Source organism: Salvelinus alpinus, chromosome 1 (assembly GCF_045679555.1).
Source record: "Salvelinus alpinus chromosome 1, SLU_Salpinus.1, whole genome shotgun sequence".
Taxonomy (NCBI): Eukaryota; Metazoa; Chordata; class Actinopteri; order Salmoniformes; family Salmonidae; genus Salvelinus; species Salvelinus alpinus.
Window position 1 is genome coordinate 80,033,605 of NC_092086.1, and position 266,767 is coordinate 80,300,371.

A 266,767-nucleotide genomic window follows, 5' to 3' on the forward strand; every position below is an offset into this window, starting at 1 on the left:
TGTGTGTGTGTGTGTGTGTGTGTGTGTGTGTGTGTGTGTGTGTGTGTGTGTGTGTGTGTGTGTGTGTGTGCTTGCGTGCGTGCGTGCGTGCGTGCGTGCGTGCGTGCGTGCGTGCGTGCACACCTGAAACCGTTTCTGAGGTGGAAACATTGACACTCGTCAGCCATATTGATACTGACTAGACAAACAAATGCAAGAGAGAAATGGCTACGAGGAAATGAATGATTTCAGACACTCGTGATTAGTTTGACAGCCAATCCCTCTCGTGCTCTCTTCAGGACAAATCTGGTATTTATTCTGTGTTCAATAATTCTGATTGCTCTGATTATCTCTGTTTATCAACCCGGGATTTGGGCTTATCACCGTAATTAACCCGATACTTTGAATGAGAAAACTAGCAATTACTGTGGAATGTCACTATCACTCCCCAATATCGCACAGATAAGCCCCAACCACGGTCTGCTAGTGAAATGAAAATGAATTAATTTATCAACACAAACTAGGGTTAAAGGGTATGTCTCAAGATTATTTGATATTTTTTTCTTTCAGGTTTTGTCCCCCAGTCTATCTGAAGAAGATATATATTTCCACACTATTCACACTCTGTCCCATGTTCATAAAAGTCACGTGTAGTCAAAAATGTGATTTTCCTGTGTTTTATATATATTTCCACACTATGAGGTTGGAATAATTTTGTAAAATTATGATAATGCCCTTTTAGTATAGGAGCTGTTTGAAAAGACCACCTGAAATGTCCGCCTGCTTTGGTCGGATGGTGTTGTGGCCTGCCTGGTGACATTACAAGGCAGGTAAATTTTTTAAATGTATTTTATTTAACCTTTAATTAACTAGGCAAGTCAGTTCAGAACAAATTCTTATTTACAATGATGGCCTACCCTGGCCAAACCCAAACAACACTGGGCCAACTGTGCTCCACCCTATGGGACTCCCAATCACGGCCAGTTATGATACAGCCTGGAATCAAACCAGGGTCTGTAGTGACACCACTAGTACTGAGATGCAGTGCCTTAGACCGCTGAGCCACTCGGGAGCACAAATTAGCTAATATACCAATAAGAAAGAAAGTTCCAAAGCTCTCTGCAAATAACAACTAGTTTTCAGTTTTCCCCTCCCCACTCAGACCACTCTCAGACAGTCCTAACAAAATTCTTGCTTGAGAAATTGCTCTTTGCTAAAAAGCAATAAAAAAAAAATATTTGACAATTTTTATTAAAAACAATCACAGTAAGGTACTTGTTACCCAGTAATGATTTGATATTGAGATAAAAACGGCTGTATTTGACTTTTAAAGATGGACAGTTAGCCGTGAAGTGTGAAAACGCTAATATACAGTGCATTTGGAAAGTATTTAGACCCCTTCCCTTTTCCACATTTTGTTAAGTTACAGCCTTATTCTAAAACTGATTAAATATATGTTTGTCCTCATCAATCTACACACAATATCCCATAATGCAAATGTTTTAACAATAAAAAAACAGAAATACCTTATTTACATAAGTACTCAGACCCTTTGCTATGAGACTCGAATTGAACATCCTGTTTCCGTTGATCATCCTTGAGATGTTTCTACAATTTGATTGGAGTCCACCTGTGGTAAATTCAATTTATTGGACATGATTTGGAAAGGCACACAGCTGTCTATATAAGGTCCCACAGTTGACAGTGCATGTCAGAGCAAAAACCAAGCCATGAGGTCGAAGGAATTGTCAGTAGAGCTTCGAGACAGGATTGTGTAGAGGCACAGATCTGGGGAAGGGTACCAAAACATTTCTGCAGCATTGAAGGTCCCCAAGAACACAGTGGCCTCCATCATTCTTAAATGGAAGATGTTTGGAACCACCAATACTCTTCCTAGAGCTGGCCCCCCGGCAAAACTGAGCAATTAGGGGAGAATGGCCTTGGTCAGGGAGGTCACCAAGAACCCAATGGTCACTCTGATAAAGCTCCAGAGTTCCTATGTGGAGATGGGAGAACCTTCCAGAAGGACAACCATCTCTGCAGCACTCCACCAATCAGGCCTTTATGATAGTTGCCAGATTGAAGCCCCTCTCGGGTAAAAGGCACATGACAGACCACTTGGAGTTGGAAAAAAGGCACCTAAAGGACTCTCAGACCATGAGAAATAACATTCTCTGGTCTTATGAAACCAAGATTGAACTCTTTAGCCTGAATGCCAAGCATCACATCTGGAGGAAACCTGGCACCATCCTTACGGTGAAGCATGGTGATGGCAGCATCATGCTGGGAGGATGTTTTTCAGTCAAGATCGAGGGAAAGATGAACAGACAAAGTACAGAGAGATCCTTGGTGAAAGAATGCTTCAGAGGACTCAGAACCTCAGACTGGGGCAAAGGTTCACCTTCCAACAGGACAACAACCCGAAGCACACAGCCAAGACAACGCAGGAGTAGCTTCAGGACAAATCTCTGAATGTCCTTGAGTGGCCCAGCCAGAGCCCAGACTTGAACCTGATCGTACATCTCTGGAGAGACCTGAAAATAGCTGTGCAGCGACGCTCCCCATCCAACCTGACATAGCTTGAGAGGATCTGCAGAGAAGAATGGGATAAACTCACCAAATGCAGGTGTGCCCAGCTTGTAGTGTCATACCCAAAAAGACTTGAGGCTGTAATCGCTGTCAAAGGTGCTTCAACAAAGTACCTTTGTCATTATGAGGTAATGTGTGTAGAATGATGAGGGGAAAAAATATTTTCATAAATTTTTGAATAAGGCTATAACGTAACAAACTGTGAATACTTTCCGAATGCACCGTAAAAACCATTGACTTGTATTGGATTTGTGCCACAAATGCTATAAAGTTTGCATTTGAAACAGTGGCTAGGTAAACAAAACTCAAGCATGGATTGCTGTCATACCTTTTCCATAGACTCCTTACAGGTTAAGGAAACCAATATATAATGTTGTAATTTGGGTGAACTATCCCTTTAAATTACCACTAGACCATTTGCTTGGACAGTTACACAGTCACACCATATGCTGGCAAGTCCATATCACATTAGAGTTACACAAACAACATTTAACAGCAACCTCTGTATTGTTTTAGTGGAGTGATAATAATATAGTGTTATACTTTACCACTTTATTTCCTTTCCCCCAGTAAAATGGGGATTAAATGGAGATTAAGGCAGTGCCTTTTTTCTTTATCCATGGGTAAGCCAGCACAGCATGCAGCTCGAAGGTGATGAAGCACTCTGTGATCCTCACACAGATGGAGCTAAAAACTCGCCATGCACCGCTGCACATTAAAATACTCTACTTACGATCCACATCTATCTCATGTTTTCCATCTTAATATATTTTTGCAATGTAACCATTGGTCAGTATGAAATGACAGACCTGTTGCTTGTGGCTTGATTTGTGTGAGGGGATTCAACATGCTAGCAAGATGTTAAATGTAACTAATGAGAAACTATTTTCTGCACACAATTTTGGGGACATTTTGACAATTTGGTAAATAATAGAATATGTTATTATTTTGGTTTAGTTAATGACAACCACATTCTTCCCATAAGGGTTTGGCAGCATCTTGCAGTAGTCAATTCATATAAACAAAATATTTGAAAACGTTTGAAAATTACTAAAATATTGCTACCACAATTAGCAAAATACTGTGTCTTTTCAAAAAATTATAGGCCCACCTTCTCTATTGTGTGCCTGGCTATGCATGTTAAAATGCAAATACTATGTAACACACATACAGACTGGTATTTCTTGATCCAGCTCAACTAGTTATAGCCTAGGGGCTATTACAGTATAAAACAAGTTTTCCCATCGCAGTTTAAAACACAATGGCTCAGTCGTTATTATTGTACTGATACAGTAGCAGTGAGTGTGTTTTAGGGCATACAGCAGCCTATACCTTGTAACTCCCAATAGGCCTACTGTAGACAGCTCAACGCCTGTTGGCTACAAGCCAACAAGTTGTAAAAACACAAGCTGTAGTCAAGTGGCACTGGTGGGGCAAAATAAACGGAATATAAATGTTATATTTTGATAATTGATAAAGTAGATAGATATCTTTTTTTTCATCAGTATATATTTGTATTCATTATTCATACACTTTCTTGGACAATTATCCTCAATATTCTGCATGTACTTGTTAATTTTCTCTTACTATATGGGTTACCTAATAACATAATGATTTCGACGTTTCGAAGATTACACTAGGTAGGTAGCCTAGTGGTAAGTGCGTTTGGCCAGAAACCTGCGGTTGTGAGATCGAATCCCCGAGCTGACGGAGTAAAAATATTTCGTTCTGCCCCTGATCAAGGCACTTATCCTAGGCCGTCATTGAAAATAAGAATTTGTTCTTAACTGACTTGTCTAGTTAAATAAAGAAAAATACAATAACCTAATATTATCATCATCACTGATAATTGTATCAGTTCCTATAATTCATCTACTGCCTACACGTAAAAAAAATCGGCAGCCCCCTAGGTGTCTCACTTTCGCAGTGTTTGCATGGATTCAAGAGAGGGAAGAGTGACTCGGTTCGTTGACGTCACCATTGTGTTGATTTGCTAACCCGAAAGAACAGAGGAGTTAGTGCGTGTGAGAGCGGGCACTGTGAACTGCGTTACTATGCTGTAGCCCAATAACCACACATTCGGAATCAAAACGTGCAATTTAGGTGAGTACTGATGAAAGCGCGCAGCTTTCATGTTACAGTGACAGACAGACCCGCTTCTCTGCATGCTTACAGTTGTTTTTCCTGTGTACTCTCACATTGTGAATGCTTTAATAGTATGTTTGCTATCCTCACTTCAACCCTCATCAAGTTACAGTTCCTATAGCGCTACAATGTGGCAAGGAAAGTTGATGTATCAATTCCTGTTTGCGCGGAAGTGTTTTAAATTGCATGTGTTTAGCTGTCAAATAAAGCCAAAAGTCTGAGCGGACGAAAGGTGTTTAAGTTTCCATGAACACTTGGGCTTCATTGGCCATGTAAAGATGTTAGGTTGACGTAATTGTCTGTTTTAGTATTCGGGAGATCGCAACAGGAGAACGTGAGGTCTGAGGCTTACATTGCGAATCAGACAGGGTGACGTTCGTCCATGTGGTTTATTCTGGAAATAGTGTTTCTGTTGAAATGAGAATACAGTACGCTGACACCTTATGCCGCTCTTATATTCCTGGAAGTTTTAAAAAGCGAACAAATGACGCACTTGAGGAGCTCGTGCAGCGGTGATGACAAATCATCTTGAACATAAGGGCAATAATCTGAACTGTGTCCATCTCTTTATTGACTGACTGATGTACATTGTAGGCCTACACCAGAGACCCACATAGATAACTGGTCGACTGATGCTTATTCCTTGATTCTTAATGAAATATTGCCTCTTGACGCAAATACATAGAACATTGTTTATAGATGGAATGGCAAATTGAATTGCTATCGATATGGGTTATCTCGTCCAAGCTCAATCACAATGACATGTCCAAATAAAATGCTCTCAAGCTGTAATGATTTCACATCAAACGATTCCACCTGTGTGCTAATCAGAATAGCAGGCTAGCGAATTGAATCATTGTTGCAACCAGTCCCGGTTGAGATCATGTATTTGGGTCTCATTCGACCTTATGTACTTTAGTAGACTCTGTTGAGAGAAGTGTGAGTATACTGTTTGTTCTTGAGCAAAATGTGTTTGGATACAATTTCTACGAGCATAGGTTTTTATTGTCTCAGATTTATAAACATCAGGACGCATTGAACATAATGCTAAAGAGGTGCGCGCTTCGGACAGACAACTGTCTTCGTGGATACAGTTGGTCCTAAGAGGGTTCTCGTATGATTGCGTTATGTTGGCGTTGATATGCTGTCAATACAGCATAGCCTATTGATTGAAAATAATAATTAACCCTTCAATGGTGTCTATTCACACGAGTGCGTGAAATTATTTGGTGACATTAACGCGCCGTCTTGACGCACTGTCTTAATCCAGTTCCTCATACAATTTGTGGACTTTACGTTGCCTATCCTTATTAGGCAACTTTCAATTGTTTCCTATGGTAAACCTGGGGCACTAAGCTAATTACCCATCGCTATAGACATGGACCTATTTACTGGGTCATAAATTAGCGATAAATTGTTATTCGTGTCATAAAGTAACATTTGTTGTCATTTGTTGGACGTTCACCAGTCACATCAATACTAAATGTATACCGTCTTGAACTGCTCTGTAATATAGGCTATCTGAAATTGAATAGAATTTTCATTGAGTATTTCCAATGATTGCCAACTGTTGACTTCATTTTTATGAGAGCCACTGAGTATATTGTTAGCCTTGTTTAGGAATTGTGGATGCATAATGTTAGCATAAATTAATAGATTTTTTCTGCGCTCTTTATCGATATCCTTTCAGAAAAATTGAAAAAGTCTGTAGCCTACTGTTTCTGATTCTTGATTAACTCTAATGGAAAATGTAAATTATAAAATGACTTGCCTAAAATGAGTATAAGCTACGTAATCATGTTAATTGTAATAGGCTACTGAAATAACATTTTATATTTGTAATAACGGTGATGATTATATAATTTAATATGATTAAATTACAGGCTATTCCTCATGTGGTCTAATCTTTTGTGAGAGCGGGCAATGACATGCCAACATGCATTCAAATCATTGATCGCCTAGCCTACTGTACATTCCATAGACATTAAAACCAGGTACATTCCAAGTAAAAGCAGTAATGGAACTATTCTGTCCTAGTATAAACCTGCGCATCTTTTAATAAATTGTGTTTTCAGATCAGATTACAATAGAATTGTAGTCGTGTAGAGCAATTTATATTACGTAACCAAGTTAAAGAGGTGTCCACAGCAATGACTCGTGCGTTTCTTTGGCGTTTGTAATATAATCTTGTTGGTGCTACATGGCGTTTGCTTTTTTTGCGACATCCTCTGTTCCAACTATTCCTGGCACGCTGCTCGCTCCCTTCTGTGCTCACTGCTCTTCTCTGTGATAAGAATACTGAATAAGATGCCATTTCATTTCAGAATGGGTGTTGATGGTCTTTGTGAACCAAGCATCAACGCATTCTAACAAAGACTAGGGTGTTGCAAGGCTCTCAGTGGTCCATATTTGTTGCTGTTCATGTTTCACATAACTATACATTGAGTGGGAAAAGATGGGGTGTTTTTTTAAAGATTTTAATTTAGTTGAATAAGGAGTGGGTGATTTGGTCTGCTTGGCGTTTGACTTGTGTTATTTACATATTGATAATTTGCTCTTATGGCCACTCATTTCAACTATGATGCCATTGCATACAACCCTACTGGGATTGTAAGACTTGTATGTCCATAGTTGTATTTATTATGTACAGAACAGCTCAGTGTCATGTGCAGAGACCTGTTTTCATTTTGTGAAGTGTGCTATGTTAATGTAGCCTATTTGGATGAGAGGTGAGAACAATTTGAATTGAAAATGCCCAGAAAAGAAGGATAAATTGCTGATCTTTATCTAATTGAAATAAATTATTACAAAAAAGACAAATAACATTTATGCTTTGCAATGGCTTTTCAAATAATCTGCAGTAATTCATACAACCACAATTGATTGTTTTAACTTAACACTGCAGAACTGTTTGGATTTTTTATATAAAAGTGTAGGTTTAAATATTGATCTGTGATCTTATCTACCACAGTTATTTGAAGTTTATTGGGCTAGGACCAAATATGATATATAGTTGAGACGCCAACAGTTGTTTTCATATATTATAAAGTATTTTCCTAAAATATTCTGATATGCTTATCTTGTTCTCTCTCCAGATTGACTTTATCTTGTTTACAAAGATAAGTGAAGAAACTGCTGAGGAGGGAAAGCGAGCCTCATGAGTTGGCCTGGCGGATCTCAGCGACGTTATGGATTTGACTAAAATGGGTATGATCCACCTCCAGAACCCCAACCACCCCACGGTCCTGCTGCAGAAGGCCAACCAGATGCGTCTGGCAGGGACCCTCTGCGACGTGGTCATCATGGTGGACAGCCAGGAGTTCCATGCTCACAGAACCGTGTTGGCCTGCACCAGCAAGATGTTTGAGATTCTGTTTCACCGCAACAGCCAGCATTACACCCTGGACTTCCTTTCACCAAAGACCTTCCAGCAGATCCTGGAGTACGCCTACACTGCCACACTCCAGGCCAAAGTGGAAGACCTGGACGACCTGCTGTACGCAGCAGAGATCCTAGAAATCGAGTACCTGGAGGAGCAATGTCTCAAGATCCTGGAGACCATCCAGTCCTCGGATGATAATGACACGGAGGCCAATATGAACGATGGCGGCACGGAGGAAGAAGACGAGCGCAAGGGCCGGCAAGGAGGGAAGAACGCTAAGAAGCATTCCATGGAGGGGAGCTACCTTTCAGCCACCCAGCAAGCCTCTGCCCTGGACCAGAGCCCCTCCGTCTCCACATCCTTTGGGCTCTCAACCATGAGCCCAACCAAAGCTGCCGTGGACAGCCTGATGAGCATCGGCCAGTCCCTCCTGCAGCAGGGCTTCGGGGGAGAGCACCTAACTCACGGCAACTCCCACCGCCAACTGATGACCGAGATCAAGACGGAGATGATGCAAGTGGATGAAGGCGGAGGCCACGAGAGCCCCAGAACCATGGAGTCCAGCGCCTCCAGCAATGGTGAGAGGAGCGGCGAGTTGGACAAGAACCGTGACGGCCCAGGGACCCCGACCAGGAGCAGCGTGATCACAAGTGCCCGCGAGCTGCACTACGTCCGGGAGGATGGCATGGGTGACCCACAAGCAGATGGTGGCCAAATGGGTCTAGAAGCCATGGCGGGCATGACAGGGATGACCGAGAAACAGCTGACCTCCCTGTACTCTCTGCCTCCCAATCATAAAAACGAAGTTATGCGATCCATGCCAGCCTCCATGGCCTCTTCTCTCCACATGTCCCCTGCCCTGGCCATGTCCATGGACTTCAGTGCCTACGGGGGACTTCTGCCCCAGAGCTTCATCCAGAGGGAGTTCTTCAACAAGCTGGGGGAGCTGGCTGCTGGCATGAAGCCAGACGGCAGAAACCAGCACGAACGCTGCAACGTGTGTGGCGCAGAGCTACCAGACAACGAAGCTGTGGAGCAACACCGGTAAGGTCAACTTTGTAAAATTTTCTCACTGGTTTGGTTCTATTAACATTTGTAAACTTGTTGATCTTTGCCAAAAACTTTTTCTTCAAATCAATGATAAAATATAATAAAATTTTGCCTACAGTTACTTCATTTAAGTTTACTGATATACGTACATAAAATATAGGTCTACATTTTTCTACCTTTCATAATTCAGGAATCTACTTAACAAAAGTTTTTGAGTCCTTTTTTTCTGTTGAAAATGTTTTTTTTTTTGCATGTACTAGCTAGCTAGCAGCTTAGTAAACTCAACTCTGTGTCGGCGGAATGTACCACAGACTACATCGAGACGCTATCAGTTGATACCTGTAAAAAATGTAATTCTTTAAGGCTTTCCTTGTACCAATGTTTGTCCTGTGTAACAAGCTTTTTCTTTGGGTGCTGAAATCTGTATTTTTTTTGTAAATCATTGCATGGCAGAGTTTTTAGTTTTCGCAAGGGATGCATAGAAGGCAAATTATCAAAAACGGTGGATTCCAAATCCAACTGACAACTCTAATAATCAGGACAAGTACAGGTACACAATAAGAATGAAATAATGGACATTTTTTAAGTATCAAGTGGTAGTGCACCCTTAACTTCCGACTCTGTTGGAAACAGTGAATTAAAGGGTGCAGTTTTTATAAAAACTATGGATTTCAGCATCCAAAGAAAAGCATGCAGTTAAACAGGACAGACATTGGTACAAGGAAAGCATTACAGAATTTACAAGTATCGAGTTTTAGTGGCGGTACACCCTAATGGGCGCATCGTGTATGGAAGATATCCATATTACAGGGATCTAAACTAGAGCTAACAAGCTAGATGACTATTAAGCTAATATCCATGAATTACAGTGCCTTCAGAAAGTATTCACACCCCTCAACATTTTACACATTTTGTTGTAAAAATCCTGAATTTAAAGTGGAATTATGTTTTTTGAAAGTTTTACAAATTAATTTAAAGTAAAAAGCTGAAATGTCTTGAGTCAATAAATGTTCAACCTCTTTTGTTATGGAAAGCCTAAAAATGTGCTGAACTAGTCATGTGATAATTTGCATGGACTCTGTATGCAAAAATATTGCTTAACATGATTTTTGAATGTCTACCTCATCTCTGTACCCCAAACATACAATTATCTGTAAGGTCCCTCGGTCGAGCAGTGAATTTCAAACAGAGATTCAACCACAAAAACCAGGGAAGTTTTCCAAGAAGGGCACCTATTGGTAGATGGGTAAAAATAATGTGTATCAATACACCCAGTCACTAGAAAGATACAGATGTCCTTCCTAACTCAGTTGCTGGAGTGGAAGGAAACCGCTTAGGGATTTCACAATGAAGCCAATGGTGACTTTAAAACAGTTGCAGTGTTTAATGGCTGTAATAGGAGAACTGAGGATGGATCAACTTTGTAGTTACTCCACAATACTAACCTAATTGACAGAGTGAAAAGAAGGTAGGCTGTAGAGCATACAAATATTTCAAAACATGCATCCTGTTTGCAACAAGGCACTAAAGTAATACAACAAACAATATGGCAAAGCAATAGATTTTTGTTCTGAATACAAACTGTTATGTTTGGGCCAAATACAACACCTTACTGAGTACCACTCCATATTTTCAAGCATAGTGGTGGAAAGCATCATGTTATGGGTATGCTTTTAAGCGTTAAGGACTGGGGGAGTTTTTGCGGATTAAAAAGAAACGGCATGGAGTTAAGCACAGGCAAAATCCTAAAGGAAAGACTGAACCAGGTTGCTTTACATCAGACACTGGGAGAATAATTTCTCTTTCAGCAGGACAATGACCTGAAACACAAGGCCAAATCTACACTGGAGTTGTTACCAAGAAGACAGTGAATGTCCCAGAGTGGGCAAGTTACAGTTTTTACTTAAATCTACTTGAAAATATATGTCAAGACCTGAAAATGGTTGTCTAGCAACGATCAACAACCGATTTGACAGAACAAATGTTCCACAATCCAGGTGTGGAACGCTCTTAGAGACTTACCCAGAAATACTTTCTAAAGGCACTGCAAATATAAACGTTTGAGATTTTACCCCTCATTTAGATATTTTTCTCGGCCAAGAGAAAAAGTTGAATTCTGATGCAATAAATAAATGTCAGGTTAGCTTCTTGTGGTCAAGATCGCCTGCTTTGATGATACATTCCTCAGAAGAATTTAACCAATGAATATGCCTTTTCACTAGAAATGGTTAAATTCATAGTTTTTTTGGTTACATTTTTGTAACCAAAGGTAGAAAAAAGTGAGAAGTTTCATGGAAATGAGTAGCATATTTTCCATTAGACTACTGGTATTTGCATTGGATTTTATGGTTGTCAATTTTCACCCAGAATTGGGTACGAGTTACTTTTTCAAACTTGGGTACTAAAGTCAATAATGTAGGTACTTTAAAGGGCAATTCCGCCACTTTTCAATCTCATTCATTATCTCCAGCACCATACCAGTGTCTACATGTCAAAACGGAGTTTCTAGCCCAGAGGCAGGGTATTTTCTTGCTCCCCACATCACCGCGAGTCTCCGTAGTGTCTGACGGTCATCTTGAAAAATGTTAACTTTATATATGTTTATGTCAAATGTATAATTGCGCCGTTTTCACTTATGTAGATACTGGTATTGTGCTGGAGATAATGAAAATGAGATTGAAAAGTGGTGTAATTGTCCTTTAGGCATTGTAACTCAATAGACGGGTTGGTTGTTTAGCAACAAAACCGACTAGTGCGTAACTATGGGGAAAGACAGACGGGGTTGGCTTAGATTGTTGATAACATGCAAACTATATTTCAACTCCAATGTTCACTGTAAACAAAGTTGCACAATGAGCACTTGTTTCTCAAATACATCGTTACAGTTGTTGGTTAGCTAGCAAATTTTTGCCATATTAGCGTAGACGTAACATCAGTCAAAACACCTCTAATCAAAACATGGTATCAAGAACAAGATCAAACAAGCTGAAATGAGCCACTTACGGTTCACCTCACGCAGTTTCTTGTTATTGTTGCTAGCTATCTGGCCATCCAGAACCATAACACACGTCGTTTTGACCCTTTGAATTGCGCGCATCGTTTTTGTGGTGTTGTCAGCTAACCCGTCTATGCCACCAGGTTACTTGTTTCTGCTACTACATGACACTTAAATATTTGCTTTCATATGATTTTTAAAGACATGCTCTGGAACTTTGGCAACTAAGTATTTCAACTTCCTACACTTTGGGCTGGATGTGTCAATGTGTAGTTCATACATGCATAATCTATGAGCAGAATTACAGTCTTACCTCAATTAGCCACAAAATCCCTAGTTTGAAAGTTACTGTTTTTCTGGAAGTTGTGCTGCCCTATTTCCAAAAAACGTTCCCCCACATGGACCAGCCCTCTAGCAATTTGAGTTCAACCAATGAGCTTTAGCCCGTCAACATATGAGTGGCAGCTATCAAGATGCAGATGATGCCCACCAGGAGAGTGAGAGAGAGAGCAATGGCCTGGTGCACATATGTGACACAGTATGCAATTTTCAGGGGCCACTTTTGGCTTGTGAGCTCTACTTTCAGAACTACTGGCCAAAACATATACAAAAGTACAGGTGAATCCCTTTTTAAGTTTGAAGTAGGCTATCAAGACAACATTGTTGTCGCTCTCTCTGAAACCATCAAGTCTGTGGTTGGCGACCGAGGCTGAGGTCCTCTCCCCTGATGACTTCCAGGCCTGTCCGGGTGACTAGCGAGCTGTCCTGCCGTGGCGCTGGCTGAGCCCATTAGTCGCACCTGGTGAGGGGGGCCAGCTAATGGGAAGCAGCCTCCCCCCCTTCCTCACACCCATCTCAGCCCACCCCTGACCCCTGTGGTGTGGCCAGTGATTGAGAGTTTGGGGCCCCCAGCCACCGGGGGGACAAGGAGGGCCTTATTAGCTTTATAAGTGGTGCAGACTGTCCAGCCCAGGAAATGAGGGCTGTGCACAGGACCCGAGCCCTGACCTCTGCAGCCTAACCTTTCGGCCGCTCAGCTGGCCTCTGCTTCTCGTCAGCATAGCCCGAGGGCGGGGGTGGTAGTAATAGTAGTAGTGTGTGTGTAGGACTGCAAAGGAGGGGGAGGGTTGGGGGATTTGAGAGGTATACAGCAAGTAAATCCACGCCAGGTGTGCACCGCTGTTCAAATCCTGTTGTAGACCGGTCAGCGTGCTGTTGTCTGCACATGAGAAATGTTGCTCAACTTCCAAAACTGTCAAGGAACTGTACTAGTGTCTCGAAATTTGGGAAATAGGTCATTGTCTACTTTTTAAGAAACACTCCGTTTCTGCTAATGGCCTGCCACTCTCACACATAGCCCAACACCTCATGAAGCTTGTAGGATTTGGAATTGGTCATTTCCATGTAAAAGGACCAATGAGCACCATCTTATGAAGATCATAGGAGAATGTCAAATTGGGTGCGAACGAGTCTATATTTATGAGTAAATAAGGCATATATACATTTTTCAATCCCAAAACTTGGGAATAAGCAAAGGCTTTGATTTCTTGTCAAACAGATAGAAAAGGGGTCTTAGAAAAGTCTTAAAGTCTTAAAATGTATTAGAAATACATCAAAACACAATGTTGAAGTAAAGACCTGTGCCAACTCATATCAACACTTTTATATTTAGTTTTGGAGAAATGATTTGCCTTCTGTAAGTTTAAGAAACATTGCCTTGTGCCTTGAAATTCTCTTATGAAAACCCACATCTTTTTAAGAAATTCTCTCCCTCATGAGGAAGGATAATGAAAGTTCACAAAAGGAAAGGTAGATCTATCAATTAGTTAGTGTTTTTACCGATATCAATTTTGTTTATGAATGATTTAAGTAATAAAACTCTAAATTCTTGTGCCAAATCGGTAACAGAATTTCTGAAAAAAATCGACCTAAATTTCTGCAATTGAATTGGCTACAATGATTTCCCATTGTAGTCACAAACCACAGTTGGGTCACCTGCTACTGTCCTACCTTCCGCTGGCATACTGTTATGTTCAGCTGATAACCGTTTTCTTTCTCTTTGTCTGGTAGTCAAAGCAAGAGTATGGAAAATCGGGACAACCAATCCCTCTCTCTTTCCTTCCTCTCTCGCTCTCCAATTAATGTCACCTCCTGGCTCTTACTGATACTTACCCACGAGCCCCCTCTCTTTCCATTTACTGGATGTAATTGACATAGAAAAGTAGTTGAAATTTGGTCAGTCCGCCCTGGCCTTGATTTCAACGTCAACAGATGTTGATTTTTGGTCCGCTCCGGACCAACTTTGATTTCAACTTCCACAGACGTCTGGACCGGCTTTCATTTGGCCCAAACATAGACATCCATGATTGGTTCAGATTTGGTCATGTCCAGACCGGACCAAATCTGAAGTAATCATAGGACCATATCATAGATGTCTATGTTTCACAAGTTTGCACAGCACAATTCCGTTACTGTGGAATTGCCGATTTTGGGTTTGACTCAGTGTGTGAGAATTGATTGAGAGCTCACATTTCCAGTTGCTTAAGATTATACTGAGACAAGGAATGGGAGGGGAGCGGGTGCCCCTGGTGAGTTTACAGGTCCTAGGTCATGTTTGAAACTCCAGGCTTTTACGCAACATAAAAGAGTCGGATGACATTTTAAAGATTCCAAAATCAAGATGACTCATACTTGTTGTGCTGAAAAGTTTTTACCTAGTAGTACCCTGATCTTGTACAACTATCTTTTGTTGTTTCTATAATTTTTGTGCTCTGCTGAACATTGTTGTTACTGTACATTAAGTTTATGTAATGCAATAACTCTGAATGTGTCCAAGTTAAATTGGCTGCCAATAGAGAACGAAAGAGAGCACTTCCTGGAATTTAATTGCATCACTACTACATGCACCGTCAGAATGTTTTTCTTTCTTCTGCCGGCCTCTTTTACCTTGAGTGGACCTGCTCCGCTTGAAATGTTTGTGCTAATCAGATGGAATGCGCCACGGTTAAGGTTCACGTGAGGATTCTGTTTCAGCAGCCCCTACCAAAATATTGGTATGTCTACAGCATGGCCGAAGACTGATTTAACAAAAGCTATCTAATTGGCAGATTTGAGTGTATTCCGTCTCAGTTACTCTATATTCCCTTCATGAAATTTGGAAGAAATACAGAATTACCTGTTTAGAGAGATGGCCTTGTCTACCTTCACCCACTGTCCTTAAAATTAATGAGGAATTGAATAGAGCCTTTATAAGCTATAATAAACAAAAACGTTAGTGTTTTTGGATTTATTTGCCATGAAATAACTTGGGTTAGTGTGAACAAAATGGCAAACAATTTCATTTTGCGGTGTTAAAACCAATGGTTGTCTTTAATAAATCACAATTTATCCTGAATGTCCTTCGGGTTTAGGTAAGATCTATTGAATGCTTATTTAATTATTTAATGTGAAAGCTGGAGTGTGTTTTACGTCAAAGGACGATTGTTGTAATTTTCAGGATACGTCTTTTTGCCTGGAGAAATTGAGTGGTGAGGTTGCCTGTTTTTCAAAAGTTTTATCAATGTGACCATCCCTGGTTGTGTAAGAGATGGGAAATCTAGGATCAAAAGAGATTTCCAAACCGTTTCATGCATTGATCTGTTGGCTGCCCCAACAGAATACTAATGGGTTCATTTAGATTAGTAGATGTTCCATGACATCCCTAAATATTGTAAGCCTTGTTCTAAAGCTTCCTCAAACAGACTTCAGACATTTGAAGTATAAAGTCAAACATTGCGTCAAGCATCGCCTGTTTTATCATCCGTGTATAACGAATTGCCGTTGTATCCAGAAAATGTCTGCCTTTAAATATATGCAGATCCCTATCTTCTCATGGCTCTAATTTATAAGGATAAATTGCCAGAATTATGAGTCATGATTTGATTTAATATGATTTTCTGATTCCCTCCTGTTTATTATCAGCAAACCTGTACATTCTTTCATCCGATTACTTTTTCTTTTTTTTATGTTGGCGCAATTGACAGGAATCGTGGTTCCCCAGTTGATAGACCTACGTGTTTGTGTTTTCTAAAGATTTGTCAGAAGCATTGATTGTTGACAGCTCGCAGCACACAGAGCAATGGTTCTGGTTGACTAATTACAGATTATATCCCATCAGCCTTGTGCCAGGTTTGCTGCCATCTCCAGTTACAAACGTGAAAAATATTTCAGTCTGGGAGTTCATTTGGTGCAAACAGGTCAAGTTAACCGGCCATGATTGTTTCCAGACGTGGCACAGGTCCTTTGTGCGTGTGTGTGCACAAGCGAGAGTGTGTGTGTGTGTGTGTGTTAGAATGAATGCATCAGTAAGTGCTTGCTTCCTGTATAATTTAGCCTGCTCCATTCATTCGCCCAGGCCCTGGGTTCTATCGTAAAGCCTCAACAACTGGATGAGATGTGGATTGGCTCCACAAATGGAGCGAGGTGGTATCCCTTGAAGTAGCCCCCCAGAGTCATGTATTGATATCTCCCGGAGATTTATGAGTGAGGGATTGGTAAATGAAGGGCTGTGTTTGTTTTTCAATCGCCCCAGGTTTCCTACGGTGGCCAAATCAAAGCTCCATCTCACCACAACAACAACAACTGCGTTTTTTTTTTCCCTTTCTCCAAAGCCGGGACATATTTGACAGGCTCAGATTTATTTCTTGAAGGAAGTCTGGGTGAGTGTACTCGTGGCTTTAGGGAGACTGGATTACAGCAATATTTTAGTAACCCCGTGATAAGCAAATAATCATCTGGCAAGGCTGAGTGATTTATTAGACAAATAAATTAATCGTACAGGGACTAACTCTAAGGAAGACAACTCTGCTTGATATTCCAAACACAGCCTCCTATTCAAAGAGCCATAGCCTTGGGTTTATCTCTTTCACTTAACACCCATTATCATGCAGATGCCTGGCCTCTAATGTACTTACAACCAAACAAGAATGCCCCCTCCAGAACCCTTTCAGAATATAGCTGTTAAACATAACTAACCGTCAATGTTTGAACCATCTCTTTCATATCCAAGCCACACAGTGTATGAATGAACCCCTGTCAACGATTGTCCACCTCTCGTCGGCCATCCTTGACATAGAGAAAACTATTCCTCAACAACTGACTCGGATATTCAATTTCCTCGGTTGTCCTCCGTCGTGGCGAAGTGGGCGGAGAGGGCATAGTCAAACGCAGTCGGCGTGGTTCTAATACCCAGGGTCCCTAGTGTTTAAACAGGAGTCTGGGGCCTTATCTGTGCATATCAGGAGGACTGATAACCACGCGTGCTCCTCTTCAGTAAACCAAGAGCAGATAGGGCCTGATAACGGCCATAGCGTTGTCGCAGGATATAACACACAACCTGCATGCTGAAATGATGTGTAGGGAGTGGGAGAGGGACAGAGAGGGGTGCACGTCAGAAGTTCCCCTATAAGGTGAAGCACACCTGATATCATATCCACCACCAAGAACCACAAGGCTGCTTTAGGCTTAAACCTTAACACCAACGGTCAAGATGACCTCCTATTCCATCCCCAATCTGTGGGCCCAGATACAAATTAAATTAACATATTGTTTCTATGGGATTTAGTTATTTTATTGATAGGCTTTTGTGTGTCAGTGAGCGCTCTTTTTTTCCTCATTGTGTTGTGGGTGCTTTGTCATAGTCTGCATTATGGTGGGAAAGAAAGTACAGATTCATTACCTAAGCTTGGCTCAATGTAGAAGCTTTTTATTGCAAGCTAAACTGGCAGAGGAACATCCATTACATGGAGCAGGATTATCCCCCCATTTAAAATCTGTGAGCGAACTCCCCTGGAGAGCACTCTACACAGGTACAGTAGTACATCATAGGGTAATAACCAAACAGCACCACAAAAGCTTTTTGAAAAGGGCACATGTGCCCGGAAGGTCCTCGTCTTCCAGAACAGACCAAATTTGAGGACGGGTGAGACATGAAGCGTTAGGTTGTCCTCCCGGACTAACTCTTCTTCATAGTCTCAGTCTTGATGCCTTGTTGATGTAGTGTCTGGTGTCAGTGTTTGTTTATGCATCTGAGGATAAGCTATTGGCTGGCCAGCCGCTGCAGTAGAGCAGACCCGAGCCGAGGCAGCTGGCTGACGCCCAATTATAGACAGGTTCTAAAAGGCCCTGGTTGAACTGTAAAGATTTACACCGCCATCTCTCTGATCTCAGATCTGTGCTCTGTCCGCACTGTCATGCCGGGAGATGTATCGATTAAAGACTTAACACTGGGTTACATCATGTGGATGGGCTGCACACCCCTGACTACAGCGACATATTATCACAGAGGCATGTTCTCTATCAGAAGGAGCGCTTTCCCCCCCCCAAAAAAAAAATTAATCGCTATCGGATTTGAGAATCCGCTCATACCGTCATCAACTCATGCAGTTATTTTTTAAATAATTGATGAATTAATGTCGTACACAGATTCAACAACACAAACACCCTTTGATTTTAACCAACTAAATACAGTAAAAATCTAATATATATCACCCCAAAAAAGAAGAACCAGATCACACAGCTTATTAACCAGATAAGCATCGTTTGGCGCCGGGTGCATAGACTCGCTACTGTTGCGCAAGCCTCCTCCTTTCTTCAGTGCTTTGGCTCCTGTTATCTTACCGCTGCAACTGGAGATGGCCGGATTACAGGCGGGAGAGCGTGGTGCAGACTCGGTACAGAGCCAGGTGGCACAACACCTCTCGCCTAACATCTGAAATAGCCGTTTTTTGGACCCGGGGAGAAGAAAGACCGTGGCCATGGCAATGGGGAATCAACCGAACATTGGACAGACAGATAAGAACCGAGAGGAGGGCTGTTGTGTAACATTAGTGTCTGTTTTCTTGGCCCAACCTCAGCTCTGCCTCACCTGTTTCTGCGTGGCTAAACCTGGCTAGTGCTGAGAGCGCGGCGCCTGGCCTCGTGGTCAGGCAGGCTGTTATGAAACGTGCGAGCCGAGGCCCTTATCTTTTGTCCTTCTGGGGAGCTTGTGGTCAGAGGGAGGAACTTGCTGGGGACAGCCCACGCTCCTCTATGCTTGCCTACCTGCCTTGGTGAGAGTGGAAACACACCAGTGGTTAGCAGTTACAGCCAGTTATCAAGTGACATGTACATTTATTATCTGGCCTACCTTCCTGATGGCTTTCTCTCTCCACGTAGCGCAGCTACACTGATGTCTGCCTGAAACACTTGTGGAGATAAAATGTTAAACACTTTTCTATGATTATATTCTGTCATTGGCTCTTGAAGAGAATATGTTTCGTTTTTTAGTTTTTCCTTGAATTTTGAAAACCCATTTTGGTGTTACTTTAATTTTATTTACCACTTTTCCACTCTTGTGCTCACAGATTTTCTTTCTTACTGTAACTAAGCACAAGCAACTTTCCCATTAAAAACCAATTGAATTACAATGATCCACCTGAAAGCCCGGTTTTAATTTCATGTTCATAGAGCCGCTCCCTCTCTGCCCCTCCCCTCTGGACCTGAACCTCTCCACGCCCTTCTCTGGACCTGAACCTCTCCACTCCCCTTCTCTGGACCTGAACATCTCCACTCCCCTTCTCTGGACCTGAACATCTCCACTCCCCTTCTCTGGACCTGAACATCTCCACCCCCTTCTCTGGACCTGAACATCTCCACCCCCTTCTCTGGACCTGAACATCTCCACCCCCTTCTCTGGACCTGAACATCTCCACCCCCTTCTCTGGACCTGAACATCTCCACCCCCTTCTCTGGACCTGAACATCTCCACCCCCTTCTCTGGACCTGAACATCTCCACCCCCTTCTCTGGACCTGAACATCTCCACCCCCTTCTCTGGACCTGAACATCTCCACCCCCTTCTCTGGACCTGAACATCTCCACCCCCTTCTCTGGACCTGAACATCTCCACTCCCCTTCTCTGGACCTGAACATCTCCACTCCCCTTCTCTGGACCTGAACATCTCCACTCCCCTTCTCTGGACCTGAACATCTCCACCCCCTTCTCCGGACCTGAACACCTCCACCCCCCCTTCTCTGGACCTGAACCTCTCCACCCCCCTTCTCCGGACCTGAACGCCGGTGTTTTAATCCTGTCGATATCCCATTAGCATCTCCTTGCCGGGTCCCGCCACATGAAAGAAGACGTGTCGGTTCCCCCTCGGTGGTTCTAACGCGCTGCCGAGCGCTGGGGAACAATGAGCGGGGTCCCGAGCCAAAGGGCCAACCCAAGCGTGCACAAGGCCTGTGTGAATGCGGCCGCCGCGGCTCCTAGCCTCCTCTGGAAGTATCAAATCAGAGCCCTCCGCGGACTTCCACCGGGAGAGACTCTAATTAGCCTCTTTGTTGCCTCCTGAATGGGGTGCCAGAGATTGGCAAGGGGCCCCAATGGAGTGATACGAGCGTGCTAAGAAGGGGGTCATAAAACTCCCATCATAAAGGAGCACTCAGGTAGGGGACTGGGTTGTGCGGTAGGCTGGACGGCACCACATAGGTCCTGTTTACTACTCGGCCATCTCCCTCCTCTCAGGACCCAAGCCAGGTTATGTCCCATAATAGACACACAAATCTAATCAGGCAGGTTGTTGGACAGCTTTTTGCCAGTCTGCATTCCTGCCTGGCAATTTTTTGTTGAAGTTTATTTTCTTGTGGTTTTGTTGACCGGCTGTTTGGTCACATATAGTTTAGTTCTTCGCTGCTTTTGCAAGTTAACCCTCTTAGCTCTTGGAGCCACTTTGACATTTTTTTCTCGGTTTTCAATGGCTCTTAACACCGCATTTTAAGGTATACATTATGTCTGCCCCTCTTTCCGACTGCTACTAGCAGGGAACGCCGAGTGCGGTCCAGAAGGGTTTAGCTCGAGACACATTTTAAGCCTTACTGTAATCCAGGGGGGATCAGTTGGGTAAATCATGGCATCAAGCTTAAAACCATAATTGATTTATGTATTTGCTGACCGAAGACGTCCAGAGAGATTAGCAGTGGCAGAGAGCTGAGGATGGATAGAATGGCCCTTGGAGAGGCCGCATGTCAGCTGGAGTCAGTCGAAGGAGATGATCTTAATATGGCAATGAAATGTTGGATCTCTCCTGCAATGAGTGATGTTTGACAGGTTTATACTGTACAGTTTGTGTTATTTGATGATCCTTTAGGTTGGATGAAATTTACATTTAGAGATGATTTATATGAGTTGGTTTATGCTATTAAATCTCATATTATTTGTATTAGTAGGTGTATCAAACTCTTTTTCTTGTTTACGATCTTGCTGTCAGTTTCCCCCCAAGGTCTTTCTTTTTTTTAAATCAGATCGGGATTGTTTTGTGTCTGTGGTCCTCAAATGCGGAAAAAAGCCATTCCATTTCCTGGACGGATCACCAAAGCGGGAGGCTCTGACATGTCATGAGTCAAACGGCATCATTTCTGCCACTCCTGTCTCGGCCAGGAAGTTACTGATGATGCTGTCAGGTCTCGTCGAACGCCATTAAGCATAGTGTAAAATAGGCCTGGATCTCCTCCCCACCTCCCCTCCACCCCACACGCCTCCCTTCCAAATAAGGGTTTGCTTGTCCAGCCAGCAGTTTTACACCCCCATGCTCCTGCTTTGACCTTCCAGCTAAGGAGACGCCCATTGATTCTCTGTCTCCGGGTTCACTCTGGCGTCCTCTCTCAGAGCGACCCAGAGTTTCTTTCTTTTTTTCTTACTGGCATCTGGTGCATTGTCTATGGCTGCAGCACACGAGGAGCTGGACCCCATAACAGGTGCTTGGGTCCTTATCGCCACGTCACACCTTATCTCGGGCCCTCAGCTTCCTGCATCCCCTCACATACCTCAGAGTGGGGAAATATTTGACTTAGCCTCTGACCTGACGCCCCCCACACCACCACTTTACACTCTACTCTATACACACACACACACACACACACACACACACACACACACACACACTGGTCGAAAAAGAGACAGGACTGTGAAAGAGTTTCACCATCAACGATACCGATCTGCCATAGTGGCCAGGTTTTTTCGTTTTTTTCTTCTCACTTTTAGTATCTTATTGTATAAGAGCAACTACTCTAGGGATTTAAATACTGTATTTCCATATGTATTTGTGTGTGTGATTTATTTGATCAGTTTATACACTTTTTTTTCTCCATCTGACGTAGTTAATCTTCAGAGCCTCGTGCAAAGGAAAATCAAATAGTAAAGTTATTTCCCTTGTTTGGATCTATCAATTTGATCTGGCCTATTGCTCATATCCTGAGACGGAGGGTCCCAGGGTTTTGTGTGTCCCATTCTCTCCCAGTCCCTGGTCCTGCACAGGGGGCCAGAGGACAAAGGCTAAAGTGTCTAGGCTGGGGGGGGGACACCCTTGGAGTCGCGGGTTGGTGAATCTGACAGGGGCGCTCTTTTTTTTCCTAATCCTGCCCTCAGTGGGTGTAGAGGCAGAAGGCTGGGGGTCTTAGAGCCATGAGAGCCACTATTGTGAGAGGTGGGCTCTGTTACAGTAGAGTGGATGCAGGGGTCTCGGCCCAGACAAAGGCAGGGTCAAACAGGCCCCCATTTATTTACAGTAGTCCCTTTCATTGCCCGAGTGAAATAGGAACCTGCACAGGCCTCGTGGGAGGACCACTGTTTTTGCTAAGTCAGGCCTCCGATAAGGTCAAAGAGCATTGGGGGTGGGGATGTATTTGGGGGCTGGCCGACTTCCAGTGGATGCTGCTTCATAGAGAAGGGGTATTTTTATTGATCAGCAAATCATTTTGTCACTCAGGCAAAGGTTTAGAACAATAACAGTGTGTCTGTGGTGGGCGTGAGGAAAAGTGCAGCGTGGATGAAAAAGATGGGGACCTTAAGGTTTCCGCATGCTTCAGTTCGGCTGGCACCTAGCCGAACTCGGATAGTATTGTAGAACCGAACGAGTGTGCTCGCATTCTCCCTTAAAATACCTTAACTTGAAAAACAAAAACAACAAAAACAAAAAGTAAGCGATGGTGCTTTGTCCATCTTGTGGCTGTGCATGAGAACGAGTCTATCGTTGAATGACAACAAACACTTAATTGAAGAATCCCTACTGTTGACCAATCACCGACGAAGGGGCGTAGACTAATGCTTCTGAACTTCGGCTTGCCTCGAGAAAAAAATTGTGCGTGAACTGCTGAAAAAACCCGTACTGAAGACCAAAACGAACAATAACATGTTGTCATAATATACCCACGAACTGTTTTGGATGGGAAGCATGCGGACGCCTTTACTGTCTGTCAGCCACCTCTGAGAGACGAGCAGATTAATGCTCACAACAATGGAGGGAGCTTTTTGTTGTCAGGGTGTTATTTAGGCAAGTACAATTTTATACCTTGTGAACACCCCAACTCCGCGCTACATTACTTAAGCAACCTTTTTGAGCCACCGTAGTACAATAAATGTACAAATATTTGACTGTAGCAGGTAACCTAATTCTCTGTATAGGTCATTGTTGATACCATGCATAAGAATAAACTCACTACTCTGCACAATCAAGATATTACAAAACTAAAAGCATTAGTAACTTTGCACAGCTTGTGCTTAAATAATCCTACTCCACTGCTGGAATTTCGCCCAGCAGTTTGATTTCAGTGTACTTGATATGTTTATTTGGCTTAATCCCAATACTGGTGCATCAATATCATATACAATTTTATAGGACTCAATTATCAAATCCTCTTTGGCGAGGCAGTCCTATTTTTTTTTTTTATTACATTTTTTTTTTTTTTTTACAAAGAAATGGAAAGTCACCCGAGCTCTGAGCAAGGGGGAAAAAGGCGCCATCTGCCAGGAGAATCCTCTAATCTTGGCATAATCTTGCTTTCACCGTCGGCGATGAGAAACGGATGCTTGGTGAAGAAAGACAGGAATGGCCGTACAATATGAATAACTAAAGTCTGTCTGAACAGATTTTATTATTTTTAGGGACACAATGACCCTAGGGTCAGAGGTTGCCTGGCCTGGGCCTTAACGGGGAGGGGTTGAGGGCAGGGGAGGTCCTGGGGTCTGGGTTAACCCCCACTTCTCACCCCATTGTCCTTAAGAACACAAAGAGGCCTGCCATCCAACTGGTCAGTCCTCTCCTCGTCAGTCCTCTCCTCAACCCAAGCCGAGTTTGACAGAGTCATTGAATTTGGATGACTGAACACCAGTGAGTGAGCGAATAAGAGAACCGTTTTATTTCCTTCATAACCGTGACAATATGAACAATGACAATATGGCTGCCGCTGATATTCAGAGGAATGGCCCAAAAACGGAATGACCTCATTTCGCTGAATGCCGAGTGGGCAGAATTTCATTGTGGTTTGGAGATTTTATGAGCTGCTTTGATATTAAATAGTTTTGAATTGTGGCACTGATCATGTAGTGTCAAAATATGACATTTTGAAATGAACTAAATTGATATATTTTATGTTATTCTTGCAAATTAACCAGGAATATACAATAAATGTTAATCTTTCTGCAAACAGATGCGCTGAATATATTATTTCAGTCCTTCTCCTCTCACAATTTTTGGCAACCCTATTTCCTACCAAATTCAGCATGCGAAACCATCATTAACATTCTACCAACTTTTTCCCACCAATTTCACCGCAGCATTGCCTTACCTGGGTAGTATAGTTTCTATGTGGACTGGTCAGTTGAAATAAAGTTGTAACAGAAGGGGTTTCTGCCCTGTAATGGTAGAGATACTGGGTCTCCTGCCCTCTGCTCTCTCTCTCTCTCTCTCTCCCTTCCTCTCTTTGTCTCGACATGCTCTTCTCTATCCCACAATTGTGATGAAGTAGTGGCTCAACTTCATTCTCTAGCTGTCAGTCGGTCACTGTTGTCCACCGTGGTGGAATGGTTAAAAATAAACCTTTTGTATTTACCACGAGAAGAGAACAAACACACACTGCTTTAAAAAAATACAACTGAATGCGAGTAGGTTATTGACAGACAGACGTGCGCTCGCACACACACACCATAGTGAATTGAATAGCACATTGAACCACCATAAATGGGAGAGAATACACACCCTTTGCATGCAGAAATGTAATACAGTACATACCAAATTTTACAATGTCACAGATTAAGGCCATGGAAACCATAAGACAATATTAATGTAACATGACATGAAATACGTATTTTTCAGTAAAATTTGATATTTATTCTTCAGTATTTTAGTAGCATGTCTACAACAACCGGCCTTAAATTAAATATAAAACAGCACATTCAAAAAATAAAGAGATTTTGCCTGCGGTCATAGAAATATCAAACAGAATCCATTTCCATCTTGAACAGATGTGAGTCTTGGCCTGTTGAATATGTCATTTCTTTGATCTGCAGCTAGACTATACTTTTTTGTATTGGGTATTTAGAGTATTTTGATAATGCCTTTTCAGATATGAAGGAAAAAAGTTTAATATGGTGTTTGATTAGAAAGGTTATATCATTCATGTTGTGATTATCGTTAGTGTAAAAAACAGCTCTAAGCTTTTGTTGGAGCTGAATGTTGCCTTGAACAGGACAAATGCATATGTCAGCTATTTGTTGTAAACCGGAGTAGTTATTCGTCTAACTGATCTGGTGACCCATGAGAACGAGACGGGCGTTTACATCAAAACCCCTCGTGTGGCACATGAAAGTCACCGTGACATTTTGAAAAAGTCTGGCTGAATGTAGTGGATCAGAGACCCAGCTGCAATGTGAAGAAAGGGGGTTTGCATTACAATGTCTCTCTGCCTCTCTTAGTCTTTCTCTCCAAATACCCTTGACATATCATTGAGGAGATCCAAAGCCCACAGTAGTGTGTGTGTGAGGGGGGGAGCGAGAGCCTTACGAACGAATGAACGAATATCTAGTGCCCACATTTCTGTCTTCTTCGCTCGGCGTCATTGTTTTTCGTCGTTATTGTTATTGTTGTTGTTTGGTCGACACCCAGCTTCACAGGGCTCCATTCTTTTCTTCCTCCTTCCGAGTTGGGAGTGGTGACATTTTCCTCGCCGTGAACCATAACAAATGCGACGGAGGCCTGCCTCCCTATTGCAACCCCAAAGGCCAGCACAGCGCGGCCAGTGTGTCTGCAGAAGCATTCCGAGTCCGGGGAGGTACAGCTTTCACATGGCCTCAAGGTCCCGACCCCCACCTTTGTTCAGTGTGTTCGCTTTTCCACACCGAGAAGAGGGCCCTTTGAGCCAGCCCTCGACCCCCCGCCGAGCCCGCTCCTTCAACACATTAATAGTGGCACTGGAACAAATTGTGAACCTTAGATGTCTTGAGACCCAGATTGCCTCAACACCACCACCACTGCCCCCACCCCACCTCACAAAAAAAAAGAGAAAACCACGAAGAGAATGTTTAAAATTGGCGGTCCATGGCCTCAAACCTTTTTTTGGTGTTATTCAGAGCGTCTAAAAAACACTAGTGTGTGCATGTACTGTAAATGTGTATTTACACATGGTGTTTTCAAAATGGCTCTCTGATTTGACGGTTGACGATTTTGGCTCTCCTAGACGGGAGAGGAAGGCTGCTTTTATCCGCAGAGCAGATGGGAATATTTACTATTCTTCAGTACCTTGGCGAGACATTACCCACGCATGTTGTTGCTTCCATTTTTCGAACGCATTCACTGGTTGAAAACATTATTTTTGTTATCTGTGCTTGTATTAATCTCTACTGTTATCCCAATATGCATTTCCAATGCGTACATTTGCACACGGTGTACAAACAAAGAGTGCAGAGGGACTGGGGTAAAACTAAAGTCTCGAGCCAGGCAGCTGTTCATCTCTTGGTGGGATCTCTTTGATTGTGCCCGTTTCCCTCATGTGGGAAGACCCTTTTTTTGTTATTTTATTGTAGCAGAGTGTATGTGTGTTGACGTGCATGTATCTGTTTGTGTTTAATCCTCCACATGCATATACATGGACACAAAGCAAACGCATGTTGAAAGGTGTGACAGAGGTGAGGGTTGGTTGTTTAAAAGCACCTTGACCATTCCAGTTGAAAACAAAAGTACTTTTCTTACAAAACAGAAACTCAAATCAACAACTACTGGCTGTAGTCTCACAGTGAGTCACAGGCTGCATGGGCATCACGCTGGTCACATCAACACGTCCGTGCTCACTCTGCCTCTGTCAACATATATCCCAATAAAATCCTGCGACCTCTCCATCACAGTCAGGAGCCTTGAGTGTGTGAAGATGGAAGCACTCCCAAAGGTGCCCAACACACGCACGCGCGCGCACACACACGGGGTCAAATAAAAAAATGCTAACCGTTTGTTTGAGGAAAAACGGCAACAAAGGGGGTCAGTTTTCGATTAATGATCTTTTGCAACATTGGGAGAAACAAACCGTGGGGCTGAGCTACTTCAAAGCCTAACTGACGATATCAAACGTCACATACAGTAGCCACGCAGCACAGTCTGCACTCTCTGAATAGCATCTCTGGAGACTGCATGTGACTGTGCGTGTCTGGGTTTCGGAAAGGCTCTTAGACATCGTGGTTTGAGAAGCCATACTCCAAGTATTGTCTCCACCTCAATAACAAGCATCTCTAGGGGAGATGATGGGGAGAAAAGATGCTTCTGAACCCAAGGAGGGAGAATTGATCCTACATGGGCAGGAGGATTGATCCTACATGGCAGGAGGATTTTATAACTCCATTGATATGCATTACCTTCCTCATTGAAGAGTTCAGATCTACAGTATTATGACATTACTCATCTACACTTGGGTTCATAACACGCATACTGTAACAACACGAGAGCAGATGCAGTTTATTTCATAATGCTTCTGTACATGATGAAACCATTTCCCAAAGTATTTTTAGGGAACATTTTGGGCGTTCACTTTTGCTGGATCGTTGATCTGAAGTCTTTTCGGTGGGAGTAGAACGCAAACTTCTAACGAACTGACTCGAACTCAGCATTACACATGCATTCTAGGCCTACATAAAACCAAGTAAAAGCCATAGAAATGCTAGTAAGACTTTTATAAGCTATTTGTCGTCCAAAAATACTTATTTTATGGGCCTGTAATTAATTCAGAAAGGTCATTAACGATGCCAATTAAGCAGACAGGAAAAGCAAAATGCCAACTTTATTTTCCTGCACCACAGATATTAAACTGTAAACATCAGCGCTGTAGGGTGACTGTAGTATACGATCTGCATTTTTCGTGTTTCAGTGATGCGTCATATGAATTATTACAGGCTGTTCAGACAGATTTATTATTAAACGACTGAAGCAACTGTTGTCTTGACCTTAGAGCTGTAACGTCTGAAAGATGTTGTTTTGACGCCCCCTTCCCCAACCACTTCTTACAATGGCATATCTCTGGTGCGCGATGATGTTATGCCAGTTCGGAGTTGGCACATGCCAGGGGGAAATTGATTGCACCTGGGCATGAGGGACATGGCAGAGGAGTAGAAGAGAAAGAGAGACTGGGGGAGAGGGGGGGAGGGAAAGTGTCGTCTTATCCCCAGCCAATTTCTGCTGCCACATTTTCCAGCTCCCTTGTCCACATGATAGAGGTCTCTCTTTTCTAGGACAGTCTCTGCCCACAGAGAATAGCTGTTGCTCTACTACCTGTTATATGTGTAATAACTCACTCTTGCACTGGAGCTCTGAGTCAAACTCTGTGAGCCAATGTTTACCTCTATTGAAAACTAGAGTAGTGATCTTGACCATCATTCCTTCCATTCAATGATGTATATGATGTTGAAGTAGAACATCCATTCAGACAAAAGTGGTCACATTTTCTGTTGCCTGCTGTTATAAGATCAGTAGCTACCTATTGCTCAATTAGTCCATCAGGCAAATTTTGAAAAGCACACGTGATTGGCATAAGTAGTTATTGATGGCTTAATATAATAAACCATCATTTGCTGAACGATCAATACCCAGTAATGAGATGTGAGTTCAACTACACTTAATCTTGTCTCTAACATTTGAAGTTGCACGTTAACCAAGAATTTGTCATTTTAACGATCAGTTCTAGTTCATTGAAAGTGAACGCACACACACACACTCTGCACTCTTTCACGAACACACACACTCTGTTACTTGAGTACAATTATGGGGGATGAACAAAGTCCTCAGAAGAGACACACCAGGCAGGTTTTGTGGACCTGGGAGCAATCTGAATACATTACCTCTGGCTTGGGCTTGGTGTGTCAACACTATTCTACAGTGCAAAGGCCTAGAATAGAACTAAGGCTTTAGAAAAAAACAATACTGAGAAAAGGTGTTGAGAATGCGTTTAGCTGCAACAAGTATCTGCGTTTCTCACAGGAACTTTAGCGGATATATGAAACATAAGGTGAAAGTTTTGGATTGATTTGCTTTTGGGCATTTCTTGAGGTGTTTAGACATTTGAATGTGAGTCTTGCTTGTCTACAAAGTAAATGTGTAATAATCAAATAAAGGATGTTTCCCAATGCAGTTATCATTAGAGCATAGTCAAAACAACCAGTCAGTCTTGTATCTGCTTTGAGAACTTCAAGAGGCCCTTTTTGGGTGCCCCTGGTTAAAGCGGCTGTGAGTGGGCTTACACGATACAAATGAACCTCTCATTTCATGCTAATCATGCCATTAGCACCCAGCGACACTTGTGAACAGTTGTAAGTAGCCTTGCACAGGCCTTGGCTTGTGGGAGCTGGAATGGCTCATAGGCTCCTGCTCTTATCTCCTCCTGTTTCTGTAGTGTGAGGCAGCTTGATGTACAAGTACACCACCTGGACAGGATGCTAGTCTATCTCACGGCTTTACCCCAAATCTCCTTAACCCAATGAGTCCCACCATAACGCCGGTGCCTTTTGGACTAGCCCCTTTTAAACATTGTGTGTCTGAGTTACAGACTTCTGGGTTGTACCGTTGGATTCCCAGGACATAGTGTCTATAATACTGTAATAAGCTCACATAGTTGCTGTCACAAACTCCAAACTCCAAAGTTGTCACTGACTAGTTCATTTCCCAGTCAGCAAACAATTTCTGAACTTACAGCATTTGTGTATATATACATTTTTATCAGGTTTTTGCTCAATAAAACTCATGAATGCAACTAATTGTCACATTTTTGCTGGAATCTCAGGACTGATAGAGTGAATGTTGAGTGTCCAGCAGAAAAGCATCAGGTCCCATTTTTACAGTCTATGGTATTACTCGGCCAGGGATTGAACTCCCAACCTTCTAATCTCAGGGCATATACTCTAACCACAAGGCCACTGAGTTGGAACAGGTGTGGAGGAGCGAAACCCACCTGGATTTCCCTCTCTTCGCATCTGTCCGTCTCCACTCCCCAGTGCCTATTGCAGTCACAGGTTATAGGAACTGATGTTGCAGATTCTGTAGTTAATGTATCTGTTCATTTCGATGGCTCTTTACACATTTTCATTGTTTTAAATGAAAGGCACAAAAAGGGTGGTGGATCCACATATATTATTTTCTGAATAATTAGTTGAAGTCGGAAGTTTACATACACTTAGATTGGAGTCATTAAAACTAGCCGTTCAACCCCTCCACAAATTTCTTGTTAACAAACTATAGTTTTGGCAAGTCGGTTAGGACATCTACTTTGTGCATGACACAAGTAATTTTTCCAACAATTGTTTACAGACAGATTATTTCACTTATAATTCACTGTATCACAATTCCAGTGGATCCGAAGTTTACATGCACTAAGTTGACTGTGCCTTTAAACAGCTTGGAAAATTCCAGAAAATGATGTCATGGCTTTAGAAGCTTTTGATAGGCTAATTGACATCATTTGAGTCAGTTGGAGGTGTACCTGTGGATGTATTTCAAGGCCTACCTTCAAACTCAGTGCCTCTTTGCTTGACATCATGGGAAAATCAAAAGAAATCAGCCAAGACCTGAGAAAAAAATTGTAGACTTCCACAAGTCTGGTTCATCCTTGGGAGCAATTTCCAAATGCCTGAAGGTACCACGTTCATCTGTACAAACAATAGTACGCAAGTATGAACACCATGGGACCACGCAGCCATCATACCGCTCAGGAAGGAGACGCGTTCTGTCTCCTAGGGTTGAACGTACTTTGGTGTGAAAAATGCAAATCAATCCCAGAACAACAGCAAAGGACCTTGTGAAGATGCTGGAGGAAACAGGTACAGAAGTATCTATATCCACAGTGAAATAAGTCCTATATCTACATAACCTGAAAGGCCGCTCAGCAAGGAAGAAGCCACTGCTCCAAAACCGCCATAAAAAAGACAGACTACGGTTTGCAACTGCACATGGTGACGCAAGCCGAAGAACACCATCCCAACCGTGACGCACGGGGGTGGCAGCATCATGTTGTGGGGGTGCTTTGCTGCAGGAGGGACTGGTGCACTTCACAAAGTAGATGGCATCATGAGGATGGAAAATGCAGAGGATATATTGAAGCAACATCTCAAGACATCAGTCAGGAAGTTAAAGCTTGGTCGCAAATGGGTCTTCCAAATGGACAATGACCCCAAGCATACTTCCAAAGTTGTGTCAAAATGGATTAAGGACAACAAAGTCAAGGTATTGGAGTGGCCATCACAAAGCGCTGACCTCAATCCTATAGAAAATTTGTGGGCAGAACTGAAAAAGCTTTTGCGAGCAAGGTGGCCTACAAACCTGACTCAGTTACACCAGCTCTGTCAGGAGGAATGGGCCAAAATTCACCCAACGTATTGTGGGAAGCTTGTGGAAGGCTACCCGAAACGTTTTACCCAAGTTAAACAATTTAATGGCAATGCTATCAAATACTAATTTTATCTACTATTATTCTGACATTTCACTTTCTTAAAAGAAAGTAGTGAAGCTAACTGACCTAAAGAAGGGGAATTTTTACTAGGAATTAATGTCAGGAATTGTGAAAAACTGAGTTTAAATGTATTTGGCGAAGGTCTATGTAAACTTCCGACTTCAACTGTAATATAATTATGTTTATATAAATGATATGCATAATTTATTGTGAAATAGTAATGTATCATCCATCCAAAGACTTATTAGGCTGTATTCAAATCTCCACTCTGGGCTTTAGAAAATGATTAGTTCATGGAGAATAGTGAAGATTGAACTGTGGAGCTCTGTAGCTCTCTATTAACCCTCTCAGATGTCTTCCCCATTGTCAGACAAAATAAACCATTCTTGCACTAGGAAGTTCTGTAGAGTATCATATAAAATATCGTCATGAATTTCCAGCGATTTTTGCACTTTTTTCTGAGAATATTTCGGGGAGTTAACCATAATGGGAGAAGTTTTGTTTAGTTCATTGAGTGAAGGAAATGTAGTGGTAGTTCTACAGCTTTGGGCATTCTCTCTTTTCTCTGGTGGGCTCTTGTGGCGCAGCCAGCCCTAATCTCCTGGGCCTATCTCCCTGGCCTGACGCTTCTCGGTGTGTTTACTCTGGTTCAAGCGAACACTCCCCGAGAGAGAGACCCCTTCACTTTTTCCACATTTTGTTAAGTTACAGCCTTATTCTAAAATGGATAAAAATAATAATAATAATCCTCAGCAATCTACACACAATACCTTATTTTGACAAAGCAAAAATAGTTTTTTGCTAATCTATCAAAAAATACCTTATTTACATAAGTATTCAGACCCTTTACTATGAGACTTGAAATTGAGCTCAGGTGCATCCTGTTTCCATTGATCATCCTTAAGATGTTTCTGCAACTTGATTGGAGTCCACCTGTGGTAAATTCAATTGATTTGAACATGATTTGGAAAGGCACACACCTGTCTATAAGTTGACAGTGCATGTCAGAGCAAAAAACAAGCCTTGAGGTTGAAGGAATTGTCCGTAGAGCTCCAAGACAGGATTGTGTAAAGGCACAGATCTGGGGAAGGGTACCAAAACATTTCTGCAGCATTGAAGGTCCCCAAGAACACAGTGGCCTCCATCATTCTTCAATGGAACAAGTTTGGAACCATCAAGACTCTTCCCGAGAGCTGGCCGCTCGCTCTGCCAAACTGAGCAATCTGGGGAGGGCCTTGGTCAGGGAGGTGACCAAGAATCCAATGGTCACTCTAACAGAGCTCCAGAGTTCCTCTGTGGAGATGGGAGAACCTTCCAGAAGGACAACCATCTCTGCAGCACTCCACCAATCAGGCCTTTGTGATAGTTGCCAGAAGGAAGCCACTCCTCAAGTGACAGCCCACTTGAAGTTTGCCAAAAGCACCTAAATACTCTCAGACCATGAGAAACACAATTCTCTGTTCTGATGAAACCAAGATTGAACTCTTTGGCTTGAATGCCAAACGTTATGTCTGGAGGAAACCTGGCACCATCCCTACAGTGAAGCGTGGTGGTGGCAGCATCATGCTGTGGGGATGGTTTTCAGCGGCAGGGACTGGGAGAAGATGAACAGAGCAAAGTACAGAAAGAACCTTGATGAAAACCTTCTCCAGAGCGCTCAGGACCTCAGACTGGGGTGAAGGTTCACCTTCCAACAGGACAACGACCTTAAGCACACAGCCAAGACAACGCAGGAGTGGCTTCGGGACAAGTCTCTGAATGTCCTTGAGTGGCCCAGCCAGAGCCCGGACTTGAACCCGATCTAACATATCTGGAGAGACCTGAAAATAGCTGTGCAGCAACTCTCCCCATCCAAGCCGACAGAGCTTGAGAGGATCTGCAGAGAAGAATGGGAGAAACTCCCCAAATGCAGGTGTGCCAAGCTTGTAGCGTCATACCCAAGAAGACTCGATGCTGTAATCACTGCCAAAGGTGTTTCAACAAAGTACTGAGTAAAGGGTCTGAATACTTAAGTAAATGTAATATTTCAGTTTATTTGTTTTAAATTTACAAAACATTCTATGGGGTATTGTGTGTGGATTGATGAGGGGGAAAACAATTTTTATCAATTTTAGAATAAGGCTGTAAAGAATTTTTTGGGAAAAAGTCAAGGTCTGAATATTTTCAGAGGGAAATGTAGGTGGCATTTTGCTCCACTGGTGTTATCAATGGAGACTGAGAGTCTGTTTTAGGGACACAGGTCTACATCACAGCTCTGTGGTCATAGTTCTCCAAAAACGTGTTTTTAACAATATTTTCATACTTGTCATGTCTTACCAGGTCAAGGTATCTAACGTACATTGATTCTACTCCCCGGTTGGAGGATACAGAGCTGTATATTGCCTGGGCTTAGGCAGTGGAGTGTATTTGTGCTGGTCCACTAATGTATACCTTTACAACAGTGACGACAACAGCAAGCTCCTCTTTGTAACGGAGCTAATTAAATAGGGATATTGTTATGTTCCAATGCCAGCCACCGTTCTCTGCCTCAGTTGCTTTTGTTTGGTGGCCAGGATGTTGCCAACAGGAAACAAGCAAGAGACGTCTTGAAAGGATCTCATTTCAATGCTTCTAAAGACGCCGGAACAATTTACTGTTGTATTTCTGTTATTGAAACACGGCAGTGGACTCGCCAGCAAACACCAGCTGAACATGGCCCATTTTGCGGAGGAATGCGGTGTAGTGTCAATTTAATACAACAATTGGCTTGGAAATGCAGTCTTGAGGAGGATTTATTTTTCCAGCGTGGTTCGGTCGTAAGAATTCATCCCTTTTCGAATCAATTATTGTGTTTTGTTCCAAGAATAGACCTGCTTTGAGAAAAGCCCACTTTTAATAGACATTCGACTATAATAATTGTGCGTGTGCTTATGTGCGTGCCTCTGTTTGTGTGTGACACATACTGTATGTCAGTGTGACCAACCACTTCCTGTGTCAGCGACGTCGTGCCATGCTAGAGCTGTGGAGAGGAGAAGCTGCTGACGAGCCTTCGGCAAGCAGGCAGGGTGGAAATAAGGAAAGGGTAGTGAAAGAAAAGAAGACCCGCTCTCCTTTTGTATTGTTAGCCGGTGTAGAAACGGATGTCACATAGCATACTAGAGATCACTGGGTGCATGACTGTAGTATTTCCATACTTCATGAATATATTTGAGGTCACTGTTCAACACTGATTAATTGCGGTCTACTGCGCAATCTTTAAATGTCAGTCAACTTGTAAATACATGAAGTAATTCCTAAAAGTCCAGGTGACCTCTGGAAAGATCAGTTTCTGACTATTCACTCCGCCACAAACATGCTTACCATTCCTCAGCGGAAACCAACAACAGTGCCAAACCACCTGAGTGAAGTGAGATTGATTCTGGTATTTGGCTGGTGCCAGATAGTGTGCGTTAGGGTTAAGGGATGTGGCACGCTCAGTTGTCAGCTCAAAAGACAAGGCCTTGTCACCACCTGCCCTCTACCCCCACCCCCCAAAAAATCCCAAAGACCCCGGCCCTTGTTCTGTACTGTCACGCACACCGAAGATAAGTAAACGCTGGAGCCGATACCCAAACAGGCTCTCAGGGAGTGGTGAGTGTCCGGACGACCCCCACGACCCCCTATTTAGATCCAATTGACATGTTCGAAATGGATGCCTGCCTTGCGTTGTCCGCTTGTGGCTATTTTCCCTGTGACGAAGATAATTTATAGTAACAATAAAGCCTGGCCCATTAGGCCATGGCTGATGAATGACTGACCACTCTGGCCAATCCCTGACTTCTCCCTCCCTGACCCAGTTTGACTTTAAGAAGAGCTCGAAACTCTGGCCCCTAAGAGAGTGGAGGATTCCAGTTGGTCAAGCTCTTACTGTATCTGTTTGCCCAGGGGCTGGTATCAGGCACACACAGGATGCTTTCAGCTCTTATCTCTGGCTTTTAGGCTGACTGTTGAATGCTAGGGTTCACCTCTGACCCCCAGCCCTCCCCTCCATAAATTCCTTCCCCCTCCAACTCCAGCAATGGACATTTTTTTTGGCGTGTTGTCTTGTCCATGACCCAATAACATTTGAACAATTTAGGATACAGACACTTCCTACAGTAGGTGTAGGTGGTAATAGCTGTTCTGTTTTATTTGTATTAAAATCAGACTTGTTTTATTTTTTTATTGGATAAATAAATAATCAGTACTCATCTATACATTCACTTCTGATATTTGCCTGTTATTTCACTATTAAACAAATATAGATAATGACATCAACATCAAAATAACATGAATGCATTTAAATGTGTGTTTTACCCTGTGTGGTGGAGGTCTCTTTAGGTCACAGGAATAAAAGGGGAGTAAAAAGGGGCTTTATGCGTCCGTCCGCTCACTCCTTCGTCAGCATTTGTACTTACTTAGCCCCCTCTGTGGGTGAGCTCTTCTCCCACCCTTCTCTTTCTCTCTCTCCCTCCCGCCCTGACTCATTTTAACCCGTTGGTTTCCTGAAGGGGAGAGGGGTGGCTAAGTTTCAGCCCAGAGGGCACTACTGCCTTCGACATGACCACCACAGCGTTCAGTTTACCTAAGCCTCAACCCTGACCTGAACGCATAGAATGGGCATATTGTCCACATAGAATGGACAATACCGACGGGGAGTGTAATCCATTGATAAGCTGAATGGGCCTCTCTCAGCTTAGTTTATAATTACTGCGTCTGAGGATCTTAAATTGAAATAAGCCAGCTCTTCTATTATAATTGTTTTCATGCAGATTATAGCATGTCAGAAGGATAGGTATGCAATTATACATTTTCATAACAAATTAAAAGTGAAATTAATTAATTTGGTCCTTGTTGTTTTATGAGATCTGGCTCATCTCTGCGATATGGAACATGTTATGATCTCAGTTTATTCTTCCTGTTTAAACTTTCACCCTGAATGTATGCAAGTTGTTCTTTTCCTGTACTATGATGTATTACCATCATGTGTGGCCAATGGCAGCTTCATTACTCCCCCAACGCGCAGTAAGTTGCCTATTATATACATCCTTAACAGTGCAACCGCTATCCATCAGTTAAGACCGATAGAGCCACGCGTCTGGTGGTAAGCCCACTTGAACTTTAATTGTTGTCTTTCTCCACGAACACAATTCTCTCATGCGCTGAGCGAAATTGATATCAACGTTTTGAGCTACTCTTGCGTTGAAGACAATAACAGAGAGGGGAGAGAGCGCAAACGGCACTTGACTGCTCTTGACAATACTGCCGGCCGAAATGCACATTGATGAATTAATTAGAATCCCTTATTAGCAAATTGACTGTCTCAGGTGATTATCAAATTTGGCTTCTTTATTAGCATCAGCTGCTCCCTCCTCCTGTGTTATCTAGTCAGGCACATTGCCCAGGACGACTCAGACATTATAGCAGGCATCAAGCTTGTTCATAGAGAATAGTATAGATCCCACTGTCAGAGTATAGTCCAAGCATCCCTATTCCCTACAGATGTGCACAGTAATGATTGGCTCACATGACGTTCCATGAGAGCCAGGTGTTGCCTCTAATGAGCATTCCTGGAATGAATTTCAAGTGGTACATTTTCTTCTAGGTGTATTCTGCACGTGTGAGGTGTTTTTAAGTGTGTTTGCACTTTTAAACATTAGGTCAGACTTCTCACATTGCTTTTGTGCATTGTTCATAACTGACCAGTGGGTTGTTTATTGATTTACAGAGTCACGGCATCACACCACTCCACACACACACTCACAAATGGCCCTATTCACCCTCTTGGGCCAGGAAAAGGACCAGGGTGTGCGCATACTCGCACGTTCGCGCACACACACACACACACTGACTGGATAACAGTGGAAATGGTTGACCCCACAGGAGCAGATGGATATCTAGGTGCTGGGCCCACTCAATGAAAGGCCACTGTGTGAGCCCGGGCCTGGCCATGGGACTGGGCTGTGTAGGGCCATTGTGGCCAGTGGCTTTGTCCAGATGGTTCACATACCTTTAGTCATGCTTTGGGTGAAGAATGCACTCCCTCTGGAGGGCTCGCCGCCTAGAAACAAGGCCAACATAAACATCCTTTCTTCCGTGCCCCCCAAAATAATCCAATCGAGGTCCTATGCGCCAAAAGAAAGAAGAGGGGGGGTTGGGGTGAGAGAGAAACACCCCAACACAAAAGAAAACCCATCTTGGAACATTTTGGCATGACGTGATGCTCCAGAGGGTTAATAAGTGCCTTCTCACAGGAAAACCCCTTCATCATAATGTGTTCTCCAGACATGTCAACAACAACAAAAATCCCAGGCAAACTAATCAGCTCAATAAAATATGTTCTTGCCTTTTAAAACAGTAATAATACCATTGGCCAATAAATGTGTATTAGCAAAACTACAAACAACAACCAGGCTTTGTTAGAAGCGACCATTATTTGCAGCTGTCTTGCAATGTGTGGTCTCTATCAATGAGCTTGTTCCATTACATCAGTCTTTATTTTCATAAATGAATTATTTGTAACAAAAGTTATTTATAAATGCAATATTTGGGCAGGAGAAATGCCACTTGAGCGGACATTCAGCTGTTCCCAGAAGATAATTGTTTGTTTCATTTTTATTTTCTCTGAGGAATAGCCACTTGGCAGCAGACAGGAAAATACAGTGTTCTTGTATTCTAACCTTAACATTGTTGGGCATTTCTGTAAATATGAACCTTTCCAGCTCTGTGTGTTTTTGTTAAAAAGCATGTTTTTGTAAAATCATGTATTTTTTTTCTCCCTGAGGTTTGTGACTTATCCCAGACGGGCGGAAAGTCAAAATGAGAGATGGAACAAAACATTTTTAGACAACCAAGTGGTAGAACATCTCGTACTTGGCTTCCAAAAGGGACAATATGTTAAAAGAAATTACTTCTAAATCGTTGTCAAGCTCTCAGCAGCACTGTCATTGCTTCCCTTAGTTGTGCTTTTGGGGAAAATGTATTCCTTTTTCATTTGGGCTTTAAGGTCTCCCAATGAGAATTGGTCTATGAAATGGAACAATGTCCACGTCCATTGAGGCTGTACTGGTTTGTGTTCTGTATCAGTCACCAAACACTCTGGTCGTTATCAGTGAGAGGGAGCCTCAATTACAACTTCTCATTGAGGCTGGAGGAATGTTTCTGACACCCATTTTGACACCCATTTCTCTGCGCGACTCGGGCACCCACAATGGAGAGAGAAACATATCCGGACTCCTCCTCATCCCCCAACCCCCTTCTCACCGGGATCCGGCATCTGTCGGCACGTATCCGCCGCTCAATCGCTCTCTCAGTGCGCTGGGTTCCCTAACAGCTCAGTATCGCTCTTTCATTAATCAAAGACACTTCCAGTGTCCCATTACAGAAACACAACTACTCGCCCTGTCTGAAGTAGACAGCTCGCCAATTCATCTTCTGAGGGAAAAAAGGCGGCCTGGTGCCTACCTGTTCAAGCGAAGCTGTTAAGACCGCAGGAAGACCCTTTGAAATTGTTTTCTCTAGGTCAGGCAAACAACAAAAAAAGGTAAATTGCTTGTCTCAGGTAACATTTCTCTCTCTCTCCAGCAGAGGAGGGGAGGTTGGGAACATGTTTGTTAAGATGCTGATTTAAATGCAGTGGGGGTCTATCAGTGCTAAAACACAGCCGCCATGTTAGCAGCCCACTAAAGCATCATGTGGCCTTGGTGCCCTCCCCAGAGTCTGGCCAGCACTAAATACAACTGTTTAAATCTGATCGGCACCCTGAGGGGAGATACTGAGGCGGCTGGAGCCATTGTGCTATGAATATTGGAGAATTATGCAACACTTTGAAGAAACTGAGAATATCTTTCACTATGGAAAATTCTAGATGAATACAAATTGCCTTCGAGAATAACAGTAAAGGCAGAGGCAAAATAGTTCCTCACAGATATGTTAACCTCTTCAAATAGCCTTCTGTCATTGTTTTTATTCTTCCCCGCCACCAATCTAGGCAAAGGAAAGCTGGTGGTGAAACCTCTGCAACTGGGGTTTGTGGCTTGGTGCTCATGGCTGGTAAACCAAGCAGATTTGAGTTTTGACAAGGGCAATTGTGGCCAGCAACGACCAAGCCGACGTTTAGCGGATGTAGCTGTGTACGAGGCACCTCTCTGCCATCGCACGGGTCAATATCAATATGTAAAACCTTCTCCGCTCTTGCAAATTGTGTAAAAGAGGCATGAGCGAGGGCTGTGTGAATGAAAATCGACAGTCTAGCCCACCTCGCTCTTCCCCCTGGCCCAACCCCTCCCACTGAACCTCTGTTTGATTGGCATAATTAGGTGAAGCGTGGCCTACAGTAAAGTGGCCAGGGCCCGCTGCTCCTGGGAGGCAAATGGAGACATATTGTGGCCGTGTGTGTGTGTGTGTGTGTGAGAGAGATTCAGACAAGCTGGCCCACTGTGCTATTAATTACCTATTCTGTAACGTGGCATCTGTTGAAAGACGTGACACAGAGCAGCGGGAATGGAGTGGCCGCTCAAGCGGGCACCACCACAGCCAGCCGTCGCCCAAGGACCCCAGGTGCATTCTCCCGTCATGCTTATTGGATTCATTGTACATATGATTGATTCAAGATCGGGCTCTGTTCTTTCTTTCACGACGACACACAAAATAAAAAATGCCCCAGCTGGCAGATATTTAACCAACCCCAAGGACATTTGGAGACTCCAACTCTGTTCGAGTGGATAGGAAAATATACTGCACTCGTGTCGCTTCTGTCATTTCCTCAGGAGAAAACTGTTGTTTTCTTCATTCACATAAGGAACTGTGGGACAGATTTTTGATCAAATGAATCGGCATTGAGGGAGTTGTTAATGTCCCTAAATTAGGATTTATAAGAATCCTCTTCTACAATGCAAGTTATAATGGACTTTTCAGTTGCCATCAGAACATCCCCTAGTCATACAGAATAGCCTTGCTCTGAATCTGCTTTTATCTAAAAGCACAGAAATACTCCCACACTTTCTCCATTTACCTGGTCGTGTCTTCCCATTGTCTTTAATACTTCAGCCCCCCACTTATCAGGCCCTGTGGCAGTTTGTGTTGTTACCAGGCAGCCCAGCCAGTGGTGCTCCCAGCCCTGTGTGCTCCAACCTGCTCTGCTACAGCTCTGTCCTGGCCTGCTGTGCCTGTGCCTGTGCCTGGCTCTCTCTATCAGAGCACAACCGACTGACACGTCTGTCTGGAGGGCAGCCACACTGATAGTTATTAGTTTTGTAAAGGCGTCCGTTTTGATCCCCCCCCCCCCACCCCCACTGCTGCCTCCACGCCCGGCCAAAAGGCACAGTGGCGAGTGACTCACAGCAGCCGTATCGATTTCTCCTCACGCTTCTCCCTCTTGCCCTTTCCCTCCCTCCAGCAGAACCCCCCCCCACACACACACACACACACCTCACCCCTCCCCTCTACCATGCTGCTTAGACTGGGGATGAGTTACCCCCCTAGACAGTGAGAGGGTTCGGGGTAGCAACGCCCCCCTCCCCCCCACAGTCCTCAAAGTCATTTCTTAGAAACACAGGGTCAGGAAAAGTCTGCTCCCTGACTAGGGAATGACCCTGGACTGTCATACAGAGGCATTTCAGAATTCCGCCCCTCCGGCCAAAAAGCTGTCAGCAGTTTTCCCAGATATTTTTTTCCTTCTCTCTCTCCCAAAGAGCTACTTAGTCCCTGCCACCCAGAGTGAAATGGCCCAAATGGTTCTGCTCATATTATAACTAATGCAGTTTAACAGACACCATGCGCCGCCACATTATCCAGCCAAACAGAGCTAAAGCACCCCCTTTGTGCCACACAGAATGTCACCGGACACGGCGTCATTAACTTATATTTCAATGGCCCCCTCACATATGAATGTAGGTCAGTATGGAATAGCATAAATTCAATCTGGCTGACACTCCTGGCATTGACCTGCGCTGACTGGCTGGCTGACTGTCACAGGTCTTTTCGCTGACTGTTTTTCGCCGTCTGTTGACTCGTGTCATAAAGGGCTTCCAGTAGTGGGTGATTGGTGGTGAGCGGTGACTCTGCACGTAGCGGTCACTGGATTTCATTCCACCCCACTCCCTCCTCCCTGCCCAGACTAGAGGGACTTGTTTACTGCAGCCTCTGTGTGCTCTGGCTGGGGCTATTTGGGACCTCGCGGGCACTCTTGGAAAGCGGACGTGCGGGGAATGACAGTGCAGATACCTAGCATTTCGCCACGACTGTGCCACTGCCACCTGAACCTCCCTGAGCGACCACGAGGCACAGCAACGAGAGGGCATAATATTTACCACACACACTGTTACCGAGGTCAGCTGCGTCAAAACAATCTGCCCTGGACATCTCAAATATCAAAATATGACCTACCAAATTGACCTTTGTAAAAGCTGTTTTCCAAGAATGGCCTCTTAAGATACATTCAGCTTTTTTTGTTGCAAATAATGGCTGCCTTTGTGGTATTAAGTTCGGCCCTGCCCCGCTATATGCTTTCTTAAAATGCGCTCAACTCTGGGCTACACAGAGGTCTACAGTAAATCAATCCAGAAGGCATTGCATAATATTTTGAGAGTTGCAGCCAAAAGTTTGAAATAATGGCCTCCTTGTCATACTGGTCTGCGCTAGTCTCTCTCGCTCCGGTGCACCAGAAAACACAATAGACAAACAACTGTTTACAGTGAGTGTCATACACCGGTTCTGACACTGATATGAACTGATCTATCCGGATGGAATGTAGCAAACCATAAACAGCATCTGTGGAATAGCGTAGCCTGAACAACAACGTTGCTCGTGATTGCTCCATAGGTCTGTCCCAAAAGTTTGTCTCACCGTTTAGCGAGCTTGTTTTTCGGAGCACTCTGCTGCGTTGTACAGGTTGTTGTTGTTGAATGTCATCTTTATGGATGTAACAGGTGCTGGCGCTCGTTATGACTGAGCTAGAAAGACGAGAGGGAGAGCGGGAGGGAAGATAAAACATCTCTCTCTTTCCCTTAAGCATCGTAGATGCAAACTGCAACACTCAAGAGGGTACAAGTATTTGATGTCATCTGAACCGGGAATAAATTATACACATCAGCAGCACAGAGGGAACGTTGCCTCAGCCTGGCTCCTCTTGTCTTCCCCTTTTTCAAACACACAACCTAAAGTTAGACATCCTTGAGGTTTCTACCACTTGATGGAAGGTGATGCCCATGAATAATGCATGGCAGAGGGAAGACTCTGGGTCTTTTTATAGCTCGGGCCCCGCTCCCGCCGCACTGCACTAGCTCTAGCACGCCACTAACCCCTCAGATCTGAAGGATCAAGAAATGGGAACGGAAGAAAACAAGAACATAACAAACTGCGACATAGAAAAAGACAACGTCTATTTTCAGATGGCGGGCGGCGAGGAAGATTCTGGTTGCTTTTGAGACTAAACAGAAAGGGGGGGGGTATAGCTGTCATTGCTATTTTACAGTATTTAGCCCAAAAATCAGGTGGGCATGCAGATATAGATGTCTGTGTGATCTCTCGCATATGCCGTTGTTTTCTTCATTCCATCTCGTTGTGTTGAACCACTGCGTTGAGGCCTTGATTAAATGACAAGGCTATTATCCTCATGTGTCAGGGAATGTCAAATCATAGTGTTAATTTGTGAACACAGGTCTCTGTTTCACGCATGTATTTTCAACCAGTACTCATAATGACAACTGCAACTATTTGAATGTGTTGCACTTTTTCTCTTTCGAAAATCCTTTCAATTATGATTAAATCGAATCAAGCCTTGTTGTTGTTATGTTGTGTTGCTACCATGCAGTGTTGTCATGTATTGCTGCCTTGCTATGTTGTTGTCCTAGGTCTCTCTTTATGTAGTGTTGTCTCTCTTGTTGTGATGTGTTTTTTGTCCTATATTTATATTGTATTTATTTACATTTTTTTTTTTAATCTCAGGCCCCCGACCCCCGCAGGATGCCTTTTGCCTTTTGGTAGGCCGTCATTGTAAATAAGATTATTTTCTTAACTGACTTGCCTAGTTAAATAAAGGTTATATAAAATACAAAAATAAATAGTATATACGTACACAATAGTATGTACACTCACTGCTCTAGAATGTGGTAAAATACGGTTAAATTCAAGAGGGTGCCCTATGTTATTATGAATCACATACAGTTAATCATCAGATTGTTCTCTACAATATTACAACCTTAATATGCTTGTACTTAAGTGTTGATTTAAATAAGAACATTAGTTTGTTGTGATCATTGCTAGTTTAGACCACTCAGTTGTTGGTTGTATCTCCATTTTCTGTGTTGGGAGGTGGTAACATTTTGGAGGTGTTTCCGCTCTTTGGACCAATCAAAATCAACTTGATACCCTCGTCACTTTCGTCACCAGATAAGTGGCTTTCTATTGCTCTAACCCTGGTCAATCAACGTTGAGAGGGGCCGTTTCTATGGCGACGTAAAGGGAACGAATCACACCATAAAAATTGGAACCGATTTTCTTTGGGGAGGATATACAGTTGAAGTCGGAAGTTTACATACACTTAGGTTGGAGTCATTAAAACTCGTTTTTCAACCACTCCACAAATTCTTGTTAACAAACTATAGTTTTGGCAAGTCGGTTAGGACATCTACTTTGTGCATGACACAAGTCATTTTTCCAACAATTGTTTACAGACAGATTATTTCACTTATAATTCACTGTATCACAATTCCAGTGGGTCAGAAGTTTTCATACACTAAGTTGACTGTGCCTTAAAACAGCTTGGAAAATTCCAGAAAATTATGTCATGGCTTCAGAAGCTTCTGACCTCCATTTGAGTCAGTTGGAGGTGTACCTGTGGATGTATTTCAAGGCCTACCTTAAAACTCAGTGCCTCTTTGCTTGACATCATGGGGAAATCAAAAGAAATCAGCCAAGACCTCAGAAAACAAATTGTAGACCTCCACAAGTCTGGTTCATCCTTGGGAGCAATTTCCAAACGCCTGAAGGTACCACGTTCATCTGTACAAACAATAGTACACAAGTATGAACACCATGGAACCACGCAGCCGTCATACCGCTCAGGAAGGAGACGAGTTCTGTCTCCTAGAGATGAACGTACTTTGTTGCGAAAAGTGCAAATCAATCCCAGAACAACTATGTGGTCCAACTCAACCCAAAACATCTCAATTGGGTTGAGGCTGGGTGATTTGTGGAGGCCAGATCATCAGATGTAGCACTCCATCACTCTCCTTCTTGGTCAACTAGCCCTTACACAGCCTGGAGGTGTGTTGGGTCATTGTCCTATTTAAAAACGAATGATAATCCCGCTAAGCGCAAACCAGATGGGATGGCTTATCGCTGCAGAATGCTGTGGTAGCCATGCTGGTTAAGTGTGCCTTTTTAATTCTAATCAAATCACAGACGGTGTCACCAGCAAAGTATCCCCACACCATCACACCACCTCCTCCATGTATCACGGTGGGAACCACACATGCGGATATCATCCGTTCATCTACTCTGCGTCTCATAAAGACACAGTGAATGGAACTAAAAATCTCCAATTTGGACTCATCAGACCTCAGGACAGATGTCCACCGGTCTAATGTCCATTGCTTGTGTTTCTTGGCCCAAGCAAGTCTCTTATTATTGGTGTCCGTTACTGGTTTCTTTGCAGCAATTCGACCTTTAAGGCCTGATTCACGCAGTCTCTTCTTAACAGCTGATGTTGAGATGTGGCTGTTACTTGAACTCTGAAGGATTTATTTGGGCTGCAATTTCTGAGGCTGGTAACTCTCTTTCTGAGGCTAATAACCCTTACTTATCCTCTGCAGCAGAGGCAACTCTGGGTCTTCCTTTCCTGTGGTGGTCCTCATGAGAGCCAGTTTCCTCACAGCGCTTGATGGTTTTTGCGACTGCACTTGAAGAAACTTTAAAAGTTCTTAATGTTCCCGTATTAACTGACCTTCATGTCTTAAAGTAATGATGGACTGTCGTTTCGCTTTGCTTATTTGAGCTGTTCTTGCCATTATATGGACTTTTACAAATAGGGCCATATTCTGTATATCACCCCTACCTTGTCACAACACAACTGATTGGCTCAAACGCATTAGGAAGGAAAGAAATTCCACAAATTAACTTTTAACAAGGCACACTTGTTAATTGAAATGCATTCCAGGTGACTACCTCATGAAACTGGTTGAGAAAATGCCAAGAGTGTGCAAAGCTGTCATCAAGGCAAAGGGTGGATACTTTGAAGAATCTCACACTTAAAATATATTTAGATTTGTTTAACACTTTTTTGGTTACTACACGATTCCGTATGTGGTATTTCATAGTTTTGATGTCTTCACTATTATTCTACAATGTGGAAAATAGTAAAAATAAAGGAAAAACCCTTGAATGAGTATAGTAGGTGTCCAAACTTTTGACTGGTAATGTATATACATATACACTGAACAAAAATATAAACGCAACATGTAAAGTGTTGTTCCATGAGCTGAAATAAAAGATCCCAGAAATGTCTCAAATTTGGTCTGCAAATTTGTTTACATCCCTGTTAGTTAGCATTTCCCTTTTGACAAAATAATCCATCCACCTGACAGGTGTGGCATATCAAGAAGATGATTAAACAGTGTGATCATTACACAGGTGCACCTTGTGCTGGGGACAATAAAAGGTCCACTAAAATGTGCAGTTTTGTCACACAACGCAATGCCACAGTTGTCTCAAGTTTTGAGGGAGCGTGCAATTATCATGCTGACTGCAGGAATGTTAACCAGATCTGTTGCCAGAAAATGTGATATTCTTTTCTCTCGCATAAACTGTAGTTCGAGAATTTGGCAGTATGTCCAACCAACCTCACAACCGCAGAACACGTGTAACCACGCCAGCCCAGAACCTCCACATCGTGCTTATTCACCTGTGGGATTGTCTGAGACCAGCCACCCAGACAGCTGATAAAACTGAGTGTTTCAACAACCGAAGAAATTCTGCACAAACTGTCAGAAACGGTCTCGGGAAGCTCATCAGCATGCTCGTCGTCCTCACCAGGGTCTTGACCAGACTGCAGTTCGGCATCGTAACCAACTTCAGTAGGAAAATGCTCACCTTCGATGGCCGCTGGGAATCCCAGTTTCAACTGTGTCGTGCAGATGGCAGACAGCGTCTATGGCATTGTGTGGGCGAGCGGTTTGCTGATGTCAACGTTGTGAACGCAGTGCCCCACGGTGGCAGTGGGGTTATGATATGGGCAGGCATAAGCTATGGACAATGAACACAATTGCATTTTTATTGATTGCGATTTGAATGCACAGAGATGCGTGACGAGATCCTGAGGCCCATTGTCGTGCCATTCATCCGCCGCTCCATTCATCTGCCGCCATCACATGTTTCAACATGATAATGCACAACCCCATTTCGCAAGGATCTGTACACAATTCCTGGAAGCTTAAAATGTCCCAGTTCTTCCATGGCATGCATACTCACCAGACATGTCACCCATTGAGTATGTTTGGTATGCTCTGGATCGACGTGTGTTCCAGTACCCGCCAATATCCAACAACTTCGCACAGCCATTGAAGAGTGGGACAACATTCCACAGGCCACAATTAACAGCCTGATCAACTCTGTGAAAGATAAGTGTCGCACAGCGTGAGGCAAGTGGTGGTCACACCAGATACTGACTGGTTTTCTGAACCACACCCATACCTTTTTATTTAAGGTATCTGTGACCAACAGATGCATATCTGTATTCCCAGTCATATGAAATCCATTGATTAGGGCCGAATGAATTTATTTCGATTTACTCATTTCCTTATATGAACTGTAAATCTTTGACATTGTTGCATGTTACATTTATATTTTTGTTCATCGTATATTGGCTAAATTCTTTGTTTTGTATTCTGCAGATTTCATTTTTAAAAAGTCCCTGTTATCGCACGCAATTCTGCAGCCACTACCTAGCTTGTCAGTTGACATTTGACGTTTGTGCCATTCTGCCTGCAGAGCAGTGACGGAGTTCTATTAAACAGCAACCAGTTTTTGACCATGGCCGTAATGACGTTCTATTCACTGATCATGCTAAATTCTCTGAGTAAATGAACTAACTTTTGAACCATACATGGTAGAGGCATAGGGTTTGGACTATTGTTTTTCTGATGCAATTCTCTATTGAACGACATATTTATATAAACATTGACTGAAATAATAATTTTATGGGTGAACAACCTATAGTATACCTTCAGAAGGTAAATTCTTGAGAGAAAAAGATGGGGGGGAACCCAGCTTCTAAGCTTGGCGGAGATACAGGTATAAAGCCTGGGATTAGGCGGAAACGATGTCTCTCTGCCCAGGTATGGCTACTAGGAGTGGCGGTCCTAAGTCGGGGCCCTGTACAGAGCCAATGTGTGTGGCTAATACTCCAGTTCTGCCTGTTGACTACACAGAAAAGAGGCTTCAGCCAGGGATAATGAAAGGAGCGCTGTGTCGCGTTCCCCTGGACGACATAATTGAGCATTGTTCAACGCCTGCAGTCTCGCTCTCCCCCACCACCAATACACCTCCACTGTCTGGGACTGCTGCTCGAGAACCACTCTCTTTCACGACGAGAGGCACCGAACAGCAGCGAGCCAGTCAACACGGTGATTATTTAACCAATCTCCCAGCAGAAGCCATGTTAGAGCCACGGGTTTGGGTCTGTAATGATGACATAGACCGTGATAATGATGGCAGAGTGTGAATGGGAATTGATTAGTGCGGTTGGTTTTGAGTCGACCACTAACGCTGATATTACAGGCAATAATTCAATTGATAACATTGGGCCATTATGGAAATGAATATCCTTTTGACATTCAACAGACATCTCCCTTAATGCCGCGCTATTATGCTCCCCCTCCCCCCAGCCTCCCACCCTCCCTTGTAAATTCATTTAATTTAATATATTTGCCTTTTTACCTCAAGAATATTGTCTTGCTGTATCTATCTCTGTACCCCCAGGCAAATTTGGGGGTGGTAATCTTTGGGTATTATAAATAACGCCTCTGTACCAGGGATGAAAGGCAGTGGCTCTCTCTCTTTTTCCTCTTTCCCTCTCCTCTCCCAGCCTGCCTGCTACTTGTCTATGCTTAGCACGTAGCTTGCAGCATGTGTGAGTGTGGCTGGGAATTCATATGAACGTCTCGCAGCGGGGGGAAAGGGGGCTAGTCATTGACATGTGTAGGACGGCTCTGGGCTAATAAGAAATGGATGTGGCATTTGTTTTTATGAATGCCATTAAAATAGGGCCCGAGCTGTGATGGCGTTCGTTTTGTTTGTTTTTCTGTATCCCTGTTTTCTCTTTTTTTATATTTTTATTTATCCCTTTGTATTATCGTGCTCCAATCTCCCCCTCACGCTGTCTGATGGTCGTCATCTGCGTGGCTCGCCTGGTCCTAATGGGCTGGAAACGCCTGTGGAAAAAAGACCCTCGCCTCACCGCACAGCTCTGGAGCTCGGGGAAAGCATACCAAAATAAAAACCGCTGGCAGAGCCAGAGGCATCTCGTAGCCACTTATGGCTGCATTAGGATCATCTATCGATGTGTCATCTAGCCGTCACTTGCGTTATTACAGTTTTGTTCACAAGTGCTCCCCCTCCCACATGTTGTTATATCAGCCTCTGGATGCAACAATGTCTGGTTTCTTTAATATCATAGATGGTTGTTTTTCCCCTTGTGTATATGAGGCAAGGAACAGCTAACCTTAGCCACCACTAAAGGATAGCTTGGTGGAAGAACCCAAAAAAGTGCAAATGCCACTCTGTCAATTAAGATTCATCATCATTATGCAAATGTTTTGGCAGAGCGGTGTCGACACCTGACTGAGATCTCTATTAAAAAGCAGCTAGTGAGGCAAATAGACGGACAGCTTGAGCTCCCCTTCTTCCTCCCTCTTTCTCTCCCTCCCTCTCTGTTCTCTCTGCCACATTGTTGGCCCCCTCTTTTGACAAATACCTTAATCTGACTGTGTGTGCACATGGGACGGATGGCGTGCGTGCTTCTTAGGGCCCCGAGTGAGGGACCCCCCCAGAGGAGGAGACTAATGGGACTGGCTCCCCCAGATAGGCCACTCAGCCTCTCCATTTCCAGGCACATTGAGGACAAACACTCACTCTACAATTTATCATTTATTTTATGGTGACCCTGCCCCAATCTATACACGTGCCTCTTTCTCCTCCTTTTCCAATGCCGTCTCGTCTTTTCCTCTCCTCTGTTCTCTCCATCATTTGCCCCCTCGCCTGTATGCCAAGTATCATCTCAAGTTGTTTTAAGATTGCCGTCGAGAAGGAGGATAGAAAAGGATTGGAAAGATGAAAGGCGATAAAGGAGGAGGGCAATGTTCCTGGGTTTCGGCGGAGAGATGTTTTGAAGTAGCTGTAAGGCGTAAGCGCAGCAGTCAAGTTTCTTTTTGTATTCGGTTCATTTCTTTTGATTGGACTCTTTGTTTTGATGAGCTGACGTGTAACGTTAATATTAACACGCCGATGTGCAATAGTAGGAAACCCTTTGTCGACTCCATCCAGGAATATAAAGATTTGAAGGACTTGCTATCTTTAATGCACTTCCAGAATGTTTCCATACTGAAGGCGTAGATTATTATTAGATTAGTCATCTGTTTGGTTAAGCGGTTGAATAAACTGTTGTTTTTGTTGTTGTTGTGGCAGTTCAGTTGAGTATACTGTTGTTTTAGTGGTTACTGAAGCTTGTTTCAGTTTAATTTTTTTATGGCGTCATCTAGCAGAGACCCCTGCGTTGAGGGCCGTCCCCGGACAGGAGAACTCCCGGCTATGATGTAGAGCCAACGTGGTCCACTGGCGAGTGAAAATGTTCAGGTTTATACGAGGCATGCTGTAACAGCTCAATAACACAGGCCTGTAATCTACTCCCGTTTCAATCACTTCCCTGATTTACGAGCCCGCGCACCACTCCAGCGCCGAAATGAGGTGTTCAGCGTATGTTTTGTTTACATACATTTTTTATTTATTGCCGTTGTCAAAACTGACTGCTGGACAAAGTCGCTTATTAACTGAGTAAATGGCTTGAGAGTTTTTTTTATGTCAGCTTCCTTAATGACTACAGTCAGTCTGTTTCAAACGAGCCCCCCCTAACCCCCTCCCCCCCACACACACATATACACTACCACCCCCTCATGTCCTGAGAGAGGGGGGTTGATGTGTGTGTGTGTGTGTGTGTGCATGCGTGCGTGCACATAGGGAGGGAGGGAGTCCTGAGGGGACTGGGAGCTGCCACAGTTCACACATGGAGAGGAAAGGGAGGGTGGCGGGAGGGCGAGGGGGTCTTTTGTGCAGATACATCTGGTGGAGGGGTCAGAGCTCCTTTGGTCAGAAAGTGGAACTTGTAATAATTGCTTGGTCGTTTCGGCTTTCCGCCTCCGTCCACCGCCACCCACCCCCAAATCAACTGCTTTTTATCCAGGCTAATGGACCTGCCACCAGCACCGAGACAGGAGGCTGTTAGCACAAGTCCCAAGGATGGGCTGCCAGGCTGCTGACTAACGCTGCGCTAAATCACCAGCAAGGGTCACTCTGAGTTTCTGCCGCCTGTAAAATTAAGTAGCTGTAAAAAGAAATGCTTCCATAAAAAAACACAAAGTTAATGGTAATGTTAACATTGTGTGGCTCTCTGCCATTAACTTTTTGCGGCGGGAGGGTGTGGTTTCATTCAAAGTAGTTTTGAATCTTAGCAGTGTTCATTTGTCATGCTACGGTGCATGCAATTTTTTATTTGGGGCAGATAACATTACATTGTGTACAGTTGAAGTTGGAAGTTTACATACACTTAGGTTGGAGTCATTAAAACTAGTTTTTCAACCACTCCACAAATTTCTTGTTAACAAACTATACGTGTGCATGACACACGTAATTCTTCCAACAATTGTTTACAGATAATTCACTATATCACAGTTCCAGACAATGTTCAATACAACTATTTTCCTTAGATCATTAAAACTATCCATAATTCTTATCAAGACTAGTACAAGTGATTAGGCAAACGTGTCAAAATACACATTTTAAACATTTTCATGCACAGAACACAGCAAATATTAACAAAACCCTACAACTTGATCTACGTGTTAGTCCGATCCGCTACTTTAGAGCATAAAAACTTCATGGGTCAGAAGTTTACATACATTGTGCCTTTAAACAGCTTGGAAAATTCCAGAAAATTATGTCATGGCTTTAGAAGCTTCTGATAGGCTAATTGACATAATTTGAGTCAGTTCGAGGTGTACCTGTGGATGTATTTCAAGGCCTACCTTCAAACTCAGCGCCTCTTTGCTTGACATCATGGGAAAATCAAAAGAAATCAGCCAAGACCCCAGAAAAAAATTGTAGACCTCCACAATTCTGGCTCATCCTTGGGAGCAATTTCCAAACGCCTGAAGGTACCACGTTCATCTGTACAAACAATAGTACGCAAGTATGAACACCATGAGTCCACGCAGCCATCATACCGCTCAGGAAGGAGATGCGTGCTGTCTCCTAAAGATGAATGTACTTTGTTGCGAAAAGTGCAAATCAATCCCAGAACAACAGCAAAGGACCTTGTGAAGATGCTGGAGGAAACCGGTACAAAAGTATCTATATCCACAGTAAAATGAGTCCTTTATCGACATAACCTGAAAGGCCGCTCAGCAAGGAAGAAGCCACTCCAAAACCGCCATAAAAGCCAGACTACGGTTTGCAACTCCACATGGGGACAAAGATCGTACTTTTTAGAGAAATGTCCTCTGGTCTGATGAAACAAAAATAGAACTGTTTGGCCATAATGACCATCGTCCAGTTTTGGAGGAAAAAGGGGGAAGCTCGCAAACCGAAGAACACCATCCCAACCATGAAGCACGGGGGTGGCAGCATCGTGTTGTGGGGGTGCTTTGCTGCAGGCGGGACTGGTGCACTTCACAAAATAGATGTCATCATGAGGGTGGAAAATTCAGAGGATATATTGAAGCAACATCTCAAGACATCAGTCAGGAAGTTAAAGCTTGGTCGCAAATGGGTCTTCCAAATGGACAATGACCCCAAGCATACTTCCAAAGTTGTGGCAAAAATGTCTTAAGGACAACAAGGCCAAGGTATTGGAGTGGCCATCACAAAGCCCTGACCTCAATCCTATAGAGAATTTGTGGGCAGAACTGAAAAAGCGTGTGCGAGCAAGGAGGCCTAGAAACCTGACTCCGTTACACCAGCTCTGTCAGGAGGAATGGGCCAAAATTCACCCAACTTATTGTGGGAAGCTTGTGGAAGGCTACCCGAAACGTTTGACCCAAGTTAAACAATTTAAATGCAATGCTACCAAATACTAATTGAGTGTATGTAAACATCTGACCCACTGGGAATGTGATGAAATAAATAAAAGCTGAAATAAATAATTCTCTCTGCTATTATTTTGACATTTCACGTTCTTAAAATAAAGTGGTGATCCTAACTGACCTAAGACAGGGAATCTTTACTAGGATTAAATGTCAGGAATTGTGATAAACTGAGTTTAAATGTATTTGGCTAAGGTGTATGTAAACTTCTGACTTCAACTGTAGGTATTCTCAGCTTTCCAAATAGAAATGCCACAATAGTGATTATTCCGTAACAATTGCAATAGCCCTGGATGAGCATTCTCAATTGCCCAGCCTAATTTGGTTTTAAACACAAAACTCCTTAAGCCCTATAGTGAAGACGTAGCATGTTGCAACTATTCCCTAGTATGCTAAATATATAGAGCCCTATAAACCACTGTCATTCTGTCTGCCTCTGTCTGTCTAGTAGAAACACCATCAGGTTCCTCTCTGCTTTAGACAAGCCTGTCCTCTGTTAGATTCAGCTCCATCTCTATCTCTCCCCTCCAGATGGACAGAAGTCTCCCGTTTCCAACACCTCCCTGGCCTCCATGCATATAAGGTTGAGTCGGTACACATGCTCCCCTCTCTCCAGCCCCTTGCAGTCCCCTTAATAAGTCCATCTACTCTTCATCAGCTTTCTGTACCAGGGGACAATGGCCAGATTGAGGGTCCACAACAAAAGGCCTTTGAAAGTCCCCTACAGTAAGACGTTGTGTTTGTGTGCATCACTCAGTGTCCCCAAGGTGCGCGGACCCCTGGTCTTTTCCCAGCTCCCCTCCTGCCACAGCCGCTCGCCCGCCATCGCGTTTTGAAGTGCCCTTTTATTTTCGGAGACGTTTACAGGCCTTTTTAATTACTTACAGCTTGCCAAAGGGCTTTGCTGCCTCATTCTTCCTTTTGTTTGCCGAGGTCTTTCCACAAATCCTACTCTTGTTAAACCAGCCATCAGGATTTTGTAAGGTTTCTAGTCTTTTTCTCACTCTCTCTCTCGCCCCCCCTCCCCTTTTCCTTTTGTTTATTTTGATTTGTGATTTTTCACTCTCCCTCCTTAAACTCGGTCCTCAAAACGTTTTTCCATCAATTAATCTTAATTGAAGTCACACCAGACTTCCTTGCTTAATAATTCTTGCCACCATTGTCACAGATGGCTTGCTCTCGTTTGCAGCAGGAGCTGTAAATCAATTTTGATTTGGCGTATGACATCAATCAATTGTCATTTTACTCCCCAAACATCCTCTGCTCTTTTGTGAGACGCGAAGATGGATCGCTGTGTCAAGTTTACGAAGTTCAGATCTCCTTATCAAGGGTATTGTTTCCCTGAGAACTCGCACACTAAGACAATTGTTTCCGTCGTCTGATTTGATACTGAGACAATCCAGCTTGAAGTGCTCTGATTATCACTTCATTCAGGCGTACAATGCACTCGACACAAAACCGCTCCTCACCTGAACATAAAAAGGAAAACTATTTTGGTGCATAGTTCTCACTCACATCCTTTTTTACATACCATTTTCTCTCAGCTTTCGACAGTTTGGTGACTTTAGTTTAATTGTGCACGAATAGAAATGTGAGAACCGGAACATATGTCTTTTGTTTCCCATTCTGAGACATACAACAGTTGGCGCCGAGGTGCAAACAATGAGATAATTACTTCTCTGGTAACAATTCTGGAATGCTGTAAGCATGCTAATAAAAATACATTTGGCTTACCATTTTTAACAAATTGCCAGCGGTCTTTGAGCCGGTCAGTGTGCTCCGGCGAGACCCACTTAGGCAAGAACATCAATAAAACAATAAAAGGGCATACCTGCTAGGGGTGAATGTTTGTATATTTTATGGGGGGGTGGTGACCTGAGCATTCTCTCTGAGCGTTGTGTTCTTAAGCGCGGCATTGTTTGAAGTCGTTCTGTGTGTGTGGACTGTCAAGCAGATCAAGAATGGCTTATCTCTTCCTTGAAGGATGCAATATGTCTTAAAGATAACATGGCCAAACTACAGTGTGTGTGTGTGTGTGTGTGTGTGTGTGTGAAGTTCTCGAGGGGCTTAGCGAGGCTATCTGCAAAAATGGCAATTGTTTGCCAATCTGTGTCCTTTAATTGCTTCAGAACAGATTTAGATACATCTGAACAAAAGCTAATTTTGGATCTGCCCCTGGGGTGTTTGAGGATTTTGCAACAGATTGAGTTGTCAAGGTTCCTACCACATCGCCAAACTGAAATCTTCCCATAGGTTGTCCAAGGTTGCATAGTTATCTAACCCCCATTTTCCTTTTCTGTGTAATTAAATAGTGACCCTTAGTTTAGGCTTGACCTTCTGGGCCACAACCATGTAGCCCTGCACCAACACGTTTTCCTTCAGGTGGTGGCCATTTTGACTGAGCGATAAAGGAGCCATTCCCATAACAACGGTCCAAAATAATAGGAATTGACAAGGGGACTCAAAACTGGCATGGTATAATAAAGGCTCATATTGTAAACCGGCTTCCCTTGTACGTCTCTCTGTGTAAATCATAGTCCACTTTATAGGACCTAATCCATCCAATGTGCTTCAATTCTATGACAGGCGTGCATGCTTGCCACAATAACACCTCCAGTGGAATAACAGTTAGTGATTTATAGCTGGAATAAGGTCGAGCTCCGTTTACTGTTATGCTTTGATGTACTGATTCATGGTCGGTGACGCTGTCTTAACAGTATCTGAGAAGCAAAGTGTTTGACAATACAAGGATATCATTGTGAGCAACACTGTGAACAGTGATGTATGCAGCTGAATGGCAATTCACAGGTTTCATTCATGAATGTATCTCTCCGTCTGATTTTGATATTGACTGTAAAATCCAGACAGTGTCCTGAAGATACGCTTCTCCCTCGTCTTTACAGGAAGCTGCACAGCGGTATGAAGACTTATGGATGTGAGCTGTGTGGGAAACGCTTCCTGGACAGCCTACGCCTTAGGATGCACTTGCTGTCTCACTCAGGTAAGAATCAACACTTGTGTGTCTGTATAGATATTTGTCTATGAATGTGTATCTATACTGCATGTATTTACAAAAACAATACTGTACATGTAGAGATTTTTCATCCTGTGTTTAATACTGTGTAATACACTGTGATACCCTATTTCAACAATGCATAGCAAAACAATTTTACTTTTTTTGTTTACATTCTACGCTATATTAGAACATGACATTATGGAATTTGATATAGTCCCAGTCGGTATTGAATAGAACATTGCGGTCCAGTCCGCTTTGGTGGAAAACAACCCATGGGTTCCTACCACAACGCCAACGTTACCCCAATGGCTCACAGCAAAAACTAGAGTTTTCTTGTTGTGTGTTTGTTTAAGTCAGTTACAAAACTTAATTCAAGAAAAGTACATGTCTAAAGATTACTTTTCAACATCGCCTGCTCCCGAGTGTTCTCGTTACGTAATATTGTAGAACCTCCCTCATGCCCCTTTTCATGACGTGAGTGCTAGCTACCAACCGGAACATTAAGCTAGCCAAGACCAACATCACCAAAAAACAGATTATACAGATGCAAGTAGTGAGTGGAGTTAAACGGACTATACATAGCTACGTGTAGCCTACCTGGACACCAGGTCCCCACAATTTCCCACGCCAAGTAGCCGGAAGCCACAGTGCTTTTCGCGCAGGCTCTATATCCTTAAGTCGGAGCATTGCGAACCGTAGGTTGGGATTTTTGACCTGGTTACATGGTACATTGAACAACACAGCAGCTTCTCGGCATCTTTTGTTATTTCTGTCTTACAAAAAATGTACGACGAAGTTTGTTCTTTTACACTGGGGGTTAATGGGATAGAATGTTTTGTTTTTTTCCTAATTTGTGGGCGTGGTCGAGGGGAATTCCTTACTATTGTGTGAATATCGACTCAAGAGTATTGGCTGTGCAATGTACAGGCTTGATATTGAAATGGGATAACTACACTGAACAAAAATATAAACGCAACAATTTTACAGTTCATATAAAGAAATCAGTCAATTGAAATCAATTCATTAGGTACTAATCTATGGATTTCATATGACTGGGAATACAGATATGCAAATACCTTTTAAAAAACAATAGGGGCTTGGATCAGAAAACCAGTCAGTATCTGGTGTGACCACCATTTGCCTCATGCAGCGCTACACTTCTCCTTCACATAGAGTTGATCAGGCTGTTGATTGTGGCCTGTGGAATGTTGTACTGCTACTCTTCAATGGCTGTGCGAAGTTGCTAGATATTGTCGGGAACTGGAACACGCTGTCGTACACGTTGATCCAGAGCATCCCAAACATGCTCAATGGTGACATGTAGGGAGTATGCAGGCCATGGAAGAACTGGGACATTTTCTTTTTTGTAATCATCTTATTAGGAGAATGTTATTTTCCATAGACAACCACACAAAGTACAATAAAACGAATAAGGATACAGCAAAACATTACACAAAAAGGCAGTCATAAAATTGAGAAAAAAATATATACAAACATCACAATTATAACATGGGGCATTTATGGGAGGTTTTCTACATAGGACCACAATGGAGACCAGAATTTCCAAAATGTATCAGACTTTAGTGTAAATCAAAGGTAAGCGTCTCTAGGGGTATAATAGCAGAAGCTTGAGAAAGACATATTCTCGCAGATGGTACATCAGGCGTGGACCATAATAACACTATACATTTTTAGGCTAAGTAAACAAGGGTATTGAACAGACGTTCAGAGTCCAGGTCAAACGCAACATTTACAATCTAAGTAGAGGAAAAGATCAATTGCAAATTGCAAATCTTCTTGATGTGTAAATGAATATCATTCCAATAAGACTGGATTCTGCTACAGTACCAAAAAAATGTGCATGAAGGTGCCAGTATCCTGTTTACATTTGAAACGTAACTGTGATGCATTGGGAAACATTTTGTGAAGGCAGACAGGTGTAAAGTAGGTTCTATGAAAACATTTGAAATGTAGTTATTGTATGCTTATGGAGGTGCATTTGGGGTAGACCCTTTCGCAGTTAGAAGCCCATTCTTCCTCACCAAATGCATGTCCAATGTCTCTCTCCCAAACATGTCTCAACGCGTCATAGGATGAGGCACTTCTGTTCAATAAAATAGAATGTCGGAGATTAAAACTCTACGAACAGTAGGATTCTCAAATAGTTTTTCAACCTTCAGTAATTTGAAAACGTAGTATATCGACTTTCTTCTGACCCTCTATGAAGTATCCAAGTTGTAGGTACTTAAACACATTTTTGTTTGGAATGTCAAACTCAGTTTTTATCTGTTGAAACGATTTAAGAGTGTCCTGAGTAAATAAAGGCGAAAGGTCAGTCCAGAAGTTCAATACTTCTTTTTTTTTGGGGGGGGGGGGGGGGGAATCTGAATTAAGGGCAATCGATGACCAGAGGGATATGGTCTGGAATCTGCAAGTACCTCCTTGCATCTTTCAAAGCTAAGAGTGTATTATGTACTGAAAAATCCCACTCCTTTTTCTATTCTGGTTAGAGACAGTTTGCCCTGTTCTGTGAAGGGAGTAGTACACAGCGTTGTACGAGATCTTCAGTTTTTTAACAATTTCTCGCATGGAATAGCCTTCATTTTTCAGAACAAGAATAGACTGACGAGTTTCAGAATTTTATTTATTTGTTTCTGGCCATTTTGAGCCTGTAATCGATCCCACAAATGCTGACGCTCCAGATACTCAACTAGTCTAAAGAAGGCCAGTTTTATTGCTTCTTTAATCAGATCAACAGTTTTCAGCTGTGCTAACATAATTGCAAAAGGGTTTTCTAATGATCAATTAGCCTTTTAAAATGATAAACTTGGATTAGCAAACACAACGTGCCATTGGAACACAGGAATGATGGTTGCTGAAAATGGGCCTCTGTACGCCTATGTAGATATTCCAGCTACTGTAGTCATTTACAACATTAACAATGTCTACACTGTATTTCTGATCAATTTGTTATTTTAATGGACAAAAAAGGTGCTTTTCTAAGTGACCCCAAACTTGTGTGTGTTATTTATTTATATATTTATTTAACTAGGCAAGTTAAGAGCACATTCTTATTTACAATGACGACCTACCCCGGCCAAACCCTAACCCAGACAATGCTGGTCCAATTGTGCGCCGCCCTATGGGATTCCCAATCACTGCCGGTTGTGATACAGCCTGGAATCAAACCAGGGTCTGTAGTGATGCCTCTCTCACTGAGATGCAGTGCCTTAGACGGCTGCAACACTCGGGGGGGATCTTAATCAGATATTTTGTCATTTCATTGTTCGATCTTGTACATAGTGAAGTATAAAGAGAATTATAGAAGTCGCAAAACGTATTATTGATAAGCAATGGATCATAAGAAGTGGAGCCATCTGCCATCCATATAGACTTAATCAATCGTTCATTCTGTTATTTTTTAAGTTGGTGTGCAAGTAGACGGCTCAGACTGTTACCAAACTCATAATATTTTTGCTTGGTAAAAATCTACCGTTTTTTTTACATGCTTTGTATGCTCTAAATTGAGTTTGGCCTTAGCACAAGCTAGTGAATTCCAGTTCACCTGGGTTGGTGGTTGATTATGAAGAAGTTCTAAATGCTTTACAGCCTCCAATTTTTCCCTATTTTCCATTCTAAGCTTCTTGATGATAGAGGCTTGGGAAATTATATGACCCCTTATAGTTTATTTAGCAGCATCCCAGATAGTTGCAGCTGAGATAGGAGAGAGTTGATTGTCGAGACAGTAATGTGATAATTTATCTTTGATCACAGAGCAGAATCCTTCATTGTTAAGCAGAGACATCTCGTTTTTGGGGATTGTTTTGCCAATTTCAATATCTATGTACACTGGGGCATGGTCAGAAATGACTATAGAACCAATAGCACATGACTGGACAATATGCATGTAAGTAGAGGGCCTAAAAAATTGTTCAATCTAGAATATGAATTATGGGGTCTAAAGTAGAAAGTATAGTCTCTGACATTAGGATTTAGCTCTCTCCATACGTCTACTAAACCAGATGAATCACACATGTTTCTGAGAGGATTTGAGGCTCAATGATTCGAGACTGGAGCAGTTGATGATTTATCCAATTTACCCAAAGTACAATTAAAATCTCCTGAAATAAACCCAAGTCCCTTTCAGTATTGATTAAATAATAAAATCATGTCAGACATACATTTGAGGGAGTCTGCTTTCGGGCCATATACATTTAGTATAGTAATATGTTGAAGTATATTACCTGTAATGAAAATAAACCGTCCTTCACGGTCTGTATCTTGGTGCTCAAATATAAATTGGACATTTTCTTTTCTTATTTTTACCTTTTTTTATTTAATACCTTTTTTTAACCCGTTTTCTCCCCAATTTCGCTGTATCCAATTCTTAGTTAGTCTTGTCTCATCGCTGCAACTCCCGTACGGACCCGGGAGAGGTGAAGGTCGAGAGCCGTGCGTCCTCCATAACACAACCCAACACTGCTTCTTGACACAATGCCAACTTAATCCGGAAGCCAGTTGCACCTTTGTGTCGGAGGAAACACCGTGCACCTGGCGACCATGTCAGCGTGCACTGCGCCCGGCCCGCCACAGGAGTCGCTAGTGTGCGATGAGACAAGGACATCCCTGCCAGCCAATCCCTCTCCTAACCCGGACGACACTGGGCCAATTGTGCGCCACCCCATGGGTCTCTCGGTCGCGGCCGGCTGCGACAGAGCCTGGACTCGAACCCAGAATCTCTAGTGGCACAGCTTGCACTGCGATGCAGAGCCTTAGACCACTGTGCCACTCGGGAGACTGACGTTTTTATTTTCAAAGATGGCAGTGCCTCTTTTGTTTGAACTAAAAGAAGAAAAGTACACCTGGCCCACCCAGTCTCTCTTCAGCTTAGCGTGTTCTGTTGAAGATAAATGGGTCTTGTGTAGCATCGCAATTGAAACCCTTTCCTTTTTAAGGATGTTAGAATTTTCTTCATCTTGACCACATGCCCACTGCCCCGAACATTCCAGGAGACTGCTTTAAATGAACTGTTTATGTTACAGTGGTATTAGACTTAACCCAGAATGAGTAGTGCATCACAAAAACAAAACAATTAATAACACGCTTGTGTAACCCGAAACTAAAATAAAACCTACAAATTAAAAAAATTAAACCCCACTGCCAAGTCCCAAAATTAAACGACAGAACCAAAAATAGCACCTACACTATTTTCTGTCACGCTACTAACAGGAAGCACAGTGTTTTTAAGAAAAAAAATAAGTTTCACCCTGTCCTATGTTGAATAAAGGCGAATTAACATAGATCTATGGACATGTGGATGAAAAATGAATAGCCTAATATTTTAAATTGTCCTAAGCATTATCACTATTGCACTCATATGCACGTGCTGAACACACATCATAGTCACATGTAGCCTAGCCTATATACTGTAATAAAATTTTAAAAATACAAATCGCATGCCTAAAATAAATGAATATAGACTAATAATTATGCCCCTTTGCCTACCTTGAGGCCCAACTAAAGGAGCAAATGAACAGGAACGTCATTTGGCTTGGACTTATTCATTCATGGAAAAATGGAAAAGAACCTCAGTTCTGTAAATGAAAAGCTTAGTTACATTACACAATAACGCGTATTAGCGATTACTTTGTATGGCATGGTAGACGGTTCCATCCCGAGGTAGTCAGCCATCTATATACAGTGCATGGACTGGCCAAAAAGGGCAAATAAAAGTTAGTCACGTTCACATCCATAAGCTGACCATGTGTGCACCCTAATAACATAACTAGCAGCCTTCACGGATCTGGGTTATGTGCTGCTGAGTGGATATTGTTCCGGTAGAAGGTGAGTGCAGACTGGGGGTCGTCAAATGTTTGGCTAGCTCCCTGGAAAGTAATCCTCAGTTTAGCCGGGTGTATCAGCCCAAATCTGACTCCTGCCTTGTGAAGTTGGGCTTTCACATCTTTGTATGCAGCTCTGCGTCTTGCCAGGTCTGCCGAGTAATCTGGGAAGATATGGATCCGCTTGCCATTGTAGTTCAGCTGTCCTCTTTCGTGGGATGTCCGAATAATTTTCTCTTTGGTCTGGAAGTAATGTAGGCGGACCAGCATTGCTTTGGGTGGGCTGTGGTTTTGCCGCTAGAGTGCGATGCGCCCTGTCGATGACTGGAGGCCCGTCAAAAGTCTGTCAAAAGTCTCTATGCCGAGGACGTCTTGCAGAACAGAGGCCATGAACTCCATAGGATTGCGCCCTTCCGTCCCTTCTGGAATTCCGACCACATGTAAATTCAGCAAAAAAAGAAATCCCTTTTTCAGGACCCTGTCTTTCAAAGAAATTTCATAAAAATGTAAATAACTTCACATATCTTCATTGTAAAGGGTTTAAACACTGTTTCCCATGCTTGTTCAATGAACCATAAACAATTAATGAACATGCACCTGTGGAACAGTCGTTAAGACACTAACAGCTTACAGACGGTAGGCAATTAAGGTCACAGTTATGAAAACTTAGGACACTAAAGATGCTTTTCTACTGACTCTGGAAAAACACCAAAAGAAAGATGCCCAGGGTCCCTGCTCATCTGTGTGAATGTGCCTTAGGCATGCTGCAAGGAGGCATGAGGACTGCAGATGTGGCCAGGGCAATAAATTGCAATGTCCGTACTGTGAGCACTAAGTACTAAGACAGTACTACAGGGAGACAGGACGGATAGCTGATCGTCCTTGCAGTGGCAGACCACATGTAACAACACCTGCACAGGATCGGTACATCCGAACATCACACCTGCAGGACAGGTACAGGATGGCAACAACAACTGCCCAAGTTACACCAGGAACACACAATCCCTCCATTAGTGTTCAGACTATCTGCAATAGGCTGAGAGTGGCTGGACTGAGGGCTTGTAGGCCTGTTGTAAAGGCACGTCCTCGCCAAACATCACCGGCAACAACGTCGCCTATGGGCACAAACCCACCGTCGCTGGACCAGACAGGACTGGCAAAAAGTGCTCTTCACTGACGAGTCGCGGTTTTGTCTCACCAGGGGTGATGGTCGGATTCGCGTTTATCGTCGAAGGAATGAGCGTTACACCGAGGCCTGTACTCTGGAGCAGGATCGATTTGGAGGTGGACGGTCCGTCATGGTCTGGGGCGGTGTGTCACAGCATCATCGGACTGAGCTTGTTGTCACTGCAGGCAATCTCAACGCTGTGCATTACAGGGAAGACATCCTCCTCCCTCATGTGGTACCCTTCCTGCAGGCTCATCCTGACATGACTCTCCAGCATGACAATGCCACCAGCCATACTGCTTGTTCTGTGAGTGATTTCCTGCAAGACAGGAATGTCAGTGTTCTGCCATAGCCAGCGAGGAGCCTGGATCTCAATCCCATTGAGCACGTCTGGGACCTGTTGGATCGGAGTGAGGGCTAGGGCCGTTGACAGTGAGAGGGCGTTTCTTTTTTTGCTGAGTTTATGTTCTGTGTCCGGGAACGATTTTCCTGTTCATCTAGACTAACCTTTAGCTTCACGTTCTCGGATGTAAGCACGTCAGTTTTGGTCTCCAATTCGGTAAGCCGCTTATCGATGTCAGTCAACAACATTTCCATATCCTTAATTGTTTTGGTTTGTGTCGTGATAGTTCTATGTAGTGTTGCCATATCTGACTGGACTTCTGTTATAATTTCAGCTCCTAGACTTGACACAAAGGAACAAAATTTGGTCATGAAGTCAGAGCGTAGTGTAACCATTTCTGCGTGGATGGTGACTAGCATCTCCATAACGTTAGCATCCGCCATCTTGTTGGCGGATGCTAACTAGTCTTCGTGTCTTCTTGTTTACCGTTTCATCTTGTTTTCCAGGTTCCAGACATGTCCAAGAATGCCACCCCATTTTGATAGTTAAAAGGTTAAAACGTTTATGCTTTAACCTTTTAACTATCAACCCTTAGTGGAGAGGCCTCAGAACATGTCTTTACGTAGCCATGTTGAAACCGCACCCCAGAACTGGGACATTTCAACTTCCAGGAATTCTGTACAGATTCTTGCGACATGGGGCTGTGCATTATGTTAAAACATTTGGTGGTGGAGGTGGATGAATGGCAAGACAATGTCTCAGGTATCTCTATGCATTCAAATTCCCGTCAATAAAATCCAATTGTGTTCATTTTCCTTAGCTTATACATGCCCATAACATAACCCCACCGCCACCATGGGGCACTCTGTTCACAACGTTGACATTAGCAAACAGCTCGCCCACACGATGCCATACATGCTGTCTGCCATCTGCCTGGTACAGTTGGAATTTGGATTGATCCGTGACGAGCACACTTCTCCAGTATGCCAGTGGCCATCAAAGTTGATAATTTGGCCACTGAAGTCGATTACAATGCCGAACTGCAGTCAGGTCAAGAACCTGGTGAGGACGACGAGCACGCAGATGAGCTTCTCTGGGACGGTTTCTGACAGTTTGTGCGGAAATTATTCAGTTGTGCAAACCCCCAGTTTCATCAGCTGTCCGGGTGGCTGGTCTCAGATGATCCCACAGGTAAAGAAGCCAGATGTGGAGGTCCTGGGCTGGCATGGTTACACATGGTCTGCGGTTGTGAGGCCAGTTGGACGTACTGCCAAATTCCCTAAAACTACATTAGAGGAGGCTCATGGTAGAGAAATGAACATTACATTCTCTGGCAGCAGCTCTGGTGAACATTTCTGCAATTAGCATGCCAATTGCACGCTCCCTAAACTTGAGATAACTGTGGCATTGTGTTGTGTGACACAACTGCAAATTATAGAGTGGCTTTTTATCGTCCCCAGCACAAGGTCTAATGATCATGCTGTTTAATCAGCTTCTTGATATGCCACACCTGTAGGGTGGATGGATTATCTTGGCAAAGAAGAAATTATCACTAACAGGAGAGAAATAATATTTGTGTGTGTATGGAACATTTTTGGGATCTTTTATTTCAACTCATGAAACATGGGACCAACACTTTGCATGTTGCGTTCATATTTGTGTTCAGTGTAGTACTCACGGATATGATTTAATGAACTGATAAAGACCCATAACATGAGATGTATATTTCTGGATTTACATCGGGCTGCAGTGGTTTTAAATCAACATTCAGTGGAGATTCTGGCCCCATTGGTTTAGGGCCTGGGCCATGGCATTAGCCATCTAAAAGCCATGTAATTCAACACACAGCGGCTATTGATCCAGCCAGGCTGACACTGGCCACGGACAGCCTGTGGATTCAGGGCCTACTTAGTGCAGTTGGGCTTTTTTCTTTATTGGACTCCTCTCTTCCTAGGGCCTTAAGTGCAGATGGTTTATACACGGTCTGTAAAAGCCATTGGACTCTGGGTTCCCTGTTGTGTAGGTTTCCCCTTACCCCTCCACGTGTTGGCCTGATCCAACCTCCTGCCCACCCACACGACATATGGGACTCCAGCCACCCTAGTCATAGACTGTTCTCTCTGCTACTGCCCCTCAAGCGGTAGTCTAGGTCGGCACGCTAAGTCTAGGTTCAAGAGGCTTCTAAACAGCTTCTACCCCCAAGCCAAGCCGTAAGACTCCTGAACATCTAATCAAATGGCTACCCAGACTATTTGCATTGTTTCCCCCCCCCCCCCCTCTCTCTACACTGCTGCTACGCTGTTATTATCTATGCATAGTCCCTTTAATAACTCTACCTACATGTACATATTACCTCGACACCGGTGCCCCCGTATATAGCCCCACTTGTCATTTACTGCTGCTCTTTAATTATTTGTTTTTCTTATCTCTTACTCTTTTTTTGGGGGGAATATTTTCTTAAAACTGCATTGTTGGTTAAGGGCTTGTAAGTAAACATTTCACTGTAAGGTTTACCTACACCTGTTCGGCGCATGTGACAAATAACATTTAATTTGATTTACATATGTTTCCACATACGACCACATGATGTTCCTTCCACACTGGAAACACAACAGTCAGTCAGTCAAGTGTTGTTCGTTTCTCTCCTATTATATGTAAATGAGATGTCATGTCACCATTGTTTGTTCTCCCTCAGTCATATTTCAAAGGGGTTTTGAACAAACAAATTAGTATCACGCAATTAATGCCGGAGTCTGGGACCCCAGGATGTAGCAACACACGTTTTGATTTGTCGCTGAGGTGGCTCTCCCGCCATGTTGCGGCGGGGAGATGAATGACGCCTCACGCTGTGCCGGTGAATTGGCTCTGTGCACGACTCAGCATGTAAAAATACAGCTTTAAGGAAATATATTATGTTTATTTTAGAATCCCTTTCCAAATCCCCACTACTACACATTCGCTAGTCGGAAAGACCACAAATACAGCTCTTGTTTGACATCCATAATAAAAAAGTATGTCTGTATTAAAGCTGGCTGTGACATTTATGACTACAACAGTGTAATAAACACACTGCAGGTCGGAGACCCCAACACATTCTCCCAGCCTCCCCAGTTTCTCAGATCCTGGAGCCAAAATCCCATGACACAACATTGAGTTTCTTCTTCTCTCTGAAATTCAGCAGAGTTTGTATTGTACACTGCCACCTCAGGCAACTCCTGCTGCGACAGTAAGACGGTGCGTGTAATCAAGCAATCCTTAGGGGAATGTGGAAGTTTTAAAATGAGTCGGGTAATCCCGGGCTCAGCCGCTTCTCCTTGCCTCAGAGAAAGACTGGAGAAGACTTCAAAAGAGGGTTTTACTATGGCTCGCTTAGCTCCCTGGTGCCTGTGGAAACAAGTCTTTAGCACCTAGGCTGCAGAGTAAAGGCAGACCTGGTTGGCCTTAGTTTCCCCATCCTGATTGAGTCCAGATCTGGTCTAGCATCATAATTAACCAAGTCATTCAGGAGATCATTGGTCCAATCATTATCAGAGCTGTGAGTCATGACTAGTATGAAGTGGTTACTGAATGATAAAGCTGACTGCTTTCAACAGGTGAGTAGGTAAATACTCTGACCTGACAAATTCTTGGCCACCCTCCAGAAATACTCTGTAATTCATTGAAGTTGTCAATGAGTGGCAAGCTAAAAAAGGAAATGGCAAACAACCGTCTGCCTGCCTTTTCACACACATTTGAAACTCTAGGAAGAACCGCAAGAAATGATTCCCCTCAACAATGAAAAGTGAGTGAAGGATGTGGGCAGTGTATTTTTAGCTCAAGCGCTGAAACTTTCGCAGGGCTGGCTGGCTTGACGCACAATGCCAACCTGTGCTGTGTACATGTCAGTGTTGACTCATTGGAGCTTTGGTCTGGCGTAAAGCAGACAGGCGCTTCTATCAAGACAGCGACGGTTAGGGAGAGACGAGCGACGAGTCGAGGCCCTTTCATATTTTTTTTGCCTCAGACTTTCAACTTCTTTTCCATCCCGACCTCAGTGCGTGTCTTGATTTTTATCATCTCTCTCTCTGAAATGACAGCTCACAGGTCCCTGTATCTGCCCCCCCCCCCCCCCCCCCCCAAACCAGCCCCCACCGTTCACCTAGCCTCAGACATACAGACAGAGAGTGAAAGAGAGATGGAAGGGAGGAGGGGGAGGAATGCTTGTTGGTATGCACAGTGTACTGTGTGGGGATGTTTACCTTTTCAGCCGTCGCTGCCCCTCCCCTCCCTGCTCCAGTCCGCAAGTGCAGCCTGTCTCACTCACATTCTCTTCTCTCTCCCTTTCTCTCTCTCTGTCTGTCTCTCTCTCTCCCTCTGTGTGCTTGTTTTATCGGGGACTTGGCAGCTCGCCAGTCTGGGCTGCCTGCCACAGCCGAGGGTACAGTATGTACAGTGAGTCTTGTGCCAGTTTTTTTTCTAGTGTTTGTTATGAGTGGGGATTTTTTAATGTATTATTGTCTGTCGAGCAGTTAGTGTTTGCCGTGGCGGTGGTTGAGCCATCAGAGAGAGGGGGGTAACTGTTGAATGTAAGAGGAGTCTGGTGGATGTCTAGCACCGATACGGTAAGCTGATGAGTGGGCCTCGGTGGGCCGTGGGCCCAATAAAGGAGTGGCGTGTGCCTGTGTTTCTCCCCAAGTTAAGGTCACCGCGTCCTGGGAGCCCGCGAGGGGAAGGCAGAGTGGCCTGGATGAACAGTGACTTGGCTGTTTGGGAACAGGGAAGGGAGAAACTCAGGCCCTTTAGGGAGGTGTGATGTGAGATGCCCTGGTATCCCTGTTGGTAGAGTGTTGTGGAATAGTCTTGGTACCAGTTGGCCCACAGACTTAGATGATTTATAGTTACATTTTGTAAAGCACATGGATGCTTTATATGATGTAATTATTCCTCTTCTCCAAACCATGGCTGTTCAGGCTCAGTGAGCGGAAATAATGCACCATCAAAGCAAGTTTTTATCTCAACGTCTTTTCTAGATTCAAAAGCTCTAATCCTCTGTTTACAGTAACAGCCAAGAGTTCACAGATTAACCAACTGTATAGGCTGTGAAGTAGCAGAAATGAAACCCTATATGAGCTTTGGCTTGCAAAGCCAACTGAACTTGTACTGAGAGAGATGACTGAATTGATTGATTGAATGTTTTAATGGACAGGCATGCTGTGCGCACACACATGCACACACAGAAACTAGATTAAATTACATACAGTAGACAGACACACACACAGGGCCACGTGTGCACGCCGTCCAGACTCCCAGGGCTGTGTCATTAGCAGGCCCGTCCTGGCCGCCCCGGCATGATTAAGTCTGGGCTCTATTCTCCAGGGGGACCCAGCTCTGGACCTCGCTTGACTTCATTAGCTCAGCCGTCTGAGCTAGGCTAGAGAGTAGTCTCGTCCGGCAGCAGGCCCCCTCCCTCGCCACGCACACACACACTCCGCAAATACACACGCATGCACTCAGAAACACACACTGCCTCTAATACAGACACACAAAGGCACATTACGTCCAGACCGCGAGACCCAGCCAGGATCACATGGGGGATATTACTGCTGGTGGACTATCAGGAAAAGGGTGTCATGTCTGCTGGAACATGACAGTACAGCTTGACTCCTGCACTCTGAGGTTACGTGTGTGTACTGTTATTTTCACTCTGACATATTATCCCCCCTCACTGACACTTCAAAATGTCTCCAAAGCTTGTTTTGCTGGTTTCAAACTCGGTTAGCCAGCCAGCCACAGCCAGGAAGGACAGTCACCTTTTTTGGGGTTGCCAGATATTTCTGCGATGGCTCACTGTTTGTCCCACGGTATCAGCCCTGGGGGGATTCTTCTGCTCCCATTGTTAGCATTGCATTGTCTTTTCTGTCGGTCTTCCTGCTCTAACCCTTACTTGGGTTACAGTGTTAAAAGTTAACACTCTGGCAACCTAAAAAACCTTGAGCTGACTCTAAATATCAAACTGCACACCTCTATTGGTTTGCCATTACAGAGCAGAGGAGCCACGAGCCAAGATCTTGGACCTCCCCCTCTTTCCTGCAGCCCACCTCATGTCAACCCTGACATAATCTGCTAGTTAACTCTCAGTGCACCTGACTGACACCTGCTCCCACTTCTTTGTGCGCGCCATATAAATGGCTAAAGCATTAAGACATTGAAAAATGTGAGGTATTTAGAAAAACGAGTGCTGGGGAGAGGGAAAGAGAAAGTAGGGGGGATGAAGAGAAAAGCCCAGGTGAAAGTGTTGTTCTTTCTCGCTCTCTCTGCCTCACTTTCTTTCTCTCTTTCTTTCTCTCTTTCTTTCTTTCTCTCTCTCATCTGTCTCACTGCCGTGGGAGCAGAACAGAGAGCGAGCGAGGAGTAGAGTAGAGTATAGTGGAGCGGCTCGGCGGAGCTTTCTTGGCCCCACTCCAGCTCTTCCCTCACAGTGATGACATCATGGTTGTGCCGGCAGGTCTGGATGTTCTGCCAGCATTCCAGCGTGTTTATGATCACTCGCAGATGTGTCCAAGAACATACTGTACCCAAACCAGAAATTAATGGAACTTGACTGCCTTCCAAGCCACATATTCCAAAATAGTGAAGGCCCTTGTGAATCAGGACGGGGAGGGGGGGCGGACGTGGTGGGGGTTGTGGGGGTAAAGCTCTATTAAAAGTTTTGGGGGGAAAAAGGAGAAAAGAAAATGCCCCGTGATTTATCACGCCCCGTGATATTTTTCACAACAGCTGACACCATAGCTCACCGCCCCCACTCCCTCCCTCCCCTCCTCCCTCCCTCCAGTACATTAGCACAGGATGACAGACGGCATGGATAAATGGGCCAAGCTTCTGTTTGGCCGTGTGCCCTAACTCCTCTCTGGTGGTTTAAACCCATAATACTTTCCCTGACCTGTTGATGTACATTAAACCCCTATTTAAAAACAACACTTGAATTATTTGGGGCATAAATCTGCCTCCATTACAAAGGTCCAGAAGAGACGATTGGATCCCTGGCTATAATGGCCTCAATAATTGTCCGGCAACTTCTCTCCTCATCAAAAAGCGCTTCCAGTCAGACCCAGACCCCACACACACACACACACACACACACACACACACACACACACACACACACACAGAGAGAGGCAGGAGGCAACCAGTTAAGACCTCCATCCACCTGAAATGAGACTTGACTGCAGGAAATAGTGTTCTTTCAGTAAACTGCCCCCATTTTAGCCAGAACTCAATGTATCTACCTGGCTGCACTCTATAAGCCTCTGGAAGAGGGATGGTCTATCTAGGCTGTACAGTATGTGACAAGGATGGCCTACATCTACATTGCTTGCTGTTTGGGGTTTAAGGCCGGGTTTCTGTATAAGCACTTTGTGACATCTGCTGATGTAATAAGGGCTTTATAAATACATTTGATTTGACTGTACTGTACACAATGGGAGGTGACGCCTTTGACTGTTAGTCATCTGTCATTACACTATGACGGAACTGGATGGCCCAGTTTAGTTTGCTTGTCCCTTAAGGCCATCTCTCTTCATTCTCTTAAGCTTCTAGACTATTCCCCCAGTAGGTGAGGTGCTACAGTGTTTGTATCATTATAGTAAACCACTAATTACTACTGAATGTTGTCTAAATTGGATCCTGTTTCAATAACCTACTATTATATGGTACTTGAGCGCCAGTCATTCAATATCTGACCTTGTGTGTTTTTATGACTGTTCTTACTAAACAAGTCTCTCTCGGCGTTCATTGTACCGTTCATATAATTATGTCTAGTACTACAAAACACATATGGCCCGGCTTCAGATCTTAACACGAGATTGAGTCGTATTGATACTTAATGATTTACGATGCTTTTACCACTTTCAACTTCACAAGTAGCCCCCATCGAATTACCTCGGCGACAAGACACCTTATTCATAAGATTCAATAGGATATTAAAAATCGCCTTGTCCGTTAACCATCACCTAGTTAAAGAAACATCTCTGGTGCTAAAAAGAAAACCCAAAAGGAAGCTCCCAACCATCCCATAATACCCATGTAGAAAAAAAGACCTTGATCTTACTCCCTTACTCCTTTGTTGTCAGGGTATTGCAGCTTTAAATCCCTTTGGTTGCTAAGTAGCGAGTGCCCCTGTGCTCTAATGGGCTGATTTGGTATTCAGCTCGATGCCGGCTCTTATTTTTGTATGCGAGATGGTGTGTTTTGTGTGGAGGGTGAGTGCAGTGAGTGTTTTGATGGAGGGTGATTGCGGCAGCGTCTGGAGGATGTTTTAGAGTTTTATGAGCTGCACAGTACACTGTGTGCCTTTCTAAAACAGAACACAGCCCATAGAATGTTGGATATGGTTCATTCTTTTTTTTTCTCCCTCTGAGCAGCTCCTGTCAGAGACGGGAGGAAAGGGGGTGGGTGGGTGTCACTCACTGGAAAGGAAAGGGGGGTTTTGATTAATTTGTTATGCTGAAAAGAAACAAGTGATATGGCAGAGAACACACACATACACCTCGACACACACTTCAGAGAGGGGGAGAAGGCACAGAAGCACGTCTACAAGGGAGAACACATGTGTTAGGTTCACCATGCTGTGTTGGGGTTGGGGAGGGCTGTTTGAAAAGAAGTGCACCTCGTTCCCAGAATGGTGAACGTTGCTCAAGGGGCTGTACAAGGATCAGGTGAACTTCATTGCATGGTTTGCATTTTATTTTTGGAGTCCCTTTTCAGTGGAAGATCCTTGACATGGGCTTATGGCCCAAACAGGGAATGGCAGGCACTATAGATCTGTCAGAATGACACAGCCATGTATTGCTTTATTGGTAGAGATAATCATTCTTATCACTAAGCAAGTTCTGAGGAATGCAATAAAGAATTACGAAATAGAATGATAGCATCAACACTGATCCCCTAAATGTCAACCTCGTCCCATTAATAACAAGACATGGAAGTCAATATTCAGGAAGTGATGTGAAGCAGTCATGATTAGAGTCAGAAAAATACTTGCAAGGAAGCCAGCAACATGCATAACGTTTTGGGCCGAAGGTATATGCAATTGAGGGGCGACTATTTTTGTTAGATATTTTTTATTCACAGTAACATTTTTGGATCTGCAGGCATAAGGAAACAACGTAACTCAAGTTGTCTCCCCTTTTTGAAGTTGTGTGTATTTGTTTGCATGTCTCCGGGCAGAAATTACTTGTTTGTGTATTGGGTTCTGTTTGTGTTCAAAGATCAAGGAATTGATACCAGCTGTAAATCTGTGGTTGAAAAGCAGTGATGTGTTGTTGGAACAGGCGAAAAGGGAGGGAGGGAGGGATAGCAATGCAATAAAAGAGCCAGAGAAGTGTACTGGAGGGGGGTTAGGGGAGGGAGGAGTGGGGGGAGCGCGCTTGGTTGTGAGAGAGGCTAAATTTAAATCGTAATTGGCCGACTTCCACAAGCTTGCGGGCATTTTAATGAGTCATAATAACTTCATTTAAAACCAGCTGAGCAGAAATAGATTGGAGAGGAGCCTGTGGCCAGTATGGATTGGTGTTTTTGTCAGGCGCAAGAGCCCACTCCCTTTCATCGCCCAGAAAGCCGCAGACACGCATGCACACCCACACGCTGGGGGGACATCTGACTGGGGTTACACATAGTGTGCGTGCACGTGTGTGCGTGCATGTGTGTTTATTTAAACATACAAATATTCAAAACCATTTGTATTGAAAATCATACCCTGTGTATTTAAAAATGCCCTGGTGTACAGTATACTGCCCAAGCCTAGTTGTAGCTTCAGTTAGTAACCATACATGTCAGTCCGACGAACTGTCTGTATATTAAACAGTCTGAATGATCACTGTTAATGAGTCTGTGGCTGCCTGTGTTGACTACATATCAAAAAATAATAACCAACTGATTAACCTACTCACCCAGAGGACAGAGTTGGCTGGAGAGAGTACGACCAACCTTGGTGTAAATGGGCAGAGTGAGAGAACGTGTGACCTGACTAATCAGACTACGTCACACCCGCATCAAAATATCTCAATTAGAAGGATTTTCTCAGAAAAGGAAAACAAATCTGGGAAGGATCAAAATCAGCCCTTATCATGAAATCTCTATCTGGCTCAGCAGAAGAACACTGACGTTGTTGTTCTAATGACATAACCATGTATCATACATTGCAGTGGCTATAAGATTATCTAGTGTTTATCTGTGACTGAAATTAGGAGAGGAATTTGTTGGCACCGGCAGAGCTGGGCCAGTCGAGTTTGACAGTGCAGGCAAACTTTTTTTAATTTTTTTTTCCCGAGGCAGTCTGGGTGTTTAAGCAGGTTCCAGTGAGTGTGGGAGAGCACTGTCGCGTGTCCTAAAATGATCCCACAACCATGCACTTTAGTCTTTCTATTAGCTGTCACCACAGCAAATGCATGGCTTTTGTGTTTGTGTAATGGTATTAGGGAAATGTGCCATGTCAGACCTGACCACCATTCCAGACTTCATTGAGTCTGCACCCTTCAATTATGTGACAATCCGTTAACCATGTAAAAATTATATTTTGCACATAGTTGTCATTGCTATCAAGCACATAGCATTCTGTTGTATGCAGAAATGTTCTATGGTTAAGACCTAAGCTTACTATCAATACAATATGTTCTTGGTAGATTTTCATAAATAAGAAATAATCTATAAATATGGTATGACACTGACGACACTTGCTTAATTGGCCAGATTGGTCTTGTCACAACATTCCCCCCTAAAAAATATACGAGTCGGATTTAATCTTTGTGGGCCATTTTGTGACGGAAATAAACTCTGTCATACGCTACCACAATGCCAACCGAGGAAAAGAAAGCATGATTTGTTTTCCACGTAAATGGCCATGAAAGTAAATATCCTCCAAGGCATGGCCTTTATTGCATTATGTAAGTTGGACGATAGCTCTGGGAAAGTTTTAGATCAATTTCTCAGCACAGATTAGAAAGCTATGAATCCCATTTATGGAAGAGACTCCCTCCTGAAATACTCTAAGAATTTATTTTTTCTTTGGGATGAAGAGACAATCAACCCGCTAAGCAAAGATCCGCAGACGGTGCTTTCATGTATGAAAAAAAAGGGAGAGAGAGAAAGTGAAAGAGGGGGGGAAAAAAAGATAAAAGCACTCCCAAAGCCATCTGGAAGTAGCCAGGACACACAAGGCTTGCTTTTATGCTACTAATTCCACTAGGAGGTGCAGCATAAAAGCAGAGTGTGGATATTATGTTCTAACTGTTGCAAACTATTAAATGGCCCCGGAATACTAATCTTGGTGGTCAGGCAGAGGGAGGACTATTTTTGACTGGAGTAAACTGTCTGTCGTTTGGGGCTCAGGAAGCCTCTCAGAGGAGATGCTTCTGCTCTCTGTGAAATTGATGAGCCGTCTAGCCAGTAGTGCCTTTCAAGTCTGAGCACAGTCAAAGGAGCTACTATACTATCCCTTCAGGTGTCAAAAATGTAGTTATAGATGAACTATACTGAACATAAATATAAACGCAACATGTAAAGTGTTGGTCTCATGTTACATGAGCTGAAATAAAATATCCCAGAAATGTTCTATATGCACAAAATGATTATTTCTCTCAAATGTTGTGCACTATTTTTTTTACATCCCTTTCCTTTTCCAAGATAATCTATTCATCTGACAGGTGTGGCATATCAAAAAGCTGATTAAAGAGCATGATCATTACACAGGTGCACCTTGTGCTTGGGACAATAAAAGGATGCTCAAATATGCCGTTTTGTCACACAACACAATGCCACAGATGTCTCAAGTTTTGAGGGAGTCCACCAGAGCTGTTGCCAGAGAATTGAATGTTCATTTCTCTACCATAAGCTGCCTCCAATGTCGTTTTGGAGAATTTGGCAGTACGTCCAACTAGCCTCTCAACCGCAGACCATGTGTAACCACTCCAGCCCAGGACCTCTACTTCCGCCCCTTCACCTGCGGGATCGTCTGAAACCAGCCACCTGGACAGCTGATGAAACCGAGGAGTGTTTCTGTTTGTAATAAAGCCCTTTTGTGGGGAAAAAAACAATTCTGAATGGCTGGGCTTGGCTCCCCAGTGGCATAGACCCACCCACTTGGGAGCCAGGCCCACCCATGGCTGGTCCCCTGCCCAGTAATGTGAAATCTATAGATTAGGTGCCTAATTTATTTATTTCAATTGACTGATTTCCTTTATATGAACTGAACTCAGTAAAATTGTTAATTGTTGCATGTTGCGTTTATATTTTTGTTCAGTATAGAAAGGACTGTACAGTGGCAGCTTGGCCTATTTTTGCCCAGCTGATTCTTGGCCTTTGTTGGCTCTCGGCCAATGGCCTGTCACTTCTCGAGTGTCGGTTCTATCGTTACTATATCTGGGTCCTGTGGTGCACTGCAGAGTGACTGACTAGGAGCTGCTTCAGAGGAAGAGGGCAGCAGATCTGGAATGTGTGGCAGGACATTGTAAAAAGTTTTAGTGAGGAAGTTAATGGCCCGTCACGCTGTCCACTTTTGTGAAGAATTTTTTTTTTATGGAATTGACTTTCTTTTTTCTCGCTTTCTCTCGCCCTACTTTTTCCCCTTTTCCACTTCTTGCTAGGAAATATTATGGCTCAGTCCCCCCTCACTCAGAAAAACAAATGACATAATGGAAAGAGCAAGCAGCAAACTCCTTTTGTCATTTGGCAGACATCTTGGCCAAAGATGAAGGTTTTTAGACTATTTAAGGTGAAGTATTTTCACTCAATACTTTTACTTTTGGAATTTGTATAATTTATATCACATTCCGTTTGAACTCGTAGGCAATAAAACTTTATGTGCGTTTTTAACTGGGTGAAAAATCATTTTGGATGCAAACGAAATAAACAAGTATGTAAATCAGTGCACCTGAGTGCAGTTAAACGCTGCATGTTTTCCACATTTCCAGTTGTTTTGGTTTTTGGATTTCCTATTATCTCTGCTTGGCCATATCAGCAGTTTGTTTCTGTTGGCTCTGCGACCATGTGCTCCTAGTTGGCACTTCAGATGTCCACATATTTCAGACTGTTGTCGTCTTCAAGGGATAATCTGTATTAGTGATGTTCAGCTGTCACCAACAAATCTTCAGGTACATAGAGTCCCCTTGCTATTGGCAATGTATTACGGAAACTCTCACAATCCCACTGAAAAGGGATTATTACCATCTTGGGTTTGTGCATTTTTAAAGTCTTCTGTTAAACATTTCTGTCCGTCTTCCCTCCCAAAACAAATATTTTCCCTCCTTTTTCCTGTCGCATTTACTGTCCCAGAGGTAATTGTTGCCTACTGCCCCCACCCCCCAGGCATCCTAACTCTACTCTGGCCTTAATAAACCCAGTAGTTCCTTTGACAACGTGTGACTTGAAAGCAGGAAATAATGGGCCCTAAATGCTAAATCTTTACAGGTTATTGACCTGTGGAGAGAGCGCGTATGCAGCAGGCTCTGCCATCATTTCAGTTTCCCCTTTCTAGCCCTGTGACCATTTTGTTTCACTGCAGACACTGTAGCACCCATTTGTCAGGAACTGTGCAGTATTTCTACGGCTTCTGAACCAATTGTTCATGCCATCTTTGCAATACTGGCTCAAATACAGCAGCACCACATGAATGTCTTTTATGGCCACAGCTTGTTGTCTTTTGTTACATTTGAATACCAGGTTGCCCTGTCTTTGGTTGCTTTTTAGTGGCTGGACTCTTTTACATTGGCCGTTACTTTTGACTGGTACTGTTAAAAGGCATCTAGAGGCATCTGTTGGAACCGGCTTCACACAGTCATCTTTTTCCCCAGGCCAAATATAAAAGCTGGCAAATGACAACCGAAAACGCCTTACTTCCCCCCCAGCCTTCCATCCATTTCTCCTAAGCAATAAAGGGATTTACAGCACTGTAAAGACATGTCAATTGCTGTATCCAGCGGGTTTTCTGTGTCCTGCAATAGTCATGGGGGGCGAGGGTTCACCTCATGGTCAGACTCTCAGGTTCATATGGAAAAAATCTGCCGCCTCCCGTCCGCTCGCCAAGACCCAAATCCAACGGTTATCGCTCAGCTCCAACAGTTCAAAGAAGTGTTTATGTCCTGGAACATTCCATGACCTTCCCGGGCCAGGGGAGTGACACGGTGACTAGCTCTGGGTCTAGAGATGTTTGATACAGAAACGGTCCCCCACTAATCATGGCTACCATTTGTGAACTGTGGATGGTACTTTTTCAGTACATTGGTGTACATTTAGGCCTGCATTACGCACCAGTGGCCTGTCTGTGTTGGTTCAGTTAACTTGGTTTGAGTGCAAAGGGAGAACTGCATCCACTCTCATCAAACCATTCAAATGAAAGCTGTCTTACCCTAACAAGCCATTTTGTTTCTGTCATTCCAACGGTCGCTTTTGAGGACAGCTGGCCCAAACTGGCCTGACCTCCACATTAGGAGTTGGTCTCCCTCTATTGTGGAGACCAAGGCTATTCAAATCAGGCCTCTTTGCCTTGAGGAATGGAAGTCTTCCTTGAGGAATGGCCCCTGTGTTGGAGGGAGCAGAGGGGGAACAGGGGCAGCCAGCCGGACTGACTTCAGGAGGTCCCGTCCTCATTTCCTGCCACTTCACACCAGCAAAGCCCCAGTGGGTCCTCTCTCCGCTCCCCGGCCCGGCTCATGTTTCCTCCCCAAAGCTTTAAGAGGCCTTTGTTTGCGAGCGCACCGGACCGAGGGGGAACACGCCAACATGTCATAACTTAAGAACGTCCAGCGACCCCCTTCCGAAAAAAATGGGGAGTAGGTAAAGCCGGAGAACACATGGAAACTTTCACCTCTGTGGCAGAGAGAGGGAAGGTGTTGGGGAGAAAGAGTGAAAGGTAGTTTGTAGGGTTGTGATACCAGTATCATAATATTTTTCCATGGCAAAAATGAACACACAGCTTTTTAAAAAGTTGTATGTAAAATATAGTGTGCTATAGCTCGGAAAATAAATAATTGACTCTGGATGACAACATAATGATGTTTTGTTTCCAACATTTGGGCTGTTTTCCGAAATAAGTTAAATCCGCTTCGTGTTTTGTTTCTTTACTAACAAGTATCACGATACTAGTATCGTCCCGGCCCTAGTAGTTTGGTGGGCTGGAAGGATTTGTTTATTTTGGTGTCTTGAGTGGTTGGATAGTTGTCCTGGTAGGGAGGATGTGAGTTAGTGTGGCTGCTAAGACAAGCAGGCAGGCAATCCGGCCTTCAAAGGCCCAGACAAGGCTGAGGCCCAGACTAGTGTACTGCCTGAACAAGGCTCTAACTGACGTCAGGAGGGGGGGCGTTATGTGGACTGAGATGCCCCTGGTCTCCCCAGGGCAAGAGCACTGAAAATAGCTTTATTATTCAGAGGAAAGAGCGAGCAACAGAGAGGGCGAGGAAGAAAAAAGCCTGTTTGTGACCTACTGGACAGACAAATTGGTTTGCAGGCAAAATGGATTAAGAGATTGAGCAGCAATAAACAAGGGTGACTGATTGTGCTGAAGCGCATCCATTTTGAGGGTTTGAATTCAGAGACTGCTTTGGTGTGTGTCTGTGTGCACGCACACGCCCTCACATTCGGCAAGTCAATATTTGTCTGCTTTCCTCGTCTCTAGACATCCTCGTTCTGAGCAGTAGACCATAAAACTGTCATGTGGCCTGAAGATTTTCTCTTTTTATTTCTGTTTTCCCCCCTGCTGATAACAATATCATTGTAAACCAGCTAACCGCTCTCCCATGTCCTTATGGTCAGGATTTGCAAGGGGGAAAACAGTTTTATCTTATCTACTGTACAGTGTTTGCTTACACAATCGTGTAATTCCGAGTATTTTGTCTGTGGGTCTGTCTGTCTGTCTGTGTCTGTGCTGCACGTGTCTATGGGTAGCTGTATGTCTATTTGTATAAATTACTGTATATGTTTGTTAGTCAGTGCTGTGTGCCCTTGGTCTATGTGTGTTGTGTCTGTGCGTGCGTAATACTCTCGTGTGTGCGTAACACACTGTGTGTGTGTGTGTTTTGAGAGGAATCCTGGCTGCGGTCCAGGATTTTTGTCTTGGTTGATAAAAAATGTGCTGCCTGCGGTACACATCTACTTGAGCGAGGGAACACACAGTTCTGGGCTGTCCTTTCCAATTGGCAGTCTCCGTACTGTTCTGTGACTGATAAGAGGGTAGTGTAAATAAAACTGTACAGCACAGCTCGTTACCGCTGAAGGGAGAGGAGAGGGAGAGAGGAAAAAAGGAGAGCGTGGTGTCTGTACTCATTGTTCTGACGGATGTGTGTGTAATTTTTTTTGCACCCAGTTTACTGTCTTGCATAACCCATTTGTGTAGGCTCACCGAACAGCCAGGCTGTGTTTTTGTTGGTTTCTGTGTTTGTCTGCTCGAATATCCCTCCCTCTCTCTCTCTGTCTCTCTCTCTCATTCGATCTGCCCCCTTTCCCTCTCTCTCTCTCTCTGTCTCTCTCGTGCTCTCTCTCTGCCTCTCCACAAAAGGAACAAACTGCATCTTCTGTCTGAGAAGTGCCGTTGAATGGCATGGTTATGCGATCACATTGAGGGCAGGCTGTGTGTGTGGTGCGGCGCGGATGGGCTCCGTTAGATTGGGTTAGCACAGACACACCGTGGGGTGGGCTACTGGCACTTCCAATCAGGGGTAACCCCCCCTTACACAAACACACACTGTAGCCCTCCCACCGCGACCACTCTTCACTCAGCTCGAGTTCCCCCACTACCCCCCCACCTCCCTCCAATCTGTGCCGTGACTTTGTTTTGATAATAATAATTTGGTAGGTGCTTATATTTGTCCTATTTCACACATGTACAAGTGTGTATTATATGCCTGTTTGAATTGGAAATGTGTTTTTTTGCATATCCCATCTCCTTAAGGAGAAGGCAGCTTCCTCTCGCCGCGGCTGCCACGCAAGGCCATAAACAAAGTGTTCTGTTTCTTTTGAAACACAAAAATCCCGCTGCCAAAATATGTTGTGCAATATTACAGAGGAGGAAGCAAAAAGGGTCCTTCAGTGGCACGTGGCACAAACCACCACTCCCCCTCCTTTTCCCTGGGTTATTCGAAGCAACAGTTGTGCAAGGCCCATTATGTCAGGTTAGGGCCCGGTTGTGGCAACTTGAAGGAGGGAGGCCAAGGAGGGAGGAAGCGGGGGTTGTTAGAGAACAATTATTTTATAGCCGCTTCTTTCTTTCTCTCTCTGGAGAGGCAGGCAGTTATTTTGAGCTGCAGAGTTGGTGCTTCCACTGCACTACCCGGGGCAGAGGGTCGGGGAGAGGGGGAGGCACTGTGCCAGGCATGAGTTTTTCTCTCACCTCTCCTCTGTCTGGCTACGAGATGCCTTCTATTGATAAAAAATAAGTAGGAAAGGGGATGAAAATGTATCACTTTAATTTGGGTTAGGGTTTTTCAGTGGCCCTCTGAACGGGTGGCTGGCTGACTGGGTGCTGTGACCCCTCTATCAGTCCTCCTCCCCACTCAGACAGTAATGACCCACACCAATGAGGTGCCACAGAGGTTTTGTCCACATAGAGACACGGGCGTCACGCCGCCACTTCCTCTAAGGATTTATGTCCATGTGCCGGGGTGTACACTTCAGCCTCCCTGGGGAGCGGTTAGTGTTGCGCCATTTGTGGGGCCCCGGTTAACTAAGCCTGCGCTGTGCTGGATCCCCCCAGGTAAAGACTGAATTGGCTCATGGCCCCTTTTAGTGAGGACTGCTCATGGTTACAGACGTTGAATGAAACTAGCAGTCAAAAAAGCATTATAGTCAATGCTAGGGCCAGGAGTTTTTCTAGACCAGTGGTCGGCAACAGGCGAACGGCGAGCCAAAACCGGCCTAAATAATACATTTATTTTTCATATTTGTTGTTTTTTTTGTATTTGAATTTTTGGTCAAAAGACACTAAAATCTCTAAGAATTCAGCTGAAAAGGATTTTAATTTAAAGTATTCCCGCAAATAAAATAAACATCATGTCTCAATGTAATCAAGGTATGAAATTATTGTATTTGAAAATAATCTATTTTTGGCCTTAATTATGGTCATTTTACAAATTATTATAATTAAGTTCCTGCCTCCAGACCATCCTCAAATTGTCCAGCAGCTGAATCTCATTGCCTACCTGTGTTCTAGACTATGTGACCCAACCAGGAAAGACTCCTGACCCTATAATATCCAATAATCTCCATTGGGCTCTGGAAGAAGCAGGGGGAGCTGATTTTTATTAATGCAAATTTAAAATGTGATATTCTGTCTATCTCACCTGAACACGGTTCCCTCTCCAAAGGTTAAGTATCTTTTAACGGACAAATTGTGCCATATGTTCAACTCTGCATTAAACATCCCTGGCCATACGTTGTCTTAAAATATGCAGAAAATGAAGGGTATTACTTTGGCAAGTTCTTTTTCTACTGAAGTCCATATTTCTTTAGAAGAAATGGCTATAGGAACTAATGCCTTGTGCTGTGAGTGTGTGAATTGACAGTTAAGGTCTAGTACAATAACTCGAACAGTTACATAAGTTACATAAGTAACTGGCAAATGTACAACTCCATCTTGTCCATCATGCCTCGGTGTAACTTGTCTTCCTCAGACTAACAGTGTAGCTGTTTTGTAATAGTGTTGCGAAACCTACACCCAGTTTCTCTCCATCTCGGAGACCAAAAAAAGTTATGAGAATTAACTTCCTGTTTTGATTTGCTGCTGCTGCTGCCGCCGGAGGGTGTCGTAACCCTTGGAGACAATGCCAAGAACAGAACAGCCAAGGTCTGGTTTAGGGTTCTCATTGTCCTGGGATCAGGACCACACAGGAACACCGAACACACCTGTTTGATATCTGGGTGGAGCAGGACAGCGAGTTAGCGAGCCTTGACGTGCTCCCATAGCACCCCCTGTTTGTGTTTTGATAAATACCTCCGCTCCTCATGCTGCACTCATACAGTTCAATTCAATAAACATTATTTTGTTATTGCCCCTGGCTGGGGAATAAATCACGTTTATTGAACTGAATTGGATTGAAGAAGTGCAGTGTGAAGAGAAGAGGCCCAACGTTGGCACATGTTCCCATACTGCACTAATAAAGCTGCTCAGACACAATGGCTCATGTAATATTCAGTACTATGTCAATACCAATTTTCAAAAATAGGAACATCACTTATACATCTGAGTTTGCTTGTTGCAGGTGTGTGGGAATTGTTTTTTATGATATCTTTAAAAGAAAACCTGCACACTGCTCTGCTCTTGGCAGTATCAGTTTGTTAATTTAAATACATGTTTTCACTACACAAAAATGGTATGGCTGTTCCGAAGGCTATGTAGTACTACCACACATGCTGTACTACGCAAGTACAGTTAGGCCAACTACACTGTAGGAACCATATTATGTCATCCTATATAACTACTGCTGTACACACCTTTTCTATTCATATACTGTCCATACGGTCTATAAACATCCATCCATATTTGACACCCTCCTGTCTCCTCTCCTGTGTTGCAGCTGGTGAGAAGGCCATTGTCTGTGACCAGTGTGGAGCCCAGTTCCAGAAGGAGGATGCTCTGGAGGCTCACAGACAGATCCACACATGTAAGAACACAGCCCCCCGCTTCTGCTTCAATAAGGCTTTACACATGTACGGGCCATGTTCCCCCATCACTCTGTGTTAGGGAGATTGTGATCTCTTTGAAACAGTTGCTCCACTCCCACCATGGTCTTGTACACCATCTATTTCTGTGTCTGTTGTGCAATTGTCTACAGTACGCTCTTGAGCTTAAAGTTTGAACCAATTCAGGTGAAACGGGTCCGATTGATGGCTATAAATATGGCCAAAAAAACATGAATTTTAGTGTGCCTAAATGGTCTGAAGCATATTGAGTAACGACATATGCTAGTTGACCTTAATGATAGTTGACTCATTATTAAGTCTTAGTTGTTTTTACACCACCGTGAGTTTACAATAGGTGATGTATTATGGCGCTTGCCGCTGACCGAAGCAGAAAGACCCAGCGGTGAACATATCCACATGCATGGCTTCTGGCATAAAGCCGAACCCCCCTGAGTTATGGTTATAAGCCGGCTGGCTCGCGCCACAGTGGGCAGTGGAAGGTGAGGGTCTGGAATCTTCCCTGGCACACGGGCTCCCTCAGCCTGATGACACAGCCTGGATGCCAGAGAGGGGGAAGGGAAAAGACACCCAGACCTGGGACCTACCGTCCACTGGCTAGCTGGATGGGACTGGATCATATCAGGCCTTTTAATAAAGCAATGGTAATCAGTACGGGACTGGACGGTGGGGGAGTGCCTTTCACTTGGCAAGCCAGTCTTGTTAATCAGCGTATCAGCGACAGGAGGATGAGGATGGCGACGTCTTTCCAGCAGATTCCAAAGGTCACTCACTCATATATGGCCGACTCGGGTTTCCCTCCACTCACAGTGTGTTGATCCACCGCTGCTTGATACTGTGGGAAGGGTGACTAGGTGTGTTGTGAATGTTGGACTCCGGAGTGTGTCGGATGGGTCACAACCTCTGGTGTGTGTAGCATTGATGTGTGTGACCCGCGGTTTACTGGGTTACAGCCATTCTATCACTCCACACTTATGTGACTGGCCAAACAACAAGCCATCCTCTTTCAGGACTATGGACTGGTAATGTGATCCAAGCAATGTTCTCCTGTCACTATATCAACCTCAATGTCTTCCCAAGTGATACATTTATCTCTTCCTTTTTTTCCTCAAATGAAAACTTTTTCAGTAGATATAGTTTTGTTGTACTCTAATTCATTGAGAGTTAGCCATTGTTAGGTTGATGTTACTCAACCTGCAGGGAAGTCATGCTCTGTTTTGTATTCGAAATGGGGGGAGCTCCTCTGTGTACTGCAGTAGAAAAATACCCAAACAGAATCAGGATGGACTATGTGACACCCAGTATCATGGAGTCATTGACACGTCTCATCCAAGCCTGACTCAAACAACTTTCCGGAGCAATCTTGTTGGCCCCGCATTTTTTGACACTCGTGTCTCAGGGCTAGCCTCACTTGAGCAGGCCCCCTATTTGACAGCGGCTGGGGCCTCCGGAGCGGCCTTGACCAATCGAGGGTCCCGGAGTGAAGAGGGGTTAAACAAGGCTAATGATTGGACAGGCATACCAGCAGAAAGGAAGGCAGCTCTAAATATAGCATTCCAGTCTGGTCTAGAAAAATGGGCAGCACGACTTGTCTTCCTGCCAGGTATTGGAACAGCAGTGAGGCCAGTCTCCCTCGAGGCCCGCCAGGCTTATATTTTAAAATGTGCTGTAACGCATGGCTAGGCTGATACGCCGGCTCCATCCCTCAATATGCTCACCCATATGCTTAGCTTTACTCCGTTTACTAGCTCTGGAAAATGGGTTGTCACCTTATTCTGTTTGTGTGCGGTTCTGTGTATGCCTGTGTGGCAATACATAACTTACTGTACACTGTCAGGAAGGTGATTATTCATACTTGAAACCGTTTAGAACAACGTTTCCAGTAAGCATGACTCATGTAAGGTGAGATTGAGAGGTGAGTGAACAGTGAGGAATCACTCTGTTCTGTTTACTCTCATTCTGCTATACAGAAATGTTTGAATGACACAAAGTTCACAATGAGATGTAATATACACCTTTTTCATAGTAAGAAAAGCGCTCCTCTGAGAGCTGCTGTGTCCATCCAACCCCAGAGAAAACAAACTGTTACTTAACAGCTAGAGATTTCTTCCTCTCCACTCACCTTCTACCCCCTCGGTCCACAGTCCGGTGGTTGTGTGACTGTGTCGCACCCGCTATGTAAATAGTTAATGAACGTCGACATGGAGGTGTTGTTTAGGATGACCAGAGTTTTACGTGGCGTCGTAAACGTCCGGGTCTCAGATTCCTGGCAGTGCAGGCTGACAGAGAGCGTACAGAAGGGCAGAGAGCGAAGGCCTGTTCTCACTTGTTCCCCTCGTGCAGTCATAGCGCCTTCCCCCCCCCCCCCCCCCCGCGCATCTTAAATACTCTGTCAAACTGTCTGTTTTTTACATGTGTGCTGTACACTCTAAACATTGGATGAAAGACTTGAAATAAAAATTATTATTATATAAAGATAATATTAGTTATTGTGCAATTGGAGACCTATTATTTTCCTTTGTAATGACTGTAATAATAATTAAATATAAAACACTGTTTTTGTACAGGGGTCGAACACCAGACAGAGGAAAACATAGGAGGGGAAAACATTGTTGACCATCAAAGCCAGATGTTATCTGAGCGGCTGCTTGGCAGCAAGGGTTGTTGTTCTCAAATGACAATATTTGGCCCTGAAGTCATGCCCATTTCTGGGTAATGCTGCTCTTTCAATGGGCACTATTGTGGCATCCCTTCTGGCCAGTTGACGTCAGAAGTATCAGCTGCCACGGTGCTTCTTCAACCGCTCAGACTCACACTGCTTGTGAAACAGGCTTTATATTTAGCGTTACTTGGTATGTATCCCTGTGCATGCATGTACATTACTCAGAACATGCACGGTATGAACACATGAATGTATGTGTTCACGCAGTAGGTTACTCCACTGCACTGCCCTGGTCTGGCTTACCTCATTTTTTTATTTTATTTTTTATTTATTTTTTAAAAAATTACCCCCTTTTCGTGGTAGTAATAGTAATTGTTAGTAATTACTATCTTGTCTCATCGCTACAACTCCCGTACGGGCTCGGGAGAGACGAAGGTCGAAAGCCATGCATCCTCTGAAACAAAACCCAACCAAGCCGCACTGCTTCTTAACACAGCGCGCCTCCAACCCAGAAGCCAGCCGCACCAATGTGTCGGAGGAAACACCGTGCACCTGCGCGCATTGCGCCCGGCCCGCCACAGGGGTCGCTGGTGCGCGATGAGACAAGGATATCCCTACCGGCCAAACCCTCCCTAACCCGGACGATGCTAGGCAAATTGTGCGTCGCCCCACGGACCTCCCGGTCGCAGCCGGCTGTGACAGAGCCTGGGCGCGAACCCAGAGTCTCTGGTGGCGCAGCTAGCGCTGCGATGCAGTGCCCTAGACCACTGCGCCACCCGGGAGGCCCCAGGCTTACCTCATTTTTAAGGGCAGCCCATCCTGACTCCCACCTACGGCGCCTTCGGAAAGTATTCAGACCCCTTGACTTTTTCCACATTTTGTTATGTTACAGCCTTATTCTAAAGTTGATTTCAATTGTTTTTTCCCCTCATCAATCTACACACAATACCCATAATGACGAAGCAAAAACAGATTTTAAGAAATGTCTGCTAATTTATAAAAAATGTAAAACTGAAATATCATATTTACATAAGTATTCAGACCCTTTACTCAGTACTTTGTTGAAGCACCTTCGGTAGCGATTACAGCCTCGAGTCGTCTTGGGTATGACACTACTATCAAATTTCAATCAATCAAATGTATTTATGAAGCCCTTTTTACATCAGCCGATGTCACAAAGTGCTATACAGAAACTCAGCCTAAAACCCCTAACAGCAAACAATGCAGGTGTAGAAGCACGGTGGCTAGGAAAAACTGCCTAAAAAGGCCAGAACCTAGGAAGAAACCTAGAGACGAACCAGGCTCTGAGGGGTGGCCAGTTCTCTTCTGGCTGTGCCGGGTGGCGATTATAACAGTACATGGCCAAGATGTTCAAACGTTCATAGATGACCAGCAGGGTCAAATAATAATAATCACAGTGGTTGTAGAGGGTGCAACAGATCAGCACCTCAGGAGTAAATGTCAGTTGATTTTTCATAGCCGAGCATTCAGAGTTAGAAACAGCAGGTCCGGGACAAGGTACCACGTCCGATATACAGATCAGGGTTCCATAACCGCAGGCAGAACAGTTGAAACTGGAGCAGCAGCACGACCACGTGCACTGGGGATAGCAAGGAGTCATCAAGGAGTCAAGGAGTCATACTCCTAGCCCCCCGACACAAACTATGGCAGCTTAAATACTGGACATTGAGACAGGAGTCGGGAGACACTGTGGCCACGTCTGACGATACCCCCGGACAGGGCCAACCAGGCAGGATATATAAAAGGTTGGCACACCTGTATTTGGGGAGTTTCTCCCATTCTTCTCTGCAGATCCTCTCAAACTCTGTCAGGCTGGATGAGGAGCATTGCTGCACAGCTATTTTCAGGTCTCTCCAGAGATGTTCGATCGGGTTCAAGTCCGGGCTCTGGCTGGGCCACTCAAGGACATTCAGAGACTTGTTCGGAATACACTCCTGTGTTGTCTTGGCTGTGTGCTTAGGGTTGTTGTCCTGTTGGAAGGTGAACCTTTTCCCCAGTCTGAGCTTGTGAGTGCTCTGGAGCAGGTTTTCATCAAGGATCTCGCTGTACTTTGCTCCGTTCATCTTTGCCTCGATCCTGACTAGTCTCCTTGCTGCTGAAAAACCTCCCCACAGCATGATGCTGCCACCACCATGCTTCACTGTAGGGATGGTGCAAGGTTTCCTCCAGACATTCAGGCCAAATAGTCCAATCTTTGTTTCATCAGACTAGAGAATCTTGTTTCTCAGGGTCTGAGAGTCTTTAGGTGCCTTTTGGCAAACTCCAAGCAGGTTGTCATGTTCCTTTTCCTAGAGCCACTCCTCAGTAAGAGTCTTGGTGGTTCCAAATTTCTTCCATTTAAGAATGATGGAGGCCACTGTGTTCTTGGGGACCTTCAATGCTGCAGAAATGTTTTGGTACCCATCCCCAGATCTGTGCCTCGACACAATCCTGTCTCGGAGCTCTACGGACAATTCCTTCGACCTCATGGCTTGGTTTTTGCTCTGCAATGTCAACTGTGGGAACTTATATAGACAGGTGTGTGCTTTTCCAAATCATGTCCAATCAATTGAATTTACCACAGGTGGAATTCAGTCAAGTTGTAGAAGCATCTCAAGGATGATCAATGGAAACAAGATGCACCTGAGCTCAATTTTGAGTGTCATAGCGAAGGATCTGAATACTTATAAGGAATTTCTGTTTAATTTTTTTAAATAAAAATGCAAAATATTCTCAACCTGTTTTCACTTTGTCATCATGGGGTATTGTGTGTACATTGCTGTTGAATTTGTTTTATTTAATCAATTTTAGAATTAGGCTGTAACGTAACAAAATGTGGAAAAATTCAAGGGTCTAAATACTTCCCGAAGGCACTGTATATCACTTCTCATATAGCTCCGGAGGGTTCCATCTCCACCTCACAAGTCACTGGTGGAATCACATTATAGCACCTGACATTGATCATTTAGCAACACGCTTGAACGACACACCCCCTCTCACATGAGACACACCCCTCTCACACAAGACCCATCTTAATGGTTTGAACTAGGAGGAGAGAGATTCCATGTCCTGATGTGACTTTTGAGCTTGATGACGTAATATGAGTGCCATCAATGCATCTACATCTGCACAGTCAGTTTTTGCCCCCCTCTAGAATTGGACGCTCTTGCCGATCATGCAAATTATCTGAATGTCACTTGGCATTGGAAGCTCATCTGATTTCGTCCAAGTTTGAAAGCGAAGCAAGGTGGGGGGGTTTTACCCTGTTTTCTCCCCAATTTTGTGGTAATCCAATTGATCGTTAGTCTTGTCTCATCGCTGCAACTCCTGTACGGACTCGGGAGAGGCAAAGGTCGCGAGAGCTGGTCATCCTCCGAAACACAATCCAAAGCCGCACTGCTTCTTGACACAATGCCCACTTAACCCAGAAGCCAGCCGCACCAATGTGTCAGAGGAAACGCAGTGCACCTGGCGACCGTGTAAGCGTGCACTGCACCCGGCCCACCACAGGAGTTGCTAGTGCACGATTGGGACAAGGACACCCCTGCCGGCCAAACCGTCCCCTAACCCGGACGACGCTGGGCCAATTGTGCGCTGCCCCATGGGTCTCCCGGGTCGCGGCCGGCCGTGACAGAGCCTGGACTCGAACCCAGAATCTCTAGTGGCACAGCTAACACTGTGATGCAGTGCCTTAGACCACTGCAACACTCGGGAGGCCAAGCAACGTGTTTTCCATGAGATGGTGGTAGTCCTGTTTATAGACAAGCCCTCTGACCGCTCCTCAGTGAAAATCCCTAAATAATGGAAGGGACTACCCCTCCTTTTCTATCCCTCTCTCCCCCTTTTCCTCCCCTCCCTTTTTAAGTCTTGTGTTACAGGGAAAATATGCTAAACATTTTGGAGAGGCAACAGTGGGTTTAGCCGGTGGGAACACGGCGTGACTCCAGCGACCGGGCCACAGAGTAAACAGTTTCTTTCTCAAGACAGAAATAGTTTGGACAGTGAGCAAGAGAAAAGGGAGGACAACACGCCTGTGTTATGGCACAGGGAGAAAATAAGCAATGAGGCCTCTTTCCTTCTTTCTCTCGCTTTCCCTCCCACCCCCACTTTGTTTTTCTCTCCCACATCTGAAAATGTTCACACTGGTGGCCTTCCAATCAGTCCCCACACACACCCCTCTCACGTGACTCTCCTAAATTGGACCATTGCCACCGGTGCACAGGGGTCACGTCAAAAGTGTTGATTATCTCAATCACATTAGGCGAATGGGAGCGTCTGTTTAGCATTTAGTTAATTGTGAAGTTATTAAGTTGTCAGTGAGCATTAGAGCCACAATGAATAGTGTGTGCGTGTGATCCCCACATAGCCTTGGTATGAAGCGTTTCTGTTTGCCTGAAAGATCTTAAATTCTGGTGTGTTTATGTGGAAATCAAGGTTGAATAAATAGATGTATTACCACACCAACATTAACCACGTTTATTCAGCACAAACCATCTAGAAATGGTAACTGGAGGTACTTGAAGGTTATTGGGTAACGTTTCATTTTTGATTGTCGCGTTCGCATCATGAAGGCCCCCCTGCTGCGGTCATCGGGTGCGCAGTAATGCTGATGAGCATGGCTAGACGCTAGCCACCATATTTCACTAGCCATTCATTATTGAGCAAGCTGTCCTTCACTCCGGCAGATTACCCATTTGTCTGTCTGACTGCTGAATGCCCGTGGAGGGCACTCAGGGTCGACGCAGATATCGTATTGTAAACCACAGTGGAGTGCACTTGTAGCAAATGTCTTTGTCCCTTCTTAGTACCCTATTGAGGCATAGTTGTCATAAGTGTACTGTGTATGTATTATGTAGATTTTTGTGTCCTTTTAAACCACTATGAATTGCAAGGACACTTTTGGCTGATGTAAAAGTATTTGTCCCCTGTTAGGTCATCAGGTGTAATGCTGAGATATGTGTCCTTGTGAGACCTGGAGTGACAGTTGATGGGACGGCTAAACTGTAGAGAGGCTGGGATTGGTCCCCTTGATGGTCCTTCCTCCCAGGTGATGCCTAGTTCCCACCGAAGGTCACAGGGTTCAGAGGAAGGGATACTGTATCTCCTAAATATACCACAAGAATGGGCTCACCCAGACCGACCCCCTTCTGATTGAAAGAGGAGACTGAAAGAGGAGAATCTCCTTTTGATGTTACTGGTAATCAGAACTCAACCGTTCCCATTTTGTTTTCACCTTCTCTAGTTTTGCCCAGTCTTTTTTCAGTCATCATCCTGTGTGAAAGCTCTTGATAAGTGGAAAGACTGAAAGCGACTGAGAATACATCAGGGTCATTTGACTTTGCGGGAGAAGTTTAACAGGTGACATAGGCCAAGCATTGAAACCCAAACCTCCCACTGTCCCAGTTAAAATAGTTGTGCTATGCAGTATGGGTAACATTTGCTCAAGTGCAGTTAAGCTGACTGTCATTCAGAATCTGTGTAATTGCAGTTGCCTTGGGCCATTACCCTTCTCTATTTTTATAAATGACTTGACACCGGTCTTACATGATGCTAGAATGACTATGCATGCAGATGATTCCACTCTCTACATGTCAGCACCCAAAGCCAGTGAGGTCACTGACATTCTAAATAAGGAGTTAGTCAGTACCAGAATGGGTGATTTAATAATGCACTGGTCTTAAATACATCTACAACTAAAAGCATTGTATTTGGTTCAAAACAGTCTCAAAGACCTAAACTTCATCTGGAATTGTGTAAAAAGTGTGTGACCATTGAGCAAGTTGAGGAAGCTGAACTTTTCATTTGCTCCCGAGTGGTGCAGTGGTCTAAGGCATTTCATCTCAGTGCTAGAGGTGTCACTACAGACCCTGGTTCGATTCCAGGCTGTATCACAACCGGCCGTGATTGGGAGTCCCATAGGATGGCGCACAATTGGCCCAGCGTCGTCCGGGTTAGGGTTTGGCTGGGGTAGGTCGTCATTGTAAATAAGAATTTGTTCTTATCTGACTTGCCTGGTTAAATAAAGGTTGAATGAAAATTAATAAACTCCTTGGTATAACATTGGATGGTCAAATATCATAGTCAAGTCATATTGACAAAGTTGTTGTGAAGATGGGTTAGGTATGTCTGTTCTAAAAAATAGTTCTGTGTTTTTTGACACATCAAATGTACTAGTTGTTCAGGCTCTGGTCTTGTCCCCACAAAGGAAGACCCTGTAAAGCTGCAACTGGCTCAAAAGAGAGCAGTACGTCTTGCCCGTAACTGCAAATGTAACAGATGTCCAGCAAAGACGCAAAGTCTCGTCACTAGTGTAACAGATGTGATTGTACTTTGTAACTCTGTCCAGCCAGCAAGCCCAGTTGACTGATGTTTATTCACTTGCATGTCTATATCAGACTGGTCCTTTTGTAATCAAACATCACAGTGACAAAAATAGTACAAAATACAACAAACGTAAGTACCTGACAATAGACACAAGGAAGCACATTAGATGTGCAGGACAACCGTATGTTGATGGCTGTAGATTTTTGATTGGTCTGTTAGCATGGAAATAAGTGAATTAGCAGGGAGCTAATGTGACCACTACAATTAGAGCATGCATGCTAACTCATCTCTTACTGCAATAACATACGAAACACATCCCAGGATGCCCACAATATTTTACAGGTAGCACACACGTTGTCTAGTGGTTAAGAGCGTTTGGCCAGTAACCGCAGGTCGCTGGTTCGAATCCCCTAACCAACTAGGTGAAAAATGTTGATATGCCCTTGAGCAAGGCACTTATTGCTCCTGTAAGTCGCTCTGGATAAGAGTTTTCTAAATGACTAAAACATAAATATATACACATCAGAACATGTACATTGTAGATATGAAAATAGACGTTTCAGAGCGTGACCTACTGTACCGCTTGCCTGTCAATATCAGTTTGCGGTCTCCCTCTATCTGCATGTATGACCAATGGCATAACACCTTACTGATATGTAAATTCAACCAACCAATAGGAATACATAAACATCGAATACCTATTTCTGCAGTGTCAAGTGAAAACATAACTAACCCTGTTACACATATACAGAACTAACATCAACAACATGCAGGCCAGTCTTTCCAGGTTGAGGAGATGAACTGCTTTTCTTCTAGTTTTTATGAGAAGTATTACTGTAATGAAAATTCCAGATTGTCTGCCTAATCAAATAACATTCAGCTCAGACACCCATACATACCTCACAATACATGCCACCAGGGGTCTCTCCACAGTCCCCATGTCCAAAACGAATTCACAGCAACGCACTGTATTATACAGAGCCATGGTCGCATGGCACTCCCTTCCATCTCCAATTACTCAAGCAAACAGCTGTATTACCTTTAAAAAAAGGTGAAACGTCTCTTGGAACGGCGGGGACACACACACACTCTAACACACACAGTTTTTTTTTGTATTCTTTATTTATTTTTAATATCGTTGTATTTGAAATTTGTGTGACCGTCTTTGTCTATCAGTGTACCAGTGTGTTGTGTTTTTTCTGGACCCCAGGAGGAGTAGAGGCTGCTTCTGCAAAAGCTAATGGGGATCCAAATAAACAAATACATATTTTAATAGTGGATCTATCAACCTCTTCTGCAGCCCTAAAAGGCCTTAAACTCAACGCTCCTCTTCTCTCCGCTCTCCTAGACATAACTTTTTTTTCTCCTCCATCTCGCTCACTCACTTCCCAAAATAAAAAGTGTACAAGTGGTCTGAGTCAGTATCAGTGACCAAATTAAATCAAGTGCAGACCTAGACTACAGTCTCTTCTTCTTCTCCCTGTTTTTTCTCTCCGCTCCCCTCTCCAAACAAATTTTTTCCCCTGATAGGATATAAATGAGTTTTCCAGGCGTAGGGATGCTCAGCCGGCCTGATAGATACCATGCGGTGGGACGGCGGCAGGCCAACACCCAGAAGTAATCATCCGCCGTGGCAGGAATGTTTAGCCTTTAGGCCAAGTGTAAATTCCCACAATGAGTTGTGCGTTTATTGACTGTGCCTCGTGCATTTTGAGGAGTCTATGCGAGGGGCAGTGTGTGTGAGTGTGCACCGACACAGCTTCCTTCCACTGCCTACCCCAGCCAGTGAGAAGTACCCAACTGCGCCTCTCCGTTCTCTAGCCTCTGGGTCACGGCTTAGAAGGTGTCGTGGTGGCATTGTGGCATCGCCACGGGAACATGGGGAACAACACAGTTTTGGGGGTAGTGAAGGAAGAGCCTGTTGTAGAAGGGGGGGGATCTGGCATCAAATTGGGATATCAGAATCCGTTTGGCGGAGCAGTCGGGGAGAATCCATCAGTGCGAGCGGGCTTTATGGCACATTGTTGGCGAGAGACTGCAGCGCGCGTCCGGAGGGGGAAATAAAACGTTTCGTAGGGGAGATTATGGACTCCCGGAGGTTCGGCGATTCACGCTCCGTAAAAGAAAGCCAGCAGGAAGCTGGGCAATCTGGACGCCAAACCCCCTCGCTCTCAGAAATGTCTCTCAGCACGTTACAATATGACCCCAGCAGCCCATCCTGTCTCCAACACGCATTAACTCCCCCAGATTTAACATTCACAACACTGTAGCCTGGCTGTCTTCCTATTTGTCTCGGTTTCCCACCTTGAAATATTCCTACCACATATTAACCTTGTGGCGTGGGGGCTTTATAGCCAAGGCCCTTTTGTCCACAGCGGTATTGGGAGTAAATTTTCCTGCATAATTAGATTTGAGCCGTTTGCGGACATCTTTAGAAGTGCTTCATCGTGTAAAAACACAGTGACGCGAGAGGCCACTTTTAATTTACAGTGCAAATACCTTTCGATTAGCACAGAAGGAATTGGTAGAGGAGAGATGGGGGTTGACTTGCTTTCTTTTTTTGTTGTCGCCACAGAAAGAGGAGAAGGGTTTGAAATGGCTCTTCTGTTATTTAATTGTGAAGCGGGGAGATTAGTGTGAGCACTTCCAACCTTTCACCCCGCACAAAGGAACCATCAGATCTGGTTGCCTAGTGACATGAGTTTCACACTGGCCAATTTAGCCGCTCACCGTCGCTCGCTACCTGTGTTCTGTGAAAGGATGGTGTGTGGTGTGTGTGATTACACAAACCTTAGCTCCCCCCGGCCAATCGACTGGACTCTAATGGCGCGAGGAGCAATACAAATTAAGATGGCCGCCGCATCCTCTCTTTGTACATCTCATCAAATCATATAAAAGTTAATGTCCCCGGAACAATGACATTCAAAAGGCAGTTTAGGCTTGGAGAATGCTCGGCTGTAAACCAGGGGGAGCACCAAGGTATGTAGAATGTCCATCTCCAATGTGCACTGCACAATCAAAGTGCACTTAACAGTGTCATATTGATTATGGTGGCTTAACCTCGGTAAATCTCTACTCTGTGTTGGCATTAGGCCCATAGACTCAGTGAGATGGGCCACTCTTCAAGCCAGATGAGCTTGTGCTTTTCCTATTAAATCATATTACTGTGACTCGGAATTATGGGTATTGCTGTCACTTACAGTATGCTGGCGTTTGTCAAAGTCTGACAAAATGCTGTGTGACTCAGGATCATAGCCTAAATCTCTCACAGAAATGTTGTGGACTGCTTCTTTTTTTTTAAACAGAGTCTGACAGAAACGGAAGCAGAAAAAAGAGTGGAATGTGGAGGCATTGTACCTCGGAGGAAGGGACTAGTTTTCCCTCGATGGCGGATGACAGTGCGAAGTGGGAACTCAGGTGGGACCCATTACTCCCATGGAGGGCCTGGTTCTTATCAGTTAATAGAAGATTTCAGAGGAGCAGGATTGTTTTGATAGATGGAACCTGGTCAGGCCTTTAACAAGTCACAGAAACCCCACAAAATGAAATGGCGCTAAAGCTAGATAAGGCTCAGAAACTGTGAGTCGGCTCAGTGTTAATTCCTGAAAAGGAAGGGGAGGGGTACATTTTCTGTGTGTGTAGGTGAAATTGTGTTTTTTCTGTGTCAAGAATGTTGTCAGATGGTTATTCTGGTGTTAGGAGTTCCAAACGGGCTGGATAAGGGCTTTGTCTATTTGCACAGGTGTTGGCTTTGTGAGTGAGTCAGCGCTTCTACCTGATTATCCATTCCTCTAGAATGCTGTACATTTAATTAGCAATTTTGTGGGGCTTGTCATTACTGGTAAACCTTTGATCTGGGTTCTTAATTCAATATAGCCTCATTTGGTTCAGTTTCAACTCCTATATGTCTCTGCTCCTTTTCCTTTTATTTTTTACTTCATCTGGAATCCACAGCATCAAAGAAGAAATAGGGAAAGTAAGAGAAAAAAATAATTTGAAGACTGTGCTCTAAGTTAGTTTGGCTAATTATCTCGGTTTAGTGTAATTCTGGTCCGTCTAGTTTGGTCAGTTTGTCTTGGGAAATTAGAGGGTGTTAGCTAGTGGCTCACTGTGTTTAGTTTCATTTCTAGACTATGAATGCCTGTTGGTGTGTCCACTCTGGCCCCAATTGATCCCCCAGCCAGGAGGGAGAGATAAACAGCCCCCCCCCCAACCCCACCACCACCACCATGGAATTCCGAGGGCTGGAGTGAAGTGGTGGTGGGGGGTTCAGTCTAGAGGCCCCCTTCCAGGGCCCAGTGTCCGTTTACAGTCCGGCCACACGGCCCGCTGACCACTGCTCCTGGAATGTGATTGATTAGGTGGTATTTGGGCCTTTGTGGACCTTTCAGCGGCTTAGGGGTCAGGGTTCATCTCCTCCGCAAATCTGCTTCCTTTTGTACAGTTGCGCGCCAGGAGAGAAGCCTCACAAAAACATATTTTTTTCTCCCTCTTCTTCTTTATCTTCTTCTTCACCCTGTGAAAATGGGGGAGGGGGGAATATCAATTTAAGCCGCTCTTAACCGAGCGAATTGGTCTTAAATTCAAAGGGTGCTTTTCTTTTAAACGGTATTGACAGAAAATCTATAAAACAAAATGTGGAATTTAAGGCTGAGTTACGAGGCCGTTAAATGCGTTTGTTAAAAAAGCACAAAAACTGTTATGGAAAGTTTTAGCAGCAATGATATTGAGCCTTAGTCTTTTAAGATGAATATTTTCAAAGATAAGAGCTGACATAAAACATCTCAAAACAAACTTTGTGAATTTCCAATAGTCGGATCTCCATTTAATTTGATAGCGGTTTATTCTGAAAGTTCTCTGAGATCATACTCTCCTCACGCAAGCAAAATGTTCCTCTCCAAAAGCAAGTCCAATTTATTTAATGCTTTAGAGAAGAAGGCGGAATTGGTTTGGCAATTTGCTGTCTTAACACAAGTGGAAGGAAGAGGCCTGGCCATGTAATCCTTTGATGTGCAGTCGGTCGGGGCTCAAGATGACAGTGCAATTCAAAAAATGTGCCAATCCTTGACCCTCAGGGGCCAGCCTTTGTAGTCACAGGACCTGGATTATAATTTAACCCCAGGCTAGGGCTCGGGGCCAGGTGAAAGGGCACAAGTCTTAAAAAAATAACCGTTCACACCAGAATGCAAGGTCTGTCCACTTACTGGTTAGGTTCCCTTTTTAGTGAAAGATTAGGTATTCAGTTAAACGTTTCACTCATTCCCTTCTAATTTGTGTTTTTCTAAAAAGTTGTGTTATCCTGAACCTTTTGCAGTTAATTGATATGCATGTATGTTTAATACTTTCAGAGACATTTATTTCAATGTGTGAGGACAGAGTGTCTGTTTTGGTGTCTCACTTTTTTGTATGTGTGTCAGTGTTTGTGCATAACTGCATTTGGGTTTGCATTTGCCCCTTTGGCTCATATCTGTATGTTGGTGTATGGTGGTGTATGGTGGTGTATGGTGGTGTATGGTGTACGTCTGTGTAGGGTTTTTATCCAAGCAGACTACTACTACAAGGTGCCTGCAAACTCCCTGAAAAGTGTGGCGATTTATAACGGCCACTCTGGCCTCGCGATAAGTTCCTCTCCTCTCCACGCTGTAATTTCCTGGGGTCTGTCGGGGATGATCTACGGCCCACAGGGAGAAGAGACTACCGACTGCAGAGGGGGATAGAGGGGATGCCCACACTGTGGTTGTCTGAGTGGACTCTCAAGGTATCACTGACTGACTGTGACTGCACATAGCGATATACCATTTCGCTGAGAGGTGACGGAGAAGGTAGGAGGGAGAGACTGAAACGTCAGAGCGACAGGTTAGGTGGTTGAGTCACTCTGTAAAAACACTGAATACATTGATATCATAATATCTGCTGTACACATCTCTGAGGTTGGGCTTTGAGCTGTTTCGCCAATATTGCTGTCTGAGCGATGTTTCCAATACAAGGCAGATTCAATTATCCCCATTTCTCTATGTTTTGAGGCTTTGGCAGAGTAGCAACTCTCACTCATTGACTGGAATAATCTGTTATTTTCCTATCCCCTTCAGTGACTTTTAGTGCAGCGCAACAAACTCCTGACCCTCCCCGAACCTACTTTCTATAGGCTAATCTTCAGCCCCTGATCTGTATCTTTATTGTACACACATTACAGCTGTAGGAAAGTGGAAAAATTAAAATCCAGGATTTCTGGAGCCTGTTCCAACTCTGTGAGGTCATTTGAGGTCTTCCCCCTGCCTGCACTCGCTTCACTTGTGGAGCAGAGAGTCGAGGCACTGCGAACACAGTGGGGTGGTCGAGTCAGAAGAGCTCCACCTGGTGTTCAGAGGCAGTTTGGTGAACTGCATGCAGACAGTACAATATCCGTAGGGTTTTTCCTCTCTTTCCTTTCAGTTTATCTGTGATTTTTAATTCACAAATGAATTTATTGTCCATTTTTGTGCAATTGCGGCTATCATTACAGTTAGATGATTATCTCCCACTAATCTCCCTCTCATAATTCTCCTGCAGGACCAATTTATTGAATTGGATTGTTTATCTGCTTTTAGGCAATCTAGGGCAACACCAGACATATCCCATACCTCAGGAGAATGACAATGATGGTCCTTATAATAGATAATTATTTTAATTTAGGCCTTATTTTCCATCCATTAGCACACATCAATGAACCATCGGAAGACACAGTATTTATAATGTATTATAGTGCCTTTTATCATTGTCACTAGTAGTCTGCATTCAGACTTGCCATTGGCATTCTTAGAAGCCCATGGCCTATATAGACACTACATGACCAAAATGATGTGGACACATCGAACATCTCATTCCAAAATCATTGGTATTAATATGGAGCTTGGCCCTCCCTTTGCTGCTATAACAGCCTCCACTCTTCTGGGAAGGCTTTCTACTAGATGTTGCTTCCATTCAGCCACAAGAGCATTAGTGAGGTCGGGCACTGATGTTGGACCATTAGGCCTGGCTCGCAGTCGGCGTTCCAATTCATTCCAAATGTGTTCGATGGGGTTGAGGTCAGGGCTCTGTGCAGGCCAGTCAAGTTTTTCCACACTGATCTCAACAAACCATTTCTGTATGGACCTCTCTTTGTGCACGGGGGCATTGTCATGCTGAAAGTAGGAAAGGGTATTCCCCAAACTGTTGCCCCAAAGTTGGAAGCACAAAGTCATCTGGAATGTCATTGTATGCTGTAGCGTTAAGATTTCCATTCAGTGGAACTAAGGGGCCTAGCGCGAACAATGAAAAACAGCCCCATACCATTATTCCTCCTCCACCAAACTTTACAGCTAGCACTATGCATTCGGGCAGGTAGTGTTTTCCTGGCATCCGCCAAACCCAAATTCGTCCAACGGACTGCCAAATGGTAAAGCGTGATTCATCACTCCAGAGAACGCGTTTCCACTGCTCCAGAGTCCATTGGCGGTGAGCTTTACACTACTCCAGCCGACGCTTGGCATTGCGCATGGTTTGGGCTTTTGTGCGGCTGCTCGGGCCATGGAAACCCATTTCATGTAGCTCCCGATCAACAGTTATTGTGCTGACGTTGCTTCCAGAAGCAGTTTGGAACTTGGTAGAGAGTGTTGCAACCCCGTTCTGTGAGCTTGTGTGGCTTACCATTTCACGGCCGAGCCGTTGTTGGTCCTAGACGTTTCCATTTCACAATATCAGCACTTACAGTTGACCGGGGCAGCTCTAGCAGGGCAGAAATTTGACTAACTGCCTTGTTGGAAAGGTGGTATCCTATGACAGTGCCATGTTGAAAATCACTAAGCTCTTCAGTAATGCCATTCTACTGCCAATGTTTGTCTATGGAGATTGCATGCCTGTGTGCTCGATTTTATACACCTGTCAGCAACAAGTGTGGCTGAAATAGCCGAATCTACTAATTTGAAGAGGTGTCCACATACTTTTGTATATATAGTGCATGTTCACTTTTTAAGTGTGTAGGCAATGCATGAGGATTACATACACAGGTTTCTCAGAAACTGCCCCTGTGAACTCCAGGCCTATGATGGCATTATCCGTTCTATAGGACCATACTTGTTGCTCACTTGGATACAAAGCTGTAACGTTCTTGTCAGGGTTTCTTTGCCTCGCCGAGTCTCTCGGCTCACTTTGATATCCCTTTGAAACATGCCTCTTTACTCTGGGCTGCCAGACGCTCTGCGCTGCAAATTACTAATTGAACTACCTTTTGAATGTGGGGTCGACAGCCTTGTAACTTCACAGTGAAGAGAAGATCTTAATCGGCTATAATACCATTTCTGATAAAATCTGGCTGGCGATATTGATTTAAAGTGCACTTCCACCAAGCCTATGTTTGTCAAGTTATGCTATGCATGATAATTCGGGTCTCTATTAGGCAGCCCATTGAGAGACTCGTGGGTATGTTGGTATGAGATCCTTGCCTGTTCACATTGTCGTGATAGGCAGGAAGCATGATTGTCCGTCTAGCCCTACTGACGCTCAGATCACACACACATACTGAGACTAATGCCTCTGGACAGTTGTTGGTTTCTATACTATAATTACCATTACTTGCCATTCAAGGTGCAAAGGTTGTCCTTGAATGAATTATAAATCACAACTTAATGCAACAATAACAACGTATCCTTTTTTAATAGACATATCTCAAAACCTTTCCAACAATCTGATGAACTCTCAACTGAGATCCTTACTTCTGATCAATCATCAAATTGATATGAAATGAAGTCAAAATGATATTACATATCATATTTACATAAATAAAGGAAAATGTACGCTTACCACGCTGCACCTTGGTCCGGTCATTTCCACCCTGACGACGGTCGTGACATCGTTATTATCCTCTCTAGCTAAATGTGAAGTTTGAAATTAAATACGTTTGCTAATATGGGTGTCAATAACCATCAAACTAGTGGATTTTATTTTATTTCTTTTTTTATACCGTTTTCTCCCAAATTTTGTGGTATCCGATTCTTAGTTAGTCTTGTCTCTTCACTGCAACTCACTTACGGACTCTGGAGAGGCAAAGGTTGAGAGCCGTGCGTCCTCCGAATCACAACCCAACCAAGCCACACTGCTTCTTGACACAATGCCCACTTAATCCGGAAGCCAGCGCACCAATGTGTCGGAGGAAACACCGTGCACCTGGCAACCGCTGCGCCCGGCCCGCCACAGGAGTCGCCCCATAGGTTTCCCGGTCGCAGTGCCTTAGACCACTGCACCACTCGGGAGGTCATGGATTTGTTTGTATTTTTTTTAAACTGTTGTGCACATCGTTCGATTTATCATTATCGCTTCAATTTAGTCAATTTATCGCGATATGGATTTTGCAATATGTATTTTGGTCCATATCGGCCCAGATGTACTTTTATAGCCTACAGTAGAAGGACAAGTAAAGTCAGACTTGTTCTTAGTTACAGTTATACATAGAGCTCGTCAGTCACTATGAGCCAAAATTCTTGCCAGACTGACGTCACTCATGCCGAAGGCCTGTGCTGACTTGAGACGGATGGTTGTAGATGAGATGTTTTGATAGTAACATCTGTTTTTAGATGAATTCCCAGCGTTTTGTCAGACTGACAGGTGTTATCTCCCAGGGATAAACAACGATGAGTGTCTCCACTAATATGAAGAAGTACATTCATTAGATTTCACACAAATGAAAGGAGGGAACCCTTAACGGACTGTGTGCGCGCATGCTTTTCTTCTTCCGAGTCCCTCTAAAGGCGTATTGATTATAGATAATGTACGCACATCAGCTTTGAAAGCCTTGGGCTCCATCTCGACTGCCTCTCCTCCGCCTTCGTCCCATAACGCCAAATGTAGTTTTGAAAATAACGAATACATTCACATCTTCCTGGCTAACCCACTTAAATGATTTAGTTTTTCCGTCGACCATTTCCACCTGATAGTGTGTGTGTGCGTAGGCTCCGCTACGTACGTGTGTGTGTAAGAGAAAGAGAGCGAGAGAGCTACTGGTCTTCTGTGGCCGCTAAGAGCCAACCCAAATCAATTCCCTTTCTAATGGAATTAAAAGGGTGGTTGGAGAGATTGAGGCAGAATGCTGTATTAGTTCTTCAAAAGCGCTCCCCAGGCCCCCCCCCCCCCCCCACCCCACCTCCAAGGGGCCCTCTTCCTGATGCTGCGGCTTGATCGACACTCAGCTGATCTATAAATAAAGTATTTTCTTCCCTCACAAAGACTTGTTGAGCGCTGTGCTGTTTGCTGTTTGGCTTCAAGGTCAGGGCTGTACCGCTCTCTAAATCAACATGTTTCAGAGATCATTAGTAAAATGGCCCGACCTAATTGAGATGGTCAACCCCTGCCCTGTCTCTCCCAACAGTTGACAGAAAAATGTTGGGAGAGACAGGGCAGGGGCTCGGACCAATGCATCCCTCTCTCTTTTCTCATTCTCTCTCGGTCTCTCTGTTTCACTCACTCCATCTCTCGCTTGCGCTCTTTGTGTGTCTGTTTCACTCCCTCTCTCTCACACTCTGTTTCGCTCACTCCATATCTTGCTTTCTCTCGCTATAGCTTGTTTGCCTTTTCTCTGTTGCTGTTCAGTACAACAGGGTTATGGAGTTTGAATATTAGACACTTGGAGTGTTCCCATTGTTAAGATGAAATGTCATGGCTGTATTGAGCCTATGGATTGGCTTGGTAGATGCAGTGCTGTATCCCCTATTCCAGTAATCAGACATCACATATACATAGTTTTTGTTTGTCTGACCAAGGGAGGTGCTGGCTTTTTCCCCCGAGTGCTCCATTTGACCCTGTGTGTGGAACAAAGAAGTCTGTTTGCGCTTTAACTGCAGTCTGGAGACAAATGGCAAACAAAATGGATCCGATGATCCTTGCATTTCACATTTTCATTCAGTTGTTTACGCCAAAAACGCTCACACGCGAACAGAGCGCTGCACCATACGGTCAAGGGCTCCCAAATTATGGAAGGCACGTTGATTACTGTTCCTTTGTCTATTTAGGCATTTTTGCAGTTATACAAACACAGCTTTCACTTAGGCTAGCCAGTTGTCTCGAGGCAGCATTCATTCCCTGGGCCGCGAGGTTTGAAATGTACATTGCCCTTAACCGAAGCGCCAACAAAAGGGATACTTGTAGCACCCTAGGACCCACAAAGGCCTACATTAAGCTGGGGGAGAAGCATGCCATCCCTATTATACCTAATACCTTTATCTTTATAAGTCATTCGGCCATGCTTCTCCCATCGCATTCAGATATGATTAGTTTTACCTTTTTTTGCACCCATGGGATCTCCCTCCCACACCAGCTCACCACCATCACCCTAACCCCCCATTTTTTTGTAGCCGTGCAGCTTTAGTCCCCTTTTCTCTTGTTTCCCAAGACGTCTCAGAAAACAAAACAAACTCCCGTTCCTGTCAGATTGGACTAGAGGTTGAAGGGGGAGGAGTAGGAGGGAGGGGGGTGACAGTAGAGAGGCGCTGAAAGCCTTTTGTCCACTGGGAAAGACCGTGTCAGCGCCAAGTGAGAAAAAGAGAGAAGGGAGGGAGGGAGGGAGGGATAAGGGGAGGGGGCCTAGCTCCGGTCATTTGGCCACAGCAAAATACCAAAAGTATAAAGATTAGGGACGTAAGAGGTCGAGCCTAAGAGCCTATGACTAATACGGCCGGTCATTCAGAGCCCTGGCCACATTGTCTGTCCACTGTCCAGATGGCCACTGGGAATAAATCATGGGAAGATGCAGAAAGTGAATTCCAATGCAGGGATGGAGGGGTGCTCTGCTCCACTCCCAGCCACATTATCAACCAGTCATACCAAGGGAAAAAGGCAATGGAATGGGGAAAAGACGCAATGGGAATGTGGCTTTTCTTGCACTTTAAACCTGTTAATGACTACAGCAGAGACCAACAGGGGGGATTTTTGTCCCCCAGCCCTTCATTTGTATGGATTACAGCAAAATCTCTCACTGCGGGGTGTTGGGGTAGTGGAGAAGGGTGAATGGGTGAACCACTGATCGGTTGTGAAGCTACTGGGCTATGTACAAAATCACACACATCACTACAGGGGCGGAAAGTGGAGAAAATAATTGGTTGGTTTGTAGTTGAACTATCTAGAATTGAATGTAGGATTGTTAATGTGTGGACTGGAGACACTGGGGTTGATGGTGAGAGGGTACAGTGAGAGGAAATGAGGGGTGTGTTAGACGGTGGGGGCCGATGAGTTGTCACGTTGGTGGCACTCCCATATACACAGTCAGACAAACTGGATGGCTCCCAGACAGAAAGGTGATAGATCTGTCACTTGCCCCTCAGAGTGGAGTTTCCTACATCTCTCTGTCTGTCTGTCTCTCTCTCTCTCTATGGACAGTGTGTTCCTATATTTGTCTTGCTTTCCCTCTCTCCTATTTTTTCCCTTTGTCTTTCTATTTCTCTGGAGCATGCTTGTGCTTTCTCCCGTTTGTCTGTCTTTCGCACTCTCTCGTACTCTCTACATCAGTTTCTCATGGTGGGATGTAGAGCTCAGTTGATCTCGGATCACATGATGTCTCAAGACACCTCAGTCCCCTAGGGTCATGGAGAAGTACAGGTGCCCATTCTAAACATATCGCTTTTGTAGGCACTGTATTCTATGCAGGGGCACGTTTTAGTTTTTTCCCTAGCACTACACAGCTGATACAAATGACCAACTTGTCACCAAGCTTTGATTATTTGAATCAGCTGTGTAGTGCTAGGGTTCAAACCAAAATGTGCACCCGGGGGGAGGGTGAGTGTAATGGCCCAGGATCAAGTTTGGGAACCCCTGCTCTATTGAATCTGTAATAACACATTGCATTTTTAAGGATATACAATACATCCTTTTTTTGGTTTCAAAATATTTTTTGACAGTGTTTTCTCCAACAAAAGGATAGTCTACAATTTTACTATTACGTCAACTGAATACATTTCCTAGGAACCATTTACGAGGTGCAGGTCTCCAATTCCTGTAAGTGTAAAAAGAAGAGGGGGGGAAAGGAATGCGATCAAATGTGAAGCTTCATCAGTAAGCAAACAAAGGGACAGACAATTTAGCATTTTAAGCGGAAAACCACAGGACATACAAATGACTTGTCTGTGCAAATCTCTTTTCACTGTGGCAGTTTGTCATCTGAGTGAGCGGTGTCATTTATTTTCATTGTTGGAAATCCTTTGTATTTCCAGTCATGTTCTTTGGTATTGGCATCAACCTACAGCAGTGTTTCCCAATTCCAGTCCTCCAGTACCCTCAAACATGACACTTTTTTTTTGTAGCCCTGGACAAGCACACCTGATTCAACTTGTCAACTAATCATCAAGCCCTCAATGAGTTGAATCAGGCGAGTTTGTACCAAGCACCTTCCTAATATTGAGTTGTCCTTTGGGTGGTGGACCATTCTTGATACACACAGGAAACTGTTGAGCGTGAAAAACCCGTAAGTGTTGCAGTTCTTGATACAAACGTTGCGCCTGACACCTACTACCATACCCCGTTCAAAGGCACTTAAATATTTTGTCTTACCCATTCACCCTGTGTATGGCAAACATACACAATCCATGTCGCAATAAAAATCCTTCTTCCTCCCCTTCATCTACGCTGATTTAAAGTGGATTTAACAAGTGACATCAATAAGGGATCAGAGCTTTCACCTGGATTCACCTGGTCAGTCAGTCATATTCCTAATATTTTGTATACTCAGTGTATGTATGTAACCTTCGTTATAGAAGTGACTACGAAGTAGTATAGTTATTTAAGATATACAAGTGCAATTGTCTAATTGTTAAAAAATATATATTCATATTTTACAAAAATGTGTTTAATTTGGCCTTGAAATGAATGTAAAACCCATCACATTGATTACATGTATAGATGTCCCCCTTTATGATAGACCAGACACTTTACAACCACTCATTTTGACCAATCATCCACCTCGACCCCTTCTGGCCATCCCCCTGAACAACACCCTACATTGTAAATGCCCGTCGCTCGTGGCCAATGAGGGGACTGTGACCACCGACACCCTTGGCAACCATTGGCCCGGTTACCACGGCCAGGCGAGGCGAGCACTGGGGAAGCCAGCTCTACTGCAGGAGCTGTTCCCTATCATTTGCACTCCATTTATCTCCCATCTCTTGCTCCCCCCTCTGTCCCCTCTCTGCCCGCAGCCTCCCTCGCTGGCCAGCGTGCTCCCTCTCGCCCACCGTTAGCCCCATCCCATTACCACTGTGCCCAATCAGCTGTGGCACAGCAAATGGCATCTCTCTCTCTCGCTCTCTCGCTCTCTCGCTCTCTCTCTCTCATTCAAAGCAGACGTGCACATGCACAGTATACACAAGCTGTTTGGTTCGCAGATACACAGATGCGTTCACATGCAAAGTAAAAACATACAAATACATACATGCACATGCGCTCCAATTCCTATTCAAGTGTGTACACACACACACGCGCTAGACTCATATGATTATCAGTGAGTATGATAAACCTGTCAACCCAAATCTGAGTGGCAGCCTGCTGATCTGGTTCCATCCCTGTGTGATGATGTAATGCGTCTGTATTGCTGTCAACATAGGATTTAGTACCCTGCATGTGTATTTCTCAGGAATAATTCCTCATGGGCTTGTTTATTTGTATATAGAAAATAAGACCATGATAAACATGGGTGAATTTACTCAGAACCTAAACAGAAGGACAAAAAAGCAAACAAGAAGAGGAATGACGTGGGGTATGGTGACAAAGGCGGTCATGGCAGAAAGGGAGAACGAGAAAGAGATCAAGCGGAAACCACATTATTTACAATCCAAGCCTTGGCCACTGTAAACTTGAGCACGCTCCAGACATCATCCAGACAGTTTCCCCCTCCTTGGTATGAATCTGCCGTATCTCATTCCCCCGCACTAATTCCAATTTAATTGCCATTGGCCTGAAGCCTCCTCAATAGGAGTAACAAATGGTTTGATTTTGTAGACTTCATCAGACTGCATTTTAAATGCGACACAGTAACTCTGTGCGAATGCCAATGAAGCTGCCGAGTAGCTCTCTGTTTACTAATTATCCTTTTTCTTACTTCGAACCACACTGCGCAAGTTGTCTGATTAAATCGGATTTGTGGGATTGGAAGAGCGAGGCGGGGGAGGAGGAGGGGGTGAGGAAGCGAGGGCGAACGAGCACGGTCCTCTGCTTTGTAAACTATCCGCAGGACCAAAGGCAAGGGCCGGCTGTGCACTGTAAATTATATTCTCTTACAAAGGCGCACGGCGCCCGTTCTTTGTGTGTTTGTCTTCGTCTTCCCCCCCCCCCCAACACCTCTTTCTCTGCTGAACGGCCTGCTGATGTTGTAAATTCTGTCCGTACGCCATTTATGATCTTTAAGAGCTTTTCGGCAGCGCAGGGCAGATTAATCAAGAGGCCCGCCATCTAAACTAGAGTGACACCCCTTGCATATACGTAGGGAAGGTGGTATGGCCCGGAACAGACCATTATGTACATTCCTAAATAGATGCCAGACAAAACCCAGTCGGTATGTCAACATCAAACTTCTGCAGTTTACTGTTTCCAGTCAGTCTGAATATTGGTTAAGGCTCTTGATTGATAAATATATGAAACACCTGTACCATAAACATATCAAAAACTTTGCCTACTGTATCTTGTGAGGAGGACCATCAGATATTTCCAAGTGATGAATTTTCCCAGAATAGAGATGTTTCCCTTGAAGCTCAAATGTCCATTTCGTTGACCATGCAGTGTGGTATCTCTGGGTAATTAATATGGCATCTGAGTTTGAGTTCATTTTTACAGGGATAGTGAATATTTAATCAACGTTTCAGTAAAAGTGCTGGTTTTAGCCAGCCGGCAAATTTTCAACCGCAGTCCCCGGGCACGTTACTAAAAACAATTACAATAACAATACAAACAAACACAATGAGCAGTGAGCCCGTTCAGAGCAACATAGGACAAGCAACACGTAGCACCCAGAAAAAGCAATGGCACAAAAAAGCAACAAAACAAAATAACATAGAAGCAACTAAGTGTCTCCACACCTCACAAGCTACAGACAACATGGAAAGCTGCATCTAGTCTGCATCTGGTGGTATTAATCTAACCAGAGAACGGTTCATCTCGCGATGCCCGCTCCATGACACTCTGATGTGAATTATCACTCACTATTGGCATGGATGGTGGCGCACGGCACTGCGAAAATTGTGTTTTGTATGCAGGACACGGTATTTTCCCCAGGTTTGTTGGTTACACTGTGTGGTGTTTTTGAGCTCGGGAGAATAATGAGGGTTTTATTCGACGCCAGGTTCCTTTTAAGGTCTTGTATGTATTATATAAACATCGTGTTCGATTGTGTGTTAGAGAAACCATATCTTATGATTGTAAATACAGCCAGCCGATCATTTGATTGGATGTCTATATTCCACAGATCATTATATTCCGACAATGGATATTTATTAATTGCATGTAGATGTAATCCTCGGTCTCTCTATTTTACTCTCTCTCCCTCCTCTATCTCTTTCTCACCCTCTCTCCCGTTAGATCAATAAAAAATGAATCGAGGCTCTTTTCTTGCGTTTCTTATCAAAGCCAGTGAGGCGTTTTGAATTAATTAGCCTGTGCGGCTCGCTCTTTTTCTCTTTCTCTCTCTGTGTTTCTCCATTCTGCTCTCCTTTCTTTCTCTCTCTCGTTCCCTCTTTCCCTCTCTCTTCTCTGTATTCCGGTCAAGACCTGTTGTCCGGGGTCCAGGCCTGGTGCCTCTGATATGCCAGGCCACTCTCAGGGATTAGATGGCTCTGCTCTTTTCCTCCAGGCGTATGCGTGCGTGCACGTGTGAGCACATACCAGGCTCTTTAACACAACCGGTGCAGGCCGGACGTGAGTTTAGAAAGAAACAATTCTCACTCAACAGAAGGTACATGAGCGCATTGTACTCTCATTAGGGGAAAAAATAATATTATCAATTAGCATCAATTAGCTCTCCACAGTTCAGAACCTCTGTGTGTCACTAACCTTTCTCAGTGACATGTGTTGTGTTGCTGCATGTTGCCAGTGCCCCCATACTGCCTTGTTTGGCCTCAGAGATAGAGGCTGCTGGGAGCTGGACAGTAGACAGCGTTTACCTCACAGTGTCTCTCTGGTCATTGATTCCACTCGACCCACCTCGCCTACTGAGGCCTCACAGCCCCACAGTCCAAATATGACTATGATCTGTGTGGGTGACTGAGGTGAGACAGAAGGTATGTCCCAAATGGAACACTAAGCCCTAAATTGTGCACTACTTTTGACCAGAGCCCTATAGGCAAGAGGGACAGAGGTGGTGTTTATCCTCTCCTTCCGCTTTGCCTGTCTCGGACACAAGACCCCTCAGTGGTTGGTTTTCACCAGTGGTTGGTTTTCACCATGCGTCAGGTTACCGTGGATGTGAAAAGGTCATGGAGGCTTTCAATGCGGCATTGCACCTCACGGGGCGTAGTGGAAAAAATGGGTCTCTGTGTTGAACTGGTATGGAGATTCTACCTTTGTCATTCTCTTCAAGACCTTCAATGTGTCGAATAGGAGGAATGATATGTTTGGTAGCTACATCCCCCAACACTGCAGCTCGGGGTGTGGGTCTTGGCAGTCCACTGGCGGTATTGTCCCCCTCAGCAGACCCTGCCAGCACCCATTGTCCCCCCGGGCCCAGCAGGGGCTGCCAAGAGCTCCCCTCTCCGGGTGCACACCCTTGCCCCCTCACGCCACGCCACCCCCACCTGTCCCTCCACAGCTGCCCCCTCTGACTCCCCCCCTGCTGTCAGGCCCAACCTCTCTCACAGCGCAAACACACACTCTTCTCTTCAAGCCCGCCCGCCCGCCCCCACCACACACCCACTTTATGTAGTTATTTACACATTAATTCCTCATTCATCAAGGGGAATAATTCACGTGTGACACGTTTCTTACCAGCGACACCCATTGCTGCTGTTGCGCGTGTTATTTTTGAAAGTACTAGTCAAGAGGCAGACTTGTTGTTGTTGTACATGCAGGATCCTGCTAAATGCTGGAGCATATTGATGAGAGAGAGAAGAGGGCGTAAAAGGCAGGGCTGTGGATCCTTAACCCTGATCTAATGGCCTGTGATTTGACGCCCGTGTTCAGGTCCCTAGACCTCTCTGCTTCATTAACCCTGTGGTGCTTAGTACCCTAACACACCCATGGACAAGACAGCAGTCACCATCCATTTAGGTGTGGTACTGACAAGAACAGGAGGACTGCTTCAGATACATAGACTAGAAATACCTAGTGCTCGTGGCCGTTTAGCTCACACCAAGGGAAGATGTGAAGGTAGATGGCAGTCGAAGCCAAGTCTGCCTGTGAGTGTAGCTTTTTGGGGGGGGATTTCTTCTGAAGGCAGGGACAACTCTCTCTCACACTCTCACACACTGCACTACACACAGACACAGCTGGTTGACTTTTAGTACCTCCTCAAGCACTAGGTACTAGAGAAGCAACCTATGAGTGACGAAATGACGCCTGACCAATGCCCATAGCTCCAGGACATCCGAAGTGGTAATGGTGATCACAGCTGTGTTGTTATTGTTATTATTCAAACTTGGTGTAATATGCTGGTCACACCAATGGTTTTTGACTAGATAAGTGTGGACCCAGGTTTGTGCAGCAGTGGCATTTAATATGCCGTGAAACACGGTCGTAAAAGTCTCTCTCCATCATATTAGGCTCACGTCTCCCTCTTTGTTTGGGTTAAATGAGACAGAAAGGTTGACGTAAATACAACCTTGTGTGTGTGTGCTCTCTCTCCGTCTCTTCCTCACACACACACACACACACACACACACACAGTAATTTACTCTTACACACAGTCAGTCTCTGTTACATACACACACACCATCGTATGATACATTGTCCAGTCCTTACACAAACCGTGGATATTTTCACCCCCCCCCCCAAGCAGGGCTTTGTGGCTCTACTGAATAATCGATTCTCCTACAATTCCCATGATTCAACAGTGAATGTTTCAGCGACTCATTGAAAAGCAACAGGTAAAGAGAACCCAGCTAGCAGACAGACGGCTGAGGTGGTAGACGGAGCAGCGGGAGAGAGCCAGGCTGAGCTGAAAGAAGCTAATTGACAGTGACTTCAGTACTCGCTCACACCTACTGTATGACTCATGCATTGTCATGTTCTAACAGCAAGCTAGACACTCCGTAGTAAAACTGTTGATAGTAATACTTTCGTTTCATTGCAAAGCAAAAAATAAGAAATTTTATTTCTGAAAGAGGTGTTGGCAGAATTCATAAAAAGCATAAGGATTCATCTACAGTTAAATCACTTTGGTTTTCATCACAAGGGCACTTCTACCTACATCACTTCCCTTCCACAGAGGAATGGCCATGGCAGACAGACAGCGTCAAGCCCCACCACCACTACCAGCATGCAGGCCTGTAGCTATTCTCTCCTCTGGCTGTAGGCCTACCTTTCCCGGGCATGTCACCCTGCTCTCCAGGAGTATTCCTCTCCATTAAAGGCCCTGTCCGTTCCTGCTTAAATAACGGCGCTTGCCACTCCAGGGCCATTAAGATACCGCTTGCCTAGCATCCAGACGAGAGTAGAGCCCCCTCCCCAATGTACTGTGGCCAGGCCTTTATAAATAGACAGAGTAAGAATGAGAGAGAGGAGGTAAGTTATTCCAGAGTGAGACCCCCTTCTCCTCTTCCTCCACCACCACCTCTTTTCAGGTGTCACTTTGGGCCGACTCAATTTTACACTGTAATAGACCTCCCGGGTCAACTACTTTTCTCCTCCACTCCCACCTTCCTTTTTTATCTCTGTGCCTCCCTTCATCCGTCAGCCCTTCACCTTGCTACTGCTGCTTCTAACCCCCCCCACCCCATCGCCTACACCAACCCCCTCAGACTGGACCGGCTGCCTCACTTTGTAGCACTTAATTCCAGCTAACGCTAATCAGCACAACTGCGCTTCCATGACACACTGGAGGCCCTGTTCACCTCTGTCTGTACCCCTCTCTCTCTCTCTTCCTCAATCCCCCCCCCCCCCTCTCTCTCTCTTTCTTTTTCTGTCTCTGTCTCGCTCTCTGTGTCCTCTTATGTCCTCCTCTTTCCTCTTTTCTACCAAGCGGAATAGAGGATTGGTTATTATTTAGTCGTCATGGGTTCAAATGCTGTATCAAATGGCAAACCGCTTAAAAATGACAGACGTAGTACTCTGAAAGCTTGTATGTTTTGAAAAAGAAAGTACTTTTTAATTACTTTGATTAGTACAGTATATACTGTAGTTAATATTGATCACTTGTAACCCATGTCTCGTATGGTCTTAATGAAGAGGCAACGACCCTCACATTTTCTCTGACCCCAAGATTGCAGCTGCCATCTGGTTTGCACAACGGCACGGTAAACACAGTTCTTCTCAGAAAGACTGCTGCACCATTATGTAAATGTGTATGAATGTCTACAGTATGTGTTGTAGGGCATATACTACTGTGGTGCTGGAGAGCGCAGGCAAAGAAGTGAGTACAGGTTATTGTACTGAACTAGTGCGTCTGTGTGTGACGGAATATCAGAGGTAAAAGGGCAGTCTACAAGAGCAGTGCCATCAGGATTAATGCACACACACACACACACACACACTTACATACACGCGGTCATGTGCGTGCATACACTCTCTCCTACACAGTAGTCCTGTGTGCCATTCACTTAAAAGCATTAAACAGGTCTGCGTTTTACGGCCATAGAAGTGTTATTATTGTGTGGTGGGAATCAGGTAACCTCCTGTGTGGGAATGGGAATCCTAGTAGTACTTAGGAATGAGAGTAGTTGGTTCAGACCTGGGTTCAAGTACTATTAAAAAAGCTACATACTTTGAGTGTTTGATTAAGTGCTCAAAGTATTTTGGGGGTTTGTGCTTTTGGGGCTTTTTAATTTGTTTCATTGCAACATGCAAGCTCAATCGGGCCCAGCTAAAGTATTTGAAATGATTTCGAATAGTAGTTCAACCCAGATCTGGTGGGGTTAAATGGGAGCTCCAGTCAGCGTGGAGGTTTTAGTTTTTCCTTCCACCATGTCCAGACCTCACCTCATCCCATACCCAGGTCAAAGGCATGCTAACCTCTTACATTCCTGCACAGCTTTCCCTCCCACCCCACCCTCCCCCCATCCTGTCACTCTCTCTCGCGCTCTGTCCCTTCCCCCTACCTTCCCCTCATTCTCTCTCGCTCTCCCGTCCCTCTACTTCCCTCCCTCTCTCTCTCTCTCCCCCTTCCACCTCTCTCATTCTCTCAATCGCCCTGTTTCTGTTTGCCCCCAAAACTACTCAAACCATTTTCATACTTCAACTCTTAGTTTTGGACATTAATTGTTTGTGTGCGGTAGCCCTGAGGTAGCGGTCATGCTCCGTCCTCTGTGTTGTCTCCAGAGCACCCTGAGTTGTTAAATTACAGAGAGGGGGATAGGGATATAGGGAGAAGGAGTGAGGCAGCCCTGTCAATCAAGCCACCTTAAGTGCCTCAAGTCCTGGCGGGATTCCAGCGACAATCGGCCCCAATCAATGGCCCCTCTTTCATTGATAAAAGAAGAAGAAGAGGAAGAAGGAGAAGAAGAAGTTGGGGGGGAAGAAGTATTTATTAGCACGGAAGTGCCTTTATGGCCTCACTATGAGAAGATTTAAAGACAGGCCCTGTTTTATTCTCTTGTTGTTTTTCTCCCTCTCTCTCCCTCTGTTCTCTCCCTCTACCCTATTGCTCTCTTCACCGTGCACATGGCTGCTTGATATTTCCTCTCACTACCTTTTCCTCATCTTTCCTTTCCCCCCCTACCTCTCTCCCCCTGCTCCCTCTTGTTCCCCCCCTCCCTCTTGCCTCCCCCCTCCCTCTTGTTCTCCCCCCTCCTTGTTCTCTCCCGAGTGTGGAGGCAAGACAGTGATTGATCCAGGGGGAGGGCTGTCTCTGGTGCGTTTATGAACATGAGGCTGCCGCTCCTCATAGATTTTTAAATTAGTGGCAGCTTTGCCCCAAAGATGCGTTATTGACTGATGAAATAGAAGCTGAGCTCTAAACACTCACTCTTTCCCCAGAGTTTTCCCCAGTCTGGTAATTGAAAAAGTGTGAAGAGAGTGTGTGCGTGCACGTTTGTGCTTGCTGTATTCCTGTTTGCCTGTGCTGGAGAAAAATGAATGCTACTTGTTGGACTCGAGACTCAACTGAAGTATTAAGCACATCTTCAAACGTTTTTATGTGATTAAAAATGGTTTGCTTAAAAAGATTGTGAAAGCATATCCTCACAGTGTGTTCTATGAGGGCCATATTAAAGTGCACCAAGCATGAGAAACAGGGCCATTGCACATCCCATTGTGTTGACGGCGTCCAGTCTAACACAGTCCTTAGCCTGTCTGTTGTCACACTGCTCACCTTGGTTGTCATTGCTCTCATCTTGGTACTGACCTCTTGTGGTAAGGGATCACAATTGCAATGTTCAAGCCTGCTGTGCTTTTCCCAGTGGTGTTTTACAATGACAGACACCTCCTTTGGTTTAGGATATGTCTTTCCTTAAAAGAAAGACTAGACAGATCTCAAGAAATGTACCACATTGTACAATGAACAATAATGTTGAAAATCCATAGAACAAAGAGATGCCTTTATTACTTTTTGACTTGTTCCAGAAATGATGTATAACTTGGCTACGTGACTGTCAACATGTGATATTCTGTCAGATTGCGCTCAAAAGTATCTCCTGCTCAAGTAAATCTATAAACCAGACTAAATGACTAAAGAAAACTCACCCTCTCCTCCCTCTCCTTCAGGCTTGGACATGGCCATCTTCTGTCTGCTGTGCGGGAAGCGTTTCCAGACGCAGCCGGCGCTGCAGCAGCACATGGAGGTCCACGCCGGCGTGCGCAGCTACATCTGCAGCGAGTGCAATCGCACCTTCCCCAGCCACACCGCACTCAAACGCCACCTGCGCTCGCACACAGGTCAGTGGCAGTGGCAGAATACCGTTTAGTAACAGCCATGTCAAGTCCCCATCTATCCTAGAGCACTAGGACACACAGCTATAGGCCACTCATGTTCCCCTGCAATAAACAGTAAACTCCAACTCCTTCTCAGACTATCCTACTAACAACAGGACACCGTCACACAACATTGCAGAACGATTGTGGGAAGGTTGGTCAAGACATTACCTTGTGCAATAATCACGTTTCCATCCAACCTTGTTATGTGAGTAAAGTCATGTCGTGTGAAAAGGAAAAATCACGACAGCTGTTATGGAAACAGGAAGTGTCGGTACAATTTCACAAATGTAAATAGACAATTTGTTCGTTCGACATGGTGGGGAGCTTTTTGTGTCAAATTAATTCTGCAGCAATTGTGGTGGAAACGCTTTTATGCGAAAATATTGATCAAATATGGATGGAACCATATTACCTTAGGTTTTTCTATTTGGTCAATTAAAAGTTATACGACAAAGTGCTTTTTATGTGCATTACGTCATCATGCACTGCTTTTTGTCCGCAACAAGTCTGTTTGATGGAAACAAACCTCTGGTGTGAAAATTGCATTTTTTTAAACAGATGTTTTAATATTTGCATGAAAATCTGTCAAATTGGATGGAAACCTAGCTATTGTTGTGATGTTGGGAAAGGTAATAATTAGACTTTTACGATGTGACAAGATAATTTGGCTATGTTGTGGCAACCAATTATGTCTAGTAGGGCACCATATATCCCAAACCAGGTGAAAGCAAGCCATAGACTTGCTAACGACGTACAGGGAAAAGGTTGTCAAAACAATCCCCTCAGGTCAACAGCTGTAAAGGGATCCATATTTCTTATGAAGGCGTGATGAGCTGTCCCGTTAACAGACATGGGTGACAGTATATTTGACAAGTAGCGATGGCTCAGTAGCCCAACAGAAAGAAGAACACAATGCAGTATTATCAGTCTAGAGATGCAGGTTGGCATTTATTGGGATGACTCATGTACTGGAGGCAGCTCTGTAGGGTAGTCACTAGCTGGCACTGCCACAGTCATAAAATATAATTTTATACCTTAACCCTAACTTTAACCACCCTGCTAACTTTATGCCTAACTTTATATTAAGAAAAAAAATATCTACATTTGGTTTCATACATTTTTACGATATAGGAAATTTTGAGTTTGCTGTGGCCGATCGAGTGGAAATCGCTCAGGCCTGGCGCCAGGACAGGATTCATCCCAATAAACGTCAACCTGGGTTTAAACTGTGTGGAGCCTGCAGGGCAACAGCACGTGTCACACGGCATCATGTTCATGGCTCTGGCTGCGGAACATTGTTTCCTATTTAGGCCTATCTAACCCACTTCAAGTTTTCTTCCTAGAAGGAATCATGTTATCCCGGCTCAAAAAGACACTTTCTACTTCCTAGTAGGCTAGTATACTATTGGCATGGCTGGCTGAACAAACAGGGTGATCTGGTCATTTGCTGAATGAATATATGCCATGATCAAACAGAGCTGCTATTTACCTCAAGGCTGGTTTGTTAGTGAGGAAAGGCCATGTTAATACTATATGTTGTGATAGGACAAGGCTGGAGAGTGAAATAGCCTGATGGATGAGGTGATTCAGGGAGAAGCCCCTGTTACCTTGACAGAATATGAGAACATGGAAATGAATCCCATTTCGCTTGCAAAGGATGGCCGCTCGCTCTCGCATCCCTTTTTTTCTCTCTGCGACCTTAAATAACAGCCTCACTGTCAGAGCTGATCTAGCTCACAGTCTCACGGATAAATAATTGAAATGAATGCGGCGAGATGAGCGCAGCCGGCCTATTTACAAGCCGAGGCGCTGCATTTTAGCGCGAGTGACAAGACGGGGCGGTCCTGTATACTGTACCCGTGTGTCTGCTACTCTGCTTTCACTGCAAACATCGAGAGAGGACACGCGGACGGTCCCCACGCACGACTTGCTGAAATGTCATCCCAATCCCCATCTCGGCAGCTGCAGCCAGACACGGGCAGTGAGGCAGCAGTGTCTCGCTGCTTTGAACCTGATCCTCCGTAGGCGTGTATTAAATTACAATGAGCCAGTCGCAAGCACCCGTTTAATATTATGTGGGGGCCTTTGTCAAGGGATTAAAAAGTCGGCAAGACGCATGTCGCCAAAAATAAGTCCTAATTTCCAGAAAATGGAAATAACTGGCAATTCTTAAATATATTTGCCCTTTGATGATATAATAATCTCGTTCATGTTTCTGTGTGTACTACGCAGTAGTAGGTTACTTGTTGGAAGAGCGCAATAGTCAAGCAGTCCATCTGTTGGCTGCCCTTTTCCAACAAGACCATCGTCATCTCCCTCATGTCTTCTGCCTTCTACCTCGCAGCTGCAAGCACAATAGCTAGAGCGAGTACAATATACACAGTATTAGCATGCTTGATACAGAGGTTGTTTCGGGAAAACTGATTGCTTTAGAAAGCAGCTTCGCTGATGTCACCTACTGTTTTGACATTGATTCAGTATTGAGGACAGAGAGAGGCAACCGATTTAATGATGCTTATTACAGTGAGTGTATCAATCTCCCAATGATTTATTCCCTGGAGAAGGGTAGGCTAACCCCACAGTCTCTCTCTCTCCTCCCTATTTCCCTCTCACTTCTTCCTCTTTGTCTCTCTTCATTTGTCCCTCCCCATTTTCATTCTCTTTGATACGCTGTCTATCCCTCTCCCTCTTACTTCACCTCTCTCCCTCCATCACACTGTCCCTGAAACGAGAGGCTGCACACACACACAGACTCACTGTTGTACAATGGGGGCTCATAATGATGGCAGTCATGGCAGCCTCCTCTGTCCTTCCTCACTCCCTCCATCCTCCCTCCCCTCCGTGCTTGCAGACGCGTGCTGCGGCCCAGGCCCTCGTTAATATTCCGTTGTTGTGCAGCGGCCGCTTGTTTTTTAACTAGGGGCCCATTTGCAGCAGGGTGTTTTGTGTTTGCAGCTGTTTGATAGCGCCAGGCTAGAGAGGGAGAAGGAGAGAGAGAGATGGCCCTGGCAGTGACAGAGCCCCCTGATTTACAGCCGCTTATAGCATAATGAACCTGCCCTGGCCAGGGCCTGGGGAGAGGGGGGCTAGGCAGCAGGTGTCGAGGCAGCAGGTACACTGTCCGCGCCAGCACCCCCAGGGGGCATGGAAACGCAGGTGGCAGTGCCCGGGGTACCCAAGGGTCCACTCCCATACCACGGTTCTGCCTCGGTGTGCTGGGTCCTCATCTGTGCCCCCTCGCTGTCATTAGACCCCAGGCATTGTGTCTTAGATCCCAACAGGCATTGAAAGAGAGAGAGAGAGAGAGAGACTTCTGATTTACGATGCTGCATCTCCAGTGCCCGGGAGCTAATGGATTCCTGACAAAATTAAGTCCTGCCTGGCATTTGGATTGCACAACACAATGTGATTATGGCATTTTTATTCATGTCAAACATTGACTTTTTTCAGAGGGAAGCAATGAAGTCCGCTCCCCTGCTAATAAGAATGACATTTTGAAGTGTTAGTTATATATGTAGTGTATGACTTATAACACATTGCCTATGTGCATTTGAAGGTAAATAACCTTCCGTAGTCTGTGCACTGAGCATTAGCATGCTCTCCTCCGGATTGGTCTGGTTGGGGCTCAGCCTGCTTCTAATTAAAGGCAGGTGAATCTCAGCTCCATTATTATTCCTGTAGCGTCGCACGGGCCCCGCCGCGCTCTGTGATGGATTGTGATCTCTGCAGCTACTGAAACGCTAGAAAGAGCACAATGTCTTACAGCGGGAGCCACTGATAACTTCATGCAGACAAATAAAGACTGTCACTTTTATTGATTTTTACCCTCCCCCTTCTCTCTTCATCCCTCCACTCTTGATTCTCCCTCTTTCTCTCTATCTCTCACGTTTTCGCTGTCTTTTTGTCACTGCCCTCCCTTTCAAAATGATCCCCTCAACCCGAAAGCGTCAAACTCGCCGGGCGTCACATCCCCCCCCAAACAGCCGCCACGTCCAAAAGTGAATAGCATTTAAGGGTGCGTCTCCAATGAAAATACGTGCTGGAGGAAATTGACATTGTCTCTTAACGGGGGTGATGGGTGCCAGAGCATGACAGTACATAACGAGAAATGCAATTTATTCCTAGGCACGGTGCCGCTCGGACAGCCAGATAATGAAACGCGTAGGTCATTGGCGATGACTTAAACCTTCAGCGGCTGAGTGAAATGCATTAAATATCAAGAACATTACACGCCTGGCAGCGTGGCGCATCTGTAGTGGGGAGCGAATGATGTATGGGAGGCTGCTAGTCAGACACAGGAAAGCAATTAGTAGCCGAGCGCTGGAGAGAGCCCCCGCATATCATAATATCCCTGATTATTGACATCTGAATACCAATTACACGAGTGGCACCAGGGCGGCAAGGGTACAGTATTCTAATTTGACCTACAAAAAGAGAGAACTTGAGAGTGGACTGGAAAAAAGAGGGGTGCTATCTCGTTAGTGTTAATAAGAATGTTTGAGTTCTGCCGCTGATAGCTCAGTGTGATTTGTCACGTGATTCATCTTCGCATTGAATAGAAAACCACTTGTAATTCTATTATTTCTGTATGTCCATTGACATATTTGTCTATTTATTTTTTGGCATTTACATTTTTTGTCTATTTGCAGCCGTAACACAAAGATATGAGTGGACTCCAATAAATGTTTTCCCTTCCCTTGTCCCCCGTGTTCAGCAGGTGACCATCCATATGAGTGCGAGTTCTGCGGGAGCTGCTTCCGTGACGAGAGCACTCTGAAGGGCCACAAGCGCATCCACACCGGGGAAAAGCCCTACGAATGTAACGGCTGTGGGAAGAAGTTCAGCCTCAAGCACCAGCTGGAGACCCACTACCGTGTGCACACAGGTACTGTATGCATTGTTAGGTTCACAATGGACAGGAAAATCCACTCCATTACACTGGAAATATGCCAATAGAATGTCAGCTTTGTAACACGGATAAAAATGTCAGCTCTGTTACAGTGGGAAAATGTCAGCTATGATACACAGGAGAGCTTTCAACGAATAGAGTTAGTGTACTATACTAATAGTTTCTACCAGTAGTTCCCACTGGACACTAAGTCAAGACACTAGAGATCCGCCTCGGCTCCGTAACGGATTGAGTTCAGTGCTGTAACACAGAAGGAGGGGAAGTGTATGTAAAATTGGCAATCTAATGTATGTGTTCAATAGTGTTATACTGGGCATTAAGAAGGGCTGGGATCAGTGTGTGTAGTAGAATGTGTACACTAGATTGCTGCTTTTACAAGGCGTACTATAAGCAGACTGTTTTTATGAATGATTCCAAGGGCCAGGAAACAGAACCTTGGTGAGGAGCCTCCAAATTGATACCAGGCCTTTACAGCTCCATAAAGGTGTCAACCAGGTGTCAGTCAGTCTCAGGGACTTGTCACTCTTGTGTTGGCTGAATTTACATCCCCAGACATTAGGATTAGGGACATGTGCTGTTACTCTGGATTTCTCAGGTTGCCACGATGAGGGCACACACACACACACACACACACACACACACACACACACACACACACACACACACACACACACCACCTAGCCTCCGAGGGCTGCTGTTGAGCCAAAGCTTTACCCGCTCCAACCCCCCACCAAAACTCACCCCCCGTCTTCCATTCAATAAGCCAGCTGTTAAGCCGCACTATCAAGGCAGCCTGTCAAATAATTGGCTTTTTCTCTCCCACCCCCCTTTCCCCTTTTGTGGGGGCCAGGGGCCTTCGTTTGCGGTGAGCCGGAGCGCACTGGAGATAACAAGAGCTAGTGACAAGCTCACAGTCAAAGGCCACGGCGCACAAAAGGGAGCCGCTTGATGAATCATCGACATTGGCAACCTCCCACCCTCCCTCCCCCTTCCCGAGTCCCACCTGTCAATTGCAGATCAATACCAAGCCTCATTTGCAATTCATTATTGCCCGGTTATCTGAGGCGACCCTGTTTACAGTGTGGTTATTGTCGACACTGCTGACGTGTGAGGCCTCTGCAGGCAGCACGCCCCGTAATGACAGTCTTCTTGGCGTGGCTATTTGCATAGGCGGGTAAACACAACCTTGACCCCCTTCCCATGGGGGACAGGTCCAATGCGTCGAAAAAAGAAAAGTATGAGAGTAGATGCAGCGACACACATCAGAGAGATATCCATCGGCAGCCAGCAACAAGAAGCCTCTCTCTCTGTAACGTGGCACGAGCGTTGGCGTCGTTCACGGCCCCGATCACATGCGACACCTCATTTCAAATGCCATTGGTAAAGGTCGGCATTTACATGTCTAATTTGCGCCTGTCGGATTGAGCGCTGGGGATTATTCCTCACCATCACTCTAGTCATTTGCACGTTTAGGAGTTCTGGTCCTGAATATCACATGCACAGGAATGTAGCGGTTTTGGAACCGCCGAGAATCAAATGTAATCAAATTGAAGTTGTGATTTGGCGTTTCAAAATGTCATAGGTCCTTTTGTAATTGAAGTGTTAGCCATTTAGATGTGACAAAATGTACATCCGTATAATTGAATGCAGGGGTTTGGTTTGTAAAGCACATTATAGGGGCAGTTGAGAGATTGATTCTAAAGCCATTTCTGCACAGCAGCACTATATGAAATACCATTATCCACGATGACATACACTTTTCAATTTGGTCGTGGGGTTTTTATAGACATGATAGTCATTGCTAATTGAGACCACTAGATATGTTTATCTTCCTAATAGCAAAAGTGTAGGAAGCTCTAAAAGATAGTTGATACTTCAAGTCTGCCTTGTAAATGTATACTAAACAGTACACCCCCCTTTGCCCTCAGAACAGCCTCAATTCGTCGGCGCATGGACTCTACAAGGTGTTGAAAGCGTTCCACAGGGATGCTGGCCCATGTTGACTCCAATGCTTCCCACAGTTGTCTAGTTGGCTGGATGTCCTTTGGGTGGTGGACCATTCTTAATACCCACCGGAAACTGTTGTGTGTGGAAAAACCCAGCAGCGTTGCAGTTCTTGGCACACTCAAACCGATGCGCTTGGCACCTGCAGTACTACCATACCCCGTTAAAAAGCGCGTAAATGTTTTTGTCTTGCCCATTCAACCTCTGAATTGCACACATACACAATCCATGTCTCAAAAATCCTATTTTAATCTGTCCTCCCCTTCATCTACACTGATTGAAGTGGATTTAACAAGTGACATCAATAAGGGATCATAGCTTTCACCTGGATTCACCTTGTCAGTCTGTCATGGAAAAAGCAGGTGTTCTTAATGTTTTGTACACTCAGTGTACAATGTCATATAGAGTTCCCTTCCTCAGCCTGACATTGTTCTTGTTGACGTTGTTGTTGTCGTCACCCTCCCCAGGTGAGAAGCCGTTTGAGTGCAAGCTGTGCCACCAGCGATCCAGGGACTATTCGGCCATGATCAAACACCTGCGTACCCACAACGGCGCGTCGCCCTACCAATGCACCATCTGCCTTGAGTACTGCCCCAGCCTCTCGGCCATGCAGAAGCACATGAAGGGCCACAAGCCCGAAGACGTCCCCCCAGACTGGAGGATAGAGAAGACCTACCTGTACCTCTGCTACGTCTGAGGCCTCCAGACGACAGCCCGGGGGAAGGAAGACGGGCAGAGGAGGAGGATGGGGCTGAGGAAGGAAGGGGAGGATGGAGGATGAGGAGAAGGAGGAGGAGAACGAGGCCTGTGGCGAAGAAGTCAAGCGAGAAAATCCATGAGATGGAAGCACAGGCGGTTTTTGAATGCGAAGAGAGCGAATGAGCAGAGGGCAAATGTGGACACAGTGAGGAAAAGGGCTGGGCTAGGCGGAGGAAAACTGTGGTTCTGACCGAGAGGACATTTCCCCTTAAAATTCATATGTCGTTCAGTACATCTATGTATGTTTTGTTTCGAGTTGTCAAATTGCCTAACACAGAACCCATCGGTGCGTCGATGGAGTTGTCCTTAAGTATACCCACAGACTTGAGAGATGTCACCCAAGCCACACCTGGAACTGAACTGATTCTCAAAGGCTATCTGAACCCACACCTCCCCATCATTTTGACCACTGGTTATCCCTAAATGTAGTTTTGACACCCTCACCTTTTCTGGAATGGAATTGTATCCTACTGTAACTTGGGTGGGTCAATGCTCTCGTTCCATGACACAGTACTACAGATCCCCTCCTGATTTGATTGGATTAGATTGGACACCAAGTCATGTTCTGCTTGAGGAACATGTCGCAGTTGGCCCCTACCCATCCCATTGTTTAGCAGAGTGCTCCAAAATGGGTTATTCAGACCTGGTGGCACAGAGCACTTAGACCCCTATAGTGGCGTAGTGCCATTCAGATAGCCCCCGAGAATCAGAGCCTAAGGGCCAGACCATGTGGCACATTTCAGCCAGCCCTATGGAAAAATAGCACCATTTGTTGTACTGCATCAGCAGAAGCGAAGTTGAATTTGATTGGGGCACAACACCTTCGTACCCACGCAGAGGGTTGTCTTTTGTACAGCAAGGGAGATGAACAGAGGATGATATTCCCATATCGGTCGAGTTTCAACGGAGCCTCTCGAGAGTCGAACCATGACTGTCACTTTTTTCATCTCGGTATCTTTGGCTCCGCATTATAGTTTATCATAGCTTCATTGCACAGGTAAAGACACATTACGACGACAGTCTCTGTTTGATGTTTATATCAGATATATTTTTGAGGGGTTTGCTCGCTGCGAAGCCGCTGTTCTTTTATCTCTTAAACCATAAATCTCTATACAGCATTAACTGGGGATGTTACATTTTTTTTCCCGCTATAGATACTGGACTGATATTAATATACGTTTAACCAGATTATCATCAATTACACTAAGATTTAGTACATGGACTGACTCATAACATTTAACTATTTTCTCACATTAATAATCTCATAATCTCTATATGCCATTGTGATGGAGACCAAAATGACAAAGGCTGCTGTGGATTGCTCCAAGGGGTGTTCGTAATGCCTTCATAATGCAATTATAAGGAGATATGGCACTTGTTATAACAGGACATATATACTGTTATGTCGCGTGAAACCATACATGTGACACCAGGTGGAAAATTGTGTTTCATGCGTAATTGTAACAGTGCTATATCAGTTGTCATAAGTGTAAAATATGTTGTCATAAGTTGTCGGAACCTGTTACGACAAGCATTATATCTGTTCATATGGCAGCATAATGAAGACATTATGAGCACCACTGTCAGTTCAGTGTTACCATGGTAATCACATATCTGAATGATTAGCGGAGAGGGGGGTGGGGGGCTTCACTGATTGGACGAGACATGGCCTGCCCAGCCCAGGGGGCGACCAGTAAGAATACAGAATAAATCAACTCTTTATATATGGTTTTGTTCCTTCGCTTTGTCTCTGTTTCCTATTATGTCTTGATTTAGCTCAGCACATTGTACTTGAATTACCTCGTTTTTTTGTGACCTCATGTGCTTGTGTTTTTATTTCTTGTGTTGTTTTTTAATAGTTTTTTTGGTGTGTGTGTGTCAGAAAGCTGCGTTGTTACGCGAGGGAGATGTGACAAAGCAATGTGTACGCGAAAATTAAGTGCCACGGTGAAAAGAGATTTTTATTGTTGTGTATTTTTGTGCATTATTGTTACCAAACTTGGTATTTTTTTATGAACCTTGCTTGTTGAAAAGCTGGTGGGGTCGGTCATTGTTTAAAAGCTACCTCTAAGTTGTTTTGTTTAAATTTTTGCAAAAGCACATTTATTTTCTGTGTGTTTTGCATTATTGCATCATTGCAACTTCATCTCATGCTTTCAAGTGTTGATTTATTGTCTTTTCACATCTGTAAGTGTCATTTATATAAAGGGTAAGAGATGGTAGATATTGTTAGAAAAAAATGAAAATTAAACAAGTGTTTATTCTTCTCTTACAGTCCGCGTCCGTCCCCCCCTTACAGTAATCTTAAGAGCAGAGAAGAGATTTTAAGGTATGGGGTAAGAGGGATGAACGCAGTAGAAGAAGAAATAGTACTTATAAGAGAGTTTAAAAAAGCATTAAACTTGAAAATATGTGAATAGAATTGTAGTTTTGTAATGTGAAAAAAAGAAGGTAATGTACACAGCGAGGTAGTGTGCCCTGGACAATTGGGACTGCAGGTGGTAATCAAAGAAGAAAGGAAGGTTAGAAAAAAAGAGATCCTCTTGGTCGACAATTTCTCTCAAAGGAGTGTATTCCTGAACAAGAGCCAACAGAGGCAGTTTGATATATAAAAATTGTGATATTTTTGTATTCGGTGTCAGTCCCTTTCCATTTGTCGAGAGTTTCAGCAGGGCAAATATTTGTATTTCTTTTTTTTTTACCTAGTTTTTTTCCTCTGGTTTTGAATCTTTTGCCTTGCTCCTCTTTGGTAATGTTGGACGTGTGTGTGTGCGTGTGTGTGTGTGTGTGTGTATGTGTGAACATGTTGTAGTAAGTGTTGCTTTCTGGATGTCAATGCATTGTAGGTGAAGGACTAAATCTGCCAAAAAAAATAAAAGAGATCATTCAAAATGGATGGCTGGGATGCTGCCGTCGATCAATTAGTACACGTCACTCACAATTTTATTGCCAACATTTAGTTTTTGTACTTGAAGTGACAAAAAAAGGATGACATGGTCATAGTGGCCCATGGTTGTCTTGCCACTGATTCTCCAACACTGTGAGCTGAGGGGTTTCCCTCGTCCAATTTTCATCCACTATAATAATAACTTCAGTCACCATTCAGAGTGGCAGGCCAGAGAGCCTGAAACGATCACATCACACTTCAATGACTAGAGGTATTCAATCACATGCTCTTATTTTTGTCTGAATGTTTTATACTTTTTTGTGTGTGTGTGTGCGCATAAATGAAAGTGTGTATCCGCGTGCGCGTGCGTGTATTAATGAAAAATGCACTAATCAGATCAGATACAAAATAAAAACAATGCTCTGCTACTTTTCTCTCGACATGTTGAAAGAAAATACATTGGTATTGATATAGTTCTTCCCTCAATGTTACTCTGATGTTTCTGTAATATCTTTGTGCCTAAAATGGAAATTGTTCAACAAAAATGTCCATCTATATCTGCTTAGTTTCTGTACTTTCAGAAGATAATAAATGGTGTCTCCAGCACTCTAGGGATGTCATGACGATTTGAGATGACCTGATTTTCTGATTTAGAATCAAAAAGGAGCTGTCATCTAGGACTGCTTTAGCCTAAAATTGGTAGTGGGCAAACCACCTTTTGATGTTTAGTTTTTTGTTTTTCGTCTGTAATTGACACTCAAAAGCAATGTAACTCGTTTACGCACAAAAAGCAAGGAAGAAAAATGTCCATAAAATACAGACAATGAAGCATGTCAGTATAAGATTTAAAAATGACAGAACAGTCCCGGGCCATGGAAATAGTATGCATTTTTCTTTTTCAATCTGTTCTGAAGGACATTTGCCTGTTCATTTTGGAAATCAAAGTCAAAGTATGTTTTTTCATTGATAATATTTTGTTGTCAGCAACAGGTTTGCTGAGCAGTTGATGTCCTTCCAACCACTTTGGCAGCTTGTCAAAACCATAGTGTTGCCCCAGCTTAACATTACCACTTTTCTGTTATTAAGTACTTGTTTTTTGAAATTTGCATTTAAAAAATATATTTTTAAAGCTGTACGAAATCATGGCATCCCTGGAGTAGGCACTCTGTGTTTCAGTGTGGTGTTCTAGAACGAGTAGCCATTTTATGCAGTGTTGCCATGCATGTGCCATTTGAGGTCTAAACTAAACTGTTTGAGTAACAAAGCACCAAAACATTGTCTTTTTTTATATTGGCACTGAGGACCAATTGCCCTGTCGGACCAAGCATTACAAAGCTTTTTATGTAACAAAGCTTTCTCTCTGTCTTTCTCTGGCTTGTCTGTGATTTTGTTTCTTTCTTCCTTGTTGTGACAGCACAAGTGCCAGTCGAGTTGCTCTGTATTAAGAAAATAGTGTTTTTATGATTTGAATTGTTATAGTTTTCGTCTACCTCAGCACCTAACCTTAGCCTAATCTTAGAAGGTGCCCAATTATTATTTTATTTTTCTCTTTTTTTGTTGTCATTTGTATAAAAATGATTTCATTTGCATTAGAGCTTTGCAAAGGTCCTTTGTCTTTTCCAGCGACGTGCTGTGTCTGTGATCCTGCTTCCCATGTGTGAGTTGTGCCACGGATCCCAGCATCTGTCTGTTGATTTAGAGTGGTTTTTCTTTCAGTTTAGGATCAGACACATCTCTTTGTAACATTTCAGTGTTCTCTGATGGAGTGTAAAAAAAAATAAAAAAAATAAAAGAGATTAAATGCTGCAGGTTTTCTTCTCCATGTTGTCACTAAGTACATTTTGTGCCTTCGATAGTGAAAGATAATATTTTTTACATCCTACTAACAGTAGATTGTTTTGTAGTGAACATTTTTTGTATTTTTATTTATGAGTCTCATATGAAAAATAACAATGTTCAGTTGTATACCTTCAATCTGCAGTTAGAAAATAAATAAAAAATCGACTTGAGTTTGTCTGCCTGTTTTCTAATGTGGTGCTTCCCTTCTCTTTCTGGGTGACCCATTCCTGATATACTATGTGGACTCTTCAGGTGCCTACCATACGTTGTTGATGCTAAGAATAATTACAGGTTTACAGAATACACAGCATGTTGGAGAGCCATACAGCAGGTATGTTTTGTTATGCAGAACTGTGAGTGTCTGTCTGGCTGTCTACATGTGTGTTTGTGAGTATGTGAGTGCATCTGTCTGTGTGTGTTGCTTTGGAGTGTACGTCGTCACTTTCACTGTTTTCCATTCCAGAGAGTTCCAAGAGCGTCGGCCGCTGGGCTTTCAAAAGCATCTCTGTAAACGGGTAACAACCATGAAGTCTCTTGGAAGACTGATGCTGCGGCTGAAAAAGGAAGATGCATAGACCTTCCCCCGTGAGATTCTGCCCAGCTTCACCTCCTCTCACATCTGAATGCAGCAGCTTTTCTCATTCAACACTTCTCTCTTCTTCTACACATCCCACTTTTCTGCACACCAAAAAAATATTGGTCTTGATCCTCACCCCTCAGTCACCCCTTTTGTCAATTTCTTTAAGAGCACCAGAGGAACTGGAATTACGGTGATTTGAATAAGTCAGTTGGGCTACGGAGGTAGTACCATATTACACTGGTGATGGGGAAGACACATATTGTACTCACTGCCCAGGTCTTATATGCCTTTAGTCACTTAAGTCCCCTAATGCTAGAAAAGCCTTGCGAAGCAGAAGGTATTAAATCAAGTCCAATAAATTGAGTAATATGCCGCAGCTGCCACTTCTTTGACTAGTGTCCCTATATTCCCTGTGGCTGCTTTGAAATGGCTCTCCACTACCGGAGCTCTGTTGGATATAGTGTGAGTGGGCTGTTAAGTGCAGCACTGACTAGATGATCCACTACAGGAGGCTGATGCGAAGCCATGTTACACTGCATCTGAAGAGGTCATTTGTGTTGGTCACAGCAGCATCCCCTGCTGTTGAGCTGTAGCGAAAAGCCTCTTGAGTAAGAACATGGCCAGTGTTGTGTCTGGAATACATCTACCAGTTAGCAGACAGTAGTGCCATGGGTGGATGTGTTCCGCATGTTGAATGACCAGATAGACATTTTCTAACAGAGACAGTAGTCTGTTGAAATGGAACCGAACGTGTCGGTGCTTGACTCACCAACCATGTCTGTCCTATATTCCTCTCCCATTATGAGGTCATAAATGCTATCATTAGATATGCAGGGCGCAAGCCATTATTGCTGCCGCCCTGATCGTTGCTAGAGGGGAAACGAGGCGAGACACAAATGGTTCTGCTTTTCTGTGCTTGTAGGAAGAGATACAAACATGGCATTAACCAAACTGAGCTACCTTTTCTAGCTGGGCTTCAGTCCTTATGACGCAGCTCACTTTCTATCCATCTTCCTCTCTCTCGAATATATAATATTGTTCTTTATGTATATGCCGTTTATCGGACGGTTTTATCCAAAGCGACTAACAGTCATGCGCGTATACATTTTACGTATGGGTGGCCCCGGGAATCAAACCAACAATCCTGGCATTTGCAAGCGCCATGCTTTACCAACTGAGCCATACAGGACCATCTCGCTCTATTTTCCTCTTTCTATCGTTCTTCCTTCCCCAACTGTCTCACTCTGTTTATTTGGAACCACGTTGCTTTGAAAGGTTTGGGTGGGCCAACTGGACAGACAACATTACACCTCAGAGCAGCACCACAACAGACTGATGAGCAACTTGTCTAGACACTCCAAACACCACAGAACAGACTTAGACATCCTTATTTTCCAAACCACTACCATCACATTCACTTCAACATTATTATTTCAAAGTGCTGTGCTCATTAGACAGGTATTATAATATATAGTATTACAGTATTATAGCAACCTGCATAATAGGGGTCACCATTGTTTCTCCACCCAGAGATGTGAGCGCTTCTTTCAACTTCCTTATAGCTGACCTAACCAGGTTAATAAAGCCAGGAGAACTCGCCGTCTGTTTCGGCGCAAACAAGAGACCAGAGGTTCTCCTTCGACTCCCCATTATAGCTGGCAGCCCTCTCCCTTCCCAGCATGCTTTGAGGAATATGGGCAGCATATGCATGCCCTGACCTTTCCCTTCAGAAGGATCCGCTAATGAGGTACCTCTCTTTTGCTATCCACTCCCTCCTCCAACGGCCTCTGCATATCAAACCCAATGTGGCGAGTTGGGCTATCTTGGTTGTTTTAAGGGTATTTGGTGATTTAGGGAAAGAAGGACAGAGTGGGAAATGATCAGCTGTTGCTGATTATGTTCCTTCATGAACAGGACACCATGAGTTTGGTTTGATCCCGGGTCACATGAGCCCAATCAACCAACATCCCCACTCTGCTCTCTATTAGAAACAGAGCAGAGTGGGGATGTTGGTTGATTGGGCCCATGTGACCCCGGGAGGGGGCGGGGCTTTGTGTGTGTTTGTGTGGGGCCAGGGGTCCCATCTTTATGTGCTCTTTGACACCAATATGATCGAATGGTTAGAGAAGGGTTCAGACAGTAGGTCTGTTGAATGGAGGGCAAACAGTCTTGTCCAAATCACTGGGATTGTTTTCTCAGCTAAGCCTGGCCTGTAGGCGTTAACCTCCCCCCTACCCCAGGCATTGATCCAGCCTCGGAGAGGAGAGAGCCAAACAATATGACCGCCGCTGTAAATTTACTGTAATACAGCAAGCGACCTGAGCAACATGGAACTGAACTGTTCTGTGTCGTTCATGTTGTTGCTGTTGTGGTAGATCTAGTTTTGCATGAATTTTGTAGTCACTGAACTGGTTGGTGAATGTGTTGGATGAGGATTAAAAAGTTCTGTTCAATGGCCACAATATGAAGTTATAATGCATGACAAAAAATTGTGAGGCCTCAATTTTTATAATTTGTAGTTTTGGCATCATCTCAGGATTTTATTTGTAGTTTATTTAAAGAAGATGTTCTTCTTTATGGAGATGATAACAGAACGAGAGGCCTATAGCTTCATTGCAATTTGGAGTTGTCTTATGAACTACTTACCTGTTGCATTGTTTTAGTAACACTGGTGTAAAAATGACTTCTCCCTCTGTGTGTGTTCCTGCAACTCCTTAGGGGTAGTACTGGTTAATGCTGGTAATAGGTCCCTCTAGTGTTGATTTGGTGTACTATCGTATATTTGTATAGATGGTAGGCTAAAGTCAGATGTAGGGATAAAACATTTGGTTAACTTTCAAAAAATATATATATATATTAAAGTTTGAAAGATATCCCAGTTGGAAGATTCCCGGAATCAGGAGGGAATAATCAGGAAATCTGGAATTCTCCCAACAGGATTTGTGTAAAATTGATAGTTACCAGAATTGTGCAGCCCCAGTCCACCCTATTTGGTTTTAGCTGAATTAGTTTCCCAAAAATAGACAAGCTGTTAAAAGTTTGGGATCATGCTTATTTATGGCAATACTCATAAGATTTTCTGTGTTTTTTATTACCATTTTGGAATGTTTACTGTCATTTGTTTTAGAATTGCAGAATAAAGAACAGTGATAGCAGGAGTCAATAAAACACAATTTATACATATCAGACATTTAAGAGATGTTCTTATCCAAGCTTCACACTGATAAACTTCTTTATAGCTAAAAATCAACCCCCATGGGGAATTAAACAGTCAACTGTATCCCTAAACCATTTTATGAGTACATCTTTAACTGTCTATTGAGTGACAAGCACAGAGTCGTTTTCCTCTGTCTGTATCAGCCAGCCAGGCAGAGTACTGAACTAAAAGGCCCCGTCAGGCACAGACCCAGTCCCTGCTGCAGCCTGGATCGTCATTGATTGTATTGGGATCGATGCTACCATTAACTGTGGAACAGTTTTAGGCTTTAATTATGTAGGGTGTCAATGGCATTTATCCTATCAGGGCACACCCGCCGAGTGCATTTTCCAGTAAGGCCAAAATCTTTACGATTAGTACATTAGTGTCAGTCTGCGGGCTAGGGCCATCCCTGGGAGGGATTAATAATACCCATACCACCGCTGGACTAGAGCATGGGGGAGGTTAGTGCGGGGCAGAGAACTACTGTGCCACCCTGTGGTTAGTGTGGTGTATTGTAGTCACCTCTATGGCGCCTTAAACCCTAACCGACAATGTCCACATAAAGTGGACAATTACTTTATTTTCACCTCCCATCACTTAAATGTGGACATTGTATTAAGGAAATTGTATTAAGGAAATTCAGACCTTCAACGGAAAAGCTAAAAACAAACAAACTGTGGCCAGGATTCAATTCAAAACCACTCTATAGCCCACTTGACATGTTAAAGGTAATTTCCAATTGAGCCGACATCTGCTGCGTTTTCCTTGAATGCGATCTCCGCAAGGGGGAGAACGTGGTAACATTGCCTTTAAAAGCTGCTTGGCCAATTGGATTGAATCCCGTCTGTCATCATTGTATCCCGATATAATGATGACACAGACGGGATTCAATCCAATCGTGCTTGTAGACCAAGCAGCTTTTAAAGGCAATGTTACATATAAGGAACATAATGCATATAAGGAACATAATTCAATTAACTTTAATAGTCACACTTTTCATAATGTCAAGAGTGAACACCAGGTGAACGAGTATTGCAGTTACTTTAGCACAAGTTAATATCCTTTATCTATTTAAATGTGATCAACAGCATGTTATATGTTTCGTATATTTTATTAACAATATTAACACTATTTAACTGAAGGAGTGAAGTTGATCTTGGAATATACAGACTATGCCATTTAAAAGCAAATGCAAGCAAATCGCAAAACCTCTCCTCCATAAGTAAATAAAGCTTGAAGAGATATAAAAAAAACATTATGAAATATGCTTAGAGCTCATTGCTCCCCAACTATATTACACATTATTGGACATACAAAATCTAAGGTATGGCATATTTATTTTATGTGCATGGCACCATGTCGACTATTATAAAGATATGGTTTCCTTCACATCAATACAGCTGTTGGTGCACATTAGTAGATGATTTTGAAAAAAAGTGAATAATGCATGAAATATTGTGCCATATAAACTAGCATACTTTATTTTGTAGTTGTATTGTGTGTGTTTCGTTGTATTTAAATGTGTGTGACTGTCCTTGTCTATCAGTGTTTTGTTACTTGTCATGTGTTGTGTTTTTTCTGGACCCCGGAAAGAGTAGCTGTGTCTGCAAAAGCTGGGGAGCTGGGGAAATAAACAAATATAAATACACCTGTACACTGACAAAGGATACAATATCTGAACTTTTTCAACAGTTCTTTAGGCCTTTCCTAGGTAATCAAGACCCAAACAATACACAGAGCAGTAAGATAGACAGTATTAGAAATGGGCAACTGGCTAAGGGAAATGAGTGTAAACTATACCATCATCCAATCTATCATCTTTCCCCTCTTTCCTCTACTCCCAAGAATTACCCCAGAATCAAACTACCCCCTACTTTACATCCACCATGAGGCTCAACTGAATAGATCGACCTCAATAAAACGCTTTGTATCAGGCACGCTTTAGCCCTCTATGTCCCCTTCTCCACAGTAAGGCCCTCCACCTTCACCGTCAGGCCTTCCTCCACTGTGAGGCCCTCAGGCATACTGCCACACGGACCAGAGGGTCCCCAGGGTGATGCTGTAGGCCAGCATGGCCACCAGGTAGACCCTGAAGAGTAGCACGTCCAGCACGTAGCCCACCTGCAGCCACTCCTTGGCGATGTCCCGGGACTCGTCCCTCTTCTCCAGGAAGCCGCGGATAGATGAGATTTCCTGCAGGATGTTGTCCATGACGGGCGGCGTGTTGTCACGCACCACAGACAGGCCCCCCAGACCCCGCTCCATGATGTCCCCGCCACCACGGCCGCTCTCGCAGGTGTGGTGAAGGTGGTGGTGGTGGTTGCATCGAGCTGCAAGGGGTCACACAGGGAGAGAGTGGGGGGGGGGGGGGTCATATAACACGATTTATTTGCATTTTGAGTATCCAATGTTGTGTTAAATGCTTAAGCTAAATAAGCTAAATGTATATATTGGCTCAAAAAGACAGACATTGTACCGTATATTGACTATTTCTAAAGTGGGAAAACAAAACTGTAAATGTATATTTGTATCCTTTTCTCTCTCTCGCTCTACGATAGGTGTTGTAATGCTGCTGCATTTTTTTCAATCAATGAATACTGCTGAGAGAGAGAATTCTATAGTGCCTTAGATCCTTCAGCTCACCATGATCTACTGCCCAGGTCTTTCTTGTCCCTCTCCCTCCCTTCCTTTCTCCTTCCCTTCCTTCCTTCCTGCCCCTTCTTTCATACCCTTCTTCCTACCCAACCCTCCTGTAGATGAATTACCTGGGCTGATGTTGTTCTCTTTGTAGTGGCCCAGATGGTCGGAGTCCCTGGACAGCATGGAGCACAGGCTGTGTTTGTTGCGGATGCAGAGGAGGACTGTGGCCCGCTCCAGCACCAAGTGTTTGAGCCACTGGGGTACGTGCGGCTGCAGGTCCTGCTTATGCACCAGTCGCACTATCAACACTGTCTCTGTCAGGCTGATCACCAACAGGGCCATGCACACTACAAAGTATACACCTAGAGAGAGAAGGAAAGATCGATATTACCTCTGCACACTGCAATGTACAGCCCAAATGGCATCCTATTCCCTATGTAGTACACTACTTTTGATCAGGGCCTTTTGACCAGGGCCCCAACAAACATTAGTCCTTCACCACTTACTCAAGCTTGCAATCCCAACCTTAATGACAAATCTGAGCCAATAATGCACCAGCTGCATTTCCAGTGGTGTAAAAATACTTCAAAGTACTACTCAAGTATTTTTTGGGGTGGTATCTGTACTTTACTAGTTATATTTTTTTACTTTTACCCCAATATGTACTGTTTGCTCCCATAGATTTTCCCTGACACCCAAAAGTACTTGTTTAATTTCAAATGCTTAGCAGGAGAGGAAATTATCAAATTCATGAATTTATCAAGAGAACATGTGGTCATACCTACTGCCTCTGAAATGACGGACTCACTAAACACAAATGCTTAATTTGTAAATTATGTTGGAGTGTGCCCCTGGCTATCTGTAAACAACAACAAAACAAGAAAATCATACCGTCTGGTTTGCTTAATATATTTAAAAGGATTTATAGCGTTTACTTTTGATGCTTAAGTATATTTAAAACCGAATAATTTTACACTTTTACTCAAGTTGTATTTTATTGGGTGGCTTTCACTTGAGTCATTTCTATTAAAGTTCCAATGCAGCTGTTTTTATCTCAACATCAAATCATTTCTGGTTAACAATGAAGTACCTTACTAACCACGTTTCCATCTGCAGTTTTTATGCGAGTAAAGTCATACCGTAAAAAAAAAGAATCAGGAAAGCTGTGATGGAAACCGGAAGTTTCGGTCCAATTTTTTAAATACAGACATAATTTGTTTGTCCGACATGGTGGGATCTTTTTGTCTGTAAAAAATTACTTATGCGAGAAATGGTGGTGGAAATGCCTTTATGAGCAAATATTGACATAATAACCATTATACCAAAGTAAACTTGGAGTCACGAGATGATTTGTTGTGTGATCCTCCAACTATGGCTCGGGGAAACCATGCAGTTTATTAATCTACAGATTTAAATAAGTGATGAACTTCACAAGGTGGTGAAAGTGCAAGGTGATGAGCTTGATGCTCATTTCCAATAAATATCCAGGGTCTTATTCTGGTGACATGATGATTGATGCTTGACTGCCATTTGACAAATACAAATATTCTCACTATTATCCATAATACTCTCATCATGTATACTAGCCTACCCGCACAGCCTAACCGCACTGTATCTGTGAACTGTTGCCTAGAGTGTACGTAACACCAAAGTAGGCACATTTGCTATTTAACACAACCGTTTTTGTGACAAAACTATCAGTTGAGTTGAAAAGGCGATGGAAACACATTGAACTTTCGATTTTTAGTCGGTACAAGAAAACAAAAAATTACATTTTGTGTGCTCTAGGTCATCACGCACTGATTTATCCACAAGTTTGTTCGGTGGAAACGCCACTGGTGGGAAAATGTGCAGATTTTCTTTATGCAGATTTTTGAATATTTGCATGAAAGTCAATCTCCAACTGGATGGAAACCTAGCTACTGTGATTGTTTTCAATTCAAATGGTAAAAAAGAAACAAATAGCTTCTTAGCTAAGAGCAAATTCTCAAGCAAGAATTTGAGTGGGGAAAACAGAAAATTTGCCGTTATTGGCAGAGAGGTTTGGAACTCTTTCTTATTGGTCTAATAACTAGTTTACCGCATGGTGATATCATCGTGGAAGGCCAAAATGTCCTCCCACCAAAACAGGCGGACATTTCAGGCTTTTCAAACAGCTCTTACACTAAAAGGGCATTATCATCCTTTTCACAATTTCAGGGTATTATTCCAACCTCATAGTATGTAAATGTATATAAAACACAGGTAAATCATGTTTTTGACTGCACTGGGACTTTAAGATATCCTTGCTTTTACTCAAGTATGACAATTGGGTACTTTTTGCACCACTGCGCATTTCTCTATCTGACCTATGAGCGGCGTCCCGATGGCGGTGGCGGGCAGCGTGTCAGAGACGATGATGAGGAAGACGGAGTAGCCCAGAAGCAGGGTGATCTTGAAGGACACCCGCTCTCCACTGTCCGGAGGGAGATAGAAGCCCACCAGGTCCATCACCATCAGGAAGATGCTGGGCAGCAGCAGGTTCACAGTGTAGAACAGAGGTCTGCGTCGGATCACCACCTGATGACGTTCATCATGATCATCATCAATAGAGCAGTAATTAACATAAATTAGTCATGAATAGGTAGGTACGCACTTCCACATCTATAGTAGTTACAGATATCTGGCAGAACAATGTTTTGATGGTAGACAACAATATACCCACAAGTTCTAGCAATGACCCTGAAAGTGAGGTGGGAGTGCAGACTCTATAGATCACCTATAGATCCTCAGTCATATACTTTTGTTAATTTTCAGAAAAGTAAGCCTGTTTTCTTTTTATGACGCATAAGAAAAACAGCCAGTCTCAATACATATTTAATGCAGCTCAAGATGTTATAATAAAGCCTCTTGCAGTAGAGGTCAAAGGAAATATCCTCATATAGTTCTATATTATAGTATCTAGTATATCTTCTCACTGAAGGTCTTGCCTTTCTGTCAGGTTCAGTTGGCTTTGAATAAATGGATTAAGCGAAGATATTGTGTACATGTAGGTGTTGAGGGGGTTTTGAATAATTGAAAAGTATACCATACTGCATATCATTTTAACAGGTGTAGATACTTGCTAAATTGATGTGGTGATCTTTGCCAACCCTATATTGTGCTCTTTTAACTATTGCCATTTATTTAATCATCACGCACAGGGTTGCAAGAAAACTTTCCCCAAATTCCCAGGTTTTCCAGAAATCCTGGTTGGAAGATTCCTGGAATCAGGAGGGAATAAGCACAAAAACCAGGATTTATGGAAAACCTGGGAATTTGGGGAAAGTTTTTTGCAACAAAAATGTTGCAACCCTAACCATTCTTCTACTTGACTAGGTCAGTCATTGCCAAATAATATATTTCCATAACCTGTCTTGAATACATATATATACAAGGTAATGAATGATTATATTATGCACACTCACATTGAACTTCATCTCTGCATAGGAGTCAATGTTGTCCAGACTGAAGCGCTTGTATTTAGACAGGACATGTAGCAGCTCCCACTCCCCCTGGTTCATGAAGACACTCTTGTCCACCTTGAGTTCCTCTGCGCTCCTCATCAGCTTGAGATCAATGTCATTAACTACAGACACAGAGGAGACAGAGACCAGTGGGTTCAGATCAATGTATATTATGTAATGGACATTATCAACTGTACCCTGCCACAGATTATTTTGTCGTTTTTTAGCGGGGTGAAAATGGTACGTAGCATCTGGCACTGATGACATAGAAGACATTTATATTGAGGTTATTTTGAAACAAAAGTAGAAGACAAATTACATCTGTTCTTCCTAATTCCAGAAACTATCAAGATGGAAGTAACAAAACAATAGAGGACTAAGACTGAGTGAGGGCATGAAAGGGCATTCTTACCTGGTACTTATGTGCAGTTGTCTACAGTACTTAAGTAAAAATACTTTAAAGTACTACTTAAGTAGTTTTGGGGGGTAAGATATCTTTACTTTTACTCGAGTATGACAATCGGGTACTTTTCCCACCACTGCTGTATGTGCAGTTGAAAAGCCTTACCTCACATGCAAATTACTATACAACTAAATAATACATGTCTTACGGGTATGGAGCCAGCTCTGAAAGGTCAGGCTGCAGTTCTGGACGTCGAAGGGGAAGTTGTAGATGTTGAGAGTGCAGGCGGTCACCACCTGGATAGGCTTGTAGTTGCGCACTAGTCCATAATGGGTCACGTACACATAGGGAATGTCCGGAGACTTCCCCACATCCACACTGAGAGATTACGAAACACAACAACTCAAAGCAAAAAGATGCGAAAAATATGTTTGTGGCTGATTCAAACAACTAATATTTTAGCGTAGGCTAACTCACACTTTACACTTTACTTTTGTAATGCTTTATCAAAGTACCCAATTTTGTCAGTTTACATCAGAAGATAAATTATACTCTTTTATACAGAATTTTATTTGACTAAAATGATGTTATCTGTATGGCCTCATGCGTTGTCCTACCACCACAATAACGAAACACTGTAGGCTACTTACAACTCGTTGATTAGTATGTCAGGCACCCACACATTCGCAGTCGGTATGGACATTTGATTCACATCATCAAAGTCCTCTGGGTTCCATACCAAGAATTCGTCTGTCCATTCCTGATAAAGACTTATAGCATTATTTCCTGATACAGAGTTATAGCATAAGCGCAATAAGCATGGTCTAGTATTAATAATTAATGAATTAATTAATAAGTATTGTATAACGGCTTATAACTAGTTCTGCTGTATTTTTAAGAATGTTTTAAATGCTTGGAAACTTTTTCAACAAAATCCATTAGTTTAAATAGTTATTTTACTGTTACAAATAGTTATGTCTTACCTGCCTGTACCATATATATGTTGTCAGAACCTGGTTCTTCTCATCCTGTTGTAAAACACAGCAGCACACAGAGGAAATAGTGAAGATCTACATAGGCTACACACTATTAGCTCAGTATACTGAACTCTACTATGTGATTTATACGACATACCACACTGAGGATAGAGTACACCATAAGGTCGATGGCCACCATTGTGCAATTTCGCCAGTTACGCACGGGTCGCACACCCTTCTTGTACCCAGCACTCAAGTATTCGGAGAGACGTACCAAGGTGGCATTGGCAAAGCGTCCGGTATTATTGCTCAGTTTCTTGACTAAAACAAGTAAAACACATTGTTACAACATACGGATTTAAACATAATGCTATCCACTAAAATGCAACATATTAAGGGTTGTACAATTATTATGTTGTGTTAGCCTATAGAAAATAGCAACCTCCGTCAAAAACGCCACAGCCTATATGGAATGATTTACCTGTGCAGGCTCTCGCGGTTCCTTGAATCAGAAGCAAGACCAGCGCTGTCCAGAGTGCTGAAACTCTCATTGTGACCAAAGTTTCACTTCACCGCCTTAAGCTTGCCAAAAACGAGCAGCGCTCAGCTTTGAGATGTAGCGGTCAACTGGCGCCGCCCGAGACCCATATTCAGGATTGTTGACTGTAGCCCAGTGTCTACTGTATCATATATTAGTTCAATTATGTTTCCTGCATTCTGGATAAGGCTGGTTTAGCCAGCTGATGTAACTATGAATATGAGGGTGTGTCCATCGTTAATTTAATGATGGGGATTGGAAGCAGTGGTGGTTATGTCACCACCTACCCTGAGCAGATAACTCCGAGCAATCATACTATTTACAGTATCTGATCGTGTAGCCAGATGTCTCTGTGCGGATCAAGTTTCATGTGGGATATTGGCATTTTTCCTTCAACTCAATCCTCAATATCTTTCATACCGTGGGGAAATTATTGATCTCTATAAAATTCCAAACACAGTATGATGTAGGCCAAGTCTATGATCTAGTTGTATGTAACCTACAACTGCGTTAAGACATTGATTTCCTGAACATACAGAAAATTATAGGCCTATTTTCTATTGAGCTTGCTTTTCAACATTGGCATATGGGAGGTCAAGTGCAGATCGGTTTTCTCTTCTCTCACTAACAAGACCGAACTGACATTTGATACTGATGTTAGACATCATTTTGTTCATTAGGTTAGCCTATCATTTAAATCAGTTGATATCTTAAACTGTGTATGTTGGGGAAATACGTACTGTAAGCTATAAAAAAAATAGAGTCGTACACGTATATATAACTCCCAGTAATTTATTGGGTAAAACGCCAACATTTCAGCACCACTGTGCCTTCTTCAGGGTAATGACATTACACTAAATCATTTTCTCTGGGTGTGCGCCAGCTCATGCTTTTAATTAGGGGAAACATGTACTGAAATCTACAACAACATTGAATTTATTACTTTTATTATGTGATTGGACGAGATAATACTATTGGAAAAATAATGTCCATTTATGACACACACAACAACACTTGAAAATATGTAGTCTCTTTTATTAAGGATTAACATTGCAGGCTATGTTAAAAGCGTACAGGTGTATTAAGAGCAAATTAGCCATTTTCTTGGCAATAAACATTTACTCACTGTACTGGCTGGAGGCTTTGATATGATTCTAAAACATCTATATCCCTGTATAACACCAGCTAAAAACAGGATAAACAATCAAACCAAGAGCCACAGTTGATTTAAAAAAAACTTGCAACAGGACTTGCTTGATATGATGGGGAATAAGAAGTTACATCACAAGTATGAATGTACAACATAACATTACAGCAAACAATAACCATTATTCATTTCTCTCCTCAACTCAGGGGTGGCCATACAACCGGTTGTAATGTGATCTGCTCAAAGAAAAATGTCTGCTGTTCAAGTGAAAATTCTATTTACAAAGATTGTTCCCAGCCAAGGGTTTTATGAGTAGCTCATGTGTCTTTTTATGACTATCAGTGAGCCAACAGGGAATGCAGTTGCCTAAGCTTTGAATGTGCTTTATTGATTTGGTACGAGTTTCATGGGATTATGGTGATTCAAGTTAATGTGGAATAACATCACATTGACGTTACGGAACGTGCCCGGAGAATAGGAGTAAGATATCTTTTTATGAAGATCTTCAGTTGAAGGAATATGTTAATAGATCAGCCCATATTGATTTATGGGCACCATCTTCCAATTGTACATGGGAATACAGTGTTCACTCAATAGCTTCTAGCTACAGTATCAAAAGAAAGGGGGAGAAAAGGGATCACGTCGCCCTCATCAATAACCCTAAAAAGACTTAAAAATATTAATTTTTCTGCAATAAAATGTTTTCTCCTCATGCCGATAACACTTGAACAACAATTCCTCCTCTCCTCATGCAGAGCTCCAGCTGGCCCACAGTAGCAGCAGAGTGCTGGCGTAGACGACCAGGATGAGCAGGTAGACTCGGAAAAGAAGGATGTCCACCTTGCAGCAGAGGGCCACCCAGTCGGCCTGGGCCGAATCGTCACTCTCCCCTTCTTGCAGGTAAAGTCGCAGGGCCACCACCTCCTGGAGCAGCCTCTCCAGCTGTGGAGCACTCTCCTGGAGCTCACTCAGGGACAGTAGGTCCTCCTCTGGAGCCAGGTCAAACTCATAGCCTGGAGGGACAACATGAACTGTAAGTGGGGTGATAAAGGGTGATGCTGGGGTTGGACAAATTAATGTCCAAAGAGAACAGATCTATTTTTTTCCCCAAAGACAAGATTTTGTTGCTACATTGCAATCTTATCAAGGTAAATGATTAGGTGTACGTGTAGACATACTGTAAAGATGTATAATTTATATGATTCATTTGATGTTAACACAGAGGAAGCTAGAGATGTTGTCAACATGTAAACGTGTCAGAGCTGGCCATTACAAATGAAAGAGAATCAGAAATCTGAGGTAAATAAATCTGTGATAAGTTAGGAAAACAACCACGTGCTAAGTGTTTGTTTCTCATACCTAGTCACTCTCTTATGTCCTATGACCTAGAAATACAAAGCTTCTCAACAACACAGCCTCCCTCTCACCCCCACACTGATCCACGTCGACCAGCGTTTTGACAGAGGTGAAGTTGCTTTCGAGGAAGGTCTGGCTGGACGAGCCGTACTTGTCGAGGAGGCAGGCGGACACTGACATCTCCTTGACCTCCTTCTCGTTGTGGTGGAGGAGCTTCACCACAAAGATGGAGATGGATAAATTCAGCACAAGCAGCGCCATGCAGACTGCAAAGAACACACCTGTAGGATGGAGAACACCAAACATCAACAACACCTGTTAGAAAAGGACAAGTCTTCTTTTTTCCCCAAGACATGTCTCAAGATGTCTTCATAAATATGTCTCAAGACATTTCACAAAGCATTGGCCATGGCTGGGTATGAATGGCATGCTTGGTGTGTCAAACAATATTAGAGAAAGTTCAAAACAAAGATGAGGAAAGGAGCTGGTGTAGGATACCTATGAGTGGTGTTCTGATGGTGGTGGCAGGCATCTCGTTCATCAGGTTGACCCTGAAGACAGTGTAGCCCAGGAGGATGCTGGTCTTAAAGGTGATACGGGTGCCACTGTTGGGCGGCAGATAGAAGCTGATGATGTCCACCACCATGAGGAAGATGCTGGGGATGAGCAGACTCACCACGTACAGCAGGGGGCGCCGGCGGATCAACACCTGACCAGTGGGGGGGAGCAAGATGAAGAGAGAGAGCGGGAAAAAGTGAGAGCGGGAAAGAGTGAGCGAATTTGACTTTGATTGATTTCAACTCACTTTCCTCAACTGAACCCACAAGAAAACTCTATTCGATAGTATTACCCTCCTATTCTCCTCCGGTGCCCAAAAACACACAAATCCCCTCAACAACCACTTTTACAATGAGCCATAGTGTAAATGTAACCCAACCAGCCCTGCTGGATAGACACTCCATCATTAAGTGCCCTCCTGAGCTGAATGTAGAACAGCAGCCTTGCCTAGCCTATCTTCGCAGACCCACCTGCGCAGGGCCAAGAGCCCATTTCTCTGGCAGAACAAGACGGCCATTGATCAGCTGCCACAGAGACAGCCTCATTATGGTGCCTCTCTCTCTCAGCATGCTGGACGCGCCTCAGCCTCATCTATTAGCATTAGCGCTTAATCCCGTCTGTGAAGCCCTGGCTGATCCCTTTAACTTCCTCACAGCAGGAGGACAAGGAGGATGGGATGGGAAAAAAACGACTGTCGCTACTCAATCTGCTTTAGTTGTCATTGTACAGTCACATTCTCCCTACAAGAGAAGTGTGTACTTTTTTGTTGCATAGACATCAAACCGTTTAGAAAATCCCACTATCACACCTATTCACATATTCTATATTTACCGACTGGTTGGATATGCATTGCTGTGTAAATCGATACAGATGGCACTAGACGTATAGGTCATATTTGTATTATTTAAATGACTTTCATTCAAATCAAGTATCTAAAGGGAAACAAAGAGATATCTGTTAAAAGGTAGGCACACACGTTGAACTGGATGTGGGCGTAGTCTCTGTCGTCCAGGCGGAGATGCCAGTAGCGGGAGGGCACAGACAACAGCTCCCACTCGCCATCGTCCATAAACGACTTCTGATCATTTGCGATCTCCTCCGCACTCCTCCACAGTGTCAGGTTCACCTCATTCACTGCATACACGATGGTACAGGTCAAGGGACGGAGTTTAATGACACAAGCCTTAATGACACTCAGTCAATATGACCTGCTATTGATTTGATATTATATCAAATGACTAACTACTGTAATTGACTAAATACTGTATGTATGATAGCCTAATGCATGCATTTTGTCTATGAAAAGATATTCCATTACTATTTTGCACTTCTAATTGTGTGTTACTGCCACGTCATCCATCTGTGCAGATCCAGATGTGTAGTCATTTGACTGGGTAGCTACGTTAGCATGTTTACATCTCTCTAGGCTAACCTGAGTGAAGCCAGCTGCGGAAAGTCAGAGTGCAGTTCTGCTTATCGAAGGGGAAGGCGTACAGCTCCAGGTCACATGCAGACACCACCTGGATGGGTTTGTTGTTCTTCACCATCCCGGACGAGTTGACATACACATAGGGGATGGCAGGGGACTCCCCTACATCCACACTAACAGGGGGAAGACCACAGACTTATGGGTAAGATGGGAGTTCCAGCTGCTTACAGTATGTTGAACATGAGACACTGACCCCAACATGCTGACCAGACCGCGTGTGCGCCATTGTGTGCATGTTAATTTTGTCCATCCACACCAGACGCAATCAGGACACGCAGGTTGAAATATGAAAACAAACTCTGAACCAACTATATTAATTTGGGGACAGGTCGAAAAGCAAACATGTATGGTAATTTAGCTAACTAGCTTGCTGTTGCTAGGTAATTTGTCCTGGGATATAAACATTGGGTTGTTATTTTGCCTGAAATGCACAAGGTCCTCTACTCTATTAATCCACATATAAAAGGGTAAACCGAGTTTGTTTCTAGTAATCCCTCCTCCTTCAGGCTTCTTCTTCTTCATTGGACTTTATATGGTGGTTGGCAACCAACTCTAAGGTGCATTACCACCACCGACTGGAGTGTGGACCTCAGTTCATCTTTCAATAACCCACATGGGTGAGGATATGGGAGAGGTGGGACTTGCAGTGCATCAAGCATCACTAATAGAACCAAGTTCTATTTTAGCGCCTTGATGCAATGATTTAATAACATGTATGTGTAAATATATTTTTCAACGCACGAGTGGTCAGCATGTTAGGGTCAGCACACTTGTCTGTCATTTTAAAGTAAAAGGACAAATATTTAACATTTCTGAGAAGAGTCTAAGGGTATTGAGTAATGTGAGGGTATTGAGTAATCCAATGACATGTTATGTAATTTGAACAGGAGTACATACGGTGTCAAATCTTACAATTCACTGATGATGAGATCGGGCACCCATATAGCATCAGAGGACAGGGAGATCTCAGTGATCCCGTCAAACTCCTCGGGGTCCCACACCAGGAACTCATCGGTCCAGATCTGACATCACAAATGGGAAACGCATCACAAGACCATTCATATGAAGTACATGACAGATGGGTGCATGACTGTTTTGGCATTCAACAACGCAATTGTTGCATGCCAAACAAGGTTGAAGTTGCATTTGTTGAAGCAGGCTCCCTGTCTTCCAGACAGACATGTTATACAGTGCCTTCAGAAAGTATTCATACCCCTTGACTTATTTTGTGTTATAGCCTGAATTTTTCTCTCACCCATCTACACACTACCCCATAATAGCAAACTGAAAACATGTGTTTAGAAATGTTTGCAAATGTATTGAAAATGAAATACAGAAATATCTAATTTACGTAAGTATTCAAATACATGTTAGAGTCATCTTTGGCAGTGATTACAACAGCTGTGAGTCTTTCTGGGTAAGTCTCTAAGATCTTTGCACACCTGGATTGTACAATATTTGCCCGTTATTGTTCTCAAAATTCTTCAAGCTCTGTCAAATTGGTTGTTGGTCATTGCTAGACAACCATTTTCAAGTTTTGCCATATATTTTCAATCAAATTTAAGTCAAAACTGTGACTCAGCTACTTGAGAATATTCACTGTCTTCTTGGTAAGCAACTCAAGTGTAGATTTGGCCTTGTGTTTTAGGTTATTGTCCTGCTGAAAGGTGAATTCATCTCTGTGTCTGATGGAAAGCAGACTGAACCAGGTTTTCCCCTAGGACTCTGCCTATGCTTAGCTCCATTCCGTTTCTTCTTTTATCCTGAAAAACTCCCCAGTCCTTAAAGGAAAATTCCACCCAAAAACTATCTTTTGGTATTTGTTTCATTAGTCCATTGTTGACATAGTCCCAAACGGTTTTGCTTGTCAGCAATCAAGTTTTCAATATATGTAACTTTCAAAATACGTATTTATATGTTTTGAAAGTTACATACAGTATCTTGAAGACTTGATTGCTGACAAGCAAAACCGTTTGGGACTATCATTAACACCAATAGAAGAAGACAATTCATACCAACCTGCCGGTACCAAATGCTTGTGGTTACTTGCTGGGTCTTTCCATCCTGTAAAAAGTAGATTTGTATTATATTTTTGTGTGTAAATTGGTTGGGCAGATTATTGAAATGTTTAGATACAAATGGTCAAAATGTATTTACTGAAACAAGATTAACATTTCACACAAAAATAAAAATCGATAATTTTGACAATGTTTTCATTTCTTGTGTTACATATTACCAGAAGCATGGCAGGTAATTGTATTGTATTTTATATTTAAATAATTAAGGATTTAGATAAGGCCGTATAGAGTTATTTTTCTTTACCACATCAAGGACCGACTGCAGTATGAGGTCTATGTGGATGAGTGTGGGTCTGGTCCAGTTCTGAACAGGTCTCACTCCACAGTCGTATTTACGCAGGAGGGTCCTGGTGAGCTGGTTCAGAGCAGACCTCTTGGGTTTATCTGCTACCTGTTCAGCTAGAGGGGCTGAATGGAAGTCAAGTAGTAAATCAATCATATGAAATTCAACTCATTGATATATAGGGTTACAAAATGTTCTATAGTTTTTCAAAAATGTCCAGGTTTTCCAGAAATCCTGGTCGGAGCATTCAGAATTTCCTGCTTATTCCCTCCCGTTTCCAGGAATCTTCCAACTGGGATTTCTGGAAAACCTGGGAAAGTTAACTAAATTGAGCAACCCTATTTCTATCAAATAAAACGCAAACCCTGTCCATCTTGTATATGACAAAAGTCTACCTGAAAATGTACGGTATTAATCTATTCTCAACATGATTATTGTGTCAAAAATGTTAATTTAAGACCATTAATTCAATGTGCTATGTTTACAGACATTGTGACATGTCTCCACAATGGTTAACTCCACTACTAAGAATGAAAAACATGCATATTAAACATAATGAAGAAACATGTTATTATTAAATAAAACATGTTTTCAGATTGGGTTGCAAAATTCCAGTAACTTTCCCCAAATTCCCAGGTTTTCCAGAAATCCCAGTTGGAATATTCCTGGAATCAGGAAGGAATAAACAGGAAATCCAGGAATCCTCCAGCCAGGATTTCTGGGAATTTTGAGGAAATTATCGGAATTTTGCAACCCTAGTTTCAGAGTTGGTTAAAACCCTGAGATTCAAACGGATGGACTGTCTGTGATCATACAATTGGATTTACAGGATAGGAAGCTCAAAGAAGGGTTGCATTAAGTCATACATTTGCAATAAAATAACAAATAGCATTATAATAACACACACTCCGACAGATTTAAGCTAAAAATGTATTTGAAAACTGTTACTAGGTCCACTGTCTAATTAACATGTCAATCATCTTTAAATGTAAAGTTGCTTGTTTCATGTAGACAATTCTTAATAGCACTGACTGGTAAATTGGTCTTTAATGTTTGTATTTAATTCCTCATTATGGATATTTAATCCAAAACTAATTGTAGAAGAGGAAAACTGTGTGAGTAAATCTTACCTGAGCTTAGTAGAAGCCAGAGAATAGATATCATGTTGAGCAACCAGTTGCAGATCCCCAATCAGTTTTATACACCTAAATCTCCCCTTCAAAATGTTGTAATGTCAGATGATCTTCAAAGTAATTTTCCTTTCTTTCTGTTTCTTTTCGTTCTAAAATGTATTCTGGATAGTTTAAGATGTCTCTTCTTTACTCGCTTTCAACAGTAAATGGACCTGTGTGGGAAAGTTTGAGTGGCATCTGTATTGATTTTCTATTAACATGGTAAGTTGATACTTTTTTTAAGGAGTGAGGCAGACCCACTCCTTTGGTATTGAGGCAGTGCAGAGGTGAAAGATGGCTGTAGATGGCTAGTTACATAACTGCTGATTGATTTACTAAAGTAGAGTTTGTAGAATGTTATGTCCCTTGTCGACTGAGGTGAATGAAGCTACAGCAGCCAAGGGGATAATGTCTGGGGTCATTTTTTATGTCTGGGGTCATTTTTGCTTGTTTTTTCTCTTCTCCAAATAGCATTTTAGAGTTTTAAAATTAAGTAGAAATGCAGTAAATGAGCTTCAACTAAAGATTCCTTGGAAGAACCCCCCCTTGCCTATACAGTAGGTGCACATATTTCAAAACAGTTTAGGCTAACGTTTATTTATCCTTGTAATGATGTATCAATAATTTGTCTGAAGGTTATTTGTCCATTGCCGTAACCGCGCGCACCCACGTTGGTTGCGCGCGCCCGTTTTTTGGACAGGCGAATACCCTCTTCTCAGCTCTGCTTGGGTGTGGCTGTTTGAGAGATGGACTTTTTTTTTAATCCGAAGTGTAGTCATTTGGGGGAAATAAACAAGACATTCGGCCTTTTCTGCCATGAGAGTTGAACAACAGAGTGAACATGGGGAAAACAACGAATTCGGTGAGCACTAAGTAACGGAGTGGAATGAAAATGCAACAAGTGACATTTCAAAAAACTTCTACCTTGCATGAGATCGTTAACTAACCAAAAGAGATACATCCTACATTTTCTGTGTGGATAGCCACTAAATAATATCACGACACGACCTTATTCCTTTGTGAAACAGTGAATGACACATTTGTTTCAACTTATCTCAAGTGTGGGAGATTCTATTTGTTTCTAAACTGTTGTCACAAATTATTCTGTCTGACCTACAAATATGTTTGAAATGGCGTCTCGTTCAACGTATCACAACAACCAGGTGGAAAAATAGTTATGTTATTGTCATAAATCTTTGCAATAACTGTAATTAGCGAAAGGTAGTCTGTCAAAAGCACTAACAACATGCATAGCCTACACATCGTTTTGGAATATACCTGTATCCTACTAGCGTACCAAACTCCATTCCATGGTGAAGAAAGTTTATGATGAACTTCACCATGGAGTGGAGTTTAGTCTGCTAGTGTCCTACTAACCGAACAAAACCCCACCAGCTTCAACTCATTATGTTTCATCATAAACAATTCCCATTTGTTGTGTTTCACACTAATTTGCTCACTGTATCTATTGGTTATTTATTCTATTTTGTAACAGTGGAATGCAAGGCCAGGCAAATTACACATTACGTTTCACAAAGTACATGATAAGATTTATGGCATTTGGGATAGAGTTTTAGTGAGTTGGTCCACTATTTGGCTAGTAATTAATCAACATGTCTCTAGCCCATTTATAGCCCCCATTTATAGCTTGACATAACTGTGTTTCCCCCCCCCACCACAATTAATGTCCTATCTACAGTAATCTGGGTTAGGGTTCAAGTGGCTTTTTGTGTATGTCAGGAAAAACATCCACTGCCGTTGTCACTTAAACCCTAGCTATCATTTCAGGGCCCAAAATAGAGGCTGACCAAGACCACAGCTCTCCATATATGTCTGCCACACTGTTACCCTGACATTTCCACCTGCTGCTATTGGGGGGGGGGGGCTTTATATAGCCTCATGCCTTTCAGCTGACACACACACACACACACACACACACACACACACACACACACACACACACACACACATATATATATATATATATATATATATATATATATATATATATATATATATATATATTATTTTAACTGTTTAGCCACTACTGTTCTGGTGTATCATTTCAAAACCTCAGCTATGGCTGGTTAAGGATACTTTAAGTTATATTGTATTAGGTATAAATGGATCATGACTCCTGTACACTATGAGTGAGTGATGTTGAACATATTTACCAGGCTGTGGACTTATGTGAGACTTATCTGATCTTGCAAACTGGCAAACAATGGGCATAGCAACATTTTAGTTGGTTCCATCCCATTCATGTAGTACCATTGTAATTGTTTTGGGCAATGTTTCCCGAACTGATCCTTGTGACCCTCAGCTGTTCTACATTTTTGATCTAATCCACTAGCACACCTGATTCAACTAGACAACTAATCAGGTGTTTTAGTGTTGGAATAGATCAAATATGTGCAGGGCCAGGACCGGTTCGGGAAACATTGGGTTAGAGTACGTGGTGGAATATATAGCCTCACATAGACTCCTATTTACTTCCAACGACACTACTCCAGTTAAAAATTGACCTCGAAATATGGACTAGAAATGAAATCCGCACATCATATTTCTTTGTTCCCTCAACCTGGCACTGCCCATATGGAAAATAATCATACAAATCAAATAAAAATCTTGTATGGCCGAAGAACATTATTTGTACAAAATCTAATAAGGATCTGGTAAGAATATGTTTTTTCTTATATGTCAATGGTGTATTTGTCTATGTGACTTACATGCCTTAAATTACATACACAATTGAATACATGATTGTGGTGAATTCCCTATGAAGATATGGTATGATATATGTGAGACCAAATATATGAATAACGAGTCATCTATGAGTATTATAAGAAAGTGTATAAACCTTATAGGTTTCACAGTTTTTTATTTGTTGACTTGTAAAAAAAACAATGACATTTACTATAAGAAAAATACATAGATTTTAATTTAAAGACATGTGTTTCCATGGTTAAGGATGGGCAGCACCTACTACTGGACAGTTGATTTATCCACAGCAGGGGTCTCCAACAGTTGGATTGTGAGCTAGCCCGCCTATGAGTAGCTCGCCGAACAATTCTGAAAGTGCATGTCTTTTTCACGTTCCACCACAAACTGTGATAAACAAATCATACAAGTATCAGATACTTCAAGCTCCCATACTATCAGAGTATGTGAGTGGAGTGGACCAGTCGAAAACCTGACTCATCGCTCATGGAGCGGTCTTTGCGCATCGCTCAAAATCCTTTCCCCTGCTTGGCAAAAGATCAGTCAGACGTCACAGGGAAAAGAACTGCTCCTCCAAATTCCCTCCATTCATTGTGTGTTTAAAAAGTTAATTTAACAAACACCCCATCTACTTTTGTGACTATGTACCATTTGGCTTTGATGTAGGCTATCATAAGAAGCTTCAACATTTCAACATGTCGTAGGCTATTAAACAAGGACCTAGCTGATGAAATGCAGTGGTTGTTATAAAAAAACAACTTGCTTTTTCTCTGATTGTTTGATCACATACTTTTGACTCAAATTTTACAGTTGGTAGACAACTATAGCACTGTTACAAACTCTTTTGTTAACAATATCCTGTATAAAAATCAAAACGTCTCCGATGCTGCTGCATGGGCTCATTCTTTGTCTTGCTATCAATTACACAGGCTGTGTGACCTATTTCTCGACTCGTATCAATAAGTCTGCACTTTAGTGGTGGGATAGGCTAAATAAATACAACATAATATGCCTAATTAAAAAGGAAATGAAAATGGTGGGCAGAACATGCCCAAAGCTTGTGACTGAGTGGCAAAGAAGCGAAATTGGAGTGAAGGCCAACGGGCCAATATAAAAAAAAAAATCTGCTCCTCATTCCACTCCGCTCACATTCTCTGCATACCATCCCATCAAATCCACATTGACATTATCCCACCCCTAATATCCTCAATTGGCTTAAAAAGCCAAAGGTAACATTATCTACCAATTAATTTCCAGCAATATTGCCCCTGTATGTCTGTGTGGTGCATGCGTTTGTCTATCATTCTCTTCGAGGAGCCAGTTAGCGATCATGATAACTATCTTCTGGGTTGACAGAAAGACTACCCAAAACCTTCTGTTTGAAACAATCAGTTGTGTTGTGACAATGTAGGGATGGTATACAGAAGATAACCCTATTTGGTAAAAGACCAAGTCCGTATTATGTCAAGAACAGCTCAAATAAGCAAAGAGAAATGACAGTCCATCATTACTTTAAGACATGACGGTCAGTCAATATGAAACATTTTAAAATCTTTAAAAGTTTCTTCAAGTGGAGTCGCAAAAACCATCAAGCGCAATGATGAAACTGGCTCTCATGAGGACCACCACAGGAATGGAAGACCCAGAGTTACCTCTGCTGAAGAGGATAAGTTCATTAGAGTTACGAGCCTCAGAAATTGCAGCACAAATTAAACCTTCACAGAGTTCAAGTAACAGACACATCTCAACATCAACTGTTCATAGGAGACTGCGTGAATCAGGCCTTCATTGTCAGATTGCTGAAAAGAAACGGCCACCAATAAGGCCACCAATAAGAAGAAGAGACTTGCTTGGGCCAAGAAACACGAGAAATGGACATTAGACCGGTGGAAATCTGTCCTTTTGTCTGATGAGTCCAAATTTGAGATTTTTGGTTCAAACCGCTGTGTCTTTGTGAGACGCAGAGTAGGTGAATGGATGATCTCCGCATGTGTGGTTCCCACCGTGAAGCATGGAGGCGTAATGGTGTGGGGGTGCTTTGCTGGTGACACTGTCTGTAAATAATTTTTAATTCAAGGCACTCTTAACCCGCATGGCTACCACAGCATTCTGAAGCGAAATGCCATCCCATCTGGTTTGCGCTTAGTGGGGCAATCATTTGTTTTTCAACAGGACAATGACCCAACACACCTCCAGGCTATTTGACCAAGAAGGAGAGTGATAGTGCTGCATCAAATGACCTGGCCTCTACAATCACCTGACCTCAACTCAATTGAGATGGTTTGGGATGAGTTCAACCGCAGAGTGAAGGAAAAGCAGCCAAAAAGTGCTCATCATATGTGGAAACTCCTTCAAGACTGTTGGAAGAGCATTCCAGGTGAAGCGAATGCCAAGAGTGTGCAAAGCTGTTAAGGCAAAAGGTGGCTACTTTGAAGAATCTAAAATATATTTTGATTTGTTTAACACTTTTTTGGTTACTACATGATTCCATATGTGTTATTTCATAGTTCTAATGTCTTCACTATTATTCTACAATGTAGAAAATAGTAAAAGTAAAGAAAAACCCTTGAATGAGTAGGTGTGCCCAAACTTCTGACCGGTACTGTATACAGTGCATTTGGAAAGTATTCAGACCCCTTGACTTTTTCCACATTTTGTTACGTTACAACCTTATTCTAAAATGTATTAAATTGCTTTTTTTCTCATCAGTTTACACACAATACCTCATAATGACAAAGGGAAAAAATATATATATTTTTTTTCGTAAATGTACATATATTTATAAAAAGATATATATCACATTTACATAAGTATTCAGACCCTTTGCTCTGTAATTTGTTGAAGCACCTTTGGCAGCGGTTACAGCCTCGAGTCTTCTTGGGTATGACGTTACAAGGTTGGCACACCTGTATTTGGGGAGTTTCTCACATTCTTCGCTGCAGATCCTCTCAAGCTCTGTCAGGTTGGATGGGGAGCGTCACTGCACAGCTATTTTCAGGTCTCTCCAGAGATGTTAGATCGGGTTCAAGTCCGGGCTCTGGCTGGGCCACTCAAGGACATTCAGAGACTTGTCCTGAAGCCACTCCTGCATTGTCTTGGCTGTGTGCTTAGGGTCGTTGTCCTGTTGGAAGGTGAAGCTTCACCCCAGTCTGAGGTCCTGAGCACTCTGAAGCAGGTTTTCATCAAGGATCTCTCTGTACTTTTCTCTGTTCATCTTTTCCTCGATCCTGACTAGTCTCCCATCCCCTGCCGCTGCCCCCACCATGCTTCACCGTAGGGATGGTGCCAGGTTTCCTCCATCCCTTTTGATTTAAAAATAACTTTCCATACATGTTTTCCCATGGAAGAAGTAGTCAGAAAGTGACTTTTTGGACCTGAATGCCAATACATTCAGGAGGTAAATGTGCTCAAAGTTCACCCATTTTGCATACCATACCATGATACATCCATGTCTTTGTCACTGGAAAAGATAGTTGTTTGTTATCATTTAAAAGCTTATGAACAGGGTTGTCAAACTTTTTTGCGTTGTGCCCTCCATCAGTTGAAACACATGCTCTTGAATACACTCTTTGTTTACCATATGTTTGACGCCCCTGAATTAGTGTCTAAGATTACAACTGTGAGATGTCATGCTTACACCATTAGTCAATGAGTATGAACTAGTTGAAAAGAGAACCTGCATATTGTACATATGAGCTATGAAGATTTCAGGTTGTTATTGCAAATTAGTTCTCAGTGACTTACCTGCTTAAATGGTAAAATAGTGTCCATTGTCCCGGACATCTTTATCAGCTGGCTCCCTCACCAGGCTTATGACTCTTTAGATAACCTATTTCTCTCTGTCCCCATTGGAACAGATCCTTTAGAAGGACTCAGTCACGTAGAGGTGAAACTTAAGGTGACGGTTTATCTCTGCTTTAGCTGCTATGTCTTTAGTCAGAGTTATCAGAAACAGACTGGCACAAGGCCAGGGTAGAGCTATAGTTCTTGGAAAGGTCCCATTGTAATGCCCACTCTCTCTGATACCAGGTCAGCCAGGGGGACATCAGCCATGCTGTTGGACTGCTGACCACACAGCCTCCAGAGGAGGGCCAGGGGACTGAGGAGACCGCAGACACAGAAGCCAACAGGGAGACCCAGAAAAGTAGGCCGGAATTTGGGAAGGAAAGGAGAAAAATGCTGAGGGTCTGGTGATAAACAAAAAATATTATTTGTTTCCCAATGCAAACTGATATCTGATGTTGAATACATAAAATCTATGCTTTGTGTTGTGACTCATTCTAAAATGTCCTCAGGGGCTCCACCTAAAGATGACCTTCAGACAGCCATCGAGCTCAGCTTGCAAGAATCCCAGGCTGAGGAGATAGAGCTCAACAGGTATAGTAGTGGTATTGTAGTCCAGTACCTCACTATCGCCCCTTACCTTGCTGTTTTCTTGCTGAACAAAGTCACCAATTAAGTAATCTCTCAATTAAAAAGTGATCATATCTGAAGTGAACACAGTGGTATGAGCAATAAATAACGTAAACGAAAAAGGATGACAGTGAAATACCAGGGTCCTGTTCATAGGGGCACGCAACAGAAAACGTTTCGTAACAGAAAACAAAAATGAGCATTTCTTATTGGACAAGTTCATGTACTCCCTCCCCATTTGAGTCAGTTTTCTTCCATTTGGTGCCCAATGAACACAACCCAGGTGTAACTCAATCAGACCATTGCCTACAGTTGATGAGTGACATGTTTTGGTGTGTACCAGGGCACTGGACGCCAGTGTGGAGGACAGGGCTGCACGGGTGAAGAGGAAGTACTGCGAGGCCCAGGGAGAGAGCTGCAGCCCTGCAGACTGGATCCGCCAGGATGAGTGGCCTGTGGGCATCCACAACATGGGCAACACCTGCTGGTTCAGTGCCGTCATACAGGTGAGATAACTTTTTGTGAATACTGTGTGTTATTAAGAGAGTCTGCTCTCGAGCTTGCACTGCAAAATATACACAAAATATATGCACAAGTAAAAGAGAATTGTGCCAGTGAGATGAGAACCTCAATATGAACAGGATAACAATTTTAGTGGAAAATTCTGGGTTTGTGCTGTGGATCTTAATGCTGTGCCATTTAGGCCCACCTGTTATATCACCAGTCGGCCCTGGCTGTGACTCTCTCTTTCGGTCTCTGTCTCTCTCTTACACACCTGTTTTTGTTTCCTATGAGCTTCTTCCCTTGGCTGTTAACAAGCATTTGCATTATGTAAAGGTTATATGGTTATCAAGTTTGGAACTTTGGGGAGTTGGTAATTGTCAACCTTCATTTGAAGCGTCTTGAGACAATTACCAAGGTTGATATCGTACAGTAAAGGTTGTATTTTAATTTTGTGTTGGTCTGCAGAATCTCTAGGACTCCTCTGGTCTCTGTAATACGACCTTGACTTTCTCCACCACCTCCTAAGTGGTGTTTATGTGGTGGCCATGTGTACAACTTCTCTCTGTTTTCTGAAACCTTTCAAAACTTTTCGTGTGACTTGGTTCAAAATATTACAACTAGGAGAGAAGGCCCCTAACACGTTTGTTTGTGTCCAATTCGCTGAATGATGTCGACTTCTGTCAAGAGATATTACCTGACTTCTCCCCCTGCTCTCTCAACTGAAACCAAACATTTCAGAACATCTATTTTCAACCAGTTGCCACACAATCAAGCCATATTGTGCTAATTGAGTTATCGGTAATACCAGGAGGATGGGGAAAGATGAGGTGCGGTGGTGGGGTTTTTACTTTCCTGACGCAAAAGCTTCTTGCTGCTCTAATACTATTAAGTGTCCATTCCAGACTGAATTTAGCTGGGCCTATCAGGTGGCCCCGCTGAAATTCAAGCCTTCATTGATATTGATAGACTGCAAGGGTAATTAAATAGTGCAGTGTTGTGATGATAGAGCAGGCGATGAACTCTGTAGCCTGGACTGAAATTAGTTTATATCGGTAGATTAGGCCGAATGGGAATGCTCATTTGTCTTAATTTCATTCAGATATGGGTCACATCGAAAAAGCACTAAAAACCCAGAGGAAATATCATCAGGGGATAGGAATATCATCAAGGGATAGGAAGGAATGCACACATTTTGAGTGGCTGGGAAGTTGTTTGAAATAGTTGCATTCTAAATCCAACCTTTTCTTTAGCAAACCCGGATGACATTTTCTGTTGATTGTGCTTGTTTGCGCTTTTTTGGGACTATTTTCATCACAATTTGGTCATAGAAAGTTTGATTGAGACTCACTAAATGACCTCCATGTGGCTGTGTACTCATATTTCTGTGGTATCTGGTGTGGTACGCTTTCCAGTAAGATTGTGATAAGCTGTAATTGGGTTTCTGGGAAACGAGAAAGTTGAGAAGACACATAGGCATAATGCGATCAAAAACTCTGGTATATTGTTGTCGCTTCGAAACTGCACGTAATACTCCATTATTTTGTGTTGTATATGTTACACAGAGTTAAGACTTAGCAATAAAACATACTACAGCTCCCCAGCATCAATGAAGCATCATGTCACTAATTTATATAAATAGAAAACAATCACATTGATTTGTCTTGTTATGAGAGGAAAATCACCATCTCCCCATATCACACAAAACAGTTATATTATTCTCAGTGGCATTTTCTTTTGTTTGCTTAACTGTGACTCTTGTGTGTTAAAACCTCCTTAAGTATCCTCGACAGTTACATTTTACAAATGAAAAGACGGTGTTAAGGAAAGGTGACCAATCTCATTTTGTTATTTCAGTCCCTGTTCCACCTGCCCGTGTTCCGCAGATTGGTACTCAACTACTGCCTGTCTGAGCGAATCCTGGAGAAGTGTAAGAGCCACTCGGTGAGTGTCCAATGGAGGGCCAGGAGCCCCAAGGAATAGAGTAGGGAACCTTTGGATCCCAGAGACTGAAGAGTCAGTGGAAGGCTGGCTGGTGTTAGAGAGGAAACTAGACTAGAGGGTTATAGAGTGCATAAAGATGATGTGTAACACTCTATACTAACTTCCTTGAATAAGCATTGATATACCATTTATAAACAGTGTACATGTTATAAACAAATGTTATACAAATGTATATACATTTTTAAGAGTTTATATTTGCTCATGAAAGTTGGGCTGAACAACCCCTTTGCATGTAGAGATATTGTTGAAAACTGTAAAGTGTTATGCAGGTTTTCCATTGCAGCTCTGTGAAGTGAGAGAAGTCTAACATATGCCTGTGTTCTCAGGACAAGAGGAACATAGCCTTCATGCAGGAGCTGCGCTGTCTCTTTGCTCTCATGGTGGGCTCCACTCGCAGGTTTGTGGACCCGTCTGCTGCCGTCGAGCTTTTGAGAGAGGCTTTCAGATCCAGTGAGGCCCAACAGGTACACACTGAGGCCCAACAGGTACATGCACGCGCACACACAAACTTGTGTCAATGCGTACACACACACACACACACTTGGGTCATTGCCACGACTTTACAACAACTAATGTATATATGTGTTCATTCTAGGATGTGAGTGAGTTCACCCACAAACTCCTTGACTGGCTTGAAGATGCCTTTCAGCTGGCTGCCAATGGAAAGTAAGTCAAGAATTTGATCCCTAACAGGCAGCGCTGTACGAGAGCACTTAAAGTACATATTGTCATAGCTAACTAAGATGCCATAGCTACAGTATTGTTGTTGTTGTAGTTGGTTCAACTAGTCAATCAATCAATCAAGTTTATTTTATATAGCCCTTCGTACATCAGCTAATATCTCGAAGTGCTGTACAAAAAACCCAGCCTAAAACCCCAAACAGCAAGCAATGCAGGTGTAGAAGCACGGTGGCTAGGAAAAACTCCCTAGAAAGGCCAAAACCTAGGAAGAAACCTAGAGAGGAACCAGGCTATGAGTGGTGGCCAGTCCTCTTCTGGCTGTGCCGGGTGGAGATTATAACAGAACATGGCCAAGATGTTCAAAATGTTCATAAATGACAAGCATGGTCAAATAATAATCAGGAATAACTAGTGTATGTGACATTGACATTCCATAAAATCCTGTATCGGTATTATCTCTGTATTGAAGTACAGTACGTCAGATATTGAGTTGCTTGAGGTATGAACGTGACATCTTATCTTCAGCAGCCTGGAAGATAAAAAAGAAAATCCAATGGTTCAGCTTTTCTATGGGACATTTGTGGCAGAGAGAACACATGAGGGTAAGGATAGAATGGACATTTTAATTTTGGTTATACACAACTATGGAGCCTCAAGTATTTCCTGATCACATGAGCTGATCAGGAAAAACTCTAGTTATTAGGCTATGACTCTTTTCACTATCAAGGGCTATGACTTTTGTCATAACCTGATATAGCCTTTAACTAGGCCCCAGAGATTTTCCTGTGGTCCCATCGTGAAGAAAACTCCTCACCCTTCTTATGCCATCAGTATTTTTTCTGTCAATTAATATTGATGTTTGACCATGTTTAGGTAAGACCTTATCCAACATCGAGCAGTTTGGCCAGTACCCCTTACAAGTGAACGGTTTCAACAACTTGGAGGAATGTCTGGAAGGTGCCATGGTAGAGGGGGAGATTGAAGCCCTCCATCCGGATCAAACCATTTCATCTGGCAGCAAGGTGAGCATACCAAATTCCTAGCTTTATGTTTACTTTGAATGTTGTTGTGAGTTTTAAGCCAAATCTAAATGTTAATGTAATATACACTACCGTTCAAAAGTTTGGGGTCACTTAGAAATGTACTTGTTTTTGAAAGAAAAGCAACAAAAAAAAGCCCATTAAAATAACATAAAATTTATAACAAATACAGTGTAGACATTGTTAAGGTTGTAAATGACTATTGTAGCTGGAAATGGCAGATTTTTAAAAATGGAATATAGGCTTACAGAATATAGGCTTACAGAGGCCCATTATCAGCAACCATCACTCCTGTGTTCCAATGGCACGTTGTGTTAGCTAATCCAAGTTTATCATTTTAAAAGGCTAATTGATCATTAGAAAATCCTTTTGCAATTATGTTAGCACAGCTGAAAACGGTTGTCCTGATTTAAAGAAGCAATACAACTGGCCTTCTTTAGACTAGTTGAGTATCTGGAGCATCAGCATTTGTGGTTTCGATTACAGGCTCAAAATGGCCAGTCTATTCTTGTTCTGAGAAATGAAGGCTATTCCGTGCGAGAAATTGCCAAGAAACTGAAGATCTCGTACAACGCTGTGTACTACTCCCTTCACAGAACAGCACAAACTGGCTCTAACAGAATAGAAAGAGGAGTGGGAGGCCCCAGTGCACAAATGAGCAAGAGGACAAGTACATTAGAGTGCCTAGTTTGAGAAACAAACACCTCACAAGTCCTCAACTGGCAGCTTCATTAAATAGTACCCGCAAAACACCAGTCTCAACGTCAACAGTGAAGAAGCGACTCCGGGATGCTGGCCTTCTAGGTAGAGTTGCAAAGAAAAAGCCATATCTCAGACTGGCCAATAAAAATAAAATAAAATATTAAGATGGGCAAAAGAACACAGACACTGGACAGAGGAACTCTGCCTAGAAGGCCAGCATCCCGGAGTCGCATGGAATAGCTATAATTTCTCTGAACAAGAATAGACTGACGAGTTTCAGAAGAAAGGTCTTTGTTTCTGTCCATTTTGAGCCTGTAATCAAACCCACAAATGCTGATGCTCCAGATACTTAACTAGTCTAAAGAAGGAAAGTGTTATTGCTTCCTTAATCAGCACAAAAATTTTCAGCTGTGCTAACATAATTGCAAAAGGGTTTTCTAATGATCAATTAACCTTTTAAAATAATAAACTTGGATTAGCTAACACAACGTGCCATTGGAACACAGGAGTGATGGTTGCTGATAATGGGTAACGCTGCTTCGAGGGTGGCTGTTGTCGATGTGTTCCTGGTTCGAGCCCAGGTAGGGGCGAGGAGAGGGACGGAAGCTATACTGTTACACTGGCAATACTAAAGTGCCTATAAGAACATCCAATAGTCAAAGGTATATGAAATACAGATCATATAGAGAGAAATAGTCCTATAATTCCTATAATAACTACAACCTAAAACTTCTTACCTAGGAATATTGAAGACTCATGTTTAAAGGAACCACCAGCTTTCATATGTTCTCATGTTCTGAGCAAGGAAGCTTTTTTACATGGCACATATTGCACTGTTACTTTCTTCTCCAACACTTTGTTTTTGCATTATTTAAACCAAATTGAACATGTTTCATTATTTATTTGAGGCTAAATTGATTTCATTGATGTATTATATTAAGTTAAAATAAGTGTTCATTCAGTATTGTTGTATTTGTCATTATTACAAATACATTTAAAAAATCGGCCGATTAATCGGTATCGGCTTTTTTTGGTCCTCCAATAATCAGTATCGGTATCGACGTTGAAAAATCATAATCGGTCGACCTCTACTCTGTACGCCTATGTACATATTCAATAAAAAATCTGCCGTTTCCAGCTACAATAGTAATTTACAACATTAACAATGTCTAAACTGTATTTCTGATCAATTTTATGTGATTTTAATGGACAATTTAAAAAAAAAATCTTTCAAAAACAGAGACATTTCTAAGTGACCCCAAACTTTTGAATGGTAGTGTAGATATACATAGAAATGTACAGTATATGGGAATATTCATGTGGATGGGAATTCTCTCTGTTCCAGAGATGGTTCTCAAAGTTACCACCAGTGTTGACCTTTGAACTGTCCAGGTTTGAGTTCAACCAGTCGTTAGGACGCCCAGAGAAGATTCACAAGAAACTGGAGTTCCCACAAATCATTTATATGGACAGGTGAGCTGCTTGATATTCATTTGTGAAAAAGCTAAAACTGTGTACACTACCGGTCAAAAGTTTTAGAACATCTCACAAAGACACTGCGGTTTGAACCAAAAATCTCAAATTTGGACTCATCAGACCAAACGACAGATTCCCACCGGTCTAATGTCCATTGCTCATATTTCTTGGCCCAAGCAAGTCTCTTCTTATTATTGGTGTCATTTTGTAGTGGTTTCTTTGCAGTAATTAGACCATGGAAGCCTGATTCACGCAGTGTCCTCTGAACAGTTGATTTTGAGATGTGTCTGTTACTTGAACTCTGTGAAGCATTTATTTGGGCTGCAATTTCTGAGGCTAGTAACTCTAATGATCTTATCCTCTTCAGCAGAGGTAACTCTGGGTCTTCCATTCCTGTGGTGGTCCTCATGAGAGCCAGATTCATCATAGCGCTTGATGGTTTTTGCGACTGCACTTGAAGAAACGTTCAATGTTTTTGAAATTTTCCGTATTGACTGACCTTCATGTCTTAAAGTAATGATGGATTGTCGTTTCTCTTTGCTTATTTGAGGTGTTCTTGACATAATATGGACTTGGTCTTTTTCCAAATAGGGCTATCTTCTGTATATCACCCATACCTTGTCACAACACAGGCTCAAACTATTGTAGATTGGCTCAAACGCATTAAGAAGGAAAGAAATTACACAAATTAACTTTTAACAAGGCACACCTGTTAATTGAAATGCATTCCAGGAGACTACCTCATGAAGCTGGTTGAGAGAATGCCAATAGTGTGCAAATCCGTCATCAAGGCAAAGGATGGCTTTATATTGAAACTCTATTTTGATTTGTTTAACACTACATTATTCCATATGTGATATTTAAAAGTTTTGATGTCTTCACTATTATTCAACAATATAGAAAATAGTAAATATAAAGAAAAACCCTTGAATGAGTAGGTGTTCTAAAACTTTTGATCGGTAGTGTATATGTGTTATAATATGTATCTAAACATATATATTCATATGAAGAGTTTATTTCCAAAATGCCACGGTATGTGATATACTGTATGGAGGTTGTTTCACCTCGCTATCTTTAAGATGAATGCACTAACTGTAAGTCACTCTGAATAAGAGCATCTGCTAAATGACTAAAATGTCAGTGTTTTACAAACAGATCTCATATTATTATATTGATTATTATTTTATTTGTTTAATTATTGATGTCATTTATCAAGTTCTTTATATTTTTTTTAAGTAGTTATTTGTTACATTTGACTGTGTAAAACCTAGCAGTACTACTTTATTTTTCTGAGAGTGAGGCGGAATATATAGCGTTTTGCAAAAAAAACATATGTTTCTCTGAAATTAAACCAAGTGATTAGATTTTAAACAAATTCATAACTGTCATTGAACAACCTCATGCCATGATTAGATAGTGAAAAAACACACCAATCTCTTTCATAAATCATTTAAATAAAAGCTCATTTACCATCGTTTCTGAAAATGGAAATATAGCGTTTTGGATAGAAACTCTTCAATATATATTGAGTATCAGCATGCATTTACAGTAGACTGAGAATTGTATTGCATTGTAATGGTGATACTGTAATTGGGGAATCAGAGTCAAATAAACTCTTGTTGTGGTAAACTAAGTTTACTGTATGCAAACAGATACCTTCACAAGAACAATGAGCATACCCACAACAGGAGAGGAGAGGTGAAGCGCCTGAAGGAGCATCTCACGGTCCTGCAGCAGAAACTGGAATGGTGAGTTTACTATTGAGTGTACTGTTTGTAAAGCAGTGTGACACATCAGGTACACGCCAATACACATTTTGGAGGACAACTGTGCTCTTTTAGCAAATTTTTTATTGATTTCACTGATGACTGCACCAGGATGGATACCTCCAAATGTGTCCACTGAGAGTGAATAAACCATGAGTTAGTAGAAAAACTGACGTACACACAGTGTTTCTCTAATATGAGTATTTTGATTCACGTAGGAAATGTCCTGCTCGTGAATCATGACTGACATGTTTTTTTGATGAAATCTGTTTGTCACCAATTTACCATGAGTTCAACTTTTTGTCTCCTTCTGTTTCCAGCTACAGAAACTATGGCTCCGGGCCGACAAACTATCCCCTGGCAGACATGTTACAGTACATGTTGGAGTTCGCCTGCACTAAGCCCACCAGTGTGTCCCCTGCTGAAGACGCTAGGCTGGCTGCCTCTTCCCCCACTCCCGCCAGCAGCAACCCCCAGCACACAGACGCCAACCCTGACGATACCAGGCAAGGACCTCTGGGACAACTGTCTCAATTGTCAAGGCTATGTGTGCATGTAAAAGTTTCTAGTGCTTACACGATATCTAGTCCTGTCACGACTTACCGGTACTCCTTATTAGTCAATGTAACTGTAGTGCCAGCTCTAGTCACAGAGTAAACACTTTGACGTGTTCCTACCTAGAATGTCAATGTGAAGTCAGTCAATTCAGGGGATAATTGAAAATCAATGAATACATTTGAAACTCCTAGTAAAAAACGATGGGAAATATTAAAATGATTTCAGATATGAGATTTACCAAATCACCCCTGTAATGTTTTACCTGTTAGCCTATGTACATCACCCACTCTGTTTTCACTGTATGCCAACCCCATTTGTTGACATCTTGCCTTTCCTCTGTGGGTCTCCTCAGTCAGTGTCATGAGCCAGGAGACGCAGGCCCGTCCGACAGCTCCACCTGTCAGCAGAAGCCCTCCTTTAGCCAGAGGATGCCCATCTACAAGCCCTTCACCCAGTGCAGACCCCCCATGGACGCCCCACCTCACCCCGCCCCCCACAGTGTGACGGAGGAGGAGCTGCGCTTCGTCAAGACCTGCCTGCAGCGCTGGAGGACAGAGATGGAGAACAACATGAACGGTACGGTCACTTACACCTGGATTCACTAATGATAACCTCTCTGCAATTGGGTTCAAGTTGAAATGTTTTGTTGTCTATTACAGCCACTCTCGGTAAGATATGCATAGCACGGGCAAAGTGTGAACAATGGATCTTCTACATCCTGTGACATTTTCACATGCAAATAGCACTTCATTTCTGTGATAGCTCTGTAGTGAATGCGAGATTCTCTTCCATGAGAGCATGTTTACCTGTTTAAACATGATTTGATGCTATATGTGGTAATACTCATTTGCTGTACATATCTTGTGATAATTCTTCATTTGGATGTATATCATGAGCAGACAGCCTACCCTAGCTGTCAGTCACTTATCCCAGAGTGTCTACTCTAGAGTGTGTGTGTGTCTGGCCCGGCCCCAGGTGCACTGCATTGATCTGTGTGTCTGTGTCTCGGTGCTCAGAGCTAAAGGCCAGCATCGACAGGGTCAGCCAAGCGCTGGAGGGCATGTACTCGGATAACCGTCTGTGTCAGGTAAGTTCCCATCTATCTGACAGTCCATGTCAGGTTAAAGCATGTGATACACTAATATAACTTTGTTAGATTGAACATGTGTCACAAGCATTGCATAATGATTCATCTCGGAACCCAGAACTAAATCTTGTCAGGTACTCGATTTGGCATTATGTTACCGCTCTGTCACAAGAGACTATAATGATTCACGGTTTGTGCTAAAACTTTACTTTTCTAGTCCTAATCTCTTGTTTGATGTGTGCACATGCCAATACAGAAAGTTTCTCTTGTTTTGATGTGTGTGAAGGTTCCGTACAGGCTTCACGCTGTCCTCGTCCACGAGGGCCAAGCCTTGGCTGGCCACTACTGGGCCTATATCTACGACCACAGCAACCAGTGCTGGATGAAGTACAACGACGTCATCGTCAGCGAGTCCTCCTGGGAGGAGCTGGTCAGGGACTCGTATGGAGGCATGACCAACGCCAGCGCCTACTGCCTCATGTATATCGACGACAGGCTGCCTCACCTAATTGCAGGTACCTGTATCCCTCCTCCCCATTCTCCTGAGAAACGAGTTATGTTTGCAAGGTGAACATTTATATGTACAGTATATTGTGAAGTGAGCACTCAGTCCGTTTGACCTGAAGAAGATCCGTGTTGGATCGAAACGTTGTCAATAAAGGTGGTAATTGGGAGCAAATTCAGTGTGCAGGCCTTTCTGTTCTCTTCAGGTATCCTTCCTTAGGCCAGCACCTTCATTTTTGAAGGATGTGTGTATGACCACAAACTGAACTAGCGATGTATGCCAGGGACCAAAAACATGAGGCCAGTCATGCTCAGCTAAATGACTTTGGACTGCAATGTCGGAAATGTTTGTGTGTCAACATGTGCAAGTCGACATGTCACAGTGCTGTTTATATATGGCGCCTTCGGAAAGTATTCAGACCCCTTGACTTTTCCCACATTTTGTTACAGCCTTATTCTAAAATGTATTAAATAAAAAAAATCTTCAGCAATCTACACACAATACCCTATAATGTTGAAGCGAAAACAGGTTTAGAAATGTTTGCAAATGTATTAAAAATAAAAAACAGATATAGAGTGCTAGTGGCCAGAAGGAAACCCCTCCTCAGTAAAAGGAACCTAAAGAATCTCAGACCATGAGAAACAAGATTCTCTGATCTGATGAAACTAAGATTGAACTCTTTGGCCTGAATGCCCAGCGTCAAGTCTGGAGGAAACCTGGCACCATCCCTACGGTGAAGCATGGTGGTGGCAGTATCATGCTGTATGGATGTTTTTCAGCGGCAGGGACTGGGAGTCAGGATCGAGGCAAAGATGAACAGAGCAAAGTACAGAGAGAAATCTTGATAAAAACCTGTTCAGGACCTACGACTGGGGTGAAGGTTCACCTTCCAACAGGACAACGACCCTAAGCACACAGCCAAGACAATGGCAGGAGTGGCTTCGGGACAAGTCTCTGAATGTCCTTGAGTGGCCCAGCTAGAGCCCGGACTTGAACCCAATCGAACATCTCTGGAGAGACCTGAAAATAGCTGTGCAGCAACGCTCCCCATCCAACCCGACAGAGCTTGAGAGGATCTGCAGTGAAGAATGTGTAACTCCCCAAATACAGGTGTGCCAACCTTGTAACTTCATACCCAAGAAGACTCGAGGCTGTAACCACTGCCAAAAGTGCTTCAACAAAGTATTGAGCGAAGGGTCTGAATACTTATGTAAATGTGATATATTTTTTTATATACATTTACAATTAAATCTAAAAAAAATTTGCTTTGTCATTATGGGGTGTTGTGTTTAGATTTATGAGGATTTTTTACAATTTTTATTATCAATTTTAGAATAAGGCTGTAATGTAACAAAATGTGGAAAAAGTCAAGGGGTCTGAATACTGTCTGAATGCCCTGTATATCTGGCCACACCTATACTGTATACCTGCTATATCTGTGCACACTGTAACTGTTGTCAGGATTTATAAATAAATACATTCATGAATATCCAATTCATAGCCTGAACAGGTGTTTTTTTCCATAATGTTTTTTAGTGTGTTTTGCTTGTCTTTTCAGGATATGCTGCTTAGTTTATGTTACTATTGAATGTGAACAGTTAGCTCATTGTGATGTTGTTTATATTTATGATATTTCTGTCCACAGAAGACACAGATGACGAGACGGGCCAGGTCATGCAGGGCATGGACTCTCTGCCACCCAACCTCGGGCGCTACGTGCGCGAGGACAACCGCTGGTTCCAGCAAGAGCTCAGGGAGTGGGAAGGGCAGTTTTACCAGCTGCCACAGCAGGATCCGGCCGCTCCCACAGCAGCCTCCACCTCCACTCGTGTTCCCAGTAAAAAAAAAGACGAGGCAGCAGAACCAGTCCCCCAACCTGGACCTGCCCAGGAACCCACTGGGGAGCAGGGACAGGAACCAGAGGCAGAGTCGGCTGTTAAACCGGCAGTGGAATCTGAAAGTCAGTCTGGACATCAATTTATATGGCAGGGTTACATGATAATGCTCTTTGAGGGTGGCGGTGTTTGTTGGTTTTTGTCCTTGTCTTTTAGTCAGATACTGAATGATATGGTCACCACATTTGGCCAAGCCCTATTGTCCCTGTCTGTCTACCGATGGGGACTAATCAATTTCCCTCTTCATAAAATGTATCAAATGTATTCAATTCAATTGTTCAATTAAGCACTAGCAAATATTTCAGATCTGTTCTGACTATTGTTGCCTGTTCCATTCATGGTCCTTGTACTGTTTCAGAGCCTGTCCCAACAAGCCAGCCCCAGTCCCCAGTACCTGTGTCCCTGGAGAACGCTGGCAGCAGCCCAGAGGAGAGCGACCACCAGGCTGTCACTGTCACGCCAGAGCCCTGCCAACATACCAGCGAGGACAAGGAGGGGCAGGAACACAGTCAAGTGGGCAGGGTGAAAAGAGGGGTCTGGGGTTGTCATCTGAGCACCAATTGAATATCGGTCACATACTCTTATCTAGGCCACGTACACATATAGACCTAGGCCTATATCTCTTACTACCCTGTTGCATAGTGATAGCTTCTGCATGTTTTTGGAGCGAGTCATGACATTAGGGTGACCCATGGGTTCAGTTTTATATAAACAACATATAAGAAAGAAGGAGGAGTGTGTTATTCTCAGAGTTATTGTTTATCTTTTAGACAGTGGCTATGTGTAGTCCAAAGGCAGCTTTGTTTACCACTAGGCTAACCTCCGGCACTCTCGTCTTTTGTGAGATTGTACTTGTGAGCTTAATTTTTGTTTCAGTATGCCGTTTTCATGCTAGATGTGTTGTGACTAAACAGCTTCTGTAGTTAGTATACCCCAATATCTTCCAACTGTTTGGCCAAAGTGCCTTTCCCCACATCCTCCCTGGAGGCGATACGGCCTTAGCAGTCAGTCACTGCGCACCCCTCCCCCGGTCATCCCAGCAGCATTCCACACAGTCAGTTGGTTTACCACTGGGGGTTCTTGCAGACACTGTCAAGAGGACACAGGAGCTGTGGCCAGTCTTTAAGTAGAACAGGAGCTTTTTATTCCTCTTACTGTACGGTTGGTTAGTTGGAGAGAGTTCTGGCGTATTACAAGGGAAAGGGGGATCCCTAGGTGCGGGGGGCTGCCATAATCGACATCCACGTCTTTGGCGCCCGGGGAACAGTGGGTTTGCTCAGGGGCAGAACGACAGATTTTTACCTTGTCAGCTCGGGGATTCGATCCAGCAACCTTTCGGTTACTGGCCCAACTCTCTAACCACTAGGCTACCTGCCGCCAAGCCGTAGTTTGGTTGATTGCTTGGACCGATGCTCTTTTTCAGGCCTGTGAAATGTTATGAGAATGCTTGTGTGAATGCTGATGATGTGGCTGTTGTCAACATTGCGTAACAGCAGAATTTTTTGAATGTGTATGAAACAGAATGGGTGTATTCCCTGTTGACAAGGATCCATTGTGATATTGCGGTTGCTCTGTGTTGTCTAATTTTTGGTAGAAAGTTGTCCAAGTAGTATCAGTATCTGAATGTTATGTCTAGACTTTACCCGCCTTATGTTAAATATAACTTTAATCCGCTTGGCGTGTGTCACATTCCATTGCTTGCCGGACAGACTACCTGCCTGCGCAAACGGCAAACTTATTCATAAATGGTGTAGATGCGACCTCTAGTGGTCAATGTATATAGTCCGAATGGATCCCAATGTAGTGAAGTGCTTTTGGTTTTGTTTATGGTCATTCCATTATTTTAATAATCCAACTATGTTAATGCACAGTAAATGTACATTTTACGACTCAGTTTGTCAATCAAAAGGGGATCCAGTCAGAAAAATCATTTTATTTTATTTAAATTATATATGCTGCAATTAAGCTTTTTATTGTGTAAGCATAATAATTTTTGTTTGGGAGAGGTGACACCTTTTTTATTATCAGACAAGTACCAGACAAGTATGCATGTTAGGTCTCTATATGCCTTAGACTTGGCATTAACCAGCTAACTTGATCTATCTAACTTAATGTCAACTTCATATGCCCAGCAGCTCCCCCCACCACAGTCTCCCAGCCCTGCAGCAGAGATGAATGGCCAGGCCCAGACTGCAGCTGTGACCCCTGACCCCTCCACAGAGTTCACCTCTGAGACCGACAGCGAGACTGGGGTCAGAGAGGCAGGGGCGGAAGCTGCGGCAGCACCCGACACCCAGGCAGACGGCGAGGATGGTCAGGACGCCCCGCCGGCGACCAGACGCCGGCAGCAGCAACCAGAGATCGTGGTGTCGGAGGTGGAGATCCCCAACGTGGGCAGGATCCTGGTGCAGGCTGACAATGACGGCTACAATGAAGAGGTAGAGAGTCGCTCCATACGTAATTTAAATAAATACACTGCCTTCAGATAGTATTCAGACCCCTTGACTTTTCCACATTCCCCTAGTCAATCTACACACTATACCTCATAATGAAAAGCAAAAACAGTTAAAAAATTTTTTTTAAATATTACATTTACATAAGTATTCAGACCTTTTACATAGTACTTTGTTGAAACACCTTTGGCAATGATTACAGCATCAAGTCTTCTTGGATATGACGCTACAAGCTTGGCACACCTGTATTTGGGGAGTTTCTCCCATTCTCCTCTGCAGATCCTCTCAAGCTCTGTCAGATTTGATGGGGAGCGTCGCTGCACAGCTGTTTTCAGGTCTCTACATAGATGTTAGATCGGGTTCAAGTCCGGGCTCTGGCTGGGCCACTCAAGGACATTCAGAGACTTGTCCCGAAGCCACTCCTGCGTTGTCTTGTCACTTGTGCTTAGGGTCGTTGTCCTGTTGGAAGGTGAACATTCTCCCCAGTCTGAGGTTGTGAGCACTCTGGAGCAGGTTTTCGTCAAGATTCCTCTCTGTACTTTGCTCTGTTCATCTTTGCCTCGATCCTGACTAGTCTCCAGTCCCTGCAGCTGAAAAACCTCCCAACAGCATGATACTGCCACCACCATGCTTCACCGTAGGGATGATGTGACACTTGGCATTCAGGCCAAAGAGTTCAATCTTGGCTTCATCAGACCAGAGAATCTTGTTTCTCATGGTCTGAGTGGTCTGAGTCTTTAGGTGCCTTTTGGCAAACTCCAAGCGGGCTGCCATGTACCTTTTACTGAGGAGTGGCTTCCGTCTGGCTGCTCTACCATAACGGCCTGATTGGTGGAGTGCTGCAGAGATGGTTGTCCTTCTGGACAACCATAAAGGCCCTTCTCCCCTGATTGCTCAGTTTGGCCTGGCGGCCAGCTCTAGGAAGAGTCTTGGTGGTTCCAAACTTCTTCCATTTAAGAATGATGGAGGCCACTTTGTTCTTGGGGACCTTCAATGCTGCAGAAATGTTTTGTTGCCCTTCACCAGATCTGTGCCTCCACACAATCCTGTCTCAGAGCTCTACGGACAATTTCTTGGACCTCATGGCTTGGTTTTTGCTCTGACATGTACTGTCAACTGTGGGACCCTATATAGACAGGTGTGCCTTTCCAAATCATGTCCAATTAATTGAATTTAGCACAGGTGGACTCTAATCAAGTTGTAGAAACATCTCAAGGATGATCAATGGAAACAGGATGTACCCGAGCTAAATTTAGTCTCATAGCAAAGGGTCTGAATACTTATGTAAATAATGTATTTCTGTTTTTTTAAATATTTAAGACAGTTTAAAAAATATTATTATTTATTATTATCATTATGGGGTATTGTGTGTAGATTGCTGAGGAATACATTTTATTTAATCCATTTTAGAACAAGGCTGTAATGTAACAATGTTGAAAAAGTCAAGGGGTCTGAATACCTTCCGAAGGCACTGTACATATATAAATCCAACTCCAATACATTGAAAGCATGCTGTTCCGTGGTCGATGACTTCTATTGATTATTGGTTAGAAAATCATTTGGATACATTTTGGGCCATGCCACTCTTTTGATTGTTGCTTCAAATTATAATATGATTGTTTGCATCAATCCAATTAATGGATACAGCATACATGACTCCCTGAAAGGTGCATCATTGCTATAGTAGTTTATTTGTGCATGGCCTCGCTCTAATGCCCATTCTTTGTACTTCTCTGTGGTTCTGTGTTTCAGAGGATGCTCACTCCAGCTATGCAGGGAATCATTATGGCCATAGCCAAAGCCAGACAGGCATTTGACAATGAAGGCCCTGAGGCTGGCCTCATCAAGGTAAAGTAGTTTGTGTCTATGTCCTTCTACCATGCTATACTTGTAAATATTCTGTCAGTCTCCTCTTGTAGAGACATATGTATGTACATAAAGGGGAGTCTTGGCAGACATAATTTCACGGACAGTATATTTTACAGTTCATAAACCATGTGCCATGGAATCGGTACATCGAAAATCTTTTGCAACCTGTATGGCGCAGCTATCAATTGTTTGGTCCTTAAATGAAACTGGTATACTTTTTTATTTCTCACAATTTTCTTTAGCCAATTCTGGCCTTTAATGCAGGGCCGACAGACAAGTTCCTTACCTTCTCCCCTTTCCACTTGCCTTCTCCATTTTTGTGGTAATGCTGCAATTAGTTGTTTGTAATTTTGGATAGAGCAGACATTTTTTTGTTAACTGCATGTGTGACATAACTCCACCAGTCCTATTTATGATATAGTTTACGAAGATTATACCATTTTTATAAATGTTTTTCAAAAATAATGTTTTTTTTATCAATTAGTATATTTCAGTTTAACCATAATATTTGTTGTAATATTTGTTCTGTCTTTTTCTGGTGGATTAAACTGAAAATGCAACCAACTTTCTATTGCTTGTTATATAAAAATAGCGATATTTTGGAGATAATTTCATTTTCAAATAACCAAAAGTGAGAGGTAGTAATCTGAATGGAGGGAAAAAGGCCATTATATAACACTGAATGAGTTGACAACTCAACCACATTTAAATCCAAACTATACGTTGAGATGACGTCTATGCCCAGTGGGCTCTAACATCTCTCACACCCCTCTCCTCAGGCGTTCCAGGAGGAGTACTCCCGTCTGTTTGAGTTGTCCCAGGAGGAGACCACTTCCCAGCAGGACCCGCGCCTGCACCATGCCCTGGTCTACTTCTTCCAGAACCAGGCGCCCAATCGCGTCATCGAGAGGACCCTGCTGGATGGCTTCACCGACCGCAACCTCAGCTTCGACGACAGGTCAGTCAGCACCACTCTCTGACATGCAATGAAATGTATATTTAAAAACTAAAATGTGTTCATGTTTTGTCATTTCATTGTAAGTTGTACATGCAATGCTATTTTTACAATTATTATTTGTTGAACAATTAAAAAGCATTTCATGAACATTATCATCAAGTTGACAGTATTATTCATAAGTATATTTCTGTGGGGCAAATCATCACTTCCTGTGTAGGTCCATCAGTATCATGAGAGAGGCCCGCGCCAAACTACGCCTCATCAAGCCAGAGGATATGGATATGGAGGAATATATGGTATGTGTCAATAGCTAGGTTTCCCTTAGCCAATCTAGATCCAACCTCCAGCAGCATAGCTAAGCTAGCTTGTACTGGAGGTTGATCAGATGGTCTATTGAAAGCATAGTAAACTTACTTTCAACCAACCTTTACTGCTGATACTTTCTTTATTCTTGATTTGGAAGGCATTTGTCTTTCAGTTGCAGGTGGAACTCGGATAACTAGAGAATATTCCGAAAAATATTAAATCCACTTTTTGTACCGAGTAAGAAATGCCTCTGGCATGTGTATAGATCTTTGTTTGTGTTGTTTGAGTCACACTGTGTGACACGCTGTCATTCTTCTACATGTGGCTGCGGAGCTTAGAAATGACTACTTCAAGCAAAGATTTTGGGAAATGCAAGATGTCCGGCAGCTATAATGGCGCGGGAACCTCTCACTCTGTGCAAAAAGTAGATTTAATATTTTTCTGGTATTTGGAGTTCATTTTTAGTTGAAAATTGGCAGCCAGGCACCGATCATCATGTCGCCAGCATACACATTTTTACTGGCATAAAAATGGTTGAATGTAGTATGAATGATCATTACCTGTGATGTTCCAAAATGTTGTCCCCACTGTTAAGCAGTTTGTTCCAACAATCATAAATAATCTAAGATGATCAGTGATTACTGGTTGCTTTGTGTCATTACACATGTGGACAATTTGAGCTAAACACTATAAAATGCTTATTTGAGCATAAACCTACATTACACAGGCCTTGATGGATGGATTTATACCAAGACTCTAGGTAGGCTTTTTTCTCCATTGGAAATCAGACCAAACTTGCATTGATTGTGTCTGTGTGCTCTTCTCCTCAGCAATGGCATGATGACTACAGCCTGTTCCGGACAGTGTTTGTCTACCTGCTGACGGGCTTGGAACAGTACCAGCATGGAAAGTAGGTGTTGTCATGGCGACCGGGGCTCTGCCCCTACGTGATCAGCCTGTATGGTGGTTTGAGTGAGTGAGTGAGTGAGTGGGCTGACTGTCTGATGTGATGTCATCAGTGGGCTGACTGGCTGACGTGGCGTGATATCATTGTGTTCCACCAGGGTGAGCGAGGCGCTGAATTACCTCAACCACGCCTACAAAGACAACACCATGCTACTGAGAAGAGGGGAGAAGAGAGGAGTGGAGCAGTCACTTATTGCACTTTACAGGAGGAGATGTCTCAAAGTGAGTGCTACTGATGATGCAGATGCATCACTGTGAAAGACCTGGTTTGAAAAGATTTGGGACATGAGACTGATATTGTCAGTTGGTAATATAAAAATCAAGATGTATTAAAGGTTAATAAATGGAGAATAAGAAGGCTAAACTTCAGTGTGAGTGAAAGTTTCACAGGGCTGGAGTTAAATAGCCCTGCTATATAGTATATTAACACTTTGTCTGTATATAGACCACTTATCTCTAGACATTTTTATTTGGCTATAGTTTGGTCATTTTGCATATGCTCTTATCCAAAAAAGACTCCGTAGTGACACTGCATATGCATATCCCCTGTCCCTCCCCCCTTCTGCCCTCTTCTTAGGAATTGAATGACAATGCGGCCACCCTGTTCAGGAGCGGCGAGGTGAGCGGCGTGGAGGAGGGCCTGATCATCATGAACGAGGCGGTTATCCCCTGCATGCACCTGATGAGCCGGCCGGACATGGTCAGCCAGGAGGACCTGGACACAATGGAGGCTATCCGCAGCCACTGGTGCTCCTACCTGGAAGTGGACCTGGATGGTGAGAACAGAGGGAGGGGAAGAGGTTCTTACTGGGCTTTATCCAAGCCGTGCTAAATGTTTATCTACATCAACACTGCTGTCGTTTGCAGATTTCAGTAACACTTTACTGAGAGGTATAATTGCGTTATTATAAGGCTTATAAAAAAAAATTAAATCTCTCTGTAGCACATTTTCCTCTCATCTAATTTATCACACATCTTAACTGTATTTTACTCCTCTTATGGAAGCTCTGTTTTTCTCTTCCTCTCCCCCCTTCCTCTCATTCTCAGACTCCCTACAGTTAAAGCTGGGTGAGTTTCTGCCCAGGGTTCTGGACTGCTCAACAGAGAGGGTGGTCTTAAAAGATCCACCAACGGTGCGCTCCAAAGTGCCCCACGACCTGTGCAGCCGCCTGGCCGCCATCATGGAGTCTATCACCAACACCTCCGTGGTCTCTGTCAAGTAAGACCAAGGGGTCAGAGGTCAGCTTCTGAGATTAATGGTCAGGACAGGTACGCTAGCCGACGATCGCTAATGTTTTATCCTCATGTAGAGTTGACAAACACTGGATTTTTGCATAGTAGTGCAAAGTAGTTTTTTTATATTACTTTTTAATGTGCTTTTGCCATATTTTTCTAAATCAGAACAGTAAGTAGATTCTGAGTGACTTGAGGCAGAGTTTATATGGTCATATGATACTCAGACACATCAAGAGGAGAGAGAGAAATGTCTTTATTATACATTAATAAGGTATTGCTTTGAACCTATTTAGGTATGTTTTAAGAAAGTGAAAACACAAGAAATAAGAGTATTTTTTATTGTTTGTTAGATATTTTACATGTACCATGATACATTAGGATTGCAGTGAACAACAGGCTCTTGAAGATTTAGGTGTTTAGAAATTCAGCTTCCTTTGTCTTGTTTTGTATTTTCCTGTTTATATATGTAAGCCTTTCCTTCCACTCCTGTTTTCCACTTCTTGAAAACTGTATTGACGCTCAATAAACTTTCAAACTTTCTGTTCTTCTTTTCTCCTTGATTTGCTCTCAAGTCTTCTTTTGTGCCTGACCCATTTTTCAATCTATATTTCTGTCTTTCACCTTATAACACCCCTCGTCACCTTTCCACACACAGAGAAAACACTGTCAATAATTGAATGAACACTGTACATTGGATCTAGCATCCAACTTAAAACGTACAGTATGTATTGTACAGTGCATTCTGAAAGTATTCAGACCTTGACTTTTTCCACATTTTGTTAAATCGTTTATTTCCCTCATCAATTTACACACAATAGCCCATAATGGCATAGCAAAAAATGTTTCTTTTTATTTTTTGTAAATGTATTACAAATAAAAACTGATATCACATTTACATAAGTATTCAGTCCTTTACTCAGTACTTTGTTGAAGGACCTTTGGCAGCGATTACAACCTTGAGTCTTCTTGGGTATGACGCTACAAGCTTGGCACACCTTTATTTGGGAGTTTCTTCCATTCTTCTCTGCAGATCCTCTCAAGCTCTGTCAGGTTGGATGGGGAGCGTTGCTGCAGCTATTTTCAGATCTCTCCAGAGATGTTCGATTGGATTCAAGTCCGGGCTCTGGCTGGGCCACTCAAGGACATTCAGAGACTTGTCCCGAAGCCACTCCAGCGTTATCTTGCTTGTTTTAACCATGTTATGAGGCAGTGTTTGTTTATATTTATAATGTTTACAAACATTGGAGAAATATTTGGAGTGTGAAAGTTGAACTAAGCTCATGAGGCATTTATACATTTTATTCTTCCAGAATCAATGGATATATATATATAATTTAGAAGTCAAAAAATGGATGTAGCAAATACAAATTGCCCCTTTACGTCTATCAAAAGTGTGTGAGTTTGAGCATGTGTCCATTCGGCCTATGGATTTCTTTTTTTTCATCAGCATGAATTAGATGAGCAATAAAAGCCCCACTTTTATTCCATAGGCTGGGATCGTCACTATGCAGCTGCTGCAAGAGCGCATTTTTCACTGGCTGTCCACTGGTTTCAAAAACAATGATTGATAGGCAGCTTAACTTCTTGAATTCAACCATTATTGGATTCAAATTCACATTTACCTTTGTGAACAGCCATCCACAACAGCCACAATCCGAAAGGCGCAAATAGCTAAATGAGAGCAGCAGTGCAATTCACATCAAATCAAATTTTATTTGTCACATACAGATGGTTAGCAGATGTTAATGCGAGTGTAGCGAAATGCTTGTGCTTCTAGTTCCGACAATGAAGTAATAACCAACAAGTAATCTAACCTAACAATTCCACAACTACTACCTTATACACACAAGTGTAAAGGGATAAAGAATATGTACATAAAGATATATGAATGAGTGATGGTACAGAACGGCATAGGCAAGATGCAGTAGATGGTATCGAGTACAGTATATACATATGAGATGAGTAATGTAGGGTATGTAAACATAAGTGCATAGTTTAAAGTGGCTAGTGATACATGTATTACATAAAGATGGCAAGATGCAGTAAATGATATAGAAATGATATAGAGTACAGTATATACATATACATTATATTAAGTGGCATTGTTTAAAGTGGCTAGTGATACATTTTTGATCAATTTCCATTATTAAAGTGAGCTGGAGTTGAGGCAGTATGTTGGCAGCAGCCAGTCGATGTTAGTGGTGGCTGTTTAAGAGTCTGATGGCCTTGAGATAGAAGCTGTTTTTCAGTCTCTCGGTCCCTGCTTTGATGCACCTGTACTGACCTCGCCTTCTGGATGATAGCGGGGTGAACAGGCAGTGGCTCGGGTGGTTGTTGTCCTTGATGATCTTTATGGCCTTCCTGTGACATCGGGTGGTGTAGGTGTCCTGGAGGGCAGGTAGTTTGCCCCCGGTGATGCGTTGTGCAGACCTCACTACCCTCTGGAGAGCCTTACGGTTGTGGGCGGAGCAGTTGCCGTACCAGGCGGTGATACAGCCCGACAGGATGCTCTCGATTGTGCAACTGTAGAAGTTTGTGAGTGCTTTTGGTGACAAGCCGAATTTCTTCAGCCTCCTGAGGTTGAAGAGGCGCTGCTGCGCCGCCTTCACAACTCTGTCTGTGTGGGTGGACCAATTCAGTTTGTCCGTGGTGTGTACGCCGAGGAACTTAACTTACTACCCTCTCCACTACTGTCCCGTCGATGTGGATAGGGGGGTGCTCCCTCTGTTTCCTGAAGTCCACAATCATCTCCTTTGTTTTGTTGACGTTGAGTGTGAGGTTATTTTCCTGACACCACACTCCGAGGGCCCTCACCTCCTCCCTGTAGGCCGTCTCGTCGTTGTTGGTAATCAAGCCTACCACTGTAGTGTCGTCTGCAAACCTGGTGATTGAGTTGGAGGCGTGCATGGCCACGCAGTCGTGGGTGAACAGGGCGTACAGGAGAGGGCTCAGAACGTACCCTTGTGGGGCCCCAGTGTTGAGGATCAGCGGGGTGGAGATGTTGTTACCTACCCTCACCACCTGGGGGCGGCCCGTCAGGAAGTCCAGTACCCAGTTGCACCGGGCGGGGTGGAGACCCAGGGTCTCGAGCTTGATGACGAGTTTGGAGGGTACTATGGTGTTAAATGCTGAGCTGTAGTCGATGAACAGCATTCTCATAGGTATTCCTCTTGTCCAGATGGGTTAGGGCAGTGTGCAGTGTGGTTGCGATTGCGTCGTCTGTGGACCTATTGGGGCGGTAAGCAAATTGGAGTGGGTCTAGGGTGTCCGGTAGGGTGGAGGTGATATGGTCCTTGACTAGTCTCTCAAAGCACTTCATGATGACGGAAGTGAGTGCAAGGGGGCGGTAGTCGTTTAGCTCAGTTACCTTAGCTTTCTTGGGAACAGGAACAATGGTGGCCCTCTTGAAGCATGTGGGAACAGCAGACTGGGATAAGGATTGATTGAATATGTCCATAAACACACCAGCCAGCTGGTCTGCGCATGCTCTGAGGACGCGGCTGGGGATGCCGTCTGGGCCTGCAGCCTTGCGAGGGTTAACACGTTTAAATGTTTTACTCACGTCCGCAGGTTTTGGTAGCGGGCCGTGTCAGTGGCACTGTATTGTCCTCAAAGCGAGCAAAGAAGTTATGTAGTCTGTCTGGGAGCAAGACATCCTGGTCCGCGACGGGGCTGGTTTTCTTTTTGTAATCTGTGATTGACTGTTGACCCTGCCGCATACCTCTTGTGTCTGAGCCGTTGAATTGCAATTCTACTTTGTCTCTATACTGACACTTAGCTTGTTTGATTGCCTTGCGGAGGGAATAGCTACACTGTTTGTTTTCGGTCATGTTTCCAGTAGATATCAATAATAAGTGATATCCGTATCCCCGTAGACTACACCACTGCTGTCATCCTTACCTCCAATCATTTATTCAAGTTGGATAATCTTTTGGAAGACATAGCTTGGACTGTAGCTTACAAAAGTCTTTTCATGCTCTTTTTCCGCGATCCATCTAACACATTTGGTGTGTCATCATAGTGGTCTCTGACTTGTGGTAAGACTCTCTCAGGTGGAACAAACTTAAAGTTGTGCCTTTTTTCAATGCTGATTTGATAGTCATTGAGAAAACTGAGAAGTGTCAAAGATTTTTTTCCACAAACATCCTTTCTGAATTTAAAAGTGATCTAGTTTTTCAAAAGTATTTATAATCTGATTACAATATTTTAGCTGGTAAAAGATTACAGTTGCTGTTTTTTGTCATCCCTTACATGTAACCTTTATTTTAGGGATGCAGATATATTGGTGAACATGTCGGAATCGGCGATATTAGCTAAAAATGCCAACATCGGTATCGGCCTAATGTCTACATTAACGATGTGCAAAACATATTTCAAAGCTGACGTGCATACCTATATAACTTAGGTACACATGCAACAGAGCATTCCTAACCTAGCCCACAATGTATCCTGTGTGGATCAAGCAGTCATTTGAAAGACTAAGAACATTTCAGCAAGACAACGCAAAGGCGAAATCCATCAAGGCCACGATAATGGAATTCATTGCCCTTGACAGTCAACCGTTCTCTGTAGTGGGTGATATTGGCTTTCGTGACTGGTCGAGCACCAGTACACACTACCAAGTGGCTATTTTTCCAGATGTTGCCCTACCGGAGTTACACAGTTGTCACTGCTATTAGCTTCACAACATATTATGGAACGCTTTTTTGGGTCTTTCCGTGTCAAAAAAAGATGCACATCAAATAACACTATTTGCAATAACACTATTTGACACGCTGAATAAGCTTTTAATATGACCGTGAAATAACACAGTTCTATTATAGAATGTTGTGTTCTGAATTTGCACTTGCAAGCCAAGCGCCACCACTACTATTAGTAGCACTGTCAAAGCTGTACAAAAACGTCTGCAAACAAGCAAACACCGGCCACGAACGATGTGTTTACAATACCGCGTTGGTAAAAAAGCATTATTTGTTCGACCGCAACTTCTGGGGTAACTAGCTAGCTCCAATACAACCAGCCTGAAAACAATGACCAGTAGAAACTGCAGTCATTAACATTATTCTTAGCAATGATTTAGGAATCCTTGTGAGTAAGTATTAGCTAGGTAGCCACTTGTTGTTCGCCAATTGAAAATGAACTTCAGTTCATGAAAATAAATAGCTAGCCAGCTAATGTAAACTCACGTAAACTCGTACATCGCCTTGGTCCGTACAATTGCCCTTATTTTAGCGCCCCAAAAACATAATACTTCCAGATCAACGGTAATGTCAATACCATTTTAAAGCACAATTTCTCCCCTTTCCAACCGAATCAATTACATGACCTAAACACTGCCCGTGTTTTCACTCGATCTGTCCAACTTATCACCTTATCGCCTCTAAAATGTAAATAAAACACTATAAAAAGTTTATATAATGTGTCATTACATACCTATTTGAAGGTTTGTGTCGAATTTGAATCGGGTTTTTAGGGCGGTGCTAAAATGATCTTAGAAGTAAACAGCGGCTTTGAGAATGATGATTGCATACAATGATGAGCAAAAAATGACTAGGTATCCCCCCTTACCCCGTCACTCTCCATTTCTTGTTTTTAAAGGATGAGAGAAGTGCTACACCTGGTGGAGAGAGATTGTAAGACAGAAATAGTTGCTTTATGCATGCTGTACATTACGACATGACACGCCACGATGTAACGGAGGGTCCGTTTTTTTCAACTTTTCTCCAATACTATAGAGCCATTACCATGTCGATCAACGCTTGAATAGAAACCTAGTTCACACCCCCGATTTTGAAGTCAACACAGTCGCTACAGTCCCATTAGTTTTCTTTGTAGCCTCGTTTGAATGTTGCGGTTGCGCACATTTGTACGGAATGGGGTGAGTTTCCGATACTTAACCCGGTTGCCCAAAGCTATAAGCAGTCAGCTAGCTTCGTCTGGCTAGTGAGGCTCCACCAGACCGGGTTATGTGTTGTAAAGCTAGCCACACTAAGGATTAGGCACAATAGTGGAATTTTCGGTTTGCCTTCAAAATAAAAGTAGCTATTTGAAAGTGATGAAGGTTACAATTGGTAGATAATGTTAAACAATGAAAATGGGTATCAGTCTACTCGGTGACATACACAGAACACAACTGTGAAGAGTTTATATAGGCAAGTCGGTTAAGAACAAATTCTTATTTACAATGACGGCCTACCCTGGCCAAACCCGGACGACGCTGTGCTCAATCACGGCCGGATGTGATACATCCTGGATTCGAACCAGGAACTGTAGTGATGCCTCTTGCACTGAGATGCAGTGCCTTAGACCACTGCGTCCATGTGTGTGTTAACTATTTAACTGTACTAGAATGCTTAAAAGGCTGCTAAAATATCAGTTATAGGTATCGTTTTTTTGGGGCAAGGAAAATATTGGATATCAGTATCGTCCAAAAATGTCATTGTTAGATGATGATACCTAGCTATATACTTTATTTTGCCTAGTTAAATAAAGGTTAAATAAAAAAAGAAACATGTAATCCGTTACTCCCCAACCCTGGCTGTAACGTAACAAAATATGGAAAAGGTAAAGGGGTCTGAACTTTCCAAATGCACTGTACATTGTGTTTGTTTATGCACTACTTTCTGGCTGCACAGCTCACCAGCCCTGCTGACCTCACGAGCAGATTAACAGCTGACCTCCCTGTGTGATCAGACCAATGGCAGAGGGCTGGGGCGACTGTGTGTGGGGGGGGGGGGGCCTCTGGTCCGCAGCTGGACAGCAGGCGCCCTGCCAGTTCGCCTTGACATCACCGGAGAGGCACCACAGCACCAGCTTTACCACTCAAAAAGCTATCCTGCTTCTTTTTTGTTGTTGATAGCTGCTCGTTATATCTCATGTGGAAGATGATCTGAAACTGAGAACAAATACTAGCATCTCTATTCAGGTATGGTTTAGTTGGTTGTTTCTTTCTTTTGGCAGTTAGTTGTGATGACTCTCCTTAATGTACAGACATACATACCTCCATCCTCTACTTTCCTCCTCTGTTTGTATTTTTATAGTTTCCCTGGTTGTTCTAGCTAATTCCTTCTCGTGTTGGTCTGGTTATATGGAGGTTGTTGTAAGGTTACAACTAAAAAAAGCAACGTTTTTTTTTTTTTTTTACAGTATTATGTAACTTTTAGTAATGGGCCACACATCTCAGAATTGGTGAAGCCCCATCCGTGTAAAATCAACACTTATGAAGAAGATGTTAGCGACACATCATAAATGTAGCATCTCAACTATTCTACAGATAAGGGTTTATTATACATCTCTAGATTTTCCTCTACATCATTTGGAGTGCAAGCCTTAATTTGCGCTGTTGATTACAATGCCTTGGGCAGTTCATGGTCTACTGCACTCTGGAGTCAGAGTCGATATTGACGTGTTCCAAAATCCTACACGCAGCGCAGCACGTCTGCTGCTACGAGCTGTTTGGCGGACCAGTAGAGGAGAGAGTGACAACACAAACAGTAACAGTGACCACAAGAAATAATAGAGACTTGCCCAGGGTTTATTTGACCACATCTGGGGAAAAACAATTACCTAAACCCTCGTAACTAAGAGTAAGACCGTAATCTCCTCAAAATCCATCACCATGCTACTTGGTTGTTCCCAGATTAATTTAAAGGGATTAGTCATAATCCTGGATGTTTAATTAGATCCAGCAGAGACCGATGATATCACACAACGCACGTCACATTAGAATGATCTGAAAGGTCATCGGGGTGGGATGAGAGGGGGAGGAATGATGTAAGAAATTATACTGAGGGAGAGGTAACCATCTGGTGGAAGAAGTCCCTCCGTATCAGAAATCTGTCATACACCCACTGACCCACAGCTGGATTTAACGTTCTAGCAATTCCTCAACTTTGACATACAGCGTATGACTGTAAATTATCAGGACAGGAGGAGGTAAGTTCAACCAGTATTGCCTGGTGGAAGAGTTTCATTTAGTCTCCTCTTTCCTCTGTAGTGGTGGTTAATTGTGTGACACCTCTCAATCAGATTCTATTGCTTCAACAGGAACACGAAATCAACTTCCTGAGCCCTCGGCAGCTCAGCTGCCACACAGAGCACAGGAATCTACAGTAGTCTCTGTGATGGTTTCCACCATGATGTGCAGCAGGGTGACATTACACGAGCCCCATAATGGAGACTACAGGAGTCCTATGAGAATTGCCCCTCGCAGGAACTCCATTCCCCCAGCAAAGGCTCTCACAGCCAGACATCTCCTGGCATATCTCCCTAGACCACCCCCAGAGTCAACGCGCTTTACCCCATATCCAAAGAAGGTACCTATTGCAGAGTCAATTTCGTTCATTTGTGTTTTGGGATATTGTTCAGTGGGTTGTGTGTACACTGGACACTCTGTTTCCATCACAAATACATTGTAGATCATGTATGTAATGTACGAGTCAGTCAATTGATATACAGTATATGTATATTTGTTTTTAGGTTGTAGCAAAAACCAACATGGCCGTGAAGATGCTCCACTCCAGAAGAGCCTCTCTCTTCCCCAGCACAAATAACATCCCAGCTCTCCCACCCCACCCAGTCCCCTCTGCATCCCCCCAGTCACATCCCAAGAGCCCAGCCTCCCATAGGGTTGTTGCAGGATTGATCAGCCGGGAGGTAGACACCGGCCAGTACATCATTCCCACTGAGGAGCCAGAGGAGCCTGCCACTGCTCACCATGCTCACCGCAGACGCCACCTCAAGCGCTTCAGCTCCAGGTGGTACTCAGGCGCTCCTTCTGGTGGCCCCTTTGATAGCACCCATAGCCCCAACCAAGGTACAAGTGGTGAGAACAAGCCCCACAAGCCGCGCTGCAAACTTCTAGGTGAAGGGAGGTCAAATTACGGTACCGCCAACAAGCAGCGGCAACGCTACGTCACCAAAGACGGGAAGTGCCAAGTGAACCTGGGCCCCATCGAGGACAAGAGCCGTTTCCTCTCGGACATCTTCACCACTCTGGTGGACCTGAAGTACCGCTGGTTCCTCTTTGTCTTTACCATGTGCTACATTGTTACGTGGGTGGCCTTCGCAGAGATCTATTTCCTAGACGCCTGGCTGCGGGACGACGTGGCCCACGTCCACGACCCGCAATGGCAGCCGTGCTTCGAGAACGTGGACAGTTTCATCTCCGCCCTGCTTCTGTCGGTGGAGAGCCAGAGGACCATTGGCTACGGCTCCAGATTGGTGACGGCCAACTGCATGGAGGGAGTGGTTCTCCTCATGGCCCAGTCTATCATTGGCTCAATCATTGACGCCCTCATGGTCGGCTGCATGTTCGTCAAAATCTCCAGGCCTCAGAAAAGGGCCCAGACTCTGATCTTCAGCAAACACTGTGTCATATCGGAGCGTGACGAGAAACTCTGCCTTCTCTTCCGCATTGGAGACCTGAGGGCGAGTCACATGGTGGACGCCAAGATTCGAGCCAAGCTTATTAAGTCCAGACAGACCAAGGAAGGGGAGTTCATACCGCTGGAGCAGTCCGAGATCAACCTGGGCTACGATACCGGAGGAGACAGGCTTCTGTTGGTCGAGCCTCAGACCATCACCCATGTCATCACTGAAAGCAGTCCCTTCTGGGAAATAGGGGCTGAGCGTCTGACAAGGGAGAGATTTGAGATCATCATCATTCTGGAGGGAATCGTGGAGGCATCAGGTTGGTTGGCTTTGAATGTTAGAATGTGATATCTAAAATCATTTGAACAAGTTTTAATGTCTTCATGTCTGTGACTGTAGCATAAGAGCTAGATGTGTAAAGATTAAACGTTTCATAATTGCCTTGCTGTGCTGTCTCCTTTGTGTTGTAGGTATGACATGCCAAGCCAGAACCTCTTATACTGAGGAGGAGATTCTGTGGGGCCACAGATTTGAATCCTGCATGTCTCTGGAAAAAGGGTCTTACCGGGTGGACCATAGTGTATTTGATAAAACCTTCCCAGTACATACCCTCACCCTTAGTGCTAAAGAGAAGAGTGATGAAAAAGAAGACGAGGTCCTATTTTAGATCAGGACTATACACACTGAGCAAACAGCCCTTGTATTAATGGAATTTCAAGGCCCATACTTGTGAATGCCTAGGTTTCCCTCCTTAAAATGAACTTTCCTGTTGTCTCTAATATTGTGGACAAACATTCTCCAAGAATTACACATTGACATGCTAATCTACAGTGCGTTCGGAAAGTATTCAGACCCCTTGACTTTTTCCACATTTTGTTACGTAACAGCCTTATTCTAAAATTTATTTTAAAAATGTTTTCCCTCAATCTACACACACTACCCCATAATGACAAAAAAAAATTGTACATTTGTAAATATCACATTTACATAAGTATTCAGACCCTTTACTCAGTACTTTGTTGAAGTACCAAAAGATTACAGCCTAGAGTCTTCTTGGGTATGACGCTACAAGCTTGGCACACCTGTATTTGGGGAGTTTCTCCCATTCTTCTCTGCGTATCCTCTCAAGCTCTGTCAGGTTGGATGGAGAGCGTCGCAGCATAGCTATTTTCAGGTATCTCCAGAGATGTTCGATCGGTTTCAAGTTCGGGGTCTGGCTGGGCCATTCAAAGACATTCAGAGACTTGTCCCGAAGCCACTCCTGAGTTGTCTTGGCTGTGTGCTTAGGGTCGTTGTCCTGTTGGAAGGTGAACCTTCACCCCAGTCTGAGGTCCTGAGAGGTATGGAGCAGGTTTTCATCAAGGATCTCTCTGTACTTTGCACCGTTCATCTTTCCCTCGATCCTGACTAGTCTCCCAGTCCCTGCTGCTGAAAAACATCCCCACAGCATAATGCTGCCACCACCATGCTTCACTGTAGGGATGGTGCCAGGTTTCTTCCAGACGTGACGCTTGGCATTCAGGCCAAAGAGTTTAATCTTGGTTTTCAAGGCCCTTCTCCCCTGATTGCTCAGTTTGGCCGGGCGGCCAGCTCCAGGAAGAGTATTGGTGTTATCCAATTCTTAACTTTAAGAATGATGGAAGCCACTGTGTTCTTGGGGACCTTCAATGCTGCAGAAAGGTTTTGGTACCCTTCCCTAGATCTGTGCCTTCGACACAATCCTGTCTCGGAGCTCTACGCACAATTCCTTTGATTTCATGGCTTGGTTTTTGCTCTGACATGCAATGTCAACTGTGGGAACTTATATAGGCAGGTGTGTGCCTTTACAAATCATGTCGCGGGTGGACTCCAACCAAGTTATAGAAACATCTCAAGGATGATCAATGGAAACAGGATGCACCTGAGCTCAATTTCGAGTCTCATAGCAAAGGGTCTGAATAGTTATGTGTTTTATTTTTAATAAATTTCTAAAAACCTGTTTTCGCTCTGTCATGGGGTATTGTGTGTAGATGGATGATATTTTTTTATTTAATCAATTTTAGAATAATGTTATAACGTAACAAAATGTAGAAAAAGGGAAGGGGTCTGAATACCTTCCGAATACACTGTACACCCTTAACCAGAATTTGAACTTTGTTGAGTGACAGCATTCATGTGGGTGATTTACAAAGAAGTTATCCAATCCTGGTTAAGTGTAGAAATGAGTATGCAGCCATGACTCCATGCTTTGTTAGTTTACAATACTGTTTATTTATCTGTGTGTCTAGTTTATGGTTTATAATGGATAGTTGTAGTTATGTGTTAACTGCTACCTCCTAAATCATAGAATTATGGCGCCAATCACTACAGGGGTTGCTCCTGCTCCCCTCTTGTTTTTGTCAGTTTTGTTGTTGTTTTGAAGGCTTGTTACATCTTCAGTCTGTTTGTTTTAAATCACAATGTGCTAAGTACTGCACAAATATTGTGTTCCTTATTTGTAGTCAAGTGTATTTTCATGGTGATTATGAATGCATGATGATGTAGTGATATGGCCACTATGATTCAAAATGTGATACATTTGAAGGATGTCAGTGTCGTTAATCTGTTTCTATATTATATGTACTCTATCCTTGATGCAAATGCATTACACATATCAGTCCTATACAGTGCCTTGAAATGTGTTCTCCCACAGAGTTTTCAAATATGGTTGCCTTTTGACACATTAAACTTGGATTTTTGTCCTTTCACATAAAGGGACTCGTGATTTATAGTTTATAATAGGTTCCAGCTCTGTATATCCAAGAAAAAGTTGTGAAATACGCCAAACGCTGCTTTTATCACATAAATGGCACTCCCTTTGAGAGTACAACTCTACTCCAATTATCTACTGTAGTTGCTGATTTATCAATAGATTAGAATAGATCATTTATTGTCAATTGGATTCGAACATACTCTTTTTTTCTAACACACTCCCAGTCCAGACATGCACAGGGTCAGTCAGTCATGGTGCAGCACCCCTGGTTGGAGAGCCATTTGCCTTGCTCAAGGGCACAACAGTAGTGATTCATAGCTGGCATCAGACCAGCAGCCCTCCAATTTCCTATTTTTGTTGCACGTAGCAACATTATTTGTTGGTAAGACAACTGACAACTGAACAATACCATGATGTTGGGGCGGCAGGTAGCCTAGTGGTTCGAGCGTTGGACTAGTAACCGATAGGTTGCCAGATCAAATCCCCGAGCTGACAAGGTAAAAATCTGTTGTTCTGCCCCTGAACAAGTTCCTAGGCCGTCATTGAAAATAAGAATTTGTTCTTAACTGACTTGCCTAGTTAAATAAAGGTAAATGTAACTTGACATGCTATGGACCATGGTATTGTTCAGTATTGCTTTTTTGGTTCAGTATAACTTCTACTCAAAATGCATTTCCACTCTCAAGTCATGATATTAGTCCTTTCACATAAGGGGAAGCATTATTTGGTAGTTGGAAGTTTTGGAAATATTTCTGCCCTAGTCTAGACAAGGGGTTCCTAAACTTCTTCACTCAGGCCCCCTTTCCAGCATTGAGGAATCTCGTGCGTGTGTATTTCTATGGGCACAAGCACTGTTCATGACACAAACTGTTCACATCCCTCTTGTTGGAGACATTTTTGCAGTTTTAAAGCTCATTTTCTTGCAATTCTATAAATTTTGTCATGTCTGTGTATTCGAGTAAATCAAACATTACAACAAAACCTAGGTTAAAAAAAAAACATTCGCTGACATGGGCTAGTTGATCTGGACATTTCTGACAAGTTATAGATGGGTATGTAATGACTAACATGACAACAGGAAAACTGAAGATGCACTACCCAATTTCGAAATTGCACCTTGTGCATTCTACTAAGCCCTTTTTGCCCTCAGAACAGCCTTTACACCCCCCCCCCCCCCAATTGAAAAATAATAATAATCAAAGCTTGATAATGAGTTGGTTATTTCAGTCGGCTGTGGAGTGCTAGGGCAAAAAACCAAAACGTGCATCCTGGGGGGGGGTAAACAACAGGACAGGACCGAGTTTGGGAAACCCTCGTCTAGGCTGGGCGTATAACGAAGTGGAACGCAGATTTGATTGGTTATTGTGAGCGGGCTTCTTCAACCTGCACACAGCCCTGAAGGATTTTGGTGCTAGCCAGCCAGCTGTTCTCCAACTATGGCATCTTTCGTGACAGAAGTCCTTGCTAGTTCTGGTAAACTTGAAAAAGAAGATCTCAATGGTAAAATAAGCAAGCTGTCACGGAAAGTTGAAGAAACTAAGGTAAGCAAGCGATTTAGCTAACGTTACCTAGCCCGCGAAATAATCAAAACATTCGGCTAACTTTTACACAAAGCTATCTAGCTCATTGTATATAACATGTGATTTTACCGTTCGAACTCGTTTAAAACTTTTGGTTTCATCGTTCGAAACGGTCTTACTAAATTGCTATGCTAGCTAGCCTCATCTAGCTAACTACCCCGATTGGCTGTCTTAACTAACTAATGTTAGCCTAGCTAACTAACGTTAGCTGCTAGCCAATTGCTAACTATCGTTAGCTAGATGCCAACAGCCTTATTGGTGGCAGCTAGGTGTCCCATTGTGTGGTGAACAACATTACATTAGCGCGAACAACATAGTGGAAATTCTGGAATCGGCGGGTTGTCTTCAAAATAAAAGTCCCCATTGAAACCGATGCAAACGTATAAAAATAATCGAATCATGCCACATTTGACCCTTCGCTAAGCCCCGCCCCAGAATATTTGGAAACCAATCGCAGCGCTGCAATGGATAGAAACTGTCATCCAGTCCAACACTTCCGAAGTCGTGCACAGTCAACTCCGACTACTGTGGTTGCTGTCAACTCCTGCTCGACTCCCAAAACACGCTAAAATGAATACGCACACATATACACTCCACGTCATTATTGCAGAATCCTACTCGTAAGACTACGTTTGCGTTTTAGAGTACTGACATGAGCACGATGTTGCTCAGTAACTTAGCCTATAAAAGGCCTATTTTGACTATATGTGATGTGTAGGAACTATAATATTTTTCTACGCAGATGAGCCTATTCTTTGCCATATTATAGCCCTATTCAGATGGGTAGGCTATTACTAGAGAGGTTGGTTTTGTAATTGTTATCCAAATATGTGTGTTATTCCAGAGGACGATTCACACAGGATTCAGTTTTTCCAAACTGCCTCGTCATTAATTTTTTCAAGTTGGATTGACTCTTATGACAGAAGCCTGGGTTTTATTGTATGCGTGAATATATTTCAATGTCCTGTCTAGACTACACTGGTAACTCGTAATTTGCTGCCAAATGTATAGGTGTCCCCATAATATTTAAATTGAAGTGTGATCATAATCACTATTTTACCGATACATGGTAGGTCCTTCCTAATAACAATGCTGCTGAACCATATTTGCACTTGAGATGCGTTTTGTGGATGAGAAAGTGTATTTGTCATTTCCAAAACGTTTAGCGGATGCCTTGCTTTGATTATTTGCCTAGGACAGGGCTCTCCAACCCTGTTCGTGGATAACTACCATCATGTAGGTTTTCACTCCAACCATAATCTAGCTCATCTGATTCAATAATTAGCTGGTTGATAAACTGAATCAGGTTAGTTACAACGGGTTGGAGCAAAAACCTACAGGAAGGTAGCTCTCATGAACAGGGTTGGAGAACCCTGACCTAGGACATCAACAGCCACCCACTCGAACTGTCCCATAGTACTGAACGTGTCCGGACGAGACAGACAGGCAGCTTTTCTCAGCGTTGAAATCATGAATCAGCTGGCATAATTTTTTAGGGATATATACTGTAACGACCCTGGGTTTATAAACGCGGATATCGACTCTGCAGCTTGAGCATGCTTTTGGGGCACAGTCGATAGCTCGCTGGACTTTGGGCTAGAAGGTCGAGGGTTCGAGGCCTGCTCCCTGCCTGTTTCATTACAATACAAACACATTTAAATGCAGCTAGTTTGCTGTCTTTCCAACTTCAGTTTGAAGTGATTGTGTTGGCTAGACAGATCCTCTGAACAACACTGTCCTGACGAGAGAGCACATTTTCTTTGCCAGGCGAAATCGGGCATCATTAGCTCATTGTTATGGATATATCAAAATAAATGTCAATAGAAAACAGCTTTTAACAAGCGCAAGTACAGCTACTTTGCTGTTATTCGGGCTGCACTGTTTTGACATGACTAAGTTAGTCGTAGTTGGCTAGCTAGCAAGCAAGGTGGGATAAGAATGTTGGCAGCAAGTATGGCAATGGAACATTTAGAACGAACAACTGGGTCGCATCCATAGATACAGAAGAAAAAGACTGGGTCATGTCTCTGGCAACCGAACTGAAAGAACCAACAACCAGCTGGCTTGGGTAGCAACCCTAGATTTGTGTCGGGACTATATCTTGTGGAAAGATTAAATATTATGGATAAATTAATCAAAATAATTTTAATGTAAATCATTATTTGTCTCAAGCGTAACACCCGTGCCAATATATCCTCAACACCAGCTTTTATTTTGAAGGCGAACCACCGATTCCACTGTTGCTCACGCTAATGTTGTTCACGACACACGTCTAGTTGACTACACTAAAGTTACTAGCTAGCTACAAACTAGTAGCTATAACGTTACAGATGAGGATCATGTCAGAAGTAGCTGTACCTACCTAGCTAGCTACGCTAGCGCCTTACTAAGCAATTGTCTAGCAATGTGTTCTGAACAAGTTAGCTTAGTAAGAAGCTAGGTTACTAGTTTACTCTCGCACACTATACAACTTTTGATCACTCGTGACCATTCTACCTAGACACCACTGTTCAGTGTTGAATGACGTGTCATGGTCGTGCCTACGTACTCTGCCCAAATGGAAAAATAATGTATTGTGCCTCTTTTTACCAGGGGTATATTTATGCAATGTTGTATAGCTTTGACTCTTCTCGTCTTTGCCTCACGCTTTGATTCTTTCCCTCAAACTCACCATCTGCGTTTCTCCCATAGGAAGAGGTATGTGACATTATTAACAAGAGGTACAATGAGTTCCTACCTAGCATGCAGGGGGCAGAGGCACTTATGGGACAGGCCGAAGAGGTCTCTAAAGAAATTGACATCCTCAAAAGCTGCATTGAGACAGAGGTAAGCTTCACTAACTACTCATGGGTCATTGTGTCATGGTCATGGTTCGCCTTGTGTTTTTGGAGGTGTTATTTGATTGACAGTTGGCAGAGATCTACTGTTGACTGTGTGTGTGTGTGTGTATACAGGTGCAGAATAATCTACATACAGCTGTGACTGAACATGCCAAGCTGAAGCAGCAGCTGGAGAGAAACACTACTGTCATTGCCATGCTCAGGCACCTAGAAGAGGTAGCCTACATCCCTCCCAACTGTAGCTCTAACCTGGTCCCCACTGATATCTACACATGGCCCTGTTTAAACTGAATGTTATTTATAATAATGCACAGATTTAGCACTTGGGTTCTGTCCTTGTGTACCTGGCCCGAGACACGAATTTGGGATGATCATCAATAATATTGGTAAATGTCAAAGCATATTTACATGTTTTTCTGTTGTCGATTTAGTTTCACATTGCAATGGAGGAGTTTCACAAAGCCCTACTGGAGAAGAATTATGTCATTTCGGCCAAGCAGTTAGAAAAGGCCCGGCACAGTGCAGACGCTCTGAAGGCGTGGAAAGGCTCTGAGCTGCCCCTGCTGAGAGCCCTCAGCTCAGAGCTCACTGTCCAGAGGGAGAACCTCATCTACCATCTGGGGGATGAGTGGAAGAGACTGGCTGTCTGGAAACTGCCTCCTTCCAAAGGTAAAAAAGACTCTTCCAGGCATTGTGGGGGGGGGGCTGGTCTGATGCTTGGCGTCTTAAAGCACACGGCTTAATTTATTGACCATGCGATGTTAGTAAGTAGCAAGTAGCCATTCTAGGGCACTTGTATTGAGGATAAGTAAGTTGCCTGAGGGTTATCAGTTGGGGGTATAGCATGGAATCCCCTGATATAAATGTATTATTTAAAACATTTCATTTGACTTATTGTGGTAAATTGCACTCTTCTAGTGATGGGGGGGGGATAATCGATAGTTACGTGTTTGGACATTATATAGTATCGTTTCGACAATATCCAATATAATTTTTTCGTTAGTTGGCTGTACCTGCATAGCTTGTTCTCCATCTTCTTTTTAAATAAGAAGCCAGTAATTTATTTCCATGACTGATCAAAACTGGTTTCTCATGACTCTCTTGTCCCTATACAGTAGACATATGGTGAGCAATATATTTGGAACATCGAATTATTACATTTGGAACATCGAATCACAATACATATCGTATCGGCACCTAACTATATTGTGATAATATCGTGTCTTGAGGTCCCTGGCAATTCCCAGCCCTGCTTGATTCATGTTAACTCAGGTGAACAGTGGTACCGTGTTATGCCACCACAGACACTGATTGTGTGTCCATCTGTCCTCAGAGTCGACGGGGATGAAGTCGTTCCTGAAGATGGAGCTCCAGCTGACCCTAGGCGGGACCAAGGAGCCCCAGCAGAGCCCTCCCCCTTTGCTTTCCTGTGTCCTCCAGGCCCTGGCCATCCAAGGGGAACTTCAACACAAGATCAAACTCTTCAGTAAGACCCAGTGGCCAGTCTATTTTTTTTTTTTTACTGTAAGGCTGACCACATTTTATTGAAGTTGAAACCACCTTGTGAAATACCCCCTATTATTTGAATAAGGATTATTTTCTGTTTGTATTAATCGGACTATTGAGTTTTAATAATGTGGACCGCCTCTGTTCTGTACATACACTGTGAGGCTGCTTCCATAGCATCCTGTTAGTCCATCATGAGACAGCCAGCCTCTCTCCGCTCTAGGCCAGGTGCTGCTGAAGTACCTGCTGAAGCCCCTGATCACGTACCCCTCTCTGAATGTGGAGGTGTCGGAGCAGCAAGGCGAGGGCACCATACTCTCTCTCCAGTGTGCCGAGACCCCCGAGGAGCACCCAAGTCCCTCGCAGGTCTACACCAAAGTCCTGGTGGTACTCAAGACCCTACACACACACCTGCTAGGTAGGCACTCCTGGTTTCCCACACACAGATTAAGCCTAGTCCGAGACTAAAAAGCTACAGTATTTAAATGGAGAATCTCCATTGGTCATGCTTTTTAGTCCCAAGACTAGGCTTAATCTGTATCTGGGAAACTGGCCCATGGTCTCTTGTTTAGAAGGATTATTGAGTTTCAATTTAACAAAAAAATATCCTTTGGTCACAGCAAATATGAAACGAGTTGATATGCCAGCCGCCATTTTAGAGCCGTGCCATTGGCACTATAACGATGCGTCTCTTTTGTTTTGCTTTGCAGACGTATCCGTTGCAGATGTATCAGTTGGCGAGAGAAAAGTGTCTGTCATACTGGGAGACCTGGTATGGCAGGAGATGTCTCACTGCATCATCCATGAGTGCCTCCTGCACTCCATCCCAACCAATAGCAGTCAGCTTGAACAGTACAGTGTGGTATGTATCAAAGGCTAACCAAGTACTCCGAATAGACCCTTATCAGTCTCCAGGATTCTGAGATCAGAATTTTTCTAGCAAAATCAACAATTCCCCGCATATTATGCAAAGGCTTGTAAATTTGACCAATGACCACACTTTCCACATAAAATAGCAAAATCCTCGCAATATTATTACATAAAACTAACCCATTACAGCAGTACAAAAAGAGGGCTCGCCATTTCAACCAATCTCCACATTTACTGCATAAAATGGTTCAATCAAGCCACACGTCAACAAACTTTTTTTCCCTTGTCAGCAGATATGTGACAAATTAGACAATCTTTGCATTTTGCCATGTAAAAGGTCAGAATTGATGAAGCAATGCAGTTTGTTCCTGTTGGTTTTATCAAAGAGATACAAATAACTATATTTTTCAAATGAATAACTTGATATAGACTATGTAAAGAACATTAGCTGCAAAGACGTGCTAGAAAGGAGACTTTTCATTTTGTCATTCATACCACCCTGTACGTTCTCACCCCCAGGTGATCAAAGAGACTGAGGAGTTTGAGAAGTCCCTGAAGGAGATGCAGTACCTCAGAGGAGACGCCACCGAGCTGCTCAAGTACGCCCGGGACATCAACTGCCACTTTGCCAGCAAGAAATGCAAAGACGTGATTGTGGCGGCACGCAAGCTGATGACTTCTGAGATGCACAACACCGTCAAAGTGTGTGATGTTCTCCTACAGTCTATCCATGGTCTTATCTGTGTGGTTTCTATTTATTAGGTACACAGTCAATAGCCACACAGATGACTCCCGATGTACAGTATGTGGTTTCTTGCCACTGCAACATGTGAATTTATGCACTAAATCAGAACCTACAGATACCCAGAGAAAATAAACACAACTAGGACAGGTGAACTGCTTTGCATCTTGCACTGCAGGTAAATGCACAGAGGTTGGACTTGACTGTACTTCTAACATCACTTCCTGCCAACAGATCACACCAGATTCTAAGCTCTCGGTCCCCAAGCTGCCCAGCCCAGGCTCTGGAGACAACAAGGGCAAGCAGAAGGCCAAGAAGCTTGAGGCGCCCCAGTTGGAGAACGAGAAGCAGCTGGGTGCACTGACGCTGTGCCTGCCTGTGTGTCGCATCAGCGAGTCGGTGCAGCAGCTGATGGAGCTGGCCCTGCACACGCTGTCCGAGGCCGTGGGCAGCTCCAGCCAATGGTACGCTCTCATGTTACCCACTGCACATGATGACATAATATTAACTCTTCAGCTTTAGCCCAGTGTTTCCCTGAAGTTTTTAGTTTTGCGAAGATGACACTACTTTTCCCCCCCCTCATTTGTCCCTCGAAGTGCTACCCAACTGTTCTTCACGGTGCGGAATATATTCCAGCTGTTCTATGATGTTGTGCCTACATACCATAAGTGAGTATATTCAGTTAATTTCTACTATATTAGCATTTCCCCCCCCGAGACCGTCTGTCTCACTGACTTCTCTCTGTGTCTCTGCTCTCCAGAGGGAACCTACTCAAGTTCCCCCACCTGGCAGCCATCCAGCACAACAACTGCATGTACATCGCCCACCACCTGCTCACCCTCGGCCACCAGTTCAGGCCACACCTGCCTGACCCCCTCAGCGAGGGCGCTGCCACCTTCGTGGACCTGGTGCCCGGCTTCAGGAAACTGGGTAAGAGAATGAGCGTGTCCCATGGCTTGCCCAGCATTAGAATGGCTACACTCTTGATGGGCTTTTGTGGTGGTTGAACTGCTGTTGTTTTTATTTCCAAAAAGGATGATGAGACCAGGGAGATTTGAGACATCCCAACTCCGGTTTTGGTGAAAGCTAGAAATGTACATTCTCCTATCTGACTCTAGCTGTGTTCCCCAGGCGCTCAGTGCTTCCTGGCCCAGCTGAATGTCCAGAGAGCAGAGATGCTGGAGCGTCTCTCCACTGCACGCAACTTCTCCAACCTGGATGACGAGGAGAACTACTCCGCAGCCAGCAAGGCCGTCAGGCAGGTCGGTGTTCAAGTGAACCAGCAATATAGCTGAAAGAGATCTACAATTGTCCATATGATGACTGTAGCCACAAATATGGCATTAGATCTCCAGTATTTTCAAAGAAGTTGTCTCAAATGGCAACTATCAGCCAGACATTCTAGAATGGTGAGTTAAGCATCAGTTAAAGGGATAGTTCAGGGGAAATTTATGTTTTGGTCAAACTTTGAAGGAAGCATGATTAGCATAGCAGGAGGCCATCAATTGTTGGGACAATGCTAATTATACTAACTCATGCCTGTGGCAAAAGTAAACAACGGATTATTGTGGATGTTGTCACTACTGGCCTACAAGACAACTCAAGGTAAGAGGAATTTGCCCCAAACAACTTTTGGCTGAATTCTCCCTTTAAGCTTCAGATCAAAAGTTAGAAATGCTTGGCTTGTATCAAATGCACAGTTACAATTCTTACAGGATGTGGTCACTGTTCCATCACTGAAAATGACTTGTTTCATTTGCAGGTCATCCATCAGCTGAAGAGGCTGGGCACAGTCTGGCAAGACGTTCTACCAGTCAACATATACTGTAAAGCCATGGGGACTCTACTCAACACTGCCATCTCAGAGCTGATTGCCAAAATCATGACGCTGGAGGTGAGGGCAGGTTCTTATTTGATAATGTGACTTGTTTTCTCCATGATTTTACAGAGGGCACATATTGTTCATCTTGGTTGAATGAGTGGTCTCCCTCATCCTATGGTTTCTATGCAATTTGCTCCTCTAGGATATCTCCACTGAAGATGGGGAGCACCTACACATCCTCTGTCAGACTATTATCGAAGAAGGACCCCTGGTGTTCATTCCTCTGCCTGAGGAGAGCAAGAACAAGAAGTACCAGGAGGAGGTATCCGTGTACGTGACAAAGTGGATCGCCTTCAAGGAGCTGGTCATAGTGCTGCGAGCTAACCTGCAGGAGATAGTCGACAGGTACAAAAAAGGAGCTTCTCAAATCACCATTAAAGCGATTTCATTTTCATCATAATAAAAAAATATATGTATCTATAGTAGTCGTGTGTACACTTTTGGAATTGTGGTTGTCGTTGTTTTATTGGTATACCACTGAGTACTCTGACTTGTCTTTGTTTCCTGTCTGAAGGTGGGCGGAGGGCAAAGGGCCTCTGGCACTGGAGTTCTGTAGTTCCGAGATGAAGAGCCTGATCCGAGCTTTGTTCCAGAACACTGAGAGGCGGGCGGTGGCTCTCAGCAAAATCAAAGACTCTTGATTCCAACAGATGACCCGAATATGCGCAGCACTTTCCTTCACTGCTGTGGAAAAGTGTTCATTAATATCTTAATGCCTAGTTGTGAACTGTGGCATATAAATTGCTGTTTTAAAATCCCAATAACGCTTCTACTTTCAGCAAAGCCATTAATGCAATGAGGACAAGCTCTACCACATTACTGCAAAAGGCTAGGGCTATTGCCTTTCATGAAACTGTTTTCTTTCTCCAATATTTCATAAAGTTATTTGTACCTGAAACTGCATTCTGAATGAGCATTATTACATTTACATTACATTTAAGTCATTTAGCAGACGCTCTTATCCAGAGCGACTTACAAATTATGTGAACTGAAGAGATCAGATGGGACATTTCTACATGTCTCTTCAACCATGATAATCCAAATGCTTTACTATTTATGTTTCGTGCTTGGAATTATTTTGTAGTGTACTTAGAAATTACATTGTGAGTTGATAATGCAGGAATATGGTTGAAGAAGTGCTGGTAGCTACATGGAGCAACCGGTACATCTATCAGTTAATGTACATTTTAGTTATGCGATAAATTTTCCTATCAAATTCAACAAACTAGGGTAGTATTCATTATGCTGATTAAGTTGAAACACTTTTCGTCTGTTGCAAAAATGTTGCAACAAATAATTTACTCAACGCTCATCAGCGTGACAAACTGTTGTGTTAGTCAGTGGAAATTGTAGTAAATTTACATTTGATGGTTTCTACTCATTGTAATTCCAATCCAAATAGTATCTATAAATTATTGATTATTCCATGCTCTGAAGTGGAGTGAAGTCTGCGTTCCTTTCAATTTATTCCAGACTCATATTTTTTTTACTCATATTTTTTTTGAAGAGACACGACTGAACTACAACTTCCGTTTAAGAAAAAAATGGAATTCAACAGCGTTTGGCGTAAACTGTTTCCGGCGTAATAAATAAACCCCAGTTTTCGTTGAACTACGTCCCATGTGGAAATTTCCGGTTTGCGTTGACGTCATATTTATGCGTCTACATGCTTGTGCGCCAGCGTTTACATGCGGTTTAGCTGAACCACCAAATATTTATTTTTAAAACATCCTTGAATAGATTTATTTAACCATGGAGAAGGGCAAACGACCAAACGTGTCCTCCAATAAAAAAATGGGAAAGAAAAACCCAACCGACACTATTGATCCTGTGAAGAACTTCGAGCGATGGAAGAAGAAATACAACAAGACGAAAACACGAGTTAAACAAGAGAAAAGACAGAAAAGGAAACCTGAATGGCAGGTGGAGAAAGAAGGTATTCAAAGGCTTGTCAACAAATATAACGAGGTAAGCAATTTGAGGTAAAATATCCACAGGAAATTATTTGCTCGATTTTTGAGTGCCAGTAACGTTACCAAAGATATGTACTTCCAGTAACGTTACTGTTATAATAATCACATGCGCAAAACCATCCATGTAAACACATGCTAGACTAATGTTATGAATCGCGTGCATGTACTTCTGTCTTGTGTACATTCCTTAAGTTATTTATTTTTATTTAACTAGGCAAGTCAGGAACAAATTATTATGTACAATTACGGCCTACCTCCGTAACTGCCTTGTTCAGGGGCAGAACGACAGATGTTTTTACCTTGTCTGCTCGGGGATTCGATCTAACCACTTGGCTACCTCTGCCGCCCAAATAATTGTGTTCAATATTGATGACTGACAAGTGACGTTTAGGTTTTTTCTATGTAAATCTGCATGGCTATGCTGTACAGGCAATGGAAAGTATCGCCACAAACGGTACTACTAGGACTGCAAATAAGCTATCACGTTTTCAGTCTAATCAAAGCAATCTCCTGTCCCGTAAGACATTTTACGATGTCCTAGGCTAGATAACGTTTCTATTGTAATGCTAGCTAAATTATTTCTCTTGACAATGATTTCATCATATTACTCTTCAGGGGGTGTGTGTGTGATAAACTAACACCTTTGTCATCTAGATAAATGCCAAGGATGCTGAGAGGTTTTCAGATTTCCCCATCTCAAAGAATACCCTGCGAGGTAAATATCAATTGGTTATGAAATGACCTTGACTGTGCCATGCAATATGGACCAACATGCCATTGTTATGCCATTGACAGTTTTGTTGTTTACTCCAGGTCTGATGGAAGCACAGTATCGTCAGCCCACAGAAATACAGAGACAGACCATTGGCTTTGCGTTGCAAGGTAAAGATGTTCTGGGTGCTGCAAAGACTGGCTCTGGAAAAACACTGGCCTTTATCATTCCTGTGAGTACCCAATTGTTTTCTACTGTATGTCTGTGCAATATTGCGAGCTGATATGAAGGCAGATGCAGTGTGCATCCATTATTTGGCGCTATTGATGTGTCATTGCTGTTCACACGTGTTGGTGTTATTTCCAGGTATTGGAGTGTTTGTATCGTCAGCAGTGGACAGCCATGGATGGCCTGGGGGCCCTCGTCATCTCCCCGACACGAGAGCTGGCCTATCAGACCTTCGAAGTACTCCGTAAAGTGGGCAAGAACCACGATTTCTCTGCCGGCCTCATCATTGGCGGAAAGGTACTTTATTTACTTTCAAGTGCCGGTATTGGCAGTTCATTTCATGTTGGTTTTGACACCTGTTGGTGTTGTTTGAAATGAAAGGTTTGTGCAAGGTTATTATGTTGGAGTCCAGAGTGTAATCTCTGTGGTACGTTTTTTTTGTAGGACCTGAAAAATGAGTCTGAGAAGATCCACCGCACCAACATCATCATCTGCACGCCAGGACGCCTGCTCCAGCACATGGACGAGACTGCTGCGTTCCACGCCTCCGATCTGCACATGCTAGGTACATACGGCAGAGCTACTAGGCCGTCATAAAAATAGTTTCACTGTGGTATGAGCAAAAAGTTGTTTATGGGCATTTTACATTCTTACTGTTAATGTAAGCAACTTTGCTTTAGTAGCTCTGTTTGTTTTGATCTGTAGTCAGATCGTTGGTAAAAATGATGGATTTCTGACGTGGTTGACATCATGTGATTTTAATTATTTTTAGTTTTGGATGAGGCGGATCGTATCTTGGACATGGGTTTTGCTGACACTATCAACGCCATAGTGGAGAACCTCCCCAAGACCCGTCAGACACTGCTGTTCTCAGCCACACAGACCAAGTCAGTGAAAGACCTGGCCCGCCTCAGCCTCAAAGACCCAGAGTACGTCTGGGTGCACGAGAAGGCCAAGTTCAGGTAGGGGCTCTATTATATCACACACAACAACAACGCCACTATAGTCCTGTGTCTATAGACTCTTAGCATTTACAAATCTGTCAGTTGGTGTTAACATCACTTAGATTTCTATGAACTCTGGAAATTAAACATGATATCTCAGTTAAAAATTATTGTGCAGGGTGATGTTTGAATTCTGTTGGGATTTCAGTTAGTCTCCTAAGCCACTGGTAGGTCATGTGAATGTTATTACTCAGCGATTGCAGGGAGCTTACATTGATTGCTTATACTTTTGTATATATAGTGTGTGTGGACACCCCTTCAAATTAGTGGATTTTGCTATTTCAGCCACACCCGTTGCTGACAGTTGTGTACAATCAATCACACAGCCATGCAATCTCCATAGACTGGCCCAGTCAACTGTAAGTGCTGTTATCGTGTAGTGGAAACTTCTAGGATCAACAAAGGCTCAGCCGTGAAGTGGTAGGCCACACAAGCTCACAGAACGGGATCGCTGAGTGCTTAAGCCTGTCCTCGGTTGCAACATCACTACCGAGTTCCAAACTGCCTCTGGAAGCAACATCAGCACAATAACTGTTCGTCGGGAGCTTCATGAAATGGGTTTCAATGGCCGAGCAGCCGCACACAAGCCTAAGATCACCATGCTCAATGCCAAGTGTCCGCATGAGTGGTGTAAAGCTCGCCTACAATGAACTCTGGGGCATTGGAAATGCGTTCTCTGGAGTGATGAATCACGCCTCACCATCTGGCGGTCCGATGGATTAATCTTAGTTTGGCGGATGCCAGGAGAACGCTACCTATCCCAATGCATAGTACCAACTGTAAAGTTTGGTGGAGGAATAATGGTCTGGGGCTGTTTTTATGGTCCGGGCTAGGTCCCTTAATTCCACTGAAGGGAAATCTTAACTCTACACCATAGAATGATGTTCTAGACGATTCTGTGCTTCCAAATTTGTGGCAACAGTTTGGGGAATGCCCTTTACTGTTTCAGCGTGACAATGCCCCCGTGCACAAATCGAGGTCCATACAGAAATGGTTTGTCGAGATCGGTGTGGAAGAACTTGACTGGCCTGAACAGAGACCTAACCGCAACCTCATCGAACACTTTCGGGATAAATTGGACCGCCTACTTCGAGCCAGACCTAATCTCCCAACATCAGTGCCCGACCTCACTAATGCTCGTGGCTGAATGGAAGCGAGTCCCCGCAGCAATGTTCCAACAGCTAGTGGAAAGCCTTCCCAGAAGAGTGGAGGCTGTTATAGCAAGAAAGGGGGGACCAACTCCATATTAATGCCCATGATTTTGGAATGAGATGTTAATCGAGCAGGTGTCCACATACTTTTGGTCATGTCATGTGTTTGGACAAACTGACATCCAGTATGTGGTATGAATTCAGGGGAGGTAAAAGTGGGCCTGTAAATGCTACAAATACGAGTGCTGTCATGGAGGCTCTGAAGTCTTTAGCACTACTAAATAATGACATGCCACTGTGCAGCCAGGTGCTGATTTAATAGGGTGGATTCTCTCCCACTTTCAGGCTCGCATGCTAATTGGGTCGACCGTTAACATAGACTGTTTTTATCTAAATGTCAGCAACTTCAATTCAGGTTTAGAGGCACCAGCTGACACTTTTTTAAAGTCATATTACTCTTGTTTTATGCTCCTGCTTTTTGCTCCAGCTGCACTTCTTTTTCGATGAGTCTTTGCTGATAGGCTGGTTTAGTGTTTATGCTTTTATGGCTTTGTCCTCGATGTTGAAGATGTTTTGTTGTATGGGAGAGATGAAAGAGAACTCTTTACTTCCTCTGATTCAGCCTTATCAGGGCTCTTCAGTGCACATCAGTGTTTTAAACCAGATTTGACCTGAAACCTGTTAGGAGCAAAGCAGGAGCACTGCACAACAGACATGCCTTGGATATAGCCTACTATTTGAAATTTCAAATACTTGTGAGTTTGCTTTAGCCTGCCTGGAGTGCCAGGTTGCCGTGGGTGAGGTTTGCACTTTTGGGACTTTCCTATTGGCTCATTGCAAAAGGCAAGTTCAGCCAAGCACAACTCAAGTTTTTGAAATTATTTAAATTCTTGCCTTTTTGAACCCAGGTCTGCTGTACAATCAAATGCAACCCCAGCTTCAAACTTTCTTTTAAGGCACACAATTCCGTAGTTCTCTGTCCTCAGTAGCAACAAGTTGACGTATAACACAAACGACCTGAAAGAGACCAATTAAAAGACTACATGTTTCTGTGTCCCCATGCAGTACGCCGGCCACGCTGGAGCAGAACTACGTGGTTTGTGAGCTGCACCAGAAAGTCAACATGCTCTTCTCCTTCATCAGGAGCCACCTGCAGAAGAAAGTCATCGTCTTCTTCGCCTGTTGCAAAGAGGTGAGGCTTCGCTAGTTTGTGCAAACGTTCCTCCATTAGGCTTATCGCTTCACGGTCTAGTCGTTGTCTTGGCTGCAAACATGACGCCTCTCTCTCCCTCCGTAGGTGCAATACCTGTTCCGGGTGTTCTGTCGGCTGCGTCCGGGCATGCCCATCCTGGCCCTGCATGGGAAGCAACAGCAGATGAAGAGGGTTGAGGTCTACAATGACTTCATCAAGAAGAAGAACGCTGTGCTCTTCGCCACAGACATTGCAGCCAGAGGCCTAGGTATTAACACATCAGCAGCCTACTCTACAGACTGTCTGGATCACTCTAGTCAGTAGGGACAGAGATGCTACTCTACAGACTGGCTGGATCTCTCTAGTCAGTAGGGACAGAGATGCTACTCTACAGACTGGCTGGATCTCTCTAGTCAGTAGGGACAGAGATGCTACTCTACAGACTGGCTGGATCTCTCTAGTCAGTAGGGACAGAGATGCTACTCTACAGACTGGCTGGATCAAACAAAAACCCTAAAATGAGATAAATATGTACTGCTCTGACACTAGAGCCAAAAGGTTGTTGCTCGTGGTGAACAATAATAATTCCGTTTTCTCCTCGCACTTTGCAGACTTCCCTGCCGTGAACTGGGTGTTGCAGTTTGACTGTCCAGAGGACGCCAACACATACATCCACAGAGTGGGACGAACCGCCAGGTAATAACCCCCTTAACTGGACCTAGAGTACAAGGAAAGACATTGACTGTGTGTTTGCAGTCTATGCATCGTCTCCTTTAAGGGCATGTTTTCATTGTATACGCAGAGTGAGTCTATACATACCTCCTGGAAATACTGTGTTTCTCCAACAGTAGTACTAGAGTGAAGTTATCACTGTGTAGTACTACTGAATCTTACAGGGACACTGCCATTTACACACATGTGCCCACAACAAGCCACCATTACAGCTATTGTACAGTGTGCAACAGTTGAAGGGTCCTTCATAGTCAAGCCATTATCCTATCGCATCATCTCTCCTCTCAACAGTTGGTTGACCTACTCACTAGATGGCAGTGTTGTTGTATGTTCCACCTCTCCTACTACCTCTCCCTGAAGCCTACAGCCTCACACAGTCATTATAGACACACGTTTTATCAGACTGGCTTTCAAATGTGCTCCAAAATCCAGAGCTACCTACTGTGGTGACATATGATGCTGTGTGGTATTGTTCTCTGCTAGTACAATGGTGAGTTGGTACCATTGCAGTGCTGATGGAGAGAAAAAATAGCTTGAGCAGAGAACTTGCATCCAGCTATGTTGATTCTGAACGTGCTCAGGTTGGTACAGTATTTTTTGGAACCGAAGTGTTGTGTACACTGAACTTCCTTTGGATAACACTTGGGAGCAGTAGAGTAGTGAGGGGAATATCTCTCAGCTTTGGCCATGTTTGCCCAACTGCAGTGCTGACTCATGGGGCTGTGTGTGATCTCTCACCGGTAACACCCGGTAATTGCAGCAGTGTGAAAATGAGAGGGAGTGTGTGTCTGAGACAGGAAAACAACGGACATTAGTGTGCTTTGCTTCTACGGAGCTCTGTGCAGCACACTTTCCGACAGCAGCAATGTGCATCTTAAGCAGACAGGATGTGCTTCGAGCCGCTGCGCTGCCACGGTGATTAGTGAGCTGCTAAAACCTCTGTGCAGCTCTTCTCTCTTTTTTTGCTTTTGTGTTGCCGCACCCCTTGACAAAGCTCTTGCGTGTCGGTTATTTTGTGTGGCGTGACAGGACTGAAGGGTAATCCTTTCTAGGCTTATTGCAATCAGCCAGTTGTATATGTTTGTAGGCTTTCAGGATCCTGCTGCTGTTGGAGTGAGATGTCCCCTAGCTGCCTGGTGTTGTTCCATTTTGGGAGTCAGTGATTTTGAAGGAAGGCCAAGTGCTCATCATGTGCACTCTATCAACCAGGGCTGTAGTGTAGCATCAGCCTCCACAGCTCTGTTTCTGTTTGTCTCTCGCTCTCTCCTGTGCTTTCTCTCTCTCTCTCTGGTGTGCTTGCGCTCTCTCGCTCTCTCTCTCTCTCTGGTGTGCTTGCGCTCTCTCGCTCTCTCTCTCTCTCTCTCTCTGGTGTGCTCTCGCTCTCTCTCCTGTGCTTGCGCTCCCTCTCGCTCTTGCTTGCGCTCCCTCTCCATGCTTGCCTCTCTCTCCATGCTTGCCTCTCTCTCCCTCTCTCGCGCTTGCGCGCGCTCTCCTGCATGCGCGCTCTCCTGCATGCGCGCTCTCTCGCTCTCCTGCATGCGCGCTCTCGCTCACTCCTGCATGCGGACTCTCTTGCTCAGTCTCCTGCATGCGGACTCTCTCGCTCGCTCTCTCTCCTGCATGCACGCTCTCTCGCTCACTCTCCTGCTTGCGCTCTCTCTCTCTCTCTCCTGCTTGCGCTCTCTCTCTCTCTCCTGCTTGCGCTCTCTCTCTCTCTCCTGCTTGCGCTCTCTCTCTCTCCTGCTTGCGCTCTCTCTCTCTCTCCTGCTTGCGCTCTCTCTCTCTCTCCTGCTTGCGCTCTCTCTCTCTCTCTCTCTCTCTCTCTCTCTCTGCTTGCGCTCTCTCTCTCTCTCCTGCTTGCGCGCTCTCTCTCTCCTGCTTGCGCTCTCTCTCTCTCCTGCTTGCGCGCTCTCTCTCTCTCTCTCTCTCTGCTTGCGCTCTCTCTCTCTCCTGCTTGCGCGCTCTCTCTCTCTCTCTCTCCTGCTTGCGCGCTCTCTCTCTCTCTCTCTCCTGCTTGCGCGCTCTCTCTCTCTCTCTCTCCTGCTTGCACGCTCTCTCTCTCTCTCTCTCTCCTGCTTGCGCTCTCTCTCTCTCTCTCTCCTGCTTGCGCTCTCTCTCTCTCTCTCTCTCCTGCTTGCGCGCTCTCTCTCTCTCTCTCTCTCTGCTTGCTCTCTCTCTCTCTCTCTCCTGCTTGCGCGCGCTCTCTCTCTCTCTCCTGCTTGCGCGCTCTCTCTCTCTCTCTCGCTCTCTCTCTCGCTCTCTCTCTCGCTCTCTCCTGCTCTCTCTCTCTCGCCTGCTTGCGCGCGCTCTCTCTCTCGCCTGCTTGCGCGCGCTCTCTCTCTCGCTTGTGTGCTTGCACTCTCTCTCTTGAGAAATTGAAAATAAAAGTAACAAATGAATTAAACAGCAGCAGTAAAATAACCAGCGAGGCTATATAAAGGGGGTACCTTAGTTGAGGTAATTGAGATAATATCTCTCTGTCTGACTCTGCATGTATTTCACAGCCCCTCTTGGTGTGAGGAGGAACGTAGCTCTCCACCACCTCTCTCTCTTCCTCTTGCACCCCATCTGTCTCTCCCTATGCCTCTAACTTGGTCACGAAACCATACAAAGGAGTCGTTCATGATCGTAAGAAGCGTACCATTAACGGTGCAAATTTTGCAGATTGATTGCACAAGTTATGTAACAATTTGAGGTTGAGCAGTGTCATTATTTTACATTATTACACCCACTCCCACGTATTCATACATTTAGGACATACAATAGAATAACAATTAGGGGTGTGACGATTATGGAATTTGGGGTAACGATTAATTGTCATGCAAATGGCCACGGTTATTGTCATAATTGGCATTTTTGGCCTTTAATGCATCTTTTGAAAATGACCTACGACATACCTAATGAATACCACACAGCTTTGGTGACACACCTGTCAAAACAAATGGTGGTGACCGCTTGGAATTTCTGGAAATTAACCTTCTCATCCCAACCGTGCCGCTCTGCTCGTAAAATGAGTACCAACTTTACCCACTTCGTCTAAATATGAAAAGCTGCTATTGGGTAATCTATATCTACTTGAATATGAAGTTGAATTCCCCTTCTCCTAAAATTAATGTATTAAGACGATGATTTAGTTCCTTGTTAATGTACGCTTACATTGTCGCTTACACGGTTACACAATAACTGTGCCAGCCCAAATAAGAATGCAATAGTTTTTTCCCCGAACAGGTATAAGGAGGGAGGAGAGGCTCTGCTTGTCCTGCTGCCCTCAGAAGAGAAGGACATGCTATTCCAGCTCCAGGAGAAGAAAGTCCCCATCAACAGAATTCAGTGAGTTCACCTACAACCTCTTGTATTTCACTGTGACTGGGAAGGCTGTTGGCTATGGAGATGTTCTGTATGTGAGGAATTAATACAGAACAGGTGGTGGTCTGTAGTTTGTTTTGTCTCTTACTGTTTTAGAGCTTTATTCCCTTGTCTCCATCTTCCCACCTGCTCTTTCATCTCCATCTCTCACCCCCCCAAAACAAACAAACAAAGAGGCCCTGTGAGAATGTTTTACATTATACCATATGCTTCAAAATAATATTTCACCTTACCAGATGCATTGGACAGATGGGGGGAGATTTCACAAAGCAGTCATGGTCAACAAGTGAGCCAGCTGACTTTCCTCAAATGTCTGATTCTGAAACAGCCTCATATTGTGTCTGGTAGTTCTAATATGTTGTAGATGCGTGCTATATAGATGTTGAACCTGTCCCCTTGTCCTGTCCGCTGTGTGTGCCTGAGACCATCAGTTACTTGTTGTCACAGTATGTTCTAATAGTGAGGGACCTGATGTCCTGTTTGTTGGAGTTGTGTGTGAGACGGGGAGAGGCTGAGTGGATTTGTGGGGAGCTGATGTCCTGTTTGTTGGAGTTGTGTTTGAGACGGGGAGAGGCTGAGTGGATTTGGGGGGAGCTGATGTCCTGTTTGTTGGAGTTGTGTTTGAGACGGGGAGAGGCTGAGTGGATTTGGGGGGAGCTGAGGGGCTGTGAGCGATGCAGTAAATAGGCCAACTCTGTGTATGGTGTGAGAGAGAGAGAGAGACTGGCTCTGCCATCAGAGGACACCAGGCCTAAGCCCCTCTGGCTAAATGCTGATAAGCAGCAGACCCAGCATGATGCCCCCACAGCACATACACACACGCACTTGTGCCACTCTCTCTCTTCCACATGCACAAATTTGTGTATACACACACACACTCCTTACTCTTTTTCACACTTGCACAGAAATAATTCGAACAAAAAAAGAATTTTTATGAAGCAGTTCTCATGCCCAGGGTGCTGTATAACATACAATAATATTACTCCCACATTGAGATATATTTCAGCATGTAGAAACTGGCGCGCTTGTGTTCTCCACCCCATGCGCCAGGTTTAGCAGTATACCTGTCTAATATTAGCTTGCTTGCGCTGAGGTGGGAGGGGAGGGGTGGCAATATTTGAAGTGCACCCTTGAATACAAGCGCAAAAGTGACAATTTCTCACAGCACATATCGGAAGATTAAAGACCGACGAAAGCAGGTCTCAGTGGTAACACTGGTCATGGGATGGATGTGATGCAAGCTATACGGCCACGACGCACAGTGCCCGTATGCTCATGGACCATGAGGGTAGATTTTTGTGCAGGGAATCCTTGTATTAATAAACATAAACAAATAAACACCCTGTGTTGTAATAAAATCAATCAACTATATGCACTGAGCTTGTCTGGTGCTTTAAGCGCACTGTTTGATGAAATTAAGAGACACAAATGACACGCGGGGGAGCCAGAATTCAAGGATTTTATTAACATTTTAATAATGTATTTTTTTGTTCTATTGCCAACTAGGTAAAAAATAGCATACATAAAGCCAACAAATACAAACTCTGCAGGTAGAAAATATCCTATAAACCACATGGCTTCGCATGGAGGTTGGTTCATGTTCTTTCAATCAAATTCGTCTCTCTACTTGGCCTGTCTACTTGGCCTGTCTGGAAACACTGAGTTTCCAGCTCCAGTGAGCTCTGGACCAGTAGTGGTATGTGGGTAAAATCACCGGGGAAGCCAATCCATGGGAAAAAACGTGTTGTGGGAGTCCACAAAGCATATTGCGTGTAACAAACAGTTACAAGACCTACAGCATAGTCAAGCAAGGTAATGTTTCTGACTTTTTTTTGACAACTAAACAACTACTGATTTAGAACCACGGAGAGTTACTGCAGGTCACATAGAAAACAGGAGCTGCACCATTTCAACATCATCTAAACATCTATGCTTAGTCTAATACAGTGACAACTAAAACATGCCAAAAACTATTTAGTCCAATCAACATAAGCTAAATCTGATGTGGCTGTCCATGGTACTGATTTCTGTAGTAGAAAAAAACCATGTTGACTCACCCTACTTGTAGAGAAACGCCAGTGCCATCCTCCCCTGTTTTTATTTATTTTTTATTCAACCTTTTATTTAACTAGGCAAGTCAGTTGTGAGCTGTCAGAGCAGCTCATTGCACCTGTACATAGCCCATCTGTAAATAGCCCATCCAACTACCTCATCCCCATACTGTATTTATTTATTTTGCTCCTTTGCACCACAGTATCTCTACTTGCACATTCGTCTTCTGGACATCAATCTCTCCCGTGTTTAATTGCTATATCGTTATTACCTCGCCACCATGGCCTATTTTATTGCCTTACCTCCCTTACCTCATTTGCACAGACTGTATATAGACTTTTTCTACTGTATTATTGACTGTACGTTTGTTTATTCCATGTGTAACTTTGTGTTGTTGTATGTGTCGAACTGCTTTGCTTTATCTTGGCCAGGTCGCAGTTGTAAATGAGAACTTGTTCTCAACTGGCCTACCTGGTTAAATAAAGTTGAAATTAAAAAAATAAAGCTAAGAAAAATTCTTATTTACAAAGACGGCCTACCCCGGCCAAACCCCCAAACGGTTTCTGACTGTCATACAGTACACGCTTTTAGTTTTTGTTGTCTATGTCTAAAATACTTTATTGCTAGCTTAACTTCCTTTCAGGGGCAACAATACACCAGGCCAGCTAGTTAGCATACTACATCTAGCTACATATTGAACTTCCATCCTCTCAGGCCAGGGGCACAATGTATGAATTTATATTTGGATTAGAATTGCTGTTATAATCATTGGCCGGTACCGAGAATTAAGTAAAACCTCAAGTCCAAATCCCTATCTCCATCCATGGTTAATTTATGAAAGGGATGATTCTAGCCACTGGAGGACAACAACACAATGAGATGCAACAATTCACGTTTTTTTTCTGTCAATAATGACGTTTGGCTTGTGATGTAATTGGTCTGAAGCCAAATCCAAACTGGCTTCCCTTGACTTTTTTGTTGTTGTTGTTGGTGAGCCAGGACCTTCCACAGCTGAGCTCACTCAGTTTAGCGCAAAGCTGATTGGCTATTATTATTTTCTTTAAATTATCAAGCCGGGCAAAATGCTTGCTGGCTTCCCTTGTATTCAATGCTATGGATGGCAACAATGTCATACTCTTTCTGACTATACAGCATCAGATACGTTATATGCATACTGAGACAGAAGGGTGCTGATTCGTTCGCTCTGATTCTCCCGTACGATACATTCAGCCTCAAATTGATGGAAATGCGTGAATTACAGAGAGACGAAACAGAGTGCATTCGGAAAGTATTCAGACCCTTTACTCAGTACTTTATTGACGTACCTTTGGCAGTGATTACAGCCTTGTCTTCTTGGGTATGACGATACAAGCTTGGCACAGCTGTATTTTGGGGGTTTCTCCCATACTTCTCTGCAGATCCTCTCAAGCTCTGTCGGGTTGGATAGGGAGCGTCACTGCACAGCTATTTTCAGGTTTCCAGAGATGTTTTGATCGGGTTCAAGTCCAGGCTCTGGCTGGGCCACTTGAGTTCAATCTTGGTTTCATCAGAATCTTGTTTCTCATGGTTTCGGAGTCCTTTAATTTCCTTTTGGCAAACTCCAAGCGGGTCCGTCGTGCCTTTTACTGAGGAGTGGCTCCTGTCTGGCATGCTGCAGAGATGGTTGTCCGTCTGGAAGGTTCTCCCATCCCCACAGAGGAACGCTGAAGCTCTGTCAGAGTGAACTTTTGGTCACCTGCCAAAGGGAACCTAAAGATCTCTCTGACCATGAGAATCAAGAACTTTTCTCACAAGTGTAACACAGGTTGTGAGCTCTGCAAACAACGTGTCCACTCTGACAATGAGAACGGTAAATGACTGTAATAATAATAAATGTAAAGCATTAACATAAATAAGCATAACCAAAGAAACATTGTAGATTAGAAATGATGGGAATTAATGGTACATTTACTACTGAGGAATTAATACACACTAACAATCACATGGCAAACAATTCACACAATTAAGCTATGAAACAATGAATGCGCACCAATTGGCAGAAGAGAACGCATTCCTGAAACGCGTGCCTTATGCATCTAAGCATCACTCCCCTTCTTCTTGACTCAACATTTAAAATTTATACCCAAGACACATTATCTTCACACATTACTGTAGGCCTAAGAAATACTCTCACAACCAGTGTTAGGTCCAAAGCAGTAGCCATTTATGAAAAACCAACAGCCTATCGACCAAACATTTAGTCAACTAAATGGGGGGGGGTCAACCCTAGTTAGGCCTATATTATTTTAGCCATCTTCTATTTTGGATGTGTGTGAAAAAAATGTCAATTTAGGCTACGTGTCCGTATGCTCATTATGAAACAAGAGATGAGATGATGCTGGTAAACCTTGTATTTAGAACTTATTTTCCTGTAAAAATTGCTTGGTTTCTGTTTCATATTATTACAAACCAAGCCTTCCGTAGGTTACCCTTAACCTAGCCCTATAGCAGTGTTTTCCACCAGCCAAATAGAAAAAGTAGCCAGCCAGGGAGTTCCGGGCTGAGGGGTTCGAGAATTTTGTTTGTTTGTTGACGAACAAGCTCTATTTTGGTGCCCTCTAGTACATTATTATGCCTTGATGCCATCCAAAATACAAAGCTAAATTATTGAGGACTTTACCGACTTTACCTCCCAGATTGGTAATGAGTTGTGGTATTGAGTCGAAAGTCATGACCTTTGAATTCATGCATTTTCAGTAATTTAAATTCTATGTTTGTTTCTTCAAATTATGTATTTAATTGTCTCAGCTGTTGTGGACAATTAGGTAAGGAAACCAGTGTCATTTTGTAATTTGGGTGAACTATCCCTTTAACAGTTTGACCTGTCAATCAATCACTGTGGAGGGGGCAGGATGTTTGTTTCGAAGCGTTGGTAGGATTTCAGACATGTCAATCAATCACTGTGGGTGGGACTTTGAGGGAAGGCGGTAGATTAGTATTCTAGTCAGAAAAACTGGATCTCCAGACTGGATCCCCCCCCAACAGTGTGTGCACCACCACTTTTATACCAAGTCAGGTGCCCATGACATACAGGTATGACTAAAGCAGGTGTTAAACTTGGTCTTCGCTACACAGAAAACAGCAGTTGACTACTCCATTGTTGACACTGTAGTCAAACCTATATCAATATCTTTAATAATGCCATAATAAGTATCATGACATTGTCCACTCCGACAATGAGAACGGTAAAAGACTGGAATAATATTATATTGAACGCAATAACAGACATTACCGTAACCAAACAAACATTTGTAGATTAGAATTTATAGGAATTAACAGTAAATGTGCTACTGGTAATATATGTAATAGGGAATTGATAGACAGTAACAATCAAACGCAAACAATTTACACAATGATGTTATGAAACAATGAATGTGCACAAATTGGCTGGAGAGAGTGCATTCTGGAGAGGGAAGTGCATTGTGCAGCCGTACTCTGAAAGATGGACAATAGTGAGTGCTCCCCAATTAACCTATGAGTGTCTTTTTTATGAACTCTCCCTGACTTCCGAAAGACCTGACAGCTAATATGCTCTAGAAGGGTTGATTTAATTTCCCCCAAAGTTGGCACTCATTCACTCCCCCTCATTGATGGACTGGTCTAATAAATATGGTGGGAACTCACTCTGGTTTATGCTAACAACCAACCAATGGCTTCTAAATCTATCTATTAGGTGAGGGAACAAGTGTAGTGAGCAAGTACACACTTTGAGCTAAGGGGTAGGGAATTGGAATGCAGCCCTGGTTTTTACCTCAAAACAAAGAACATCCTTATTTCAGCCTGACTGGTTGTTAATGTTGTCATTGAACAGTTAGGGTGGACGGTTGCTCATTTCCATGTCATTCCCACTATACTATTCCCCTTCAGTCTCCTGTGGCCTCTGTGACACTGAGGTGGGCAATGGAGAGGAAAATTGACATTTTAGATGTGCCCCTTCTCTCACGCAAAGCGGCCGGGCACAGATGGCCACTAGACCTTGACAGAGAAGTCCATCCATTACAGTGCTACAAATGGACTTAGCCGGGCTAGCTTTTTCAACGAAGGAAATAGTGCTCGATCCAATATGATATGACATGCTGTGTCCTAAATAGCTTTGACTGTTTTTTTTGGCTGAAATGCTCTCTTGTCCAATATGATAATGATGATAGATCAACTGTTTTCAGGCTCATCACGTGTGCGTATATATATGACCTTTGATATGAATGGCAAGTTTTGTTACGGACCACTCTAATAACCTGTGTGGGGAGGGGGGTTTAAAAAAAAACACTCATTTTCCCCATGAGTGTGTCCATGCATCTGTGACCTTTTTTGAATAGATTTAAAAAATGTGATTTGTGGATTCACAAAGTATTTTCTTGTTGCCAGGGTGAACCCAGAGAAGCTGACGAGCGTGCAGCAGAAGCTGGAGGCTTTCCTGGCCCAGGAGAAGGAACAGAAGGAGCGAGCACAGAGGGTCAGTGTCCTGGAAGGGGGGTAAAGGCAGGGGGGGACGAGACCATTACAGGATTGGGATGGATCAGGGGTCAAGCCATTAGCTTTCCAGGACAGGAGTTATTTTCACCCATAGTGCTTACACCCATAAAATCTAGAGTTGTCACCGGGATGATAATGCAGGGTCCGACATTAACGATGGCCCACTGGCCCGGGGACAGTAAAAACATGTCATGCCAGTGGATCTTGTCAACTTCTGTGTGCGTTTTTGCATTCCAGTTCAACGTTTGCCTCCTCTGTTTTAGTCTACCATTTTGAAGACTACGCATGGAAAAGTCCAGGCTCTGGCTCTGATTGGCCTTTCATTTAAGCACCACCACGCTCCCACGAGTCACAGCTACTCGAGCAGTACATGAGTTCATGCCTTCACATAGCAAACGCGCGAGCTGTCCGGAGCAAAAAGAAGCGGCCATCAATCTACTCACTCGCTGAGCTGATTGTGTTTTGAGCTAGGGAAAGCGATTTACAGAAGTAAACCTTCAATAGTGAATATGCTGGCTACTGTTGATAGTCTGCACAAAGAAAGCTACAAAAGGACATCTGGCGTTTGTCTTGGCTAGCCTACTGTAGCCAGGTCAAAATCTCTTTTGGAACACAATTGTCTTAAAGGGGTGCAGCGTCTGATTTGGACAGTTTTTCCTTCTTAAAATGACATACTTTACAAACAAAAAATGAATGCAATTAATAAAATGCCATTATAAAGAATAAAGACTTTCATTTCTAAATTATTAGTTTTTTAATACATATCATAGTAATCAAATGTAGCTTAATAGCTGAATATAGAGAGGGCGCATGCCAACCTATAGGCTCTGGATGACCCCAATGCATTTAAAAACGACACCATGTCCGGGCCAGTAGAAACTTTGTTCAGCCAGTAGATTTTTGGACAACAGGACCAACCTGTAATGGACTGCATTTACATACTGCATTATTTACACTTCTGACAAAGTAACTAAAATGTGATTGAAAAGGGAAATTGCATATGGTATGAACCTACAGTGTGTTTTTAGCTCTGTCATTAACACCCTCCTTGCCTAGACAGTGCAATTGTTATACCCACTTTTGTACTCATAACAGGATTTTTTTGCCATTTCATGCGTCAACAGATTGTTTAATCATAATTTCAAGTTTGTAATGTATGTTTACAAGCACCGCGATTTTAGTTTCTTGCCAGCTCCAAACCCAGCAATGATGTAATCAATATCAATGTAGCACTAAAAACAGGAGAGAAAAAATAACAAATAATTTGAGACCGGCAACACATTTCTCCTGAGGAGAGAGCCCACTCGAAGAGGGTCCCTTATCACCATCTTGTACCATCCCATGTGATTCATCGCCTCCCTCGGCTGGCTGTTCGAGGAGATGGCAGTTGTCGATATCGCTCACCTTTCCACCCCCCCACTCTCTCCCTCTTTCTCTGTGCAGTGTTTCGTCTCCTACCTGCGCTCCGTCTACCTCATGAAAAACAAAGACGTCTTTGATGTGTTCCAGCTCAAGCTCCAGGAGTATGCAGCGTGAGTAAGAGGGAAACAGGCCATTTTGACCACTAATCTGTCTCTAGCGGTGGAGCGTTTTCCTTAGATCTACTCTAATTGTTTAGGGCTTCCCGATCCTGAAAGAATGTCAACCAGGCCACAATATGCCTGTTTGTTGTGCATGTGAGGGGACTTGGACATCATTATCCACAAGGCCTTAACAGAGAATATGGTGTGGGGCATCATTAGAAGAAGCTGTGTCATCCCCTCATTCAGGCATAGAGTAGCTTAGCTTTAGCCATTGCTAGCTATTTTAGCCTTTTTGGACCATGATGAACCAAACATTTCAGATAAAGTCCAACTTGATGTCATTCTTCCCTTTTGGTACTTTTGCTAGTTCTCTGGGCCTCGCTGTTGCTCCAAGGGTGCGTTTTCTCAACAAAGTCCAGAAGCAGGGAGCAGACCCTGGGCAGAGCGGCGGGCCGGGAGATGTGGCCCAGTATGAGGAGGAGAAGGAACTAAAGAGCTTCAAGGCTCAGCTCAGAGGAGACGGGCGCAAGTCCGAAGCTCAAGAATCCCAAAGCTCAGATGAGGAAGATGATGAGGAGGAGGACGTGGAAAAGTTACAGCCCGGTCCTAAGGGTCTCATCTTCGGGGCAGATGAAACCGAGGAGGATGAAGATATGAGGGACTTGGACCTGCTCACAGTGAAGAGAAAAGATGTCTTCAGCCTGGAGGAAGTTGACCAGGATGATGAGGTGAGGTGCTCCTGCCTGTTGTGGTGCCAGTTCTGTGGACACCAGTGTCTCTTAATTCTGGACCTGGGGACCCAAAGGGGTGCATGTTTTTGCCATGGCTCTACACACCTGATTCCACTAATCAACTCATCAAACCTTTTGATTAGTGGAATCAGGTGTGTAGTGCTCGGGCAAAAAAACAAAATATGAATCCCTTTGGATTTCCAGGACCATGGTTAGGAAACACTGGTGTACACTTAACACATTACTCAAGTTGCATTTACTTATTTAAAGGTCCAATGCAGCAGTTTTTATCTCAATATTAAATCATTTCTGGCTAACAGATTGCTGCGATTTGTTTTCAATTAAAATGGTCAAAGAGAAACAAATATAGCTTCTTAGCAAAGAGCAACTTCTCAAGCAAGACGGTTGCTAGGACTGTCTAGGAGTAGTCTGAGTAGGGAGGGGGAAACTGAAAACTAGCTCTTATTGGCAGATGTTTGGAACTCTTTCTTATTGATCTATTAACTAATTTACTGCCTGGTGATGTCAGGCAAAAACTCCATCCCACCAAAACTGTGAAATTTCAGATGGTCTTTTCAAACAACACTTACACTAAAAGTGCATTATCATTTTCATAATTTCACAGTATTACGACTTAGACTGTATATATCCACACTTCGATCTCATGAAAATCATGTTTTTGACTGCACTGTGCCTTTAATATTTTTTGCTTCATACAATTACTCCATGTTGTTCTCCATAGTATATATAAACCCTCCATAGATGTTAAACAAGCCATTTGGGCTTTTGTTCGACTTTGATGTGTGCTGTGTGAGCTTTTCTGCCTAATTTTGGGAAAGCAGCAGCGTCTGTGTATGTGAACAATGCAAAAGGTAGAATTAGCATGCCCAAATAAGTGAGCAACCAAAATCAATGCTGTCGGAGCTCAGTCAGGAGCCACACTGCCAACAGAGACATATTCGTCTCTACAGTCAAGCACAACAAGCATCTGTTTACAGTCACGGCCAATTTCAGGTAGGAAAATGGTTCTGGAAACTGCCAAAATTGCGGAAACCCAGATGGCTATATACATGCATAGCCTAGGTGCACATTGTTTACATGCATTTGTAGTCTACAGTTGGACAAGCGGTTCAGTTCCATCTCCAACCATCTGTTTTCTACTGAGTTGCCAACTTGCAATGCCTTTGTCTCATATACAGTCATGACCGGAATTACTGGCACCCTTGATAAAGATGAGCAAAAGAAGACTATAAAAAATGTAAATATAATCCTGCGCTTTAGCCTGGCTTTGCTCTGTGTTTCTGTAGAGTTCACTTTGTTTGTTTCTATAAAAGTTGGGAACAACATGTTCCAGGCGCCTCAATCACTCCACGCATACCTGGCAGTGGATGATACTCATCGATGTCAGATTTAATTTGGGGCAGATGGTTCCTCTCTGCTGGAGAGAGAACCTCTAAATCACTGTTGGCGCCCAGTTCCCACCTACGTGTACGTTCCTTAACAGGGGATGTAGATGCTGAAGTGGTAACCTCATCACAGTAATAACGCTGGTTTGGGTGATGAGCTTCTAATCCAATTCAATGGCTGAGACAAAGCTGTCTGTTGCACTCGTCTTTATTGTTAAGTGAGGAGTAGGCAGCTACAACTCTTAAACCCCTACACAAGTGCACACTACTAGTGTGACTCAGTGTAAACTTTCTGCTCCTTTCTCTGGAATTGGTGTCAACTGATTCGAAATAGGTCCTTCCAAGCTTTTTCTCGCTTATATTTAGTTGCTGTGCACCTTGGGGCAAACAAATTGGGCTAGCTCCCATGTGAAGTAGAAAATAAAACATCCTAGTTTTCCCGTAGAAAAGACCGCTGTAGGGTAGAAACGGTTTGGAGAAGAAGTGTTTGAACAGAGGTCAGGGTGAGTTTAGCCAGCTCAGGCTAGCTATTTCATTGACTCCTCTGCAGTGGGCTAAGAATATGCTGTAGGTGGCCGGGGTCACATCTACTGTGCCTTCAGCTGGAGTGTGTGAGGCTGCGGAGTGCTGGCTTTCCATCTAGTCCGACATGATTCACTGTCTTTAAATGGGGTGAGAATCCTTTTTTTTTGCCCTTCAAAACATTATGAACACCTTCCTAATATTGAGTTGCAGCCCCCCTCTTTGCCCTCAGAACAGCCTCCGTTTGTCAGAGGATAGACTCTACAAGGTGTTGAACGTGTTCTACAGGGATGCTGGCCCGTGTTGACTCCAATGCTTCCCACGGTTGTGTCAAGTTGCCTTGGATGGCCTTTGGGTGGTGTACCGTTCTTGATACACACGGGAAACTGTTGAGCGTGGAAAAACCCAGCAGGCTTGCAGTTCTTTTTTTGGAATTTTACCCCCCTTTTCCCCCCCAATTTTGTGATATCCAATTGTTAGTAGTTACTATCTTGTCTCATCGCTACAACTCCCGTATGGACTCGGGAGAGACGAAGGTTGGAAGCCGTGCGTCCTCCGAAACACAACCCAACCAAGCCGCACTGCTTCTTAACACAGCGCGCATCCAACCCGGAAGCCATCCGCACCAATGTGTCGGAGGAAACACCGTGCACCTAGCGACCTGGTCAGTGCGCACTGTGCCCGGCCCGCCACAGGAGTCGCTGGTGCGTGATGAGACAAAGATATCCCTACCGGCCAAACCCTCCCTAACCCGGACAACGCTAGGCCAATTGTGCGTCGCCCCATGGACCGCCGGCCGCGACCGGGAGTGTCTCTGGGGCACAGCTAGCACTGCGATGCAATGCCTTAGACCACTGCGCCACCTTGCAGTTCTTGACACAACTGGTACGCCTGGCACCTACTACCAAACCCTGTTCAAAGACACTTAAATCTTTTGTCTTGCCCATTCCCCATCTGAATGGCACACACACAATCCATGTCTCAATTGTCTCTAGGCTTAAAAATCCTTCTTTAAACCTTCTCCTCCCCTTCATCTACAGGGCTTGAAGTGGATTTAACAAGTGACATCAATAAGGGCTTATATCATTCACCTGGTCAGTCTATATCATGGAGCGAGCAGGTGTTAATGTTTTGTACACTGTCTATTGACTGAAATGGCCACCTTTACGTTAGATCATTAACAGTCAAATGTATTTTTGGGCCATTTTATATGAAATTAATGGTTTATAATATAGGGATTTCTTGACCTGAATAAGTTAACGTTCCACATAGGAGTTAATGAATATCGAAGAGACTGGGAAAATTTCAGAGTTAACACAAACTCTGAGAAAGACCATATACTTTACCCCCAGCATGTGACAGTAATTAAGTTGTGCCACTGTCACGATCGCTGTCTGGACTCTATGGCTGGGAATGCTTTTATCGCCTTCTCTATAGAGATCCGGATGACCTCACCCCAGCTTTTCAATCCGGGCTGGCAGGGTCTGTTCCGCTCTGTTACCACTGAGATTGTCATTGTACCTGGTGAAACAGAAAGCCCCCTCACTACTGTCTTCTGGACTGATCCTGTCCTAGAGGGGTTGGGAAGCTCCTTCAAGTAGAGGTGTTTCAATAGTTATTGGTTGAATTGACGTTGTCACTTGACACGTTTTAAAGCTGCAATATGACGCTTTTTGGGCGACCTGACCAAATTGACATGGAAATGTTTCATATCTGTCATTTACCATTGAAAGCAAGTCTAAGAAGCGGTAGATATGTTCTATATGTGCTATTTCTATGCTCCCAGGTCTTAAGTTTTGTTTTTGCGTCTTTTACTTTCAGTTTTGTTCTACAGCTTCAAACAGCTGAAAATAATATCTTTTTGGTTTGGATAAGATATTTCACAGCGGTTTACATGGTACAATGATTCTCTACACTATAGTTGCTTGTTTTGTCACACAAACTAAAATTAGGAGAACAATTAGAATTTTAGCAACCAGGAAATGGAGTGATTCCTGCATAGTGCATCTTTTAAAAGATAAATAATGTAAATGACTCGAATGTCTGCGATCTTCTGGCACAAGGTATAGAGCATATTCATATGCTACTAATTTATGCCTTAAAGGGGAAGTTTGCTTTTTTACAACTAAATCTCTCTTTTACATGTAAATGGCATGTTATAGATGGTCCAGACACCTTTTTTTTTTGTGATTTCACTTTCACTTGTTTTTCAGAGACTTACCCCAACCAGCAATTCACTTCCTCAACCTTTGTGCATTATGGCGGTTCTGAGAAAACACGAACACATGCTCCAACAACACCCAAATAAGTCCTTTAGAAACAGAAACCTTCTCAGTATAGTGATGCAGGTCTTAGATGCTGTGCACATGAAATTGTCATTCCGAAATGTATTCCAATTTGTGCAACTCAACCCGTTTCCTCTATACAGCTGTTCCATTCTCCGTGTAGCCTGCTGCTAAAATGGACGGAGAGGTATTGCTCTAGTTGCAACAAAATGGAATATACAGTACATTCGGAAAGTATTCAGACCCCTTCACATTTTTCCACATTTTGTTACGTTACAGCCTTATTCTAAAATGATTTATTTTTATAATCTTCATCAATCTACAAACAATACCCCATAATGACAAAGTGAAAACAGGTTTTTAGAATTTTTTTCAAATGTATTAAAAATTTAAAACATACTTTATTTACATAAGAATTCAGACCGTTTGCTATGAGACTCGAAATTGAGCTACGGTGTATCCTGTTTCCATTGATCATCCTTGAGATGTTTCTACAACCTGATTGGGGTCCAGCTGTGGTAAATTCAATTGATTGGACATGATATGGAAAGGCACACCTGTCTATATAAGATCCCACAGTTGACAGTGCATGTCAGAGCAAAAATCAAGCCATGAGGTCGAAGGAATTGTTCATAGAGCTGTGAGACAGGATTGTGTGGAAGCACAGATCTGGGGAAGGGCAAAAACCATTTCTGCAGCATTGAAGGTCCCTAAGAACACAGTGACCTCCATCATTCTTAAATGGAAGAAGTTTGGCACCAGCAAGACTCTTACTAGAGCTGGCTGGCCAAACTGAGCAATTGGAGGAGAAGGGCCTTGGTCAGGGAGGTGACCAAGAACCTGATGGTCACTCTGAAAGAGCTCCAGAGTTCCTCTGTGGTGATAGGAGAACCTTCCAGAAGGACAACCATCTCTGCAACACTCCACCAATCAGGCCTTTATGGTAGAGTGGCCAGATGAAAGCCACTCCTCAGTAAAAGGCACATGACAGCCCACTTGGAGTTTGCAAAAAGGCACCTAAAAGACTCTCGGACCATGAGAAACAAGATTCTCTTGTCTGATGAAGCCAAGATTGAACTCTTTGGCCTGAATGCCAAGCGTCACGTCTGGAGGAAACCTGGCACCATCCCTACGGTGAAGCATGGTGTTTTTCAGCGGCAGGGACTGGAGCGAAGGTTCACCTTCCAACAGGACAACGACCCTAAGCATACAGCCAAGACAACGAAGAAGTGGCTTTGGGTCTGAATGTCCTTGAGTGGCCCAGCCAGAGCCTGGACTTGAACCTGATCGAACTTCTCTGGAGATGGCTGTGCAGCGAAGCTCTCCATCCAAAATGACAGATCTTGAGAGAATCTGCAGAGAAGAATGGGAGAAACTCCCCAAATACAGGTGAGCCAAGCTTGTAGCGTCATACCCAAGAAGACTTGAGGCTGTAATCGCCACCAAAGGTGCCTCAACAAATTACTGAGTAAAGGGTCTGAATGCTAGTGTATGTGTAAATGTGCAAACATTTCTAAGAATCTGTTTTTGCTTTTTTCGTTATGGGGTATTTTGTGTAGATTGATGGGGGGGGGAACTATTTAATCCGTATTTGAATAAAAGCTGTAACGTAACAAAGTGGAAAAAATGAAGGGGCCTGAATACTTTCCGAATGCACTGTAACGTTGTGGATATACACCGTATTTCATTTGTATAATATCAAAAGACCTGCATCACTATACTGAGAGATTTTCATTTCTTAAAGGACGTATTTGGGTGTTTTTGGAGCCTTTTGTTCATGTTTTTTCAGAGCCCACATTCTACACAACGAGGGTGAGGAAGTGAATTGCTGATTAGGGTATGTTTCTCAAAAACAAGAGAAATGGCTAAAAAAGTGTTAAGTCCCTTCTATAACACCCCATTTACATAAAGAAAATAAAAATGTTGTAAAGAAAAATGTAAAATTCTCCTTTAACTAAAAACATTAGGGTCAATCAGTGTTTTTTTTTTTGTCCGTTCTGTCATCGGATAACGTAATATGAATAATTTTGGGGGGAATCACTAAACGTTAATAAGGCTTCCCGTTAATGCCATCGTTAATCTTTAGCTTCGGTCTTTGAGGTGGTGCTAGCCGTTCATAACAACACATCCCTCATTCCCAGGAGATGTCCTTTAAAATGCAGCTTTGTTAGGATGAGATTGATTGAAGCAATCGTGAGAGCAGCCCGCAATAACAATCTCATGAGAGAACAGGAGCCTGTCGACAGTCCTCTGTGTCAAATGACACCTTTCATTGGGAACGCAATGCACCGCAATTCCATTATCCTAATTGCATCCTTGTCGTCCCCCTCACCCTCATTTTGAAGAGACTGTTGAAACTGTTTCATGACAAAAAACAAATCCATTGGACATCCCCTTAAGGTTAAGGCCTGTCGTACAGATGGTATGCTTACAGCTTATGATATAATAGGAAATGCTACAATGTCATCTCTTTTTCAAGTCCTATTGATGTTTTTTCAGACACTATAACTTAATTTATTCCTACTATAGAAGTTTTATATACACTATATATACAAAAGTATGTGGACACCCCTATTTCAGCCGCTTTTATTGTTGACAGGTGTATTACATTTGAGCACACAGCCATGCAATCTCCAGAGACAAACATTGGCAGTAGAGTGGCCTTACTGAAGGGCTCAGTGACTTTCAAAGTGGCACCGTCATAGGATGCCAACTTTCCAACAAGTCAGTTTGTCAAATTGATTGCAACACTCACTACCAAGTTCCAAACTGCCTCTGGAAGAAATGTCAGCACCAGATCTGTTCATCTGGATCTTCATGAAATGGGTTTCCATGGCTCAGCAGCTACTTAGCAGCTCACTTAGGCTTGTGAGCAGGCTCACAAGCCTAAGATCACCATCCGCAATCCCAAGCATTGGCTGGTGTGGTGTAAAGCTCGCCGCCATTGAACTCTGGAGCAATGGAAATACGTTCTCTTGAGTGATGAATCACGCTTCACCATCTGGCAGTCCGACTGACGAATCTGGGTTTGGTGGATGCCAGGAGAGCGCTACCTGCCCGAATGCATAGTGCCAACTGTAAAGTTTGGTGGAGGAATTATGGTCTGTGGCTGTTTTTCATGGTTCCGGCTAGGCCCCTTAGTTCCAGTGAAGGGAAATCTTAACTGTACACCATAGAATGATGTTCTAGACGATTCTGTGCTTCCAACAGTTTGGGGAAGGCCCTTTCCTGTTTCAGCATGACAATGCCCCTGTGCACAAAGCAAGGTCCATACATAAATGGTTTGTCAAGATTGAAGTGGAAGAGCTTGACTGGCCTGTACAGAGCCCTGACCGCAACCCCATCAAACACCTTTGGGATGAATTGGAATGCCGACTGCAAACCAGGCCTAATTACCCAACATCAGTGCCCGACCTCACTAATGCTCGTGGCTGAATCAAGTCCCAGCAGCAATGTTTCAAAATCTCGTGGAAAGCCTTCCCAGAAGAGTGGAGGCTGTTATAGTAGCAAAGGGGGGACCAACTCCATATTAATGCCCATGATTTTAGAATGAGATGTTTGGGGGTGTCCACATATGTTTGTGGTGTACCTTGACTATCGACCTTAGGTGCCTTAAGGCTGGTTGGTGCATGCTGTGTTTTGTTTTCCGAGTAAGTGCTGTGGAGTTATTACTGTCAATTTGGCAAATGTGATGAAATAGTTTGACACTGAGCCTCAGGGAACTTTTTTTCTATTCAGAGGAATGTTAGTTAGATTAGGTTGCACCTCAGTTGTGTTAGTTCATTGCTGTCTTCCTCTCCGTTACTTTTAAATCTATACTGAACAAAAATATAAACGTAACAATTTCAAAGATTTTACTGAGTTACAGTTCATAGATGGAAATCAGTCAATTGAAATACTCATTATTCCCTAAGTGATGGCGCAGCCATGGGTGAGCTTGGGAGGTCTTAGGCCCATCCACTTGGGAGCCATGTCAACCCACTGGGAACCAGACCCAGCCAATCAGAATGACTTTTCCCCACGAAAGGGCTTTAATAAAGACAGATATCCTCCTCAGTCCCCCCCATCCCCAGACGATCCCACAGGTGAAGAAGCAGGATGTGGAGGTCCTGGGCTGGCGTGGTTGTGAGGCCGGTTGGATGTACTGCCAAATTTTCTGAACGGCATTGGACGTGGCTTATGGTAGAGAAACTAACATTCAATTCTCTGGCAACAGCAGTATTGAACATTGCTGTCCACATTTTAGTAGCATTTATTGCCCCCAGCACAAGGTGCACCTGTGTAATGATCATGCTGTTTAATCAGCTTCTTTATATGCCACACCTGTTAGGTGTATGTATTATTTTGGCTAAGGAGAAATGCTCACTAACCGGGTTGTAAACAAATTTGTGCATAAACAAAAATAGAGAAATAAGCTTTTTGTGCGCATGGAATATTTTTGGGATCTTTTATGTCAGATCATGAAAAATGGGACCAACACTTCAGTATACTAATGGGTAAAAGGAATAATTCAAACGATCAGACTATAGAGACTCCATCCATTGCATAATGCTAAGTCCCCCTGTTGACAGTGGTATTTGATCCGGCCTATTGATTGAAGGATTGTTTGGTTAATTGATTGATGAGCGTCTGATTCACACTCTAGTTGATTCATTTGCCCTCAGCCATTCATGTCAGAATGGGCAGCCTCGGCTGACAGGGAGAGGAATGCTCCTCAACGCACAACTGTCCAGTGATGAAACAAGCAATAAATCACCCCTCTGCGAGATTTAACTTACCCTCTGCTTATGATATACTGTGTGTCTAAGCATCACATTTCATTATGAGTCTTGTGGTTTCACCTGAATCATTGTTGAAGTTTGTTTGTTTGATGTCCTTGCCTAACGAAATTGCTAAATACGTACAAACATGCTAATGATTTTTTTTAACTAAGATTTTGTTCAACTTTGAAACGTAGGACCTTTTTAGATTAGCGAGTTCCTTCGCTGCGAAAACAGCTTGCCGACTAGCTGCTAAGCTCACATATCGCAAATTTCCATTGTCGCTCCCATTCAAGAAGCCAACCTGCCAGCTACCTAACCTTGAGAACATTTTAACATTTAAGATAAGAGCAACATGCACTGGGAAGTCCAAAGGTTGAGGAGAGCAAAGCAAATTGGTAAGACATGCTCTTAAATCGGGATAAAAATGTCTGAAATATAGATGGGGTAAGAATTGACTCTGTGGCCCCCCCCCCCCCCCCATCTCCTTAAGTCTTTTCAAATGCATACAGAAAGCCATGTGCCTTTGTGCAAACTGCTGGTATTGGATTACTCCTCAGTTTTTTTCCTCAATAATTTATTTTTCGGCGGGCCCATAATTTCCCCATAAATGCAGTGCAATAACTTCACACCCAATGATATTTAATTGATTCAGAATCGCGGCGAGACTCTGCCTCCTGTGGGAAACGCTTATTAAACTGGGAGGGTTAGGAAATGAGGTCCTGAGGTGAGAATCCCAACGCCGGCGCCTTCCAATTAGATTCTCAGTGGGGAGATAGAAACTGGGGGAGGAGGGGGGAGTGACATTTGCTGATTTCGTTTTTGACAAGGGAGGTGGGACGGTGTACAGGGGGGTTGTTGTCTTGTTCTGCTAATGCTGTGCTGACCTCATTATGTTTATGAAGTGAATTTTGCAACAGGTTGCATGTTGAAGTCTAATTCAGTAGTTTGCTGAATGAATGAACCTTCCCCCCCAAACATCTTTTCCTCTGCCACACATTATTGCATTGCTCCAGTAGTCTGCTAGTGTCCGTTGTTGTGCAGAGAAGTTCATTTTGTTCAGACCACTTGATGTGTCTTTTGAATAGGGCTCTCGAAATTCATGGCACTACCTTCTGATGGCAGACTCTGGGTTTGTCAGCAGAACAAACTATAGAAACGCAATGGTTTGCGGTCCTTTTTTTCTGAGATGACTCTAAAAAGAACCTTCGATAGATGAATAGTGTGAGTCATAGAAATATAATTAATAGAGCTGGCTTGGAAGTGCTAACCCTGGCAATTTGACTGGGAAACTCATGGGTACACTCGCAATGGCTGCCTGGTATTGTGATGAAATGATTTTCATGCTAATTTGGAATGTTCTATCAACTAATGCTGGATTGCCATGGTAATGTAGGATGTTCATTCAAATTATGCTAACTGATGTGGTTCGTGCAATGGAATGTATTTGTTTTTGTAATGTCAGTTGAGTTGACTCAACTGATTGAAGGGTACAATTACTGCTTTTAGTTCCTGGCATGCGTACACTCAAAATGGCTGCCAGTCCACCCATTATCGCGTCATTGACTTGAGTTGGGACGTCCGTTCTATTAATTCTTTCATTCTATTTCTATTGAGAAAATAAACAATTCTCCTTCATTTGGTTGGGGGAAATCTAATGTCTTTCGGTATGACAAAGCACCCCAGCATAATAGCCAACAATTTCATGGGCTGTTTTTTAAATTTTAACTGCCACATGTTTTTTAATCACGTTTTTCTCTCTAACAAAAGGTCACATCAGTTATTCCTAATTGAAGATGGCGATCAATGTCCCCAAGGGAGGAATAACATCATTTATTGAACCATAAAATGCACCACCTTTCCAATTGGACCCCAAATACATCAATATATGGTTTAGTGAGAACGCCTACATAAATTGTGTGGTAGAAATTCTAAAAGCCGGTCATTGAGGCAGCGCCTTGTAGCCCTAGGTCATTCTGAAGTGAAAAATAGTTTCTTAATAATCTGCCATGCAATATTTATCTTCTGAGTGCCAGCTCAGCAGTCTAGTGCTGGTTAGTCAAGTCATATTCCAAGGGCTTGTTTGATTAAGACCCTAGGCAAAGTGCTCTCTATCGCTCTGGATATGGAGCACATTGTTTGGGATGTGTCAAGGAAAGTTGATTTACCCTCCTGCTTTGACTACATCGACAACATCGTTTGTTCGTACGGAGTCATTCCTAGGGGATAATCACTGTCGCGAAACGCCAATTCGGGACTGAAAGATGTTCATCAGATTCCCTTTGTTTATGTTATGCCTAGTGTCCTTGTCAACTGCTTAACCAGAGATCTAAATCTGGGCAAACATTGGAACGCTATAAAGCCTACAGGTTGTATTTAGGCCAGATTCTAATTAGAGGAGCAATTGAAATTGTGTTAATTTCTTGAATAATAATGAACGAGTTGAGGCACTAACCTTTCATTGAGTTTTATTATTTTCCGGAGCCCAGAGTTAATTATCCCTTTTATACCATGGCTATAATTTAACACATTTGCAGCTAGAAATGTTTTCAACGTCCACTGAAGTAGCTAGCAAGTTTAATAGTGACAGTAGTTGCCTTGGTAACCAAACACGACTTATTAGTTTTAAAGTTAATTTCCTGCAATTCTACACAATTTTCCATGATTCGTGCCATGGGGAGGAGAGAAAATGTAGCAATTTTATAGCTAATTTCTTGCAATTCTACATATTTTTCCATGATTCATGTCATGTTAATATATCTGAGCGTGACTAACAAAATCACAAGGGTTCCTGAATGGGGGCCCCTGGAGGTCAGGGCCCCTGTGCACACATTCGGGCATGATGGCAGGCTAGAATAACTTAACAATCAAATCATCTTTTTGCTGACATGGCTAATTGAGCTACTGTCAGGGACTGACATAACAAGAGAAACTGCTGATGCACAATCAAATATGGCACCTTGTGTAGTCTACTATTCTAACTCTCAACAGGAAGTTAAGATCCCGACTGACGGATAATTATTTATCTACAGTGCGTTCTTTTTCCACATTTTGTTACGTTACAGCATTATTCTAAAATGGATTCAATGTTGTTGTTTTTTATCAACCTACACACAATACCTCATAATGACAAAGTGTGAACAGGTTTTTAGAAATATTTGCACATGTATTAAAGATTAAAAACACTTATTTACATAAGTATTCAGACCCTTTGCTATGAGACTCAAATTGAACTCTGGTGCATCCTGTTTCCATTGATCATACTTGATGTTCCTACAACTTGATTGGAGTCCACCTGTGGTAAATTCAATTGATTGGACATGATTTGGAAAGGCACACACCTGTCTATAAGTTCCCACAGTTGACATTGCATGTCAGAGCAAAAACCAAGACATGAGGTCGAAGGAATTGTCCTTAGAGCTGCGAGACAGAATTATGTAGAGGCACAGATCTGGGGATGGGTATCTAACGTTTCTACAGCATTGAAGGTCCCCAAGAACACAGTGGCCTCCATCATTCTTAAGTGGAAGAAGTTTTGCACCACCAAGACTAGAGCTGGCAGCCCGGCCAAACTGAGCAATCTGGGAAGAAGGGCCTTGTTCAGGGAGGTGAACAAGAACCTGATGGTCACTTTGACAGCGCTCCAGAGTTCCTCTGTGCAGATGTGTGTCCTTCTGGAAGGTTCTCCCATCTCTGCAGCACTCCATCAATCAGGCCTTTATTGCAGAGTGGCCAGATGGAAGCCACTCCTCAGTAAAAGGCACATGACAGCCCGCTTGGAGTTTGCCAAAAGGAACCTAAAGGACTCTCTGGTCTGATGAAACCAAGATTGAACTCGTTGGCCTGAATGCCAAGCGTCACATCTGGAGGAAACCTCTCACAATCCCTACGGTGAAGCATGGTGGTGGCAGAATCATGCTGTGGGATGTTTTTCAGCGGCAGGGCCTGGGAGACTAGTCAGGATCAAGGGAAAGATGAATGGAGCAAAGTACAGATATCCTTGATGAAAACCTGTTCCAGAGCTCTCAGACCTCAGACTGGGGCGAAGGTTCACCTTCCAACAGGACAACGACCCTAAGCACACAGCCAAGACAACACAGGAGCGGCTTCGGTACAGGTCTCTGAATGTCCTTGATTGGCCCAGCCAGCGCCTGGATTTGAACCCGATCGATCATCTCTGGAAAGACCTGAAAATAGTTGTGCAGCGACACCCACCACCCAACCTGACAGAGTTTGAGAGGATCTGCAGAGGAGAATGTGAGAAACTCCCCAAATACAGGTGTGCCAAGCTTGTAGCATCATACTCAAGAAGACTTGAGTCTGTAATCGCTGTCAACGGTGCTTCAACAAAGTACTGAGTAAAGGGTCTGAAGACTTATGTAAATGTAATATTTCAGTTGTATTTTTTTATACATTTGCTAAAAATTCAATTGTGTATAGATTGAGGGGGGGAGACAATTGAATCTGTTTTATAATAAGGCTGTGTCTGAATGCTTTCCGAATGCACTGTCTATACAGTACCAGTCAAGTTTGGACACCTATTTTTACTATTTTCTACATTGTAGAATAATAGTGAAGACATCAAAACTATGAAGTCATGTTGTAACAAAGTGTTCAACAAATCAAAATATATTTTAGATTCTTCAAAGTAGCCACCCTTTGCCTTGATGACAGATTTGCACACTCTTGGCATTCTCTCAACCAACTTCATGAGGTAGTCACCTGGAATGCTTTTCCAACAGTCCTGAAGGAGTTTCCACATATGCAGCATATGATAGTCCCACTAAGGGCAAACCAGATGGGATGGTGTATTTCTGCAGAATGCTGTGGTAGCCATGCTGGTTAAGTGTGCCTTGAATTCTAAATAAATCGCAGACCGTGTCACCAGCAAAGCACCATCACGCTACCATCTCCATGCTTCACGGTGGGAACCACACATGCAGAGATCATCCATTCCCCTACTCTGCGTCTCACAAAGACACAGCGTTTGGAACCAAAAATCTCAAATTTGGACTCATCAGACAAAAGAACAGATTTCCACCGGTCTAATGTCCATTGCTTGTGTTTCTTGGCTCAAGCAAGTCTCTTCTTATTGGTGGCCTTTAGTAGTGGTTTCTTTGCAGCAATTCGACCATGAACGCCTGATTCATGCAGTCTCCTCTTAACAGTTGATGTTGAGATGTGTCTGGTACTTGAACTCTGAAGGATTTATTTGGGCTGCAATCTGAGGTGCAGTTATTTGACGGTTTTTGAGGCTGGTAATTCTAATGAACGTATCCTCTGCAGCAGCGGTAACTCTGTCTTCCTTTCCTGTGGCGGTCCTCATGAGCCAATTCTATCCTAGCGCTTGATGGTTTTTGTGACTGCACTTGAAGAAACGTTCAAATTTCTGACATTCATGTGTTAAAGTAACTGTTTGTCTTTGCTTATTTGAGCTGTTCTTGCCATAATATGGACTTGGTATTTTACCAAATAGGGCTATCTTCTGTATACCAACCCTTCCTTGTCACAGCACAACTGATTGGCTCAAACATTAAGAAGTAAAGAAATTCAAAAAAATTACTTTTAACAAGGCACACCTGTTAATTGAAATGCATTCCAGGTGACTACCTCATGAAGCTGGTTGAGAGAATGCCAAGTGTGCAAAGCTGTCAAGGCAAAGGGTGGCTACTTTGAAGAATCTAAAATATATTTAGATTTGTTTAACACTTTTTTGGTTACTACATGATTCCATATATTTTATTTCATAGTTTGTTCTACTTTGTAGGATAATAGACATTGTTAAAAAAAATAAAAAATAAACCTTGAATGAGGTGTCAACTTTTGACTCATACTGTATATACTTTTTTTACTCTGACATGTCCGAGACTCACTTTGAGAGAGTAGGCTGCTGCTGTAGTGTACCACTGATCTGCGTCTTGATTCCTACCTCAGAAGATAGGCCAGTTGCCCTGTAAATTGTTTGACATCATTTGTTAAGAATTAAACTATTTACTACCAATAGAGATGGCAAAACTGCACTCTGTCAGGGGCTGGGAAATGCATTTTGTTGCACAGTTAGGCAAAAAAATCCACTGAGGCAATGTGTGGACAGTCCTAGTGGCTCTCTGTAAAGATGCTTAGTTTGTCTTGGTCAGCATTCCTGAGTCTCCCGTCTTAACCTGCTGACATAATGGCAAAGTTGTCTAGCTACCTGTAGCCAGGAGTAGCAGGGACCGACTGTTTCAGGCAGGGAATTCAACATGATCAATTTTATGAGGTGTTACATTAGCAGTTAAATTGTTGTTAGGTTTATTTAAGCAATAAGGCCCGATGGGCGGTGGTATATAACCAGTATACCACGGCTAAGGGCTGTGTCCAGGCACTCTGCGTTGCGTCGTGGATAAGAAGAGCCCTTAGCACTGGTATATTGGCCGTATATCACAAACCCATTGTCCCTTATTGCTATTATAAAGTGGTTACCAACGTAATTATTGCAGTAAAAATGTGTTTTTGTCATAGGCCAATCAGCATTCAGGGCTCAAACCACCCAGTTTATAAATGTAAATATATGCAGCATTGTTATCATTTCCTCTCTCATTACAGGAAACTGACAGTAACACCATTAAGAAAACGGAAAAAGAGACCAAGTTCAAAGAGGCCAAGAAAGTCCTGAAGAGAAACTTCCAAGTCAACACCAAATTAGTCTTCACTGAAGAGGGACAGGTTTGTACAAACATTGATCTACATTCCATTTTATTTTGAGTCAGATCCAGTGATACAATTTTTTTGGCTTCAGGCTCTGCATCAGCTAAATGAGAGAACCAGTTTGTTTTACGGGCAATTCCACGCTAACAGATTTACGCTTAGATTTTTCACTTTAAAATATCTGCCAAACAAAAACCATGGATTTTAAAGTTAAAGTACGGTAAAATCTTCCTCAGTTTTATTCTGTTACCAATCTTTGTATCTGTACAGTTCTTCCTATAAATGTGTTTTTGTAAAATTCTGTGGAACATAAAAAGTAGTCCTTGTGCCTAGAGTTTTGTTAAACTTTGAAATCAATGGTTTTTCTTTGGTATACATTTTAAAGTTACAATTCTGAGTCTCAGCGTAATTCCTTTACCATTACTAACATCATTCAGAGAAAATTAGATGACACCTGTGATGTTTAGTTGTGTTGGCTGCATTGATGCACAGCCAGCTGCAAATGTAATTAAGGAGACTAAAACGTGTGTGTATGTGTGTTGTATGCCCGCTTTTATGAGTGCGTTTGTGTGTTGGTAAATGTTTTTGTGTCTGCATATGTGTTGATTCCTATCCAGCTGAAAATGAGATGGCACTATTGCAGTGTTGTGATTTAACTCTGTGTTGGTCTATGCCCCTCGCTCTCCAGATGGTGCAGCAGTGGCCCCCGCTCCAGAGGACGGCCGTGCCAGCCACAGAGGGGGAGGAGGATGACTGCACGTCGGGCATCAATGTGGAGGAGGCCAGAGCGAGGCTGCGCCGAGAGGACCAGGAGTTTGACAAGCTGGAGTACAGACGTAAAGTCAAAGAGAAACACAGGGTAAGACTGTAGTACAATCATTAAGTTAAACAAACACACAGGTGAAGACTGCCGCACAGCTGTCAAAGGTCAGCCCCCAAAAAAATGCATCACATCAAGCAGAAAAAGCAGGCAAGACTGTAGACAGAAGCAAAAACACAGGGTAAGACTGTAGTTCAGTCACAGTGTCAAACGGTTGCTTCACTAGCCTATACAGCAGCCTCGGGCAGGAGAAGGTTAGTTGATTATTCCCCTGCATCATTTGATCCTAATGGTGATCCTCCTGCACTGAAGAGGGGGGAGGGGGCTTGACAATGAAGTAGTACAAACTGCATAATCATAATGTACATGACATAATATATTCCTGTATTGTTACTGCTGCAAGGTCCCTTCTGGTACCTTGGCACCTGGTTGGATGTTTATACGAATCGCTGTCAACGGAGCCAGTTAAATGCTCTAACTTAATCTCCCCACTCTGCACCCAGCAGGTACTGTATGAAAAATAAATGTCACAGCTGTGACACGTGCACGCTCACACATACGCATATACACATTCACACACACACACATATATATATATATATATATACACACACACACACACGCCCTGAGGTTATAACCTCAGTGATTGAGGACAGGCATGGGCCAGATGGGTCTCTGGAATGACTTGAAGCAGCTGTTGGAGCTGCACAGTATCAGTGGGGACCAGATGAAAGGGAAGGCAAGACCAAGCATTCAATGTGCTTCGAAATGGGCTCTGCACATTAAATTCAATAACCTGTTAGATTAGGGCAGAAAAACTTATCAGAAACTAGGTGGTCTTTATAGGCCTTGTATTGGGCTTATATATATATCTCAATAAACATGATTGATATCTAATTGCCTTTTTAAGCCTTTATGTATAACAAGGTCAAAATGTAAGCGATTTAAAAAAAATAAAAAAAAATAAGTCTCAGTTCTAACTGCAGTAAAAGCTAAAGAATGTGGGCTAGTACAGTACTGGAGTGTTCTAGATTTGCCCAGAGGAGAAGGCAAGCCTGTCGTGCTGCACCCGTCCCTCCCACTCCAGGTTCTATTTTTAATCTCATATATAGTATATCGCAGGTTGAAACCCAAATGAAAATAACAGACATGTCTGAGTCTGGCACACAGCTTGGGAGCCCACAGGCAGACGGGGAGATTAGGTTCAGTTAATATTTTCGAGAGCGAGCTTCGTTTCTCCACTAAAATAACTGCAGAAAGTTTGCTCAGCTTATCTGATTTGCAGAGAAAGTACTTTCCTTGCCAGTGGATAAATATTGACTGCTGGGATAAATATTGACTGCTGGATGCTATTGTCTCACCCGCTCGTTGCTACCTTTTTATTTTATGAGATTATCTTATGATTTGATTGGAAGTAGTAATGACTGGCCTTTGAAAGGCATGTGGTGAGTATTGATGAGGGAATATATACATTGCACAATTTGTAGAAAACTCATATAGAACAGAATTAAGTCATTTTAGCAGTGTAGTCAATGTCAGGGTTTTCTTTTTCACACTTATGCTATACAATTACCTTCTACTCAATTAACCCAAAGCTAAATAACCCACTAGTATTTCACTTAACTAGCAACGGTTACAGTTCATCAAAACCTGATGAGGAATTGAAAAATGTTATGGTTGAGAGGGATGAAGCAGAAGGAATGGCAAATAAGTCTGGCTGCACAACCGATTGGCAAACGTATAAATAATGTGATTACACTGAATAAAAGACGAAGCTACACTTAAAAAAAAAAAGACATAAAGAATGATAGTAAAAAGCTTTGGAGCACCTTAAATGAAATTCTGGGAAAAATGCAAACTCCGTTCCATCATTCATTGAATCAGATTCATTACAAAACCCACTGATACTACTTAAACTATTTTTTAATTGGCAAGATTAGCGAACTTATGCATGACATGCCAGCAACTAACACTGACACTACACATCCAAGTATATCTGACCAAATTATGAAAGACAAGAATAATAATTTTGAATTCCGTAAAGTGAGTGTGGAAGAGGAAGTTTTTTTGTTGTCTTTCAACAATGACAAGCCACCGGGGTCTGATGACTTGGATGGAAAATGACTGAGGATAATAGCAGACGATATTGCCACTCCTATTTGCCATGTCTTCAATTTAAGCCTACTAGAAAGTGTGTGCCCTCAGGCCTGGAGGAAGCAAAAGTCATTCCTCTACCTAAGAATAGTAAAGTCCCCTTTACTGGCTCAAATAGCCGACCAATCAACCTGTTACCAACCCGTAGTAAAGTTTTGGAAAAAATTGTTTGACCAGATACAATGCTATTTTACAGTAAACAAATTGACAACAGACTTTCAGCACGCTTATAAGGAAGGACATTCAAAAAGCACAGCACTTACACAAATGACTGATTACTTGAGAGATTTATGATAAAAAGATTGGCACCCCCTGCTATATTGTGGATAAAGAGTTGCCTGTCTAACATGTCACAGATGGTGTTCTTTATTGGATGCCTCTCAAACATAATCCAGGTAGAATCAGGAATTCTCCAGGGCAGCTGTCTAGGCCCCTTACTTTTTCAATCTTTACTCATGACATGCCACTGGTTTTGAGTAAACTACCCAACTGAGGCCTGTCCTCTTTCCTGTCTACGAAAACATTAACAGTAGCTAGGTTTCCATCATATAGCCGACAGATTTTCATTTGAATATTCTGAAATGAACATAAAGAAAATGTGCACATTTTCCCACCAGTGGTGTTTCTCCACCATTCGGACTTGTTGCGGATCAAAGTCAGTGCGTGATGACATAGTGCACTCAATGTACGTTTTTGCTTAAGTTTTCATGTACCAAATAAAAATCTAAAGTTCAATGTGTTTCCATCGCATTTTCAACTCTACCGATAGTTTTGTCACAAACTGTTGAGTTAAATAGAAGTGTACCTACTCTGGTTTTGGCACATGCACAGATACAGTGCGAGTAGGCTAGTCTACATGATTATTATGGATAAGAGCGATAATATTTGTTTTTGTCAAACGGCAGTCAAGCATCAATCATCATGTCACCAGAGTAAGACCCTCTATTTATTGGGAAGGAGCATCAAGATCACAGTGCACTCTCCCCACCCTGTGAAGTTCATCATAACTTATTTCATCTGTAGCCTAATAAACTGCATGGTCTCCCGAGTCCTCCCACGGTGACAACACCATGTCATAGCATGACTCCAAGTTTACTTCGATATGATGGTTATTATATCAATATGTGCGCATAAAGGTGTTTGTACCACCATTTCTCACATGCTTAATTTTACAGACACAAAAAGATCCCACTGTGTCGAACGAACAAATTCTGTCGCCATTTATTAAATTGTGCCGAAGCTACCTGTTTCCACCATCTGTCGGGATTTAAAAAAATATATACATTATGACATTACTCAAACTGTGGATGAAAATGTGGTTAATGTCAAGCATGCATTAGCTCTGCTGAAGTGTTGTGTAGGTGAGCCACCTCCCCCGTAAAGGGCGGCCCTCGAGTGGCTCATCTCATTGTCTCGACAATTAAGTTATGCAGCAGGCACTCCCCCCGCACGTCTATTAGGCATGGCTGTTGTGATTAACGCCTTGTCCCGTTCATTTGTCGTGCTCGCCGAGCATTGCCAAGAATGGTTGTTGTGATGACGGCTGACGCGTGAAGGGAAAAACAGACACTTTAAAAATCCATTTAAATTTCTGTGCAGCGCGCTGCCTCCGACACTCAGACGCGTGTCCAGAAATCAATTAGCAGCATTCACCAACATGAATCATTCCTGGCTGGCTGGCGTGCTAAATATCCCTCATGTAGCTAACGCTCTCTCTGGCTGTACTAAGGCCCTACTCAAACACTGTTGTGATCATTTTAGTTTGACGTTCTAATGGAACTTTCCCCCTATACTTCTACAGTAGAGAGCCACCCGCTCTGGACCACTGTAGCTACTGTAACTGCACACAGCATGCTGACTGAGGGACCGGAGGCATGCTGACAGACTGCCAACTAGATGGGCAGTTACTAGTCTGGTGGCCGTGGCCCATACTAATGGAGGGCGGCACAGTGGGGAAAATGTATTACTCTCCCCAGACCGTCTTAATAGATCCATAACGTATTGGTTAGTCACGACTCCCTCTGGTGCTCGCTCTCTCTTCTCCCACTTCCTTTCTTATGCTTTTGCTATCGCTCTCCCTACACCACTTTTCTGCATCGTTTGGAGGCCGGGCCAGGGTAGATTCCCATATTTTCATTCGGTCACGGCCCTGTGCTCCTCGCTAGCTCTGTAAAATGCTTTAGAAACCCTCCCCCCTGTTCATACCTTGTGGCCTGAAAACCAATGAGAGCCAGGTGAAAACCAATGAGAGCCAGGTGAAAACCAATGAGAGCCAGGTGAAAACCAATGAGAGCCAGGTGAAAACCAATGAGAGCCAGGTGAAAACCAATGAGAGCCAGGTGAAAACCAATGAGAGCCAGGTGAAAACCAATGAGTGCCAGGTTCTAGCCTTCCTCCCATATCAGGGACAAATGAGGAGGGAGTGGATGGCAGCCATTCCCCTCCTCCCCACCACACACACACACCCACTAGTGGCGGCCGGTGCTGTTTAAGATTAGGGAGGACCATTCTTTTTGTTGCTTGGCCTTATTTCCGGGGTAGGATGTCATTGTAAAATAATTTGTCCTTCACTGACTTGCCTAGTTAAATAAAGGATAAATAAAAAATATATTACAGCGTATTGGATGACTGTCATTCATATTCCATTCACCCAGCTCAATGTAACATTGATAGATTTAGGCTACTACATGATACTAGAATTAGCCCTATACCCATCATAAGGTTGCTACAACCTAGTCTACAAATGAAAGTTGATAACGTAGGTGCACAGGTCAAGAGACAAATTGGAGTAATCAAGGTGTCAGACAGTGACTCATTCAATACCGCCTTGCACACTCTTGCCTGCATCTAGCTGATCTAGGGTGTAATCATTAGTCCAAACAGCAGTTGCAAACAAGTTTCTATTAGACAAATTCAGCTATGTGTATCCCTGTTTCATTCCATTTGCTTCCTTTTCAGAAATGTTTTTCAACATTATCGGCAGAATGAATACACCCTTGATCCCCTGCACACACAGTTCACTTTCACAGCAGCCACATACAAACAGCTTCATCACTTTGCTCGTTGTATAATTCCTTCTCGCATCTACACGCTCTCCTCTCACCTTTTACCTTCGCTTGTGGACTTCAGTGCACAACACAACAGCTGTCTGTGACCAGGTGAAAAAACACTTTACAGGCCAAGCCATCATACCATAACCGCTAACCGCTACACCCCTTTGTTGTTTAGGCTTGCCATAACAAGGGGGTTGAATAGTTATTGACTCGAGACGTTTCAGCTTTTCATTTTTTATTCATTTGTAAACATTTCGAAAAACATGATTACACTTTGTCATTATGGGGTATTGCGTGTAGACCAGTGACAAAAAAATTCAAGGGGTATGAATACTTTCTGAAGGCTTTGTAGCTTGCTGGACATTTGTATTTTTTTTGCATTTCTTATGCTAATAGACTTTAAAAAGGGATGCCAGCTGTTGTTTGCTGAATATTAATTACAGCAGCCAATAGAACTCACGGGTAGTTTGAAAGAACAGGGAACACGCGATGATGGTAGGCTATAGCAGTTATTTGTTCAGATCTATAACCACTCAATCTTCGTGAAGAGAAGTGAAAGCCGTCTGCATCTTAATCTAGTCCTATATTATTCAAGCATGTCATTACAATGATGAAGATGAAGACAACAAAACATATTTAATTTAGAATGAAGCAACAGTAGAGAGAAAGGTAGGCTAATACGCACATCTCATAACATTAAGGGAAATGTTATGGAAGGTGCATATATTTATTTATTAGGTATACCATCTAATACCAGGTCGGACATCTCCTTTGCCTCCAGAACAGCCTGAATTTTTCGGGGCTTGGAAACATTGCTCAAATGATATCAAGGGACCTAACGTGTGCCAGGAAAACATTCCCCAAACCATTACACCACCGCCACCAGCCTGTACCATTGATATCAGGCAGGATGGTGCTATGGACTCAAGCTGCTTACGCCTAATCCTGACTAACATCAGCATGATGCAACAGGAACCAGTATTCGTTGGACCAGGCAATGTTTTTCCACTCAAGTGTCCAGTGTTGGTGATCACGTGCCCACTCGAGCCGCTTCTTGTTTTGAGCTGATAGGAGTGGAAAACATTGTAGGCAGCATGTCTTGCACCAGTATTGCATGGTTTGAACGAGGTGCGTAATTCCAGTACATATCCAGTCCACACTCAAAGATTAGCCTACTGGAGCTTGTTTCATTTATTTATACAAGAGAGTATATCTACATCGATGGGCTTTTATGTTTTTCTGTTGTGCGTATTGTGCGGTAGCCTATACAGTATCATAGTGATAGGTTTGGATTTCTGAACTTTAAATGTTATTAATCATTAGTTGTAATAGAGAGCTGAGGGGTGCCGTAGCCGAAGGGCTATACCAGAGGTTAATGGTTTTCTGTAGGAGGAAAGTATATGGTGGGGGCAATTAATGTACAGAGTGTAGGGAAAGCAATCACATGGGGCAGGCATTGATAAGAGGAGTGAGCCATGGATTAGTGATGAAAGGGTTCGAGGTCAGGTCATCCAACTACCTCATCCCCATACTGTATTTATTTATTTATTTTGCTCCTTTGCACCCCAGTATCTCTACTTGCACATTCATCTTCTGCACATCTACCACGCCAGTGTTTAATTGCTATATCGTAATTACCTCGCCACTATTGGCCTATTTTATTGCCTTACCTCCCTTATCTTACCTCATTTGCACACACTGTATATATACTAGTTTTTTCCCCCCTACTGTATTATTGACTGTATGTTTGTTTATTCCATGTGTAATGCTGTGTTGTATGTGTCAAACTGCTTTGCTTTATCTTGGCCAGCCAGGTCACAGTTGTAAATGAGAACTTGTTCTCAACTAGCCTACCTGGTTAAATAAAGGTTAAATAAAATGTAAAAAAAATAAAGTCACGGTAAGGGAGAAAAGAGTTTATGTCCCGTATCACTTAGTTTCCTGCCCAGCAATAAAGATACAATGTTTGTTCAGATGTGTAGGGGGAGACTCGGCCTAGGAGAAATGGTTAAATATCAGTGCTTGTGTGAACAATGTCTTTGTCTAATGCAGCTGTATTGATCCTCTGGGAAGAATAAACTTAGTTTGAGCTTTCATAGTGTCCATAGAGTTTTTACTCTGAAAATTAGAACCTAACAATAGTCTATGTATTGGATAATGGCAAAATCATTTGGCCTTGGGCTCATAAAATGTATTTAATGTATGGCTCTTAACATGTATTTTAATTTATGGCTCATCAGACTTTCATTTTAATGCCGATCAAAGCTCTAATCAAATCTATATGCTTTAGAATGACACTTCCGGTTTGGGCGGGAAATACTGGATTACTTACTTATTCTCTGGATGGAACATTTTGTAAAATACCGGGAAAATATTCACCTCTAATACACACACACACACGCACATTCTAATGCAAACTGTGGTTTTCACTGAGTGACATTTGGAGCAGAAATTAAGAACTCATGAATCAGCTGCTGACATTTCCTAATGCATTCTCCCGCCGCATATAAATAGGCTTCTGTTTTCACACACTATCATTATTTTTCCCCTCTGGCGAGGCTTTCACTCCTGTGTCAAGTCGTTTACTGTGGTCAGTTCTCCCTGAATATGCCGTGTTGGCCAAATTATAATGTTGGAGGTCTGCTTTATTTTGGACTGTGTTTTGCAAGTCAGCCATTTTGTTTAGATTTGTTTGGTGTTTTTTTCCCACCTGATGGATGTGGCTGCCTCTCGATACTCTATTGCGACCTGTCTAACCTCCACTCCTCTGTCTGCTCTCTTTCCTCCCATCCCCTCTCTTCTATGACCCATGGAAAATGTCCTAGCTTAGAGGCAGTAATCAGAGAATCTTATCATAAAAAAAAGCTACATAGAACAAAAAAGAGAAAGCATATCGTCTCATGGAATCTCTAACAATCTAATGAAATACAGCCATTTCACCCCAAAACAACCTGCCCTGAAAGGCATGGATTGTCAGAGATATACGACACCTAAATCTGGTCAGACTGACATTGCTCTAAACTCTTTCTCCCTCTTCTCTCCCACAGGAGAAGAGACTGAAGGAGAACGCTGCCAGAAGAGAAGCCAGCAAGCAGTACGCCGAGGTAAGTCTCTCTCCTCCATTTTACATTAGAATTTCTCCCCCCAACCCCCCTCTTAAAAAGCATATCCATCACATCCTGAATGGGTTTGACTCCAGTCACTAGCTCCCCTTCACTAGCGTTACGTTAAACCGTGGCTGTTTAAAGTGATACTTCTGTCAGGATGCTGCCATTGAACTCCAGTCTAGCTTCAAAAGGAGAGGCAGTCTCTAAAAGTGAGGGCCACACTCTTCCCCCTCGTCTTTGTAACAAAGGCAGAAGGAGCATTCTCTCTTCTTCAGCCAATGTCAGACGAAGAACACGGAGTCCCCGGATGCCGATGTAGCACTTAGCTTTTAGATTGGAACAGAATTCATTGAGGAGAGAATGGGACAAGCACAATGGTACTTTACAGGGTCATTAATGTCAGCCCCTCTAGTGAGTCATGTGAAGTGTTATCTTCACAAAAGGGGACATGCTTTTCTGCAGACAAATACCAAACGCTCCATAGAGCTTCTCTATCGCCAGCTGAATTGGCTCCACTCCTGCCACGTGAGGATGAGACAGAGAGTAGTGCCTTGTCTTACGTAAGACCCCGGTCACAAAGCATCTGGGGTGTCTTCAGCAGAGGCGAGTGCCTCTTCCTCTCCGTGTAATATTAAATCCCCCTCTTCTCAGCTTGTGTCAGTCTGCCCGCCTGCTGAATTCGTCTTGCGTAATGTGGAAATGAAAATTCTTGTCTTCAACCTCAGCATAATTACCATGCCAGCACTCTTTCTTTCTCTCCTGTCAATCAAACACACCCAGTGTCATTACATTAATGCTGGCTTGCAGTGATAGATACTCCGGAGGTGTTAGGGCAACATTTCTCTAATCCCCCTTCCGGCAGCTCTTCTGATGCCTCCTATCACTCTGGTGTATAGCCTACCTCACGTCTCCTGCTCTGTTTAGCCCTCCTATTTGTCCTGTTCAGTGACGCGGGAGACTAATAAGGGGAAAATGAATGCAACATCTGAATGCGGCGTCATGGGTGGGATTATCATACACATCCTATCCCCCCTGATCTCGTTCGACGCTGACTCCACTCCTACACCATAGACTTCCTATTGAGTTAAATCAGACATTGATGAATACTTCACAATTATCCCGCATTTCATTGGGTTCAGAATCCACGTTTCCCATCTTTCTTTAAAGATGCACTGTGTAGGAATAGCTCCGGTATTTCCTGGTTGCTAAAATTCTAATATTTCGCCTAATATCAGTTTGTGACAAAACAAGCAACGATTGTGTCGCGCAGTGTTCACCAATCGGTCGATCTCTAAGCCATTCCTAGTCGCTCACCAAAAGTTTCTGTAAAAAAAATACAGTAAAGCCTTGCGTTCCTATTTTTTATTTTTTTATTTTGCACTGTTGGTGGTAGGTGCACTTGATTCAGCAGCCCTAGCGCCGGGAAGGCAGGGTGTTCCCATTTTGAAGCACTTCATGTGTGCAGGGTGTTCCCATTTTGAAGCACTTCATGTGTACAGGGTGTTCCCATTTTGAAGCACTTCATGTGTACAGGGTTTTCCCATTTTGAAGCACTTCATGTGTGCAGGGTGTTCCCATTTTGAAGCACTTCATGTGTACAGGGTGTTCCCATTTTGAAGCACTTCATGTGTACAGGGTGTTCCCATTTTGAAGCACTTCATGTGTACAGGGTGTTCCCATTTTGAAGCACTTCATGTGTACATGGTGTTCCCATTTTGAAGCACTTCATGTGTGCAGGGTGTTCCCATTTTGAAGCACTTCATGTGTGCAGGATGTTCCCATTTTGAAGCACTTCATGTGTACAGGGTGTTCCCATTTTGAAGCACTTCATGTGTGCAGGGTGTTCCCATTTTGAAGCACTTCATGTGTACAGGGTGTTCCCATTTTGAAGCACTTCATGTTTCTTAGAACTCCGCCTATCCGGCAGGCCCAGAGGGAAAATCAAGTGCACCTATAGGCCTACCACTAGCCAATCAGATGACTCAGATCACCGTGTCTGCACAGTTTCCTCGAGCCAGAGACTGGTAAAATAAGCTTTGACCGCACAGCAAAGTTGATAATGTGAGATTTCAACACTTTTAAAACCATGACTAGGGAAAGACTCAACGAATACAGCAAAGAGCTGCTGTTATTATGAGTTAGCTTATAATTCAGTTATTCAGCGCTGTCAACACTTTGTTCAACAGTTTTATAAGCCATAAAATGTGCGTTCTCTCTAATTCCACTCACGCTACAAGCAGGCTGCAGCTGCAATGAATGAATATAGCGAAGTGTTTTGATAAGCTTGCGTTATTATTTGCTGCTTGTCTTTTTTAATATTGAGAAATATTTTTCTTTCTCTGGTCATAGGAGTAACACCATTAATTTGCGCATGAGGCATAAATAATGCAGTTTGACTTAAGTTTCGCCATCGGCTGGGGGAGGGAGCCTCGCATCCAACTCACCATCTGATGCAGGCCATCAGTCCAGTAAAAAGCTGTGCCTCACAAGTAATGCAACAAATGATCTAGCAGTGTGATCATATACCTAATATGTTGAAATATCATTTCAAAATGGTCTGAGCAGAACAACATTGGTGGGGCAGTTCAAGCTTAGCCAATAAGCAGTGCTAATGTATTGGGCCTATAGCCTACAGCACAAACCTCATGTTCAACAAATTCTAATAATCTGAGCGGTAGAGGTTGGCTTGCATTTTGACTTGGTGATCTTGACTTAGAAAAGGTTGGTTGGCATCCCAAATGGAGCCGTGGTCTAAGGCAGTGCTAGCTGTGCCACTAGAGATCCTGGTTCGAGTCCAGGCTCTGTCGCAGCCGGCCGTGACCAGGAGACTCATGGGGGCGGCGCACAATTGGGCCAGCGTCGTCCGGGTTAGGAGAGGGTTTGGCCGGCAGGGATGTTCTTGTCCCATCGCGCACTAGTGACTCCTGTGGCGGGCCGGGCGCAGTGCACGCTGGTGTTACCTCCGACACATTGTTGCGGCTGGCTTCCGGGTTAAGTGGTTATTGTGTCAAGAAGCATTGCGGCTTGGCTGGGTTGCGTTTCGGAGGACGCACGGCTCTTGACCTTCGCCTCTCCCGAGTCCGTACGGGAATTGCAGCGATGGGACAAGACTGGAACTACAGATTGGATACCACGAAATTGGGGAGAAAAAGGGGTATAATCACAAAATAAAAGGTTGGTGACCACTGGTGTAGAGAATTATTGTACCATCTAAACCGCTGTGAAATATATTTTCCATAACTAAAAATATTGTATTTTCAGCTGTTTGAAGCTGGTGTACAAAACCTAAAGTAAGATGCAAAAATGAAACTTAAGAACGGGAATCATAGAAATAGAGCACATAGAACAGATCTACAACTTCTTAGACTCGCTTTCAATGAGAATTACAGATTTATAACACATTTCTGAGAATTTGGTTGGGTGTCACAAAAACCTACATATTGCAGCTTTAAATCTGGCCATTTTTTAAAGTAGCTTTTTTCTTAATTTGTTCATTTTCTGTTGTCCCTGAAGTCTGCTCTTATGTTTTACCAGCTGCATGGTAAACCAGGCTGCTTCCTCCTGGTATTGATGGGGGCTGTGTGTTGAACTATGCTCCGCCATACCGAACACTTCTCACTGCCATCCTCCCACTCACACAGAGACAATTAGAGCATTACAGGCTGTCTCCATTGGGCAACGGGCCTTCAACCCTCCACCGTTGTCTCATTTATCATCGCTAACACTTTTCCCCAAAGCCTGCGAGCGCAACCATGGTGCCCTCAATAAAGCAGCAGGCCAGACTTATCCAGGCTAACGCTTGGGGAGACTTCGTGCTTGTTTGTTAAGGATTTGGAAGGAATTTGGAAAGTCTTAGGTCAGATATAGCTTGTTAACAAAATGAAGTGCCTTCTACATTGTCCTTGAGTTTCAAGGTTTTTTTGTCATTTGAAGTTTTGCTTTTGTGTAGTTTTGTGGTCCTGGAGTATTTATTTAATCTTCAAGTTCTCTAGGCAAGATAGATGCAGCATCTTGTTTCTAAGTGTGCTATTGATCATATAAGCACAATGCCCAGGAGTTGGATACCTTAAGGCAGGTATTCCCAAACTGGGGTACGCACAATGCCGTCGGGGGAACGCCAAATAAAATGTGATTCATAATTATTATTATTTTTTCACAGTTTCAAACAGTCCATTTATATTTTCCAACAGGCCAGACTTATTTGGGTTTCTTTTATCGCCTGGGTAGTCTTGTTTCACTGCCAAAAAGAAAATTAAACAATCTAGTGTTCAGCGAAATAACAACACAATGTCAAGTACAGGTAGCCTAGTCAAATAATTAACATCCGATCACATTAACTGTTACTCTCTCGCGGGAATTCCACTAACGGTCCGTATTTAGCCAAACATAGCTGCTGCTCATTCCGTTTGCTCAAAAATGTATAAGTGGTTAAAAAATGTAAGGCCTGCGTCCATAGACACATACCAGCTCTACTGGTAGAACTGCTACTACCAGCAGTACTACACCTGCACCTGTTGAAGACACAAGTTGTTCTGCTTCCACGAGCACATCCAATGCTAGCATCAGTAATTCTACATTTGTTGTTAGCCCAGCTAGCATGGACACTGACAGTTGTGAATCTGATGCAGCCGAAAGAGCTACTGCCCCCTTACCCGGGAAGCACCGAACAGACAGGGACGTTGGACCATCAGAGGCGCAAATGTGATGAGAACTACATTGATTTGGGGATCACTTATATTGATATTAGTGCCTTTCCTCAGCCACAGTGTGTTATATGTGCAAAGTACCATCTCACAACTCAATGAAACCTTCACTTTTGCGCAAACATTTAGAAACAAAACTTGCCAATTTAAAAAATAAGCCACAGGAGTTTTTTGAGCGAGAATTAAAGACTTTCGAGTAGTAAGACATGTATAAAAGCAACAGATACCATTAATAAGAAGGGGCTAGAAGCGTCTTATATGGTGAGCTACCGAGTGGCTAGGACAGGCAAGCCCCAGACTATTGTGGAGGACTTTAATTCTTCCTGCTGCCGCAGATATGGCTGGGACAATGCTATGACAATAGGCCAAAAAAAAATATACAGACAATGCCTTCAAACAACGCTGTTGCACGATGCATCATTGACATGGCAGGAGATGTTTTGAAACAATTACTGCTTCGCATACAAGCCAGTGAATTCTATGCGTTACAGCTGGATGAGTCAACAGACGTGGCGGGCCTGGCACAGCTCCTGGTATATGTCAGTTACATTTATGGGGGGTCAATTAAGGATGACATCCTCTTCTGAAAACCACTGTATATTTTCTGAACTATGCAATGATATGGGCAGCAACCATGTAACGCTTTTACAACATACAGAAGTGCTCTGGTTATCAAGGGGCAAAGTATTGACACGTTTTTTTAAATTGAGAGATGAGCTGAAAGTTTTCTTTACTGACCGTCATTTTCACTTGATGAAGAGTTTCTCACACGACTGGCCTATCTGGGTGATGTTTTTTCTCGCCTTAATGATCTGAATCTAGACTTACAGGGACTCTCCGCAACTATATTAAATGTGCGGGACAAAATTGAGGCTATGATTAAGAATTTGGAGCTCTTCTCTGTCTGCACTAACAAGGACCTTCCTCCAGTCCACTTACCGATATCTGAACAAGAGAGCCTCGTCGAAATTGCAACAAGTGGTTCTGTGAAAATTGAATTTAATCAGAAGCCACTGCCAGATTTCTGGATTGGGCTGTGTTCAGAGTATCATGCCTTGGCAAATTGCGCTGTTAAGACACTGATGCCCTTTGCAACCACGTACCTATGTGAGAGTGGATTCTCGGCCCTCACTAGCATGAACATTAAATACAGGCACAGACTGTGTGTGGAAAAGGATTTAAGACTGAGACTCTCTCCATTACAACCCAACATTGCAGAGGTATGTGCATCCTTTCAAACACACCCTTCTCATTATAGAGTTATTCACAATTTTCGATGCACAAATAAAGTTTTATGTAAGATAGCGAAATAAAGAGTACACTTATTGATTATAATTGTTAATTGTGCCCTGGTCCTGTAAGAGCTCTTTGTCACTTCCCACGAGCCGGGTTGTAACAAAAACTCACATTAATTAAACATAAGAATGAGCGTATCATATAGTGTGTGCGTGGCAGGCTTACAATGATAGGAAAAATCAACATTTGAAAGTGCGCTGACCCTGGTGCTAGAGGGGGTACGCAGCTGGAGGTTGAATGTTTGAAGGGTACGGGACTTTAAAAAGTTTGGGAACCACTGCCTTAAGGATATTATAAAGATGAGATTTGTCTCTGACGAATGACCGGGCTCATAGGCTGTGCGTGAGTTAAGTTTGGGGAAGCCCCCCCCCCCCCAAATCACCTTTATTAATAAGCATTTAATGCATCCATCTTAGCATTTTCAGACTAATGTAAGAGCCGACTATTCCTAATGTGATGAGTAGATTGGATGGTGATGAATTAAGATTATAATAGCTTACTCACTGTTTGCAAAACAAATAGGCTGCCGTTCTGAAATATGCGTTTCTTGTCCATTCTTTGCACTTGTTTGGCGCTCAGCCCCAGCTATACGAAAAACATTTATGAAGTGTACGTTATTTATAATAAGTTTCACATTTTACATGTTGTTAGTTGTATGTATTGTATATACGTGGTATACACTGTCCAATGAAATGCTTACAAGTTTTTTTCTCAACAATAAGAAATTATAAAATAGAAATATTTAGTAAACATTTTAGCATAAGTATAATACAGGAAGGCACAATTTATAGTACAATATTTACACATGTATCAAGGAAGGGGGTATTGGTGGGCAAGTGTTTTAAAATGTGCACTGTTAGCAGTAGTAAATAAAGAGCCGTGTGTGGGTGGACTACATGACCAGAAGTATGTGGACACCTGCTTTTCGAACATCTCATTCCAAAATCAAGGGCATTAATATGGAGTTGATCCCCTTTGCTGCTATAACAGCCTGCACCCTTCTGGGAAGGCTTTCCAATACATGTTGGAACATTTGCTGCAGCCATGAGCATTAGTGAGGTTGGGTACTGATGTTGAGCGATTAGGCCTGGCTCAGTCGGCGTTGCAATTCATAGAATGGCCATAATAAATAAAAAAATATAGCCTGCACTTGAATAGCGAATGGAAGATACGTGTGGTTTGTAAAGCAGATGAATGTGCTTAATTTGAAGAATGTAGTAATCAACAGAGCAGCACGAGAAAGTTGTCATTCTCTTTTAAATAGTGGCCAGTCAGAACAAGGTTTTCACACACAATTGCTCATTGACTGGGCTTATAAGAACACATGTATCACTAGGATATGGGTTCTCCAACAGTGTTCCAGGGGTCTTGGGCCTAAAGGCTATGTTTAGAGTTATTTGGCCACTTTAGTTGTGTTACAAACCTTTTCAAAACATATAAGCATAGGGCCTCCCGAGTGGTGCAGCGACCTAAGGCACTGCATCGCATTGCTAGAAGAGTTACTGCAGACCCGGGTTCATTCCCGGGCTGTGCCACAATCTGCCACACCCTTTGCTGACGTGTATATAATCAAGTACACAATCTCCATAGACAAACATTGGCAGTAGAATGGCTTTACTGAAGAGCTCAGTGACTAGGGTGCCACCTTTTCAACAAGTCAGTTCGCCAAATGTCTGCCCTGCTAGTGCTGCCCCAGGTCAACTGTAAGTGCTGTTTATGTGAAGTGGAAACTTCTAGGAGCAACAACGGCTCAGCTGCGAAGTGGTAGGCCACACAAGCTCACAGAACGGGACCCCCGACCCGAGTGCTGAAAATCGTAGCGCATCTGTCCTCGGTTTCAGCACTCACTACTGACTTCCAAACTGCCTCTGGAAGCAACTTCATCACAAAACATGTTTGTCAGGAGCTTCATGAAATGTGTTTTCATGACCAAGCAGCCGCACACAAACATAAGATCACCATGCGCAATGCCAAGTGTCGACTAGAGTGGTGTAAAGTTTGCCGCCATTAGACTCTGGAGTGATGAGTCACGCTTCACCATCTGGCAGTCCGACGGACGAATCTGGGTTTGGTGGATGCCAGGAGAACGCTTACTGCCCGAATGCATAGTGCCAACTGTAAAGTTTGGTTGAGGAGGAATAATTGTCTGGTGCTGGTTTTTCATGGTTCGGGTTAGGCCCCTTAGTTCCAGTGAAGGGAAATCTTAAAACTACAGCATAGAATGACATTCTAGACGATTCTGTGCTTCCATTTTTGTGGCAACAGTTTAGGGAAGGTACTTTCCTGTTTCAGCATGACAATGCCCCCGTGCACAAAGCAAGGTCCATACAGAAATAGTTTGAGATCGGTGTGGAAGAACTTGACTGGCCTGCACAGAGACCTGACCTCATCCACATCGAATACCTTTGGAGTGAATTGGAACGGCAACTGCGAGCCGGGCCTAGTCGCCCAACATCAATGCCCGACTTCGCTAATGCTCTTGTGGCTGAATGGAAGCAATCCCTGCATCAATGTTCCAACATCTACTGGAAAACCTTCCCAAAAGAGTGGAGGCTGTTATAGCAGCAAAGGGGGGACCAACTCCTTATTAATACCCATTATTTTCGAATGAGGTGTTTGACTGCAGTCATTAATCTTGACTGCCGGTTCACCATAACAGCTGTACACAAGGTAAGGTATTGAAAACAGGGGTGCCAATAATTTTGACACCTATCTAGTCGAGAGAAAATAACAGTACTTGTTAAACAAAATCTCTATCTGAGCAATTGTATTAGTATAATATAGCTCAGTATTTGTATTTATTTTATCAAGGGTACCAATAATTTTGGACCAGATTGTATATGTTGATTTTATGTGATGTGCTTCCCAATGTGACACAGTTCAGTCATGTAAAGAACATTTCATATACAAAGCTGTTAGGCTTTGGAGGCTCTTATCATCCTCGCACAGACCAGTGCACAAACATGAACATTTTGATACTGGCCCTACCAAGCCCACTTAGCTCGCTGACGTTTGAGTGAAGCTGATTTAACCACCACTCCAACTCTTTTAAATAGAGATCTCCCAAGACTAAGATTTATCAAACAAATCCCCCACTTCGGACAGATGGCGTTTTGCTTGACTCATTTCCAAACCCAGGATAAGTGTATTACTGTGATGGCATGCCAAGAGAACCACAATGCCCGGACTCTGCATCAGAAGTTGAAGTTAGAAGGGGTAACCGCCCTTTGTTGGTATTTTAAAAGTAATCTTTGCAGAGAATTTGGCAGCAGCCTGATGGCCAATCCAGTGTTTCTCTGCTCCTCCTGGAATAATTATATCCGTCAGAGTCCGAGATAACTGGAAAGCAGCCGTTGTCATCCGTTTCAGGAGGCCGTCCACAGTTTCAAGATGGCTGCTGTCATGTCTATTCTTTTCCCATTCTCTCTGGAGGATACCTCGTATAACAAGCATATGCAAATGCAGGTGTGTGGATGCAGCGATTTAATTGTCCAATCGATGCCTCGGCACTGGTGTTGGGAAGAGGTATCCATACCACCCTTTGACAACTGATTCTCAATGGACCTGGTGGTGCTCTTGTGCTCAGTTACCACATCTACAGTGTTTTGTACCTGAACCGGTGCTATCATTTATTGCTTTCAATTGATACCTAAAAGCCCATCTCTCTTAAGTGTTCTATGCAGCAAATTAAGATTCTAGTTTTGCACATAGTTTTGGTGTCCAAATGGGTACGAATATTATCTAATGAGCTGTATCAATGTTAAGCTCAAGGCTTTTCGGGTTTGTTCACTACCTTGTCTCATAACCTTCACTATAGTATCTATAAACCCTCTTAGATTTAGCATCTGTGCATTTTCGAATCCTGGCAAGCCTTTTAGGTCTTACTTTTATGTAATCCTGATGAGAAATGCCGGTGGTAGCTCTGCATGCGCCAATGAGTTCAGACAGTCTAATGTCTGACAGGTTAGTAATAAATGTTCCCTCCATGCTGCCTGAGACTGCTTTCCACTTTTCCCAGAGTTAGACTTTCAGAGATGAAGCTCTAAATGAGAATCCATCACCAGGGGCCTGAAGAGATTTGATTAAAGTCCACCAGGGAGCGTGAGCTGTGGTGGCATGTCAGAATTTCTCCTAAAATACTTCTGTGTTCTCATCAATCTGTCCTCCCTTCTCTTTTATTGCTCCCACACTGGGATTTCTGTCTGTGTTAGTGTTTTGTGCCTAGTTGTTGGCCCAATGTTGATACAGAGCCCATGCTTTAATCAGTAAACTCCTAAATTGAATGAATAGGTGGAAATAAGGCTTCCTGGATGTTCTAGATGAGCGTGTCCTGAAAAATTAATGCCTAGTATTCCTGCGTTTAAAGCGTCACATACATTTGATGGTCTCCTAAATGCTAAGTGATTACAGCGTTTATTTAAATATTCATTGGCTAAAGTGCTGGCTGGAGCCATTCTAAGCTGGCACGAGGCATGGATTTTGCCTGTGTGTGGAGATTGAGACACCTTAATCGACGTGACATCCCAGGTGGTGCCTCTGAAGATGTGTGTTAAACTAGCTGACACTGTAAAGGCTTGTAAAAGAAGGCTGTGCGCACACACAAGGGAAATAAACATTGCATGATGTTGAATGTCAGCTTTTTACTTTGACCTTAAAATAATGGTGGTGCCTTGAAAAGCTTTGAGCTAATAATAATGATATAGTTATTTTATATGGTGCTTTTCATTACAAACAAGAATGTCAGTGGCATTGAAAACAAAAACGAATGTAGGGATCTTGCCGTTCATGGTTGGTCTTCCACAGCTTCCGATGTCTAGGCAGTTGGTCTTCCACAGCTTCCGATGTCTTGGCAGTTGGTCTTCCACAGCTTCCGATGTCTAGGCAGTTGGTCTTCCACAGCTTCCGATGTCTAGGCAGTTGGTCTTCCACAGCTTCCGATGTCTAGGCAGTTGGTCTTCCACAGCTTCCGATGTCTAGGCAGTTGGGGTCTTCCACAGATTCCGATGTCTAGGCAGTTGGGGTCTTCCACAGCTTCCGATGTCTAGGCAGTTGGGGTCTTCCACAGCTTCAGATGTCTAGGCAGTTGGGGTCTTCCACAGCTTCCGATGTCTAGGCAGTTGGGGTCTTCCACAGCTTCCGATGTCTAGGCAGTTGGGGTCTTCCACAGCTTCAGATGTCTAGGCAGTTGGGGTCTTCCACAGCTTCCGATGTCTAGGCAGTTGGGAAAGGCAGTCAGTAGCAGTAGCTTGAGGGGAGGGAGCCAAGACAAGCTGAATAAACTGGCTTGCCATCATCATTCCTGTAACTCTGTGGGTTACCACCAGTTATTTCAGATCAACCCTCATTAAGTTAAAAACTAAAGAATTTGATTGAAAAAATGCAATTAAAAACACTTAAAATAACAAACATATGCACAACATTTAGAGCTTTCTGCCCCACAGCGCCATGGCAACCACTGAAGATGACGTTATTAATGTATAATATGACATCCTGTTTCAATCAATACATGGCATGCCATATACTGTGGAATTTACAGCTAAAGGTGCTCTGAGTATTGTATTGTTATTTTCCAGACAGTATCTGTAATATGTCTAAAGGGTTTTCAGTTTCTAAGGTAACACTGGCTCCTCTCTCAGCTCAAAATGGCATTCTTGTTTTGATGAGTCCATAAGTCTCCCTAGAGGGGGCTGAGATTGCATTAACTTGAACATCTGAGACTGTACTGAAGATAATGAAATGAGACCACGCACAGGCCTGCTTGGTGGTGTGGAATTATGCTGCCAGTTCTTCAGTATTTTTAGTTTATGATACAGTCAGCTTTGTTTTTTTTTGTAATTACTAATATATTGGTCAAATTAAGAGAGACTCATTGTTGCTGTTAATCTGTAGAGAATGATCAGGTTACAAAAAATACAGTTCTCATCTGTAGTGCTGGGCAGTTTACCATATTTTACTATACTGAACAAAAATATAAATGTAACATGTCACAATTTCAAAGATTTTACTGAGTTACAGTTCAGATAAGGAAATGTGTCAATTGAAATTCATTAGGCCCTAATCTATGGATTTCACATGACTGGTCAGGGGTGCAGTCAGGCCCAGCCAATCAGAATGTGTTTTTCCCCACAGGGGCCTTATTAAAAACGTAAATACTCCTCAGGTACCAGTGATGATGTAGGCCTAGATAGGCATGTTTGTGCAACGGTAAGAAACCATGTAATGTAACATCTAATTAGAGTCCCCTGGAAACACTGACCAACACTTTGGTTCCTACACTGTCAATATTCCTACACTGGCGTATTCATTCATTGTCATGTCAAACAATATATTCAAGGTGCTGCCCACTATATTCCAACCATAGAATTAGATGAATCATTCTATTTCCATGATCCCAACAGTTCACCAATTAACTAGGCATATATTTTTCCCCCCATATTATGCAGCTCTGTGGTAATGATAACAAAAATGCAGAAATTGATGAAAATGCTGACAATTTTAGTTTGAAGTTAGATAGAACAGTATAAAATGTTCAGAATGGTAGTGTTTCCACCCTAGGGTCATGAACTACTCATAAAGCATCTTTAGGAAGTTTTTTATTATTGAAAAACATAAAATACCATCATACCATACATCAAATATTGTGATATGATATTTTGGCCAAATCGCCCTACTCATCTGATTTCAAGTTTGTTGGGACACACTGGTACTGTGTGTTTCTCCCTGCTCTGTTTCAGGGGTCTGGTTTGTAACTGTCCCTGACGTCAGCATGAGGCAGGGACAGTTCAATTCTGTTCAAGTGGATATGACAGGACTGTTCTTGCCGCAGGTCTTGCTAGCAGAATTTCAAATGAATCGTACTAAAGCCAGGTCTCCATACGGGATTGGTTTACAGCGCGCACAGACACTGAATCTGTCTCCCTGCACAGCAAGACTAGCGGCAGGAAACTGCTGCTGATACTCCTACTTAGTGTTCTAACATTAGATAAAGCAAAGATTAGATTTCCTCCCTAGATACTAGAATTGCTACAAGTCCCACCCCCATCCACATTTTGTTGCCTCTGGGTCGTAAATGGGTATAGGAGTCGATAAGATCTCTAACATGAGAAGAGTCGAAAACTGGCATACCGTGTACTCCCCTTCCTCACTAACGTGCTTGAGCGGTTGCTAGCCTCACAAATCCAACAACATATAGCATCTCATGAACTTTTTGAGCCCCTCCAGTGAGGCTTACGGGCTATGCATAGCACTGAAACTTCCTTGGTTAAGGTAGTGAACGACGATCTCTGTGCTGCTGAAGCTGGGAACATCTCCATCCTCCTGGACCTGTCTGTAGCATTTGACACTGTCATCAGATTTTAACTGGCCACATCTAGAGGCTTCTTGGAGTCTCCAGAACACCCCTTGCCTGGTTCCACTACCCATCTGATAGACAAGAAATTGTCTCCCTTGGAAACTGCAGATCTGCCACAGCCCCTGTATCACAAGGTGTCCCCCAAGGCTGTGTTAGGTCCATTACTGTTTATTATTTACATGCTACTCCTTGGTCAGTTTCTCCCATCACTTTGGACTCAGATTTCACTATTATGCAGATGCACATCTAGATCCACTCAAAAAAGTCTGTCATCGTGTTTAGTCATCTCCCTGGTTAGTCTGTCATCGTGTTCGGTGTACTTTTATATACTTACTTATTTCTATGGGATTGTATTGCTTTTCATCCTGCTGCATGTGATTTGGGGTGTCTTGAAAAGCACTTCAAATGAAATGTATTATTATTGTATGCATATTAAGCCTACATATGCGGCATATTGCTTCAATGTCATCCACTAAGCTTAGAACTCTGCCTTTTATTCCATTTCTTGTGGATATCTCTTCATTAAATCAGCAAAGTGCATTGAACTATTGACTTACCAGCTCTTTAGTCTGTAGTCACAAGAACGTAGGAAAATCCATAGTGCAGGTTATGTTTGGAAAGTTATGAAAGAGGTAGAGTGTATTGCTGTAGCTAACTCGGGTCTCCCATAACATTTCATGCTCATGACCTTTTGTTTTCCACGGTAGCCTTTGACCTGATTGCGCTAACAGGCCGGGTCATGATACGTACCTTTTTTGTTTTTAACCTTTTTCAAACAATCAGTGGGGGAGGTCTTTCACACACATCAGATGGACTGATACATTGTTTTGTCTGGACAGAGCTGTTGGTTTAGAAAGCAGAGCTTTGAAGATTGTTTTCAAAGCCAGTTGAAATTGAGCAGCCCACCTTCTAGTCATGAGAATCAGCTTAGGTCTTAACGTTCCATCGAGTTGCTAAAAACAGCAATATTGTCCTCTCTTTCTTCAAGGCTTTCTAGAAGCTATTAATAGTCTGGGAGGGGCAAATAAGGCTTGTTGAACACTGAGGTTAGCGACACGGATTCAGATATGTGGAACAAACAGGGCCCTCTCATTATAGCTGTCCATAGAGAAATCTACCACAGATGCGTTTGTCCCAAATTCTTTCATAAAATGGCGTCCCTGTGGGTCTGAGAACCTGAGCTCATTAACAAGTGCGTTCCACTGGGCAGTTTCATCCATTTGAAGTAGATCAATTATTTCCCTCTTTTCCTTCTCCCTCTCTCAGTACCTCCCCTCTCATTCCCTGCTTAGATTAAAGAGCACCCAGTGAAACGCCTTACAACTTCCACTATTTGTCACTTTTATTGCCCTCCGAATATGTAGGTTACATTGTGTGAGGGAGATCCACGGGTTATTAGTGAAACACACAGAAGCAGAGTGGTTTGGTGCCCCCGATTCTGTGTTTACGCTGCTCACATTGAGGCTTACCCCTCTGCCTGTCTCTAAATCTTTTTATCGAGCTGCGTTTATCTTGCCCCTCTTCTTTTAACCTGCTCTTGATTCAGGCGGAGTTTGTTTGACTCATCCTATACTGCTTTAACCTTCTAGATATTTGTATCCGTCAGGCCTTCACTGTGAATATATTTTCATACTATTATTTCGGTCCGCCACTGCAGTATTTCTACTTGCCAGCTTCAGACTTGCAGTATTATCGCTGAGTTCATTTAGGGATGTGATTTAGTGTGGCTTGGCAAGCTTTCTCTTCGTGAAAGATAACATTCATTAATTGGGCACACAAACATTGGTACATATACATTACTGTTTATGGGTGAAGTTTTCTCCCTCTAACCATGTTAATTCATTGATTGCATTGCTAATGCCAACTGCTAATTTCCTGTCTTACCCTCACTCACAGTTACACCTGTACCTTTTTGAATGTCTGTTTCGGTCAGTAAGAACTTTTTGAAGACATTCGGTGGAACATTCATAGGGGTTCATATAGTCTTCACGCAATTGGTTGATTTGCTTATTGGATCCAACACCTGAGGTATTTGTAGTAATGGTGTATTTTGTCCTAGGAGCAGAAGTCCAGCGAGGAGGATGAAGAAGAGGAGGTGGTAGCGTACCTGGGTGGTTCTGATGGAGAAGAGTTTGACCCCAGCACGCTGCCCGACCCGGACAAACTACACTACCACTCAGAGGAAGAAGATGACCAGATCAGGTAAAAAAGGCTACTGTACCATCTAGTCTTTAGGCTGAAACTGGATGCATGATAGACTAAAGGTTCCATACAGGGCTTTTATAATCACTTGACAATGCGCAGCCCCTATCTGTACGGATTTTGTGATGAGTAAATCTGAAAGAACAGGCATCAATTCGACCAAGCATAGATTAGATGTCTGGATGTCACTGATGCATTCCAATCCTTTCAAAACTACCAGACACAGTCGAGAAGACATGGTTTGACATTTCTCAAGGAATCCATATTGGGGGAAAATGAGATGCTCAGCGTTTTAGGCCTGGCGGTCTGTCGTAGAGGGGTTGTTTCTATTGAGCATTAATAGATTCATTAGATTTGCAATGTTGTATCACTGCTTGGCTGCCTGGGGTTATTGGGATTTGTGGTGTAATCGCCTCCGGAGCAGAATTATACCCTTTCCAGGAGGGAGGACTCACTCTGTAGCTTGCCGAGGCATTGATCGCGGGCGGACAGCAGATAGGCCATAAAGTGTGTAATTAGAGGCAGATTTAAAGTGGCAGCCGAGGGTGAAGGGCAACGTGGCCTCTCGCTACAGGGTAATGCACCAAGGATTTAAAGGCGGAGAGGCAGGCAGGACGAGGCTTCTGGTTTTCTGCTCCACGTCTTCCTGTCTCTTCTCAATGTTTTGTCTACTACGGCAGTGGTTCCCATCCAGGGGTACTAGGTACATGAGGAGACTCATGAAACCATAGTCTTACTGGTAAAATGCACATGGGGGGGGGGGGGGGGGGGGTCCTCCGGGCAGAGCAAAATTCAGTTGGTGGTAGAGTAACTGGAAAAGGTTGGGAACTACTGTACTACGGACTATTGTCTTTGTGCTCTCGCTCTAACTTGTTTCTACTTATCTCCCTTTCAATTCCTCATGCTTCTCTCTCTCTCTGCCTGTCTTTCGCTCCCTTCGCCTGCATTTATTCCTCCCTTTGGCTTCCCGTGTGTGGAGGATCAGCAGATGTTCCCTCCTCCTCCTCCTCCGTTAGCCCAGAGGGCTGCAGGCGAGAGCAGATTTACAGTCTGCTCCACTTCCCTGCGTTCACTGCATGACTACGATGGCCCTTTACCACGCAGATCTACCGCCAGCCTGCCTGTCTCTCTCCCCAGGATGCTGGTTTATACTAGGGAGGGATTTCTCAGAACACTACCACTTATATATCACCCTCTCCTTGACACCTTCTACTGCACCTCCTCCTCTCTCTTTCCCTCTCTCTCTTTCCCTCTCTCTCTTTCCTCCTAGTGTCTTCTTCTGGCAGATTTCCACACCACTATCTGTAAGAGAAACCTCCCTGTGCTGCTTGTATAAGACCTGGCCATTGTTACAGCGCACCAAGAATATACTGTACTGTCCATCCATTCACTCTGGGCTTATCCCTGCTGAATCCATCCATGCCTGTACTGGCCAGTTCTTCTGTCTGACTCCATTGCTCACATCCTGGGGTGATGATGAATGGAAGTGTAATTGAGTCTCCCTGTCTGACTTAACCGCTGAGCTGTTTGACCATGATCTCCAGGGCAACAGATGGTGGTATGATGCATGGTGGTAGGATTATGGAGTAGCGGATGGATGGATGTCCCCAAGACAGCTCTAAGGCCAATTGGCTGTACCTGGATATAGACATTCATAAGCATGTTACTTGCTAACCCGTAAGGGAGCTATTGCTCGATGCACAGCCTTGAGCGGCGCATATTTCTCTTGTTTCTAGCACAATGTTAATTATGTATAACCACCACCAGGGGGACAGCAACACAACTTAAGCCATGATTGACATGAGGGCCATAACATGTGAAACGTTCCCTCATATCAGTTGTTAACCCCTTTCCAGTCTATACTTTATACACTAACACATACAGTTCCGTTGGCTAAAAGCCTTAAATAATTCAACAGAGACTTAGATTAGACAGTGATTGAACCAAACAATACAGGCAGAAATTGTTTGGTTAAATCATCTTCAGCACTACACAGTACATTGAGCCTTCCTAAGCGTTGGAACTTATGTAAAGATTCATTTATTTATTTAAGATACAGTACTATTTATTCCATCATAGACGTGTAGCTATATAGGGTATGTTATTGCCACTCGGTTGTTTATTTTCCACTGGTCAGATTCTTGTTCTCAGCCAAGTGTAAGATATAGCTTGGCTGGTGTGTTATGGCGCCCAGGAGTATATTAAACACAATACTATATGAGACCTGCTGGCCTGAGGAATTAAATTGAGTCTACAGCAAAAACACTTAGGATAAGAGCAATGATACAGAGGCACAGAAATCCGACGAAGGGGGTCAGTTATGGGGTAAATTAGGAACTTGTCAGAATGAGTCCCATTTCTGCTCTTTGAAATCTACTGTTGCTGCTCTTTTGGCTATTATAGATGATAATTGTAAATATAACTTCTGATCAGGTAGGACCATTCCCCAACTTCTCATGTCTCACAATCTGTACCAAACAGATGTGCTACACACTGTTCTTCATTTGGGCTCAGGTTGTGTTCACCATGGCCTAAGGTTAGCGAGAACCACCCTGTCAGCACTAACAAAACAGCAAAGCAAGACAAATGTACCACTGGTATTCCCCTTTCCTTTTTACTTTGGGTGAAATCACTCCTCCTTATGGCTAGCGGAAAGACTGTCTAGACAATGCGCTTGCCTACATGTTTGTGGTTGGCAAGATTAATGTAATAGTAACTCGCCAAACCTTACTAATGTACACACCTGGGTCCTGATTCGTTAGACATGAAATGGAAGAAAATGGGCCGAAACGAGAAGAGGCCACCTGAACTTATTCATTCATTCAAAAAAAAACGCTTGTTTTATTTTTCCATTGCAAGCCGTTTTGTTACAGTGTGCTAGAGCTGGGACGATAAACCGCATGTGGGCATTTTGCTGATACATGTATCGTTCATTATGATAAGTTGCCTATACTAGAGAAATGTGAAGTTTGAAATTAAATAGGTTTGGTTATATGTTATCGCTAATGGGACAATTGATGGCTACAACAATCAAAATAGTAGTATTAGTTTAAAGGATAAATTGCATTAATTCAGTTAATTTATTGTGATATGGATTTTTGGCCGTATCTCACAGCTCTGGTGTGCCCTAATGAATATGACCCCAATGGGGTTCTGCATGCGTGGCAGCCATTTTGTTTTTTACCTAGTGCTCACCACCCAGTCCTAGAGCTGTGGAGTGTCAAAAATCGGCGACATGGATAATAGGAGCGATGGCTCGATCAGCAATGACTCATCGTTTCATTCTGCTTCCTGTTGACATGATAAAGCATTCCCATCTCCCTTTATCCACACCATTTGACTTCATGAAAGACTTAGACTTGTTTTGTTCGGCTCATTTGTTCGATTAATTCCATTATGCCATCACTGGTGTCTGATCATCTTGGCACTGAAAGAGTCCTGGAGATCTCTATAGAACTGCTTCTTTCCGCACCATCTCACAACTTTTGAATAAAGAGAGCCAGTTATGTGACGGATGCCTCTTTCCATCCCTCGATTACAAAGAAAACCAACAGTGGGCTACCGCAAGCAATCAAACAGCTAGCAACATTGGAAGACTTTTAACCAAATTGCCTCTGTTGCATTCCTCTACACCCTTCTTACACAGATTCCCATAATCCACGTTATTTCTCAACTAAGGCCCTGTGTTTTGGACAATCATGTCACATGACCTGGATTTTAACCTTTTTTATTTACAGCTTTTTCATCTAACAGTCCCATTTTCTTTTTATGTCAGATGGTCCAGCACTATCCCCAGACACTTTGCTTTTAATTTTTGGTGTAATTCTAATTTCTGGAAAAGGCTTAAAATAAAGGTTCTTAACAAGGTCATGTGACATTATAGCGCAAAACACAGGGTCCCTGCTCATAACCCCTTTCAAACCCATCTCCATAGATTGGCCCTCAATATAAACCCAACTCCCCTTGATATGCGCTGAACTGATTGTTGAACCCTTTCTCCTATCTCTGTTTAAAGCCCTGCTGCTGGGACGAGGAAGCGCATCCGCAGTGACCGCATTGATGACTCTGGTGAAGAAGAAGAAGAAGAGGAGGCAGCGGGGAGCAGGAAGAGACCCAGGCAACAAGCAACCGCCAAGCCCCTGGACACTGGCCTCTCTCTGGCCGAGGACGAAGCACTGGTCCTGCATCTGCTGGGGAACCGGAGCTAGGGCCAACACTGTCTTATGGCGGATCCTCTCCAATGTCTTGTCATTATTTGGGGATGTTCCCCACTATTTTGGGAACATAAAACAAATTAAATGTATGTTAGTTACAAGTGACCTGTTATTGTTTTCCTGTGATTACGTGTGCTTGTTTGGTACATAAAATGTAATTCAACATGAAAAACAAGTGCTTTAGCTAGTACCTGTCCACATACTTCTTTTTAAATGTCCTCAAGTGTTTATTTGAAATACAGTAATTTGCTCTACCTTATGTTTTGTTTCTCATTGTTCTAAAATACCCTTTCAAGTACCCATCTATTTCATGACAAAGTAATCACACAGCCATTTCCTTGGCATGTGTGTTTCTCTGCATCTCGTTCCAAGTGATGTCTCTTGTAATGTGATTAGATTCTAGCTCGATGCAGGTGCAACACGACCACCTTTCACTCACTTGGTTAAAGCCTGAAGCCCACTTTCAGCTTTTTCATTTCACAGATGTAAATGACTTTGGCACATTCTAGAAGGAAATGAATGTATAATTCCTTCAACCCCCTGTGATCTCACCAGAGGAGATCTGATCCACACTACAAGTGGGGACTGGCAGGCTGACCGATGTACATTATGCGGACATGCTTTTCCCAGCTCCCGAAACCTCTCTGTTTTCTGTCCCTTTGCCAATTTTGACTTAAATTCCCTCTCTTGCTGTCCCGGTAGTACTTTTTACTCTTGTTGATCTCCATCACACTGTTATCCCACATTACATCTCACTCCTCTTTCAGTTTTGTTCTCTCCATCTCTCACTGGCTCTTTCTGGTTCAGCACGTATACATTTTTCTCTCTCTCCCCTCACTGCAGTTCCATGTTTTGAAAACTGCTCTGCCAATGCAGCCTCAGATGACTTCAAACCACTGCCTTCTTTGGTGAAGCATAAAACGCTGCATCACTTGTGCCAAAAACAACAGTAATGGTATACCTTCATGTCTCAGTTGCCATCTGCGTCCTATCACCTGTTATTGCTATTTTCTCCTATTTTTGGACTTTGATGCTCATCTATAGCGCTATTTGACTTGATAGAAAGGAAAGATCCATTGACTGTAATATTAAAATACACCATATATATACGAAAGTATGTGGACACCCCTTCAAATTAGTGAATTTGGCTATTTCAGCCACGCCTGTTGCTGACAGGTGTATAAAATGGAGCACAGCCATGCAACCTACATAGACAAACATTGGCAGTAGAATGTCCTAACTGAAAAGTTCAGTGACTGTCAACCCGGCACTGTCATAGGATTTCCAACAAGTCAGTGAGTCAAATTTCTGCCCTGCTAGAGATGCCCCGGTCAACTGTAAGTGCTGTTATTGTGAAGTGGAAACATCTAGGAGCAACAATGGGTCAGCCGTGAAGTGGTAGGCCACACAAACTCATAGAATGGGACCGCCGAGTGCTGAAGCACAATAACTGTTCGTCAGGAGCTTCATGAAATGGGTTTCCATGGCTGAGCAGCTGCACACAAGTCTAAGATCAACAGGCACAATACCAAGCGTAGGCTGGAGTGGTGTAAAGCTCGCCGCCTTTGGGCTCTAGAGCAGTGGAAACATTCTCTGGAATGATGAATCAAGCTTCACCATCTGGCAGTCCGACGAACAAATCTGGGTTTGGCGGATGCCAGGAGAACACCTGCCCCAATGCATAGTGTCAACTAACGTTTGGTGGAGGAGGAATAATGGTCTTGGGCCCCTTAGTTCCAGTGAAGGGAAGTTTTATTGCTACAGCATACAATGACATTCTAGATGATACTGTACTTCCAAATTTGTGGCAACTGTTTGGGGAAGGCCCTTTCCTGTTTCAGCATGACAATGCCCCTGTGCACAAAGCGAGGTTTGATTTGTCAAGATCGGTGTGGACCAACTTGACTGACCTGCGCAGAGCCCTGAACTCAACCCCATCGAACACCTTTGAGATGAATTAGAACGCTGACTGCGAGCCAGGCCTAAAACCCCCAACATGGAAGTAAGTACCCGCAGCAATGTTCCAACATCTAGTGGAAAGCCTTCCCAGAAGAGTGGAGGCTGTTCTTGCAGCAAAGGGGAGACCAACTCCATATTAATGTCCATGATTTTGGAATGAGATGTTTGACGAGCAGGTGTCCACATACTTTTGCGGATGTAGTGTAGGTATGTCTAGGATCGCAGAAGTCCCTTTACGGTAATACTCTCAGGTTTTCCAAAAATCCTGGACGAAGGAGTCCCGGGTTTCCTGATTACAGGAATATTCTAACTGGGATTTCTAGGGTTTTTTAGAAAATTACTGGAATTTTGTTATTCTAGTTTGACAAACCCCATTGGACATTTTGGGATGTCACAAAATTCAACTTCTGTGTGACATGTCGTAATATTATACCTCCGCTTCTACACTTTGATCTCAGCCCTCTTTTGTATCTGTAGTGCACTTATCCCATTCACTACCTCCAGAGATACCCTACTCATTTGTTCAGAATAATGGGGCACAGTTGGCGACAGGGACTTCAAGGTATTCCATTACTGTTATTGGCATCGGTGGTGCAGCTTATTATGCCTCTCACAGAGTGGTTTGATGTTGTCGGAGGCTCACCTGGATTGGAGCCAAAGGTACAGCTTTCAGACCTCCAGCCCCCAGCACTTTATGTTCAAAGATTACATGGGCGTAGGCCTTGCTCACGACTCACCTGTGATTGACATAACTTAATTTAGCAGACCCCAAATGTTGTAGAATGCCAGGATAGGCTTTTTCATAATCTGTCCACCCCAGAGTTATTTTTTATTTTTTTACATTTGTCTCCTCCTGTTACAGATTTTTGTTGTCACCATGACAGAACTGATCGGTTCAAAATATGTTTGGGACAGATTTTCCTTCCTGAAATCCAATAGTTTCCCATTTAGTTCTATTAGTAGTTATGTCTGAAAGATGTCCTTAAACCCACTTAGTGTGCCTGAACGGTCACCTTCCACTGCAGTACTTGTTTTTCCTTTCTGTACACTCATCTCACTCCCCATTTAACACATCAGTAGTCAGTGGGGTGCCTCAGTTAACCAGGGGAGCTGCATTATCTTCACAGTAATTTTACAGTAATGCACTCTCAAAATAGAAAGGCAGCAAATCGCTATTGTTGCTTCACTACTTAAATTGCCTTCTTTTGTCATTGTAATCATTTTTGTGGAAAAGCTATACAAAAATGTATGGTAGTGTAAAACAATCAGAATATACGCAGGGTTGGGTAGGTTACTTACTAAATGTAATCCGTTACAGTTACTAGTTACCTGTACAAAATTGTAATCAGTAACGTAACTTTTGGAATACCCAGTAACGTAGTCTGGTTACATTCCGTTACTTTTGGATTACTTTCCCCTTAAGAGGCATTGGAAGTAGACAAACATGTATGTTACCAATTGAATGACATCTATTGCAGGATAAATCAATGTTAAAGTTTACATAGCTGGCCATATATAGATGTTAAATTTTACTTTATGGGTTGGTTATGTTCTTCTAACCCATCGCTTTTTACTACATATAATTATACGATTAAATTATCTTTACATTAACCAAAGTCTATCAGAATTCCAGTCATTCCAATAAATGTAATACCCCTTGATCTTCAATAATAGGACTTGGAAATATGGAAGTACAGATTAGCCAAATTGTTTTACCTGAACATAACCACAAAGTAAGGACTTATTAGCCAGCTCTACACTGTTGTTTATGATTTTGTTGTCATGGAGGACTGATTGGGCTCATTGATTCGAGTTGAAATATAAATGCTGCTCTCATGGAATGGCATGCTTTGAGCACTACTGAAAAGTGCTATTTACATGTGAAAAATGAATTCCATATGCAGCATTTCTTATAGGACAATTTAAGAATTTTGTTGGTGACACTTTGATATCTTGATAATATGCAGCTGTTTAAAGGGCAAATCCACAGATGAAACAATAACAAAACGGTCAAAACGGTCTCTGTTTTGGTAAAAAGCTGAGGGATGGACCTGGATAAATGTAACCACTCTCAGATGAATAGACTGACCATCCATGATATCAAAATTGTTTTAACCTTGTTATGAGGCTATACAGTGTTTGTTTACATTTATAATGTTTACAAACACTGGAGAAAAACAATCTCATGGAGTGTGAAGGTTGAACTAAACTCACGAGGCATTTATAAATTATATTCTTCCAGAATCAATGGATATATATAATTTAGAAGTCAAAAAATGGATGTAGCAACTACAAATTGCCCCTTTAAGTCTATCAAAAGTGTGCGAGTTTGAGCATGTGTCCATTAGGCCTATGGAGAAAAAAAATTGTATCAACATGAATTAGATTGAGCAATAAAAGCACCACTTTTATTCCATAGGCTGGGATCTTCACTATGCAGCTGTTGCAAGTAGACTACACCACTGCTGTCATCCTTACCTCCAAGCGTTTATTCAAGTTGGATTATCTTTTGGAAGACATAGCTTGGACTAGCCTACAAAAGTCTATTCATGCTCTTTTCCCGTGATTCATCAAACCCATTTGGTGTGTCATCATAGTGGTCTCTGATTGTGGTCAGACTCATTCAGGTGGAACAAACTTAAAGTTGTGCCTTTGTTCAATGCTGATTTGAATGTCATTGAGAAAACAGAAGTGTCAGTTTTTTTTTTGCAAACATCCTTTCTGAATTTAAAAGTAATCCTCAAGGTAATCATCTAGTTTTGTCAGAAGTATCTGTAATCTGATTACAATATTTTAGCTGGTAACGGATTTACAGGTACCTTTTTTGTTGTGGTAATCCCTTACATGTAACGGATTACTTGTAATCCATCCATGATATAATCCGTTACTCCCCAACCCTGAATATACGGCAATCAGCAGTTGAAACAATAACAAAGCGTCTCCCAGCTACTGTTTCAGTAAAAAGCTGAGGGATGGGGCTGGAGAAATGTAACCACTCTCAAATTCAGACAGAGCTATGGATGCAAGGACTGACCATCCATGATATCAAAATGATAGTTTTAACCATGTTTTGAACCTTTATAGTGTTTGTTTACATTTACTTTCTTTGAAAACATTGGAGTGAAACAAACTTATATTTTGGGTTCTGATGGGGTATGACAGTTGAGCTAAGTTCTTGAGGCATTTATACGTTATATTCAAGAATCAATGGGTACGTATCATTAATTTATACAGTGCCTTCAGAAAGTATTCATACCCCTTGACTTATTCCACATTTTGTTGTTACAGCCTGAATTTAAATTGGATTACATTCGTTTTTTTCTCACCCATCTACACACAATACCCCGTAATGACAAAGTGGAAACATGTTTTTAGACATTTTTGAAAATGAAATACAGTTATCTCACTCATTTACATAAGTATTCACACCCCTGGGGTCAATGCTTTGTAAAATGTCATTTGGATGTGTTGTGGAAATTCTTACACAGGGACACTCAAAGTCAATCTTAAATGAATCATTGTTCATTTGTCAGCGTGCTGGAGAGGTTCCAACAAACTTAATGCACCATAGTGAATGTCTGTCAGAAGCTCTGCCTGGGCAGTCCCAGCAGTTGTCTTATATACAGCTATACACAGACAAGTTATATTTGCATCATTTAACATAATTCATTAATCATTACCGTTTTGTTTCATTCATGTGACAGACCAATACTGGTTCATAACATGTGACAGACCAATACCTCACGAGGCTTCTTCTCTCTAAACTGAGACCTTAAAACTGAGATATCTTTCTTTCAAAACAAAGGTCTGGGCATATTGCCAAATTGCAGCTACTGATAGTGAGGATTCGTTCAGTCAGTCACTTGCATGAACACAGAAATTGGTTTATAGAACAGCACTTTTAACATTTTCATTACAGAGGCAATTACAGCTTTGAGTCGTCTTGGGTATGTCTATCAGCTGTGCACATCTGGATTTAGTGATATTTTCTCCCATTCTTCCTTGCAGATTTTCTCAAACTCTTAAGTTAGATGGGGAGCGGTGGTGAACAGCAATCTTCAAGTCTTTCTGCAGATTTTCAATGAGATTCAAGTCTGGGCTTTGGCTGGGCCACTGAAGGAGTTTCACATTTTTGTTCTGAAGCCATTCTAGCATTGCTTTAGCTGTATGCTTAGGATCATTGTCCTGTTGGGATGTAAATCTTCACCCCAGTCTAAGGTCGTTTGCACTCTGAAGCAGATTCTCATCAAGGATTTGCCTGCATTTGGCTCCATTCAGTGTTCCCTTACCAGTCTACCAGTCCCTGCCGCTGAAAATCAACCCCATATTATGATGCTGCCACCACCACGCTTCACGATAGGGATGGTGTTAGACGGGTGAAGAGCTGTTCCTGGTTTTCTCCAGACATAGTACTTTGCATTCAGACCAAAGAGTAAAATGTTTGTCTCATCAGACCACAGAATCTTTTGCCTTTTCACGTGCCTTTTTGCAAACTCCAGGCATGCCGTCTGGCCACTCTCCCATCAAGCCCAGATTGGTGAAGTGCTGTAGAGACTGTTGTCCTTCTGGCAGGTTCTCCCATCTCAGCCAAGGAACTGTGTAGTTCTGTCAGAGTGGTCCTTGGGTTCTTGGTCACCTCCCTGACCAAGGTCCTTCTTGCCCGATTGCTCAGTTTCGTCGGACAGCCAGCTCTAGGCAGTCTGGCCGTCCATTTCCCAATGATAGAGACCACTGTGTTCTTGCAAACTTTCAAAACTCTAGAAATTGTTTAATACCCTTCCCCAGATAGATGCCTCAT

General features: G+C 43.3%; 6 protein-coding genes and 1 pseudogene across 14 annotated transcripts; 5 read left to right on the forward strand and 2 right to left on the reverse strand.

Annotated features, from left to right (window-relative positions):
- Positions 1-4,558: 4,558 nt before the first annotated feature.
- Positions 4,559-124,282, forward strand: LOC139530809 (zinc finger and BTB domain-containing protein 16-A). 3 transcript variants are annotated; one of them, XM_071327521.1, is made up of 7 exons: positions 4,559-4,671; positions 7,809-9,139; positions 56,160-56,257; positions 83,159-83,245; positions 115,102-115,272; positions 120,026-120,196; positions 122,692-123,068. In XM_071327521.1, the coding sequence occupies exons 2-7, from the start codon at positions 7,902-7,904 to the stop codon at positions 122,919-122,921; spliced, it is 1,995 nt and encodes a 664-aa protein (XP_071183622.1). In that variant the 5' UTR covers positions 4,559-4,671; positions 7,809-7,901; the 3' UTR covers positions 122,922-123,068. The 3 variants fall into 3 exon arrangements, with proteins under 3 accessions (XP_071183622.1, XP_071183630.1, XP_071183640.1); XM_071327529.1 differs by having other exon boundaries at positions 120,029-120,196; XM_071327539.1 differs by lacking the exon at positions 4,559-4,671 and adding an exon at positions 5,522-5,652 and having other exon boundaries at positions 122,692-124,282.
- A 7,166-nt stretch (positions 124,283-131,448) lies between these two features.
- Positions 131,449-139,730, reverse strand: LOC139530821 (5-hydroxytryptamine receptor 3A-like). Its single transcript, XM_071327552.1, has 9 exons — positions 139,475-139,730; positions 139,151-139,314; positions 139,000-139,044; positions 138,667-138,776; positions 138,225-138,394; positions 137,575-137,735; positions 136,477-136,687; positions 134,254-134,490; positions 131,449-133,818 (listed from the first exon to the last, which is right to left on the reverse strand). The coding sequence occupies exons 1-9, from the start codon at positions 139,542-139,544 to the stop codon at positions 133,505-133,507; spliced, it is 1,482 nt and encodes a 493-aa protein (XP_071183653.1). The 5' UTR covers positions 139,545-139,730; the 3' UTR covers positions 131,449-133,504.
- A 1,642-nt stretch (positions 139,731-141,372) lies between these two features.
- On the reverse strand, positions 141,373-146,598 carry LOC139564598 (5-hydroxytryptamine receptor 3B-like; annotated as a pseudogene).
- Positions 146,599-148,328: 1,730 nt separating this feature from the next.
- On the forward strand, positions 148,329-175,291 carry LOC139530828 (ubiquitin carboxyl-terminal hydrolase 28-like). Of its 6 annotated transcripts, none has more exons than XM_071327563.1 (25): positions 148,329-148,476; positions 154,365-154,479; positions 154,631-154,712; positions 155,092-155,254; positions 157,107-157,193; positions 157,580-157,738; positions 157,849-157,919; positions 158,460-158,536; positions 158,808-158,956; positions 161,022-161,149; positions 162,787-162,900; positions 163,239-163,424; positions 163,829-164,052; positions 164,493-164,563; positions 164,850-165,078; positions 166,714-167,028; positions 167,322-167,485; positions 169,096-169,401; positions 171,169-171,264; positions 172,065-172,243; positions 172,461-172,539; positions 173,380-173,459; positions 173,614-173,737; positions 174,093-174,291; positions 174,563-175,291. In XM_071327563.1, the coding sequence occupies exons 1-25, from the start codon at positions 148,456-148,458 to the stop codon at positions 174,736-174,738; spliced, it is 3,594 nt and encodes a 1,197-aa protein (XP_071183664.1). In that variant the 5' UTR covers positions 148,329-148,455; the 3' UTR covers positions 174,739-175,291. The 6 variants fall into 6 exon arrangements, with proteins under 6 accessions (XP_071183664.1, XP_071183671.1, XP_071183688.1 ...); XM_071327570.1 differs by having other exon boundaries at positions 169,099-169,401; XM_071327587.1 differs by having other exon boundaries at positions 167,322-167,476; positions 169,099-169,401.
- A 7,949-nt stretch (positions 175,292-183,240) lies between these two features.
- On the forward strand, positions 183,241-184,886 carry LOC139530868 (G protein-activated inward rectifier potassium channel 4-like). Its single transcript, XM_071327630.1, has 2 exons — positions 183,241-184,442; positions 184,594-184,886. The coding sequence occupies exons 1-2, from the start codon at positions 183,248-183,250 to the stop codon at positions 184,788-184,790; spliced, it is 1,392 nt and encodes a 463-aa protein (XP_071183731.1). The 5' UTR covers positions 183,241-183,247; the 3' UTR covers positions 184,791-184,886.
- Positions 184,887-188,182: 3,296 nt separating this feature from the next.
- Positions 188,183-197,172, forward strand: LOC139530860 (centromere/kinetochore protein zw10 homolog). The gene is made up of 15 exons (XM_071327617.1): positions 188,183-188,395; positions 191,126-191,260; positions 191,389-191,490; positions 191,706-191,943; positions 192,608-192,760; positions 193,004-193,198; positions 193,491-193,642; positions 194,170-194,352; positions 194,627-194,856; positions 194,989-195,060; positions 195,153-195,322; positions 195,524-195,654; positions 196,155-196,286; positions 196,417-196,619; positions 196,789-197,172. The coding sequence occupies exons 1-15, from the start codon at positions 188,291-188,293 to the stop codon at positions 196,913-196,915; spliced, it is 2,328 nt and encodes a 775-aa protein (XP_071183718.1). The 5' UTR covers positions 188,183-188,290; the 3' UTR covers positions 196,916-197,172.
- A 721-nt stretch (positions 197,173-197,893) lies between these two features.
- Positions 197,894-260,264, forward strand: ddx10 (DEAD (Asp-Glu-Ala-Asp) box polypeptide 10). 2 transcript variants are annotated; one of them, XM_071327641.1, is made up of 18 exons: positions 197,894-198,242; positions 198,902-198,962; positions 199,061-199,191; positions 199,326-199,484; positions 199,632-199,752; positions 199,960-200,149; positions 202,408-202,534; positions 202,640-202,802; positions 203,146-203,230; positions 206,495-206,596; positions 213,089-213,176; positions 214,640-214,728; positions 215,087-215,447; positions 231,009-231,128; positions 231,799-231,969; positions 240,185-240,241; positions 255,654-255,796; positions 259,812-260,264. In XM_071327641.1, the coding sequence occupies exons 1-18, from the start codon at positions 198,027-198,029 to the stop codon at positions 260,002-260,004; spliced, it is 2,577 nt and encodes an 858-aa protein (XP_071183742.1). In that variant the 5' UTR covers positions 197,894-198,026; the 3' UTR covers positions 260,005-260,264. The 2 variants fall into 2 exon arrangements, with proteins under 2 accessions (XP_071183742.1, XP_071183746.1); XM_071327645.1 differs by having other exon boundaries at positions 255,660-255,796.
- The last annotated feature ends 6,503 nt before the right edge of the window (positions 260,265-266,767 follow it).

Excerpts from the sequence above, each read along its gene's own strand:
- LOC139530809 (XM_071327521.1), top strand. The coding sequence starts at position 7,902 with ATGGATTTGACTAAAATGGGTATGATCCACCTCCAGAACCCCAACCAC. Across the intron at positions 9,140-56,159 it reads GAAGCTGTGGAGCAACACCG|GAAGCTGCACAGCGGTATGA; the intron begins GTAAGGTCAACT and ends TCGTCTTTACAG. Across the intron at positions 83,246-115,101 it reads TCACAGACAGATCCACACAT|GCTTGGACATGGCCATCTTC; the intron begins GTAAGAACACAG and ends CCTCTCCTTCAG.
- LOC139530821 (XM_071327552.1), bottom strand. The coding sequence starts at position 139,544 with ATGAGAGTTTCAGCACTCTGGACAGCGCTGGTCTTGCTTCTGATTCAA. Across the intron at positions 139,315-139,474 it reads AACCGCGAGAGCCTGCACAG|TCAAGAAACTGAGCAATAAT; the intron begins GTAAATCATTCC and ends TACTTGTTTTAG. Across the intron at positions 138,395-138,666 it reads GACATACTAATCAACGAGTT|TGTGGATGTGGGGAAGTCTC; the intron begins GTAAGTAGCCTA and ends GTAATCTCTCAG.
- LOC139530828 (XM_071327563.1), top strand. The coding sequence starts at position 148,456 with ATGGGGAAAACAACGAATTCG. Across the intron at positions 157,194-157,579 it reads AGAAGTGTAAGAGCCACTCG|GACAAGAGGAACATAGCCTT; the intron begins GTGAGTGTCCAA and ends CTGTGTTCTCAG. Across the intron at positions 165,079-166,713 it reads GCTGCCTCACCTAATTGCAG|AAGACACAGATGACGAGACG; the intron begins GTACCTGTATCC and ends TTCTGTCCACAG.
- LOC139530868 (XM_071327630.1), top strand. The coding sequence starts at position 183,248 with ATGGCCGTGAAGATGCTCCACTCCAGAAGAGCCTCTCTCTTCCCCAGC. Across the intron at positions 184,443-184,593 it reads GGGAATCGTGGAGGCATCAG|GTATGACATGCCAAGCCAGA; the intron begins GTTGGTTGGCTT and ends TTTGTGTTGTAG.
- LOC139530860 (XM_071327617.1), top strand. The coding sequence starts at position 188,291 with ATGGCATCTTTCGTGACAGAAGTCCTTGCTAGTTCTGGTAAACTTGAA. Across the intron at positions 192,761-193,003 it reads ACACAAGATCAAACTCTTCA|GCCAGGTGCTGCTGAAGTAC; the intron begins GTAAGACCCAGT and ends TCTCCGCTCTAG. Across the intron at positions 195,061-195,152 it reads GTTGTGCCTACATACCATAA|AGGGAACCTACTCAAGTTCC; the intron begins GTGAGTATATTC and ends TCTGCTCTCCAG.
- ddx10 (XM_071327641.1), top strand. The coding sequence starts at position 198,027 with ATGGAGAAGGGCAAACGACCAAACGTGTCCTCCAATAAAAAAATGGGA. Across the intron at positions 202,803-203,145 it reads CATTGCAGCCAGAGGCCTAG|ACTTCCCTGCCGTGAACTGG; the intron begins GTATTAACACAT and ends CGCACTTTGCAG. Across the intron at positions 215,448-231,008 it reads AAGTTGACCAGGATGATGAG|GAAACTGACAGTAACACCAT; the intron begins GTGAGGTGCTCC and ends CTCTCATTACAG.